Source organism: Argentina silus (assembly GCF_951799395.1).
Source record: "Argentina silus genome assembly, chromosome: X".
Taxonomy (NCBI): domain Eukaryota; kingdom Metazoa; phylum Chordata; class Actinopteri; order Argentiniformes; family Argentinidae; genus Argentina; species Argentina silus.
Genome location: NC_139653.1, coordinates 16,121,015 through 16,366,394, shown reverse-complemented (window position 1 = coordinate 16,366,394; position 245,380 = coordinate 16,121,015). Strand labels below are relative to the sequence as shown.

Below are 245,380 nucleotides of genomic sequence, written 5' to 3'. Positions count from 1 at the left end.
GATGAGCGGCATTCGGCAAATCTGACCACGCTTCCTTCATCCTGTTGCTACCAGCTTACAAACAGCGACTGAAGCAAACATCACCTGTCAATCCAGTGCTGGAGTAGCCAATCAGATTCTATGTTACAGGATTGCTTCGACTGCACAGACTGGGAAGTGTTAAGGGACAACAACAACATCAGTGATTATGCAGACACTGTTACCGGCGACATTAGCAAATGCGTCGGTGCCTGCATTCCCACTGTCACTGTTCGGACATACCCTAAGCAAAAGCCTTGGGTTAATGGTGACATCCGTGCTCTGTTAAAAGCATGGACCAATATATTTAACTCCAGCAATTTTAACGAGTACAAGAAATCCAAAGGCGAACTGCGTAAGGCCAAGACCGCTAAAAGGAATTACAGAGGCAAGGTCGAGACACTATACCAGGGCGATAGTGAGAGGTATGAGGTGCAGACTATAGATGATTACAGACTACAAACAGAAAGCTGACAGCTTGGGTATCAATGCTGCACTACCTGACGAGCTCAATAACTTCTTGGTCAGTTCGACGGCAACACCACTGAGCCCCCCATCAAGGCTCCCGCTGCTTGCAAGGACATGGTGCTAGCAATCAACGTGGCCAACATGAGGAAGGCTTTTAAGCACGTCAACAGCTGCAAAGCTGCCGGATCAGACTGCCTCCCTGGCCGTGTCCTCAGTGTATGCGCCGACCAGGTGTCACTGGACCCTCCTCAGTTTGCATACCGTCCCAATAGATGCAAAGATGACGGCATCACCTACGCCCTGCACACGACCTATCCCACCTGGACAAGAGGGACACGTACGTGAGAATGCTGTTCATGGACTACAGCTCAGCATTCAACATCATGGTCCCCTCCAAACTTGTCACTAAGCTCAGTGACATGGGTCTCAACACCTCCCTGTGTAATTGGATCCTGGACTTCCTGAAGGTAGGCAGCATCACCTCATCTACTCTGACTCTCAACTCAGGGGCCCCTCAGGGCTTTGCGCTCAGCCCCCTACTGTACTCCTTGTTCACCCACGACTGTGTGGCCACGCACAACTCCAACACGCACAGCTCCAAGTTTGCTGATGACACCACTGTGGTTGGCTTGATCACCAAAAATGACGAGTCAGCCTTCAGGGATGAGGTAAGAGTCCACACCCCCATCCACATTGGTGGGGCTGCAGTGGAGAGAGTCAGCAGCTTCAAGTTCCTTGGTGTCCACATCACCGAGGACTTAACATGGTCACACAATTCCTAAGCTGTGATCAAGACGGTGCATCAACGCCTGTTTTTCCTCAGGCGGCTGAGGAAATTTGGTATGGACCCCCAGATCCTTACAAACTTTTACAGATGCACCACAGAGAATATCCTGACCAGATGTATCACTGTCTGGTACAGCAGCTGGGTACAGCAGCTGCACCGCCCTCAACTGTAAGGCTCTTCAGAGGGTGGTGAAAACGGCCCAATACATGTTGTTGAACAAGGAGCAAGATCCCAAAGCATTTCATGATGTCAGTTATGGCTGTAAGTGATGTACGTGACAAATAAAATTAGATTAGATTAGATTTGTTTTGACCATCTGAGTCGACCCTGTTTTGTGAAGTGTAGTGTCACTAGTCAAATTATCTGTCAGCCCTATCAGTCTCTTGTTGAGGATACAGAGGAAGTTCAAACTGATGCAGTGCAAGGCAACTTCCACCTGACCGTGAATACTCAGGCCATGTCTTCAGAGCTTGGAGGAAAAGAAACATCAGGCTATGTCACCTCTTAAGTCTCAGCCCTCCTCTCCACTCACAGTAATTGGGAGCCTTGTTCACAGGACAAGACTGAAAGCATGGAGGCAGTAAATAATGTCGTCTCCCACCACTCCCAAAGAACTCTCCGGACGTTCACACATGCAGGAGAAAGCAGGAAAGCAGGGAGAGGATAGTACCATCTTGAGAGTCATGTACTATGTACAGAGGAAACAGGGTCCTTCCAGATGTGAGAGAGGACACAAGAGCACTCAAGTCCTGAGACTGATGAGACATTGGAGGAAGCTGAAAGTGATTGAGGGCCTACTCTACAGAGGAACAAAAGATCTCTCCTCTGGCCACAAAGTACATCATCTCATCTGAGGCCAATCTTACTGAAGGATAAATGACGATGCAGGGAATCAAAGCTGTAGCTGCACTCTAAAGCTGGCACGTCACAGATTTATTTGGATTGGCCAGGAGCAGGAAGTGAAGGAGTATGTGGCAAAGTTCAAAAGGTGTGTAGTAGCAGGTCCCAAGAGCTCCTCTCGAGTCCATTCAAACCCACTTCCCACTTGAGTTAGTCTGTATTGATTTTTGGTCAGCTGAAAACTTTACATTTTACATTTACATTTATGCCATTTAGCAGACGCCATTATCCAAAGCGACTTACAACAATACATTTGTTTAAGTAAGTGAATCATCTATCCAACAGTCATCATAAGACAGAGTAATCAATGCTCACACCAGGGGCCATTGGCAGTCGTAATGCCAGTAGTTTTTTTTTTTTATTAGCAGGAGAGAACTTGTACAGGGTAGCAGGGGTGAAGAGGTCTCAGTGGTTGGGGTTAGGGTTAGTATAGAGGGGGGGTAGTGAGGGTGAAGCGGTCTTTAGGAGGGACTGTTAACATGTAGCCTGAAGAGATGGGTTTTCAATCTACGGCGGAAGATCGGAAGTGACTCTTCAGTCCTGACAGTAGTGGGAAGTTTATTCCACCAGCTGGGCGCCAGGACAGTGAAAAGCCATGACCAAGTGGCGTGGCCACTGCATCCATGTAGAGGCGGCGGTGCCAGGCGGGCACCCGAGGTGGAAGAGCGGAGTGATCTTGCAGGGGTTTGGGGGCTAACCATTGCTTGCAAGTAGGGAGGGGCTGTTCCCTTTGCCACCCGGTAGGCAAGCACCAGGGTCTTGAATTTGATGCAAGCTGCTACCGGGAGCCAGTGGAGGGTGCGGAGGAGGGGCGTGACATGTGAGAATTTGGGGAGATTGAACACCAGACGAGCGGCAGCGTTCTGGATGAGATGCAGAGGCCTGATGGAGGAGACAGGGAGTCCGGCCAAGAGTGCATTGCACTAGTCAAGGCGAGAGATTACAAGTATTTGGACCAAAAGTTGTGCTGCTTCTCTGGTGAGGAATGGACGTATCCTTCTGGTGTTGTAGAGGAGGAATCTACAGGAGCATGCTGTCGCTGTGATGTTCGCCACACAGGATAAGTGGTTGTCAAGGATCACCCCAAGGTTCTTGGCTGTCTGGGAGGAGGTCACAGTAGAGTTTTCTACTGTGATGGAGAAGTCTTGGAGAGGGCAGGCTTTCCCTGGGAGGAAGAGCAGCTCAGTCTTGTCAAGGTTGAGCTTTAGGTGGTGGGCTGACATCCAAGCAGAAATGTCTGCAAGACATGCCGAGACACGTGTTGCCACCTGTGAGTCAGAAGGGGGGAAAGAGAGAAAAAGTTGAGCGTCATCTGCGTAGGTGTGGTAGGAGAAACCATGTGAAGAAATTACAGAGCAGAGAGATTTGGTATTTGGAGACATAAAGCAGGCATAGGCTGAGATAGCCTCTGCCTTCCGGACCACTGATTGGCAGTTCCAAAGTCCTCCCGTGACAGTGAGGTCGTGGTCAGTTAAGCATGGTGGGTAGATTAGATTGGAAGGGTTGCGAGTGGAGGTGTAGCGTCGATGTGTCCTCCTGATGGAGGAAATTACAAGAATGGGGAGAAAGCACATTGTGATTTTTTGCCGGTATAGAGGGAGAGGATTAGTGGGAAAATTAGGATATAGGTAGGCTCAATACACTTAGGGTAATAAGAAATTATCAAAATAGAATAAAAATACTGAGTAGTATGGCCTTCCTCTCAGGCCTTCCTCGATGGACTCCACAGATAGACTCCTATGTCTTCGTGTCAGGAGGCTGTCGCAGAGGCTGTCGCTCTGCGATTGTCACAAAATAAATGCAGATTCTGTGATTGCCGATGACTAGCAGGGTGGCATCCCCTCCCACCTGACGATCAGTTAACGACCAGACAGGTTTCGCCACTCACTCAATCCCAAATGTATTAGTCGAGAACTCTAACAATAACTTTGTGGATGTCTTAGTGGTCACTGATCATTTCACATGTCTTGCCCATGCTTTTCCCTGCACCAGCCAAACTGCAAAACAGTTGGCTAAATGTCTATGGAACGACTACTTCTGTGTGTATGGCTTTGCAGAGAGAATCCATTCTGACCATGGACTAAGTCCCACCTCATTCAAGACCTGCTAGACATGGCCCATGTACAGTACATAACTCCCACACCACTGCCAACCACCCTGCTGGAAATGGATGTGTTTGACATGAACATTTTAACTGCATCCTAGGCAGCATGCTCCGAACCATGCCCCCTAGTGAGAAACATAAGTGGCCCCAGATGATAAATACATTGAACAACTGCACGAACCACGAGACAACTGACTGGGCCCCCTTTTATCTCATGTTCAGTAGAATCCCCTGGTCTGCCAGTGTCCAAGTCAGCCTTGAGCGACGAGAGTGTGGTGGACTACGACGCCTAATTTGTCAAAACTAAGGCAAAAACTATAAGAGTCCCAGATGTATGCCATTAGGGAGCAATCGCATCAGAAACAGCAGTTCAACAAGAATATCAAGAGCTCCCCCATCTTAGATTAGATTAGATTAGATTCAACTTTATTGTCATTGTGCAGAGTACAAGTACAGAGACAACGAAATGCAGTTAGCGTCTAACCAGAAGTGCAAAATAGCAGAAAGTGCAATGAACAGTATTTACAGGTAGTGCAATATATGATCAGTAGTAGTGCAGTATGATATAGTATAATATAAGCAGTATAATATAGCAGTGCAGTATAGCAGTATGTGAGTAGCAGTAGCATTATAGCAGAATAAATAGTTACAGTATGAGCAGTGTAGCAGCATATGAGCTGTATGGGTAATGCAGTCTAGCAGTATATATGTATTAACAGTAACATGAGGTAGATGCAGAATAAATATAAATATGGAATGCCGTATAAACAGTATAAACAAGTATGTACAGTATGTGCAGTAGTATTAAAGAAAATATAGGATATGTGCATTATGTGCATTATGAACAGTATGAACAGTATGAACAGGTATGTACAGAAGAGCAGTGGTATTGAGTAAGAGCAGGGGAGGGGAGTATAGTGCAATAGTGCAATTGTCCGGGTGGGGGGGGGGGGGGGGGGTGGGGGTTGCGGGGGTAGTAGGTTGTCAGGTAGGTGTAGTGTTCAAGTTCAGCAGGGTGACAGCCGCAGGGAAGAAGCTGCCTCTGAACCTACTGGTTCGGGTGCGGAGAGACCTGTAGCGCCTCCCGGAGGGGAGTGGGGTGAAAAGTCTGTGGTTGGGGTGAGAGATGTCCTTGACGATGCTGCGTGCCTTACGCAAGCATCGTTTGCCCTGGACAGCCTCGATGGAGGGGAGTGAGGAACCGGTGATGCGTTGGGCAGTCTTCACCACCCTCTGCAGTGCTTTCCGGTCCGATGCCGAGCAGTTGCCATACCATACTGTGACACAGTTGGTAAGGATACTCTCGATGGTGCAGCGGTAGAAGTTCACCAGGATCTGAGGAGATAGATGGACCTTCTTTAGTCTCCTCAGGAAGAAGAGACGCTGGTGAGCCTTCTTTATCAGGGTGGAGGTGTTGAGGGTCCAGGAGAGGTCCTCAGAGATGTGGACACCCAGGAACTTGAAGCTGGTGACTCGCTCCACCTCAGTCCCGTTGATGAGGATGGGGGTGTGTGCGCCAGCTTTAGACTTCCTGAAGTCCACAATGAGTTCTTTGGTCTTCTTGGTGTTGAGAGCCAGGTTATTGTCGTTGCACCACACTGTTAGGTGCTGGACCTCCTCCCTGTAGGCCGACTCATCGTTGTTGCTGATGAGACCGATCACCGTTGTGTCGTCTGCAAACTTAACAATGGTGTTTGAGCCATGTACAGGTGTGCAGTCGTAGGTGAAGAGGGAGTAAAGGAGGGGGCTCAGCACACAGCCTTGTGGAACGCCGGTGTTCAGGGTGAGGGTTGAGGAGGTGTGGTTGTGAAGCCTAACAGACTGCGGCCTGTTGGTCAGGAAGTCTAGAATCCAGTTGCAGAGGGAGGGGTTGATGCCCAGTTGCCTGAGTTTGGAGATCAGTTTGGAGGGGATGATGGTGTTGAATGCTGAGCTGAAGTCAATAAACAGCATTCTCACATAAGAGTTAGTCTTGTCGAGGTGGGACAGGGCTGAGTGAAGTGCCGTTGAAATGGCATCCTCTGTACTCCTGTTCTGCCGGTAGGCGAATTGAAAGGGGTCCAGTGTGGGTGGTAGGCAGGTCTTGAGTTGAGCTAAGACCAGCCTCTCGAAGCACTTCATGATGATGGGCGTGAGTACCACTGGTCGGAAGTCATTTAAGCTCGTTGCAGTGGAGTGTTTTGGCACCGGCACGATGGAGGTGGTTTTGAAGCACGCGGGGACAGCTGCTTGGGCTAGGGACAGGTTGAATATGTCAGTCCAAACCTTAGTCAGCTGCACAGCGCAGGCCCTGAGGACGCGTCCGGGGATCCCATCAGGACCAGCAGCCTTGCGTGCGTTAGTCCTGCTCAGTGCCGCACACACGTCGGTGGGGGATAGAGTGAGGGGCTGGTGATCCGCAGGGAGCACAGCCTTGATGGCCACCTCCTTGTTGTCCCTGTCAAAGCGGCCGTAGAAGTGGTTCAGCTCATCAGGGAGGGAGGCGTCAACGGAGAGGGGTGAGGTGTTAGATGGTTTGTAGTCAGTGATGGCCTGGATGCCCTGCCACATGCGTTGGGGGTCAGAGTTGTTTCTGAAGTGATCCTCTATCCTCAGCTTGTGGTTGTGCTTGGCCTTTTTGATGCCCCTCTGCAGATTAGCCCTGGATGAGCTATAGGCCCGAGCATCCCTTGATCTGAAGGCAATGTCGTGTGCCTTCAGCAGGAGTCGGACCTCACTGTTCATCCATGGCTTCTGATTAGGGAAAGTGGTGATCCGCTTGAGTGTGGTGACACTGCTGATGTTGGAATTGATGTAGTCCAAAACAGATGAGGCATATGAATTCATGTCCGTGTGGGAGTCATGGGTGGCCTGAGTGGCAAACACACCCCAGTCAGTGTTTCCAAAACGCTGCTGGAGCGCTGAGTCAGCTCCCTCTGGCCAGACCTTGACTGTCCTCACTGTAGGTTTCACTCGTTTGATGAGTGCTGAGTACTTGGGCAGTAGGAACAATGAGAGGTGGTCTGATTGACCTAGGTGGGGGAGGGGAACGGCTTTGTACAATGTCCTGTCTCCTCTGGTGGGGCAAGAGACATTTCGGTGGAATTTGGGCAGTACAGTCTTTAAGTTGGAGTGATTGAAGTCACCCGCGACAATGAAGGCTGCCTCGGGATGCAGAGTCTGTTGTTTGCTAATGGCAGCATACAGTTCTTTCATAGCAATCTTAGCATTAGCATCCGGGGGGATATAGGCTGCCGTGATAACAGTAGACGTGAACTCTCTGGGCAGATAGAAAGGTCTACACTTAACCATGAGAAACTCCAGGTTAGCTGAGCAGTGACTCTCGGTGATGGTAGTGTCCGTGCACCACGTCTTGTTTACATAAATGCACAAACCTCCACCTCTGGTCTTACCGGAGTCGCCTGCTGTTCTGTCTGCTCGGAGAACGCAGCGCCCTGCTAGCTCGATAGCGTTGTCGGGAACCTCGCTGTTGAGCCAGGTTTCAGTGAAAACCATGATGTTACAGTCCATAATCCATTTGTGGGTGGTGATCCGCAGCCGCAGTTCATCCATCTTGTTTGCCAGGGAACGAACATTTGCAAGGAAAAGGCTAGGTAATGAGAGTCGGTGTGGGGTTAGCTTTAGCCTAGCTCTCAGCCCACCTCGGCTCCCTCGCCTGTGTTTTCGTTTCCGAGCCGGTCTGGGGCCTCTTCCGGTCGGTGTAGCGGAGTTAGCTGGACCCGCTGTTTTGCTAATCTCGGGTATATCGTCGATAAAGATGACTGGAGTGCCGGAACCGATGTCCAGAAGTTCTTGTCGGCTGTACGATATGTACGCTAAACTGTTTTTAGCGAGAATACTTAAGATAAACAAGCAAATAACTACTAGTTCGCAAACTCTGGAGAGACACTGAGCGTCGCGATGCATGCGCGCCGCCATCTTGGTCTTGGTCTTCTGAAGACTCAGTAGGTGACCGTGTCCTCCTGGCCAACAAGACACAGAGAGGGAAAAATAAGATGGCTGACAGATGGGAATCTGGCCCTTACAAAGTGGTCTGGAAAGATCTGAAGTTCCCAGTGTACCACATCAGGAAGAGCTGAGGAGGAAAACTGTCTATTGAAACCTTATCATGCTCGTCAACTTCCTGCCCCTTGATATACATCAGGAAGAAGTTGTCTCATCTGTTGTCTCCAGGCCCCCAGAGGAAAATCAAAAACAGTAGATGTCTAGGACCAGGGGCTGGATCATGCGGACTAGTGACAGGGCTTTGTCAGAAATGGATGATGGGAAAAGTGAAGCCGCTCCCAGGAGGAGAGGAGGGAGAAAGCGAAAACAGACTTTTGAAAGCCCAGCCCTGCTGAAAGAGAAATGGACTCTCAAACTCTTAGAGCTAGTGTAACAGAGCCTGTTATTACACAAATAGGGCCCCAACCAGATCCAAAACCCCAAGCAGAACCCAGTGTTATTCGCACCAGTCCTGGTCGAGTAGTCAAAGCTGTTGATCTGGGGCCTAAACATGGGTATCTTTTTAGACAAACCTGCACCTCAGATTGAGGTTGTCTGATGACACAAGAAAGGTGTCCAATAATGTGCTGTTTTAAACAGTCTTATACTTCATGAGTTTTTAATAAACTTTTAACATGTTTTTTGACTGACATTGTTTTTAATTGTACTTTGTATTTGTATGTGTAAAAGGTGTGCAATAATAGGAATGTGTAGGAAAGCACATTATATCCATGTGGATAGATATCATATCCAGGTGCTTGCTATTTGTTGGAAAATATCTTAACAAGTAATACATCTAATTGAGTGGTTAACTCACACCTCATTTCTATCCTTGGGTTTTTAAAGGAGTCTATTTCGATGTTATGCAGTTTCATGAATGAAACAAAATGTTTTGTGTACTGGTATTGTTCAGAAAGGTTTTTCTGTATTGCTTGAATTTAGAGGGGGTGAGATGAAACAGGTGCAATGTGAAGGCACTGTTACATTAAGTGTATTTACTTTGAGTGCTGACCCCCAGAGTAATTTCACACATTTTCACTCACATGGTTGTAATGAAATCCCTTTGTAATTTTTAGCACATTTGATCCAAGTTTGGAATAATACTATTTTCTGGTGTCAAGTGGTGGGATCTGAGTAATGGTCCCGCTACTTGGGGGTGTTGGAATTGTACAATATTCTATGTGCCTCTCACCTTTCATCTAGAGGTACCAGGCTGTACCCAGTACACAAAGCAGAGACATAACATCAGATGCTACGGAAAGGGGGGCCTAGGACCTGTAGCCTCCAAGGCCAAATTCTATTGGAAGTCTATATATTTTCTGTGGGCGATGAGATGAGACTCCCAGAGAGAGAGATAACATACTAGCCTGAAACACCACTTCTTTGTAACATCGAATAAAGTACCCTCTCCAAAAGACGTCGACCTTCAGATCTCTTTATTTCATCTCATTGCAAACCTGAAAACTATTGCTGCGGAACAAATTACACAACTATCTAACAGGGGTCAAGTTAGTCCAGGCTTGTATCCCTCAGGTGAGTGTCTACTGTGAATAAACACCATAAGAATTTGTCAGTTTGTCAAGAAACACCATCGCAGACCGAGTTAAGGAACTAGCAAGCAATCTGACAACACAGCTGGCCAAAGAGACACGCAGTTACCTGGCTTTTTTATTAGCTGTTGATGAAAGCACAGACAACACGGATACAGCACATCTATCCATTTTCATAAGAGGCGTGAAGGCAGACTTCACTGTCAGTGAGGAGCTCTTGGATGTAGCTGCAATGCATGGGACGACGACGGGGAGGGACATTTTTTATGCGGTTGTGAAGTCCGTCAGTAAAACTAAATTACCCTGGGAAAAGTTGGTGGAGGTAACTACCGATGGCGCACCTGCAATGTGTGGGGAAAAAAGAGGCTTGGTTGGACTAGTGAAGGAGAAAATGCAAAGAAGTAACTGCCACACACCTCTGATAACTCTGACAATCATTGCATTATCCACCAAGAAGCTCTGTGTGGGAAGGTTCTGGAACTGGATGATATAATGACCACGGCCATGAAAACAGTCAACTTTATTCGGGCGCGTGGCCTGAATCACCGCCAGTTCCAGCTGTTTTTGAAGGAGGTGGGCTCGGAGCATAGAGATGTGCCGTACCATACAGAAGTAAGGTGGCTGAGTAGGAGCGCGGTCCTCAAATGATTTTTTGAGCTTAGGGAAGAAATTGCTCTTTTCATGCAAAGTAAAGGAAACCCCTTGCCTGAACTGTCAGATCCAAACTGGCTGTGTGATTTTGGTATGTTGTGCGACATAACGGAGCATCTCGCCCAACTGCATCAGAGGCTGCAGGGACGCAAACAAGTCATCGCGCAGATGTCCGACATGATCACAGCTTTCCAGCGTAAACTGCACCTATGGAAGTCCCAACTGGAACAGGACAATCTTGCCCACCTTCCTGCCTGTCAGAGCATCTCAGCCTCAGTTTCTGGTGCTTTTTCATGCACGCGGTTGGCTACCAAAGTGAACCGGTTAATGAATGAATTTGATCTCTGCACTCAGGCTTTTCCATCTTTGCCAATCCTTTCACCGCCGACGTCGACAGTGCGCCCCATCTCCTTCAGATGGAGTTAATAGAGATTCAAAGCAATAGTGGCCTGAGAGCAAAGTTCCAGGATGCTGCAATCAAGGAATTTTACCGTCTACTACCCCCCGCTTTGATGCCTCAGCTCCGACTTCATGCTGCCTGTGTTCTGTCCTATGTTTGGGAGCACCTACCTGTGCGAACAGATGTTTTCAATAATGAATCTAAACAAGAACAAGCACAGATCACGTATCACCGATGACAACCTCCACGCTGTTTTACGGATTGCTACAGCACAAGACCTAAAGCCAGACATTGACGGACTGACCACGGGAAAACAGTGTCAGACATCCGGCCAGAAAACAAATAGGTAAGCATTTTTAAAATCCTGAATTAAAAATATAATAAAATGTATTTCAACCATGAATAAGCACAGTGTAATATGTGTGCAATTTAATGATTGTGCTTGCATTTTGTTTTGTGTTTGTTGTTTCAGAACATGATCAATGGATGAGGATGGTGTGTGATATGGTGTCCTAGAGATCTACTTGGTGTGTTCAAGGCCAAGCAGCATCACCTCATCAACTTCACCCAGAACTTGACCAGTATAGTTGTGAACTGAGACAACCCTTATTGTTATTTTGAGTTAATTACATATACTACTTTGTATGTGTAGAAATGTATTCAGTGTGTTTACAGGCTTATGTGTTCATGCAGCCAAATGTTTACAGATTAATGTTATAATAACACAGAGCAATGTGCTTACATATATTTTTACATTTATGTTAATGCATGTACAATATTTGTACATTTAAATAAATAATCATTAAATGCAGAGACAGTTATTTAACATTATGTTGAGGATTAGTTATATTTATAGTCTTACAGTTACAACCATAATGCTGATGTGGCCCGGGGTGAAAATGAGTTTGACACCCCTGGTCTATGTATTCTTGTTGACATGACATGGATCTTGTTTGTTTAGAATGTTTATATTGATCACAGACTATGATAAGGGTCTAACTTAATTTGCTAGCTTGAGAGCTTTCTTGAGCTAGCACCCTACTGGACTTACTATACCAGCTACTGTGTTAACTGTACCAGCTACTGTACTAGGCTATACAGTTCCATGTTGATGTATATAATACTGTTATGACATAATTTAGTGTTTGAATATATTACTGAGTCTGGGCTTGTATCCTCCAGAACCCACATAGCATGTTGGAGAGCAATAAATAGAGTCCTTGCGTGTGGCTACTGGCTATACAGCGAGGGAACTGACGCAGCCAGTCAAACAACAATACACAACACAACAAGACTAGCTAACCATAAAGCCTACAGTAGAGACATTCCCCTGGGCTGGGTTGGTATACAGTTTCTTCCATGGTGTCTACAGTGTTTGGGACTCAGTTACATACATCATATTGGGACATTCTATTATGATCTACATTAGCTACTACTATATATGACAAGGTTTGGTGTACTAGTAAATGTTCATAAATGTTGCGTCAGATTTCTATAAAGTATTAATGCAACATATATGTCCTATATGACATATGTTGAACAGTATGTCAGATTAAATCGGGATTGGATGTCAAAATAAAAAAAAACCAAAACTATATTTTTCTGTCATAATTTGCCTCTTCGGCATATAACTAAAAATTGGTCTTTGCCCCTCTATCACAATTGTGTAATTAACTGAATTTATATTAATACTTACTTGAATGAAATGTGTGTTGGATGGAGCTCTCAGATTGAAAGGTGACATACAGTACATGTAGAGCCAGCATGGTCAACAAGTATGATTGTGGGCTAAGAGCCATTACAATACACTTTTATAGGGGTCAATCATCATAAGGGCAATATATATATACAGACTAATTCATTTATTGTTCATAACAAACATATGAAGCATGTATCACCCTTCTATTAAAGTGACGTGCAAAGCAACACTCATGAATGATTCATAGCTTATCTATAGAAGTTTTTAGATACAGCATATTAAAGTGACTTACAATTCTATATCTATGAATACTTCCAAAAACTGTAGGGAATGTGACGTGAGCTTAAAGTGAAAGGGTACAAAAAAAAGGGTATAAATGGAGTCAATAAATACAACAAGAAAACAAGTTTAACGTTTTTATTTTTAACATACCATGATCATATAAAAAAACTTGATGAAACAAAACCAAAACACCAAAGCCAGCATAACAAACTACTGTACAGTATACAGATACATTGCTGTTATCTTCTAACATCTCTCCTCCATTACTGAACACAATACACTACAATCTATATGAGGCATGGCATCCCAGTAAACATTTTGTGGTTGATTCAACGTTGAAAAGTGTCTATGTCTGACGCTGATGCCATGTTAATTTCAGAGACATATGTGAAAGTACAAAAGAGGTAATTTTACAGCTGTTTCAATGGTTCAATTTCAACATCTAATTACACATTAATCCCCCACAATTTCTGACATGTAAAGAGTCATAAGTCATCTCAGGAATATCTTTCAGCATGATCAATCAGCTTTCTTGTATCCATCACTAACGGATCTCCCTGAAGAGTGCCTAAGGTAGTCCACTATGACTCCCTCGATGTCATTGTCGATTGTCTGTGAGTCCTTATTCATGACTGCAGCAGACACATGAACAGAGACAAGAAAATAATGCAGAAAAGCAGAAAAGCAATGCAAAATAAATTCCTTGAATTATAACTATACACAATGAGCAAGACATAACGGGTCCTACAGTACAAATGCAACAGTTCTCGGGGTCTAACAGTCTTATTTCACACTATCATCATACTAACTTCACAAGTTATCGTGATTCCACACCTTATAATATGACTGATCATTGTAGTATTTGACTTCTGGGGGTCTGCGTAGTCCTTGCAAAATGGTTATGCTAATTGCATACATTAACTGCATACATGTAGCAGTGTACAAATTCCCCACTTTTTCCCAGACTAGACGCTTTCCTGCGTATTGCTGCCTTCCACAGGTTTGAGTGGGGAATTCACATTTAGGGTACATCTTCAGTAATATCCCTGCCTCACAACTGAGGTGCCATTGATTATATATACAGTGGGGGAAATAATTATTTGATCCCCTGCTGATTTTGTTAGTTTGCCCGATTACAAAGAAATGAGCGGTCTATAATTTTTATGGTACTTTTATTTTAACAAATAGAGACAGAATGTCAACAAAGAAGTCCAGAAAAAACACATTATATAAAGTTATAAATTAATTTGCATTTGATCGAAGGAAATAAGTATTTGATCCCCAAGCAAAACATGACTTAGTACTTGGTGGAGAAACCCTTGCTGGCAAGCACAGAAGTCAGACGTTTCTTATAGTTGGTCACCAGGTTTGCACACATCTCAGGAGGGATTTTGGTCCACTCCTCTTTACAGATCCTCTCCAAATCCTGAAGGTTTCAAGGCTTTTGCTTGGCAACTCGAAGCTTCAGCTCCCTCCACAAATTTTCGATAGGATTAAGGTCTGGAGACTAGCTAGGCCACTCCATGACCTTAGTGTGCTTCTTCTTGAGCCACTCCTTTGTTGCCTTGGCTGTATGTTTTGGGTCATTGTCATGCTGGAAGACCCATCCACGACCCATCCTCAGTGCTCTGGCTGAGGGAAGGAGGTTCTCGTCCAAGATCTTATGGTACATGGCCCCGTCCATTGGCCCCTCAATGCGGTGAAGTCGTCCTGTACCCTTAGCAGAGAAACAACCCCAAAGCATAATGTTTCCACCTCCGTGTTTGACGGTGGGGATGGTGTTCTTGGGATTGTAGCATTCAGCATTTCTCTCCCTCCAAACACGAAGAGTCGAATTTATGCCAAAGAGTTCAATTTTGGTCTCATCTGACCACATCACCTTCTCCCAAGCCTTCTCTGAATCATTTAGGTGTTCATTGGCAAACTTCAGATGGGCCTGTACATGTGCCTTCTTGAGCAGGGGGACCTTGCGGGCACTGCAGGATTTCAATCCGTTACGGTGTAGTGTGTTACCAATGGTGACTGTGGTCTTGGTGACTGTGGTCCCAGCTGCCTTGAGATCATTACCAAGCTCCTCCCGTGTAGTTCTGGGCTGATCCCTCACCCTTCTCATGATCATCCTTACCCCACGAGGCAAGATCTTGCATGGAGCTCCAGGCCAAGGGTGATTGATGGTTATTTTGTATTTCTTCCATTTTCTAATTGCACCAGTTGTCTCCTTCTCACCAAGCTTCTTGCTGATGGTCTTGTAGCCCATTCCAGCCTTGTGCAGGTCTACAACTTACCCTGATGTCCTTTGAATGTTCTTTGGTCTTGCCCATGGTGGTGGAGAGGTTGGAATGGAAGACATTGATTCTATTGACAGGTGTCTTTTATACCCATAACAAGCAGAGATTAGGAGTACTTTTCCTAAAGTGACAGGACTAATCTGTGTGCCTCATGGGCATATAACCGGTCTGTATGAGCCAGAATTCTTGCTACTTTGTAGGGGATCAAATACTTATTTCCTTCGATCAAATGCAAATGAATTTATAACTTTATATAATGTGTTTTTTCTGGACTTCTTTGTTGATATTCTGTCTCTATTTGTTAAACTAAAAGTACCATAAAAATTATAGACCGCTCATTTCTTTGTAATCGGGCAAACTAACTAAATCAGCAGGGGATCAAATAATTATTTCCCCCACTGTATATAGGTAGGTGCAGCAGGCCATGGTTTCCCCACTGCCTCACTCCGTTGAGATGCTCAAAAATACTGTATGCACAGTACTAACCTCTATGTACATGTACTGTATATCACCTTTCAATCCGAGAGCTCCATCCAATTTCATTCAAGTAAGCATTTCAATAAATAAAGTTAATTACACATTACGATATACACTCACTTCGCACTTTGTTAGGAACACCTGTACACCTTCTCATGGTGGAGGTGGTGTAATGGTGTGGGGAATGTTTTCTTGTCACACTTTGGGCCCGTTAATACCAATCAATCATCGCTTGAATGCCACAGCCTATTTAAGTATTGTTGCTGACCATGTGCATCCCTTCATGGCCACAATTTACTCATCTTCTAATGGCTACTTCCAGCATGATAATGTCACTAACCAAAGTCGTCTCAAACTGGTTTCATGAACATGACAGTGAGTTCAGTGTTCTTCAGTGGCCTTCCCAGTCACCAGATCTGAATCCTGTAGAACACCTTTGTATGTGGTAGAATAGAAGATTCACAAAGTGCACCTGAAAAATCTGCAGGAATTGCGTGATGCAATCATGTCATCATGGACCAGAATCTCAAAGGAATGTTTCCAACATCTTGTGGAATCAATACCACGAAGAATTGCTGTTTTGAGAGCAAAGGGAGGCCCTGTCCAGTATTAGTATAGTGTTCCTAATAAAGTTCTCAGTGAGTGTTGGGGCAAATGCCAATTATTGGTTGTGTCTAAGAGGCAAATTCAGACTAAAGGATATAGTTTGAGGGGACTTCTGACATCCATTTCCGATTTAATCTGACATACTGTTCCACATCGATATGAGGTATGACATAATGTTACCTAAATATATTATAAAAGGCTGATGCAACATTTATGAAGGTGTTATGAAGTGTTTATGTCAGATGTTATGAGTTATGTTATGTGTTATGTAACACCCTTTTTTATTTTTTAAATATATATAAAGTGTTACCATTACATCTACTGTTATGGTCTAAGTAGCCTAATGTTCAGAAGACACTAAATTAAGAATCCTGAAGAAATCATTTTGATACTGTTTTTTTGATACTCATTTTTGATGGTCAACAAACGCTTATTGATCTTACTTGAAAATATCTCATAGAATGATCTCACTTTGTTAACTTCTTCTACTACAATACTTTTAGTCAGCTGAGCAAGCACACAAAGTTTGTACTAAAACTTCCTTTTCTAGTTCTTATAGTTGTTTGTTAGCGGAGGATAAAGTTAGCTGAAGTTAGTAGGGGATATTTAACACTAAAAGATGTGGCACTTTATGTAAGGGTAAAGTGTCCTGAGGCAAAGCTGATTGTCCTAAACCACACACCTCAGAGTTGATTAACCTAGTTATACCACAGCTACTACAACAAAATGTGTGCATTATTTATTTGTTTGCGGAAAAAAGTAATTGTCATCTGGTTTTGGGCAAACCTGTTAAAATATTTTTGACAACTAGGTTAGTTAGTGCGTTTTGTTTCTAGGCATACTAGTTTGTATCCAGAGGTAGTGTTAATGCCGAGTGTTATAGAACATGCAGTAACGGTTTTGAATACAATGCAAACAAAATGGGACGTTGTTTTCCCAGTGTTTAACTCTACCCTTAGCAAAAGCACAACAACAAAGCAGCCTTGAGCATTCACAAATTCATCCCCTGCCTCTGACACCTACTACTCACTAAAACCAAACCAAAAGTGGAGATACACTAGCAAAGCTAACTTCAGTTAGATAGCAAGCTAGCTAGCAAACCAACTGTCTGAGCTGTACAAATTAGCCACATTATGGGGACTGCCTGTCAACAGTTTTAATTCAGTTCGTAGCCAGCCAGCTAGCTACTGTTGTCCTTAGCTAGCCTGACGTAATGACCGCCACACTGCCAGGCACAAACCATACTATGTATGACCCATATCCCCCTCCTTCCCTGACTTTCCTTAATTGTTTGTAACATAATAGCACTGTTACAATTTCAATAAATTACACGTAGACACGTTTTGATAGCCAACATCTCCAGGTCACGTCCTGTAGCACGACTAACACCTGGTCTATTTGAGCTAGCATCACCACGCTTTACCTACATCACAGGAAATCGAAACTGAACTTACAGTTATGAATGGCTTACGCATTTCAACCATAATGGTAATAGCAACATAGATAGAAAGACGATAACAGTTTTTTGCATGTTCAATGCGCAATTACATGTGAATAGAAGCCAGCACGCACCCAGCCTCTGAAGAAGAGACAAGTACCCTTCATCACACTCGTATGTACCCGTACTGTTCTGTACTGTATGTACCCGTACTGTTCTGTACTGTATGTACCCGTACTGTTTACATTTACACTTATCGCATTTAGCAGACGCCTTTATCCAAAGCGACTTACAACAAATACATTTATTTAAGTAAGTGAATCATCTATCCATCAGTCGTAATAAGATAAAGTAATCAATGCTCGGACGAAGGGCAGTCACAATGCTCGAAGAATGAAAAATTACTTCTTCTTTTTTTTTTTTTAACAGGAGAGAAACTTGTACAGGGGGGTAGTGGGGGTGAAGAGGTCTTTAGGAGGGACCGTTAAGATGTACACAACATACGGTTCCCTGCATAAGTAATGGGACAAGCAAGCATTTTTTTCTCCTTTTGGCTCTATTCTCAAAAAGTGTGGATCTTAAATCAAACGATTACTATGAGGTTAAAGTATAGATTGTCAGCTTTTATTGAAGGGAATTTTTGTACAAGTTGGTTTAACCTTTCAGAAAATACAACACTTTTTATACATAGTCCCCCTATTTCAGGGCACCAAAAATAATGGGTTAATAACAGATTCATTAAATTAAGTACTCATGTTTAGTATTTGGTTGACAGTCCTTTGCATGCAATAACTGCCCGAAGTCTGTGACCCATTGACCCCACCAGATGCTGGGTATCTTCTCTGGTGATGTTTTGCCAGGCCTGTACTACAGCTCTCTTCAGTTGTTTGTTTATAGGTCTTTTTGCTTAATATCAGGAAATGAAATGCATGTTCAATTGGATTTCCATCTGAAGATTGACATGGCCAGTTAAGGACTTTCCACTTGTTGGCCGTGAAAAACTCTCTACTTACTATGGCAGTATATTTTGTGTTATTGTGGAAATTGCATTGAATCGCAAGAGACAATTTCTCAAGTTGAGCACATGAATGCATGTCTCGTTTATTTTCATAGAAAAAACCACTGAAGCGTAAGATGGCGCTGTCCCGTAACCAAACAAGCATGGGGCTCAACGTCATCACACACACAGATTATTTAATGGGACCACGATCCCGGAACAGTCATACTTACATGCATAACACATTACATTAAACAACTGCAGGAAATGACAGTGTGTAGAACCAAACTTAAGAACAAGGGTGAATTATGTAAGTTACATTCACTACATTATATTGTTTTTGTCTTACCATATGATAAATAATTTGGAGGCTTTTGCTTCAGACAAGATGTTTCAGGACCCTTCAGAATACATTCTGCTGTTGCCATCAGCAGTTATGTTATTAATTAAGACAAGTTTGGCAGCTATACATGCCCAAACCATAACACCCCCTCCACAATATTTCACAGATGAGGTGGTATGCTGTAAATCTTGGGTAGATCCTTTTTTCTCCAAACTGTAATCATCGATATATTAATCCTATCTGTCCACAAGAGCTTTTTTCAGACCTCTGCAGGCTTTTTAGGTACTTTTTAGCAAAGTGTAACCTGACTATCCTTTTTGTGGTTTGGCTGGTGACGTGTTCTGAGGATGATAGTCTGACACATTCACAACTACCTCCTGGAGAGTGTTTCTCATCTGTGAGACAGTTGTTTTGGGTTTTCTTAATTCTTGCATTCTTTGGTCATCCACTGTAGAAGTCTTCCTTGGCCTACCAGCCCAGAAACTATCTGCTAGTTAAGTATACATAATCTATGTATAAAAAGTGTTGTCATTTCAAAATGGTGAAACCAATATATCGGAAAAATACCATCAAATAAAAGCTGATAATCTCTACTTTAACCCCATCGTAATTGTTTGATGATAAAATCCAAACTTTTGGAGTATAGAGCCAAAAGAAGATAAAATGGTTCACTGTCCCATTACTTACGCAGGGCACTGTAGTCTATTTAGAGTTTGTTGTTAATGAGCATCCTTTCCTCCCATGTGTGTATGTAGGCTACAGTATGTGTGTCTGTATGTGCGTAAAGGCCAGTGTCTGGTGGGTTTCTGAAAAAATATATTGTGGGGGGACATGCAGCGTTTGGCCTGTAGAGGGCTCTATAGGACCATGGCCAGGGCTACGGGGGACGAGGCTTTCTTGCACACCGGGTGCGAATGAAGCCTCGTTTAACGAAATGCTTAAGATGTGTGTGCCTCTGCTTTTCAGTAGGTGGGCTGGGAACGGCGGAGAAGGAGAAGGAAAGAGAGAAGGACGACTGAAAAGTCGCCGAGCTATTTGAAGGGCTGAAAAGCCAGAGACTTAGTTACCAGTGTTGTCTTAATAAACGGGACATTCCCTCACCAACACACTGCGTCTGCCTCTGTGTACAACAAACCTTGTTACATTGGCGCCCAACGTGAGTCCGGAGGCATGGAGACGCTAGCTACGGCCATTTTGAGGATGGCGCTGATACTAGAGCAGCAGGCCATCCTGCAGCAGAACCAGCAGGCCACGGAGGGAGAGATGACAGTGGCGAGGGCTGAGGACCGTGCCCTCCTCCGGGACCTCGCCGGGGCCACCAAGGCGGCACTGGCGCACAAGGTCCCCCCAAGATCCATCTCCAGAAAATGGGGGACCTGGACGACCTGGAGGCGTTCCTGGCGGTGTTTGAGGGGACGGCTAGGATCTCGGGGTGGCTGGACGGCGAGTGGGCGTACCATCTGCTGCCCCTCCTGTCAGGGGAGGCGCAGCTCGCGGCCCACAGCCTACCAGCGGCCGCCCAACGAGACTACCCGTCCCTGGCCCGGGTAATTCGAGACCGCCTGGGCCTCACACCGGAGGAACACCGTCACCGGTTCCGGGCCCTGACGATGGAGGAGGGGAGCCAGCCCTTCGCCTACGCCCAGCGGCTGCGGGACAGCGCGTGGCGGTGGCGGTGGCTGGACGCAAGAAACAGCTCGGCGGAGGAGGTCGGGGACCGGGTAGTATTGGAACAATTTCTCACGGGGCTCCCGGCCCGAACCGCCGCCTGGGTCCAGTACCACCGACCCCAGGATCTCGCGGCCGCCGTAGGATTGGCAGAGGACCATCTCTCCCTCCCACCGCGGGAGCTACGACGACCAACCCCGGCCCCGCGCCAGGGGGCGGGGGGGCGGCGCCCGGGAGGAGCCGAAGGACCGTAAGGGGAAAGGCCGGCGCCCGCCCCGAGGACAAGATGGCAGGGGCGTGCACATCCGGAGCCAGCCCTGGCCCCACAGGCAGTACCCTGAGCGACAGGGGGGGTGTCTTGGCGATGCGGACGGCCGGGCCATGTGCAGGCCGAGTGCCCGGTGATGGAGGTGGGGCTGGTCGTCCGCATCGGCGACATACCGGGCCCTCCCCCCGGACCAGGAGCGGCGTATCGTGTTCCGGTAAGGATACAGCATGATACGCACCAGGCATTCTTGGATTCGGGCTGCATGCAGTCCATGATCCAGGAGCGCCTGGTTTGACCGGGGGCATTGTTGAAGCCGTTGAGGGTGTTGGTGAAGTGTGTGCCTGGGGACATTCACGAATATCCTGTGGTCGCTATCGAAATTCATTATGAGGGAAAAAAGCATAGTGTACAGGTGGCGGTTACCCCGCGCCTCACGCATCCCCTGATTCTAGGTGTAGATCGGGAGGGGTTTCCTCAAGCGGTAAAGAGGGCTACCGGGGTGCGTGCACGACAGAGAGGGAGGTGTGAGGCGTGTAATGTGCTCTGTGCTGAGGCGGCGCCTCGCGACACTGCCGGGGAGCCGGAGCCGGCGGGGGGGTCTCAACCCGAGATTTCCCCGCCGAACTATCCGCTGCTAGGCGGCTTCCCCTCGAGCAGTCTCATGACGAGACCCTAAGATAGACCAAGTGATGGTACTTTGGTACGGCCAGACACAGTGCGCGCCCACCCCTATTTTGCGATTGTCAGCGACAGGTTATACAGAGTAAGTCGTGACTCACATAGTCAGGAGGAAGTAACCCAGTTGTTGGCTCTCCGTAGCCGCCGGGAAATGGTCTTCCAGGCGGCTCATTTCAACCCCATGGCGGGCCATTTAGGGTATGATAAGACACTACACTGTATAATGGCTCGATTTTATTGGCCGGGAATTCGGGTAGAGGTGCGTAGGTGGTGCGCTTCTTGTCGCGAATGTCAGTTGGTAAATCCCCTGGCCATTCCACGGGCCCCCTTGCGGCCCTTACCATTGGTCGAGAACCCCTTCGACCGCATAGCCATGGATATTATCGGGCCATTTGATCGGTGTACACAGGGATATCGATTTGTGTTGGTCTTGATAGATTACGCCTACCCGATACCCCGAGGCAATACCGCTGCGCAATATTTCTGCCAGGAGTGTAGCGCAAGCATTGTTTCAAGTAATCTCCCGCGTGGGAATCCCGAAAGAGATTCTCACCGATCAGGGCACTAATTTTATGTCACGCACTCTCAGGGAACTGTATGGGTTGTTGAACATCAAGGCGGTTCAAACCAGTGTGTACCATCCGGCCACCGATGGCCTTTGTGAGAGGTTCAATCGGACCTTGAAATCAATGATCCGGAAGTTTGTACACGAGGATAGTCGGAATTGGCATAAATGGCTAGATCCTCTGCTGTTTGCGGTACGGGAAGTTCCCCAAGCTTCCACCGGGTTTTCCCCGTTTGAATTACTCTACGGGCTTAAGCCCCGGGGTGTCCTAGACCTTCTTAAAGAAAATTGGGAGGAAGGGTCTAGCGACAGTAAAACTGAGATTCAATACGTCCTGGACTTGCACACAAAGCTCCACGCCCTAGGGGTTATCTCACGCGAGCATTTGCAGCAAGCCCAGGAGCGCCAAAAGTGCCTGTACAACAGGTGAACTAATCTGCGAGAATTTACACCGGGAGATAAGGTGCTCGTGCTGTTACCCACCTCCAGCACGAAATTACTCGCGAAGTGGCAAGGGCCGTTTGTGGTCACACGTCGCATGGGGGACGTGGATTACGAGGTAGTACGCTCGGACCAGGGGGATAGCTTGCAGGTGTATCACGGAAATCTCCTTAAAAAATGGAACGACGTGGTCACTGTTGCTCTGGCTACAATAATTCCAGAGAGAGAGGAGTTCGGACCGGAAGTCCCAAAATCAAAAGTTAGCACTCCGGTCGGCATTGATAACCATCTCTCTGCTAGCAAGGCCATGGATGTTGCAGATTTGCAAGCTAGGTTCGCTGACGTGTTCTCTCCCCTGCCCGGTCAGACTACGCTTATCGACCACCATATAGAAACGCAGCCGGGTTTAACGGTGCGCACGCGTCCCTATAGGTTGCTGGTACACAAACGAGACATTGTGTGCAGGGAATTGGAAGCCATGCTGGAGCTGGGTGTGGTCGAGGAGTCCCGCAGTGACTGGTGTAGCCCCATCGTGCTTGTTAACAAGCTGGATGGGTCTATACGGTTCTGTGTGGATTATAGAAGGGTTAATGCGGTCTCCAAATTCGATGCCTACCCGATGCCCCGGGTTGACAAGCTCTTGGACCGGCTTGGCACGGCCAAATATTTTACGACATTGGATTGTACGAAGAGATACTGGCAGATTCCACTCTCGCCGGTATCTCGGTAGAAAACTGCATTCTCCACTCCGCTCGGCCTATTCCAGTTCACGGTGCTCCCTTTTGGGTTGTTCGGAGCCCCAGCCACTTTTCAGCGCCTCATGGACCGCATTCTGCGGCCGCACTCTGCCTATGCTGCGGCCTACCTGGATGACATTGTCATTCACAGTGACACCTGGGCGCGGCATGTGCAGAGTGTGGCGGCTGTTCTGCGGTCCCTGAGGCAGGCGGGGCTGACGGCCAACACGAAGAAGTGCGTGATCGGGCGGAGGGAGATCCGGTATCTGGGGTACCACTTGGGTCGAGGGGAGGTGCGGCCGCAGATTGAAAAGACTGCGGCCAGCGCCGCTTCTCCACGGCCCAAGACTAAGAAGGAGGTGAGGGCCTTCCTGGGGCTGGCTGGCTATTACCGGCAGTTCGTGCAGGGATTTTCAGAGCTGGCCAGTCCCTTGACGGACCTCACCCGGAAGGGTGCCCCGGATCCGGTCCAATGGTCGGGCCAGTGCCAGGGGTCGTTCGAGGCCCTTAAGGGCGCTCTTTGTGGAGAAACGGTCCTGTATGCGCCTGATTTTAACCTCCCTTTCTCCCTACAGACGGACGCGTCGGATAGAGGCCTGGGAGCAGTGCTGACCCAGCGGGTGGAGGGGGCTGACTGGCCGGTGCTGTACCTGAGCCACAAACTATCGGAGAGGGAGGGCCGGTACAGCACGGTGGAGAAGGAGTGCCTCGCCATTAAGAGGGCGGTCGGCGCCCTCCTCTACTACCTGCTGGGTCGCGCTTTCACCCTCTATTCCGACCACGCTCCCCTCCAATGGCTCCACCGCATGAAGGATGTGAACGCGAGGATCACCCGGTGGTATCTCGCGTTGCAACCCTTCAACTTTTCGGTCGTACACAGACCGGGGGCGCAAATGGTTGTGGCAGACTTCCTCTCTCGTGCAGGGGGGGGGGAGTAGGCTGTCGGCCGGCGTGTCCCCGGCCTGTGTCAGGCGGTGGGGGTATGTGGGGGGACATGTAGCATTCGGCCTGTAGAGGGCGCTATAGGGCCGTGGCCAGGGCTACGGGGGACAAGGCTTTCTTGCACACCGGGTGCGAATGAAGCCCCGTTTAACGAAATGCTTAAGATGTGTGTGCCTCTGCTTTTCAGGAGGTGGGCTGGGAACGGCGAAGGAAAGAGAGAAGGACGACTGAAAAGTCGCCGAGCTATTTGAAGGGCTGAAAAGCCAGAGACTTAGTTACCAGTATTGTCTTAATAAACAGGACATTCCCTCACCAACACACTGCGTCTGCCTCTGTGTACAACGAACCTAGTTACATATATAATTTCCATTGAAACCTTGGTTATAATACAGCTGCAAAAACGTCTTCAAATACATTTCCCTGGCAAACAAGTTCATTGCAAAAGTGGAACCATGCAAAAAATTAGATGGGGGCCTACCGCCCTCTGTCAAAAATACAAAATACAAAATGTGTTTTCTAATGATTCTTAAGTCCTGACTAAAAACAACCATTGCATAATTGTTTGCATGGTATTGATCTAATTGTTTGATTACACTGTTACACTTATGTCAACAAATGGACATCTCCGGATCTCACTCCTTATGAGTGCCCAGGGCTTCTAGTGTTAAACAACACGGAAACCATGGATTAAAATTTCTCCTGGCCCATAGAATATTTTATTTTATTTTATTTTATTTAATACTCTTTAACAAGGTATACTACTTGTATGTAAGATCATTCTTCAAATCAGAATGAATTCTAAATAGGATTTTTGCAAATCCTAATTTCAACCGCTTTTTGGTCCCAAAAAGTCTCCTCTACATGTTGATGTGCAGCTTCTTAAATTGCAATTACAGAGTCATATCATGAGTTACTTATAGTCAAACAGTTACCAACCACATAGGGCATTAGTTCTAATCATGTTTGTTTATTGCAAATTAGGGAACAATATTTCTAGTCAGAGAGGCTGAGGCACTTTATGGCTCCAAATACTGTCCTGTGGATACTTTTTCTGAAGAGGGAATCTGCCTTAATATCATGCTGGTAATTGAATTTGATTAATCTATTAGCAATTAACTCTAGCAATTAAAGGTGTACTACAGTGAATATTATAATTTCCGGTATTTTGGTTTGAATTTTGGTTTCACCAGAACAAATTAGCGTCATCCAAATATGAAAAAAATAGGTTTCTGCCATGTTCCAGTACTATTTATGTAAACATCGATCCCTGCTACTCTCCCTCAATACAAATGCTCTGATTTCAATGAGTGTGATTTAGGAGGTTTTGCGTCCATCACCAGGACCTGCTCATGTTATACTCAAATAGGATGCATGCACTGGGTAGTAAAAGTCAATCAAATAAACCAATTACTCTGTCATTTGTTTGCATTTTACATCCCTCACATTTTAGCCAGCTCTAGCAGTGCACACAATGTCAGCTCCCGGCAGGTACAGATAATAGCCGAGACTAGATGAAACTGGCCATGTAGAATATTGTGGTAAAATGCAGCAAAATTGGTCAGAATACAAAGGTAAAAAAACAATGTACCTGGTGGACATCCTGAGGTTATCGCACGTTGCCTGTTGATATCACTTGATTGTAAATTCCTCTGCTATTAAAGTAATAATATTACTTTAATATATTCATGTAATATTTTTGGGGGGGTTTGGGGTTTTTGGGTTTTCTTTTTGGGTTAGGCCTATCGTTGACAAACATAGCTTTAGTTTTTTGGCAAAACTTCCATTTGTTTACAACAGTTTGTTTATTTTGTATGTTTCTTTGAAACTATTACATAGGTTAGTTTGTTGATACTCATTCTTTCTATCTGTCTCAATGTGATATTGTGCGCTAGCTAAAAGTTCTGTTAAAACAGCACTGTAATGTCTACAGTGAACTCTGTGAAAACCTGGTCACAATTATGTAGTAATGTTCCTGTGCATAGTTAACAACACGTAGACTCGAGTCATCGACATCAGGTAGCGTACCATGCGTAAACTCCTCGCAATTTCATGTAACTCATGCATGGTCATAGCATATTAGGTATTCTTAATGGAATCTAGGAGCAGGTATGATTGAGTGTCTGTCACACAGGGATGAGCAAATCATTATCAATCATTATTAATCATATCATATCTTTTGGAGTCAGATGAAACATAATGTTAACTTGTGCTAGTTAGTCATGTGACCACTTGAGTCCGTTTTATCATGTCAATAACCATCTGAAGTTTACTGGGGAATAAATGTACAATAATTCTTTATTCCTATCCCATCCAGTGTTCTCTCTTTTTTGTCTTTAACAATATGAAAAATTGCATCAGATGTTATGAATGTATTGAAATAATTAAATTAGATTATGATCTGAGATCTGAGAAGAACACTAAGAAAAACACCAGGATCTCAAAAGCTCTCAGTTTGACTTGTCTCTCCCACTGAATGTAAGGAGATAATTGTGTTAAAGGTAGATTCTGGGATACACCAATGGGAAAAGAATGGGCCGATGCTACTAGAGATAATTTCAAAATGGGGACAATCAAGAAACGAGAGGAGACGATCAACTCCGGCATGCATATCACGATGATGCACCGGCGTAAAAAAAAACAATGTTACTGTGACTTCCTGGCATGACGTCATATTCCAGAGTCTACCTTTAAGGCTAATTAACATCCTGATGTATACATTTTAGACACTTTAGGCATGCCTAGATGTGTATTATATCTGATATTTTCTAAGACTATAATTGTCATTTTATATAATCCTTACAACACTTAACCACCCTACATGCCTCACAGTCTTAATTCATTTAGTTCCAAATACATTAATGGAAATTGATGGCCATTGCTTGGATTGCACTCACAGTTTATTTCAGTTTGGAGGGTCATCTTTGGAGCATAGATCTTCATTTGGGGAAAAAGATGCTTGGAGAAAGTAATATTCTGACAGAACACAGAACACATTTTGGTAGATTTAATACCTTGCCTCTAGAGTAGACCACTATCTTAACACTAATGTATTGACCAGGTTAATCTATGTCTTTTATCTGGTCACATATATACAGTAAATACACACACACACACACACACACACACACACACACACACACACACGCACACACACACACGTCTTATCGGATATTATGGGTCTCTCTAGCTTTATGTTATGGAGAAGTGTGGCAGCATTTAGAGGTACATTGGTAAACTCCAAACAAAAACTAGGGAGCAGACAAATAACTTTTCAATGCTTTTCCACAACACTGTCAATATCATTTGGAGATTGGGGGTTGGAATGGGGGGTTGGGAATAGTCATTATGTTGGCTAACTTTTGACTACATTTGGATATCGATATCTAGTATGAGATCACATCAAGACTACTGTACTGGAGCTTTCTCTGCAATACAAGCACAAGCAATCCAATACAAGCAAACAGATGTCTGTGTCTGCCAGAGGAAATTAATGGATTAGTTAGGTAATGTTCAGAATCTGATTTCCTTGTCTGGGGAAGTAATGCGTCAAAACATGCTTTTGAGTGCCCTCTACTGTTTGTGCAACTGGTCAGTCATCCCTTATTACCAAGCAGCTGATGTGCTGTCATGTGTTCTTTTCAGCACAGCCAAGTGTCTCCGTGGGTATAGCTTTGATGTTGGTCTCACTAATATTGCTTTGACAATTATGTGACTCTCTTCAACCAGTATTGGTATTATGTACACTGCACACAGTTCAATCCACACTGGCGTAGTGTTGTAAACAACTACTCCTTATCTACATATTAATTCAATTACCTTTTGAAGAGTGGTTGGCTTTTCTCAACACAAAAATAATGTTTCTATTCACTCAATATTGGCACTATAAAACAAACTAAATGCTGTAACAGCTCATTATCAAACAAGAGCCCTCTTTTTTGCTCCCCTATGTCCATCACTTCCCCATATACTATTTATTTCCATGAATCAGTAACTAAAGGTGCATTCAGTACATTTCCACCATCAAATAGTCCTTCTACCATCTGTAGTAGTCAAGGAATACGATTCCCTGAAAGACAATGTGAACACCATTTGACACTATAAATCCTGAATGCAACTCTCCAGTTCATGCTTCAGTCTCCTATATACTATTATCAGGACCTCCATGATATATAAAGAAAAAGTGAGAATTAGTGCCTATTCCTCTGATAATTATAACCTTTGGATGAAAGCCTGAAATGCATGATTGAGCTGTTAATCACACAGTCTGGTACATTGCTGGGAGGAGGAAGATCTACACCTTCTTCTGTCAGCCTATTTTAAATTCATTCTCCAGAATAACTCCAGATACAACAGCAGCAAATTACAAGGATCTGAAATGTAAAATAGTTTTGGTGATGAGTAGGAATGCACAAGTACATACTTGTCTCAGTAAACAGAGGTCCTCAGTACATGAATAATACGATTTGATTTAAATAATTTTTCATAATTTGATCAAAGTTGTTTTCTTATTTCTTCAGACAAACCAACAGAAGCTCTATCAGACATGAACATAGTTTAGAATTTAAAATTGGCCTGTGAATTCTGTATTCTATTTTCAAGTATTCTATGTGCCCCTCTCCTCTGGCCTAGTAGCAACCTATCAAATACACAACACAGGAACTAAATAACACCTGGTGTTAGAGAAAGGGAGTAGAGGGATAAGGACCTGTGGCCAAATTCCATTGCAAGTGTATATAGTTCCTCTGGGAGGTGAGTCCCAGAGAGAAAGAGATAACTTGCTATCCTGAAACATCATTTATTTGTAACATTGAATAAAGTACCCTCTCCAAAAGACGTTGACCTTCAGATCTCTTTATTTCATCTCATTGCAAACCTGAAAAAAGTGTTGCTGCAGAAGAAATTACATATATATCTAACGACATTTCAGGTTGAAGTTGAATGAATACAAATCCTAAAAATAGCAGTTTTTCTGATGCCTCTAATATAAGGGAGCTGAGAGATGATGTATTGTGCATTCATGTTTTAATTAACTAAGTAGATGAATAAGAAAATCTAAATGTTTTTGACCACTCGTGACGTACCACACACATTTCTATTGGGTTCTCGAGGTTGCGTTTATATGGTTTTATTGCTAATCTTCTTTGAAGCTTTGTTTGTAACATCCTCTGCAATAATGTGACTTTGATATGCCCATTTCAACAAATGATGAAGACACAAACCAGCTTTGTTGGTTAGAATAAATAGTGGATTCTTCTGATTCCGCCTACAGAACATCTATTCAACCCTGTTTTGAAACATCAATGCAGACCACAGTATAGCTACAAAGGGACCACTGCATTGTAAACTGTGCACATTCTGTAAGCAAAATTGCATTTAAGGCCTCATGATTGAGCTCTGGGTTATATTTGTTTTGGGTGAACCAAAAGCTAGTGTCTCTATAGTGTCTGAACTTTTTCATTTGTAGATACAGTCTGTTTCTTTAACTGTTTCTCAGCCACAATTCATGAATGTCAGAACTACCACTTCTTCTGCCTACTGTGTCACTACTGCAACATTTGACTGACGGCAGAACAAATTATAACAAACTTTTAGTGGTCTGGTCTTCTGTATGTGAATAATAACATAAGCAACTGGGATCTCACTAGAGTATGGGCCATAGGCATTGTCTTCTTGCACATTTGCAGGATGTGAATTAATTGATGGTGCTTATTGTGACTTATTCGCATATTTATTCATATCAAGGGGTTGTTTCTTACATCATACAGATGGCAACATAATATGCCCAGATCAGACAACAGGTTGGTGGTGTACTCAGGATAGTTGTCCCAGGGGTCATAATGTCTGTTCGATTGTCTGAGCCACTGAGATACAAAATACATTTAGACACTTCACTGTTTTTGCAAAAGTATCAAACAAAGTTGTCTGAAACCCAGTCGGATAAGTGGTCAGCCCTCAGATGTTTTGTTTAGTCAATAACTTTTTGTTTAGAGACATCATTGCATCCTCCTCAGTATCTAACCTGTGCTCTGTTGTGTTTTACCTGAGGCATGGATTGGAGACATCATTCCCACAGACAGGGTGCATTTCCGTAATAACTTTTAAAGGCTTTTGTTGCTGCCCTGAAAGAACATCTCTCTGCAGGTTGGAAACTATATGACTAATGGTTTCACAGCCATGAGGTGTAACCATTAAGTGTTGCTCTGAACTCTGTGAAAGATGAGTTTCTCCAGTGATGGAGCCTATGATTCCTTATTTCATTGACAACCTTTCTCGTTCACCTTAAAATACTGTATGTCACTGATTTTCTGATTCCTTCGCCCTTCCTTAATGGTTATTTACACATGAAGGAAAACGTGAGGCACCACAGGACATGTAATAATATATAATATCCTTTGACCAAAAGATAACATAACATTTTCTTAATACATTCTTGTTATAATGTATACTGTATATCACTCTACAGAACAAAATGATCAGACAAAGGCAAAGTTCCTCATGGAAAGCCTCCACTCAGACATTACAGAGGCGTCTGCAAACTAAGTAGGCTAGAGCACATGGCCTCTGCAGGGTTGAGCCTTTCTTTCCACTCCTGTCCTGAGCTGTTTTTAATGATACAAGAATTAGATGCATCACTGAGAGATACAACCTTGGTTCTAAAAATAAACACTTAAATAACTCTGATGCAATACGCGAGGAGAGAGCAGCAATTCAAATGCACAAGGTCAAGTTATAGGCCTTCTTCTCATCATTGTTCATTTGTGAAACTGAACAAAGGTCAGACACCTGTGTCACTATGCTTGTGTTTGTGTGTAACTGAGGCAGTAAAGTCAAATTCCAAGAATGTGCAATGTACTACAGTAATCAGGCAGTTGAAATGTTTGATGTCATGGTAATGAACATGTGTGATTCTGCCTTAATATTGAACCATGCAACAAATAAACAAGAAAAACATAAAATGTGAATTTCTTAATTCCTTTTTCAAATGGCCCAACAGTTGTTTTGGTATACAGTTGAGAGATGGGTCTGCGGTTGTGACCACTCTCAAATTCATAGAAAGAGCACTGGATGCAAGGCCAAACAGTCCATGGGATTGAAATTTTCAATTTAAACATATTACAAAGCTATACATTGATTGTTTACAAATACATGGTTTACGAACAAGGATGTAAAACAACATTATATTTTGGGTTATCATAAGGTAATGGAGTTGTACCAAGCTCATTAGTCATATTCTTTCAGAATCAATGGGTACATATCATGAATTGAAATAACCATCAAACAGCAGAATTAATCCCAGATTGTGCATTTAATATCATTCGAGACTTTCTTGAGCAAGTACTGTATGCACCTTGGACATCTCAGTTCTAATTTACTCATGCATTATCCTGAAATTAACTCCAGCATGCACAGAGTGGGACAAGACTGCGATAATGATGATCTATTGGGCAGCTGATACAATCACAACTGTGCACTGTTGACATACTTGAGTTTCCCCTCTTTAAACAGCAGGGAGGTATTCCAGAAAGCAGGATTAATGAGGAAGTGAGCTAACTTAAGTCAGATGATCAGATCTCAAATCAACAAAAAGTGCTCTGGGAAAAGCTGGATCAGAAACTATGGTCACAAATATGGTCACAAATGCTACAAATAGCAACCATTATAGACTCACAAAGCCAGCCATGCTCAAATACAACTGCCGATTCCCAATTTCAATTTGTTATCCTCTTAATGACTGTTATTAAGATAGAGGATCAAGCTCATGAGGCATTTCTAAGTTATATTCTTCACAAACCAATGGCTATATATCATGTATTTAAAAGTACAAAATGGATATACTGTACCAATCCCAGAATGCCCCTTTAGGTATGTTTTTTTTGCTGTTCCATTTGTTATATGTATATATGGCTGCCTCATACTAGCCATCAATATTGAAATACTAGCCATCAGTATTGAAATACAAAATACTCTTGCTTTGACTGATTTATTTTTGGATCCCTTTTATGATTTAATGGCTACTTGTCTAACTACGCCTCATTTATTATAATGAAAGTAAATGGTCGAAGAACAGCCAAAAATCAAAATACTGTATGCAATGTTATATCGCTCTCTTCTGGCAACATGCATGAAGTGCAAGTGAAGAGTTTCATTTCAAAACGCTATATTTGCAAAGGCTTTGGTTATTTTGCATTTATCACTAGAAATCTAGTTGATTACAAATTCAAGAATATGATTATTATGTATGCAAATAAATAACTGTCCTTTCAAATGTATCATTAAAGGGTTTATAATAACTTTAATTTATAAGCCATTATATGCCTTTATAAGCCTGTAGTGAATTATTAGTGGGCTTGCTTCAGCACCTCTTCAACCAGTACAGATTTTAGGGTAATTCTATCTATCTATCTATCTATCTATCTATCTTCTAACCTTCTCTCATCTATCTGGCTATACTACTCTCTGACCATTGTTTACCAGTCACTACTGCTTTACTCAGTATAACCCAAATAGTCACTCATATTCAGTAATTGTATTATCTCCTTAATTTTATGGATTTAGCTATCCCACTCCTTTGTCACCTATCGCATCCCCTTATTCATCCATGTATCTGTTATTTTCTATACTATTTACACTGTTTGAGCTTTACTAAAATTTGCATTCAATCCTATTAATGCTTATGCACAGCCTTAACCGTTTAACCTACTAACTTCAAATCAACTTTTAAGTTCTCAGACTTGTGTAACTTGAAAATCACTTTTTTCATACTTTTTGAGCTGTACTCTAATTTGCCTGAAATCCTATTAATTCCTATAGCCATTTGCTTTGAATGGGGAAATTAACCCGGGTTGCTATGACTTTTGGTTTTGATACCTATTAAACTTTTATATGAACCAAAAGATGCAATTTTTGAACCACTGCTACTCATACACCTTTTAAGCTATTCACACCTGCTTCCACTATTAATCAGGCTTTCCCAGGGAGGAAGAGCAGCTCAGGTTCAGCTTGAGGTGGTGGGCTGACATACAAGCAGAAATGTCTGCAAAACACGCAGAGACACATGTCGCCACCTGTATGTTAGAGGGGGGGAAAGAGAGAAAGAGTTGAGTGTCATCAGCATAGCAGTGGTAGGAGAAACCATGTGAGGAAAGTCCTTAGCCAAGAGATTTCGTACAAAGGGTGAACAGTAAGGGCCCTAGGACAGAGCCCTGGGGGATCCCAGATGGTGAGGGCGCGTGAAGAGGACAGCGACCCTCTCCATATCACCTGGTAGGAGCGATTGGCCAGGTAGGATGCAGGTAGGATGTAGGAGAGAACTGTCACTAAACTACCTCCACTACCAATATTTTGAATACTTTCAGACCACTAAACAATCACACAATGTTTCTACTGAAACTCCCATTTCTAGTTTTGAAACTGCAGGTATGATGTGGGTAAACTTTCAGAATGAGAATTTCAGATTATGAGGTGATTGTTTTGTCAACACTAGAACTAAAAGTTCTCTCTTCTTCATACAGTAAAGAAAGTTTCATTTTCATCACACATCATATTCCTGGAAAAGGGAAGAGTGTGATTCCATTTTTATTTGGTAAAAAAGTGTAAATCTTGACTATGGCGAAATGTAAGGCTTATAAGAGTTAAATCTGATAATGTCATTTTCCTTGATGAGATGACAACCTGTTATGCCATACAGTGATTTCCCTCAGTGGTGTTATGTTCTTTCTTTCTCCTTTGTGCTGCGTTAATTAGTTCAGCCCATGGGGTGGGCCTGTAGGTTAAGTGCCTTAGGTTTAAATCTCATCAGGAGAGGCATGGCCTGCGGGGCATCTGTGCAGATCTGGCAGAAACTGGATTAAATGACATGGTATTTGGCCCCTAGGTGACCACAGGCCAGCTGGAGGCCCAATGACTTTAAATAACTTATATAAAAACTGAGCTCTGAAGTCCAGGTGAGTGTATTATTGTGCTTTATATTCTGGATGAACGGCCAAAGAGCTGATCTTATTGATGCAGCCAGTCCCTCTTTATTGCAGAGCTCCTGAACACCCAGTAAAAGACTGGAATGTTTGTATGGTAGTTGTGGAAGCTGTCTGTTCCCTTATAAAATGATGTACAGTACAGTAATTGGTGTTTTTAGAACGTTTTTTGGTATAGGGGGATTTGGCAGGCATTTGGGAATGAGTAGGGACGGGAAGTAAGGGGAAACATTTAGTATGTATTTACTGCAAATCAGACAAAAAAAACTGTTAATAGCCCTGGAGAATAAAACCGTGTATCTTTTTTCAAGCTTCAATTGCAAAATAATACACTCATCAGATGAATAGCCGCTTCTCCTTCGACATTCCAGCCCTACTGTGAAGGTAAGCTTGTGTCCTGTGGCAGCATGATGATAGTTACCCAGTAGCTTTCTCTACTGAGGTTGGTTGTCTTGAGTGAGATATGATGACCCTTTGTCCATTATGCTGTTCTGGCTGCATGGTCCCTTAAACACCTGCAACATTTTCAGGATGCACACACATACACATAAACATACACACACACACACACGCACACGCACACGCACGCACACGCACAGGCACAGGCACACATGAGCACCGCCACACACACATGCACACACACACACACACACACACACACACACACACACACACACACACACACACACACACGCACAATTAAAACTACTCCAACATAGAAATATTTGATTTTCCTCTATTTGTTGTGCTACAGGTTAACATTTTTTAGAATGGGCCAAGGGGGGTCAATTTCAGTGTAGTCGCCTCCACCATTCCAGTGTCAACGATCAAAGCAGAGTCCCTGGCAGTGAAGTAATGAACTAAAATAGCCATAATGAGATCAGTGGGGCTTCGGTTGCATTGTTTCCGGAGGAAAACCCTGAGTGAAAATAGACCTGATAAGCCTAAGCAATTCTTACAGTGGAATGACTTCAGCAAACACTACACCTTATAACATTGATTCGAAGTGAAGCAAGTACCGGGAGAGTTTTCAGGAAGAGGATATTGGTTACTTACTTTAACCAACTTTACTTGGACAGCAGAACAAATCCCAGATTGTGCCTTTAACATGAGCATGCTTGAAAATGAATCTTTGGAACAATTGAAAGTTAACTATTTCATACATAGAATATGCTATGAAGGTGGGTACATCACAAAATAATGTAAACAGAATTTAAACAGAACTGGAGACACTTGTCATTTTTGGAGATGGGCAACGGCGTTATCAAAAGAGAGTCAGCATGGTAGCTAATTAACGGTAAATTCTAGTACATTACTCAATTTAACTTACCTGCAAGGTTCACCGTTCATTCTTTACCGTTCATTCTTTACCGTTCATCTCCCAAAATTACGATTGTCTCCAGTTCCAGAGTGCTATATTAGAAGAGTGGTGCCATTGAGGGGGATGAATTATCGATTGGCTAACGCATGTCACGTGGTTTGTGGAGGCTCAAATAGTTCAGAAATGGTTAATTTGAAATCAATTGTATTATTTTTACATGTAGTCGCGTAAAAATATTACAATTATACATCAAGCCTTACTACTTAACCAAAAAACTATATTGTAGATGTCTGCTAGCTTGATAAAAACCTTATAAGCTTAGGAACTATTTGTTAAGTAACAGTTAGAAAACTAGCTAGTTAAACAGATGAACTGCAGAACTAAATGATTAGTTCTCCAGTTTTATTACTAAATGATAATATCTTTGTTTTTATAGGGTCTCTGATTTGCATAGGAATCAATTACACACTTTGTGGATCAGGGTGTCATTACAAACTGAGCAAATGGAGAGGAACAAAACTGCTCAGGAATGCGACCCTGAGGCCTGGGGAGACTTACAAAAATCTACAAAGTTGAATGGTGGAGAGGAAAAAGCACAGTCGATGGGACAACATCATCTCAGTCACTCTACAAAATTGGTCTATAACCAAGTGGCCAAAAATAATCCCTTAATGGAAAATAATCTATCTCATATCCACGTTTGTGTTTGCAACAATGAATTCAAGTGATACAGCAAAGAAAGTCGCTGTAAATGTGTTTATTTGGTTTTTACTACAAATCATTAAGTTTGGTGCAAATCCAGCACATGCAATGCAGTTTCCGCACCACCTCTTGTGTGAAGAATAGTGGGATTGTGCACAACCAGATGGGGCTTTGGATAATGCAGGGTTCTTCAATAACATTAACCTGGACCACAGAATCCACCAACACACTTGGACTTCAGCATACTTGAGTTTAATGTGACATTTAAAATGTAGTATTCCACCATAATAAAAAAAAACAAATAAATTCTTTTTTTTAAATTGGTGACATTTATCATTATATTAATTACTTATCACCAGACAAACAGCATTATCAAATTTCTCCATGCCTCCAAAGCTTTTGGCTTCATCAGTCCAATACAGTTGTTGGGTAACTCACTCCACACTATGCCTTGCTGTGGCTTGAAACCACTATAAAAAAAAGTGCCATTCATCTTCTCTTTTCTCACATTCTCTGTGTGACTCCAGGGGTTGCCTTTGGGCCTTGCCCTGCAGTTAGCCACATGGTCATGGATACTGTACTTTTAATAATTCGCTCCTGACAGAAAAGCCTACAGCAACTCAGCTCCATGGTTTGTTTTGTGTACACATAATTCAAAATGTCAGCTGGGTGTTTTATCTCTTTGTGAATGCAGATCTATAGCTTCACTTAAATCCTGGACACATTCTCAAAATCCCATTGTAATGCCAGCCAGACGGAATGGCTGTCCCCAGGAGCCAGCGGATGTAATGGCATTTTTCCAAATGGGAGCATAGGGAACAGCCTACTTACAGCTCCATAAGTGGTGGCATATGTCAAGCTCTCGCAGCTAATCTAAAGCTCAAGGGACATTCCAAATTGAGATTAAAGCATACGTATATATCGTACATAAAGTTGGTACATACAATGCTCTGCATAAGTAATGGGACAGTGAAGCATTTTTCCTTTTTTTGGCTCTATACTGCAAAGGTTTTGAAATCAAACATTACTATGAGGTTAAAGTATAGATTCTCAGCTTTTATTTGATGGTATTTGTGTACATATTGGTTTCACCATTTAAATATGACACCACTTTTAGTACATAGTCCTCCTATTTCAGGGCACCAAAAGTAATGGGACAGATTCATATAATGTCCCAATAAAGCACTCATGTTTAGTATTTGGTCGACTTTTGCATGCAATAACTACCTAAAGACTGCGACCCATTGACCCCACCAGAGGCTGGGTATCTTCTCTGGTAATGCTCTGCTAGGCCTGTGCTGCATCCATATTTTCCTAAAATCTTATCATCAGGAAATTAAATGCATGTTCCATTGGATTTAAATCTGAAGATTGACTTAGCCAGTCAAGAACTTTCCACTTTTTGGCCCTGAAAAACTCCCTTGTTGCTATGGCAGTATGTTTGGTGTCATTGTCTTACCATGTTTCACAGATGAGGTGGTATGCTGTAAATCTTGGGCAGATACTTTTTTCTCCAAACTTTCCACTTGCATAACTGGTCCATGATACTATTAATCTTATCTGTTCATAATGCCTTTTTCCAGAACTCTGCAGGCTTTTGAGGTACTTTTTATAAAACTGTAACCTGACCATCCTTTTTGAGGATAACTAGTGGTTTGCACCTAGCAGTGAAACCTCTGTAGATCGGCTGACGTATTCTGCGGATGGTAGTCTCTGATGCATTCACTCCTACCTAATTTGTTCCTTGTGAAGAGACAGAAGTTTGTAGTTCGTTAGACCCCTAACAATAGCTAACAAACACAATAGGGTTTTGCGCAGCTTCGTTGCTTAGACCCCTAATAATAAGATATAATACATACAATAAAAATAGGGGTTTCGTTGGAACCCTAACAATAATAATAATTTAGAATATGTACAATAACAACAGGGGCCTTGCTAACCCCTAATAATGACAATCATTGTGCCAGAGTCCCAATATGTCATACTCCCTGGCTGATACATTTACTATAACTCACACCTGAGAAGGTTATAAAATGGTCTACTTTCAATGAGTTAAACCATACTTCCCATTGTCAATTATTTTGGCCTGCTGTGCCACAGTATCTCTGTGGCACAGCAGACCAGTCCGGAGAGAGGCGTCATGTCTGGGCTTGTCAGGTGTCTGAGCAAAATGCTCTGTTTGGGTAAATATCTGACAGCTGGGAGAGAAGGATGGAGAAAGTCACTGCATGGCTTGGTACAACAAAACGTATAGACAGAAAACAGCAGAAAAGACAACCACGCTTATGTATAGTACCAGTCAAAAGTTTGGATACACCTTGCCAAGAGTGTGCAAAGCTGTCATCAAAGCAAAAGGTGGCTACTTTGAAGAATCTAAAATATAAAACATATTTTTTGTTTACTATATAATTCCATATGTGTTCCTTCATAGTTTTGATGTCTTCAATATTAATCTACAATGTAGAAAATAATAAAAATAAAGAAAAACCATTGAATGAGAAGGTGTGTACAAACTTTTGACTGGTACTGTATGTCTAAATGTAATGTTTTAAAGACATAAAAAATTTGATTCCTTGTGAATGTTATACAGTACAGGTTTTAATGTAATGCAGTAAAAACACTTGCTGCAGTACTGTCAAATTAATTGCTATACATAATTGCAGGATCAGGGGCATATTTCTTAAATGTATTTCATTGTAGGGGTTCTTGTGCATTGTTTATGAACACTGTAACAAATGCAAAATAGTTTGTCACATTTAAGATATTGCAGCAAGGTGAAGCACTTGACATTGTGCATTTTTGGTTGTATAAATGCTTTTATGTGTTTCTTATTGAGCACTTGATAGGTTGCAGTTTGGGTTGCCTAAATCATGTTCCTGCTTGTGATTCTTATAGTGAAAGTCCAGAGGGAAAATATACTGTGTTGCTCTACAGCTATATGCCAACAGACCACACTCAATACTTCCTCTCAAATAGTGTTGATGATGGTCTGTTTGCCATGTTATTTCTCACATTAATTATAAGATGTTTACTCCACTCAAATCTACTCTTTGCTCAATACAACGCTATGCATAGCATTCAACAAAATGCATTACATGTTTATGAATGTCCAGAGGTAGCCAGATATAAGGTATACATGTCCCTCATGCATGTCCCTCAGTGCTTAACATTACAACAATTCTCAGTGACAGGAAAAGAAAACTCAATATCAGAAAGTCAAAATGTGTGATCATATTGTTCAGGCCAAGGGAAACATTAGTGGGCACACTATTACTCACAATGTCTTCAGTACCACAAGAGGGAGCCAAAACATGTTGCTTATCCAACTAGCTTAACGTATGCACTTTGTAACTAGCCTACTCTTTATTTGATAACAGTCATTTTTGTCTTTCTTTTTAGATATCATCTAGCCTATTTAAAATATTTTCAATAGGCATAATGCTGCATTGTCACATTGTTTTTCAGGAACCATATAGGTAAACAAAATTAGTTTGGATTTAGGCCTATGTTTGATGTAGTCTGATTGAAAACTAAGAAACAAAGCCAGTAGCCTACCATTAATACCTTTTTTCAACAAGTTTGCTTTTATCAAGGGTTTATACTAGAGGATTTATAAGTTACATTATACTATGTGTAATATGTAGGCACTGACTACTTAATGAAAGTGCAACCACAAGTGAGGTCTATTGATTATTTGTCAAGCACCAAGCGAATATTAGGCTACATACAATTGTAACTAGAAAAAGAAGAGGGGGCTTTCTGGGCTTGCACTTTGTGGGCTTGCAAAGTGTTATGTTGGTAGTGAAAAGGTTTAAATATGTTTTGATATATAGATTTGCTGAGTAGTTGAAAGAAAGTGAGATAGTATTATTATGGTAGTGGATACATTTAGAGATGGTTGCTTTAGGTTTGGTTAGTTGGTTGGATGGATAGACTGTTAGATAGATAGATAGATAGATAGATAGATAGATAGATAGATAGATAGATAGATAGATAGATAGATAGATAGATAGATAGATAGATAGATAGATAGACAGACAGGTAGGATGAGCCAGGGGTACATCAGGAGTGGGTAGAGAGTTCGCTGGTTGAGTGGTTGAGAGTGGTAGAGTTAGTTGGTTAACTGGATGAGAGTTTTTGGAGTTACAAAAACGTAATCGTTGAAAAAGTTGAATAGGTATCAGAAAGCTTTTTTTAGCAGGGTTGATGAAGATTTTCTGGGCAGCTGAAAGAAAGTGAGATAGGTTAGTTAGTTGGTAGGGAGTTTGATTGCATGGATGAATGGATAGATGAAATAGAGGATGGATAGATGAGAGAGGAGAGGTATATAAAGAGGTATAGATTATAACAATTAAGAGGTTAATCAGTATGAGTTATACTGAGTAAAGCAGTAGTGACTGGTGAAAGGATGAAAGGATGATGCTAGGTACAATAGTTGAAAGGTTAGATTGATATAAGGTTGGAAAGATAGAACATTAAATAGTATGTTAGAAGGTCATAGATAGATAGATAGATAGATAGATAGATAGATAGGATGAGCCTGGGGTATTTCAGTGGTGTGGGGAGAGGGCTGGTTGGTTGAGATGTTGGTTAAGTGGTTGAGAGTGGTTTCAGTGGGGTAGAACTGGTAGCCAAGAGAGGGCATTGTTGTGTAATCATTCTAAGAATGTGTTCTGCTGGTCTCCTGTTGTTTTTATTCAGAGTTGTGAAAGTTCCATAGCAGTTGAGTTTTCGAGTTACACAAAAACAGACAGTTTAAAAAGTATAATGAGTTTGAAAAATAGAAATGTAAGCAACTCAAGTTAGACCTCTCTGCTTGTTTTAAAGTTTGATTGGTTTTAGCTGTAGGAGGAATGCATGGCGAAAAAAAAGAAAAAAAAAAAAAAAAAAAAGAAGAAGAAGAAGAAGAAGAAGAAGAAGAAGAAGAAGAAGAAGAAGAAGTGGAAGAAGAAGGAGAAAAAGGAGAAATATGAGCAATAATAATAGTTGGACTAGCTGAAGCAAGCCCACTAATAAATGTCTTTAAAGTAACTTTTCATGATTTATAAACTATATATAGCCTACACGAATAATTTGAAATTGCCAATTTATCAACCATTTATAAATGTAATTATGTTACAGAAAGTTATTACATGTTCACCTGTCCAAGTTTCCATAAATGTTTCGGTGGAATTTGTAACCTCTTTCAACCTGCTACAAACCTACCCCATGCCCTATCGTTTTTGTTTTTCGAGTGACATCATTTACGTCCATTTAAAACGTGACAAACGCATTCCACCGTGAATATCATCCAATCACCCCGAAGGAAGGCGTGATTCTCCTACTCCTGGTTTCCAAGTGTATGAAGTTTATCTCTGTTTAGCTGCTGGGAGAGAATGGTGCACCTTAGCACGGATGTGTGTGCGAAATTGTTCAACTCAGATACTGTTATAATCTAACTCTCTCATATTAATCTAGGGTTTTATGTGCAAAGTTCAAAGCGTCTTCGCTGTGGCTTCTCACTACAAATGGCTTGGATTATTCCCCCGCAGTGGCAGGGAATTGGCGCTGTTTTTATGTACACATTTCTAATTGCGGTGATTCTGACAGGTGATACAGTTGCACAGGTTTTTGACAGTTATGGATTATCATACGCCTTGAGATCGGAATTATCAGAGGATGCGATACTAGTAGCCAACAACGGAATACGCGTGCCTTTTGGAAAATCTATCTTTATTGATCCCATCAACGATTTGGTGATTCAAGTTCAGCCGGGTGACAGATGCAGCATAACGGTGCTGGATAATGATCCGCTGTCTCAAAGACCCGGTCAGCTTTCCCCGAAAAAGTTTCCTTGTGAATTTGGTCCAAATGACGTGAAGTACTCGCACTTCGGGTCCAGGAGCCCTCCAAAGGATAGGGTGAGATTACAACTCAGGTATGACACTCAAACGGATACCGTAATTATACCGTTCATGATGGAAGTGGAAGTCATTTTTACACAACTGGAAGTGTTAACCAGGAACATGCCTCTGACGGTTGAAAAATTGCTCGGTACAAGTAATCCCATTGACAGGAACATTTTGGAGTTCACCTTTGATAGAAGCACCCATCAATGCAAGGTAGCATCTCTCTCTAGTGGTAGTGCATTGCCCAGGTATGGAAAACTTGTTGATGAGGGTAAATTTGGGGAAATGGTAGATTGTGATGAATTTATCAGAATGAATATCCGTTATCAACACATTTTTGCTTATAAATCACCAAATAGAGATTATATTCCAATGTTTGTGGAATTACAAGATAGAGAGGGTAATTTGCTCAAACAGGAGTTTTTCAAAATGATGGTGCGCATAAAAGAGGGAGAGGAAAACAGTGCTCCGAAGCCAAGTTTTGTGGCAATGATGATGATGGAAGTAGACCAGTTTGTAATGACAGCTATAACCCCTGACATGCTTGCTGCTGAGGATGTTGAGTCTAATCCTGATGATTTAATCTTCAACATCACATCCCCCCTTTCCTTTGAGGAGGGCTACATTGTCAGCACAGATGATAGAAATTTGCCAATAACATCATTTTATCAAGGAGATCTCAAAGACCTGAAAATAGCCTACAAGCCCCCCACTGTGGACTCTGACACTGAGCGGATTTTCCAGATTGAGTTTGAGGTTGTAGACACAGAGGGGGCTGTGTCTGACCCTTTTGCTTTCATGATTGTAGTTAAGCCCATGAACACACTGGCCCCTGTTGTGACCAGGAACACTGGTCAGCTGCTTTATGAAGGCCAGTCAAGGCCACTGTCCAGTTCACACAATCTGGAAATCAGCGATGAGGACAATTTAGACAATGTCAGGATCACTGTAATTGATGGGCTTCGGCATGGAGATCTAACTGTTGTGGGCTCCAGAAGAAAGTTTTTCTCCCCAGCAGACCTTGATAATGGAGTTGTCATCTATCAGCATGATGGCAGCGACACCTATAGTGACAACATTATTTTCAGGATGACAGATGGCAAAAATGAGGTAGAGTTTTTGTTTCCTATCACTGTTGTTCCAACTGACGATGAGCCTCCCATTATTAATGCCAACACTGGTTTGATACTGTTCAAGAACCAAATGCTGCCCATCTCCCCTCTAATGCTCAGTGCGGCAGACATTGACTCTGAGGATTCTACTATTAAGTTCATCATAGAGCCTCCCTTTTCCACTATTGGAGAAGTACTGCTACGCCAGTCTGAGGCCCCAGAGGACCCATCAACCTGGAGGTTTAATGCCAAGGATGAACTGTATGAGAAAGTAGTAACAGAGTGGCTGCAGCAAGATATCACTGATGGGAAACTGTTTTACAGGCACATTGGGCCTCACAGCACTGACACAGTCATGGATCAGTTTGTTTTCAGGGTTCAAGATGATAATGACCCCCCTAACCAATCTGGTGAAAGCTCCTTCATTATCAAGGTTCTCCCTATTGATGATATTCCCCCAGAGCTGTACCCAGGCACTACTATGCAAATTACTGTGCATGAGTATCAACTTACCTACTTCCGCAAGAAATTCCTTCGCTACACTGACCTGGACTCAGAGGATAGGGATCTTAAATACACCATCACACAGCTACCTACAGATACAGATGAGAACAGCCCTGTCATACTGGGTTCTATAGTTCTAACTGAAAGCCCAGACACTGAAGTCACCGAATTCACTCAAGCACAGATTAACCACCACAAAATAGCTTACAAACCCCCTGACCTTGAACTGGGAATAACAGCTCATGTTTTGCAGTTCCAATACACTGTTGAAGACACCTCTGGAAATAGTGTGACAGGAGTGTTCTCCATATATTTGCAGCCTGTTGACAACAAACCACCCCAGATAACTAACTCTGGCTTCATGATATTTGAGCGAGGCACTCATATAATTACAAGTGCTGAACTGGACACCTTAGATGCAGACACTGACAGCAAACATATATCATTTACCATCACTCAGCCCCCCTTCCATGGCCAGATGAAGTATACATTCACTGACATGACTAAAGGCGATGCCTTCAATCTAGAAGACATTGCAAATCACAGAATTTCCTACATTCATAATGGAGATGAGTCCACAAGTGATTTCTTTCAATTAGATGTTAGTGACGGCGTCCATGTTGTTACAATTACTGTGAGGATTACTGTGAAGCCCATTGATGATGAGGCACCAACAATCAGTCTCCCAGCTGGCACTATAGGTTCCTACATTGATGTTTTGGAAAATGGAGCCACTGAAATCACAACAAATGTCATTCAGGGAAGGGATGAGGACACTGATGACCTCCGACTGACCTTCATTGTGGAGGATCCCCCAATTTTTGGTGAAATCTTGGTAAATGGAGTCTCCTCTGGGAGATTCACCCAGGCTGACGTCATCAATGGACTGGTGGTTTATGCCCACACGAGTGGAGAGATAGGCCTCATCACAAAGGATGACTACTTTAATCTGACCCTCACTGATATGTCTGATGAATGGACTGTAGGGGGAAATAAAGTAAACGGGGTCAGAGTACAGGTTACCATCCTTCCAATGGACAGCCAGGCCCCAGAGGTCTTTGTGGGCCCACAATTCAGTGTTCTGGAGGGAGAGAAGACTGTCATTGAAATCCTGCACATCAGTGCTGATGATGTTGACACACCCAATAATGACCTCCTTTGCACAATTATTGTCCAGCCCACCTCAGGCTATGTGGAGAATATATCCCCAGCCCCGGGCTCAGAGAAGTCCAGGTCGGGGACAGCTATCAGTGCTTTCACCATCAAGGACATTAGACAAAATCACATCTATTATGTTCAAAGTATTCACAAAGGAGTAGAGCCAGTGGAGGACAGGTTCACATTCAGGTGCTCTGATGGCATTAACTTTTCAGAGAAACATTTCTTCCCCATTTCCATAATTCCCTCTAATGATGAAAAGCCAGAGATTTACATGAGGGAGTTTGTGGTTATGGAAGGCATGAACATAGTAATTGACACACCCATTTTGAATGGTGCCGATGCAGATATCCCTTCAGATGAACTGACATTCATTATCACCAGACCCCCCAAGCATGGATATATTCTCAATCAACTAGCCACTGGCACTATTTCAGTCACTAATTTCACCCTGGATCAGATAAGGGAGGCCTCCAGCATTGTATATGAACATGATGATTCAGAGACCACAGAGGACAGTTTTGATGTCACTCTCACAGATGGAAAATTCAGTGTGGAGAAAACAGTTATAGTTATGATCATTCCAGTTGACGATGAAACACCAAGGATGGCAATAAATGATGGTCTTGAAATAAAAATAGGTGATGCACAAGTGATATATAATAACATCTTAAAAACCACTGATGTGGACTCTGATGATAGCACCCTGACATACATCATCCGCTATGGGCCAGGCCAGGGGTATTTACAAAAGAAAACACCATATGGGAAATTTGAAAACATCACAGTTGGGATGAACTTTACACAGAATGAAATTGACCAGGGTTTGATTGTGTACATCCACAATGGACAAGAAGGGATTCGGGACCTCATCAAATTTGATGTCACTGATGGCATCAACCGACTGATTGACAGGTACTTCTATGTCACAGTTGGCGGCATTGACATGGTTTTCCCTGATGTAGTCAGTAAAGGCGTTTCTCTGAAAGAGGGGGGCAGGGTGACCCTTACCACAGACCTACTCAGCACCAGTGACCTAAACAGCCCAGATGAACACCTGGTCTTCACCATCACCAGAGCCCCCATGAGAGGCCACCTGGAGTGTACTGACACACCTGGCATGCCCATCACCTCCTTCACACAGATCCAGCTTGCTGGTAACAAAGTCTACTACATCCACACATCAGACGATGAGGTGAAGATGGACAGCTTTGAGTTTGAGGTGACTGACGGCTACAATCCAGTGTTCCGCACCTTCCGTGTCTCCATCACGGACGTGGACAATAAAAAGCCTGTACTGACCATCCATGGCCTAGTGGTGAACGAAGGAGAGAACAAGCTGATCACACCCTTCGAGCTGACAGTGGAGGACCGTGACACAGTGGACCGCCTCCTCAAGTTCACTGTCACCCAGGTGCCTGTTCACGGCCGGCTGCTTTTCAACAATACCCGGCCTGTCACCTCCTTCACCAAACAGGACCTGAATGAGAACATGATCACTTACAAACATGATGGCACAGAGTCTACTGAGGACAGCTTTTCCTTCACTGTCACTGATGGAACTCACACTGACTTCTATGTGTTCCCGGACACAGTGTTTGAGACCCGAAAGCCCCAAATGATGAAAATCACAATCCTCTCTGTGGATAACGGAGTGCCACAGATTGTGGTGAACAAGGGCGGCCCAACTCTGAGGATTCTGGAGACCGGTCATCTGGCCTTCCTGATCACCAGTAAGACCCTGAAGGCAGAAGACAGAGACAGCCTCCAGGTCTCAGTGACCTTTAAGATCACTGTGGGCCCAGAGCATGGCTACCTCATCAACTTGGGAAAAGGAAATGCCACCATCACCACCTTCACCCAAGGTAAGGAAGTGATTTCTTTCAAATTATGTCGAAATAGCATGCTATGTAAGTAGCTTAACATTTTAATTCTCAATCCTAGCTGACAGCAGCACTTAAAGTTACACTATGGAAGCTAAGTTGCTAATTGTATACCTACATGTTTTACTTGCGTTGACTGTATGGTCATACTCATGTGGTACAATATCAATCAATGTATTGCCTCATTATACCACACATTCCTAAGTTTCAAGCTAACTAATGTTGTAAAATATCAGAAATAATGGCTTAAGAGCACCCCCAAATCTTCCAAAATGTAATTTTAATGGGACTATTTAAACTCATGGCCTCAGGTCTACAAGTGACACAAGCTTACAAGCTTAACTCCTTTTGTCACTCTAGCATTCATTATGAAGTTGAACAAGTACCTCAGACAGTGTTTCATTGGTGCAGTGGTTTCTCATACATTATGAATTTCACTTCAGTAGTCTATAAGGGGTCTATTCTGATTTCCTTGCGCTATGCGCCTTTTATGCACTTCTGGCTCAGCACTTTCCAAGATTTGGTATTCCCATTTTGAAAAGGTGCAAGTGTATCTTACCATATAGGCGTTCCAGACTTTATGCACTTGAAAAATCACACCATCTGCATCAAAATCACACCTCTGGTGGCCAAGAAAAATCATCTATGAGTTCATATTCAAGATACAATCACCAGCCACTTTATTAGGTACACCTGTTCAACTGCTTATTAACGCAAATATCTCATCAGCCAATCACATAGCAGAAACTCAATGCATTTAAACATGTAGACATTGTCAAGACGACCTGCTGAAGTTCAAACCGAGCATCAGAAACGGGAAGAAAGGTGATTTAAGTGACTTTGAACGTGGCGTGGTTGTTGGTGCCAGACGGGCTGGTCTGAGTATTTCAGAAACTGCTGATCTACTGGGATTTTCATGCACAACCATCTCTAAGGTTTACAGAGAATGGTCCGAAAAAGATAAAATATCCAGTGAGCGGCAGTTCTCTGGGCGAAAATGCCTTGTTGATGCCAGAAGTCAGAGGAGAATGGCCAGACTGGTTCGAGATGATAGAAAGGCAACAGTAACTCTAACCAAACAGTAAGGTTGCTGGTGGTGGTGTAATGGTGTGGGGGATATTTTCTTGGCACACTTAGGGCCCCTTAGTACCAATTGAGCATTGTTTAAACGCCACAGCCTACCTGAGTATTGTTGCTGACCATGTCCATCCTTTTATGACCACAGTGTACCCATCTTCTGATGGCTATTTCCAGCAGGATAACGCGCCATGTCACAAAGCTCACATCATCTCAAACTGGTTTCTTGAACATGAAAATGAGTTCACTGTACTCCAATGGCCTCCACAGTCACCAGATCTCAATCCAATCGAGCACCTTTGGGATGTGGTGGAACGGGAGATTCGCATCATGGATGTGCAGCCGACAAATCTGCAGCAACTGTGTGATGCTATCATGTCAATATGGACCAAAATCTCTGAGGAATGTTTCCAGCACCTTGTTGAATCTATGCCACAAAGAATTAAGGCAGTTCAGAAGGCAAAAGGGGGTCCAACACGGTACTAGCAAGGTGTACCTAATAAAGTGGCCGGTGAGTGTAGATTTGTCTGAGGAATTCCTATGTGCTATAGCTATGAAACCTCTATTTTGAACGCAGTCGTTCTGGATAGTAAAATAGCCTATACAAATTGGAATTTCTCCATTATCATAGGCTTTAAATAACAACTAAATAGTGTGTTCTTGGAGTGAAATTGAATTATGGAGAATAATGCGAATAAATAAGTTTGCCACGTGAAACTTCTAATGTGGGGATTAAATGTGCTTGAGGGGGAACTTCAAAGCAGTGTACCATGTTTGTGTCCTCTCTATCATTCTAATAAACCACAAGCACAGAAAGATAATGCACTATGGCAAAATAATGTCCATAGTGCTATCAATCAATAATTCATGACTGCTGTCCATGGCGCTTATGCATTGCGAAATCAGTGGTGGACACATTGCCAAGGTAAACCTTCCACTGTCTGTCAGAATGGTCATGGAGCACTCAAGTATTGGAAAAAGTTGTAACATTTGTTCTCGAAAGCAACTTTGGTTAAACAGTCATATCATAGCACACCCTCCCTCTTGTGTGTTATTGCAAAGAGGAGGGCTTGTAAGTAAGAATGTAATGTAAATGTAATTGTACTGTCAGTCACTCTCCTGTGTGCTAGAACTTACAGTAATATGACAATTCATCTTTGAACTATATGTATTCTGTTATTTTGCACTGGATTTCCCTCCATCAGTGTGGCCAATTGCTTAATTGGTAAGCAATAATGACGATACATTTGAAATTATATACAGTATATTATATACAATTATATACATTTAATAGCAACTGACCCTATCAAGTAGGCTAAATGACTGAGACCACAAAAAAGTGAAACGTCTACCACAGATAAGGGTTGCAGTGCTATTTGCTATTTCAATGCTTCTACATGTTTTTCAATTCCTTCCAATGTCACTTAAACAAATAGCCATGACATGAGCAATATTAAATTACCTGATTAGCGCACTGTTGAATCAACTGTCATCCATAAAATAGTGATAGCAAAAGATACAATTTGAACCCTGTCAATAGTGTTGCTGGACTTACTGCAGCCTCTCCAGCATGCAGGGAACATGGAGATTTTGCGCATAAACTATCAGATGAGAATCCACATATCTGGGATATTCAAGAGACACGGCCCTCAAATGTGAGGTTCTCTGCCCCAAATGTGCAGATGGCACAATGGTACTTAATGTGTCATACTGGGCTGACATTAGAATATGCGGTGGAGCTCTGCAGGCAGATTTGGCCTGTAAAGCAATGCATAAGGTGGTGCACAAGGAAATGAGAATAGACCCCATTGTGATGTTTTGTGAATACCAGGTCTGACCTTACATGTAGGAAGGGGGGCTTATAGACATGAAGAATGGAAAATGTGAGCGTGGGCCTAACTAAAGGAATAAGACGCATGCTAGCCTTGTTCATAATAGCTAGCTAACATTTATTTTACACACAGAGATAAATACAGTCAACAATTACAAAGGCGGGGCTAAGCACACACTAATGTCAGAAAAGCATACAAGAACAAGGAACAATCGATCTTCATGTTCTACATTTCTTGATTCCATTCTAGCTGCTTTCTTCAGGATACCTGTTAAATATTTCAAGGGGATCTTGCAAGTGTAAACAGACAGTAAATAAAGCCGCTACCCCATGGGCATTTGAAAATTGTGGCTTTACATTTTGATGAGCCTGCCTCTTTGAAGGGAAATGTTTTTGACATCAAATATTAAAGATAGAAGGGGTTGTAAACTTCACACATTTCCAGGTCTCAGGCTATAAATAATCCAGCTTCGCTATTAGAAGATCAGGGAGACATATGTTCTGTGATGTAGCTCCTGACACTGCACTGTTAATGAAGATTAATGAATATCAATGTGATTTTCTTTTTCAGCTGAAATAGATGATATGAAGATTTGCTACGTGCTGAGGAATGGTGATAATGCTACAAGTGACATCTTCTATTTCTCTATTGAAGACAATGGTAAGACATATTTTGTACTGATGGATGATGAATGTTGTCCATCCGGTTATAGCTCAAAGACTTGTAATGGATTATCTTAAACAATTATACAAATAAAACTCAGTTTTTATCATTGAGAGGTTTTCTGGGAACATTATAGAAACCTCTCAATTGTAGATCTCATGATGGAGAGGGATATTCGATTTTAGAAGAGGATGAATGCATCGGTGTGAATGGTACGTTAGATTAATTATAGTGATAAAGAACAGAGCAACAGGTAAGGATCTTAAAGTAAAACAACAACCTTGAAGTTATGCTTGAGAGAAGGTAGAGCATTCTGATCTAAATCAATTTAAAACATGTTGACAAACCTTACTTACTAAGGCAGGATTCTTCAGGTGCTTTATCTTGTTCTGACATGATTTTTTATCAAGTTTAGCCTGCATTGAAAGGGCAATGTGAAGGTGGTCTGATGTTGGATTGTTAATGTAGCAAAACTTCAATTCAAGGGTTGCCTTTGTGTTTAATTGTGTATGATATCCAAATGAGGAAGTCACATGCTGGAAATCAAAAACTATGTATTTTAATATGCAGGTTTTTGTGGTACTGAACTTTAGTAATAAAATTGCCTCCATCAGCAATAAAAAAAAGAAAGAAAAGGAAGATCAACAGAAGGAATGAGTCAACACGCTATGCAAGTCTGTACGTCGAAAACTGCATAATGTAAACAAAACTGAAGACACTTGTCCTTTTTGGAGACAGACATCATTGTTATGATTGCTAGCAAAAGAGAGTCAGTGTGGTAGCAAATTGATGGTAAATCCTTACTTGCAAGCTTAGTAAACTTTGGGCCACCTAAGAACATATTTACAGTTTGTTAGCAACCACTCAGATGTACTTTTGCTAGCAATCATAACGGTGACGTCTGTCTCCAAAAATGACGAATGTCTTAAGTTACAGTACACATTGTGCAGTTTGTGACGTGCAGACTTTCATAGCGTATTTTCTTGAGGCCAAGAAATTCATGTTTTGCAAGGGTATTTTTATTGATGTGCATGAAGTATTGAAAACAGATTAAGCTGGCAACAACTGGATTTTGAATTTCAATAATATTTCTACTCATGCTCAAACCAGTCCATCACTCACTCAGCCAATGGGGAAAATCATTTGGATATGCTGTTCCTCTGGGCTGGCATGCCCATGATCCCTCTTCATCTGGGCTTCCTGGATGCTTTGAGAAATCCTTGAAAGGCTGTTGAGCATGAGGGGTGATAAGAGACAGGGGCTTGTCTTCTGGCTCTGGTACACAAAGAGATGCTCTGTTTACCCTTTGCTACAGCAGGCCGAAGCGGCCTCTGACACCCTAGCATGATTGGCCCTTTCATTTTGTTGATGTATGGGCCACTTGAATTAGCAAAAAAAGGCTCTCACTTTTAGGTATGCAAGCGATGGATGTTGGTGGTGGTGATTAGTTTAAGCAGAGTGGCTGACAGTGTGTCCTTTCTTCTTCTCCTCTATGGTGGTGATGGAACACAAAGGCTTCCTTTGACAGAGGCCCTCTTTTCCCACAGGCACCTCAGTGGGCCACTAAACAGATCTCCCTCTCCATTGACCTGGGAGAAATCTATGGGTTCATTGAAGTAATGCATAGGTTAATAGCATTCAAAGTAGGTGGATGAAGAGCTAATGGGAGCATTGATTGGTGTTGGGTCAGCACATTATCATGAAGAGGACCCTAAATGGAGACATTTTATCTGTGTTACTGGTAGTGGTCAAGCCGATTCAGAGCATTGCAGTCAAGTTCAGTCAATCCCAGTATCATTCGGTCAGTTGGCATATTTATCATGGATCTCACTTTCTCTCTCTCTCTCTCTTTTTATATATATATATATATAATCTCCCCCCTCTTATAAACCATGAAGGTGTTTCTCTATCATGCTCTGGCACTTCAAGAGTATCTCTCCATTGACGCTTTGTCTTCCAGACTTGGTTTGTGAGTGAATATACATAATAGTGGAGGCTCATCAGATAAGGAAGAGAAGGACCATCATACTCAGTGAATATCAGAAAAATAAAAACTAGTGAAACATAAAAAGTTATCTTTTTAGATAAAGCTATACTAAATAGAGTGCCCTGCATAATTAATGGGACAGTGAAACATGTTTTCTTTTGGCTTTACACTCTAGACATTTGGATTTGAAAGCTTTTATTTGATGGTATGTGTGTACATATTGGTTTCACCATTCAGAAATTGCAACACTTTTTATACATGGTCCCCCTAATTCAGGGTTAGGGTAAGCAAAGGGTTACCAAAAGTGTTGGCTTGACAGGTGTTTCTGGTTCGTCAAGTGTGTTCTGTCACATCATTTATGCAGATGATCTGCAGATTTCTGCTTTGTGTTTGCCTTTGGAGTCTGCTATTGGTGTCAACATGAGGACTAAAGAGACGCCGATGAAAGTCAGGGAAGCCATTATGAGGCTGAAATATAACTATCAAAAACATAGAGAAAATCTTAAAACTACCAAAATCAATAGATTGGAACATTACAATTAAGGAAAGCACCGGTGAGCTCAGAAACGGAAAACTGAAAATCTGATACATTAAACAATAGAAAAGAATCAGCATAAAGCAGATGGCTTAAGGCTTCCGGCACATCTAAGGGACATCTAAAATACATGTAACGGACATGGCCAGCGGCCAGACCAAGGAAGACTTCTTTTACTGTAGCCTCTAAGTACACCATGCTTTGAAACTAATATACAGTATCAATGACAGGAAAAGATGTGAGTAGGCTACAGTGAGGGGGTGCTGCCTAAAATGTGAGGGGGCTGAAGGGGGGGGGCTGTGTTGCATATCACATGTTGAGCAAGCAATTCTGGCGACTTTTGACGGGAGAATAACATAGTGGTTTGTATAAACAGCTGAGATAAGCGTTGCATATATTTGTCAGTATGTCACTCCCAACTCATCCAATCATGTGCTACGATCTACAGTTGCAGGCGCCTACAGTATGTCACCGTGCACCGCCACACAATGTGATGCAAGATGGAGATGGAGTAAGGTGAACAACCTCACATTTTGACTATTTGATTCGAGCTGGATGAATGGAATATGAATGGCAGCCATCCAATATGCTGTAATAAAAATAACTTCATGCTCATAACAAAAAACAATCGTCCTCCCTAAACTTGAACGGCACCAGCTGTCAATAACCGTCCTCCATAATATTCATATTCCATTCACCCATTCTCCCGTCAAAAGTCACCAGAATTGCTTGTTTAACATGTGATATGCAACACAGCCCCCCTCCTCCAACCCCTTGCAACACCCCCCTCACGGTAGCACCCTCGCATAAATTCGTCGGATATCCAATACAGGCAAAATTTCAGATAAAGTTAAACTACCGTATACAAGCTAGACCAAACGTTTAGCCTACGGAGGCTATGACACATTTTCAGCAAGGGCAGCCTTCTCTCGTTCACACAATGTAATAATAATAATAATAATAATAGTGATGCATTTATTTTTTACAGCGCTTTTTGAGGGATCGTTTGAAGGGGGGAGAGCGTGCTGGATAAATTGTCATGCCTTTGTTTGTTAATCGCAAACAATAAAGAAAAATATTACCCTGCCCCATCGATCATACAGTATATCCTTAGATTAAACATTAAACTCCTGGCTGGCCCGGGATCTTGTAGTTTACAACCATTATTGACAACTAATTTGGCCACCTCTCTCTTCAATGTCTTCCACAGCAAAGGCGTTTATTTTTTCCGTATAGCCGACTGGTATGGACAATTTACGATAGCGGACATGTATTCCCCATGGTTTCGCTCATTCTGTATTGCCACAAATACAAACTTGCAAATTAATACAAATGTGATTTACACAAACCATCAATGTACGCTACAGGGTCCATCCGATTACAGCCATGTATTTTTTTCTGAAATATGTAGAGGGGGAAGGAGGCGTACATGGATCATGGCGCAACGCATATGACCTTCCACTGTCCAGTACAAGCCGTTTGACTTAAATCTGTGAATAGAGACAAGCCAAAGTGAGATTTGTTTAGCTCGGATCTCTGTTGTAATTACGCAGGTCTGTTTGCTACAGTTGTAAACTGACGTAGACATTCGCAATTGCTTGCTTGATCGTGATTGATGAGCGAGTCCTCTCTCCCTCCCCGTCCCCTTGTAACTATACCTCAACTGCTCTGCTTTGAATGTTAATCTGAAACGATCAAGCAAGCGATTGCGAATGTCTACGTCAGCTATCTTATTATGATAAGTACAACATTCAAAAAAAGTATTTTACACGTCACGTGTCCACGAATCGGCGGGTATCAAATACAGCCAAACTTGAAGATAAAGTTAAGCTATACAAGCTAAAGCAACCTTGTTTAGCCTATCGAGGCTATGACGTACTGTACAAAACGCAGGGCGTTTGAAACAATTCATACAACAAACTACAGTACAGTACTCTTTCAATATAAACATATCCATCATGCTCAACAATACCTCCTGGTGGTTGTTTAGCCGAGATGAATGACCTGAAATAAAACTCATGGGTGCCGTCGCGGAACTCCTGCGACTTCGTCACACCAGTGGATACTTTCTAAACTTCTTCCTACTGGCTATGGCTTCCACTGGAAATGGCTCACTTGTCTTCATTGATGATGTAACTGGCGACGGCAGAAGCAGGATGAATTCTGAAGTGTACAGAAACATTGTGTCAGTCCAAGTATAAGCAAATGCCGCCAAAGTCATTGGACCGCATACAGCAGGAAAATGACCCAAAATATACTCTTAGCAACAAGGGAGTTTTTAAGGCCCAAAAAGTGGTAGGAAACTCTTAAAAATGCTGTCCCCAGTGTTGAGGTCACTACCGAAACACATTCTGTTGAAAGCTCCATATTAAATATGTCATAAGTCACAACCTCAATAATATGAAGAAAGAGGTAGCATCCCTCTCCATTATGACCAAATGCTAATTGGTGTATCTTTTTTTAAATTCGTACAATAAAGTCAGAAAATGTTTTAAGAAAAGTCACATTCAAACAGGTTCCATTGTAAAATCTATGTACATTAGGATTTTCTGGATTTTAACTTTAATTTTTTTATGGATATCTGAAAACCAGACAAGTTGTCATACAATCAATAATGACTTAAAATGGAAAACTAGCTATTTTTGTCACAACTGAAACATCACTACTAATACAAACATTTAGTCGACGTAGATGATGATTTAGTACATGTAGATGTAGTTATGCCACATTTGGCAAAGCACAGGTTGTGGTTTGATTGAAGTGGGACCTTATATTTTGTTGCGGTAGTGACAATGCCTCGGTAGTGACAGACTGCTATACTTTCTCTTATTATACTGTATATCATAAACGTAATAAATATACACTTATTTGTCTGTCTAAATCTTCCATAATTCTGTCCTTCCATTTATAGATCATTTGCATCTATGCGGCAGAATGATTTAGTATTGCTACTAGACTCATTGACAGTTTCAAGAGAGACAAAAGTCACTTTCCAAGTTAATTTTTCTAGTCCTCCATGCATATTGCAGCTATACCAGCTGTGCATTTACCCAAATCTTGATATGATAAACAATTTTACCATATTTCAAAGCACTTTTTTCAAGACCGCAACCATTATGTCACTACCGAAATGACGGTTATGATGCAATTAAATTGGTGACAAATGTTTTAGAAATATTATATAATAATATTGTGACAATGATGTATGCTGGTTTGGCTTGGTGAGTTTTTTGCACCTGGTCACAGAAGTTCCCAGGCACAACAGCATTGCTATCAGTTAGAATTTAAATTCTATTTACTAATTTTCAAAGCTGATCTTGAATGGCACCAGCCGCCACTGAGGCATAAGGGGTATGCACATTTCTGCATGCTGTCGATAATGGAACACTTCCACACATTTTCATGTGCTTCTTTGAATAATAAAGCACTCTTTCTTGTACTCTCATTTTGATGTACTGTAACACAAATTAAGATTTGGGAGCTTTCGCTATGGAGAGTCTTTATAGAAATGTTGAAATTATTTATGAGATTGCTTCATATGGCAAACATACAGCACACTTGCCTTGACTGCCTCTTGTGTCATTTTTTAGAGCACAGTTGATGTTTAAAACATCATCACTTGAGATGTGCTACATTGCACTTGAGGAGCATCTACGAACCAGTGGAATGGCATGTAAACGGGCTCACAAAGTGACTGGGAGCCACCCTGGACGTGACCCCAAAAGGGGTTGGCCTGCACATAGCTTGTGAAGTAGTCACTCAGCTTTGTTTTGTAAGGATCTGAGCTCTGCTGGCTGCTGCTCCAAATCCCCAGGTAGTGCCTCTAACTCTTAATAGGGGCAGAATGGTGTTAGTACACTGGCACAGCTGTGTTCTCTCATGTTCAGCAGCCAAAAGCATTCATTTCTTCACTGTATGTTCAATGGGATGTGTGAATATATACATATATTTCTCCCAATAGCAGGATTGTAAATTAGTAATGATTAACAATTGTTTTACTACCTTAATCCATCTATCAATCAAACTGTCTCCATCTCCTCCCAAAGGGAGCGCATTTTCACTTTCACTATGAAGTTCTCTTTTGTTAACTTTTTTCATTTGATATGTGCACTTTCTTTTATGCCATATATTTTTGCTTTCTGTTAAATAAACAAATATGTTTTTGATTTTAAAATGTTGGATGTGTATGACATCCATTATTTAGTAATAGCAACAGCAGTACACCACAAGGGTATTCTGGCTCTGTCATGCGGTAATGTGTCAGTCAGGTCACTGTGTCAATTAGCTTTCAAAAGTCAGCATTTTTGAAATGCATATCCTCCAAAAATCTGCTTTTTGATAGTACCCAGTCAAAACCGTGTTTTTTCACCCCTGGTTTCAGTATCTTACATATAAACAACTGGGAAATTATATATTGATAATGATATACAACATTGCAACTAATATAATGTTAGTGTTCAGAAATGTGACAAGATATCTGCCCTGTATGTTTCACTCTATAGGAAATTCCATAGGAATTCATCCAGTGGAGAGATAATACCAATGTTGGAAAAGTGTCTTACTGAAAGGTTAGCTTGATCATTTTAAAGGTGGATTGGGATGATTAGCTTAAAATATGAAAGAGGAGAAGCTTCTTAAAATGTTAATTTAGGGCAATTTCAAATGCTAATAGCTGAAAAAGTCAAAATAGTTCTAAAACTCTGTATAGAAGTGAATTAAGTGGAGTAGGTCTACACATTGTAAAGTCTGATAAGGGTGTCCAGCTCAAAATATAAAAAAGTAGATGCAGTTAAAAATATACCATTGAAAGTCAAAGTTATTTAACCATTGGAATTGGGTTTTTATGCAAATGTGAGTATATCTTAAAAAGTATACATGGTATCAGAAATATGTTTAGAATTTCTTTAAGTGGAGCCAGACTACACATTGTAGAGTTGGTTTGGGATCTCAAAATGTATAGTGAATTATAATAGTATAAGTGAAGTATAAAAGTATAATACAAGCTGAAGAAGTAGTAGAAAACCAAAGATTATTGAAAAGATAGAGAAGGAATTGACGGGATTAGAATAAAGACATACATGTGTTCCACAGTACAACTTCAGACAGTTATGGACATGATAAAGCGGACTCTACACACTAGTGGTCACATGAACAACTGATACAAGTCATCATTCCATTATATATGATTAATAATGATTGATAATGATTTGCTCATCCCTGTGTGACAGACACTCGATCCTGTCAGATTCTAGATTCCATTAAGAATACCCTATATGCTATTACCATGCTTTTAACTTAGAAGTAATCATGAGGAGTTTACTGATGTGATGACTCGAGTCTACATGTTGCTAACTATGCATGTGAACATTAGATAGTAATGGTGAACTCTGTGGTAACCTGGTCACGATTATGTTGTGCTGTTTTAACAGAACCGTTATCTAGCGCACATCACATTAATGCATTCTCTACAACAAACAGTATTAACCATAATTTGGCTTACTGCACCAATAATTAATTCAGTTATGGTCATTCAAAATGAGAGTGGTATAGGCCCTGTAGCGATGCTTGGCAGTCATTTTGAAAAAGACAGCCATGAAGCAGCTGTGGACAAAATCTGCAATGGCCCTATGTCAAATTTCTTAGGTCTCTCTTTATCCTTTATCGAGAGGTTTTATAGTCTCATTATTAAGACTTTACTAAAATGTGATTTATATCTCTCCATTGGACAAAAATGGGATTTCCAATAGAGTGCCCAGGGCAGATTTGTTTTCATATTTCCTAACACTTACATCATATGAGGAGTCATTTTGCATATCATATTAATCAGCAGATATTAGTCATTGATATATCCTTTACTACTTGTTTACATGTAAAATATTGACACTAGGGATGAAATAACAGCAATTTATTTTTATTTTAACATTTTTAGGATACTTTTCTGCCAACTATTTAAAGGACAAACATACCTGGCACTCTTTTGTCATATCTTTGTGTTCTTTACACTGCTACAAACATGTCTAACCATCTTTGGTCTCACTGCACCAATCATTTATTTATATATGGCCATTCAAAAGGAGTATGGTCTTGGCCCCAAAGCCATATTAATTTAAAATGAGGGGGGTATAAGGATATCTATGATGGCCCATACTAAAAATGCTCCTTACAACTTCTTCTTCTGTAGTGCTTTTATCCCAAAAGGCACGATTTCTTCAAAATGTGTTGTTGCTCTACTAAAGCTACTGTAACATTTTCCCCCTCAGTTCTCAGCAATCCACACGTGTTTTCAGAAACATGTTTTTCTCTATATCCTCCATGCGGCCAATTTTGGGTGTTGGTACATGATATTGGTATTGCTAAAACACTGCAATTTGTAACACAGCATTTGTAGACATTTATTTCTAAGACACCAATCAGAGGGGAGGATCAACCTCAGACAGACATAACCTATTTAAATATAAACATTTGGAACTGAACTGTTATGACGGTTATAATGATTATTTGCATGATGATCGAATGCTACCTACAATCCCATGACCGTCACAGCCTTGTGTGTGTGTGTGTGTGTGTGTGTGTGTGTGTGTGTGTGTGTGTGTGTGTGGTCCCTTGAGACAGGGATAGACAGGCTTTCTCACTGTAGCCACCTCCCTCTGTCATTGTGCCTGTGCTCAAAGTTGAGGGCACTGGACTGGGACCAGCTCACTCCAATACTGATTGTTCTAGGGTTTCCATAGCCCCTCTCCAGATAAAGAAACCCACCCACTGCCTGCACTCATTAGTGCATTCAGTTGTTTTAGGTTTCTTCCCTTCTTTCTAAAGGCGGAATGCATGTGAAATGCCAAGCTTTTCATATTGCACTATTAGAAGACTTATGGTAGTTCTTATCTATTTTGGAAAGGAGCCATTTATTCAGGCATGGTTTTACTGGAAAAGCTGATGGTGACCTTTGACCTTCTTAGGTTTGGGTCACTGCCAAATGCTGTCCAAGCAAGGTGATTTATCACTCTGTTAATTTTGAAAGGGGTGAAATAGCCCCCCAACTTAAAGGTTGTAAGTCTGTATGGCATTGGGGGACTCCCTTAAAGCTAGATAAACGGCACCCATGCTGAAATGCAAACTGTTGGTTGTAATATATTGGTCTAATCTGGAGTATTGGTATAATGAGAATGTTTTCAACACAAATTACCACCATTGAAAAACGTGTGCCTGCCTGTTGCTCACTCTCAACTCTGTCCATCATGGATCTGTTGGTGCTTTAAACCGAAAAAGAATAAACTCCAGATGTTTAGAAACACATTCTTCACCTCATTTGTGTGTGTGACATATAATTGGAACATTGTGAAAAGAATGGGAGCTGACTGTCCTGTTGTGTGAACCTCTTGGAAAGCATATCCCTTTAGTGCTATGAAATGAAGGAATCAAAATATGAAAAAGTAGTTGCATTTCAAAATGTACTATTGAAAGTCAATAACCATTGGAATTGTCTTTAGAGCTGGTTTACAGGTGGATGAATACTGGGGAAAGGAGATGACAGGGTCATATTCTGGGAGACATGTGTGTGTCTTGCTATTTGTCTAGATTTGTCAAGATCAAACTTGTCTAGATTTTCAATGAATAATCACTGAGGGTTGAAGATACTGTATATGTTTGTGGCTTTCTGTTTTCTCTCTGTGGAGAAATCTCTCACCTGTTTTCAGAGGCCAGGGACACTGTCCTGGAACAGGAACTGTATTTAATCACTTAAAAAGTGTCAGAACCTTTTTTTTTTTTTGGGGGGGGGGGGGGGGGGGGTGGTTGTCATGTTTAGTGAGTTAATTGTAGTGTTTTTGTGCACCCACCAGCCCTTCCTCTGTCTCCTTTTGCCCCCTGTGCATTCAGGTGAGCTTACCTGAGCACACACAAGCCCTGGCATTCCCAGGCAGTTGTTTGTGGAGCTGAATCCCTGTCTGCCTCCAGCCCCTAATCCAGCCAGTCAGTCAGCATCAAGGATGTTCCCACTGACAGACAGTTGCTTTTCATTCCATCTCCCCTCTCTCTCTCTCTCTCTCCCTCTCTCTCTCTCTCTCTCTCTCTCTCCCTCTCTCTCACTCTCTCATACTTTCTGCTTCTGGACCAAGTTGACAGGATGGGAGGGTAGTCTTTTAGAAAGGATACTTTTCACTCACTTCACAAAAAGTCTCTGCCCTTAAAAGTATGGTTGTCTTCATTTTTCAATAGATTATAAGGATAGAAGTATAAAGTTGTGTGTGCAAAATCTCTAATCAAGATAAGTGTGGGACTGTTGGGAAGAACAGTACATTCCAGACTGGAACAGTGATCTTTACATGGTAGCACATTAAACAGAGAGGAATGTTTCTCTCCTATCTAATTACCATTGCATGTCTGCAGCAACAAACACATCAGGCCAGTTTTGTGTGTTATTTCTGCCTCATGAAACTGGATAAATTCAGGTCACAGTAAATGCCTCAACGCCCCCCCCCCCCCCCCCCCCCCCCCCACCCCCATGTTCTCTGAACCATTGAAGGCTGTGGTAACGTCTGCCGAGTTCATGTTGATCAACAACATTTTCCATATGGTAATCACTGGTGTCACTTGAATGCATATTTGAATCCATCTCCCTCCCCTCCCTTGTTCTCTAATCCCAGGTTATGAGGGATTAGCTTTCGCTTCATAGCGTGCGGTAGGGCAGAAAAGGTAAGAGAGAACATGCGCTCACACGCAAGTGGGAGGTCAGGAGAGTCTGTGTGGGACTGGGTATAATCCCCTCATCTCAACACATGATAAACCTGACTGCATTTTTCCTGATGTTTTTCTAGTCCATTCTTAATGAAATCCCCCCCCCTCCCCTGCCTGTGGGAGATGCAGCCTTTTGTCAGTCCTAAGGACATACAGCTGCTGTATGCAACACCGTAAGGCTTGAGTAAATTATATAGAAAAGTGTGTTGTACATATTTTTAAGATGTTTTATGATTCTGTTTAACTGTGGAGAGTGTCAGGATTTCCTTATGGCCTGTAATAAAACGTTTGGTAGTGATTTTGCTTTTGAAAGTCCTCCCCAGATAAAAACATCTGGGAGTTCATTACAGAGCCATCCCCTGGTAACAGCTGCCTGCACCAACCTGGGGATAGAAGCTCCCTTACAGACAGGATTTAATCATTTAGGGTGGGACCTGCAGTTCTATCTAAAGAGGAATGTTATTTGTCAGTGTCTTTGCTTCCTCTAGCCTTTGTCACTATGTCATGTACCTGTGCTCTCTGGTGCTAATGTAACAGGTGGTTTAAGTTGGACCCAAGTGCAGAAAGGAGACAGGACTCAGAGTTGCCAATGTCAAACATAGCTTTAACTAAATTGTCACAGGGAAACACAGGTACATCCATGGAACATAAGTTCAAGACAGAACAACAGGTGAAGCAAAAGCCAGGCTTATAAAATGGACAAATAATAAAGTACAGGTGTGGTCAAGTAACTAAACAAGATGGGTAAGGAAAACAATAAAGGGATTCTCTGGCGGCCACTGGTGGCCAGCGAGGGAAGCAGTAGGGATGAGAACGATTCCTCACAGTACCCCCTCCTATAGGAACGGCACCTGATGTTCCCCCGGGGCACCCAGGGTAGAGGCGATGAAACTTCCGGACCAGGGCCGGATCCAGGATGTCCCAGGCCAGAAGCCAGGGCCGCTCTTCGTGGCCAAGACCGTGTAGGCGGCTGGCCCCCAACGATGTGCAGAGGCGGTGGCAGCCTCATAGTGGTCTGGACACTGGTCTGGGGCACGGGCTGGGAGCTGGTCTGGAGCACAGACAGGAAGCTGGTCTGGGGCACGGGCATGAAGCTGGTGTGCGGCACAGGCAGGAAGCTGGTCTGGGGCATGGGCAGGAAGCTGGTCTGGGGCACAGGCTGGGAGCTGGTCTGGGGCACGGGCTGGGAGCTGGTCAGGGGTACAGCAGGAGACATTCGGGGAGAACTCGGGACAACTCGGGAGGGTCTGGAGACTGGAGGAACTAAGAAGAGGGTCTAGGGAAGAGGCAGGTGGCATGACAGGTGGGGCCCCACCCTATAACAGCACAGAGGTACCAGTCAATGTGGGGGTTGTGACGGACCAGCCATGGGTAGCCAAGAACCACCGGAAAAAAGGAGAGTGGATGAGGTGGAGCAGGATGCTCTCTTGATGCTGGCCTCCCACAGATAGACGGAGGGGAGTGTTGAGGTGGCGAACCCGTCCGGAACCCAGAGGTCTACCATCAAGGGCAGTAATGGTAACAGGATGGTCGAGACTAGCCAGGGGAATCTTGAGTCGTTTGACCAAGCCAACATCCATAAAATTGCCAGCCGATCCGGAGTCCAGGAATACCCAGATAGAATGGAGTTGCTCATCCGAGGAGAAAAAGGCAGCCAACATGACACAAGAACCAGCAGACTCGGGAGAGATGATAGCTGCTATAATGATATCCCCCTCCTGCTTGAATCTGGCCTTCCCGGGAGCTCAGGATAGGACGAACAAAACTGGTCTGGTCCTCCACAGTAGAGGCAACATCTATCTCATTCGGCGATCCCGTTCAGCTTAAGAGAGTCGGGTTCTCCCCACCTGCATGGGCTCCTCGGCTGCAGACCGAGGTAGACTCAAGAAGGATTGAAGGCACTCAGGCAATGACGTCACGACAGCTGTTCGGGACTCGGGTGGTGAGGAAGTTGCAGGCCAGCGCTCTTGGCGACTCTTTCAAACACGATTATCCACCCGAATGGACATATAGACAAAATAATCAAGGTAATTTACCATTTCTTGGGAAGCCAGGTAATCCTTGATCTCATCTGTGGTGGCGAAAAGCGGTGATAAGTGCCTTGGGGTTCCATCCGCTGTCTATCTCTGCTGGGTCCATGTTTGGTTCTGTCTTGCTATAACAGGTGGTTTAAGGTGGACCCAAGTGTAGAGAGGAGACAGGACTCAAGAGTTGCCAAAATCAAACATAGCTTTACTTAAATTGTCTCAGGGAAACACAGGTACATCCATGGAACATTAGTTCAAAACAGAACAGCAGGTGAAGCAAAAACCAGGCTTATAAACTGGACAAATAATAAGGCGTGTGGTCAATTAACTAAAAGAGATGGATAAGGAAAACAATAAAGGAAGTCTCTGTCGGCCACTGGTGACTAGTGGGGGAAGCTGTGGGAGTGAGAAGGATTCCTCACAGCTAATGTTTCTTTAATAATCTACCCTTTCTACATTCAGAACATAAACACACCTCAGTAAGTGGGACACTTGATTAATGGTGGTAAGGACAAAAGCAGTGTACAACATTGACTACAATGTTGGGCTACCAGAACTAGTTGACCTTGTGTCTGGCACAGTTGGGAGGGGCATACAGTATCTGGCACAGAGGGCATGTGCTGTCATCTCTCTCAATCTCTCTCTCTCTCAATCTTTCTTTTCTTCTCCTCTCATTCAGAGAGCTCTGCATGCCCAGCTGGGGTGAATAAGAGCAACTCAAATGTTTTCTCCCTTGATGTCTACTGGCAACTGACATGAGGTTCAATTTAAGGGACAAAAAAACAGTGAGAAATTCATGTGTGCATTAAGATGAAGTAAACAGCTGTATAACAAGGACTGTTCCTTACTCCGCTTGTGTAAAAATAACTGATCACTGTATACCATGTAACAGCATATTGATACTATGTTGTTGCAGAGTAATTACAAAGTTACTGAGATGTTTTATAGAATTCATGTAGTATGGTATTTTCTTGACCTACTTTGCTAGATAGCCAACTCCTGTGAGCTGCCATGTCCTCCTGTAGTATTGACATGGTGCCCTTATTATTGAATGAAAGAGAGTAGACCCCATCATTCCTTTTCCTTATACCCTATCCCCTTAGTGTGCTACCAGAGTGAGGGAACAGAGTCAGGGTTCACATGTCGGAGGCAAATTGCCAAGCTTATATGGAAACCCCAGGCCCAGGCTTGTTCCCTGGATGATGATGTGTGTCGTCATCCCTGCCTTAGGTTGTCATTCTTGCAGAACAGAGGCTATTCGGGCACAGTTTAGATGAAAAGCACAAAGTGTTGTGCATTCCATTGTTGTTGCATTAAAACAGAAATTATATGAAAGAAAGTAAAGTCCCTCTTTCCCTCTATGGAAACGGCCTATATCTTAGCACCTCTGTAGAAGATTCCAAACACAATCTTGTGATCACGACTGATCCATTTTCAGAGGGTGCATGGTGATTGCTGCTCCAAGTTTTCTAGCTTCACAGCAGCAATGTTTTCGCTCAATAAATCACCCTGGATAATGTGTTTTGGCCCCTGATTCCCAGCAGTGAGCCCATGCAGCCCTTCTCCATGCTCTTTGAGAAACTGCTGACAGCTGGGCCCAAGTAGCAGCCTCACAGCCCTCTCCCTTTGGGCACGGGTGTCGTGACTGGAGCCTGACAGGCACAGACCCTCACTTTGTCTCACACACACACTCACCCAGCACAGTCCCATGGGATCAGCTGCCTGCTACTTGCTGATGAAGCTGGCACTGCTATGAAGCTCCATATCCGATACCAATAACAGATTAGTTTAACTGTAATGGCTTTGATTACAAGCAGCGGTGGTGCTTGATTTGTGTACTGTGATGTTGTCTTGTTGGCTGTTCCTATGATTATGATATGATGGGCAGTACAGCAGTAAAATATAAAGGGATAAAATATCTTTCAAGTACATTGAGGGTGATGGCATCTGTTGCACGCTCGCTGTGAGTAAGTTAGCAGTATCAACCTGGATATCAGACATCCGAGAGGTTTGTGGGGGTGGCATAGGTGCTGCCGAGTGTCTCTGGGGATTCTGTGTAGATCTATCCCCCACCTCCCACCCCTGCGTCCTCACTAAGTTAAGCCTGATAGGCAGGATGTGGGGATTCATCTGGCTGAGAAATGAATGGGAGGAGCAGTCTGTGGGAGATGAAAGGTGGAGGTGGTCCCTAGGAGTGGTGGGTATGAGTGAGGCAAGCTTCCTGAAGCCTGGAGCGATGGCATTAAAGTGCTGATGTGCAGCTCACTCTCCAAACACTGCCTGTTTTGACAAGTTCTGAGGGCTCAAGTAGGCCCCATGGATACTGAAATAAACCTACACATGAATGAAGATTCTTTTGAGAACTGACATGGCTTGCTCTGCTGTGCTCAGGGAACATGACTCTATGTTATACTACAGCCTTTCTGAAAAAAAAAAGTGTCTCTGTCCAGGCTGGGAAGAAGAGGTGTGATAGCTATGGAGGTGGGTTGGTTGTGTGGGTCAGAGTCAGGACTGTTTCATTGTGTGTCGAATCTACAGTAGAAGTCATTCAGGTCGTTTGCAATTCTAAGGTCATCCATAGAGTGGGGGGATTTGGTTTTGCAGTCCGTGATCTCTCGAAGGCCTTTCCAGACTGACGAGGAGTCGAATTGTTGTTTCAGCTTCTTTGAGTACTGTCGTCTGGCAGTCTCCTTAATTAAGTACACGTCCTTGCCAAACGTGTACTTAGCCAGTCTAAACAAACGGGTATAGCTATAAAACAAAGGAAAATGGACCATTCCAAGTTTGTTTAGTTTTTAAGACCACAATATCCTCTTAAATATGACACCAAGTCCACGGAAGAATGATTTATATTTATTTGTATATATTATATGTATATTCATGTTGACTCACACCACTTTAATTCAATGACACTTCTTATTTCATACTCTTTATTCAAATTTGATGAATGTTTACAGATTGAAGCCATCAGACTTAAATGAGTAGAGCCACAGTTAGCTAGCTATCTATCTATATTTTATCATTACAGTATGGTTATGGTGAGAGACACAGAGGCAGATCGCAGCACAAAAGTTGAACACTCACTCTTAGCGAGGTCGCTTTTCTGAACAGTAATATAAAATAGTAATTGAAAGTGAGCCTTCTAAGCAAAACATATTTCAATTCACACAGATATAAATATAATTTGACTCGAGATTACTCAAGATTATGGCTCTCATATGCAAGCCTGACTGCGGTGTTCTCTGCTCCCAAAAACAGTGCTCCCTTTTCGGCTATGATGACGAGACAGGTCTTGCTAATGATAGCGAAGTTGAAAGTCGTCCATTCCAAAACATTTCAAATCACACAATCACAAAGACAAATTGAAGTAATTTCCTTTTCAAAACTATATAGTGAGAAATCGCTGCAACTCGAGAGCTTATAGCTTTCATATGACCACTACTGGTGATATGACAGCGATCCCTCTTCAGGTGTGATGAAGAGACAGGTCCCGCTAGATAGCAACCCTGAGGGGGTCTTTCCCTAAGCGATCAAACGTATCACAATTGAGGCTTAGGCTACCTATCCACCAACTTTCACTCACAATGTCATCATCATTTTCCAAGGGGAAAGCGACAGAATCAGTCTCACTTTCATCACTCTCGTAACACTGTCGGGCTGCCTCATCCAAGCTGAACAAACAATGATGCTTCGGTGCAGACATTTTCGTGACAACAGTTACTGTTGTTACTGAGAAAAAGTTAACTACTAAATGTCTAATGACAACATGAACATTTTCCAGATCCGATTTTACAGTGACAACCTTGCGTGTAGGATGTACTATTGTTAGCTAGTTCATTTTCAGTTGTTGATACATTTAATAGGGTTAGAAAATCAAGGCCGTCCACAGGCGCTCTAGTAAAATGTAGAACGGGCGTCGACGGCCGCTATGGGGGCTAGAGGGTTAAGACAAGTTAGCAAGTTCTAGTGGCAGCTGTACATGCCCAAACTCACCATTCACCATGTTTCACAGATGAGGTGCTATGCTGTAAATCTTGGGCAGATCATCTGGCCACAATACCTTTTTCCCGACCTCTGTAGGCTTTAAGTACTTTTTAGCAAACTCTAACCTAACCATCCTTTTTGAGGATAGCTAGTGGTTTGAAACTTGCATTGAAGCATCTGTAGTTTGTCTGGTGACGTATTCTGCAGATGGTAGTCTCTGACACATTCATGCCTACCTCCTGGAGGGTGTTCCTGATCTGCAGGACAGTTGTTTTGGGGTTTTTCTTAATTATGGTGAGCAATCTTCTGCCATCCGCTGTGGAAGTCTTCCTTGGCCTGCCAGTCGGTTTGCAATTGTGACGCTCACCAGTGCTTTTGTTTATTTTTAAAGATGTTCCAAACTGTTGATTTTGGCAAGCCAAAGGTTTCGGCTATTTTTCTGATTTTTCAGCCTAATAATGGCTTCCTTGTCTTTCATTGACAACACTGGTCCTCATGTTGACAGACACCAATAGTAAACTCCAAAGGCAAATCCATAACCTAGAATCAATACTACACATTGACAGCTCTTATGCCTGCACAAATTATGTGACGGAACACACCTGACTTACCTGAAACACCTATCAATTATACCATTACTTTTGGGTACGCTAAAATAGGGGGACTATGCAAGTGTTGTGATCACTTTTGGAGTGTAGAGTCAAAAGAAGAAACAATGCTTCACTGTCCCATGATTTACGCAGGGCACTGTAGTTTACATTGCAGTAAGTGGATTGGCCACTTACTGCAGTGTGAGTGCTTTTCAGTTAAAACGTCCCAGACAGAAATGGGACCAAGAGATGCTTGTCTTTATATTTTATGTCCTTTGATATTTAGCTGTGTTAATGCAGATATGGTGGATTCTGTATATCCTCCAGTAATGCAAAAACATTGCTGTAATCCTAAAAACTGAGCTATTCAAACATTGATTTGATTCAGGAATTCCAACGTTGAAGAATACTGAATGTTTATTTGTTCTGAAAATATAAATTGTCTGTAATTCTAATGAATTGCCCCAAATCCAGGTGTGTACTGCCTTTAGGTGAGATGTCCATCATAGATAGATAACAAAGTGGCTTGGGAATGATTAGTGAAATGCTGAACCTGACAATTTCTGCTGGTCTTTGTGTGTTCTCTGTTATTTTTTAATAAGTTAGTTCATTATGTAGCGAGTGAGCGTGTCTCCCCCTGAACTCCCACTCACCCCTGCATCATGCCACCAGTGCTCCAAGAATGTGGCCTGCAGATAGCTCCTCTAGCCCGAGAGCCCTGGCCACTGGTCAGGAGGGTGGTTATCACTGTAACAAATATTGTGTTGGCTCTACTTCAAAAAAATGAGACAACTATTTGCATAAACATTTCAAGTATTAGTTTTATGTATGATATAATTAGCTTTTAGTGTAAAAACAACTTCCAGCTTCATTATTGTAAGTTGGATCTGGTTCATTTTTCTAGTCCAGAACTGTACTTTTTGTTTCTGTTTAGTTACTTGCTGTAACCAGATTCAGAAACATATTTTGTTTAAGTTCCAAATGTATTTATTTTATTTACATCCTTCTAAAAAAACGTTTGTAAATCTTACTCTTTTTCTCTAATATAGGGTTCAACATCAAACCTATAAGAGTTCTTCAAAGGGTGCTCCCACAAAAGAAAAAAATACAGTTTTTCTAACAAAATACTTGCATGAACATAAGCACAGATGTAATACAGTAAGAATGAAACAAGAACCAACATCACAGGTATGCTAGTTAGTGAGATAATGCATCAGAAAGAACAGAAATTCCCAATTACCCACAATGCCCTTGCAACGGAAGGGAGCATATTTGCTAGGGAATTGTGGGTAATTTCTGTTTTTTTGTGGTGCATTATCCCCCTAACCAATAGACCTCTGATGTTGGTTCTTATTTAATTCTAACTGTATTACAACTGCACTCATGTTCATGTTTTTTGTTGAGGTGGTAGTTTTTGATATGACAGAACTCATACAGTTGTGACAGTTGCAGTAAAGTTAATGTATATAAAAGTAAATGTAACATAATATTTATTAGGAGATGCAAAAAATAACTTTGAGATTATGCAGATGGATACGTTGAATATTTATTGTTTCTGTGGAACAAATGAAAATTAAGTAAGGTACTCAAAATATTCAAGTTAAAATAGAAACTTACATTTTCTTTCTCAAAATCATAGATTTTTCATGTCCATTGTCCTAAGGGCTCCAATGCAGTGTTTGCATAGAGGGTCAATATGATATGCACATCAACACAAATGGATTATTAAAATTATTTGTTTTATTCTGCGGTATGATAACCGTATGATTGTACATGTCCCTAATCCTGCCTGTCGACTGTTCGGTGACCAATACCATGAAGCTACATACAGTACTATCTTACAGACAGCTTCACTTGCCTTTTTCCTTCACTTTGGCAACATAATATGCCTATCTTAAACATGCAGGTTAGCCCATTTCTGCATGCAGGCCCAGTTCTTCTTGAATGCCCTCTTTCTAATTCTTGAGGAATTACAAATTCAGCTCTTAAGAGGGTTCTTCTTCTCTAAAAGGGAGACTTGTTTTCCTAAGGATTTGCAACCTTGTTGACAAAAGTAACAACTGTGTAATACAGTTGAAACATGCTGCACTAAATGAAACAATTGGAGGCTGGCCCTGAGAGAAGGCTCAACAAACACCCAACTCTGCTCATGAGTCGCTGGGCCCACAGTTTTATATTCTGTGGACACACTGCTGCTTTTAGCAAACAGTCCACCATTATTCTGCCTGACAAGAGAGCAAACACTGCATTCAGAGGTCAAGAAAAAGCACACCCCTCTTTTTGTCACATCCCTTTATCCTTCATCATTATGTCGCTTTGTTTTCTCTCTCCCTGTTTTCACACTAATCCCTGTATCTTCTTGTTACTTCCCAGCCTCCACTCCCCTCACTTCAGACACTCTTGTCAGCTGCAGCATCAGGGAGTGGAGATGTCTTTTACACATGTTAGTCACAATTTGACGCTTTCTTCCCCAGGGATGAAAACCACTTTTCTTTCAGCAGACCTAATGACTGCATTAAGCTGATATCTTTTTCTTGGGACTGTGAACAACTGTGTTGGACATGACATGAAAGATGTTGTTTGTTTGCTAAGCAAGCCATCCCCAAAGGAGTGTACTGTAGCATATGATTCTTTTGAATTACAGGTTTCTGTTTAGTTTTTAATGAAGGAGTATTTCAGCTATGATATGGGCAAATATTGCAGTGTTTGATATCTGATGTGCGAAATGGCAGTAACCAAGCATTGTCAGCTGGGGCTTTTGTTCAGTATAGCTTTTTTCAGAGGGTCACTGAGAATTTGTAAATGTTACTTCAGAAACTGTGGTAGTCGGAGCAGTCATGCATAATTGACTAGTAATGAGCGAGAGACTCAATATTTAATCTGCAATGACCTTTATGTGTGAGTGCTGGAGAAAGTCCTGCAGCTGCTAAACCAAAGCTTTGTTGTTGTTTCCAATGCCATGGAGGATTCAGGCGTTTACTCTCTACAGCATGTAGTTGACTATTAATGAAGACACTCAGGGGGCTCCATCTCTGAAAGACAGGGATGCCATTCAAGGCCTAATCAAGAAAGGTTTTATCTGACCTCACCTCGGCAATCAAAAACTGGAGTGCTCAAGGATGTGACATGTATACTTCTATTAGATTGGCTCCCAAATCCAAGGCCAGCTAATTGATTTATTCATTCAGCCCCAAGAGCCTTACTGCTGTTGTGGAGTCATCGACAAACTCTGTTCAACCTGCGATGCACAGTACATTAAACAAGTCCTTGTACAGTGAGAGGAAAACCAAGTGGCAAAAGAGAAAACATTGGTGAATAGCTTGTGCCCATCCAAGTCTGAACAGTCTAATCTGCAGCTTTAATGATGCAGCCGTGGCCAGGGATAAGGCCTGACCTTGGGGGTTTGGCAGGACACCCTGTGGCCCTGGTTTGAACAGGCCACTCATGACAGCGTGGATCTTCTACAGCGCTAGACATCCAGAGTGAGTGGCTCACTAATCCTAAAGGTGTTCTGTAAGAGCCTGTTTGAGCTAATATTCCCAGGCAAGACTAATAGGATTATACTTAAAAGCCCAGGATTTTTCATATGTACATATGGCAGTAATTTCCAGTCACATTGAAATATTGACCTCTACCAAAGCACCTCTAGGTTAGATATACAGCATTCTGAATGTTTGGGAAAAGTATTTTGACTGCTTTCCCATCCATGCTTAGGTGTTAATTAATTAAGCATATCTTATTATTTTCATAATCCTTATCTTTTAATGACATATCTCAATTAGCTAAATTCTGGAAGACTGTGGAGAGCAGAATCTTTACTTAACACTAAATATATTCCATTAGCCTATGTGCATAGGATTTCAGGCAATGTGTAAGAAATGGCATCGTCAACGCCTGTGAGTATGAGCACTGAAGCATGGAGCAGACTCCCAGGACAAGAATGACCTTTAGCCACAATCATACTGTATTTCCTCTTGCCAGTCTCTCCCCTGGGCAACAAATAAAGGAGCCACATCTGAAATAAAAGCCCTGGGAATTCCACACTGCCACTCTCCACAAGTGTTGGGCTCCTGCTTTTGTGTCCCAGGAAGAGAGCCTCAAAGTGGTTTCCACAACAACCTTGTAGTACAATTTGGAATCAAAGAGAAAAGGAAAGGGGACAGGAAGAGCAGTGTCCTTTGTGTTTGCAAGACAACATTTACAGTCAATGGCATTATGGGAGGAGAGGCAAATTGTTTTTCTTTTCAAGAACACTGATGTGCATTACATAAATGTTCTTGATTTTTAATCTTCCTAAATTAGGAAAATGTCTATTCATATTCTACAAAATACCAATTCCCCATGGTCATTGTATTGGTCAAGTAAGGGAAGTTGAGTATGGGTCAAGTTACGTAAGTTCAGTCAACGATTTGACAAGTAATTGGAAGCTACATCACCACTATAAGGATAGTTTAGATGTTAACCCTAATGCTCGTTCTTTGAACCTGGGTCGGCCTTCTCTCCCGGCTCTTTGTTCAGAAGCACCTTCGGCCTTCTTTTTTAGGTCCTACATAGTGCCCCTTTAGAATGACCACTAGCTCAGAGAGCCCAGAGTGGAGCAGAGCCAGGAGCCAGGAGCAATATTTATGGCTGCCTAGCTCACTGGAAGGCCCTCCAGTTTCCAGGGGTTAAGGCCCTGTGAAATCACAAGAGCTCTAAATCTTTCAACTCATACTCACCTCCCCACTCTTTACTGCTGATATAGAGTCTACTCTGATTAGACTATATCTCTCTCTGCTTTGGCATGTGGTTAATCTCATTCAGCAGGAGGATCCTCTGTGCTCTCTCCGTAAAAAAAGTTGTATACAGTGTATTAATGCTAATACATGTAATGGAGAGAGATTCATGGCCACCATATTTGGCTATGATCCCATTGTTGTAAGATACTGAGAGAGTGAATAAATACAGTGTGCACTTGTGTGTTCCTAGGGTGTTCTATTTTTAACACCATCTGAAAAGATGGTCCCAAGTTATTCTCTCTAGAAGATAACTTATTTGGCCTGCATGTATTCAGCTGGATCTCTCCACGGTTGCCCCTCTCTATCTTATCTGTGAGACCAATGCCCATACTGATGGCCTAATGCCATCAACCAAAGGCATTTGCTCAGCAAATGAAAGCAGCTCATTCATCATGTCTATCAGAATAAATGTTTGAGCAAGAAATACTGCAGAAACTTTGGAGACTGTTGCTGCACAGCACTGCTGGCAATTCCATATGGATGTTCCACTCAGAGATAGGCAAAGATGTGTCAAAATGTATCATGTTCCAAAATACCCTCATGACCAATGTACCAAAATAAACTATAAAATACTGGTGCCCAAAAAATATTTATTTAAAATACATGTATTTTGTATTTTCAAAATACATTTGCAAGGCAGCCGGGTGGACATATAGATGGAGTAAATTTCTTCAGGAAGACAGATGTAGACTTATTTGTATTCCTCACATTTTGCACAGTTCCACTAGTTGATGGGGGTAGAGGAGGCTATAAGCCAGAGTTTTAAGCACCGAATGGGCCTGGAGTAAGCCCTGTTGAAGCCCAGGAGTGATTGTTGAAAAGCAATTGGCCTTGGCATGCACTGGCAAGCCCTGCTGTGGAAAGCTGGCTGTGGTTTGAATCGACATCTTTGGAGGACATCCTTGTGGTATGATGTCTACATCTGTTCTTAGAAGTTACAGGCAGGGCTACCTCATCACAGGAGCGAGATTCCAAATTAATAAGATTTAAGACATTATAAGGCTGACGTTTTCAATAGTGAATGACTTGCATGGATACCCTGTTTTTAACTAGTTATCACTAGGCCCTATATTAGTTTCTATCTGAGCTCTGATCGCTGTTGAAAAGTATTTTCAGTATTTGGAACATACAAAAATACGCTTTGACAAGTATCTTATTACAAAAATACATAGAATTTGCTCAGGCCAATCAAATATGAATATGAAAATACTCAAAAGTAATTCAAATACTGCCCGTCTCTGATTCCAAGTGTGTATTGTATTTTTAAATTCATTGTCCTGCTAAGACAGGGTTCAGAGACCAGTCCCACTTTATCCAGCCTAATCAGTGCAGAGCGAGCTCAGTGGGCAGAGGGCTGCCTGTCTGCCTGCCTGCCTGCCTGCCTGCCTGTGTGAGTGAGCGGAAGGGGACCCATTGGGCATCCAGGCCCCAAGCTCCCCAAGGGTGACCAAATAAGGGCAGTCTGCAGCATGTGTGCCGAGAGGAGACAAGGGAGACAAGGCACAATGTTGGCACAGCTCAGCCTTTCACATTTACTGGCCTCCTTCAGAGGGTTCCTGTCCATCATGATACACCCCAGTACAGTGAATGTGTTTAATGGTACAGCAACAAGGCTCTGTGCAATATGTGGTAGAGGGAAAACGTTGCCTGTTCTAGCATAGATGTTTGTTAAAAAAAATTGTTTTGGTCTTTACTTATCTTCAAAAGCGAATGTAAAATCACAATAGAAGCAACAAACAGTGGCTGGCACTGCTGTAAGTGTGCTTTTTGATTACATTGACTGAGAATTCTACCACAATGACAGGTGAGAGGAGATGAAGTGAATAAGCAGATGGAATCTAATTTTAGATTTGTGTAAAATGTTAACTGAAGACCAAGTTTAGGTACTAATGACAACTACATATTTCTGTAGCATTTTTTATTTTGTTTTATGTTTAAAAATATCTATTTGGGTGGTTATTTGAATAGAATAGAATAGAATAAAATTGTATTGTCTCTCCAAGGAAGGAAATTAATGCTGATGGCTACTACTGTATGCTAACCCTAACCCTAACCCTGGAAACATGGAAGGGCATATAGGATACCAATAGTGTTAAACAAATTCTGTCTCAGCACCCTGAGCAGCAGCTAAAAATTAACTCTGATGTTTTCCTTGGTGCCTCTTTGAAGTGGACTTACTCCAACCCCTGCTTATCTTAATTAGAAACAAATATTGTGGAGTGAAGTGGTCCTCCAGCAACTAGCATTTCCACACCCCAGCTCCCTAAATTTCACATTAGTGTTGCTGTTTCTTAGGCTTCCTGTGCCTGATGATGCCTCTTGCAATACTAATTATATTCACTGATAATCAGACATTTTGAATCTACGTATGTCATCATCGTAGCTCTGAAGGCATTGCACAGTATTGAACTTTGACCGCTCCAAATCTTACCAGGATAACTCTGTGTATCTATGTTGACTATTCTCACAAGCAGGTGTTCCTTGAAATACGTAATCTAAAAATTAAATGTAGAGTGGCCCCTTTAATGCTCAGCTTGATGTGAATGTTTATCTACTCAGTATAATGTAAATAATGATATCCCACCGTCTAAGTCACACTAAAAGTATGGGGCACAGCAGGGTGGTTTAGTACATCTATAAATGGTCATGGAATGTCCCTGTGTGTATTTGATTAAAGAGAGATAGTATGCAATTCATAATTTATGTTCTCTCATCCTAGATTTGTTTCTTGTATCAAGTTAACATCAACAGCATAAACTAAACATAGACTATTCCAGGCTTTCTACAACTTACAGCATACCCAATCAGCTCACTCCTTAAAGAGTTATGGATGGAAACAAGCTTGGTGTTTTCTCAGAGGAGATTATGCTTTCAATTTGTGTGGGGGGATAGAGGCAGTATGCTTTCATGTCTCAGAGATCACACACACAGTGTTTACCTGTGACATGAGCCTGGGCTACTCTCTTTTATCCCCAGAGTGGAGTAGGGAAGTCTAGTCACACACAAGCCCTCTATTCCAAGAGGATTTACGGTAAGTGGAACACAGGCAGAAAAAATTACTTCACTCCTGCTGGCATCCCATATGTATTGGTTGTTAAAAGAGAGATTTGGCTCTACTTTACTCCCAATATGACATTTGATCTGGGTGCATAGAGTGGCTTGGGAAACAATAATCAGCCTATCTACAAGGCCGGTGGCATGGATATATGCTGTTGCACTGTACTGTACTGTACATTATACTGTATGGATAGAATGAAGAGATCCCTTGTGAGGACACTGATCCCTTGTGAGGACAATTAGCTTTGTTTTCAGAGTCATGATTGAACTAGAGCTGTTCAACTGGAGTCTTTAACATTGTGAATCCATCAGAACTGTGCCTTCAGCGGTTAGAGATCTGTGAGTTCTAGGAACGTCAATGTCTGTCTTCCGTATTCTCTTTCATCCAAACCTTGTTGACAAAGCCCATTAATGTGGAAAACATCAAAATTTGAAGAGAAGCCAGAACAGTCTCATCCCTTCAGTAGTTTAATGGATTCCTCATCATCTTCAGTTTATTGTCCTTATTTAGGATAAGACTGGTAGAGCTTTTGTAATATCTGAATTACAGTAGTTCATGATAAAGTAATGATATGCTTTGTTGGACTGGTGCCCTAATAGAATCACTTGAATTTTTGTATCTAATTGGCTAGATAGTTCATTTGTGAGAAAGAAAGTGTAACTATCCTCCCCTCCACTGCTCTAGTCTGTCTGTGTCCTGTTGCCCCAGTTATGACTGAGCATTGTTAATTCACAGGTGTCACATGCATTGACTCCCATTGTATTCCAGGTAAGAAAATATGTCTGGTGGTGGAACAGTGCTGAACAGGTGCAGACACTCACACTCACACTTCCACACACTCACACTCCTAGGTGCTCTTACACACTGAGACATGCTCTCTCACACACACACACACACACACACACACACACACACACACACACACACACATACACACCACACACACACACACACACACACACACACACACACACACACACACACACACACACACACACACACACAAACACCCTCACACACAATAAAACACTCAGACACACCCTGGTGAATGTGTAGGTCTCACTCACTCATGAAAGGGAAATGGGCATAGCAGAGCAGTCGGCTGGACGTGACAGATTTACTGACCGTGACATTTTTAGAGGGGAGGAGAGAGATAGGCGGTTAGGCCTCTGAAGTGATGCCAAATGCAAACATACTCTGAAACCCCAGAACAATGTGCCTCAGACCCTCCTAGTTGTTTCTCTTTCCTTCCGCCAAACTCACATCTGCCGGCTGTTCAGCAGGTCAGTCACTTGGATCAAGCTCCCACCACTCCCTGCATTTAGGAGCACTCTGCATTCAGTCTGGCCTGTTCAGGCTGATGTGGAAGGAACCAGTCCTGTTATGACCCAGCTGCAGTCATCTGATTACTAAATAGTCAGACGTCTGTATGTGTGTGTGCACCCATGTGCCATGCTCTCATGCGTTGGTGTATGTGTGTGTGTGTGTGTGTGTGTGTGTGTGTGTGTGTGTGTGTGTGTATGTGTTTGATGTTGGTGTGTGGCTTCTCTCTATGTGGTCAGACAGTAACGGCCAGTGATGCCCTCCAGGAATAGAGTCATTGCTTTGAATCCAACTTCAAAAGAGATAGATAAAATACGCCAGCTCAGATAGGAAATAGACTAACCTTTTTATCTCAATTAAAAATGAGTTAATTAGGCCTCATACATTATACTTTCTGTTGCATCAGGGCTTTGCACTGACACCTTCCACTCGATATTGGCAGGGCATTTGCCATTGTGGTCTTAAAGGTACTCCGGGCCATATTCTAATGAGAGGATAATGATACTGCAATATGGTCCAAAATAGAATAGCTGTACTATAATTTCCATTCTAAATGATTTTAATAGCAATTAACGAGTCCTGAAAATCGTATTGAGACTTATTGAGATGTTTTTATTTGATATTTGTGTTATTTGAATATGATAGTGTTATTTGCATGTTTGTTTTTTATCTTTCTCAAAGGCTCCAGATGTTTTGTTTTTTGCTAATACTCTCAAATGTCTTTATGTGCAGGGGGCAACAAGCTGAAGAACCAGCAGTTTCGTCTGAACTGGGCCTGGATCTCTCTGGAGAAGGAGTACTATGTGGTTGATGAGGAGGCCAAGTTCCTGGAGGTGATGCTGAAACGCAGAGGCTACCTTGGGGAGACATCCTTTGTCAGTGAGTGGGCATCCTTCCAATTAAACACACTATTATCACTGATAGCATTAAACTACAATACCTATACTGTAAAACCAGAATGTAATTGCATGTCTGTAGTTTCATATTTTAACACTGCTCTTTTACACTGCAATACTGCAGCTGTGCAGCCATCTAAATTATCTGTGAAGTCTTGAGAACATGGTTTAGATTTAGTAATATTCTTCGGTCATGATGACATAAAGGTTGGTCAAATTCTTCCTTATCATAAACCTTTTCATCATCAAGCCAAAACAAACAATGTCCTTATTTGGTTTTCTTTGAAAAGTAGCTCCACAAAGTGTGATTATACAGTAGTAGCATGGTCATAGACCTTTGCTGGGTGAGTACACCCTCTGCTACAGTAGCTTCTTAGAGAGACCAGGGGTTGGACAGACAACTTTGGGGTCATGCAGGTCATGACCTCTCGCCCATCTCCTCAGGCCAGTATTTATGCTGTTAGTCCTCTCACTAAGTGGGATAGCACAAAGGGACCGCAGTTGCTCATGGGAAAGGTCACAGAAAGTTGGTGGTCCCAAAAAGACACCATTCTCCAAGTTACTCCAGTGTCAAAACTCAAATTAATTTAATCTCCTTAACTGAATGAGTAGTAGATGCAGTGGAACAATACTGGGAGAAATAAACCTGAGGGTTTTATTAGCTCCAAGTATCTAGGACTGACTGGTATCTTTACCACTGGTACCACTGCCATTGTGATTGCCCCCCATATTTTTGGTGTAAAAAAAGCTCTGACATTTTGAAATGATCTAACTGAGGTTTTGGGTCAATCCTTAAAGGGTTGAATTGTCCCCTGTGACTTTACTGGCTCTGTAGCTGTGGTTAATTAGCTCTATCAGGGGTGATACACAGATGATACTGACCTTAAGTTTGTCTCAAGGGTCTGCTCTCTTCAAGACGACCAGTCTCAGTCACTATTCAAGTGAATGTCCACAAGGAATAGCCTCCCAAGGACAACTGAGGGGCATTTAATTTATTAGCATAACATACAAGAATAATATAATCCATAATCTGAAGAAGAAGATGCTTTTCTTAGAAGAAGAAACTCCCCGAAAATCAGAACCACATTTCTGGCAACATTTTGCCAAAATATTGTCTTTGAATGTTCTCCAGCAGGGTCTCTTCCATCTTCCATGATAAGGATGGAAAAGAAAAAAAGTAAACCTTTTGATGAACTGGGAACACAGATCTCTCAACAGCCTGACAATTCCCGTCACCCATCTGCTTTGGTGCTGAGATGAGACAGTGACTGATGTCAGGCCAGTGCTCTCAGACGGAGGATAGCCCAGCTCTGCCTTAGTAAACACTGATCAGAAAGTCCCATGACGCGATGTTCCTTGATTAGGAGTTACGTACACTCAACAAGCACTTTATTAGGAAAACCTGTACACCTTCTCATGGTGGAGGTGGTATAATGGTGTGGGGAATGTTTTCTTGGCACACTTTGGGCCTGTTAATACCAATCAATCATCGCCTGAATGCCACAGCCTATTTAGTATTGTTGCTGACCATGTGCATCCCTTCATGGCCACAATTTACCCATCTTCTAATGGCAACTTCCAGCATGATAATGCACCATGTCACAAAGCAAAAGTCGTCTCACACTGGTTTCATGAACATGACAATGAGTTCAGTGTTCTTCAGTGGCCTTCCCAGTCACCAGATCTGAATCCAATAGAACACCTTTGCGATGATTCACAGCTTGAAAGTGTACCTGAAAAATCTGCAGGAATTGTGTGAGGCAGTCATGTCATCATGGACCAGAATCTCAAAGGAATGTTTCCAACATCAATGCCACAAAGAATTGAGGCTGTTTTGAGAGCAAAGGGAGGTCCTACCCAGTATTAGATAGTGTTCTTAATAAAGTGCTCAGTGAGTGTATATGTGCCCGGTGCTATTTTGGTGGCTATATTGAGCTCACCTGCTGTTAGACCTCAGAGTCACTGCTATGAATAGGGGGATGTGATACCCCCATTGTGAGTGAGGCAGAGTTTGGGAACGAATGGTGCCCTTCCCTCTGCTAGCTGCTCTTTGAAGACAGGTAATTTTTGCAGCTCCCTTGAGCTCATCCATTTAATCTCTGCACACATGTGCAGGGCCCATGTCCCTCCCTCTGTACTTGCATATCAAAGCTCACTTTTCCTAATTTTCTTCAAAGAATTAAATGATAATTTTATCCAAAACCCATACATTTCTCCTTCTGTGTACCATTGAAGCTCTTGAGTTGTCATTGTTGCACTTGAATCTCTCTCTCTCTCTCTCTCTCTCTCTCTCTCTGTTCTGAGAAAGTGTGAAGTATTTGGAAAAAGCCCATGTTACCCTGGTTCTTATGTCTTAATTTATTTATTTGTTTATTTATTCCGGCTGCAATGTTTTATTTGCTGGGGGCCTCCTGCTGTGTGCAGTGCTGTGAGCTAGCAGAGGGAGTGTGAGTCTCTGTCCCATGCTGCATCTGGTTCACTACCCTGAACAGCAGGAGCCCTGCCAATGTCACAGGCCGGCAATGACACTGGGCCTGATCAAACGCCAATGGCCAGAACCAAGCCTGCCATAATTGACTCACCATGGCTCCAGGGGCCGGATTGACATGAGAGGGAATAGGTTCTGCTGTCAAGACAGGCAAATTATCATATCCTTCTGGTGCATGTCGAGGCCATCTGCTTGCAGATGCACAATAGCTTCATTTCACAGGAATCTCTTGCTGGATTATGTTTGCCATTGTTTTTATACTGGTTATTGTAGTTGTGTAACGTAACTTAACATTGGCAAAGTTGCAAAAGAAAATGGATTTTAATGAAAACAGCCAGATATTTAAACCTGGAGACATTTGAGGTGCTGCTTTATGTTAATACAACATATCTAGTGGCCTCTCGTTATAAACAAATCTGTATTTTTTGTAGTTATTTATCTGCAAAACCTTTGCTCATTATACATTTTCACACAATCTGTTTAAATTAAAAAGGCTGAACAGATATTTATGATATTTGGCCTATATTTAGTCTGTCACAACTCGATTAGAAGAAATCATATTTTGAGAAATATTCAGTAACAGCGGAGAATTGATGATAGGCCTTTTGCAATGTAACATGCAAACAGCTGCAGGTCTCAATAATGCACAGTAGTTTTCTATTGCAATTAGAGTATAAGAAACATAGCTATACCTGAACATTATTCACACAGGTATAGTAGTGTAGTAATGATCTCCCCCTCATCCCCCCAAAGGTATTGGCACCAAAGATGGCACAGCTGAGAAGGACAAAGATTTTCGGGGGAAGTCCCAGAAACAGGTCCAGTTCAACCCTGGCCAGACCACAGCCACCTGGAAGGTGCAGATCCTGCCGGACAACGAGTATGAGGAATCTGAGTCTTTCCAAATCGTTTTGTCCGAACCTGTCATGGCTGCACTGGAATTTCCACAGATAGCTACTGTAGAGATCCTGGATCCTGCTGATGGTGAGTGACAACTCTCAAAACAACTCCTGGTAACACTTTACATTAAGTTGCACTTATACCTGTGTAGTTTATTACTAATTACTGTAGTAACAACATTTCATTAACATGTTGTAACATAATCGTAAGGTAATTACATAGCACATGGAGTTGAGTAGTTTGTGTTATTACACAAATGGAATAACGAACAGTCCTTATTGCACTTGGGTAATAACATAAACTGCTCTACTCTGCAATTACATAGAAATTACCAATGTTCTATGTACAGTAACAGCATGTTAATACCATGTTGTTACTATTATGATTACAGAGTTACTACACAGGTATAGGGGTAACCTGATGTAAATGTGACCTGATTCCTTGTTTATTCTCAGTCACACAATAACCGTAAAGAGAACCACATGGTTGATGGTGCTCATTTACTATAGAAAGATTGTCTATCATACTTTCAAGACATGACCAATCTTTGGTTATATGAAGGGAGCCAGAGTTTTCCAGCTTGTGAATTGTAACACAGCTCAGAGCTCACTGAGGTCAATGAATAACAAGGCATGCACCTCCTTCAGCTTCAGCAAAGAGTGCCCATGTTCCAGCGCTTAGAGAAGCTGCCCTCTGTCTCGTATCTGTCCTCCTAGTGCCTGAGCATACACAGATCAGCATAAAGCAACACATCTTAATCATATCATGATGAGACTGAAATTCAACACTTTTAGACCAGGCATTAGTCTGGCTCCATGACTGAGAATCATACATATTGACAAAGAAACCAATGTGGTCATATTGCTTGGACATAGTGATCCAACACAACAACAACAGTTCATATCAAGTTTTCATAGTTTCAAGATATCAGCAATTCAGATTAGCAAATTAACAAGGTCAAAGTGTATAGAGAGAACCAAGTTAGAGCCTTCCCAGGACTTTCTAATTCTCACCATGGAGATGCAGCAGAGGCTAGACAAGGGCAGACAATTCAAACAAATAATTAAAAAAAAAAAAAATAATATATATAAATGATGCCACTCTTTGGGGACCCTGTGTGAAAGGAAGAATATTCCGTCAACAACTTACACTAATTTAAATGTGTGGATGAGAATGTTTGTCTCACAAAACAGTCGTCTCTGGAGGGCAATTACAGTAACTGGCAGCTATCTCTCCAGTAGTTGTTAAAACTGGGAGTTTTTGTTGTTGTTGCGTAGACCTTTGAGTAGACCTTGTCTGCCCTCTGTCACTACGCTGCTGATATACAATACACAGACATGTCTTTCCATTAACATATCATTATGCTGTTTATGATTTTAATGTTTACTTCAGCGTTTCAGAGTCAAACTGACAGTTTCTGGCAGACCCCTTAAATGTAAAAGTTTTTAACCATCAAAATATCATTTTAACAGAGAGAGGATAATTTAAGCACATGAAGGGCTGCGAGCATATAGCCAAAGTTCTGACAAAGAAATAGTGTACAGTGTATTCAGCCAAGAGAAAGGCAGAACTACTCAGCCCTGGGGGGGGGGGGGGGGGGGGGAGTTCATGGGGCCTGGTTGGACTGCTGTTCCTGTCTCAGGGTTTCTAATTGGTCTTAGGGACTGTTGGGGGCTTGCTGATGAGATGGTAGAGTTCATGCCCTCCTGATTCACTGGAACCTTGTTAATGTAGAAGACCACATTCTCTAAGCTGCATACAGATGTTTGTTTTGTTGTAAGTCGCTTTGGATAAAGGCGTCTTCTAAATGCCATGAATGTAATGTGAATGTAAATGATTTCTAACCCTACGATGTGAGGTACCCCTCAGTGCATACCCCTAAAATAATGCAGGCATGCTGCCTCAGCAGCCTGCTATCTTTGAAAATACCTGCATATTTAACATTGATACAACCCCCCACAAATTAGTGGCAGGTAAATATTTATTATTTTAATTAATAATTATTAATAATTATTTTAATTTTAATTAAAGCTGCAGATGGGCAGGTTTACCAAATGATACATGCCAGCAGCACATTCCTCCTTGAACCTGCATACAACAGGTTCCAATTATACATCTTCTTCTTTTGGCTCTTTACTCCAAAAGATTGATCAGTTTTACTCCAATTTATTTGGTGGTATTTGTGTCCATATTGGTTTCACCATTTAGAAATGACAGCACTTTGTATACATAGTCCCTCTATTTCAGGGCACCAAAAGTAATGGGACAATTGGCTTGACAAGTGTTTCTGGTATTTCAGGTGTTCAGTCACATCATTTGCGCAGGCATAAGACAGCTGTCAATGTCTAGTATTGATTCTAGGCTTTGCATTTGCCTTTGAAGTCTGTTACTGGTGTCTGTCAACATGAGCACCAAGGTGTCAGTGAAAGTCAAGGCAAAATGTTAAAACACTATTAGAAACAAAGGCAAAACCTTAGGCCAAGATCAGCAGTTTGGAACATCTTTAAAAAGAAAGAAAAAGCACTGGTGACCTCAATAATCGCAAACGGGCTGGTAGGCCATGGATGATTGAAAAATGCTCACCATAATTAAGAAAAACCCCAGAAACAACTGTCCCACTGAACAGGAACACTCCAGGAGGTAGGCGTGAAGGTGTCAGAGACTACCATTTGCAGAATACGTCACCAGCCGAACTACAGAGGCTTCACTGCAAGGTGCAAACCACTAGTTATCCTCAAAAAGGATAGTCAGGTTACAGTTTTCTATAAAGTACCTAAAAAGCCTGCAGAGGTGTGGAAAAAAGGTATTTTGGAGAGATAAGATGAATATTATCATGTACCAGAGTGATTGCAAGTGGAAAGTTTGGAGAAAAAAGGATCTGCCCAAGATTTACAGCATACCACCTGTATAGCATGTATAGATGCCACTAGAACTGGCTAACATGTCTTAATTGATGATGTAACTGCTGATGGCAGCAGTAGAAGTGTACAGAAACATCTTGTCGGCTCAAATACAAGCAAATGCCTCCAAATTAATTGCTTTTGGGATTTGAGGATGCTGCTGGGGCCAGGATCGTCGTTGACCGGGTGGGAGAGAAATCCAAGGGGGCACTAGGGGCTGATGGAGCCAGAGAATCATGGTCAAGAAGGTCAAAGCTGTTAGACAGCTCCACCAAGTCGTTCCCAATGGGGAAAAACCTGGGGAGCGACACTCTCGCCGCCTACCTGGTTTTCTTTTTGTTACCTGTGACCACCAGTTTGGGGACCGGTCCTGGGAAGGCATCTGGGCTGAAAAGCTCCCCTACAGCAAGGGCCGAGCTGTAGGAGGTATGCTGTCTCAGCTGGTCCTGGAGAGCAATAATACAATCGTCTCTCATTTTCACCTCCTTCATGAGGTGGAGGATGTTGGCTTGTAATCCGATGAGCCGGTTACATCCTTCACACACAAAAGGTTCCTCTGACTCTAAACAGTAGTCTCCCTTCGTAGATACTAAACACATTTGACATAAGCCACATTTAAAGTAACCATGTCTTCCAAATTACAATTTGTGAGCGAGAGGGGGGGCTCCTCTGCTGAAGCCTCCTCAATGTCCACTAAAGGGGAATTAAAAGGAGAAATGTTCCGGTATTAGGTTGTGCTCAGATATCCAGTACAGGAATATCCAGATATAAAGAGTATCATCCAGAAGTAAAGAGTAGCAAAATTGAAATAAAATAGAAGCTGAGAATCTTTATTTTAACCTCACAGCCCACAAATATTGTTTAATTGCCACAATTTTCGGATTTGTTGTGTAACTGTATAAAAGCAATAATGCCCTTGAGGCCGTGATTTAAGTTGCATGGGCCCAATTATGGGCCCGATCTTTGCTTTCATTTGATATGTTTAGATGTCTGATCAGTTAGTCATAACACAGTAAACTGCATAGGCGAATGCTATATATCACAGGAAACGCTCTGATCTTGGCTTCCCAATGGTGCTATAATATGCTATAATATCTTTGTTTTCAATATATGGGCAGCACTTACAGTCGTAAAGTAAAAGAAGATGGACACTCCCATCTCCAGATGCTCTGAATATTCGAAAATATTACAGAACATACACTTTTGGTACTGGTTGAAACAGGACGGTCTATTGGTTCTAAGTAGCAGGTCAGTGTTGTTTTCTGTGAAAGTCAAGTGAATCTACAGCCCAAAGTGTCGAGATGTTGATTTTGCGTTTCATTTTATCAAACAACAAACATGTCATAACAGTCACCGTACAGGTCTGTGTGTTTCATTAGACATCATGTGTATGGTATGTAGTTATTTATTAGGTTGTTATAAACATAGCTAGCATTTGATGTTTGCTCTATCAGACACAGATTGAGTGTGTGAGCACTAAATTCGCAACAGGGTCACTACATCAAAAGAGTGCTGGATACGATGTTCTCCATGTTGAAACCCTACAATGACGCATTTTTAGCCAATGACACGGGGGGGGGGGGGGGGGTGACTTCCAATCAGGAGGTGTAAAGGTGATTATTGTTCATATTACAGTTCTTTATTGTATATAGTTGATTTATGCATTGTTGTTGTTTGATAATCATCCAGAATGTTAAACAGTTGGGTGGATTGATAAGTTTTATTGATTTTATAATGTTCTTTTCACATTTGTATGTTTCCAATAGAAAGTAAAGCATTTGGACACTTTTCAGGACACCTGGAGAGGTTTCAAGACAACCACTCACAAAAAGCCTTATAACTTCTGTTCTGTTAGCAGTAGCAACACAGATGTTTGCACACGTTATTGAGAAGTTGCTGAGGCACTGTGAAGTGTTTTCAGCTCTTGTGACTGATAGTATACTTGTTAATGTTCTGTGGAAGATGACTTTGAAAACATTTTGGATATTTTATTTGAACTTTGTCTCCTTGTCATGTGTAGTATGTTATTCTGAACTATGATCTGAGCATATCCACACAAACTTCAAGGTGTTACCTATCAAATGGCATGCTTTTGCATCTGATCATCATATTTCTAATGTTATAAGCAGTTTAGTTTGGGTATATTTTTTAGGCGGAAATTAGTCAAATAGGGCCTAAAGCTTAAGAGGTTAATATTGTCACTTGGTACTGTAGGGGCTTTGCTGGCACTCTGCCCACAGAAAGGCATTGGTTCCAAGTGCTTCAGGCAATGGTTCTCTATGGAGAAGGCAGTGGTTCTCTATGGGGCGACCTTTGGCCCTCTTTTCACTGTGAAGGGTTAATTTCACATGGTTAAGTGTAATCGGGAGAGTCTGCTGAGTGTGTGCATACAGTAGGTCAGTGTTTAAAAGTAGGTCAGTGTTTAAAAGGTTCATGGTTCATTTTTTTCAACAATAATGGCAGCCTGGATGAATTACATGCAGAGTAGCCTACAGTATGAGTTGTTGTTTCATTTTGGAAAATGTTTTGGCGGTATTTTGAAATGAATAGTGTGAAACATACTTTTGAATAGTACTTTGATATTGTAACCTGTGGATTACAGAATGAAGTGAGGAATTTTCATCGAGATATTTTTTACATTTACATTTATGGCATTTAGCCAATGCCTTTATCCAAAGCGACTTACAACAAATACATTTGAATCATCTATCCAACAGTCATCATAAGACAAAGTAATCAATGCTCACACCAGGGGCCATTGGCAGTCGTATTGCCAGAAGCCTTTTTTTTTTTATTAACAGGAGAGAACTTGTACAGGGGGGTAGTGGGGGTGAAGAGGTCTCAAGGGTTGGGTTTAGGGTTAGTACAGGGGGGTCTTTAGGAGGGACTGTTAAGATGTAGCCTGAAGAGATGGGTTTTCAGTCTACGGCGGAAGATCGGTAGTGACTCATGGTAGTGACTGCAGTCCTGACAGTAGTGGGAAGCTCATTCCACCAGTGGGGCTCCAGGACAGCGAAAAGCCGTGACCGAGTGGCGCGGCCACTGCATACAAGTAGAAGTGGCGGTGCCAGGCTGAGGTGGAAGAGCGGAGTGATCATGCAGGGGTTTGGGGGCTAACCATTGCTTGCAAGTAGGGAGGGGCTGTTCCCTTTGCCGCCTGGTAGGCGAGCACCAGGGTCTTGAATCTGATGCGAGCTGCTACCGGGAGCCAGTGGAGGGTGCGGTGGAGGGGTGTGACGTGAGAATTTGGGGAGATTGAACACCAGACGAGCGGCAGCGTTCTGGATGAGCTGCAGAGGCCTGATGGCGGAGGTGGGGAATCCGGCCAAGAGTGAGTTGCAGTAGTCAAAGCGAGAGATTACAAGTGTTTGGATCAAAAGTTGTGCTGCTTCTCTGGTGAGGAATGGACGTATCCTTCTGATGTTGTAGAGGAAGAATCTACAGGAGCGTGTTGTCACTGTGATGTTCGCCACACAGGATAAGTGGTTGTCAAGGATCACCCCAAGGTTCTTGGCTGTATGGGAGGAGGGTTAGTCTTGGAGAGGGCAGAGACACGTGTTGCCACCTGTGAGTCAGAAGGGGGGAAAGAGAGAAAAAGTTGAGTGTCAACTGCGTAGGTGTGGTAGGAGAAACCATGTGAAGAAATTACAGAACCGAGAGATTTGGTATAGAGAAAGAACAGTAAAGGCCCAAGGACAGAGCCCTGGAGGACCACAGTGGTTAGGGCTCATGGAGAGGACAGCGATCCTCTCCACATCACCTGGTAGGAGTGACCGGCCAGGTAGGATGCAAACCAGGAGAGTGCAGAGCCAGAGATGCCCAATTCTGAGAGGGTGGAGAGAAGGCTTGGGTGGTTTACTGTGTCAAATGCAGCGGACAGGTCCAGAAGAATGAGAACAGAGGAGAGGGAGGAAGCTTGAGCGGAGTGGAGGTCCTCCGTGACAGCGAGGAGAGCAGTTTCAGTAGAGTGCCCAGCTTTAAAGCCGGATTGGTGAGGGTCAAGGAAGTTGTTCTGAAGGAGGTAGTTAGACAGTTGGCAGCACGTTCAAGGGTTTTAGATAAGAAGGAGAGAAGGGATACCAGTCTGTAGTTATGGACAGCAGACGGGTCAAGAGTTTGTTTCTTGAGAAGAGGCTTGACTCTGGCTGTCTTGAAGGCAGCTGGGACAGATTCTTTGGATAGAGAGGAATTGATTAAGGTGGTAAGGAACAGAAGGAGGTCTTTGGAGATGGATGTGACCAGTTTTAGAACATCATCAGGGAAGAGGGGGGAGAAATCTGATAAACCAGAGACTGGGTGTTGCACAGTGGGTTTGGGAGGAAAGGTAGCATTGTTGGTGAGAGGTAGAGGAGCAGCTGATGTCATCAACCTTCTTTTCAAAGTAGGTGACAAAGTCATCGGCAGACAGAGAGGAGGGAGGAGGGGGAGGAGGATGGTTGAGGAGTGAGAAAATGTGGAGAACAGTTTCCTTGGATTAGAGACAGAGGATTGAATTTTGGAATGGTAGTATACAGCTTTAGCAGCTGATGCAGATGAGGTGTAGTTGAGGAGGAGAGAGAGATAAGGGTCTAGATCATCAGGAAGGCCAGATCTTCTCTATTTCCTCTCAGCTGCCCAGAGCCCTATTCTACAAGCTTACAGGGTTTCAGACAGCCAGGGAGCGCGTGGAGTGGATGGTGCTGGCCTTGAGATCTGTGGATAGAGAGAGTCGAAGGATGAGGAAAGAGAGGACAGGAGGGTGGAGGAAGCTGCATTAGTGGATAGAAGAGAGAAGGATTCAACAGAGGGTAGGGCGGATAAGACAGAGGAAGAGAGAGCGGTGAGTGATAGGGTGCGCAGGTTGCGACGAGTGGATACAGTGTGGGTAGAGACTGGCTGGGAGGGTGAGCATTTGAGAGGGAGGGAGAAGGATACGAAGTGATGATCAGAAACCGGAAGAGGGGTAACAGTGAGGTTTAAGGTATGGGAGGATCTTGTGAAGACAAGGTCGAGCTGATTGCTGCCTCATGAGTGGGAGGAGAGTGGGACAGGGTAGGGCCGAAGGAGGAGAGAAGGTCAAGTGCTCCAGACGAGTGAAACTTCTCCGACTGGATGTTGAAGTCACCCAGTATTGTGAGCGGTGTGCCGTCCTCAAGGCAGAAGCTGAGAAGGACATCCATCTCATCTAAGAAGTGGCCAAGCTGACCTAGTGGACGATAGATAACAACAATGTGAAGTTTGACAGGGGAAGTGATAGAAACAGCATGGAATTCAAAGGTGGATATGGACAGGTGTGACAGGGGAAGGACATTTTGTCACCACTTAGGCAAGATGAGGACTCCTGTTCCTCCTCCTCAACCAGAGAGTCTAGGGGAAAGAGTAAAGGAGTAGGCATCAGAGAGGGCTGCCTGAGTAGCTGTGTTATCCTTTGTAATCCATGTCTCTGTGAGAGCAAGGAAGTGGAGAGACATGAAGCAGGCATAGGCTGAGATATCCTCTGCTTTCCAGACCGCTGATTGGCAGTTCCAAAGTCCTCCTGTGACAGTGAGGTCATGGTCAGTTGAGCATGGTGGGTAGATTAGATTGGAAGGGTTGCCGGTGGAGGTGTAGCGTCGATGTGTCCTCCTGATGGATGAAATAACAGGAATGGGGAGAAAGCAAATTTTTTGCCAGTATAGAGGGAGAGGGTTAGTGGGAAATATAGGATATAGGTAGGCTCAATACACTCAGGGTAATTAAAAAATTATCAAAATAGAATAAAAAATACTTAGTAGTGTGGCCTTCCTCTCAGGCCTTCCTCGATGGACTCCACAGATAGACTCCTTCGTCTTTGTGTCAGGAGGCTGTCGCAGAGGCTGTCGCTCTGTGATCATCACAATATAAATGTAGATTCTGTGATTGCTGATGACTAGCAGGGCAGCAGCCCCTCCCACCTGACGATCAGTTAACGACCAGACAGGCTTCACCACTCACTCAATCCCAAATGTATTAGTCCTAGTCCAGGGTGAGCAGGAGTTAAATACTTGGCAGGATAGTGTTTAGGCCCTCCCACTGGAGATTGACAGCACTTCACAGCAATTGACTTCAAACAGCTTCCAATAGAAACTACTATCAGAGTTTAAGGCACGATAGCCACAGCAAAACAAACAACTTCTAACAGCACTCTGACTAGAACAAGATTAAACTAACTTCCTCAGACTGGAGAACAGACAGTAGTCAGAACAGACTGGAGAACAGAGACAGAAGTTAGGGTTTTGAATTTCAGGTGGATTTTATTAGACAATTGCCTAGGGTCTATGACAGGTGAGAAGAGATTTCCCCTGCCAGTCTGATGCCTCTACTCTGAATATGGTGTGACAGAGACAGATATAGGCCTATGTAGTGTATTGTGCATACAGTAAGCCTATCAAATGTGTGACTAAAGATTCACAATAACAGCTCAAAGCAGGAACAAGTTATTATAGCCTACTGTAGAGGTGTACCCTGTATCTTTGGTGGTAATGTATAGTAGCTTTAGCTCCCTTCAAGGCACTAGATTGCAGGACATGGCTCTGAACCCCCTTAATGAACCGTATAAGGTTATAATGTTCCCTGATTCCTGATCCTCCCTGATACACTGCCTTTGGAAAGTATTCAGACCCCTTCACTTTTTCCACATTTTGTTGTGTTATAGACTCAATTTAAAACGAATTTGCCATCAATCCACACACAATACCCCAGAATGATAAAGTGAAAACAAGTTTTTTCGTAATTTCAGTAAATTTATTACAATTTAAATACAGAAATATCCCATGTACATAAGTATTCAGACCCTTTGCTATGACACTCTTAAAATGAGCTAAAATGCAAAAACGTTATCAAAAAGTTGAATTGAGTCCATCTCAATGCAAGGATAATAGTTAATGTAATTTTGGAAAGAATATCTTTGTTTGCATAGGGTCTATGATTTGCATAGAAATCAATTCCACACTATGTAGATTAGGATGTCACTACCAACTCAGCAAATTTCATAATTTTCTCTTGATCCAGACAAACACCCCAGTCCCTGCCAGTGACAAACATACCCATAACTTGATGCAGCTACCACTATTCTTCACACGAGAGATGGTGTGGAAACTGCATTGCATGTGGTGGATTTGCACCAAACATAATGCTTTGTAGTAAAACCAAATGAACACATTTCCAGCCACTTTCTTTGCTGTATCACTTGATTTCATTGTTGCAAACACAATTATGGATATGAGATAGATTATTTTCCATTAAGGGATTCTTTTTGGCCACTTGGTTATAGACCAATTTTGTAGAGTGACTGAGATGATGTTGTCCCATTGACTGTGCTTTTTCCTCTCCACCATTCGACTTTGTAGATTTTTGTATGTCTCTCCAGGCCACAGGGTCGCATTCCTGAGCAGTTTTGTTCCTCTCCATTTGCTCGGTTTGTAATGACAAGCTGATCTACACAGTGTGTAATTGATTCCTATGCAAATCAGAGACCCTATAAAAATGATATTAAGAAAAAAGATATTAATTCCAAAATTACATTAACAAAATTGCATTAAGATAGACTCAATTCAACTTATTGAGTGATTTGTTGATGACATTTTAGCATTTGCATGTACATGAGGTATTTCTGTATTTCATAAACTAGATTTTTCCAATATATCTGATGAGGCAAACTATCACCAACCATTCTCTCTCATTTTTATTTTTAGGATTATTTGGAGGGAACACCAATAATGTCAGCACTGTCAGTAAATCCTTCACTTCACACATCTTCACAACTTGTGTATGTTGCAGCAGCAGCATTGAGGTAGACCACCATTGCGATGGCAGTGTGAACCTTTTAAACACTGATGTACTGTAGTTAAATCATGTTTCTGGCCTCAAAGCACATCAAATTGAGGGGTAGGCTTCAAAGCGGCTTACTATGTAACAGGTGGTTTAAGGTGGACCCAAGTGTAGAGTTGCAAAAATCAAACGTAAGCTTTATTATAATTTTACAGGAAAACACAGGTACATCCATAGAACGATAGTTCAAGACAGAACAACAGGAATAGCAAAAACCAGGCTTATAAACTGGACAAATAACAGGGCACGGGTGAGATCAATGAACTAAAAGAGATGGATAATAAAAATAATAAAAGGAGTCAGTGTGCACTGCTGATGAATCATCGATAGAAGTTAGCAAAGCCGAGGAAACACTGCAGCTGTTTAATCGAGAAGGATGTGGGCTAGATACTGACAGATTGGGTCTTGCCTGGGATCCATCTGGATTTTGCCCGTGTTATGCATCCAAAAGCCATGACCAGGTAATTGTAGTGACCGTGTGTTGTGTGTTGAAAGCTGTTTTCCATTCGTCTTCTTCAAAGGTGGTAGCTGGAGCATAAGGAGAGGGCCCTGCCGGTACTGAAATGATATAACCAAGTCTGATCAGTAGGGAACATGGCAGCTTGCAATTCAAATGCTAGCAAGCAGTGTGTCAGGAACCCATGACATACAACCAGATTAACATTATAGCGCTCCGGGGCAGGTAGTCATAAGTCTCTGCTTCACTGTCTAACAGCCTCTGGATGCACAGGTAGTGATGGGTTGATACCAGTCGCCACCTGACCCTGACTCTACTGGATGGCCACGGTGAGAGCTTGCATGTTGTCCATGACTTGTAGGAGTAGTTCTTCATACCTATCGACCGTGGCTCCTTGGATAGTCAGAGCGGTGCGTACTTGGTCTATCTCTGCTGGGTCCATGTTTGGATCTGTCAATGTTTTGCTTAATCCAGGCTTATAAGCTAAACAAATAATAATAATAATAATAATAATAATGCTGTAGGTCAAGTAAATTAAACCTGCTTTGAAGTTTACTGAAACCTACTGATGTGCAGTTAAAACAAACCTGCTTGATTCAGAATTCTGGAAACTGCACACACAGTTTAAGCAAACCTGCTTGGGACAATTTTCCAAAACGTGCTAATGTGCAGGTAAAGCAAACCTGCAAGTTTTTTAAACCTGTGGACGTGAAAGCAAACCTATTTTTAAAGAAGATTTGCTTTCCCTGCATGTTTGCAGGTTTATTGAAACCTGCAGGCATCCGCAGTTTTATAGGGGTCTGCCTACACATGCAATTTGCAGGTTACATTCATGAGGTTATTTTGACCACACACACAGTCACGTAAAGCAGAGTGGAGGAGGACAGGAGAGGAGAGGGAAGGGAAGGAGAGAGTCAGTAAACAGACTGGTAAAAGACAAACACATATTTTTTTGTTTATACGGACCAACTTTTATTGTTCTTCTTGGCATGCAAAAGCTACAATAATGAACTGGGCAAATATCACTTGGCTTATGCTATGAAAGTCTGTAGGTCACAAACTGCAGTATGTAAACACAACTGGAGACATTCATTTTTGGAGACAAGTGTCATTATGATTGCTAGCAAAAGAGACAGTGTAACAAATGAACAGTAAATTCCTGTAAATTACTCAATGTACTTTACCTGCAAGCTTAGTAACCCTTGGGCCAAATCAGAACATATTTACCATTCCTTAGCAACTGCTTAGATTTACTTACACTAGAAATCATAATGGTGACGTCTGTCTCCAAAAATGACGAGTGCCTCTAGGTATGTTTACATTCTGCAGTTTGTAACGTACAGACTTTTATAGCGTATTCACAAATATAGTTATAGTTCTCTATGTGAGCCACTGATGTTGAATATCATCTGGCACTCATAACTGTACTGTACTTGGATAAGAGCGATGACATTGCCTTGGCCAGATCAAGAAACACTCTTAAATAAATGAAAACACTCCTAAATAAATACTAAACACATTCAAGTATCCTCTACATATTCACATACAGTAAAGGTATGCAGTGAGTAGTATGTAATGGTATGGTATGTGCCATACTTTCTCTGCAGAGTCCACCGTGTTCATCCCCTCACCGACCTACTCCATAGAGGAGGACATTGGGGAGCTGCTGATCCCAGTGCACAGGAGTGGAGATATCAGTCAGGAGCTCATGGTCATCTGCTACACCCAGCAAGGTACAGAAGGATGACCCCTCAGTGACTTGTACAGAGTCTAACAATGTGTCCTTGACATTTGTGTTTGATATCATACTGCATCCAGTTTTAATGCCTTTTTAAGGTCAGATACCTAACAATTGTCTTGTGTCTATTGTCTTGTGTCCACCCAGTGTCAGCCACTGGCACCATCCCCACTACAGTGCTGTCCTACTCAGACTACATCTCCAGGCCAGAGGAGCACAACAGCATTCTGCGCTTTGACCCAGGGGAGACAGAGAAGCCCTGCCACATGGTGATAATCGATGACTCGCTGTATGAGGAAGAGGAGAGCTTCAATGTCACCCTCAGTATGCCCATGGGGGGCCGTCTTGGCCAGGAGTTCCCCTCAGCCAGAGTCACCATCCTGACTGATATGGACGATGGTAAGATGACCCTGCACCTTTGATACCTCTGGCCTGGAGGATATAACACCTGCAGTAACTGACCACCACAGTGATAACACATGTATTGGTAAAAAAAGGCAGGTTTTATGAAAAGTTAGGATGTTACTGTGTGACTCTCAGATCTGTGCAGTTAGTGAAACTCCTTTCCAGCATAGTTATGAGACATGAGGATGCCTAACACCAGTTCCTAACAAAACTTGTGTGGGTGTCTGGGGGGGTTTCTCCTGGAGTAATGTGCCATGGCTGACTTCAATAAAAGTTTCTTAGGAATTTGATTAAAAAAATACGTTTTTGTTAGTAAGCAAAGAGGCAGGGGTTCATAATATTAAAGAGAAGAATACACTTTAAATGTATTCATGAATGTTTTCAAAAGATTCTCAAATCTAAATTCAAGCGTGAACAAGAACAATAGCAATAACTCCTCATACAAAGGGAATTCATTACTTTACCTTTAGAAGGATGCTTTTGTTGGATGGGTTTTCATTTCTTCATTTCTTCATATATTTATAAAATTATGTATTTATCTATAGCACAGATAAATAGCATACTGTCTGTGTGTGTGTGTAAGTGTGTAAGTGTGTGTGTGTGTGTGTGTGTGTGTGTGTGTGTGTGTCTGTGTGTGTGTGTGTGTGTGTGTGTGTGTGTGTGTGTGTCTGTGTGTGTGTGTGTGTGTGTGTGTGTGTGTGTGTGTGTGTGTGTGTGTGTGTATGTGTGCATGTGTGTGTTGCTGGGGGGAAGCCCTTATCGCGTATCTGCAGGCTTAGACTGGAGGGTGATAGTCTCCCATATCTACCACCTCTTTGTTCACCGGCACCTTGTGGGCATTCCTCAGTTCTCTATCTCCCTGGCTATCTCAGGAAGTACTGCTGTGAAGGGGGACCCACTGAACGCAGGCAGGCAACAGTGGAGCTGAAAGGCCCAGTTTAATCGCTGAATCTTCGTTCAAAACTTCAGTTTGAAGAGAGATAATTGGGGTGATTCTTCGATAGCCTTACTGCATGAATTTAATTGAGTCATAAAAGTATGGTCATGGGAAAGCAAACATTTTTATGCAGATGATTAATGTTATTTAACCATGGCTAGATTAACCAGACTCAGAATCTCAGAGGGTTATGAGATGATCTGAGGAGTTACTGCCCTCAAACCTTACATTTCTCCTTAGCTCATCTGCCATGTGTATACTAAATGGGAGCCATTCTCCACTCCCTTGTGAAGAGAGGTTCTGGAAGATATCAATTGTTTTATTTTTAGTGTAGTGTAGTACATGTAAGGTATGATACATACAATAACATCCTTTCCCGTTGCATAAAAATTGCACATAATATTTTTCCAACAGTAGTTTTTTGTTTAGCTTTTTTTCTCTAAATACCCTGCTTTTGTAGAATACAAACCGTTTGATCTCTAGTCTTCACAAAGGTTGCAGGACACATTGCTCTTCCACTAGCTCTCATTTATTTACATACAAACCTCACTGAGTCCTAGACCTTAGTTACTGTACTATATTTCCTTATGCACATATTCCTAGGGGAGGTTGTTGCTGATTGACACTAGAACATATGTTAAACAGTGGGAAAAGGGTTAGTCTTAAGTGGTTTAACTCCATTACTCAGATTGTGTGCTCATACATATTAGTGGACTTGCTTCAGCAAGTCCAACTGTTCTTGCTCATACTTATTATTATTAGGGCTTGCTTCAGCAAATGTTAACGTGAAGGTCTATGGAAACCCAACCCAACTGTAAAATGTGTAAAAAAAATAATAAAAAAAATTGATCAACAACAATTGTAACTCCAAAAACATAATATCAAACTTAATATTGTGGAATGTTAATTTAGGGTTAGGGTTAGGGTTAGCATTATGTGAGCTCCTTTGTTACTGCAACTGCCCTGGAACTTTCAGGACTCATTCTCATAATGATTACACAACAATGCACTCTCTTGGCAACCAGTTCTACCCCAATAAAACCACCTTACACTATTTCTCTATCTATCTTACCTTACCTTCTTACCTTCTCTCCTCTATCAGCCTATATGCTACCCTCTGACCATCTTTTATCCATTGGTCCATTCTACTATGTCACTTTCTTCCAACTACCCAGCTTATCTTTCTATCATACACAGTTAACCATCTTTAAACTTTTACCACTACCAAAATAAGACTGCAAGCCCAGAAAGTTTCTTCTGGAACTATTATTTTATTATTTTAATTCGTCCGCCTGCTATCCTCCTACAACTTTTAAGCGATTCACACCAATCCAACTTTAAAACATGCAGAGACCTCTAATTCTCATTGCCTGCATTTATATTTTTCAAACTCATTATACTTTTGAAACTATTCAAACTTGAAAGTGCATATTTTAACATAGAGAAACCAAAATATTAAACATTTTTATCACCACTGCTCTTCCACCTTTCAAGCTATTTAAACCAATCCAACTGTAACATCTACCCGGATTATACCTATTAAACTATGAAGCTTTTTGTAACTCCAAAAAAAGGTGGAATGTTGATTTATGCCAACATTCTGTGAGCTCCTTTGTTACTGCAACTGCCATGAAACTTTTAAGACTGAAATAAAAACAGCATGAGACCTGCAGAACTCATTCTTAGAATGATTACACAACAATGCACCCGGTTCTACCCCAATAAAACCATCTTACAGTCGAACCTCTCTCTGGCTATCCTACAGTCTGACGATCCTCTCACTCTCACTTTCTTTCAACTGCTCTGCCATCATCCTTTCATCCTTTCATAACCCTATCTATCTATCTATCTATCTATCTATCTATCTATCTATCTATCTATCTATATCAAACCTTCTTTCATCTATCTTATCCTCTAACTGTCTTTTATCCATCTGTCCATCCTACTATCTCAATTTATTTGAACTACCCAGCTAATCTATCCATCTATCGTCCACAGTTAAATATCTTTAATATTTTCCCATTACCAAAATAAGACTGCAAGCCCACAAAGTTTCTTCTGGAACTTATTTTTGTAGTTATTATTATTCTGTCTGCTACTCGTCCTACTGCTTTGAAGCTATTCACACCAATCCAACTTTACCACGTGCAGAGATGTATACTTTGAGTTGCTTGTATTCTTTTTAACATATTCAGCTTTTTGTAACTCAAAAACTTAAAAACAATTTTGAGTTAGGCCAATATTGTGAGACCCCCATTGTTACTGTAACTGCCATGGAACATTCAGAACTCTTGAAAAAAACCCAGCAGGAGTCCTACAGTACAGAACACACCTCACTGAAACCACTCTCAACCATTTAACCCATCAACTACCACTCTCAAAAATGTGCTAACAACACCACAGTTGTAGGCCTGAAGAGTGACAACACAGCCTACAGGGAGGAGGTAAGATCCCTGGCAGAAAGGCGCCAGGACAACAACCTCTCCATCAACAGCAAATCTAAGAAGATGATCGTGGACTATAGGAAGAAGAAGGTGGGGTTGAAGTGGGAAGGGTCAGTAGCTTCAAGTTCCTTGGTGACCACATCATTGAGGACTTAAAATGGACCCATCACACCGGCACAGAGATCAAGACAGCACACCAGCGCCTGTTTTTCCTCAGACAGCTAAATAAATGTGGCATGGCCCCTCACATCCTCACCAACTTCTACAGATACACCATTGAGAGCATCTTGTCTGGCTGCATCACCGCCTGGTATGGCAGCTGTACAGCCTTCGACCACAAGGATCTGCAGAGGGTAGTGAAGACGGCTGTCCATTCAGTCCATACATCTACATCAGCCATTCAGGACATCTACACCAGGCGGTGTCTTAGGAAGGCCTGGAAGATCACCAAGGCCAATGACAATCTGTTCTTTTTGCTAGCATCTGGCAGACAGTACCGGTGCATCTGGTCTAAGACAGACAGATTTTGTGTAACTTGAGTTGCTTGAAAAAATATGTTTCATACCATTTATACTTTTTGAGCTTGTACTCGAATTTGCCTGAAATCGTATTAATTCCTATGGCCATTTGCTCTGCTCACTTTTTAATATTTTAAGCTTGACAATTCAACTATAAAATGTGTAGACTGACATGGATTTCTATAAGGACTTTTGGGCTCATATTTTATATTGTTTACATTTAAAATGAATTTCCTCTTACATCTTTTACTCAATCCAACTTTAAAATGTGTACCAAATGACCCTACTTAAAGAACTTCTATATAGACATTTGTGATACTATTTAGACTTTTTAAACATTAAGCACATTTACACTCTCTCTCTCTCTCTCTCTATCTATCTATCTATCTATCTATCTATCTATCTATCTATCTATCTATCTATCTATCTATATATATATGTATCTATCTATCTATTCATGTATCCATCTATCAGACTATCTGTAGTCCAAACCATCGTTTAACTACCAAAATAAGACTGCAAGCCCACAAAGTTTCTTAGGAACTTCCTTTTCTAGTTTTACCATAATGCCCCTTCGTGAGTAGAGGTAGACACACTTCAAGTTTGTGTGTGGATTTGTTTGACCTGCTGCAGGAAGAAAGAGGTAACATGCTTGGGATGGTTCCCTACTGTAGCTCCATCCGGTGTAACCTTAGATGGTGCACATGGACCTCTGACCCCTGCTGCTCCTGGGTAGATTCCCTCCAGACTGTCAGGAGGACAACTGTTGAGACGCTGAGTTAAAGTGTTATGCTTTTAATTGGGCACACAGGACTGTTCATGGTATTTTCCTGACGCCTTATCCTGCACAGAATATCACAGTGTTATTCAGAACAAAAATGTCTTAAATTCAGCAGGAAGTGTTTTACTAGTGAGGCTATTGAATATCTAAACAACCAGCTCCCTTGTCTTGGTCTTTATGAAAATAAGAGCCTTCCACTCTAATACATGTCTTTGCAATGGTTTGAGTGAATGTGAGTTAGTTTTTCTCCATTTCTGTATCATAATAGTTCTTCTCATTGTCAGTTAACTTTGCATTGATGTTTATATTTAGGGTCAAGGATGTGTGAGAGGCAGATAGAAAGGTAAATAAAGATTGTCCATAAGCACATTTAGATACGATAAGACACCCGAGTTTGCTCTGAAAGTGGTCTTTCAAAAACAAAGCTATGGTGTCAGTAGTTTAAGGCTGTTACAGGCAGCCAGCATTCATTGCCTGTCACTTGGCCCACTGAAATTCCTCCGTTTTCACTACCTCATAAGGGGCAACTGATTATGTGATCACCACACTACAGTCTCACCAAGGCGTACAATTTGAGACATTATGGCCAATGTTCCCACTGTGAAGTGAATTTCCCTGCTCTTTTGACTGACAATTGTGCTTCCCTTTGCTATTATAAAAACTGCCGTGTCTGTCGACCTTATCTAATTACATTCACAGACTGTAAAATAAATTAGCAATAGAATGTAAAAGAAATAAAACAGATGTTTCCAATGTATGGACTTCAGTTTCTTCCAGCAGGTTTTTTGCTTGTGGTCTAGAAAACTGGCATTGTTCTCTTCTTTTCTCCCACACAAGGTTTGGAGACAACAGGAGACAAGCCTTTATATGTCTCCCAGCCATGAAATTAGTTGTACTCAGACAAAGAGCCTCCAATGCCAACAATCTACAGCCAGTTTTATTCCTGCCTTATCTGAAATCATGTTTTCTTAGCCTCAGGCTTTGTCAGGGTGGCTGAACGACAGTCAGAATCTTCTTATGCATATCAGTTGGCAGGGAGTACCCATCTCATAAGGGTGACTTTGTGTAGCATGAATGGAAGAGGCAGGGAATAGCTCTCTTTTGTGGAGACTTGCTTTTTGTACATTTGTATTGTTATCTTATTTTTGAATCCTGATTCTGTCTGATGTCAAGAATTTGAGCAATAGGCAGAGAAAAACATTGCCTGAAGCTACTGACTGACAACCTGGCTAGTCCCCTTGCCAATGACGTGAGTACCTGAAACCTGATCAACTGTCTTAACACACACAAACACACACACACACACACACACACACACACACACACACACACACACACACACACACACACACACAGGATGAGGTAAGCCCGGTGTGGTGGCGCCTCCCAAGTGTACCTTGGATCAGGTGTTGAGGCTGTTTAAGGTGCCAGCATATGCTGAATAAATGGAACGTGAAGACTGGAGAGACTACAGATCTGGCTAGAGGTGGTGATCATGGAATGGACTGAGCACTGGTAGTGACATAGTAAATCGCTGCAAAGGGAGGAGAAGCAGACCACGGATCCCTTCTTTGGAAGGAAAAATACAGCAGTACATTCATTACTGCTGTTTGTTGAGCCATACCTCTGGGGATTCAATCTACACTCACTGGCCACTTTATTAGGTACACCTTGCTAGTACTGGGTTGGACCCCCTTTTGTAGCCCATCTGCTTCAAGGTTCAAGGTGTTGTGCATTCAGAGATGGTCTTCTGCATACCTTGGTTGTAACAAGTGGTTATTTAAGTTACTGTTGCCTTTCTATCATCTCGAACCAGTCTGGCCATTCTCCTATGACCTTTGGCATCAACAAGGTATTATCGCCCAGAGAACTGCCGCTCACTGGATATTTTCTCTTTTTCGGACCATTCTCTGTAAACCCTGGAGATGGTTGTGCGTGAAAATCCCAGTAGATCAGCAGTTTCTGAAACACTCAGACCAGCCCCTCTGGTACCAACAACTATGCCACGGTCACTTAAATCACCTTTCTTCCCCATTCTGATGCTCGGTTTGAACTCGAGCAGGTCATCTTGACCATGTCTACATGCCTAAATGCATTGAGTTGCTGCCATGTGATTGACTGATTAGATATTTGCGGTACAGAGCAGTTGAACAGGTGTACCTAATAAAGTGGCCGGTGAGTGTAAGTACAGTATGTAATCCTGGTTACTTTCCTCCACATATGAAAAAGATATGCAGTGGAGAGGGTACATGCAGTTGGGAGGTGTATAAAATGGCATTATTTCCCCACCCCTCTCATGTCTTGTACAAGTGGGTGTCTTTTGGGGTGGAGGTTGGGGCGGCACCTCTCCCTGCCAGTGAGGGGTCCCTGCTGTCCTCCCCAGGGTGGGCTGGGGTTTCAGCAGCTGCACCCTGTCCCATCAAACTGACCCTCTTCTGTCAAACTGCCCTCTGTTGTATTCCAGACCCAGCCCTCATTCAAATAGGTGAAGATGTAATGCTGGACATTCAGGAGGTGTGGTGACCCTCCTAACCAAGCAGCCAGATATCCCACAGAAATAAAGATATAGAGAAGAGTTTCTGAATAAAAAGGCTGTAATGTCTATCTGGCCACAGTGGCAAACCGGCAGTCATGACCTCATCAAGGGAGCGGATATTCTGCAGTCGGATCCACAATGGGGGATTCAGAGACATCCATCATCACACTGTTCTCCTGCATGCACAGACAGCTGTCCAGAAAATACCTAGCGTTTCCCCATGTGACGCCGGGGTGTGCAATCATTTCCACATCCATATATTTACAGTATACTGTAGGCCTGTCCGCTATGACTATGGAAGGACTTGTCTTCTCATGTAGAGGTAATTGCAGTTTAATATAGACTAAATTGCCTGTGCTAGCATCTAGGGAAGGTTTCGGTGGCGGGGGTTATAAAACCTAAGAATTTTTATTATTTACAGTCATGTATTTACAGTCTGGCGTCACTCGCCTGTAAATTTTGTGTTGGTCTTGTAGGTATGATTATTAGTGGTTTGAGAATGGGGCGGGTCTGCTCTGTGTACCCTGGAAGGGGATGAATGGGAGCTCTGAAATCTATCATTACGCCCCAACTGGATTCCTGGTCATTCTGATATGAGAAGATGTGCAAAATATTTTAAGGAATGATTGCCTTGGTAAAGCAAAGCCCTGTTTGAATGTTTAGTGTAATTTCTTTGTTCAAATTACTCCCACAGCTGGTAAATCATATCCTTGTATAATGTTGTGTTAAATATGCAGCTGCTCTTTGCTAGAGAAATTGTATTTGTCTTACACAGTAAGTAGAGGAGCAGCATCCCAGGCTCTATTAAATCTCCCCATTAGAAAAGCCACTTTGCACTGTGGGAATGCTATGTAAAGTTCAAGCATGATCAAGCAGCCAGTTTGAGTCCCCTTAGGGTATGTATCTCTCTGTGCGTCTTGCTTTGTGCTTATGCATATACAGTAATGAAGACAGATGCTAAGATTTACTCTGGCATATCCTTTGTTTTCTAACCATATCTATCAGAAGGCATTTAAAAAAGTAATACATCATGCTTACTCTAATGTATTCTAGGACATTATTGTACCTCCCCATCAAACACTGGTTTGTTTTTTCAAGATTATGAATGGACTCTTGCTGTCTGGTCAGGATATGAATAGGTAACAACATTAGTACTGTAGGTCTTAATCTGGCTAAACCTTCACTTGTGTTGTCTGCCTTTCAGGTAACACTAGACAACCTGGATGAGGGTGAGGTTAGCTTAGGTCTGTTAATGGGCCGTGGCCCTTTGAAGCACAATGTTTGTCTGCTGTACAAATCAACCTTATCTGATTACTGGGCCAGTGCTACAGGGTCCGGGTTCCTGGTTGCCAACCCCAGGCTAGTAGATCTGATTACTGCAGTAGCACGGAGACCCAAAGAAGGCAGCCAAACCTGCACTGTTTGATTTGTCTGTCGGGACAAACGCTGGTAGCTGCAAGCCCCTGAAGTGACACACACTCTTTGTCCATGGTCTATTCTCAACACAGATAAAGAAGGAAAAGTGTATGTTGTCCTGTGTGTGCACTTTGAGTTATCATTTCAACCACAAAGGTAATTTCTTACTTGGCTACTCTGTGAACCACAAAACCCAAGGCTTTGTCTACTAGAGAGACTTTTCCCTCAGGAGCTTGTCTTACTTGCAAATACTGTGAGATGATATCCAATTCTGAGTAAATTGTTTCAAAATGTTTCTGTATTCTTGGAGTGCAAGATCATTGTGAGGTATTGGAGAAGGTAATCCAGCCTTGGAGCTGTCTGAAAATTACAGTAATTATATCAGGCAGTTCTGTGTTGCATACACAATATGCTACACTTTCAGATGCTAAAAAAGTCTTATATAAGGATATCCAATCTTACCATATTTACATGGATTAAGTCAAGGCATCAAATAACATGAAAATGTACCTGTAGTTTGATACAGGTATGTATGTATTTTATAGATGTGTTTCTACAGAGGTATGTACACCCACTATTCGACTTGCTCACTGTTCTACTTCTGTGTCACTCAATGTAGAGATACATGCAGCCAAATACCAGACTGTACAGTAGGTGCAATATTCATTGTCATGGAAATCCATGGCCATCACCATTCACATGATTAATTTACTCATTTATTATGTCTCCAGTTTCTCTCTGAGGCTTTCATCCATATTCAAACTAGATTGATAGATCCAATAGATGGATATAATTCTGAGCCAGCAGTGGCCATTCTGGTTTTATGCAGAGGCTGCTTATTTTTGCAGAGCTTAAGTGGACCGTGACTGCACCTAGAGTTGAGGCTAAACTCCATCAACACCCTCTGTTTCTGAGTCAGTTGTAATGTTAGTTGACAGCACCTTCCCAAGAGGATAGACACTGAGAGCCAACCCTAAAGAGCCTTTTCACAGGCTGTACTCTACGTACAGTACATTACAGAGGGAGAGAGTGAGAGAGAATAACGGTGGGGGAGTTTGACAGGAGTGGAATCTCAGCTCATGGAAGCACTAATTGTAGACAGGCAGGTCTGGACTGGTACATCAATCCCTACATCTTCCAGACCTCCTGTCAGACCTCCTGTCTGCTTCACAGCCCCCTGCTCTATCAAAGTCCTCTACCAGGTTCTTAAGAACCAGCCAAGGAAATGGAGCTATGCCTTAAGGCTTTTAGTCTCTATACTGAACCTATACATGTTACTGATATATTTTTAAAAAAGCATCATACTGTAATTCAGGGGGCTTTGAAAATATTTTGAAGGGCTGGAATTACATGTTCAGAATAGTAGTGTTGACACCTTTCTGTGTTCTTTTCCCCATCTCCCTTCTCTGTTTCCTCCTTTCTTTTCCTCTCTTCTCTTCCAAAGCTCCTGTCTTCTACTTTGGGGACACAGACTACCATGTGGATGAGAGTGCTGGCTACGTGGAGGTCCGGGTGTGGAGGACAGGCACTGACCTATCTAAAACTGGCACAGTCACTGTGCGCTCAAGAAAAACAGACCCTGTTTCTGCTGAAGGTAAGTGTCCCACTGGTCTCTTACAACAGGCTGGCTTTATCAGTCTACCTCAGTTGGGATAAGCTTAAGAAAAAGAAAGCCAATGGAACAATAGACAGTACGCCTGTGTTTTACAAACACAAGCCCAGAATAGAAGTGAAGGCTGGATTTGTTGGGATGTTATATGACCTGTGGAATGTAAACAGTAGGGTGTGTGTGTGTGTGTGTGTGTGTGTGTGTGTGTGTGTGTGTGTGTGTGTGTGTGTGTGTGTGTGTGTGTGTGTGTGTGTGTGTGTGTGTGTGTGTGTGTGTGTGTGTGTGTGTGTGTGTGTGTGTGTGTGTGTGTGTGTGTGTGTGTGTGTGTGTGTGTGGTGGGGGGGAGTGGGAAGGGGGAGGGGGGGGTACTGTACATGTCAGTGAGCTCTAACGGGATAAAGGTGGTTTGAGTGAAGGTAGAGCCTGAGGAATGCACACTAAATCTCTCACACACTCTGGTGTTTAAGAAAGAGCTTTAGGCTAAGCCTGGAGTCTATCTCCTTAAACCTCCCATACAGCCACTGTGATATCTTCTGATGCTAAGTTGCCTGTATCAAAATGTTTTTTCCTGTGGTATCTAATCTTGCACAGCTCAGTGTAAATGGACACACATAGTTAGAGTCATAAGTACATGCAAAAAGCCAACAGTGTAAAGTCATCAACACGCTGCCTCTACAAAGACAAGCAAATTAATAACCTGATTGCGCCTGTGGAGATATTAAGTGTCTCCCACGACTACACCCTTAAACAGCAAATTCAAATTGCTCATTACTATCTACTGTAAGTGAGAAATTAACATTTGGTTCTTTCATCTCACTCACAGGCAATCATTCACGAGTAAATTATGCTGTAGTGGTGTTGAAATAAGTGTACTGTACATACTTTACGTTCAGTATACACTCTGCCATGTGAAACTCTGTTGACTTGTTTCTGGTTCTTCAGCTGGTCTGGACTATGTGGGGATCAGCCGGAACCTGGACTTTGCCCCTGGGGTCAACATGCAGATGTTCCGTGTGACCATCCTGGATGACCTGGGCCAGCCGATGCTGGAAGGTCCAGAGAGGTTTGAGTTGGTTCTCCGCATGCCCATGAATGGCATCCTGGGTGAACCAGGAAAGGCCACCATCTTCATCAACGACTCTGTCTCTGACTGTGAGTGACAGCCAAAGTTACAATCTATCTGGTTATCTATCATAGTAATAATGATTCTACCACTACCACTACTACTACTTCTACTACTACTACTACTACTACTACTACTACTACTGCTACTACTACGACTACTACTACTACTACTAGTACTACTAATGATATTGACAATAATAACAATAATGATAGTAATAGCAATAGCAATAACAATAGTCATAGTCATATCTGTATAGCACATTTTAAAATACAGAGAAATCTCAAGACGCTTCACAATAAGTACAATTGTGTAAAAGTGCTACAATTTGGACACACTAATAATGGAACGAGCTTAGTTCAGTCAGGACACTCTAAGTCAGTGCTAGCTGTCTGTCAGGTGACAGATAAGCTCTTTACACCTGACACAATCATATGTTACTATGTTGATATGGTGGCCTATTTAGGTGGTCAGTCTATACACCTCTGTATAGCCTGCAATATTGTTGCTGGTACTGTTGGTCATGATCAGTGACCATAGTGCTGTGAGAGTGTTGCTATTGTTTTTGTTCCCACCACCACCCCCAGCCCCCACCTACGTTGGTTCTGCTTTGTCTGTATCAGGGGGTTGACATATTTTATTTTCAATAGATGGCTAAACTAAGACTTGAGTGTTCCTTACTGAAACATAGTTAATGAAAAAAAAAAAAAAAAAAAAAAACAGAGATGATTTTAGATGATTGGTTCATTGATTTGTTTCTGCTTTTGTCAGTGCCCAAGGTCCAGTTCCGGGACGCTATGTACATAGGCAATGAGAACTCCGGGGAGATCTCAGCCATTGTGTACCGCAGCGGGGATATCAGCTACAAGTCCACAGTGCGCTGCTACAGCAGGCAGGGAACTGCACAGGTCATGATGGACTTCAATGAGAGGCCCAACACTGATGCCTCCATCATCACCTTCCTACCAGGTACCCACTCAAACTTTTGTAATTTTTCCCCATTAATCATTATGAAGCACTTCAAACTGTTTGTTAGTTTAGTTGATAACCCCCTCCTCTTTCTCTGTCCTCAGGGGAGGTGGAGAAGCCTTGTGTCTTGTCACTGGTGGATGACACAGAACATGAGGAAGATGAGGAGCTGCGTCTGGTGTTGGGGATACCCAGGAGCGAGTCTCCATTTGGGGCGTCCATAGGGGCACTGAATGAGACTCTTATCAAAATAAAGGACAATGCAGACAGTAAGACTGTTTTGTCTGTGACTTTTACTTAGCTATTCAACTACCACACTGCTTTTTTTTTACCTCAGTTTCAATCTCTCCATGCGTTCTCAGAAGCCATTATCAAGTTTGGAGAGACCAAGTTCAGTGTGAGTGAGCCCAAGAAGGCGGGGCAGGTGTCTGTGGTGAAGATCCCTGTCCTCCGTGTGGGTGACGCCTCCAAAGTGTCTGTGGTGCGAATACACACCAAGGATGGTTCTGCCACATCTGGAGAGGACTACCATCCCATATCTGAGGGTAAAATCCCACATATCAAATGTTAAATCAAGTAAAAAAGCTCTTAGTATGCAATATTTGGTGATGGATCACTGAGAGACCTCCTGTATATCTCTAGATATTGCGTTCAAGGAGGGCGACACTGAGCACTTTGTGGAGGTGGAGATTTTATTTGATGGGGTTCGAGAGATGAGGGAAGCCTTCACAGTCCACCTGAAACCTGATGAGAACATGGTGGCAGAGACTCAGGTGGGGACTTGACCACTTTCTAGATCTGCCTCTAGCTGTTGTAGACGAAAGAGTAATGGAATTTCAGCACTTTTCAAATGTCATATGTACATTTGCTCACCATCGACTAATGTAAATCTTGACTCTGGCCAATCGCCAGATGAACAAAGCCATCATCTACATTGAGGAAACCAACAGCATGGCGGACGTCACCTTCCCCTCCGTGCCCCTGGTGGTGTCCCTGCTGCAGTACGATGACACCAGCAGGACCAGGGACTCCCTCCCTCTTGCAGGTTATCCTGTTGTCTGTGTCACGGTAAGTCCAAGCTGCGCATGGTGATGCTTTACAGTATATGCTGTCTTCTTCTCACTCATTTGCTTACCTAATGAATCCTTCAAAGGATTCCTCTATCAATCGTGTATTGAAGCACAGGTAAATTATGCTAATGATTACTTAGATACATGTTGCTTGATACACTGCTCAGGGAGAGGCCAGAGGGAGCTTTTTAATGTGGTGTCATAGTCCCTTGAGGACCCTTGTTGCCCTTATACATGTGCTGGAACTCTGTGATAACAACATTATTAACATTTTATTGTTATTAATTGCTTTGTAATTACGTAGTATTGTGGTTGAGCGGTTTGTGTTATTACACAGTATCTCTGTTCCCTTTTCAGGCCTGTAACCCCAAATATCCAGACTACGACAAGACTGGCTCCATCTGTGTCAGTGAGCACATCAACAACACACTAACACGCTACCGCTGGCTGGTCAGTGCCCCCACAGGCCCTGACGGCGTAACCAGCCCCATGAGGGAGGTGGACTTTGACACCTTCTTCACCTCGTCCAAGCTCATCACCCTGGACTCAGTGTACTTCCAGGCAGGCTCGCGGGTCCAGTGTGCAGCCCGAGCGGTCAGCTCAAACGGGGACGAGGGGCTGGAGCTCAGCAGCTCCGTAGTGTCCATCAGTGTGGATGAGGGTGAGTGGACACCTGATTAACACACATCAGAGATCTTAAAAAACACTACTCAGAGGTTATATGTGTTTCAGTGCTTGGTTTTCTTGCTCTAGACATCAAAACAAAAACTTTAATGTTGGTTGATAAGGTTTGAAAACAGGTATGATGTGTGTTTATGTTGTGGTTACAGGAATGTGCCAGCCACGCGTTGTGGGCACGGTGGGTGCTGAACCCTTCTCTGCCAAGCTGCGTTACACAGGAGCAGAAGATCCAGACCACCCCAACCTCATCAAGCTGACTGTCACCATGCCCCACATCGATGGTGAGGACCACAAAGAGGGATCATTTCTGACCCACATTCTGATATCAGTGAAAAGATAAATGCTGTAATCTCAATCAACGGTTTTCACAACACTTTAAAAGCACATTGCCTCTCATATCTCACAGAGCGATAAGACTTTCTCTGAATACTTTGTATCATAAACAAGAAAATGATCACAGCTCCTAGATTCTCTCTCTATCTCTATTCATGATCCTTTCTTCTTATTCTCAGTGCTTTGGTACAGTATTCTCTTTCTAAGACTATGCGTTGTACTGTAGCTCATCCTCTGTCTGATTCCTCTGTTACCTTTTCTCTTAGGTATGCTACCTGTGGTGTCCTCTCGCCCCCTGTCTAACTTTGAGCTGACGCTGAGCCCTGATGGCACCCGTGTGGGTAACCATCGCTGCTCCAACCTGCTGGACTATACTGAAGTCAGAACTCGCTATGGTTTCCTCTCTGACGCCACCAAGAACCCTGAGGTGATCGGAGAGACTTCCCCCTACCAGTACAGTGCCCCCCTTAGGGGCTCGAGCACACTGCGGTTCTACAGGAACCTCAACCTGGAGGCCTGCCTGTGGGAGTTTGTCAGCTACTATGACATGTCTGAGCTGCTCAGCGACTGTGGGGGCACCATTGGCACTGACGGACAGGTGAGCAGCTCCAACCCCTCTCCCAATCACTACTCACCCATGACTCTAAACTGACCAATAGAAAATCACCTTGGGAAAGTTGTGTCATGTATAAAGCAGTACAATGCATTCCTGCTTTAGGAATGTAGAATTCAGTATTTTATGGCCAGTTCTTTCCTATAACAGTTCTTGTTATTTTTCTTCTCCATGGGCCCTCCTGGACTTCCAATCAAATATAATCATTTACAACCACATTAAAAAGCTCCCTCTGGCCTCTCACTGAGAGGCCCCTGTGTACATATCCACCAGTGGAGTAGTCATCCATTATTGTGAGGATTCCCATGTTAACCTTTACAGTAATGGCTAACCCAACACCTTTGTTTTATGGATTCCCGAAACTCCTGGTGGAACCTGTTATTTGTCTTGTCGAAATGGCCAAAATCACAAGAGCATCATAAAAAGCCTCACACAGTCTGTTCTTTTCTGTGGTCTTTTTTTACAGCTGTTGGACTCAGACAGGAGCAGCCCTTAAACCCCTCTCTGTGCCCTCCCTGCACACATGCCTCACTGCTCCTCTCATTTGCATTCACCTTGGAAACCCACTCTATTAGTTCACTTGCAGTTAATTAAAATAGACTGCCGTCATAAAGCAGGGCCAGGAGAGTGCAAGGGGCACGTTATGGTAAAGATTCCTCTCAGCAGATGCCCCCCTGCTGTAGATTATCAACCCAAACACAGTGTTGCATCATTCATGTGCGTCAGGGTAGAGCTCTGGTTGAATATTTACCAGAAGACCCTTTATTGCTTTAGGGGAGTGGGAGTACTATAGGTGGGCTCAGTGGTTTGATTGATAGTTTGAGGGTCTTGTTCTGCCTGTCTTCAGGTTTATACTAATAATGCATTACTCTGGTGATTGCTGTCCCTTCTCTTGCAAGCGGAGCACTGTTGGTATTGGCTATTTACATGTGACTGCAGTTTCTGGGTTTTTTTGTTTTGTTTTTTTAAGCAAGCAATAAACATGCTTTGATTAGCGGTGTTCTTAAAAAGTTTGGGTTTACTTCAGACCACAGGGATATCTAAAGGACAGAAATTAACAGTGCATACACATTATAGTCATAATGTAGTGTATGATAAACTAACTACTGACCTTCTGGTGTTTATACATTGACGTTGAACAGACCCCACCAGTGGAGACTGGTGGAGGCAGAAATCGGAGGACAAACTCTTGCATAATTCCATGCAATGAGCCCGTCCTCCGATTTCTACCTACACCAGCCTCCACTGGACCCCATAGAATATCAATGTCATTTAGACTTGATTCAGTGAGCAGCTATTTTAAAGAGAATTTCCATTTTGCAAAATGAAAGGAAATGTGACTGCAAATGGAAATTGTTCTTGTTTTAACTGAGCAAACTCTAAATAGGTCTTCTTATACAGTTTACCGCCATCATTTTGACTGATGTAGTACTGAATTTAGCCACTTTGTCTATGTTGAAACTGAAATAAATTGATATTCTAGCAAGGCACAGTTTTGTGCAAGAGGTTGGATTAAATCAACACTTTGATACCTGATAGACCTTGATTCAGAGTCTGCTTTGCACACTTGTTTCACTTGGTCAACAGCCTATACCCGCAGTCTGCAGATTGTCACTAGCTGTAGTGTAAAGTTGCTAGCAGCAATTTATAATGTGTTGCTAAATAAGACAGTGACTATAGGTTGAGAGAGAATTGGGGTTTAAACTTTACAGCATCACTTAAAGTTGAAAAAAATAGATAAAGAAGCACTTTAGGTTTAGCCTCCCATACCTTCATACTTCATACCATCTAGCCCTTCTTTTCTTAGCTTTTTCCCTATAGGGCAGAGTAATATAAGACCTACTGTTGGGTATGCTTGTGCAATTCAAAAATATGCAAGATAATGCATTGAGGGGTGTAGTATAGCCACTGTATCCAGTATGTTTGTTATGTTGCCATGGTTATTAGTAATCATTAACCATAGCTGAAGGTCTATCAGTTCAGAGAGAGGAGCAGCACAGATTAGATATCACTCTATGGAAGTGAACTGTATGCACCCCTGCTTCAGTGTGGCCAGGTGTAATGTAACAGACACAGTGAACAGAGGAACATAACTCTGATTCCTGATTGACCTGTGACCTGAGTGGTCCTTAGTGGCCTGACTGTCTAGCTGGCCGACTGAGAGGAGAGGAGACAGCCAGACGCAGGCCTGGGGCCAGTGTCATGGTGAAAAGCTTTGTGCCCAGCTTAACAGGACCACAGGAATCCATTACATCCCAGCATGCAGTGTCAGGGACCAAACAGCAAATAATTTGCCTGAGCTCTCTGCGCCCAAGGCGTAGGCACGTCTTCACACGAACACAGAGCTAGTGTAGGCAGGTACCTCTCACAGAGGTCAGAGGATGGTGCATATATCTTCAAGATCTCTCACAGACTGTGCCTTTGTCTCACTGTGGTCTAACTTTTGTTTTTGGGGTATGATCAGCATTGCAAATCCATAACTTGTATTCATATGATATTTATTGATACAGTGATTAACTTCAGTATGGCATCATTTTGTTGTCATTGTTGACATAGCAATGAAATAACACAACAAAATAATGCATCATCATTTGGAAATGTAATGGTTTGCTATTGCAATATATCTTAATTAAACTGTGTTGAAAAGACAGTTCCTTCTGGAATGTTTCCAAGGAAATTCCAGAGTCAATGTAAACCCACTTATGGAAAATGTAAAAGCTCTACAGCACAGTCTTGTGCAGTACTGTATACAACTATATTAAGTGGTATTATGAGGTCTACTGGAAATACTATTCACAGATAACACTACATATAAAATTAAGCACTGACAAGCCATTGTAATGCCATGTATCTGTTACAGTACCTACTATCTTTATTCCATAAACAATTAAATGTATCTATAGAATAGATGTTTACTACTCTGTTATAGTAGTTAGGGTTAGGGTTAGATCATCGGGTTATGATCAGAGACACATTTTAAGTGCCTACAGTTTCATGCCTTTTTCTTGTGATTGTAGGTGCTGAACCTAGTCCAGTCGTATGTGACTCTACGGGTCCCCCTGCATGTGTCCTATGTGTTCCACTCTCCAGTGGGAGCAGGAGGCTGGCAACACTTCGACCTGCAGTCGGAGCTGCGGCTCACCTTCGTGTACGACACCGCCATCTTATGGAGAGATGGTATCGGCAGCCCTCCAGAGGCAGAGCTGCAAGGCAAATGTCTCCTGCTTGTTTGACTTGTGAATGAATGAATGAATGATGTGACTGAATTATCAGTGGTGTAAGCTACAATATGATCATTGATGTATTTACAAAGTAGTCCCCTCATTATTCTGAGGGGAAATGTTAAAGTGCTCAATGTGAGACATGGCTTTGATTTACAGGTGCCCTATATCCAACCAGCATGCGTATCAATGAGCAGGGACGTCTGGTGGTCAACTTCCGCACTGAGGCTCGATTCAGTGGCCTGTTTGTGATATCACACCCTGGTAAGTTCTCCTACTTTAAAACATGATCTACTTTAGCTGTCCCTCCGTTATTCATGTGATTGAAATGGTGGCTGTTGTTGTATCCCAGCCTCTTCCCTGTCCTCCATGATCATGTGTGCGGACCATCCTGGTCTGACCTTTAACCTGAGCCTTGTGAGGAGTGAGCCCAGATATAACCAACCCATGCAGCAGTGGACCTTTATCTCCGACTTTGCTGTAAGGAACCATATTCTCTATCTCTTTACATGTGTAACTGTGTCCTGAGCATAATCATTGTCTAGAATACATATTCACCACTGTCCTATGTGTGTTTGGCTGTGCCCTCCTCCAGGTTCGTGATTACTCTGGCACCTACACAGTGAAGCTGGTTCCCTGCACATCTCCATCCAGTCTGGAGTACACCATCCCCCCTGTCTGCAACCCCAGAGAGCCTGTCACCTTTGACCTGGACATCCGCTTCCAGCAGGTGACATTACCTCATCATGTGACCTGTTTAGAGGTCCTGTGTGTATAATTACCCCCCTCCTGGATGATAATACTGGTATGTTTCCTTTCCAGGTGAGCGATCCTGTGGCGGCTGAGTTCAGCCTGAACACCCAGATGGTGCTGCTGTCTAAAAGGACCTTGTGGCTGTCTGATGGCTCCATGGGCTTTGGACAGGAGAGTGACACGGCTTTCTCACAAGGTAAAGCAACCACACATAGTTCTGTTACCCAGTTGAGCCAACAATATATTTAAGTGTTTAAGTGTATGTACCTATGTTCTGTGCCTTGTTAACCATGTCATTCATGGTATTAACCTACATGTTATCTTCAAACAGGGGATATAATCTACAGCCGAGTGATGGTGGATCCAGTGCAGAATCTGGGCGACTCCTTCATCTGTAGCATTGAGAAAGTCTTCCTGTGTACGGGAGCAGATGGATATGTCCCCAAATATAACCCTGACAAATTTGAATTTGGCTGTCTGGCTGATGCTGCATCCTTACTCTACAGATTCAAGATCATTGTACGTATTGTAGGGTGTCCAATCAAAAACCCTCTAAGAAAGCCAATGATCCAAACTGCATGTCACTATCATAATCCATTCAAAAGTTATTGGAGTGTTTACCCTTGAAGGATGGCCAAAATTAGGGTGACTAAATCAATAGAGGCCAGAAAAAAAGTGGATCCCAAAGCAAAATTGCATCCCAAACATATTAGCACTAGACTACTACTGTAACTCACAATAGGCTACCTGACAGGACCTTGTCATCCTTCTTCTTGAATTTGCAGGACATAAAACACTACAGTGGTAAGATAGATATATTTTGAGACATGGCATGTAGTATATCTTCATACTCTAGTATACGCTTTCGTAATTATTACCCTTTTTCAAAGACTTCTCACAAAAACAAGCGTATCTTTGTAAAATACCAGAGCACTGAACGTACCCCAAGCCTTTTATTTTTAAAGCCTTTTACATTTATTTCAGCTCTTGTCATCATTATTTAGCTTTTTTGTGACCCGTGGAAACAACTTTGAAGACCACCACGACTTGTAAATCCTCAAAGGTTGCTGCAAGACAGCGTCACAGCTCTGTCAACAGTGCTCGGTGCTTATCAGATGTATTAGGTTACGAAATCCGACTTGGATAAAAGGGATAAAATGTTAATGATATGTTAGAGGAATCATTTTAATATCATATTGTTTTGGTAAAATATATTTTAAGTTATCAGGAAGTGAAATTTAATTACGTGTTTTTTCACTCTGGGCAGAGTGGGTGAACACCCTACATACAGTATAGTACTGCCACAGCATAAATAAAGCATTCACATATAGCTATGTACTTTACTTTTTCATACAAATGTTGACATGCGTCATGTTCCCATCCTCTGACCGCCACAGGACAAAGCTCAGCCTGAGACCCAGGCCAGGTCATTTGGGAATGTGGGCTTTAATGCACTCCTGGCTGTTGATGACCCTCAGGCTCTGTCCCTGGTCAAACAGCCTGGCTCAGACGGCTTTAGAATGGACTCCTCACCTCTGTTTCAGGTCAGTTGACTGCCCCTCCCCCCCCCCCCCCCCCCCACCACCACCTATGTCTCTCTCTCTCTCTCTCTCTCTCTCTCTCTCTCTCTCTCTCTCTCTCTCTCTCTTTCTCTCTCAGTACTGTGATGCACCTGACTAACATCACTGCTCTTCTCTCCAGGTGTCTGTAGGGAGAGAATGGTACATCCATACCATTTATACCGTCCGCTCCAGGGAAAGCGCCAATCGCGGAATCGGGAAAAGAAGTTTGGCATACCATTCATTGACACAGCACAACAGCATGCCTGCACGTAACCAGTCTCGCTCCAGGAGGTCAGCTAATGGGCTGCCAGACATAGAGGAGGAGATTGGTGTGGACAATAACCGTGGCACCAATATCCTACATATAGCACTGGACCGCAGCAACCACCAGCGAACCAGCCCAGAGAGAGAGATCTTTACCAAGGGGATTGTCCCTCGTGAGCTCAACCACAAGGACAACAGTGAGGATGGAGTAGTGATGATCATAGGAATCTTAGTGGGTCTGCTCCTCACTATCCTCATCATCATCGTGGTGGTGCTGCTGGTGTGTTCCAAGCTGGAGAAGAAGATGAAGGAGGTTCCCAAAGGCTCGAGAAGCACAGAGCCAATGATGACGCAGGGCTACAAGAGCAGCGAAAGCTCAGAGGTCTGATGAAAAGGTCAACAGATTGATGGACTATTTGGTTTCTATTTTATTTTGCAAGTGCCTCATATTTTCTACATTAGGACATAAAGAGGGATGGTGAAATCACACACATAACAATGAGAGCTTTGGGTCCTTAAAAAATCTACTTGAAATACTACAGCACTTCTGCTGTAGGGAAGACTTCCCAAGGTCATCCAATATGTATCTGTAAAGGCACTTGCCAGCGTTCATTATTGCATTGTTTATGATGTCACTTGGTCCAAAAAATGTTATGATTTCACCAAAGGTGCTACAGAAGAGGCCTCTTGTCTTGTATTTAGGTTGGTGTTTCAGTGTGTAGGTCAAGAGAAAGGATGTCTCAAAGGACATGCATGTATACAGTAATATTACAAACTTGTTTTTTTATGTTTGTTAGCCTGTGTCATGGCACTGCCAATAGCTTGCTTACACTGGGAATGTATTGCCTCTCTGTACTTTACCATAGAGAATAATTTATGTTGAAGTTCAAAAACAGGTGCCTAAGAAATCACTGGATGTAAAAGGGTTGGTTTAGGATTTTGACACTTAACATAGTTTTTTAGACATATCTCCCATGTTGACGATCGACCCAGATGGTTTTTAAGTCCTTACCTTTGTAATTTGGGGTTAAAATGTGAGTAAATGGGGAACAAAGCTTATTGCTTCATTTAATACCAAAACGTCTTTTTAGACATTTCCAAGCTACTTGAGTAGCAACTATATGTGCTCTGAGGGCTCTAAGTGGGCATATGACCAATTCATTATTGCTAAGTAATGTTTAAATTAAATAATATCTTATTTACCTTCCTGTATAAGGTGTCTTAGTACACCCCCAAAAAAACCCAGTCAAAATTCCTGTCAAAACCAATGTTGGTGCTAGACATAACTACGTAACGATGATAAGCAGTTAAAAACCATCTGGGTCGATCATGAACATGGAGGATATCTAAAAACTAGTGTCATATGTTAGTGTCAAATTCCTGAATCCACCCTTTAAGGTCTTAGATAGTTTGTCACATGTTTTATCCTATGTGATCAATAGGACACCCTACTCAGCGGGGCCTACAATATGCGACGAATAAACATTTTCCATTTTGTATGTATTAATGGTTATCTATCATTCTGCATGTTTTTTGTTAGTTTTTTTATTCTGTTATTGTTTAAAATTGTACAATAATGTGTAAAGCAGATTTGGGTGAAATTGTGGGAAAGGTGTGTCCAATCTAACTGTCAATTAATTGTTTTTGTATCAATGCAGAAACATTATTTATCAAATCTTTTTCAAATCTTATCATTCTTTGTTATGGCTAATTATTACCTAAAATAGTCCCAAGATTGTTTGTCGTAACAGTTCTGTATATGAATATAACCCTGAACCGAATAAGAGACAGTGAATCTAAAGAACCTGTGGTGAGTTGATTTTCAAGACAGCTGGTCTGCAATGTACAGTTTAGTAGCAGTTCTAGATCCACCAGACAGCATCATCTATATTCTGTATTTGTTCATCTTGGTAAATGATTATCTAGGATGTTGACTTAGTGGACAAGAACTCATGGCCAAATCTATCTCACCACAGGGCTGTTGACTCCCTAATGTTTTTAGATTATATTCTGTATTCTATGAACATGTTTATCAGATTTCAGTTAAAAGTAATGCCAATTATAACTTAAAATCTTAGTCAGGGTCGTCAGAGGTATTGTCATTAATCCATTGGTTTCAGAATGATTTATTTATTTCATTACATATTTCTTAGGGATTGCCAACAAAAACGATTTAAGATTTGTTTTCCTCTACAGGTCCTCATCTATTTTGCAATTCAACACGTATTTCTGAGACGATTCCATCCTCATATCCTCATAAACATGTGCCACATTTGCATTGAATAGATGCATTTAAACAGCTTACATAGACTATCACATTGTCAATGTTCGTCATTTTGCAAGGTTTTACCTGTCATAATATCAAGATAATGTATTTCTATAGGAAAACTCATGCTGTATCTATAGATTTTGTCGTCATATAAACTCACTGCTTTATGAACTTCAGATTTGTATATGTTTTATATGAAAACATGAATGCTATGCAACATACAATATCATACCACTAAAGTACAGTAGTATTTAATCCCATCCATTATGTTTTGATATTGTTATTTTTGCTGATTTTATATTTTGTCTCTGTACTGTAGCTCTTGAATTCTTGTTTTTTCCTTTCATGATTTCACCTTTATGATTTCAGGAATGTATTGAGTGCATTTAATGCCTGTGTGGGTGTACATGTACATGTATGTATGTATATACATATGTATTGCATATCAATATACAGTTTGGATGTGGTCAGTGTTAAAATGCATACTGTATGTGTAAGTATTTGTAACATAGACCTGAAGCACAAAGTGGTCTGCAAATAAAGATTTTTTCAAGAAAATATGTGTGCTATATGCTGACTTCCATGAAAATGTAAACCTCACCTCCCTTCTGAATGCACATATTGTGTTGCATCGCAGGGTAGGCAGAAATTGGAAGACATTCCTCATTCCATGCCTTACAATGATCCTGTTGTCCGATTTCTCCCAAAAAGTGCTTTTGCACTATCACTGATCTGAACACCCCTCACCTTCATTTAATTAAAAAATATTCTGTGTACATTAGTCCCTTAGGAAATAACAACTCCAGAAATGTGTGTTGTAAGAGACAAGGTCTGGTTTCTGGGAAATCATGTGACTTCTTTCGCAAGCTCCTTTCTCCAATGCCAAGTTTGAAAATTGTCTCTGTGGAACTCCGTGGTGGGTAGTGTTGATGTAGTTCTTTGTTTGTTTCTGAGCTATTGAGGACGGTGGGATAGACTCACAGTCACAGACTAGAAGATAGTTTTGAAAAATTGCTGTTTTACAGATAACTTCTATTAGTATTAATTTTTCCATGTGATTTGGGGATTGATATATTAAGAAGAGGACTTTTTGTTCCAGAGGCATGATATAGATCAAACACTGAGGCAACAAGATGAGATTCACACTAAGTCTTATCATATTGACACTGACTGCAGTTGGCGCACAAAAACCAACGTGAGTACATTCTATTACTGTGTATTCATTATTTGAGTGGGCTTGCATCAGCAAGTCCAACTCTTAATATTCCAATGACTTAATTGTATAATGACATCAAGTACTCATTAGTGTGCTTGCAAAGTAACACACCACTGTTATTCATCATACTTAATTTTCTTATCATTTTAATTATTCTATTTTCTTCTCACTGCCAGCTAGCTAGCTCTATCTTTTACAAATAGACGAACTAACAATTGAAAGTCAGCAGGTCATCTTGACCATGTCTATATGCCTAAATGCATTGCTGCCATGTGATTGCCTGATTAGATATTTGCGTTACCGAGCAGTTGAACAGGTGTACCTAATAAAGTGGCCGGTGAGTGTATGTTACTAGCAAGACAGGAATACTAGCTACGTTTTTGCTGTGGGACTAAAAACACACCATTTCAGCCAATGCTGTCTAAATCTGCTATTTTCAGCTGCTATTCAAGAACCTCGTCTTAATGGTTAATGCCTTCCAGCCCTACAGACCAGGGTTCAAGTCCCGTCTGTGGCAAAAATTATGTATCATACCTTTGTACTGTTTTTCCCCAGCTTATCTCTTATTATCTCTTTCTTCAACAATTTAAGTATAGAAATTACATTTACTGTCGGGTTAGGAAGATTAATCTTCAATTTAGTTATAGTGGGCCTAGATTGAATACACTGCTCCTTTTTCATGTTTTAAAATGGGCACACCCAGAACACTCTGGGCAGACCAATTAAAGAGTATAATGTGTGGTCTGGTTCAAACTTTAAAAACTTGAATACAGCTTTTTGATACTGCATTCTTACTTGAAGATATCTCAAAGATTTCTCACTTTGTTAATGTATATTGTGTAGCAGCTGAAAAAGTGAAAAACGTGAGAAAAGAAAACGTGGAAAGCGGTCTAACTTGCGTTGCTATGCCTTTTGGTTTAGATACCATTAAGCTTTTTAAACTATACAAACTTGAAAGTGCAGTTTTTATCATGGAGGTCTATGGAACCACTACTGCTCTTACACCTTTTAAGCTATTCACACCAATCAAACAGTAAAACGTGCCAATAATTATCAACCCTGATAAAAGCTTTCTGATACATACAGTATTAAACTATTACGCTTTTTGTAACTTCAAAAACTCCAGTTAACATGGTGGAATGTTGATGATGGCCAACATTCTGGGAGCCCCATTGTTATAGCAACTGCCAAGGAAAGTTCAGAACTCTTAAATAAAAACAGCATGAGAGCTGCAGAGCTCATTCTTAGAATGATTACACAACAATGCACTCTCTTGACTACCAGTTATACCCGACTGACACCACTGTCAACCACTTAACCAACCAACTTTACCACTGTCAACCACCAACCAACTCTCTACCCATTCCACTGAACTACCCCAAAGTCATCCAATCTATCTATCTATTTATCTATCCTTCTCTATCCATACACCCAACCAACCAACCACCAACCAAACCATCTTTAAACTTTATCCACTACCATATTAAGGCTATCTCACTTTCTTTGAAATACTCAGCAAATGTATCTATTTATCATCCAATCCATCTTTGAACCTTTTCTACTACCAAAATACGACTTTGCAAGCACACAAAGTTTCTTATGGAACTTATTTTTCTAGTTATCTTTCTTCTAAACTTTTCCACTGGCTACAACCTTTAAGCTATTCACACCAATCCAACTTTGCAATATGCAGAGAGGTCTAACTCTTTGCTATGACTAGTATGCTATGACTTTTGGTATTGATATCTCCTCACATTTTTAAACTATTCAGCTTTTTGTAACTCAAAAACTCCTATCTTTTAACCTGATGTTCAAAACTAAACTTCAATTAAAACTGTTTACAGGAAGTTAATGGTGGCCATTACATTACAGCCTAGCAACTAGTCTATCTATTTAACTATTCTTCTCTATCCATCCGTCCGTCCAACCAACCAAGCCAATCAACCAACCAAACAACCAACCAACCACTATCTCTATCTATCTATCTATCTCTCTCTATATATATTATATATACTGTATATAACCTTCTCTCATATACAGTGCCCTGCATAAATAATGGGACAGTGAAGCATCCTGTTATTCTTTTGGTTCTATACTCCAAAAGTTTGGATTTGAAATCAAACAATTACTATGAGGTTAAAGTACACATTTTCTTTGAGGGTATTTGTGAAACATATTGGTTATATATATAAACATATACCATTTAGAAATGACAACACTTTTTATGCATAGTCCCCCTATTTCAGGGCACCTTCTGGTAAGTCAAGTGTGTTCCATCACATCATTTGTGCAGGCATAAGAGTCATAAAATCAGACACATAACCAAAACCTTAGGCTTGCCAAAGTCTGGAAAATTATTCAAAATAAAAAAGCACTGGTGAGCTCAGCAATCACAAATGTGCTGGTAGGCCAAGGAAGACTAACCCTCACCCTAACCCTAACCCTACATTGGATGCCCAAAGGAAAACCCCAAAACAGCTTTCGCACAGATCAGGAACACACTCCAGGAGGTAGGCCTGAATGTGTCAGTCAGTTCTGTACCATCAGCAGAATACTCAAGATGCCGCCATGGACAGTCACCATTCAGCAAGCTGCTGCTCAACCTTGCTATTCAGTCTTTATTTTGTTGCTTATTGTTACTTTTTGTGTGCCGAATGTTTCTGCTACTAATTCTTATGACCGCCAGGCACATTTAGACCGGTTTTTACTTACCATAACTACGATCACTCGCTGACACACCTGGACTTTTTACCCGTCAAGCAGCGGCATAAGCATCAGAGAGAGATAAGAGCTGGTGTTCTAGTGAGGCTGAGACACTGTGAGAACTGTCCCCCACCTCAGAGTATTCTCCCTCCTTGTCCAGTCACTAGACAATAAGCTGGACGAACTTAGAGGGAGGATAACTTTCCAATGGGACATAAGGGAATGCAATGTTCTTATTGTCACTGAATCCTGGCTCTTCCCATCAATATCCAACGCAGCTATTCAACAGGATGGCTGTTCAATTCATCAACAAGAACGAACAATAGACTTGGGCAAGTGCAAGGGGGGAGGGGTGTGCTTCATGATCAACAACAACTGGTGTGCTGATGTAGAGACACTCTCAACCTTTTGTTCTCCCAACCTGGAGTACATGTTAAAATGCAGACCCTTCTATCTACCACGGGAATTCTCGTCTGTTATCATTACTACTGTCTACATCCCACCCCAGGCCGACACTACTATTGCAATCAAAGAACTATAAGGTTAGGGTTAGGGTTAGGATAATTAACAGCAGGAAATGGTTTTCATTGTGGCTGGGGACTTCAAACAAGCCAACCTGAGGAGAGTTCTACCTAGGTTCCATTAGCACATCTCCTGCTCCACGCAAACTGATTGGATCACTTTTACACTCTCTTTCGGGATGGTTACAAGGCCCTCCCCCGTCCCCATTCAGTAAATCTGATCACACCTCTATCCTGTTGTTACCAGCCTACAGGCAGAGGCTGAAACAAACAGCACTAGTGACGCAAGTTGTTCATGGAGCGACCAATCAGATTCTAGGCTTCAGAATTGTTTTGATTCCACTAACTGGATTTGTTCCAGGTCGCCGCGGACAATAATATCAACAAGTTCATTGATATAGTCATTGGTTTCTTCAGGACATGCATCGATGACGTTGTCCCCACTGCCCTCGACTGCAAGTCTCTGTAGAGGGTGGTAGAAACGACCCAGTTCATCACGGGCCGTGAGCTCCCAGCTGTGCAGGACATCTACTCTGGGAGGTGCAAGAGGAAGGCCAGGAAGATTATCAGGGCCACACCCTGCTTTCTCAGCTACCGTCTGGCAAACGGTATCGGAGTATCAGGACCCCAACAGTTTCCGCGACAGCTTCCACCTGCAGGCCATACAATTGCTCAACTGACACCACCTCAGACCTCCACCCCCCACCCCTGGAACTACCTCAACTCCTACCTCAGCCCCCTACCTCACCCCCATTGCAGATTTGCACTCTCTCACACACACACACACACACACACATACATGCATACTATTACATACTACTATTGCTACCTTATGTTATTGTTTTTATTATTACTTCATTGTTGCACTGTTGAGGAGCTAGCTTGCCTAAAGCATTTTATTACACCATCTACAGCTTGGTTTGGGCATGTGGCTAACTTGGGCAACTTGTCTTAACTGATGATGTAAGTGCTGACGGAAAGTGTACAGAAACATCTTGTCTGCTTGAATGCAAGCAAATGCCTCCAAATTCATTGGATGCTTCATCATACACTAAGACAATGACCCAAAACATACTGCAATTGCAACTAGGGCCAAGAAGTGCAATGGTCTCGACTGGCCAAGTCAATCTGCAGATTTAAATCCAATTAGACATGCATGCAAAAAGACCTCAAAACAAACAATAACTGAAGATGGCTGCAGTACAGTAGTTCTACCATCAACAAAGAAGATAACCGGCATCTGGTGGGATCAATGGGTCACAGACTTCAGGCAGTTATTGAATGCAAAGGATTGTCGACCAAATAGTAAACAGTGCTTAATCTGGACATTATATGAATCTGTACCATTAATTATGGTGCCTTAAAATAGGGGGACTATGTATAAAAAAGTGTTGTAATTTCTAAATGGTGAAACTGTATGTACACAAATACTGACATTTACTTTAACCTCATAGTAATTGTTTGATTTCAAATCCAAACTTTTTCAGTATATAGCCAAAAGAAGAAAGAAATGCTTTACTATCCTATTACTTACGCAGGGCACTGTATCTGGCTATCCTACCCTCTAACCATCTTTTATCCATCTGTCCATCCTACTATCTCAACTTCAGCTACCTAGCTATCCTCCTTTCTTCCTATCACCAGTCACTACTGCTAAACTCATTCTGATTAACCTCTTAATTGTATTGATCTATCTATACTTCCCATCCATCCTCTCTCTATCTACCTATCTGTCTATCTGTCTATATACTACCCACTGACCATCTTTTATCCATTGGTCTAACCTACTGTCTCACTTTCTTTCAACTACCTAGCAAATCTATCTATCTATCATACAAACCATCTTTAAACTATATCTACAACCAAAATAAGACTGTGCAAGACCATGACATTTATTCAGGAACTAGTTTTTCCATACTTTGTTTTTAATCTTAGTGAGAGATCAACCAGCATCTTTGTGTATATTTGTGTGCGTGGATGTATGATTGCCTGCTGCACAGATGTCTCATCACTGCTCCAAACATCATTCATCTGGGAGTGGAGGAGACTGTGACAGTACAACTCCAGGGAGCAACCAAACCTGCACATCTAGTTCTATCCTTTCAGCATCAAACTTCCAACACAGCTGTGTCTGAAATCAAACATTTAACTCTGAATGAAGCCAATAGCTATCAGACCGTGGTGAAAATGAGGGCAAGTATTACATACTGTATAATGTTAACCTCCTGTGATACCCTCTGGAACAGTACTACTGACAGCTTCATTTACTGTATTCACCAGTTTTATATGCCTTATAGGTGGATCCTATCCTGTATAAGCAAGCAGATGAGAAGCAAGAATCTTCAAAAAAGAAAATTCAACCATACATCCAACTGGCCGCAGAGAGCAGTGATGTTTTTCCCCAAAATGAGAATCTTGGAAAGTTCCTTAAAAAATTATCCATCATTTTGTCAACAAAAAAGGGATATATCTTTATCCAGACAGACAAGCCAATCTACAATCCAGGAACAAATGGTATAGTATGACATGGCTGTACATTTTTGCCACAACTTTATACGGGTATGGTTAAAGCCTAGTTGGGTTAGCCCTAACCCCATCTTTTGTATTTTTTCCAGTAAATTTCAGGGTCTTCACGCTGGACAACTATCTGTTGCCCATAGATGAAATCATCAATATTAAGATATTTGTAAGTTTGCAAGATATCTGTATTTCGCTTTGTGGCAGTACAATAATTAGCTGATCTCAAGATAATGCTCATTCCGTTCTGTCTCTCCACAGAACTCTAAACATTTGATGGTGTACAACCGAGCACTGCACTCAAGGAAAATCATTCAGAGCAACATATTGATCCCAGATGTTGAAATGTAAGTGGAGAGGATCATCAGCATATTACTTGGTACCACAGATGTTGGTACTCTATCTATTACCCCTTGTTTGGGGAGGTTTAAGTTTATGATTGCCTTGCTTTTATGCTGCCTTGAAGTACTTTGACTTGTAGTATTAAGTTGTTTTAGAGACATGTGACATGTTTAAAGATGACAATGCATAGCCTAGCTAAAGTATGATTCAGAGTCCATAGTACTTAGTACCTGACTTCAGTATGACTTAAAAATGTTGAGAGTGAAGTGTTATGCATCTTGCTTCAATTCACAGGTTTCTCCACCCCTCTCCTTTTATCGAGGGCCACTACATCATTCATGAGGGACATGTTTACCATACACTTGTTTATTTTGTATCTTTTTTAACTGAACGAACCATGACATATATTTGCTTTAAGGGTTAGGGTTAGCTAACTGCCACATCACATATTGCTCCAACGAAAGGAGCAAGGTACAAGATGCCTCACCTAAATGTAAATAACATGGGAGTTAATTAGAGTGAGAAAGGTGGGTTCCACCTTCTGGACCACCACCACCACATTGGTCTAGCTTCAGCTAGGCTAGACAATGCATTGCACTGACCTTATGATCTAGTATTGTTGTGTGTGCGCTTGAGGATTAAAAATCACTTTTAGTGAATGAAGAACAACCATAGGCAATTTATTTCATAATGTGTTCAATAGCATTGTATATGAATTACAGGGCTGGCCAATGGATAATTGTTGCATCTTATGCTGACCATCCAATGTCAAATTCCTCTGCAGAGTTTGAGGTCAGGGAATATGGTAAGTCACTTGGTAAAAGTAGATAATCCCAATGATTCTGTATTCATCGTTCAGATACGGCTCAACAACACAGATAACACACCCTTTGTTTAACTGAAGCCTCCCTCTATTTGCTTTCAGTTCTTCCAACATTTGAGGTGAAGATAAAGGCTTTTAAGTCATATTATTTACTGGGAGAAGAATCCTTTCAATTCAATGTTTCTGCAAGGTCAGTTTCTCATGATTTGCATTGACAGCATATTTGTTTCTACAGTAGTATCAGTAAACCATATGGCAAATATGTGCATTGATTCCAGGTACACATATGGCAAAGAAGTCACCGGCATAGCTTACGTAAGATTTGGACTCATCCATGAGCAAGGGAACAGAACATACCTGCCTGGAATTGAAAACAAAACTCTTGTGAGTTATAATACCCAATAGGATCATAATATCATATTGCAAAAGCTTGGTCCTAACTGAAAAGTCCTTGTTGTGGTTCCTCCTGCCCATGTTTTTAAATGTATACAGATATTTCTATCTGTGCAACTATATAAACTAAACTAAACTATTTTAAACACTATACTGTACTCCATTGTAAGACTTGCATGTTTGGGTGTATTGTTTGCATGACATTTTATTTGTTGTGATACAGATTCAAAATGGCATTGCCAGCATAGCCCTGCTAACAGAAGACCTACGCAGAAAAGCAGAAAATCAAGGCATTTTGCATATGGAGGGCTACCACCTTCACATAGCTGTTACAGCCTTAGAAACAGCAAGTGAGTCCTTCATCTCGTGCAAATGTGACCAGTTGATGAGTTCTCGGCACTCAAAGACGAACTGACCTTTTTTCATTCTAATCTAAGGTGGAGATCTGGAGCAGGCTGAAAGCACCTCAGTGAAGATAGTTACCACTCCTCACATAATTGACATGTCTAAGACGAAGGAACAGTTCGCACCTGGGGGAATGTTTTCCATTCTGGTGCTGTGTCATTCTTGCACTCAAAGACAAACATGACGTGTTTTCACACATTTCTGCCTTGGACAGTATTTCCAATGTGACTGTACTGTATCTGACACACAGTAGCTGAAAGACACTCTAATATACATTCTGCTTCATTCTCAGGCCTCCACAACCTACCCAGATGGTTCCCCAGCCCCCCAGTTACGTATGAGGGCTGCAGTAACAGTGAAAGTCACAGGAAACCGAGAGGAAAGTGTTGAAGTCAAGGGCCTCAGCAACTCAAAGGGGGAGGCCGTGCTCACCTTAAAAGTGCCCAAACAAGCTACATCTATGTCCATCAAGGTACAGACCCAGAGAAACTTGAAAACTTGAAAAACTGGATCTCATGCTTAATTCGTATGAATTCATACAAAAAGCAGAATACCAAATTCGTATTAAATCTTACGACCCATATTGTGTGAAAAGCTATGAATGTGACCTAGCAGACGTGAAAGTGACCATTTATACTGGCAGTTCAATACAAAAGCCAGAACCTGGCTTTAGCACCCCCCCTTGCATTCTCATCATCGCTGGTTTGAATCGTGGTTGGGACCCTTTTTTTTGTGCTAATTGTTGTTGGGAGATTTATTTGTTGTTTGTGCTAATGTGAAAAAGTGCTCCCCTTGACTTTTCACTAGCCCCAATGGCCACCAAAATATTGCATTTCCAACATTGTAAACATTGCTACGAGCCCACCTGTGCATTCTATTGTTCTGCCGTGCACGCGTTAAAGCTGCATGTAACACAGTAACACATAGCAATTTCATATTGATTGGTAAAAGATGACAGATAACGTTAAAGTAACAAAACAAAAAAAATGATATGTTGATTAGAATTACTACTGATATATTTACTAAGCAAAATTAATTTTATATGTGACAGAACATTGTATTTACTATGCCTATCACTATCTAAGTCTACTTACAGCAGCGAGCCATGCGTCTCACTTCCTGGTTGCCCGGACGGGTGTGAAAGAGAATGGTGAAGCTGCAGCAACTTGTCCAAGTTAAATCTAAATCTATTTTACTTATTTGAGTTTATTATATTTTGTCATTTATTTTTTTCGGGTATCTTATGCTCTATTTTGCTCCGTTATTTTTGTATTATTTTTTATTAAATAAATCCACCAACCGCTTTTGCACCGGACCTCTGGCATTCAGCTTCTATCCTTCTTCATGCACCACCATCTTCCAATAGTTACCAACCATCCGCAAACACATCCCTTACCAGTTGCGGTGCTACTGGAAACCTCACATCAAATTATTGTTTGCAAATGCCGTCCCCTGACAACTTACCCTAACCTTAACTGCTCAAAGTTAATGCCTAATACCACTGCCATGCAAGTCGTAATTCACATACGTATGAACTCATCCAAATTAAGATTGAGGTCCTGTTGGATAAGAGTAGTATAGTTATTTCCACAACTATAAACAATATGTTACTCTCCATAGATGTTTTCTGAGGTGGAGGAGCAGGATGTCGTTGTGAGTGATGCCGATATGACAGTGACTGCGGCCCAGGCAGAGGATGAGAGTTACCTTAGTGTGGAGATTGAGCACCGGACCTTAGAGCCAGGACAGGAGATGACTGTCACATTCAGAGACATCACACCTGCAGGCACTCCCAGGCCCTCATACATTTACTACATGGTAACACATACATTATACAAATCTTTTTTATAAAGCATCTAATTTGTGCAACATAATTAATTTAAAATTACTCAATGATGAACAATGTTTCCCCTTTCTTCTAACAGATTCTAAGTAAGGGTAGAGTGGTCCAGATGAGTAGAGTTCAGAGGACAGAGCTCACCACTCTCCATCTACCCTTCAGTGTAGACTTGGTTCCTTCCTTCCGTCTGGTGGCCTACTACTTCAGAGAGCACCAAGGCAAAGGCATTGCACCAATAGTGGCAGACTCTGTATGGGTGGATGTAAGAGATGTCTGCAAAGGACAGGTAGTTAAATCTGATATTACAGTTCTCATCTTTCTCTTCTTTATCACCCATTCACTGTGTATGGAAGCAGTTTTGGAATGTTCTTGGTACTGTGTTTTCAGATAGAGATTCTTCCATTTAAAGAACATAAACCTGCTGATGTGGTTAATGTGGAGGTTCGCACTGACAATGGAGATAAGGTTGCCCTGGCTGCAATAGATACAGCAGTGTACATCCTCAACAAGCAGAACAAACTAACACCTCAAAAGGTAACACTTCCATTTGTTACACACTTACTGTATGAATCTTAGTGAACACAGTGTGCTGCATTTGCTTAGTGAAAGATGTATGGAGTCCATTTCCTTGATTCATACCTTAGAATATATGTCTATCATCTGCAGATGTTTGACTACATGAACTCCTACGATTTAGCATGTACTATAGGAGGTGGAAGAGATTATCAATCTGTTCTCCAGGATGCTGGTCTTGCCTTCATAACTAACTTCTGCAGTACTGAAAATGTGAGAAAGGGTGAGTTTTCACATTCTGAGATACTGTGCAGAATTTTCTAAGAATGTTTTAATAGATATCCTAAAATGCAAACAGTTATCACTGCAAGTAGTTTTGTTGATGAATGTGATTACACACAATAATCTGTAAGAACAATAATTGTCTTTCTCTGATTATCAGATTACACCTGTAATAGCAGAAAACGGCAAAAGAGGTCCTTAAACCATCAGCAGGAATTCTCCAACATTAGTAGGTGTACAGGCTTCTACTGCTCCAGTGGTTTTCAAAGGCTATGCTGTTTTTACACTATGGATGAGTCTTCTTTTTGATCTGCAGTCAACAGGTATGATAAGCTGGAGGAGAGGAGATGCTGTTACGATGGAGCCAAGCTGAACCGCCTTGGCCTGTCATGTGAAAAACGTCACACCAAGACAACCCACAGATCCAATCAGTGTCGAGTGGCTTTCCTAAAGTGCTGTGAAGATGCCTCCAAACTGAGGGATGACATCAAAAGAAAAAGAAAGACATACAGCCTTGCAAGATGTAGGCCTACAGTACAGCCTGAAAATATCACCTGGGTTATCTGTGGTCACATGACATCATTTCACCAGAGAGAAGGGGGTCCGATCTAATTTGTCACAGATGTACAGTTATCAATCTGCTTTCTTATGGAGTATACCGTAAAACAGCTTGTCTGCATAGACTAGCTTTATCTCTGCTGTTTGAAGTTTAAGACAAACTTTATTATTCAGTATCAGACAGTGTGCAGTGTACAGCAGTATTGTGTAGAAAGTGTCAGTGGTTAGATTAGATTTGTTTACTTTTTGTCATCCTCCCTCTCTAGCCGATTGGGATGTGAAGGAGGAAGAGGAGGCCATTGATGAGGTGTCTGTCCATCTCCGTAGCTATTTCCCTCAGACCTGGATGTGGGATATTCTGGATGTGGGTGCTTCTGGTCATGTTAGGTAACATGTAACTCTTTGCTTCATCATATACATGTACAGTACTGTACTATAGGTGACTGTCAGAACAACTGCACAATGAAAAACTATTTGACTTTATTAATATTATTGTTATTATTATTATTATTTTCAGTCTTAATGTAGCTATTCCAGACTCCATAACCACCTGGGAGGTTCAAGCAATTGGAATCTCTGAAACAAAAGGTAGGTCGCCCCCTTCTCCTAACTTTCACCAGCAAAATGAATAGCTGAACAGTTATCATGTGGTTAATATTTGGACTGTCTTTCATTTTTCCACTCAGGATTTTGTATTGCTGAGCCAAAACAACTGACGGTCTTCCAAGATCTTTTTGTCTCCCTAAAATTACCATATTCAGTCAAAAGAAATGAACAACTTGAGGTGAAGGCTGTGGTATACAACTACAGAGCAGAGGACTTAGAGGTACAGTAATTCCAACAGACATATTCAATTATACCACACACATTCTTGTGACTTTTCAAAACAAATGTTCTTATTGCCATGTGCTTCTACTGGATGTGTGTACTGTAGGTAACAGTGAAGATGGAGTCAGTGCATGGACTGTGCAGTGCAGGGGGTGACAAAGACACACAGGTGGTCACAGTCCCTGGGAACTCGGCTGTGCCTGTATACTTCACTGTGGTTCCCCTTCATATTGGAAACATTCCCATCCATGTGAAAGCCTACACAAAGAAGGCCCAGGATCAAATTAAGAAAGATCTAAAAGTTTTGGTATGAACAGTACTGGCATTTAGAAGTGGAGCTCACTTTTTCTAACTTTTCTCATTATACAGTACTTAACAGAAGGTGTCTGTGTAACAAATATGTAACTGTATGTGATCCTTACAATCCCTTTCTGTTCTGTTCTACAGGGAGAAGGCGAACTTGTTTCACTGCAACATGAATATAACATTGATGGACAAGGTACTTTTTTAAATATCCTATCTAACACATCTTCATTACAAGTGACATACATACTGTTGCACAGTACCATTGATGTCTTGACTATATACATAGACCATTGAACTCTTGACTATCTAATTCACATAGCTGCCAATTCAATCAAACTTGACATCCCACATCCTCCAAATTCTATCCCTGGACTGGAGTCAGATGCCTACATTAGTGTCAAAGGTGAGGCAAGATAGTTACTCACTGTACTCTCTTCTTGATATACGCATTGCTCAGAATGACAGCATTGTTGTTGTGGGGTCAATAGTGTTTATACAGTGCACACTCTGGATCATCCACACCTCCAGGTGGTGTGATGGGTGAGTCTGTGGAGAATTGTCTGAGCCTGGAGGGGGTGGACAGGTTGATCACCTTGCCCACAGGCTGTGCAGAGCAGACCATGGTGACTATGTCCCCTGCCATCCACGCTATGAAGTACCTGGATGCCACTGGCCAGTGGATTGACCTGAAGGCTGAACGCAGGGATGAGGCCCAGGCCATGATCCAGAATGGTGAGGCCAGTTGGATAGCTCATTGACATGTAATAATATTATTATAGAACATACATCTCTGTAGCAATAACACAGTTGATACTGTATGAAAATACCCACTTAATGTTGAAATGACTGTCTCTCTTTACAAGGATACAGCCGAATCCTGACATTCAAGAAGACAGATGGATCTTACGGGGCCTTTTTGTCCAGGCCAAGCAGTGTTTGGTACTCTCAACCAATTTATTTTTCTAATTATCTAACAACCAGTGAGCTTTGTCCTAATAGTTTTTCATTTGAAACCCATTTGAAATTTCCCTCAGGCTAACAGCATTCATAGCCAAGGAGCTTTCTCAGTGCAGAAGTTTCATAACAGTGGAGGACTCGTACATTCAGGAGTCCATCTCCTATCTGGTGTCTAAACAGTTACAGGATAGTGGTGCCTTTAATGACCCCAATCCTCTCTATGACCGGACCATGCAGGTAGGACTGAGGAGAAAGTGGGTTTGTTCATGGGTCAGATCCACATGTTGGGAGATTCTTCTTGACTTTAAATTCTCTTCTTTCAGGGTGGTGTTGGAGGGTTTGAGGGAGATGTGTCACTCACAGCATTTGTGCTAGTTGCAATGCACCATGCCCTGCCAGTGCACTCTGTCGAGGATGGCTCAAAATTGGTAAATGTCACTGAATCGTTCAGCAACATCAACAAAAAAAATATTGATCTATGTATCTTTACAAAAATAATATTTTTGTAAATCAAATTTCAACATTCATGAATCTTTCAATATAACATTCCAATTGCAGAGAATGGCTATGATGATGGCTCAATCTTACCTTAAGTCAAAGCTGGAATCCTTACAGAGGCCTTTTGCTGTGGCCATAACAGCCTATGCTCTGTCTTTGACGTCTGCTGGTAGTGAGCCTGCCAGACAGGCACAGACCAAGCTCAGGAGCATGGCCAAGTGTGACCAGGGTGAGCATTATCTTGTATACTCAGTAGTTATCTAAATATGAGGTTATGTATGCATGTATTGTATTGTATGTTTTCATACTAACTAGTCAATGCTGTTTTAGCTGGCTTTAAGGATTGAGGCCCTGATTTGGATTTATGAACATGAGGGAATGTAGAGAAGAACAGCATTTGCACAGCAGAGGGTGCTAGATTGCATGGCACTATTCTGCACTCTTTTTCCCCAACAATACTAATGTGTTACTCCCCTTCAGAGAAGGACACCTGCCACTGGGAGGCAAATGATAATCTGAGGTTGACCAGCGAGAGTAGAGCCAATCAGGTGCCCAAAGCGGAGTCTATCTCCATAGAGACCACAGCATACGCCCTGCTGCAGACTGTAGTTGAAAAAGACATAAAGTATGCCACCCGTATCGCCAGGTGGCTAACAGAGAAGCGCAAGTATGGGGGAGGATTCCACTCTACACAGGTGGGCCAAACATCCAGCAGCCAGCATACTTTAAAATACATCCCACTGCTACAGTACATTTGTATGATATTTTACTTACCCTAACTTACACTTCACACTGCAGTCACCCACTGCTACCATTTGCAGAATTGTGAAAAATACTTTACGGTGGTAGCACTTTCTAATTGGCATTATGTCTCTCTCTCAGGATACAGTTGTAGCCCTTGAGGCATTGTCTAAATTCAGCATCCTGGACAATGATGTCCAGCACTTAGACCTCAGCGTTGAGATGTGTTACGAAAATGGTAGAAAGCAGAAAGTTCATATCACCAAGCGCACTGCCCTGACCTTACCTGCCTTCCAGGTAAGATTCTCTTCATATGTATTCTGAACACAAGCAGTCCTTTGTTTTGCAATTCTTACAAGTCTGGCAAAACAATCAAAAACTATGGATAATAAAACAAATTGTTTGTGGTTTCTGTATTACTTTTACATCTCCTGATTTCTATTATGTCTGGGGGTTTTTTTCAGGTTAAACCAGGAAGCAGTGTTACTGTTAACATAGGGGGAAAAGGAAATGGGACGTTATCTGTAAGTGCCTCCTTAAAGACACGTGAAAATGATGTTCATGGTGGATTACAACTAAATTAGGATTATTAAAACTAAATTAAATAGCTGTCTCTACAGTGCTCGATTTGTCTCAACAGGTTGTGCAAACCTACAGAACTCTGGAGAAGATTAACACAATTTGTGATATGATTAATCTGAATGTTTCTGTAGAGGGAGAGGTGAATTACAAAAGTAAGTATTTTAAAGAATGCTCCCAGAAAAAAATATTTTTGCCTAAGCACTGCTTGAAACAAGTATAACTGATTAATTAAATAATCATTATTACCGTAAATCTATATAATGTGACATTTATAACACAGTGAGCAGGATGGTAACATGTGGGCTATTGCAGAGAGTGAAGACAATGGGCCTGAGCTGGAAGACTACTATAACTATGAGTCTGAGTCTGGAGGGGACCAGAACCCCAGTGATGAGCCCATGAGCAGGTTGGAGTGGTTTGACCTGCATACACGCAGGAAGAGACAGGCTCCTCAGAAAGAGGAGAGGGAGAGTTCGCTGGTCTACAAAGTGTGTGTGGGGTGAGCCCACAATGTGTGTGCGTGCGTGCGTGTGTGTGTGTGTGTGTGTGTGTGTGTGTGTGTGTGTGTGTGTGTGTGTGTGTGTGTGTGTGTGATGGATGAGTACAGGAGTGTTTCTATGAAGATAAACAGCTATATAAAACCTTTCCTCTTTTACAGAATGAACAAAGAGACATGGGATACAGGAATGGTCATAGTGGACATATCCCTTCTAAGTGGATTACAACTTAACATGCAAGATCTTGAGGAGGTAATGTCCTTTTAAGGTTTATCTATTTAGTTTTTACTTTGGAATGCTGTCAAACTATAGAATTGTATTTATGTTTATTTTATTTTACTTTCATAGAATGTGAAAGGCACTGAGAGGTACATTGATCATTATGATATTGCCCCAAACAAAGTGTTTCTCTACTTTAATGAGGTAAGAAAATAACATATATTATAAGAATGTCTCTTTCAAAACGTACATCACAACATGTAGCTCAGTCCTAAAGTTTCTCCACAACTCCTACAGATATTATATTTGAAGTCTGTCTATGTTCTTGATTATCCTACTTTTTATATTATATCATGAATGAAATCCTATACGGCTGGGGTAGTTTGCCTTGAATTATGTATTGCATTGTCTTTTTTTATTACAGATCACAGAGGATGCACAGTGTGTTGAGTTCAGGGCCACACAGATTAGTCCCATGGGGCTAGTGCAACCTGCTGGAGCTGTCATCTATGACTATTATAACCCAGGTGAACACATTAGATACAGCCACACAAAGCCATACAGTATGTTCCCATTCATTTATGTGTCACTGTCATGAGCAAAACAACTGGTATGATGTTGTTCGTATAGTATATTAGATTGGCTACTTTCATTTGTCATCTGTTATTTTTATTAATCTGTTGTGAGCAGTTGTGAGCAGTAAATGTAATGCATTTTCTCTGTAATTGATGGTGAAAATGTCATTATAGAGAGGAGATGTGGTGTATTCTACAGCGCACCTCAGAAAAGCAACATGATCTCCAAACTTTGCAAGGAGAATGTATGCTCTTGTGCAGAGGGTAGGTGTTTCTTATTTTTAGGACATCATATATTATATTGTTCTGTGTTATTTGGGGGAAATTGTATTATTTTCTATTTTCATTTGCCTCTTGTAGGTGGGTGCCCAAAATTGAAAGTCACTTACAGTAAGAACATGGATGAACAGACTCGTAGCAGTTATGCTTGTTTCTCTCCCACTGTGGATTATGGTGAGATTATATTGTTGAGTTCATACTGTAGCTAAAACCGGATATATTATTTATTTTTTATGTGCTGTACTGGATTAACACCACTTTTCCCCTCATCATATATTTTTTTACAGTGTATGTTGTCAAGATTATCAATTCAACCGATGACGGCATCTTTAAACATTACACCACATTACTTACAAACATTCTACAGACAGGTGAGCACTACAATTATTTAAATGTTCATATTCAAATTATCATTTGTTTGATATTATAGCTGCACTATTTTCTCTGATAAAAGGTAAAGATATAATGCCAAAAGGAACAGTGCGTGACATGATTAAGCGGAAATCTTGTGAGGAGTTTGATATGAAGACTGACAGAGACTTCTTGGTCATGGGGAAAGATAAGACCATCTCTGACACCACTGATAAGAATGGACAGTAAGTCATAGTGTTCATTTTACTCAATGTCTAGATACATGGAAATAGTGTCTTTAATCATTAAGGAATGACGTTTGAATGAATAATATCAAATTGAGATTTCAGTTTTACTCAAACACAAAGCTAGGAGAAGGAGAAGGAGATTATTTGAAGAGAGAGAGAAAACCTTTTTCTCTCATCCACAGGGCCATATATGTCCTTGACAATGAGGTTTGGATCGAAGAGATACCAGAGGAGAAGAGGTGCATGGCCACTAAGAATCGTCAAGCTTGCAAGTTGCTGAGGGATTTCATGGAGAAGTATGAGCTGAGTCAGTGCGCAATCTAGACATGACAGGTGCTTCCTGTGTACCAACAGACTGAGACATTGATATGGTGAAGGAATATACAGTAGTTACTTTCTATATATGAATAGACACACAATATTGAATGTTTACACACAATATCTCAATAAACCATGTGCTTTTATTACCACTGCATATTCACAGAGAAAACAAAAGTGTGACATTAATGTAATACAAAGGGTATACAGTGATTTAAAAATACTTAAAATCAATAAATGTGAATCTCTGACTATACAGATCTCTGGGCTCCAGATGTTTGGCATTGTGTCAGAGAATTAGTGGGAAACTGTTGTGGCACCAAGGTTTCAATGATATTACAGGGATTGAACAACTACATCTCTGCTAAAAAGGTTTTTCTAAATGAGACTGAATTCGCATTCCAAGTCCTTTTAAACACACTGAGGCAGGAGCTTAAAACATCTGACTATTGCTTCAGCCTCTGAAGATGTGTTGTATTACTATAATGCTAACATGGAAAAATTTAAAATCTGAATCTTACATAATTTTGCAAGTTCAATAATGTACAGTAATATAAGAATGGGCATGTCAATTTACCTATGGACTCCAATTTTTGTATTTGTTTGGCAAACAAATGTTATTTATTCAAAATTAGCACTGTTTGCTCTACATTAGAGAATCCACTCAAAGTGTTTTGGGATTCCTTCTGTATGAAGAATAAAGAAGGCCTGAAATTCTAAGAAACTAAAATAAAACATCAAATTAGAAAAATAATTTGTAAATGAGCTAGTGTATAAAATAAAATAAATTAGCAATTCCTTTTTTCATTTTGAACTTTTCTAAAATAACAAATATTAACAAAATTGATAATTGTGCTGCTCAAATATGCAATAAATATAACACACTTCTTTTAAGCTTATGCTGAGCATTTGTTTTTAAAAAGCACACTTTTAACAGCTGCCATACACATTTGTTAAAAATGTGGGAATGCTAGACTGCTGTTCTTTGAATAACCAAGAAATTGTGTGTTTAAAAGTCATATCACAGGTAAAGCTGAAGAGTGATCCAATATACACAATATACATTTATGCATATACAGTACATACAGCAAATCAATGCACAGATGGAGATGACATACAATGTGAGATGGCTTGTTTTATTCTTAAAATTGACAGGGAAATTATGTGGTTAATTGTAATTGAGTAAGTATTGCGTTTTTCATTTCACTGTAAGCACTTACAGTAGATCATGGAAAAAAGCAACCAATAGGTCAACCTCTCTGTCTTCTTGTGTCGGTTGTTAAGTTAAGTTTAAACATCATGCATTTGGATCAGTTCCCCAATAAAATGGATAATTAGTTATACTTAAATCCATCTTTGATCCTTTTTGAGCTCACTGAACAGGGTCTTGTTTCATTATGTCTGTTACAGTATATACACACACTTCAAACTTCCTCTATAGTCATTCATACTGTAGCTTTACATCAATCACTTGACAGAGGCAAACACCCAAATTCCAAACTAAGGTTTTGTTACCTCATTATATCTTAGGGCTTCAGAGAACACTAATTTGATTAATCTGATCTGATGTGCAAAACAAAAGGACATATGAGAAAGCTTATTGCACCCTGAAGAGTACATTGGTTGTGTCTTTGCTCAGTGATTTGCTGTGGGGAAGCTAGCTAGGCTGGGCTGGACTGGGCACAGGCTTGCTCTACTGCAGGTAGCGGTAAACTTTGAAGCAGTGGTTCCCAGAGTCTGCCACTGCCACATGGCCATCTGAGGTGAGGGACAGGCCTTGGGGGCCATACAGGGGGTCCGCTGTGGTGTTGATGTAGGACAGAAACGACCCTGAGCTGTCAAACACCTGGAAGACAACACAACATACAGGTCGGTCCACTTGCAACAAACATGTATTACCATAACTTCCTTGGTTTATTACCAGGACAGTGTTGCCTGCATAGTTTCAGACAAAACCAACGAAAATATGTCAGGCTCTAACTCAGGTGTAATTGGATGCACCTGTGCAGCAATGCTCAAGGTTTAATCTTACTTGCAATGTACCACTTTCAGATAATGGTGAAGGGATATGTTCGCCTAACTTATTTAACAAATTAAACCTAGGAATTCAAGGTTTACAAGCATGCCAAAATTGTCTATATAGGAATGATACCTGATGTTTTGCCCAGGAAATGCACATGCTTTATTTCTAAACTACATCAATATGCTATTAAATATTTTCACATCCTGCCAATATTGGGAACATGCTTTGTTATTTTAGGTTATGTGATATTTTGATTTGTAGTGACTATTATTCAATGTGTAGCTGAATATACAGTGTCCTTCTTAAGTAATGGGACAGTGGATCTGTCTTCTTCTTTTGGCTCTATACTCCAAAAGTTTGGATTTTAAATCAAACAACAAGGTTAACATAGAGATATTCAGCTTTTATTTTAGGATATTATTTGTTTACATATTGGTTTCACCATTTAGAAATGACACTTTGTATACATAGCTCACCATAATTAAGAAAAACCCCAAAACAACTGTCCAGGAGGAACACTCTCCATGAGGTAGGTGTCAATGTGTCAGAGACTACCATCCCCAGAATACACCAGCCAAACTACAGAAGTTTCACCACAAGGTGCAAACCACTAGTTATACTAAAAAAGGATGGTCAGGTTTCAGTTTTCTAAAATATAACTAAAAAGCCTGCAGAGGTCTAGAAAAAGATATTCAGATAAGATAACTATTATCATTTACCAGAGTTATTGCAAGTGGAACATTTGGAAAAAAAAGGATCTGCCCAAGATTTACAGTATACCACCTCATCTGGGAAACATGGCGGAGGTGTTGTGTAGCTGTATGAAATGTGTGTTTAATTTGGACATTATATAAATCTGTCCCATTACTTCTGGTGCCCTGAAATAGGGGTACTATGTACAGTAAGTCAGAGTTTAAAAGGTTCATGTTTGAGCAATGGTATCGCGGCGGTAACTGGCCTTCTCCACACATTTTATTTAAGGCGTTTCACCTTGGCAATACAAGGGAGCATCATTGAGCAATTCTAATGGATGGGCTTGTTGTGAAACAGTAGCTCATATCTGCATCTTCACTTACCCAATTTGTGAACTGATATTAATTGTATATTTTAATTTAATTTGTATTATCCTTATTATTGTAATTATTTTTTTTCCATTCTGAATGAAGAATAATGGCAGCCTGGGTGAAATACGTGAGGAGTAGCCTATACATTTTCAATTTGGAATAGGACAAATTATTGTCTGATCGAAGAAATTCAAAATGATGTCCTTGGATAAACCTTAATTTAGACAGATCATGTCTTCATGGACACTTCATAAAATGATGTGAAGATATGGAATATGCAAGGTCCTGTGTAAATAATGAGACAATGTGAAGCATTTGTTCTTCTTTTGGCTTTAGCTTTTATGTGATGGTATGTGTATACATATTAGTTTCACCATTCAGAAATTACAACACTTTTTATGCATAGTCCTCCTATTTCACCACACTTCACTTCCAAAAGTGATGGGACAGATTGACCAAATGTCCAAATTAAGCACTCATATTTAGAATTTGGTCAACAATTTGGTCGACTTTGCATGCAATAACAACCTGAAGTCTGTGATCCATTGACCCCACCAGATTCTCTTGGTGATGCTCTGCCAGGCCTGTACTGCAGCCATCTTCAGTTTGTTTTGAGGACATTTTGCCTTCAGTTTCAGCAAATGCATGTTCAATAAGATTTAAGATTTATGTTTTGGGTCATTGTCCTGCTGTACAATGAAAGCGCCATACAATGAGTTTGAGGCATTTGCTTGTACAATACTTGGGATGACAAGATGTTTCTGTACACTTCAGAATTCATCCTGCTACTGCCATCAGCAGTTACATCATCAATGAAGACAAGTGAGCCAATTCTAGTGGAAGCCATAACACCCCTTCAATATTTCACCGATGAGGTTGTATGCTGTGGATATTGGGCAGTTCCCATTTTTCTCCACACTTTACTCTTGCCATCACTCTGGTACATCCTTGTCTCATCTGTCCACAAGACCTTTTTCCAGAACTCTGCAGGCTCTTTTAGGTACTTTTTAACAAATTGTAACCTGGCCATCCTGTTTTTGTGGCTAACTAGTGGTTTGCACCTGCAGTGTAGCCTCTGTAGTTTTGCTGGCGAAGTCTTCTGTGGATGGTAGTCTCTGACACATTCATGCCTACCTCCTGGAGAGTGTTCCTGATCTGTTTACAGTTGTTTTGGGTGTTTTCTTAATCACGGTGAGCATTCTTCGGTCATCCACTATAGAAGTCCTTTTTGGCCTACCAGGCCGTTTGTAATTTCTGAGCTCACCAGTGTTTTCTTTCCTTTTAATGATGTTCCAAATTGTTGATTTTGGTAGGTTTAAGGTTTTGGCTATGTTTCTGATATTTCAGCCTCATAATGGCTTCCCTGACTTTCATTGACGTCTCTTTGGTCCTCATGTTGACAGACACCAATAGCAGACCCCAAAGGCAAATGCAAGGCCTAGAATCAATACGAGACATTGAGAGCTCTCTTATAAATGATGTGACGGAACACTGACGAACCAGAAACACCTGTCAAGCCAATTGTCCCATCACTTTTGAAATAGAGTGACTACGCATAAAATGTGCTGCAATTTCTGAATAGTGAAACCAATATATACACAAATACCCTTAAAAAAAGTAGAGAATCTCTACTTTAACCTTATTGTAATTGTTTGATTTCAAACCCAAACTTGTGGAGTATAGAGCCAAAAGAAGACAAAATGCTTCACTGTCCCATTACTTACACAGGGCACTGTAAGTGGCAATGTTTCCCCTACCATCGGGGCAGGGGTGGTAATTAACTCGATATCTCAAATTAGTGATAGGTTTCTCAGTTAATTTACACATTTCAACAGTAGGCTGTATATGCACACAGCACGCTCACAACGCAAAAAGTGCAGTTTATGTCATTAATTTTCCACTCTGCAAAGGAGAGTATAGCAGATCAGCCTATTGTGATCAGTGAAAGTAAGCTGTCATGTTGACATAATTCAATTCATAGTGTTCTGTAGGCTATAGCCTAATAAAACTCACAACTGAATATCTCTAAACAAATTATATTTTCACTGTTTTACTGTCTGTATCCAATGAGCCATTTGTAGTTGCCTAACTGTATTTTTTTTCTGTTCTTTTTCACCCTTGTCTGGCATATCATGTATCATACAGTAGTTGGCTTCAAATGAATAACTTTCATGTAGATTTCATATCATTGCTGTAGCCTTAGACAGTTCTTGATATGTGTGACATTCATGATCTGACACATTTTTCTGCAGCTCCAGTGTGTGCTTGCTTGAGCTCCGCTTACAACAAGCTCAAATCGTTTCCCATTAACAAGCAAAAGCGACACAATCTGTCTAGCCACTAGACAGTCTTGCCCTACGACAAGAGATGAAATTCGAATGCTGAGTACAATTTTATTATTAATATTATATATGTTTTCTGTTGTTCTTAACATCTATGACGTCAACAAATGACAGATCTGCCAATTTGTTCATTTCAAAAGAAATGTTCTACCTATGAACTTTCACAACATGTTTCAGTCCAGCAAATACTTCACAGTTACTCCACAAGATCCTCCTCTAATCCCCATACTGCCTCTTTCAGAATTAGTAAAGGACAGCTCTCAATTCCATTTTCTGGAACAGCCTCCCAGATCAAAAGAATTGCACTAGCATTTACCAGTTTAAAAAAAAACATAAATATCTTTTGGAGCAACTGTCTTAATATTCCTTTTCAATCGATGTCTCTAATGTTCTTTTATTTTTCATTTAATCACAAATGTTATGTTCTCACTGTCTCAAAATACACATTTTAGACTAGCCAACATTTCAGACTAGCCAACAATAACTTAACATTTTGTTTAATTGTATTATTAATATTATAGTTTCTTAACCTCCCCTACACGATTTGCCTTTTCTTTTAATTTTGTCTTTCATTTGTTATTGTGTGTGTGCAAATCCTAAATAAATGTAGTAAGCATGTATTTTCCAAACCTACTCATATTTTCTTCTTGCTTGTTTAATGGGTCATATATGTAGGCTTACATAACCCCAACATGCTGACAAATCCACAGCTTTTTCCTCTTGAATTAATTGATGGATAACCTTTCTTGTCCTTGGTTGAACGAACTGCATTATTCGGAACTCAGTGGGAAGGAGAAAAGTAATATTTGGGAAATCATAAATGGTAGTGGTTGTTACAGGCAGATAAATCATAAATGGTAGTGGTTGTTACAGGCAGATAAAAGTCATTTTCAACCTACCTGTATTCGGCTGTTACCCCAATCTGCAACAATGATATTCCCATTGGCATCAACAGCCACCCCTGTAGGGGCGTTGAACTGGCCGTTTCCTTCTCCATGAGAGCCAAATTTAAAAAGGAATTCCCCATCAGCACTGTACACCTAGGGAAGTGATGCAAACTGACATCAGTTATCCAACACTTTGAGAAGGACATTTTCTTGTGGCACAGTGACCTAAGTAACGGATCTTAGGGAGTCACAAAGAATATGACATACTGTTGTAAAAACAGCCTGGAGTCATGGCAGTTAACACCAACTTGATATAACATTTGAAACAATAGACAATAAGAAATTGTGAGCCGTACCTTTACTGAATGGTTGTGGAAGTCTGTTACAACAATTTCATTTTTGTTGTTTATGGCCACAAAGTGGGGACCTTGAGGGAGGGGAGGGGAGGGGACAGAGTGGGAGAGAGAAGGAAGATGAGTCATCAACTGCTTTGCAACATTTAGAGGAAGTTCCAGACTATTTTTGTACTTTCAACAGAACTTTGGTAACACTAGTCACAAAGGGAAACACGTAACAACTTGAAAGCCCTAACAATTTCTGAGCATCGTCTTGGTTCAGGTAGGGCACTCTAAGTCAACATCACAGCTGTCAGGGACAGAGGCTATAAGCAGCAAGCAATATGGGAGCATTGTAGAAATTACATACAATTCTGTATTGTAAACAATACAAATACTTACTGAATGCAGGGCTAGATTTACTAAGTTTTTGATCCAGTGCAATGTTTGCACCACTTTTTTCTAAAAGGAACAAAAAAGGTCAATGTCAGAAATGAGATAGATTCAAACAACTGAGAGGCATCCATAGAGTATGTGATAATCTCTCCCTGTTGCAAATGAAGACATATCAATGGAGGATTACTGTATACTAATGCAGGCAATTAGTCCCATTTAGCAGAGACTAAACAAGAACAAAATAGGGTAAGGAGAATGATTATCTTTATCATGCATCAAATCTCTGAAATAGTTTTACAAGAGCCAAAGTTATTCTTTATGAATATATCAATGATAACATAGAATGGTCATATCATTGCATGACAGATAATGGCAATCTGAATTAACAATCTGGATGCAGCAACAGCTCTTAATATAGGAGATAGGTGCTATTTGCCCATTCATGCATTTCAAGACTCACTAAAGTGAAAATCTTAATTTCCAGTGTTTTGGTTTGAATTTTGGTTTTGCCAGATCAAATTAGCATCACTCAAATATAAAAAAATAAGGTTTCTGTCATTTTCCAGTACTCTTTATGTAAACATCTAGCCCTGCTACCCTCCCTCAGATGCTCAGTTTTCGAAGGGTGTGATTTAAGGGGTTATCCATCCTTCACCATGACCCATGTTATACTCCAACATAATGAGTGCTCTGTGTAGTAAAAGTCTATCAAATAAACCACTCACATAATTTGTTTACATTTTACATCCCTCCCATTTTAGCCAGCAGTAGCAGTGCACACAGTGGTAAAATGCAGCAAGACTGTTCAGAATACAAAGGTAAAAAAACGATGTAGCTGAAGTTGTCTTGTTGTTTGAGCTAACACAGTGTTGTATTTTGCAAGATAGAAGCAGGATTGACTGGGCATGATGGTCACACATTTGATCAACAGTTTTTTTTAGCTGGCTATAATGTTGACCAATTCATTAGCAGTCTACAGAGTATGTATGCCCCATTTCTGTTTGCAGTTGAATGTCATTACATTTTTGGTGAGTTACTTTGAGCTAGCCTTGTAAAACTGTTAGCAACTCTACTAAGGTAAGCTTCTATCTTGCAAAATACAACACTCTGCTGGCTTGAGAAATTGTGACAAGCAAAAAAACTACTACTTGCTACTTTTGGAGCATTTTAATTGTAAACAATTAAAGTATGTAACCTAACATTTCCCCAGAAATGATTTTATATGGAAATCAAAGTCACTTGAGTGGACCTTTAATCTAATCTTATGTGTTTGGTTTCCTAGCATTTTAAACAAATAGGCACCAGGCACAGTCTTTATCAATGCAATTTCAGATACAGTGCTGTAATACAAAATGAGCTGAAACAATGAAATAACCATGCAATAATCAAGCAGTGACGATAAATCAATAAATAAAAAAAGAACAACTCTATGAACTCTCTGAGTCTGTACATCTGGCCTAGCCTTATGCTCTGACACAATAGGCAGCACTAATAAACGTTATTTACATAGCACCTTTTTAAAACAATGTTATGAATTGCTTTACAAATAGATAAAACAGATATGTAAATAAAAACAAAAATATAAGTAGAAACAGTAAAACACAGACTTATTAAAATATACACTTTATATTCAGTTACAGTATATCATACAGAATCTGCAATAATACCCTCTTCAAGATGAGCTGGTATATTATTTGTAATGATATATGTCTCAACAATGTCATAAACCTTTCTATAGAATAATAGCCTTGCTAGATACTGTAACATTTCTCAAGTACAGATGGATATACTTCATATAGCACAGTACCTGCAAACTGCCTGTCTGATGTTCCCTTGGCCCCAAACTTTGTCACCAGCTTCCCATTGGACTGGAAGATAAAGACACAGCAGGCCTTGTTGTCAACGGCAATGATGTGTCCATTACGATCGACAGCCACACCTTTAGGCCCCATCAAGCGTCCAGCTCCTATTTTGCTCTGTGAGGGTCAGAGTGGTAGAGCGGGAGAGAGTTTGGTTATGTGGATAGTGACTATACATTAGGGATGATTTATTAAGAATGAGGACCTCTCACCTTGAACTTCCCATCAGAGGAGAAGATGCTGACCCATCTGTTGTCATAGTCAGCCACAATGATGTCACCATTCACGTCCACTGTGACCCCTGTGGGGCGCTGCAACTGCCCTGGTGACCGACCTCTGACCCCAAACCTCAGCTTGAACAATCCCTCATTGGAGAACACCTGAGAAAGAACACCTCAATCACTCAAAATGGTTTAAATAGCTCAGGAGATTGATTGCAATAGGCATCTACTAACTCATTTCAAATTGTTTGGTAGCTACATTTATTCTGTGTTGCACCCTGTAACTCAGATACATGGTTAGGGTTATTGCACTTCTCTTACCTGTATGCACTGATTGTTGCTATCTGCAACAACAATTCTGCCATTGCTCGAGGTAGAGATGCCTTGTAAGTTGGTAAACTCTCCTTTATCCCGACCTCTTGTTCCTGTCAAATCAACATATAACATACATAAGAACACTGAGTCTCAGAGTTAATGTACCCAAGAGCTTTAAATAGCCCAGTCATGAGTTATCATCCAAAGAGCAGGATCACATGAGCAGCTGTACCCACCCACTCTGTAGATGAGCTCATCCTCAATGGGGTTCTCCTTCTTCTTGGTGGTGCTGTACATACTGGAGGGCCGGCGGACAGCCTTCTGTCGAACATGACCCCCACCTCCACTTGGGGACTTCACCCTCCGCTTCACATCATCTGGTGACTGGAGGACGTCTGATGGCTTGACGGCACGCAGACGGAATGGGCTACCCCTAACTGGCTGCTCGTATAGGAGCAGGGAGAAGGAGAACTCCCCCTCAGAGCGCATAGTATAGCCCACCTCATAGGTCCCATTCTTGTTGTCCACCACCTCTGCCTCAGTGCAGCCTCCATCTGCAGAGATGATCTCTGCCCTCAGCACAGCATTGCCGGTCTTCACTAGCTCCCCGTCCTTGTCCTTGGTGGTGACAGTGACTGTGGTGTGCTGTCCCATCAGTGTGTGTCTCAGGCCCTCCCCAGTGGCCACACTGGTGTGGCCCACGGCCCCTGTGGTGATTAGGACGCCCAGATTCTGGATGGAGCGCCGCAGGCCCTCCGTTTCCACCTGGCAGTCTAGGTGGCTGTTCTCATGGGGCTGCTCTGGGAAGGTGTGGCGGGCCAGGGCGCTGACACGCTCGCCCATCTGCTTCTGGACTAGCAGGACCTCGGTGGCGCTGCCGTGGCTCAGGGCTTGCTCTGTAAAGCTGCAGCTGCTCTGAATGTTCTCTTTCCCCTGCAGCAGCGAGGCCAGCTGGGCCTGCAGCACCTGACTCACACACAACCAGGGAGAACCAGTCAGTGGTGTTAACACTTGCAATGCAGCATGAACTTTGCATTGGATTAATAGACCTAGATTACCATACACTCAAGACCACTTTTTTTTTCAAGAGTGTAGGTATTTAACTTGAAAATAGAGAGAGGAGAGAGAGACAAGAAGTAAGAAACATACTGTAGGTGCATTATGAGACACTTACCTTCTGCTTGGTGCTGCAGATGTTCTCCAGGTCCGTGATGAGGACAGTCTTACGCAAGTGTAATGCCTTCTCCAGCTCCTCAAAGGTGCTGCTGATCTCAGTCACTGCCTCGTTATTACGTTCCGTCAACTGCTTGGAGATCTCATTTACCAGCTCAATGGCAGCCGTCAGTTGGGGCAGTCTATCAGAGAACAGTCAGGGGAGGGTTGGATATGGGCAATGACATAACTAAAGAGTAGATGTCATATTCTGAGTAAGTGCTTGTAATAATTACAAATTGAGAGGTGGGGAGGGGACTCATGTTGTACCTGTTGCGTATAGCATCCAGCTGATTTTTCAATGCTGACTTATGCTGTTCCAGAACATCCCTCAGAGGAACGGTCACATGTTCCCTGTGCTCTCCTTCTGTGCACTCCAGACACATGGCTGTTTCACATGACTCGCAGTAGAACTCCATCACCTGCAGAGGGCACAGAAGAGGATCTTTGCAAAAGCAAGCTACACTGACAAGGTAAAAGGAAGAATCAACCCAGAAAACATGACTCTATATTTCAGAGTTTTGTGACTCATTATTTCGTGAAAAAAAACAAAAACAAAAAACGTAAAAGTTCTATAGTATCCAATCAGTTTACCTTGCCCTCGTGGTTGGGGCAAGAAAGGGGCTGGCAGGCTGCAGCAGCGCTGACTGACTCCAGCACACTGCAGGCCTCGGGCCGGGTGCACTCTGGGTCCCGCTGAAGCACCTCCATCAGGTTGGTGATGAAGAAGTTGTTCTGCAGGGCGGCAACGCCCTTCTCTGGCAGGATGGAGGTCTGCCGACACACTGGGCAGGACAGCGTAAGAGACTGAGGGGGGATGTAGTTCTGTAAGCATCTGCACAGAGGGGTACAACGTTCAGGGATAGGTGAGGTTGTTAAACACAAGCAAACAACTATGAACAGTTGGCACCAACATCAAGGTCAAGGATGTCACATCAGCTATGAAATATGAAATATTTTACAGTAACTAGCTAGCTATCTAGCACGTTAGCATTAGCAGCCAACATGAACTATGCTAACTTGCTCAGTTCAGTTAGGTTGTAGCCTCACCAAAACTCAAGAGTAGCACAAGCTATATTTTATTCAGGCTGTATTTGGTCTTTTACCAGCTTTCTCATCAGCTGCTAGTGGCTGACACCCAGCCAATTACTACAGCTAGCTACTAAGAAAGTGATTGAGTTTCTCTACCTATATTATCTTAGTTTTAGTGTTAGTCACTGTTAGGCACTGCTATGCAGTCCAAATGGGGAACTTTCAACTGTTGTAAAAAGTAGTAGTAAAAATCCATCAACAGACACCGCTCATGGTTGAATCTCACTTGATTCACATTCTAGAACTGTTGCTAAGTAGATTAGTGGTAAATATCAAGTTTAACCTCGGAAATATATGTGTACAGTCTGTTATGTGTGCCCTATGCAGTCCCAATGAGGCACTGTTAGCTGTATGGCCACAGTAAAAAACTATCAACACGTTGTATGACACCACTCATAAAAATCTAGTTTAGCCTTGTAAGCATTTGTGTACAGTCCATTATATGTGTAAAATATATTTGTAAAGTGGATATGTAATTATAATTAATGCTGAAATTACTTTTTACTTTTTGCTTTTTACTGACTTTATTCCATAATACATATTTTGAAATCGCTCTCAAAACATTTACTCATGCCATGACCCAGTTGAACAATTAATTATTGCAGGGTATAATCATAATCCTGCTTGGTAGGAAAAAACTGCTAAGTAGGAAAAACATGCCCAATATGTATTTCACAATATATCAAGAGCTTACTGTAATCAGGATACATGTACATACAGTATAACAGTAGCTGATAATAATCAAGGGCTCATTTCCCTGTTTCCACTTCTTGTTTGAGCCTACACTGTATAGTATTATACATAAAATGTGACTTACTTCTCACAGAAGGTGTGCAGGCAGGGCAGAACCTTGGGGTTGTGGTAGTGGTCTAGACAGATGCTACAGACCAGGAACTGCTTGTCTATTTGCCTGACCACAGGGCTGGTGTTGCCAGTCTCACGCTTGGCCATGGTGAGAGACATTCACAGAAGGAGGAGGGGGCACAGGCACTACTTAGCCTGGACATAGGAAGAAAGAAATGGTGAGAGACAGGACAGACAGACATTCTCAGGAGGGTCAAAGACCTACCCGGACAGAGGAAGAGAGCATAAACACTAGTTCATGACCTCACAACAGAAAAGGGCAGTCATAAAGTGCAGCAGTAATAAAACTTAAGTAGGAGACAACAGAGGAAGACACCAAATGACTGAAAATTATGTACTCCTAAATACATCAAATGCCATCACAAAGCAAACATTAGCATACAACCTTTCTTATGATTTACATGTCTACATTCACCAAACTTTTTAGTTTCTCACAAGTAAGTATAATATGTGTTTTGGCTTGGATACTACGATGGAGGGCCAGCCAAGAGTGGCTAGAGGATGTGAGTGGCCCGCCCTTTGTGTAGAGTCGGTCCTCGATCTTACATCGGGTATGTGTGAGACTTTCCCATCTGGTGGGGCCAGCCCTCCGCGTGGGCAGAGGTTGTGCGTAACTCCCCCCCCCCAAAGCCATCCAGCCAATATACCTGTTTCAAGCTCAGTCGTGTGCCATGTGGCCGTAGAAGCCTTGTGCACGAGTTGAGTGCAAGTACAAGTCAAGTTTCTCTTATTTTGGCCTACACTCCAAAAATTGGGATTTTAAATCAAACAATTACTATGAGCTTAAAGTACAGATTCCCAGCTTTTATGTGATGGCATTTGTGTACATAGTTTTACCATTCAGAAATTCCAACAGTTTTTATGCATAATCCCCCTATTTTAGGGTACCCAGGACAATTGGCTTGACAGGTGTTTCTGTTTAACTCAGGTGTGTTCCATCACATCATTTGTGCAAGCATAAGAGAGCTGTCAATGTCTAGTATTGACTCTAGGCTTTGCATTTGCCTTTGGAGTTTGCTATTGCTGTTTGTCAACATGAGGACCAAATAGGTATCAATGAAAGTCAAGGAATCCATTATTTGGCTGAAAAATCTTAAACATTGCTAAAAACCAAAATCAACAGTTTAAAACATCTTTAAAAGAAAACAAAGCACTGGTGAGCAGCAATCGCAAATAGGCTGGTAGGCCAAGGGAGACTTCTACAGTGGATAACCGAAGAATGCTCACCATAATTAACAAAACCCCCAAAACAGCTGTGCCACAGATCAGGCACACTTTCCAGGAGGTCACAGGAATATGATCATGTACCAAAGTGATTGCAAGAGGAAAGTTTGGAGAAAAAAGGATCTGCCCAAAATTTACAGCATACCACCTCATCTGTGAAATATGGTGCAGGGGGTGTTAGGTTTGGGCATGTGTAGGTGCCACTAGAACTGGCTCACTTATCTTTATTGATGATTGTAACTGCTGACAGCAACAGCAGAACAACTACTAAACTTTAGTGTTTAATTTGGACATTTAATACGTCTCTCCCATTAACTTTGGGTACCCTGAAATAGGGGGACTATGCGTAACAAGTGGTGTAATTGCTAAATGGTGAAACCAATATGTACATCAATACCATCAACTAAAAGCTGAGAATCTCTACTTCAACCTTATAGTAATTGTTTGATTTCAATTCCAAACTTTGAATGTAGAGCCAAAAGAAGAAAAAAATGCTTCACTGTCCCAATACTTACACAGGGCATGGTAGATGAGGATGGCATGGCCAGTACCTGTCTGATTGGTTTTGCTGTATTTGATGTGGTACTGCATGGTTTGGGAATCGAGTTTGATCTGGTCGGAGGGGCATGGGTTACGGGATGGATTGAAGCTGTGTGTATTGGTAAAGGAAAGTTTCCAACATCAATGTACTGTAGCAAATCATTTATCGGCAGATAATAGTTGTTTTCATGTAGGCCTATGGTTTTCCATTCAGCAGGTGAAAACAGCAGTGGTAGGCAGCTATGGGAAATCTGGTGGCGCTAGGTAAACCAGGGGGGAGGGGCATAATATGGCCATGCAGAGTAGCCAGCCCAAGGGAGGGCAGAAGGGGCATAGGGGGCTGGAGCAGGATCGAGATAAGCAGACTGAGTATAGACAGCAGCAGGGACTACAGGAACCGAAGGAGAAGGGGGAGTGGGAACCGGAGCCACCGGGGCCACAGGAGCTCCGGCGAGGGAGGAGGAAACAGGGACTTCCGATCCGTAGCAGAGTGGGAGACACCCTGCTTGGACAGGAGTTCCCGCAAGTGGTGCACTGTCCATTCACAAATGGATAGTGGCGTGGACTTCGAGTTTAAAGCCTGAGTGGCCTCAGCAGCAGGGGAAGGAACGACTGGCAGGTTGAGCAGGCTGGGTAGGGCGCACCAAGCAGGCGTGCCAGACAGGAGTGGCAAAGAGCAGGGATGGAATAGGGCTGGCCCCAAACTGGGCTGGTCAGATCCAGGGTGGGAACAGCAGGCAGCGAAATCTGGATCCACTACAGGGAATCCAGGACAGCGAGCTTGGTGAGCACTGTAAAGTGTCCATGGTAGAAGTTGCCAATAGGCTATCAGTATCAGGAAGCATTACATGAGGATAGGAAGTGAGGTTAGGTTTGAGTGCTGGTTTGAGTGTGGGCTAATTAGTTGAGGTTGTGTAGGTGTGCGAGGCTGATGAGTTAAGCAGGTGCAGGTGCAGGTGCACGGGGGGTCACCTGAGCCGTGTGATCTCATTGTTCGAAACTCTCCTCCCAAACCCATGTTATAAACTTCATTTGTAGGTGCACATCTAGTCATCACTTCCTACTTTACAAATCCTGTCAGTATCAGGATGACACTATGGGTAATCAAGCAATCAAGCAGGCATACGTATAGACATTCATCACATGCCTCATGGAAATAAATGGGTGACAAATTCACACAAACACAGCCATGGCTGTCTGGAGAGATCAGTACTGAGGAGGTTGCCAGAGTTTTGCAGTATCATTCAATATATTGTGAAACAACTGTTGTTTTCAAGGGAAATATATGAATGCTAAAATGTTGGGTCTGATCTGATCAATGGATTCATTTGGCAAACATGTTACACATAAACTAATTGACCAGTCACTTTATCTAGGTGTAGGTTGTTAGTCCAGCAAGCAACATAATATTTGTACTTAAACCAAAATTACATTGCTATCTACTTGTAATCAAAGCACAGATCATTGGGTGTTATGTGATGTTTAAATAACATGGCTGCACACAATGAGAGATGGCATTACATGGATCTACTGTATATCAGTGGGTCAAGCACAGATTAACTGTATGTAGCAATGAACTTTCTGTACATCTGTCATATTGTACACACAGCCGTGGAAAGGATTTGACACCCAGAATCACCAACAACATTGACACACTGCTCTGCCATGGTCTATGCACATATGCTAATCAAGCAACAATGCTCACACTCTGTAAACCATGTAGCCTACACATTACACATAGCCTGTTTTTGTGTCTCCTTCTTTGTTTGTTAGCCTAATATTCAGCATGGTCCTCTAAACCACTGTTCAGTTAAAGCCCATTTTCCATAGATACCACTAGTCCCAGTGCTGAGTGAGTGGTTTTGTCTCCTAAAAGCTAGGCTCTATTCTTCAGAAAGGAACTGAGACACAACATTACCTAGAGCATATTATTGTGACATAAGCCATATGCCAGTGGCTCTGATAGGGGCTCTATTCTAGATGCTGCACAAAGAAGAAAAGCCTGCTATTACCCACACATCTACCCATTTGCAGCCTCCCATAACCTTAAGGCTTCATGTTGTCAACATAAGAGCTTGTCATACTCATCTCCATTCACTACCACGGACGATTAGGCATGGTTATGAGTATATCTAAAGTAGGGGTCTGATATGTCAGGGTTTATCTGTGTCTAAAACGTTTAACCAACTCTTCCTAATAAAGATTTATAAAATCCAATATTGCTCTCGGAAATCTCTGCATGGAAATATTTTCTCTGAGTTTAAAATGGAAAACACTTCTCTCAGACTGACCTTAGATTATATATTCATTACATGGGAAACTAGCAGGCTGAAATTTGTTTAAAAAAATGTAGTATCTCGATCCAGACACAAATATGCCCACCATGGCCTGTTCTCAGGGATTGCATGCTACCAAAGCAACAGAGACACTGGCCCTAAATATGTGGGAATTTGTCAGGATAGGCCAAACAAGAGGACAGTACACAGTGCAACGGTTTGTGTAAAAATGACTTCCCTAAGGGGAGGAAACATTGCTGATCCATCCTTGAAACTGCTAACAGCCTACTCTGGACCAATGTGCTGCATTAAAAAACACATAGTTCCATTGTGGTAATACCATGCTATTATAGGCCTTGACCAAGATAAAGCTAAACCTGAGTATATACACAGAAAAGACTCCCTAGAAAGAAATATCAACTCACCAATCACATCTTCACCCATCACAATCCATAACTGTTCCTTAGACTGGCCTCATCTTTCACCTGCAGCTCGGGGTTAGTAATCTCTCCTTCAAGGCTGCTTCAACAAAACTGATCTCTCAATCACTGCTGCTGCTCACTGATGGTGTGCACCACCCACCACCGGGCCATAGAGCTGTCCTGCTCACCAAACACTACCTTAGGTTTTCCTCCTTATTTACCCCTCTCTCTTTCTTTTCCCCTTCTGGTGGTAGTTCTCTCTCCCCTATGTACACAGAAGACTGATCAGTGACATGACATACAGTAGCAGGCACAGCTAGCTCCTCTTTGCTCTACAGCTGAGAGGAAAGAGAAAAAAGAGGAAGCCTTAAAATGGCACTCCCAAAATTCCTCCTAGTTCCTTCCCCTTACTCCCAGCTGGCCCAGAGGAGAAATGAATAACACCAAGCCTAGTCGAGGCTCCACCTGTCTTCTTCAGGGAGCAGGGCTTAATACACCGAGTAGGGAGTTTGCCTCTCTCTAGATGAACAGAGCTCTGAGGCAGCTGCCTTTGCAGTAGAGAACAGCTCTAACAATGGCATTCCTTCCCTGCATTCAGCCACAGCTCAATGCTCTCATTCTCTCTCTCTCTCTCATTCTCTCCCTCTCTCTCTCTCTCTCTCTCTCTCTCTCAAACATACAGACTTACCCACCCACTCACTCACTCCCACACGCACACACACACACATTAACACACAATAGCATCCCACAGCAGCAGCCCTGATCTAAGTAACGGCAGACTTACAGTTGGGGATTTTTTCAGGCACGCAGGCCTCATTGTTGTTTCCTGCCCAGTGATTACAAGGCCCAGTGACTGAGGAGCACTGTAGATCCCTTTCAATGTCCACACCCCAGCCTGACTGTTTCAGCCTCCCCCAAGCCCCACTCTCCCTCCCACTTCTCGCCTCCCCTAGCCCCCTCCTCTGCCTCCTCCTTCACATGGGCTCTAAATGGCAGCAGCTGAACGGTGACATCAGGGGGCAGCAGGCGAAGCCAAAGCCTGCAGGCTCCTCCCCTCTGTGCTTGCTGGTCTCTATGCTAGGCCTACGGCAGCCCCCCCCCTATTCCCTTGGCAGCCCCCCTCACTCAGTTCCTCTCGCCTCGCCACTGAAAGAGGATCTTTCTTAAAAACACAGTCTCCCCCAGACAGCAGCTTTGTGTAATAATGCATGCAGACAAAGCTGTGGAGAAAGGGCAGATGGCAAGTATAACAGTGGTTGTAGGAAGGAGATTGATTTAGAATAACATGAGCAGAATACCCTCACCTATTGCACAAGAACGTGAATCCTTTTAGAGACAGTAAAATAGGTTGTCAAACATTGTAACCCCCATACAATGCCAGCATGTATCAGTGTACAACAATGAGATTGTAAGTTATTGACACTATATAGAGCAATTTAGTTAGGGTGTATTTTTGCATTTAAATAGTTCTTGTATTGTATAACATTGTTGGGGCCCCATGTGAACTAAGCATCACTGCTCTGTTTGCAGAGTATGTGACAATAAAGAACTTTGAACAGTAGAAAAATGGAAATATGGGCAGCAGGCAATAATAACGTACAAAATAGATGATAGTCTAGTAGATCCAAAATTATATGGACAAGATTACATCTACAATGTTTAATCTGATAAATGCAGATTTAGGAGAAAACCTAATTTGGACCAGTGTTGAGAGGGGCAAATGACTGCAATAGAAGCACAGTGCCTCCAAGGGCAGAATGATGCTCATGATCTGAATAGTTTCTCCAGGGGAAATGGAGGATCAGCGCTACACAAATATTATGACTACATACAGTAGTCAATGTACAGCAGAATTTTATTTTTTCTTCTCTTTTAGACCCTTCCAACACCGGTATAATGCTGGTATAATGTGTGAAAGTGGTTGTACTTATTTATTTGAGAAAGCCCCACATATAAAGGCCCACAACATGATTGTATAGTATCTATCAAACTCTCTCCCTGCACTAAGTGGCTTAATGACCTCCTTCAGGGTTAGGCTCTGTCTATTGTCTGGATTGCTGTATCTCTCATTTACAAGCCCAGTCACTTTGGTGAAATTAGTTGTAGTGAATCAGTTGTGGGGGTACAGCATGGTGGGGAGCTCTATATTCATTGAAATATACTATACAGCAATGAGACAAGACAGTCCATACAATACAGTACAACACAACATTATGTACAATGAGTGTGTGAGTTGCTAATGTGACAGGATATTCTCAACCAACTCTGAATAAATTCCTTTGATATGATAGAGAGACTATGTAGAGGTGTTTCAAGAACACATGAGGTGGGCTGGCTTACAATATTCCTAATTATGTCCCATCATGAGACCATTCTCTGCAGGGCAGTGTTTATTCGTCTGAGAACACATCATCTCAGAATAATCTGTTAAGATTGACACTGCTGCCCTAAAACACATATTCTTCACTTACCCCAAACCCACTAATGGCATTACTTCCCTATGAGGACTATAAGGCCATTTAGATTTGTCTAGAAAAATACCATGTAGCCTACTGAATTAGACTTTTTAGAATCATTTTCTCCCCACCCTGATGCAAAAACATGACTATATGATTCACTCATCTCATCCCAGTGTGTCTCTGAGTGTGCCTTTAATAATGTAATGAAAAGGTGAAATATATTTTCCTGTCATCATGACTAATAGATGGCAAGTGATGCTATCTGTTGTAGACATACATTATGACAGAGCAAAAGCCTCCACTTAAAATCAGACAAATGTGTATGACTGAATCCAACTCTTACTTCTCCCTCTCTCTGTTTTTCAATTATTAATGATTGCTGTTTCATAAGCAGCTGTGAAAACCCCACAGTACGATTAATTCGGGGGAAGTCAGTGGCTATGAGTCACCACAGCACAGTGGACTTCTGGACACCCTCTGCTCCTAGTATCTGACACAGACATCAGCTGTGTGGTGGGCTGGAGAACTGTGCCTGCCCAGAGTCTGAATGACCTGATGTTGGATGTGTTAGCCCTTGGTAATGTACTGTGGAGCTACTATATGTTTAAATATAGAACCTGGTTTATGTTTCCATCCACTTCTGTTGCTGGTGGGTATGTCAGCATAAGATAATGACATTCACATAACTTTTTAAAGAATCAGTCATTGCTCATATTGTGATGCAAGTGATGTGTGTGCCAAAAGAGGGAGGCATGGAAGCAGATAGATAGGGCATCTATTGAACTGTACAGCAGACTACTCAGGTAGAGAAATGCACAATAGTTATGGGACAAATGAGGGCATACTCCTTATAATACTTTATACTGAAAAACATGAACAGACAAATTGGCATGACAGGGAAACTGCTTAACCATCCTTGTGTGTGTCCTCTGATATAACCTCAGTGGGGTTTATCAAAAGCAACAAATGTTTTTCCCTTTAAGGGTTTCCAAATACACCCCACATCCACACATTGGGATTTCAACATGACCTATGTCAAAGTACCAGATATGGGACACAGCATGAAGAAGTGAACATGTGGTCATCATTCAGAATAGAAAAATATGTGCGGGGAAGGAGGCCAGCTCAGACTTGGATCATGCATGACTGCCCAGTGATTGTGTATTTTGACTTCTGCATTATTTAAATTGTCCCCATTTCACAAAGGACGAAAGACTGTAGTCCTATTTAAACTGAGAAGAAGGGCTGGAAATAGTGACCCACAGGGTTTATGGGTGCCTAAAGAAAGGACCCAGCCTTATTAGAGAGTAGACTCAAACCCACTGATTCACTAAAATTCAGATCAGATGCACTCTCTGTGATGTACCTATTGCCAAGGACTACAAAGAATGAACCTCATCTCAACATGTTTCAGTTAATAGTGTAGTTGTACTGCCAGTGCAAAGAAAAACATTTAATCTGACACAAAACTGTGGTTGTCAAAATGGGTGTCTAGCAGAAGAGAGATTGGAGGGTGCAGCTCTGCTACACAGGAGTAAGCATAACATGCTGTGGCCATACAGATGTCCCCTCCAACAGGGTTTGGCTCTCAGTCTACCCATCAATCATTGTTCACACAGCAAATCCCAACACAGCACACTTTTTTTTACATGTCACTGCGCCGTATGAGGACAGCTGTCTCCATGCATTACCTCCTGTCAGAATGTGATGGAATGAAACATTGGGCTGTTCATGCAGTGTAGAGCATTTCATTGACATAATGTGATGGGACGCTTGTCTATTCATCCACGACTGTGTGGCTATGCACAGCTCCGACACCACCATCAAGTTTGTTGATGACACCACCGTGGTTGGCCTTATCTCCAACAACGACGAGACAGGGATAGGGATCAGATAAATATCCTGGCAGACTGGTGCCAGGATAATAATCTCTCTCTTAATGTCAGCAAAACCAAGGAGCTGATCGTGGACCTCAGGAAGAAAGTTCTCTCTGCTTCTGTCTGGCAGATGGTACCGAAGCATCCAGTCCCAGACCATCAGGCCATTAGACCCCCCCCCCCCCCCCCCCCCAGAATACACCTCGGAGAGTGTCACACTCAGTGACACTCTCCATTGACATTGCACTCTGCATTCTACACTTTACTCCCTCTCCTGCTGCTATAATTATATATTTTATTTGATTCTTTTTTATTATATATGTTTTTTATTATAATATATGTTTTATTATTGTTACAGTTTATATTTGATCTATTATCCTTATTGCATTCTATTGTTGATGATGATTGATGTTGTAGTGCTGCTCTGCATCAGGCATTTTGTTGCATTATATACTTATACGTATACGTATTTAATGTAATGACAAATAAACAAGCCTTGACATGACTTGGTCAATATGCTGGCAGATCCAAGAGAGAACAATTATTTGTGATGGGAAGTACAAGCCACTCCTGTTTAGTGAGATACTACAGTTTGATCAAAGTTTTCTTCTGTTTCAGGTAAGAACTTTATTACACTTGGTCTACCCTAGAAAACTGTACCTTTCTGTGAGGTGATTATAGACCTTCAATAGGTAATCTCTGTGCCACGGATAAGAAAAGAGACACTACACTAGCCCCAGCATATCAAGTACAGTACTGTTGATCACTTCTGGAACAAAAGAAAGAAAAGGGGCATGGAAAGATAAGGAGACAGCTGTATCTATCACAGTGGGCACAGCATCACACACGCTGATAGGATACAATATTCAGCACAATGTCAGCTCATTTGAATTAATAGATCCATAGTACTGTTTGCGGCATGTTCGAATGTATACTGGCCGCACAAATACCATGCACTGCAGATTTGACCCCCCCATTCAGCCACTGGGCACAGCCCAGACCCCTGTCAAACCAGTGCAGTCTGCTACTAACAGCTGTCACTCAAATAGTCATGACATGTGTTTATTGATTTCCCTGTGAGGGATGGACAATATTTGCATACCGACATTTATATGCAAAAAGTCCTACTCTCCGTATGGACAGACAATATTTACAGGAACACCATGAGGATGCAGCTCAATAGAAAATAAACCATACAGTCTTTCTGTGGCTTCCATGATTGGCTTTAATCAATCTAATTTAAAACTACTACTGAGCTATGGGGAGTGGGTTTCACTAATTCATTTGGAGCCTTTTTATCGTTGAAAAATAACAAAGAAAGTGTATTCAATTATTAGAAACTGGATGATTTAGACTGGAAATTGTTTACATAGTTGAATCAAGAGAATGCATAGCAGCCTAGAATTCTTTAAGGAGGTAGTACTAATAATAAAGTAATGTGTACAATAAATAGTATCACATTCTATTATTGATATTAATCAACCATATAGAACAGTAGGATTAAAGCACATCTGATTAATTAACATGGCTAATCTGAGATAAGGAAACCGTTTTTTGATAAAAGGCCTAAAATATGAATTAAATGGATTCAAAATAACCTAGACACCCAAATCAATACCCTGTCTGTATGGTGAGAAAGGGAACATCAAACAGAGAATATTGCTGGTCTTATTGTAGACTATCTAAAGATTAAAGTTCCAGTGTTATGTGTGAACCTGCACAGTTTTGCAATTTATCTGAATTCAAAAAGGCTAGACCTCAGAGCAAGAGGTCAATAGCACAATGTACCTCAGTGTCCTGAGGATGATGCAACCTGAAGCATATCAAATGCTTTTTACTTAGATGTATAGATGTTCCATTGACTATTAGTTGTAAAGCAAACTAATTAGACAAAACTAAGAATAGACATTAGACATATATAAATCTCACTGCAAAGTTGACTGTCCACATTGCTGATGCTGACTCAAAGAACTGCCATGAGTACTGCTCTGCAGTACACAAGCCTACTTTTCCGTAGTGGTTTATCAAAATACATCAAACTCGTGAGTTGATCTAATTAATAGAAACTGCATCCCTGTAGGGTGTCCATTTTAGGACATCCTCAGTTCTCAGCTGATAGAGACAGTTGTCAGATCAAAAGGATGTAGTTCTGAGATCAAACTGCTACACTTCCTTAAACGAAAAGGCTATACTCCTTACGGCCTTAGGTGAAACGGCTCTACACCTTACGGCTGTAGACGAAAAGGCTATGCTCTGTAAGGCCATAAACGAAAGGGCCATATAAGGCCTTTGATACAAAAAAGGTGTTGTGTTTGAAACACAGCATTCAGCAAATATTTCAGTTAACGGTTTATTCAGTTCAAGCTACATTGAGAAATTCTGTAATATTTCACACACAAAAGTAACACTTATGTAAATGTTCCATACCCCCACTTTTCAATGAGAAATTTGTGTTGCCTAAACTGATAAAGCCAGTTCCATGCTGGAACTGTGTAGAGGTGTTGTGGGCTCACTACTCCTTATCCCATGCTTTGACCAGGGGCCCATTCAGGTAGTTGATGAGGAGGCAGGTAACAGTGTCTTACAGCTTGTGCTCCTTCACTATGAATCGGCTGCTACACATGGACCCTCAGCAGAGCCATGGACTGCGTTTCCATGACTTTGACTTATGCTGCTGGAATCTGTGCTCTCTTTGAGAGGAAAGCAGGTCTGGAGACCTTGCAGGGCACAATCGTCCACAAACCTTTGTCTACCATTATGGACATCCCTGTGTTTCAGTAGAGACAACATGGCAGACTGCTTCTGGATCTCCTTGTCGCTGACAGAGCCTGCATAAAGGGCCAATCATCCCCTTGAAGGTCTAATGGGACTTGTAGCTGGAGAACACTTACATCTTAAGCAGAAGAGAAGATGGGGTTTGGCAAAACAACTTGGTGCAATTGAATTATTCTGGAAAGTGAACCTTGACTGCATCCTCAGACATCCAGATACACCCTGACCCAAGTACTGCGTACAGGAAGTTGTCCCATGTTGTCACGATGTGGCTCCCAGTGGACTAGTGGATATTTCATCTGTGGGCCACACTCCTCTGATTCAAACCCAGATGGGTAACGAAAAGGAAAAACTTGTGTATGGGCTGCAGGGACTGTGACTGTTGAAGAGAGAGAGAGAGAGAGAGAGAGAGAGAGAGAGAGAGAGAAAGAGATAAATATGCATATAATATGCAATAATATGACAAAATTGACCAGCCTACCAGAGGTTTGGAAAACCTATAACCTATAATTATTGAGTGATACATTTATTTTTCCTCCCTAACCCATGAGCATTTGTAATAATGGTTTAATATGGTTTAATTATTTAAAATAGCAAGCTGATGAGAGAAGATATATTAAAAAAGGTTATTTTATGTTATACTCCTACATAGTACTACCCTCTGGAGGCAATGAACGGTACAGTTGTATAACATACACTTATTGCCACAACCAAGGTTGATGGAATTAGTTTACAAGGCAAAATTATGTCCATATTGTCCTTTAAAACAAAACACGTGGCATGAAGATCATAATAGAGGGATGTATAAATGACCAGCCCATTTACGTACCTAAGCATAGTAAGGAACAGTGAAACATGCCAAGAGCGTATATGAATGTATATATAAATATATATCATACAAACATATGCATAGGTCTACGTAAATCAATCCATGCCTTATGCCTTAATACTGACCTCTCACCAGATCCCCTACAGCTTCACATTCACTCAGATGTCTAGCTTGCCTGCATCCAGGCAAATGTTGCTGTGCTGTATGTGCGCCTCCTGAGGGGATATTGATACAATCAATATTCAATAACGATAGCCATGCCATATCTAGCTACATAACACTGACAGTGTAATGTTGACTAAAAACATTATTTGTAGCAAAAATAAACGTCAACTATGATATATCTCTTTCTGATTACACTTGTTGAAGTTATCAACATCAGCCAATGTTACTGAACTACAATTATCCTCATGAATAGCAAGGGATAAATGCACAAGGATGCGACACTGCTATGATAAACATTGCTATAAGAACAAAACAGAACAGGAGCAATTATAACAGAGAAATTAACACAATTACCTTGTCTTTGTTGCCTCGGATTCTTCTGTATGACTAACGGTTCAATGAAGGATAGGGAAAATGTTTCAAGCTGTCAAAAGTTTTGTGTTATTACGATTGCGGTATATATTGCCTATAAATCAATCTGTGTAATACGTATACTATAAAACAGTTTTTCTTCAGAATGTTTCGGGTTAGCTCTGCCTTTTGCCAATGCTTTCTCTGTTTACAAATTGTCCGCTTCCAATTGATCAAAGTACATCAATCAATGCATCACGATTTCCATTGGCTGTGTTCCCAGAAAGGCTGACTCGTCATTGCAAGTAGCGAAAGTTTTTATAGAAACGTATGCCTCATTTTATATTGAAGAAAGACTAGGGAGTGAATCCTTTTCATCTGTGGCCGTAAGGAGTAGAGCCGTTTAATTTATGCCCGTAAGGAGTAGAGCTGTTTCGTTTATGGCCTTACGTAGTATAGCCCTTTCGTCTATGGCGGTAACGTGATGCACCGTAGCGACGTTTTGCCTACGGCCGTAAGGAGTAGACCCTTTGTTTTTAAGGGAGCAGTTTAGTCTCACACCTGAGGGAGTATAGCCTTTTCGTTTGAGGAAGTATGCCAGTTTGGTCTCACAATTGAGGGAGTATAGCAGTTAATTATCAGAACTACATGCTTTTGATAACTCAATATCAGCTGAGAACGGATGATGTCCTAAAATGGACACCACATACCTGCCCCTTCCTGCTTCGGGAGAGGTATTTCACTTGTGTGATGTCATTGATAGTTACCCTTAGTGGTCAGGGTCAAATCTAGTTAAGAAAGTGTGTCCCCTACTAACTGCCCTCTCAGTCTTAAACATAGTCGCTAATTCCTGCCAAGCAACTTCATCTCAATTGAAGCAACACTGAGTTGAAAGCTGAAACTCAACAGCATTTCATTGCAGAGTATATTACAATAGTCAATAATCAAAGCTAGATGCACTATAGGGTACATAAGACAGCATGCTTTAAGCAGGCACACCATGCGCTTTTTCACTGTGGCCTATGTCATGGCTGATGAAGACGCAGTGGGTGATGAGAATCTTTTCTCATGCAGTACCGCCTGTTCTGCCTGAGCAGTATCAAACACAGGTCTGAGATCAGCTATAAGCTACTGTAGTCTACTACACCCAGTGTTAATAAACCCTGACTGTAACCTCGAGGCCAAGACTGGAGTAGGGCATGCAAACACTGCTTATTCTCTGCCCTGTAGGCACAGCATCTAAAGGTAGACAAAATATTCGACCAATTAATAAAAAATAATACATTATGGATACATTTTTGACATCTACAATGTTTGATACAAAGGCATCCTTCAGTGGTTGGTCACTGAATAGTATCACAACCCCAATTACACACAGATCCATTGGAAATTCAGAATCATAGCATAAACCCTGAAAGAGAGGTTTGGAACTGATACGCTAGCAGCAGAGGATGTGAGTGAGGCACAGTCTAGTACCACTAGACCAGACCTACATACAATACAATGCCAAATGAGGTATAGAATGACAAGGGCAGAAATTCAACCAGGAAAAACCAGGACATCAAACAACTGAAGGGTAATCAGTTCTCCACAACAAATTCAATGCAAGTTAGACTGCAGCAAGCATGCCCACCTGCCGTAGAAAAGGGCTGCTCAGGAGCCAAAATGGAGAGATGTGTGGGTTGGACAAGGAGGCAAGACAGACATCGAAAAGTAGAGGACGCATTACAACAGATAGACACAAAGCTTTTCATACGATGCATTTTATTCTTATATGAGTACAAAAGCTAAGCACATCACTGCCTCACTGAGTGGTAGAATATTTACTGCCATTCTGTGATTCACTGATGCACAGATGCTAGACGAGATACTGCAATCAATTATTCATCCTCTCCCATCCGCATTTTCAGGAATCATAGACATTACTCTTAGTCTAGTCTGAGGAGAATGCAGAGACAGAGATACACTGAATGACCAGACTGTACTCACATGAATTCCCAGCAGGAGAGTGGTGTCAGCATCCCATGCTGCAGAGAGAGCTGCCCATTGTCAGTGTCTTATTCTCCTAAAACAGAATCCATAGACAACTCAGAGAGAGAAATGAAAGGGCAGGGTCTGTCTTTAGGAAAAGGAGAGAGACAGCGAGGTAGAAGAGAAGAGAGAGGAGGGAGATGATGGGAGTGGCAGATGCACAAAATGTTACAGCATTGGCTAGACAAGCAGTAGGAGGAGTTCTGGCATCCAATGGCAATAGCATGGAGCTGAGAATTTGCAAAACAGCTAGAGCATCCTCCAAAACTGACTGAGGGATAAAGACTGTCTGCTGCAATGGGGTTTGGTCTCCTGAAACACCGCCCACTGCCCATAAAAGGACAATGGATGCTTTTCACAACCTCTGGTGTTTGAATTGGGGTGTAAAGACATAGGGAAGACACACACAGAAGCAGTGGAGAAGACAATGATCAAGCAGTAATATATAATGAATAATCTATAATGACTAAATTCCTTCAAGTGCACTGGATGTGCCCTATGCCAGATTAGATAGTCCTTATTGTGTATCTGATTAAGGGTCATCTTTATAAATGATCATTTTAGGGATGATTACTACTACCCACAATATACATTGCTTATCTTTATGCACAGTCAGTTCAGGAAGGGAAGATGACAGAGAGGTGGGGGGTGAAAAGCTGGAGAGGGGAGGAGGGGAAGTGAAAACAGTGGAGCAGTCCAGCTGGGACTTATGTATCTGGAAGGATAAAAGAAGGTGGGGTGGGGTGGTGCTGAAGGGGGATGGGGGGCACTTAAAGAGTGCATTAGAGCGTTCAGGGATTTCAGAGATGATAGCTAAAAATATTCCCACACAAGAGGAGTATCTCTCTCAACAGAAAAGGCTTTGTTGCCTTAATGATTCCTTTGTGTACAGCAATAAACATGCTTCATTAGGCATTTCAAGGCCTCATGCATCTAGGTGGACACAAGAGGAAGAGAGAGAGATAAAGATAAAGATAAATTGTGGAGATAGTCGGTAATGTGGCTACACTGCTTAAGGGCGGTGTGGTTTGGAAGGGGTGAGGGGTGGGGGCGGGCATAGACAGTCGTCTCAGGATTTCATTGTGAGAGATGAGGTTGCCATGGAGACTGCATCCAGCGTAGTGCAGCCCAGATGGCAGAGGCAGACAGGCTCAGTAGCAGCAGCAGCTTGTACAGTAGCTGAGACACACTGGCCACTACCATGCTGTTTCTCGCAACATCCAATGGTTTATACTGTCCACAATGACCATTTCACTTCAAGAAATCCCTGCATCTGTTTATTTATGCAGCACAGGGTTTATACAGTCAGCAATCACTAAATTATGTTATGATTCAACAGATGTTTTCATGAGGAGCACAACGGTGTAATATGTCAACTCCAATATTTAATGAAAAAGAAAACAATTGAAGCCACAAAAGTCTGTGAATATTGTGTTTCTTTTCTGTAATACTACTAAATAATACAGAACATGTTGATCATACTAGCTAGTAAACCTGACTAGACTCCTGTATCAACTGCCTGGACAGCAAAGTGGTTTAACCCACCTTTCAACTCAACCCATCCTTCAGCAAAGCAAATTAATCCCCTCACCCACCCCACAGTGCCTAGGCCTGCCAGGCTGCCCTGTCTGGAAGAGGCAGGGGGTCACTGGCAGAGCTGCAGGCTGGGGTGCAGGGGCACATGCTGGGACCCTGGCTCTCTCCATTGTAACTCTAACGGCCACTAGGTGCTGGCTCTCTCCCATGCTAAACTCTAAATAACTTCATTTGGGATTAGCGCCTTTTACTTTTCCATGGAGATGCCAATCGGTTCTACCTTGTACACAATTGTTTGACTGTACTGAAGTACTTCAAAAAATGTCTGCATTTCTGTTGTCCTGTTACGACAACAAGAGAAGAGCACATTTCATTAAAGGCTTTGAACTTGATATTTGCTGTTTATTTTACATTCTATCCCTTAGAGATACATGCATACATACATTTAATGTACCAATCAATTAATTCCAATTATGTGTGCTGTCATCATTGTTGATATTCACTTTCTTTAGCTCTGAATGTTTTTTTTTTTTTTTTTTTTAACACTGTTTGGGAAAGATAGTTCCATTGTTTTCCTGGACAAAGAGCAGATTAGGTCCTTCTCCGCTTCTATTGAATAATAATTTATGTTACTGACGTAAATAAATAATTGTTAAGCAAATAAGTTAATATCTAAGTGGATATCACTGTATTCTTAATGAGGACATTCAATATTCCTTAGTTCAAGGTAATAAAACAATGAAACAAGAGTCTGTATAAACAGCCTTAATGAAAAAATCTAGGCCTACTGTACATCAGGAATCAGTGCCCATACAGTCAATTTTGCTGGTGCTAGGCTTGCTCTTCTCCCCCAAGCGTTTAAAGAAGGACATTAAGCCACTGACTTCTGGCTTGGGTTTAGGGCTCTTGGGCGGATTGGTCTGGATGTGTTTCTGGAAGTTGTTTGTCTGGGGAGGGCTGGTTTCACACTTTGTCTGGTGAGGGCTCCATACACACTCCATTGTGTTCTCCTCCTGCTTCAACGCCCCTTGCTGTAGAGGTGGAGTGTGTTGCTTTGCTGATGAGGTGATCTTGTCCTGAACACTAGACTGTTCAGAGGGTTTGGGGACTTTTGGTCCTACTAGGCCTCTCTGTTTTTGGGAGAGTAGACCAGTATCCTCTGATTTCATCTTCCCTATGACTCCCAATGACGGCCTAGGAGTTTCATCTTGAGGCAGAGTCCAGAGGTCATCTTCCTCTTCCTCATTGGGAAGGGCTTTAGGTGGTAGAGTGAGAGTGTGGCGTCGGGTGAGGTTACTCTTGGAAGAGAAGTGAGGGGTGAGGATGTATTTTGTCAAACTCTCACTGCCTGTATCTCCCAGCAGTCTGTGCTTATACTCATGGAAGGTATGCTGGCAAGGGGAGGTGGAGGTAGCACTTGGAGATCTCTGCTGATCGAGAGTGTACTCTCCAGAAGATAGGCTGCTGCGGCTGCTCTGGTACCGCAGAACCTTCCTGGACACCTCACGCAGCTTCTGGGCCTCTTCTTCATTATTGGCCTTTTCTTCATCGTTTCCTTCCTCCACAGTCACTGAGATGGGTCTGACTGCGGAGGAGCTAGTGCTGGGCATTTTGGCCAGCTGTGTGGAACCTCTCTGCTCTGGTTTCCTAGGTGATTGCAACTCCTCAGCAAGTGGAGCTTCATTTTCTACCCTGTTCTCCTTGTCCTGTGATTGGTCCTTTTCATGCATAGAGGTCCCTGTCAGGTCTTTTGCTGAGTTTGACTCATTTTTACACACCTTCATGGTCTGCCCAGAGCTACTCCTGCCTTGTTCTCCTAAAGGGGGGTTCTCCTGAGAGGTGATCTCTGATAGGCTGCCGTTGGAATGGTAGGGGGTTCCCCCTCTCCTTCGGGACACACGACTTGTCATGAACCTCTGGAGGATGGACTCCAGAGCCACGGCCTCCATGTCCTTGTCCCTGATGGAACAGGTGGCTGTGGACCTGCGCTTAGCAGCACACTGCAGCCTGTCCCTGTGTCTCCTCTTCACCTCTGCCACTTCACGGTCCCTGTTCTCCTGCGCACAAACAATAATAGATATTTAAGGAACCACCAAAATGGAGGAAATGCAATCCAGAATCAGGCTTACCATGATGGCCCGCATGAACTTCTCACAGAAGGAGTTGAAGATGGAACAACATTCTTCCAGTTGGAACTTGCTGGGATCCTCACAGAAGTACTCTGCCACAGAGTCACTCACTGAGTTCAGGCTCTGAAGGGATATTGCAATCTCAGCCAGACAAGACTCTGCTTCCTATGTGGGACCAGAGCCAAAACAAATACAAAAAACTGCATTATTGATATCTGGCTTATATAGTTTGTTTTCATCTAATATGATATACAATACTAGAATAAGTAAAAAAGATAAGATCAGAGGCATGAATAATACACAGGATTAACGCACCTTCAGAAAATCTTCCATCTGGGCCTTTAGGTCTGCCTGCTTGTTGACTTCCATCGTTGTGTCTTGCACTATCTTCACTTCCCTCTGAAACTCAGTCTCTATGTCCTCTTTATGGACTCTACAAATCAAAATTGTGAATAATTCAAGACCTTGAGAAAGGCCTCTGAGCCCCAACACATTGGTGCATTTTCATCCTTTGCTATGCAATAGCCACAGTAATTTTTCTTAACTTTTTTTTTTAAGTATTATGCTTTTTCACAGCTTCAACTTCATTTGGTCGCTATACTGTAGTTATACCCTGTTCTCCGATGAGCATCTATCTTTGTCTTTACTATACCAAAGCAGTGTGAATAATTCAATTCAGACATTAATAAAAGCACATTGGATTATAGAAGGAAAAATGCTACAATGTTAGGACAGTTTTTTACTATTACAATACCTTGCTGCAGCACCAATGTGTTGAAGTCGGTCTGGGAATTTCATCAGGGCAACATCTACCTTCTGAGCTTGCTGTAATAAATATAATGTGACCAATTACTTTCCAGGAGACAGACAAAATGCTAAACTAGAGTTCAATTCTAGAAAAATGTTTCTTCTTACCATTACCACATAGTGCATAAGGTTCATGCCAGGTTTATTAGCCTTGGTGTCCACTAACTTCAGTAGAGATGCCATTCGGAAGCCAATGGCACTGCCAGCATAGCCACCCTATACCCATGCAATGGAAAAGAGGGACAGTAAGCCTGACAAATTGACAGACCTGGGGCTTACCAAAAGCTTTACATGCAGGTTGTTTACACTTACAGCATTCATGTAGTTCCCTGTCTTCAGCACCAGACGGATAACAGAGTGGAGGTCATCACATTCCAGCAACTCTAGGAGGAGATAAATATCAGTTGAGTCAGTTGCTAATGGATTTCTTCAGAACACCAAAAAGCAAACGTGGTAGAAAACTTTACCTTTGCCTGCGGTAATCAAGGTGGCAATGGAGTGTTTCATTTCACCCATAAGGGGGATAAATTCCTCTTTGAGCACTATGCTTTTGAGACGTTCTTCATAACTAGAAGACATGAAGAGAGAATCATCATTCATTCTCTTCAAAATAGGAAAATCATCTAGGAAAATCTACAAAAAATATTTTCTAATATCATTCAGTTACGGTACTGTCATCATGTTCTGTCCAAACATAAGATGTGGAAATAAGTACAACAACCACACGGATGACGTCTGAGAGAAGTCTGTAGACATCACATGGTCTCACCTGGGTACCTTGACAAGTAGCACCATGAACAGATCTGCCTCAGGAAGAGCCGACTGGTCCCCCTTAAACTTAACCAGCTGCTTCACCTGCATCCATACCAATGCAAAAAAAAAAACAGACACAGCTTTAAGTGTTCACTTCATCATGATTCATACCACCCTTTGCATACCACCCATACCAGTACCACCCTTTGCACACAAAATATCAATATCAAAATATCATTATTTGGTATGACCTCAAAGCAGGGTAATTCTGAAAAAAGCAAGAGCTAAGCAAAGTACCTCTTCCTCCTCTGGCAGCAGCTTGCATAGCTCCTTTAGTTTCCCTGTTCCAAATTTCAGCCCATTCCCAGAGCTGATGTCTTCAATCATATCCCCTACAGGCCTGTGAAGAGACACTGATAAACACTGAGACACAAGACAATGTATTTGTTGCCAACTTGCCACCTACATGAAGCAGTTATTTTCCTCAATTACTCATGCTTTAGGGTGGGTCTCTGCCCTCTCACTCAATCTTTATGCTTAGTTGTGCTAAGAAATTAACCAAACCCAAGGCAAGCCCCTACCTGCTACTGTACCTACAACTCTGAACCTGAACTCCTTAGTGGCATAGGAATGCAAACATTAACATGAAAATACAGTAGGTAGAAAAGTGGATTTTGGATAAAAAAAAACATAAAATGTATGTAATAACAAAACATTTAGATGATTATGTTCTGATGCTTTGCTTTTTAAATGGGTGAGCTGTCATTTCATCATTGTCAATCACAACAGCAAACCTGACAGGAAATGAGAGACAATACAGTAATATTGTATATAAATATAAAGCCTACAGGGAAAACCCTTTAGCAATACATTAATTTGTCAATAGTTAATCTGTGCGGCAGCTCAGAGTCGAATAACCTGCTCTAGCAGTGTAGTCATATGGAGCTGTTGGGACACGCTGGCTCTCAGAGAATGTGATGTAGCCTTGCCTGAGGCAAGCTGTCTGTCTCATGGTGTGCACTCAATACTAACCCCTCCACACCTTGAGCATACTTCCACTGACTCACCGCCTAAACTGCTTCAGGAAGATCCCAACATTCATGCTCCTCTTGGAGTTGAGAATGGACACCTATTAAGAGAACACATAGACATGGGTACAATCAGTTAGTCAATGACAGCAACAATTCATTCCAAAGGTTAAAGTTTCTCTGTTTTGATTGAATGGTAATCTGTACCATTGATTAGATAATGCAAGAAACAGCTGTCCACAATCTAAAAGTTCAGTAATAGATTTCAGCTCAGTTTCAATCGCATCACCATTATTTAATTGTAAGGGTGGTAACAGTGGTTTAAATAGTGAACAAATATACAAAAGGAGAAGATAACAAAAATAGCTTCAGCCATATAAATGAGGGCAACTGGTCAGAATTGTTCCGTAAAAACTTGTCACTTAGAGAAAGGGAAGTATTATACAGTATAACTAAACCAACAGCAAATCATTCCTAAAGCAAAGTCTTCCTGGATGAAATACCACCACATAAATATTAACTGTTTGTTAATTTAAGAACCATTTAAAGGGAACTTGGTCTCATGATTTACATCACTGAACCTAAAGAAAGAACATCCACTGTCCAGAACAAAATGGTTCACACACCTTTTTTTCTTTTACAACATAGTGTTGCTCCAATTCAAGTCTGGAAAAATTGTGTTTTATCAAGAAATATTATTGATAAACTTTGTTGAGAAAAACATTATAGACAGCTAAATCTGTTGCTCAATAGCTTCATAAGAAATTGCATAAATAGCCTATTCCTTGATTAGTTTATTTCATGTGTGCTTGGTGACACCAAGCATGAAAACATAAGAGACTAGACAGGAATGTGGACAGATGGGGCAGCCTTCCAGTAAGAGTATGTTAAAGAGTCACATTTTCAAAATGAATCAGAATGGTTTGTTTATTTTCCCAAATTTGGTCAAGTATAAAGTGACAACACAACATTTTCACTATGCAGCATTGCTCTTGTGTGCTTGAGGTTAAGGATCATCATGCAGACTAAATAAGAAAATATGGAATAGATAGATAGAATAGAAGTTCCACATAGCCTCAAAGCAAGACTGAGCATGCTGCCATAATAAGGCTCCAGGGAAACAACACGTCATCCTGTGACAAATCCTAGTTCCACAACATGCCTGAAGAAATCTCTTTCGCTCTAAAGAACACATTTCTGTCATATCTCTAGTTTTCACAACAATTTATCTTAATCTTCAACTCAACTCTCAGACATATTATCAGGTCAGAATCATAAGCACTAGAGCAGGAATTGGTAGGCAATATATTGCATCAAATGGAATGGAATTACTTCAATTAATTTGGAATTATCTATTAATGTACATGTGTGAGTATTAGGGTGGGCAAGTCACTGGTAGGTCAACTCACCACTTCTGCCCCTTGGGCAGAGGTTGGCAGGCCCCGCAGGCTCTGGCGGTTGAGGGCCTTGTTCTGCAGCTGGCCCTGTTCACTTCGGCTGAACAGCTCCTCCATACGCTTGGTGTCCAGCTCATACTCTCCCTGAGTCTTCTGTGCTGTCCAGATGTTGTGCTTTCCTATCACACTGTCTTTTGGAATGGCATCCCAGTTGAAGTTGCGCATCTTGGAGCCTCGGCATAACCCTCTGGATATGAGGCCCATGCCGGGAGGAGGAGGGGGACCGGGTGGTGGAGGTGGAGGTGGAGGTGGAGGTGGAGGTGGAGGTGGAGGTGGAGGGGGTGGAGGTGGAGGTGGAGGTGGAGGAGGAGGAGGTGGAGGGGGTGGTGGGGCTACAGGTTGCATCTTTAGTAGAGAGGACTTGGCGATCAAGAAGGCTGAACTATGATTACAGCCTCATCATTTACCATGGGTTTTGGGCTGTGATGTCACAAATTCAAGAAGTCAACCAAAGTAAGTCAGAGGATATACTGTATGTGGAGCCTGTTAAATATCTGTTATTGAAAATGGTCCTAGACCGATCCCTCCTATTATGAAATTAGATTAAATTACATTTTGTCTAAAATAAAATAATTAATTACAATTTTCATCAAGATAATGTGCAGCACTGCATCTGTTTGGTTATTGTTGCCTCAGAAAACATTATCAATAAATGGTAACATCAATGTGCAGTATCTATAGCTGAAATGGGACAAAAGGTATGTTTGATCAGAAGTTCTCCTTATGTTATCATATACTACAGATGGGATGACGATTCAGGAAACTTACCTGCTCGATCCAATGTTCCATCAAAAGGATAACCAACTTTGAACTATATACGAAGTTTGTCCTCATCTGTCCACTGCAGAGACATCAACATCGGCGAGTTGACTAACTACTATGGTTGTCAGGAACATTGACATAATGGATTACGAGAACAGTGTGTTGCAACTTTCACCTGCCTTATGCATGAGCTACACGCCCAGTTAACCCATTCACTTCCAAAGCTTTCCAATTTGTTTGGGCCGATTTCGAGCTCTATAGCACCGCTGTAGACGGTTTTTTCTTCATGGCTATCTGCGGGTTGTTGAATATGAAGTGGAATCATTGTTATGGGTATCTCATCTCAGCCTTCCACACGAACAACGGTAAATTAAATTGTGTGACAACTGAGCTGAAAGGTTGGAATTAAACGTCAGTCACAACCATTTCATTTCATTTCATTTCATTCCATACAACCATGCTGTTTAGAATGTTTATTGTCCTTGAGGTATAATGTAACTTATTGAAACAGAACATGAAGTCTGACTACAGTCAGTACAGTGCATTGGGAATTGAAATAACACTATACATAAAATAACATGTACACAGATTAAAAATGAAGATTAGAGTCAATGGGGTGTTAAAGGAGCAATCTGGGAAGAAATTCTTTAAGAATCAATGGCTATACATAATTAATTCCAAAAAGTCCAAAAATTGATATACCAATCCCAGTTTGCCCGTTTAATGTTTTTTTTTTTTTTTTTTTAATCCAGTAAAATAATATAATTCATGTTGCAGCAGTGGTCATGCTGTTTGCATGATCGAAATCTTGAAAGAAAAACAAGTTTTCTATGGTTTAACATTATTTAATACATTTAATAAATTGAGAGGATCTCTGCTATTTTGATAGGTAATAATCACCATACTGTTTGTAAATCAGAGCCCATTGAAAGCATAATTCCCCTTGATAGCATAATTAATCAATTCATTGTCAAACAAATGATAAGTCGGTGCGGTAAGAACAAGACACAATAGAACCATAAATCATTATCCCATTCGACTCTTGCCTACCTGTAATCAAGTCTCTTACACTTAGTATTTGGTCTCAATCCTTTAGTATGTTTGATTGTTGTGTACTGCACTGGGGTGTGGCAGGCCTTCGGAAAGTTCCCCTCTGAATATTACCAAACTTTAGGGAAACTCACCCTTGAATATTTTTCCCGAAGTATTGTATTGCTCCCTTATATCTACTGCTCCACAGTGTAATGTAGCCTATTGTGTACAGTATATTTACAATAGAACATAATACTGTGGTTGTCTTTTCAAAGACAAGCAAGAACTCATGACCTTAAAAGGCTAGACATTCAGATCTTACTTCACAAGATACAACTCGGGTTGATCTAAAGGTGAACATTAACAAGAGAAAGGGGCAGGAGGGCAGTTGCCTGATTAACAATAAATACAATTACAAATGGGAACAAAATAATGTTTCAGCACTGTACTGTCATCTACATACTTTATGGTATGGTATAATGTAGAGAATATAAATCAGTGGACAGCAGGTGGAATGCATTTAGGCTACTTGTACATATTCTGTGGGAACAGTCCATGGAAAGATCAATTCAAACAGTACACATACTGTACACTACATACAGTTAAGTTATAAAGTAGGACACATCTTTTCTATAGATGTAGAAATGGAAGATGACAGGAAAGAAAACTAACAAAAAAAATTCATCCTGAATTTCAATTAGTGTTGGCATTTTTATGAATATGCCTGTACTTGATAAAGGATATGCAGACATGTTATACTATAGGCCCAATATAATCTAAGGATCATAATTATTCGTGGTTTAAGTAAACCAACACTTGTACTTTCTGTCCTCAATCATTAATACTTAGAGACCTATTATTTCGGTAATCTATACTATAGATTCTATAGTATGCCACTGACTTTAAGCGTCTCCCTTGACCTCATCATTATTCATAAACCTATACTTAATTCAGTGCAAACACTGTATTTGGAACTAGAGAAAATAATAGACAGTATATTCTTAATATCCTCAAAAAATATAAACAGTAAACTGACCTTTCGGATGATTTACATACTAGATAGACATGAAAGAGAATGCATGAATGTACATATGTGCAAAGTACAGGCTAAGAGTACAGTGATTCCTCCACAAAAGTCAGTTAATGCATAAATAGTAGGTGACATACGATATGTGTCTGCTACATAAAGTATAATAAGACATCAATGCTTTTTTGTGATCAAACACAAAACAACTAAATAAAATTGTATTAAAAATTATATTCTATGAACAAATAAGCAAAAAAGAGAAGATGAGCTCTTGTTTTGTCCATTAATCTATCATCATCACTGGCGTCTACTGGTGCTGTCTCTAGTTGTTTATACAGCACATATATATTTTTGTCCATCTGACAAACCACTCATTGTTTTTGTCAACCTCTTTAGTTTCTCCACATGTGTCCCATATGATGATGACCTGGGTGCTCCTCACTGTTCCTCCAGCCAAGATGGTTTGTCTGATCCTGGGGGCTTTAACTTGACATTGAACTGTCTAAGAGTCTGTTCCAGCTGCTGCTGGTTGCCAGCAAAGTAGGCTGAGATAGCATTATGGAAGAGGAGCAGCTGTTTATGCATCACCTTCACCTAGAAGAGAGCAGAGCAATGAGATGAGGAAGATGAAGATTCTGAAGCATACATTATTTTAAGTAAAACATTTAAGAAACTATTTTACAGTGTCCTGTGTAAGTAATGGGACAGTGAAGCATGATTTCTTCGTTTGGCTCTATACTCCAAATGTTTGGATTTTAAATTAAACAATTACTATGAGGATAAAGTATAACTAGTATTTGTGAACATTGACAACCCTTTTTATACATAGTGCCCCTATTTCAGGGCACCAAAAGTAATGGAACAGTTGGCTTGACAGGTGTTTCTGGTTAGTTAGGTGTGTTCTGTCACATCATTTGTGCAGGCATAAGAGAGCTGCCAATGGCCAAGAAAGACATTAGAAGACATGGAACATCATTAAAAAGGAAAAAAGCAGTTGGTGAGCTCAGCAATGCCAAACGGGCTGGTAGGTCAAGGAAGACTTCTATAGTGGATGAACGAAGAACGCTCTCCATAGAGACAATCATCCGCAGAATACGTCACAAGCCAAACTACAGACGCTTCACTGCAAACCACTAGTTATCCTCAAAAAGCATGGTCAGGTTACAGTTTGCTAAACAGTACCTAAAGGCCTGGAGAGGTCTGGAAGGTCTTGTGGACAGATATGAGAAATATTGTCACACACCCGAGTAATTGCAAGAGGAAAGTTTTGATAAAAAAAGATCTACCCTTACCACCTAATCTATGAAACATGGTGGCGGGGGTGCTATAGTTTGGGTATGTTCTGTATAGCTGCCACTAAAACTGACTTACTTGTTTTAATTGATGATGTAATGTATTCTGAAGTGTACAAAAACATCTTGTCTGCTGTACAAGCAAATGCCTCCAAATTCATTGGATGGCACTTCATCATACAGTAAGACAATGAACAATGATAAGATTTTAGGCAAAAAGACCTCCAAACAAACAACAACTAAAGATGGCTGCAGTACAGGCATGGCAGAGCATCACTAGAGAAGATCCCCAGTGTCTGGTGGGGACAATGGGTCGCAGTTTTTGCCAAAAGAAGAAAGAATGCTTCACTATCCCATTACTTACGAAGGGCACTGTATAACTGTATCATTAACATGCAAATGTCTATAAAGGGATACTCCACAAACCTTATTCTCATCCAGGAACTTGAGCTTGATGGTGACATCGCTACGAAGTCGCTCGTATTTGTCCCTGTGGATCTGGTACTGCTGCTGGGCCATCTCGATGCGCACCATGGTGGCAGCATCCCGAGGGCCAAGGCTCAGCTCCTCCAGGTCAGCACGGTAGGCATCAAACTCCAGCCTGCACGCATGCACGCACGCACACACACACAGGGTTCTTAAACACGCCATTTTTCACACAATATTCATTTGTTCATATACTAGGAAAAATATCAATGTGTTTACCTTGCATTCTCATACAGTTTGATGGTCATCAGAGTGTCCTCCATAGTTTTGTTGACCAGCGTGTTGATGCTGGACACAAAGAAGTTGATGGCACTAAGCAGAGCCTCCCCATTTTTGCATAACAGCTTCTGTGTCTCTGCGTTGTACCCAAACTCATCCTGCACACAAACACATGCGTTTACATGCCAACTGTACCTCAGTTCTCCCTGACAGTACCTCCACTTATCCCTGATTAAATTAAAGAAGTTGGTGGTTTGCGGGTGGGACTGTAAGACGTACAGTACCTGCAGCTCTGGGGACTTCTGGCTGAGGTCAGCAAAGGTGTCTCCCAGGTCCTGCTGTGTCTGCACCATGTTGTGGAAGTGATTGGTGAGAGCACTGGCCAGTCTCAGTATGTTCTCGTACTTGCTCTTGGTGTCTCTTAGCACGTCAATCTGTGCCTCTAACTCCAAGTCTACTGTTCGTGACCCACGGCCAAACCGCTCTGAGAACATCTGCTTGGTACACTGGACATATGATTGGCATGGAGGGAAGGATATTCATGTGATTATTCAATCATAATTATCAATGGATTCTACTGTTTTTCTCAAGAAAAATGTGATTCCCTTTGTACCTTGTAAGTGTTGATCCCCCATTTCTTCACGCTATCTATTTTCTCCACAGCCACGCCACGTGAAGCTTCCTCTGCTGTCATAGATGGGTTGCTGTTGCTATGGTGCATGCTGGACCCTGGCATAAATTCAGGTTCAGTGAGTTCCATTGAGAGTGTAGCATACACACAGAGGCAAAAGAAGCATCTAGAGAGGGGAGATTGGTGCTTCCTCTGACATTCTCTGACCGCAACACTTCTTGGTCAAATATCCTTTTAGTTTACCCAGTGTGGTTATGGACCAATACTACAGTATGACAGGGAAGAAAACGACATGTTAAGAGAGGAGACTGGGGGCAATGAGTGAACATGCTGATACCTGGAAATTGCTCTGCCTGGCTGGCTATCCGACTCGCTGCAGACTGGCTGGGAGGGATGCTTAAACCCCTGGATTTCATGCGCAGGTCTGAAATGAGGATGGTGAGGACGGAGAGTGAGGTGGGGTAGAGGATATGTGAGGAACGGTCGGTTGGTGGATTACGGGTGATGGATTATAGACACATGGGCCTGTAATTGTTTTTGGTTAGGGTAGAGTTGAATGTCATGGAGAGAGCACGTGTAGTAATCAGGAGAGAGTAGTAAAACAGGTGAGTATTCTACCAGATAGATAGGATGAGTTCAGGTTGGTGTTTAAGGAACTCGTGAAGGTTTTTCATGCAGAAATAGCAGGATGAAAAGGCAAACAGATGAATTAGGGAAGTGTTCACTGGACTCATTTTTAAAACTGCCAGCTCCTTTTCCCAATTGTTTTTAATGAGAAGGAAGTGTTTTATGAGGATGTCTTGCACTGCAGTTTCTGAAATAAATATACACTATTTCTGTATGAAACAAACTCTCTAAATGTATTTTACCCCATCTTATTAGCAAGCTACTGTTACTAGCATAGAAATGCCTACAAAGTTTGTGTTAGCATAATCGCTAGTCGTTGCTAGCTACCTTGCTCAGGTAGCCTAGCAACAACAGTCACGTATTTTTACACTTTGAAAGCCACAGTTTCAGATACAGAAGTGGCGCAAATTGCTTTTTAGTAGGCGAAAGCGCGTTTGGTGGACACAAGCCCCTTTAGGGGCCGTGACCACCTGACACGGTTTCCAATCCACCAGCGCCTTTTTCCAATTGTTTGTCTTGGCCCAAAATGTGCACCATCCATTCCAAAAGTTGAACACAATTCAATATGAGAGCGCCTGGATCGCTGCTCTTTGAAGGCCGCTGTTTCATGCATGTCATTAGCCTCACTAAAAACAGTGAGGATTAAAATCTGGGAATCAAATAACAACTGGTCTTCCCGCAACTTTTTTGGGTTAAAAAACAGCTGCGGGATGGGGCTAGAGAAATGTATAGACTGAGCTATGGATGCAAGACTGACCATCCATTAGATCAAAATGATAGTTCTCACCATGTTTTGAAGCTATACAGTTTTTGTTAACAAACAATGCAATACAACAAACTTATATTTTGGTTTCTGATGGGGTAAGACAGTTTAACTAAGCTCATGAGGCATTCCTAAGTTATATTCTTGAAAAATCAATGGCTATATATCATTAATTTAAAAGTAAAAATGGATGTACCAATCCCAAATTGCACCTTTAACTCTTAAAGGGTCACTTCAGAATTGTTAACCTTGTATTCATTATCTCCTGCACAATACCAGTGTCTACATATGTGAAACAGCAATTTTCTATGTTCTGTAGCAGGGACGGAACTTAAGGATTTTAGACACTAGCCAGCCGGGCTAGTATACTGCAATTTCTACAAACAATTTCTAAACTATGAGCTTCCAGCCAGGGGAGATAATGAATATGTGGTTAAACATTTGTGAAGTCAAGTATTTATGTTATGAATCAATCTTAAGGAAATACCCATTTGTATCCATAATGCCATCTTTAGAAACATTCACGCACACACAACATTAAAGCAGCCTTATAATGACATGTTGTAAGTATACATCACTTTTTTGAATTAACATCTATCAACATGCATTCAATACATCAGAGTGCAGCATTCCCATCTTTCCATTGAAATCTGTAGAAAAGAGGTATATATTGGTGTTGAAGAGATTAAAGTGAGGTTAGAGCCCAATCCAGAGCACAGGCAACTCTGAGCATTCTCCTGCTGAGCCAATGTTAAATGAAAGAAGCCCTAAAAAGTCAAAGCAAGCAGAAAAAATAAGAGAACAAAGAAAAGGTTAAATTAGGAGCAATAAAGTGAGGAGGCTTGCTGGGGGAGGTGTAAAGCCACCTGGTGTGGGGTCAGGGACTCGTCTTCTGCCCAGGTACTCAGGGTTGAAGCGGATAGCAGGTCCTGATGGAAATGAGTTTGGAAATGTGGTCATGGTCAATTAAAAAGTAAGTACCCTCAAGATCAAAACAGCCATACATAGTATGCTGCTGTAGCAGAACATCATGCTTTAGATGAACTCCTGAAAAAAGATTGTCTGGATGTTCTTCATATCATAAAAACATTGTAACAATGTTTTAGGATTGTACAGAAACACAGAAAAAAACATACATTCATGAGGGAACTATATATTGATTCAATAAAGCTTACAGCAATTTAGAGTGTGTACCATACCTTTGATGGAGCTGGTGGGAATGATGCCCCCTGCTGGTCCTCCATAGCCTCCAGAAACAATGCTGGTCTCATTGAGGTTAGGCCCAGACACCATCACCTGCTGCAGGTCCTGAGGAATTGACAACATAACAACCTGTGGGATTACCACTTTTGCAGTAATTCACTTTTTGAGTAATTCAGTCCGTAAAACATTAATGTATGTACACACAATTTATTTTTGGTTATTTTTTTTGTCAGTGTAAAAATAAGTATTGATTAATACAAAATAGTAAAATGTAATAAAATGTGGTTTTATGCCAAGAATATCTGGTCACATATACAATCACGGTTGTGCACCATAGGGTTGGGCCGATATTCGATATTATCAAATAGTGATATTTGGAGCATATTGTGATTCAGATTCAGAAAACTTTAATGTTCAAAGAGGCAATTTGTTGTACAGTAACAAGTTAATAAAAACTACAGACAAGATAAGAAGACAACAACAACAAACATCAATAGGCCTATCTATAGTATAGTGATATAATTGGGTGGAATCGTAACTCAAGATTCACGTACATAACTCAAATACAGTACCCGCCATGAGTATTGGAAAGAGAAAACATTTTGTATTCTTTTAAGTCTGTAGTCCAACAGTTTGGATTTAAAATCAAACTATTACTATGAGGTCAAAGTAGAAATTCTCAGCTTTAATTCAATGTTTATTTTCTTTCAGATTGGTTTCACCATTTAGAAACTACCATTTACAAAGTATTGGAAAATTGGAAAGAATCATATAATGTCCAAATAAAGCACTCATGTTTAGTATTTGGCAACAATCCTTTGCATACAATAACTGCCTTAAGTCTGCGACCCATTGACCCCACCAGACGCTGGGTATATTCTCTTGTGATGCTCTGCCAGGCCTGTACTGCAGCCATCTTCAGTTGTTGTTTGTTTGGAAGTATTTTTGCCTTAAGTTCCCTCCCTTAAGCTCCTTAATTAAATGCATTTTCTATTGGATTTAAATCTGGAGATTGACTTGGCCACTCTTTTTACTTTTTGGCCCTGAAAAGCTCCCCAGTTGCTATGCAGTATGTTTGGGGTCATTATCTTGCTGTATAATGAAGGGCCGTGAAATGAGATTGGAAGCATTTGCTCGTACTTCAGCAGAAAATATGTTTCTGTAGTCTTCAGAATTCATTCTGCTGCTGCTGTCAGCAGTTACATCATCAATGAAGACAAGTGAGACAGTTCCAATGGCAGCCATACATGGCCACAGATGAGGTGGTATGGTGGGATTTTGGGCAGTTTCCTTTTTTCTCCACACTTTACACTTACCATCACTCTGGTACATGTTAAGCTTTGTCTCATCTGTCCACAACACCTTTTTCCTTTTAGGTACTTTTTAGTTATGAAGCGCTGATCAAGTTTCCACCAACAGGAAAGTCTGTAAAAGTTCTTAAAAAAAGATTTATGCACAACTACAAGTGCTGTGTCCTACTGTTTTTTCAAGGCAAAGCACATCTAGTGGTAAAAACATGTCTCTTTGTTTCACCAGACTAACACCAACCATACACTCTCTATACGCTGCAGTTCAGTCATTTTTGCTCACGCTGTCATATCTTCATCATACTTAAGGAATTAACAAGATTTCTCATATATGGTGATATTTTCTTAAGTAATATCGCCAATTAGAACATTTTGATATCGCCCAACCCTAGTGCACCGAGACTCATACACAGTTAAAATGGGTGGGTAGTGTGAAAAACATCTTGTGGTTAGTGAGGACTAACATCCACTTTGGAACGCAAGCACACATGAGAGCCCTGTTACTAAAGGATCACAACCACATCTAGCCATCTCACATCCTGGCCCCTTCTGGGTTTCTTTCCTTACCTTCTCATCTAACCTCCACTGAATCTTTGCAGCCTGCATAAAAGTGAGACATAATACAGTACAGTATAAAGATATTCACCAACAATGATCATGTGAGAGAGAGAGGTCACCACACAGAATAAGAATATTGATAAATTATGTACATTCCACTTGCTGGATCCAGTCTTATTAATTAGTCATTCGGTGAGTCATTCTATAAGCAATGCTATTAATTCAATTCAATACTTTACATTTTAAATTGGTCTCACCTTATCTGTGCAATCAATCAAACGTAGGAACAGCACAGCCGACATATTTACTGCAATTAATCTTGCAGTAAAACCTCACCTATTACAGTAGCTCACCACCTATGTCTACTCCACCAACTTTTTCACACTTGACATTATTAGCTATCATAATAATAAAGTATAATCAATTAATGGTTTCTCTAAAGCAGAAGCATATTCAATAGTGTCCTGCAGAGTACAGTTCTGTTGTGGGGACAAACTGACAGTCACCTGCTCCAAGCTGTCATCCTCTGGAAGGGTACCCGTGTCTCCATTGCTATTGATGGGAATCTCCATGGTAGCAGCCTTGCTCATGATGCTGTCTGCCATGATGAAATGCTGCAAGATAGCACATACTGAATTCACTCAGCTAAAATGCATTGATTGTGCACATTCCTTTACTAATGCAGTAGCTGCTTCTTATGACATTAACATTCGTCCTAACTGTTAGGCCTATTGCTTAGAGGTAGGCTCACTGCATGTCAACACGTTCTCACATGTATTGCACTAACCCTAAACCAGCATAAATAAAAGGCACATCTACTATGGTAGACAAATTGTTATCCGTGAATCTGTCCAACAATGACAGTCAACAATTTAAAAGCCCCCGGCCAGCAGCAGTAGTCAGTAGAAGCTGGTCTGCAGTTGCTGCAAGCAAGAATTTAATGATAATAATTATGATGATGATCTCATCTCGCTGTCATGCTAATGTTACCTGCTGTTCTGGATGCAAGTCCAAGTGCTTCAAAAATGTAAAATGCCGCGTACTATATATTCCGAATATTTCTGAAATGTTAAATAATATGAACGGAATGACTCCGTTGCAATGCTTATTTCTACTATGTAGATAGATTCATAGCTGTCATTATCCTTTTAGCATCGCCTGCAAAGAAAATCCTTGCAGCCAGTGCCATCTCTTCATCATCCACGTCGACATCTGTGTTCTCTGAGCTCCAAAATTGGAACTCCGCCCATCTACTTCCGATCAATGTAAATGTGTGTAAATGAGCATTTCTTCAAAATAAAAGCGCCAACGTTAAACTTGTTTAAGCATTTAGAAATACTAAATATGGATAAAGGAACCACAAATTACATCTGGGAACATTTAAACCTCTCAATGTATTATTTGTGTTTTTAAGGGTTTGCAATTCTTCAAATATCCAAATTACCCTGATGAAAGACTGCTGCACTGCATAGCAGACACATAATGGGATGGATTTTTACTACCCATCTACTCAACAACACATCTAGTATAGATATAATTTCAGTTTCAACCATGAGGGGTGTCATACAAAGTATTCTTGGCCCTTTACTGTGGCCGAACAGTTAAAAGTGCCACCTCTAGATTGCCTAGGGAACACATAATGGACTGCACACAAATACTGTTCACCTACACTTAATATTACACATATTTATACACTTCTAGTTGTTGAGTACAGTAGTAGTAAAAATCATGTTTAGCCTTGGAATATTATTTGAGGTGTATGGCCGGAGTAAATAGCCAATATCATTTGCCAAGACATCGCTTTAGACTCAAACTCATCTGACTAGAAGTGTTGCCAAGTAGAGTGGTACCAGAGATTAATTGAAATCTTTAAAAAATATTTCTGTACAGTCCAGTTTATACAAATATAATAGGCATGTACCAATATGTACATTTTAAAGATCAAAATGTATTTTTCAAAATGTTATATGCTTTCTGTTGGGTAATAAGATGTGATCCCATCACTTTCCAATCATGTTTTAACTCTAACGCTTTTATTTTAAAACCGGAAGTCTTAATGGAGTTAGATGGATCTTATTGGAGTTCAGAGAACACAGATGCCAGTCGCCACGCAGCAAAGAGAAGCTGACGTAATCAAGCCCACACCCCTTCCTCCCCTTGTCCACAGAGCAGCAGTATCAAGCCTTGCCTGAAGATGTCATTATAATCTCAGGGAATCCAGTCAAGATTGCAAGAGGAGGAGTTGGGAAGGAGAGTCCTGCAAGTCAAATTGTTCTAATTGAGATTGACAATTACATGAACAACACAGTATGCAATTAAACTATATTAGTATCTATTATTGTTAGTCTACTATTCCAAAAATGTCCTAAACTCAGGGGCCTCAAACAGACCCAAGTGGAAAACCTTCCATTATTGCCTCTGGTCTTGGTTTGTTCCTGCTCCCAGTCAGGTCATAGTTTTATTTTGGTCTTCAGCAGTCTGGACTTTGTAACCTATGATGAGCAATGGTCTATTTCAGAGTTTGTGTATAGGCACAATAGTCTAAACCTTAGATGAATCTATCCTGACCTTGTGAGCTGCTTAGAGAAACTGGCGCCCTGGACCAGAGCAAAGAGAAGGTTAAATAAAGATAGATGGATAGATGCAAGCAAGCTGAAGCAACCCTACTAATTATTATAAGTATGAGGAATAACAATAGTTATTGACCACTCATAAGTATGATGGATAACTATAGTTGGTTTTCTAATTACTTAGCTATATTTCTAGATTAGATTGAAGGGTGGCATCCTTTCTAGTTAGTCAATTTATAAAAGACAGAGCAAAATCTCTGTTCAGCTCAGCCAATTCAAACGCCCTATTTTGGTCAATACAAAATGTTGTTGGTCTCTTGTCTCAATCAATTCTTTAGTGACTATCTTCAATATACGTTTGTTACTCACCAAAGTACTAATGTTGATAGACTGCTGACAATCTGTTCTTCATCCGTGAAAGGGTCTAATTTCTCCAAAATACAAAATAAAAGAGAATCCGAGCACTTCCAGTTTTTTGTAGAATATGGTTCACATGGTCAGTGCACTGGATTGCTCCCAGTGCTAGAGTCCTTGGTCAACTCGCAGTGAAGAACATTTTGTTTGAGATGATGTGTTAAATTGCCTAGACCGAAAAATACCATCAACATGTGTGACATTCATTATCTGTAGGCTACATATTTTGTTGTTGCTTGTGCTTGGCTTACAACAAGCTCAAATCCTTTCCCATTAACAAACAAAAGCATGACAATCTGTCTAGCCAATAGACAGTCTTGCCCTATGGCAAGAGATGAAATTCGAATACTGAGTAAAATCCAGATCCACTCCTTCCCAAGAATAGTAAAGTTCTTCATTTAACGAACTCTGTTAGTTCCTGCATAGAAGATTGACTTGCAAACATAGGTTTTACTGTAGATAAAAATGAGAACTGTAATCATTTCCATTTTACATCATGAAAATAATAATAGTTGTGTTTATTTATGCATTTCAAATTATTTTGGAAGTGCAGGCTTTAGGAATAGCCTAACCAGTGTGATATCTACCAGAGCGAAAGTTTCTATCAGTATATTAAGGAGTGAGATAACATAGAGGGACTTGTAAATAAATAGGTACTTACAGTATATTGACAAACTGTAAAAACAAACAACATACTGACTGAACATAAGACTGAACACAGAGTGACAAATGAGCCAAGCTTACATGCTGGCAAAATAACTATGCACAGGTGGTGTCAATTAACTAAAAGAGATGAAACAGAAAACAATGAGTCTCTGGCGGCCAATGGTGACCAGAAGGTGAAGTAGCAGGATGAGAGGACTCCTTACAGATTAGCTGTGAGAACATTTGGAAGAACTGGAACTAGAAAAGTTCCAGAAGAAACTTTGTGGGCTTGCAAAGTCTTATTTTGGTAATACAAAAAAGTTTAAAGATGGTTTAGACGATAGATAGATAGATAGATAGATAGATAGATAGATAGATAGATAGATAGATAGATAGATAGATAGATAGATAGATAGATAGATAGATAGATTTGCTGGGTAGTTAAATGAAAGTGAGAGTCTTATTATGGTTGCAGATAAAGTTATAGAAGGTTTAGTTGGTTGGATCAATCAATGAATGGTTGGTCTGTTGGTTGGTTGGTTGGATGGATGAATTGATAAATGATAAATAGTTAGATAGATATATTAGATTGATACAGTAGATGAGAGAAGGTTAGATAGATGAGAGAAAGTTAGATAGATTGATACAGAGATACAGAGTGTGTAGATATATGGACATACAGTTAGATAGCTGAGGGAAAGATAGATAGAGCAGCGGTGGACCAAAAATTGCATATTTTGTTTTTAATAAATCTCCATCTTAAAATGTGTAACCAACGTGAGTTGTGAGTTTACTATCTCACTTTCTTTCAACTACCTAGATACTCTATCTACAGTACAGTATCTATCTATATATCTATCGTCCACAGTTAACCAACTTCTTCTACCACCAACATTTACAACGTTTCTTCTGGAACTTATATTTCTAGTTCCAGTTGATATACTACAAAGTACTTCCCCTTCAATCCTTTCAAGGTATTAAAAACAAAGGATAAAAGAGAAAAGTCCTACAATTGTACCTGAGAGGCCAGATTTAAGGATAGACAGGCATGATATGCAGAATCCACTTGCTTCCTGAACAGAAGGACATTCCCTTGATATGATGACAAAACATGGTTCTGCATGGCACCAAAAAAAAGTTCTATCTGACACCACATGGGTTTTTCAAAGTGTTCTCCTACAGGAACAAACTAAATAACCCTTTTTGGTTCTAGGTACAGTAGAACAATCTAACCTTAATGATCCTCCAACCTTCTCTCATCTATTTTGAGTTTGACACCTCACCTTTCTAAGTCTCATTAATTAAGATGGGTTTCTATAAGGATGATAACTTATGGTGCTTTTCCACTGTCACTTTCGGCACTGGTACTTTTGTCTGGCCCAAAAAAATCCCAAAACAGGGGCCAATTGCATAAACTTAGACATAGACTTAAAGTCTAACTGTTAGTCGGACGGATAGGATTGACGTCTAATGTCACCTGTTGCATAAAAGTGACTTACACTTGGCTAACCTAATTTCTACTTAAGTACTATTTAAGTATGAAAAGTAAGACTGAACAGAAAAAAAACAGACACCGACAAGTGAATTAGTGTTAGAAATCGAACATTATGCAACTACAATAAAATAGAGCATGGGAGCTGGCAAATCTTTTCATAAAAGTTTAAAGATATGACAAATTAGGTTAGCTAGCTATTTTTGAACTTCCCATTTAGATTTGCAAAGGCAAACTTGTTCGCGATAAAGACGAATTTGCTAGCTTGCCAGCTATCTGTGCCCTATCTAGCTAGTCAGCTAGCTAGTTGCCAAGGCTGCCAATAAACAAACTAAGCATATTTGCATGGTCATATTTCATTTTGTCTTTTGTTTATGTCCCTTATATAACAACAATTCAATCTAAGCAAATATGAATGGTTAGACAGTTATTTCTGAGTTAGGGATATATGGAGTTGCCAAAATGTTGAACAAACATAATATTAAGATAAATAATTCCACACGTAAAATATGAAGCGCAAATGTAAAATCAGCACTGTAACGTAAAAACTGCTTTGTAATCTAATTCCTGCAAATACAACCCCTCTGTTATGATTACGGATTAACATTTACGCCTTCAACTCTTTCTTAACGTCTTCCTTTTTTATTACTTTATTTTTATTTATCCTTTATTTATTCAAGAATTCCCTTTGAGACCAATCTCTCGTTGTGCCCTGATTACAAAATATATACACATCACTAATATTTACATCAAGATTTTAAAAGGACACAATTGATCAATTATAACAAGAGCACTCCTCCACTGAGGAATCCTTAATCATGTTCCTAAAATGGCCCAATGATACTAAAGCAGCAAGTCTCCTGAGTTTTCTGCAGGTCATTCCATGCCCGAGGAGCATAATGACTAAAGGCAGCTCTACCCAGCACAGGTTTGCGCATAATTATTTTATGTACAAGCTTCTGTCAGTTATGTGGCACCTGCAAACAACACAAATCATATGTCCCTTCTTAAAACTAGTGAAGCTCGCAATATTAAGATACTATTCTAATCCAAAAGTAAGACATTGTCTCTCTCTAATTTCCAAAATAAAAGTCTACATTTTTTCCAAGATTGTAGGCTACATCCGACTTAATGACAGCAGCGTAGGTGTATGAAACACAACGAAGGACTGTCGCTCGGAAAAAGGGGTAATGTGTAAATTAGGATTATTAGTAGTGTTGTATTTTATAGTACTCTATGATTTGATAGACATTAATATGAACTGTTATTAAATGTCATAGAAATTAACTTTATAGCACGATCTCGCTTTAAAAGTGGTGACCTCCTATAGCCTACAATACAAGACTAGTGGTTGCATGCAAGCAATGCAGACTTGTCCTGCTGTAGTGACCGCAAACACGCATTAGATCTACAGTATAGTGAGAGTTCCATACCCCCAAAATTATGCGGTTCCTTTCAGCAAAGACAAATGAGACTTTTAACTTGAAAAGGTGTGTTGACCCAGAGGATTCAAACCATTATGCCAGGATGTTTATTATTTGAGAGAGATTAGGTTAGCAATTGTATTATCTTCAAATTGAATACTCATTAGCAGTAAAGAAAAGCGAAGATAAATATGTATTGCTATGCAAGTGCTCAAGATACCCAGGATTGTTGGAAGAATAAGTCTCTGAAAGACTGTCACTCCTCAAGCTGTTTGGACTTGAAGCTTGTTGATGTTAAAACCATATCACATGTTGCGTGTTTGAAGGTTTGAGTGCCTCAAGCCAGTAGTTCTGTGTTAGCAAGTGAAACATTTAGCGGGTATGTTTTTACTTAACATTTGAAGAGAGCAACAGACTCAGCATCCTCTAACCTGGTACCCTTGACCTCCACATTATTCATGGACCACAAATAGCCTGCTTCAGTTTGAAAACCAGTGTTTTGCTTTCTTGGAGCAATAGAGAGGAAAATCACAAGCTACAGTACCTGCATTGCACAAGACCAGGAACAACTCAACCCTATTTGCATTCTACAGTAAAAACCTAGGATTGCAAAGCCAAATGCTTTTCTCTTAAGATCTTGTATGTTTCTTTAGTATTGCAAAGTGAATTATAATGTTTATTATAAGTATCAAAGAGTAGGTCCACAACCATGATTGTTTTCACAGAAGAGGACATCTCTTTGTATTAGGCATATCATCTAAATAACAAGCTTCCTGACTCTGAAGCTCAGATAGATATTTTAGTACACAAAGCCATACACAGGAGAAATGTAAAGTAAGTTTACTGGCAGCCATAACTTTAGAACAAGGCCTTGTTAAATGTAAAGGCTTTATGTTTGGAACCCTAGTGAGGGCATATGTCACAAAGCCACTCTGTGCATGTGACGGGAGCGTGAGACCTCAACTGCGGTCGTCTTGTTTTTAAATGATCATTAAGTGTGCTTCCAGATGTTGGCAGGGAGTTTGTCCTCATACATCCCTCTGCATACTTCAACAGCAATCAGAGTACTGGAGCGAAAAAGAGGACCCCCGAAAAACATGGCAACATACCCCAGTCAAGATGTCTTGCCTGCTATGTCATTATTCCCTGGGAAAACAATTACAAACACTGCTTGGTGTTTATAGTGTATAGCATATGGAGCTGATCCTTTTACAGTTTCTGTAATTTGCCATTTCAAACAAGCTGTCAAACTTTTTTCAGTTAGTGATTTAATCAGTGTTCTATCAGAGAAAGCACAATGCATCATCATTATGGATCCATGTTATGCGTGACTGTGAACATCAAGCTTTAAACCCTCTGAAAAGATAGCTAATAGGGATGAAATTAATGACCAGATGTATAATGATTATTTATTCAATTTTATGGGCATGCATCTACATGCTACTCCTCCTACAACTGTTAAGCGATTCATACCAATCCAACTTAAAACGTGCAGAGATCTCTAACTCTTTGAAACTCATTATACTTTTTAAATTATTCAAACTTGAAAGTGCACATTTTAACATGGAGGTCTATCGTAACAATTATTTAATTTTTTTAACCATTGCTGCTCTTCAACTCAAGCTATTTACACCAATCCGACTGTAAAATGTGCCAAATTATCAACCATGATAAAGCTTGCTGATACCTATTACACTTTTTAAACTTTTAAGCTTTTTGTAATTCCAAAATGTCTCATCCGGTTAACATGGTGGAATGTTGATTCAGGCCAACATTCTGTGAGCTCCTTTTTTTACTGCAACTGCCATGGAACTTTCAGGACTCTAAATAAATAAAAACAGCATGAGACCTGCAGAACTAATTCTTAGAATGATTACACAACAATGCACTCTTGTCAATCAGTTCTACCCCAATAAAACCACCTTACACTCTCTCACTATCTCACTTTAACAACCCTTTAACCTTCTCTCATCTCTCTGACTATCCTACAATCTGACCATCCTCTCACTTTCTTTCAACTACCCATAATCCTTGCTTCTATCTATCTATCTATCTATCTATCTATCTATCTATCTATCTATCTATCTATCTATCTATCTGTCTATCTGTCTATCTAACTATCTATCTATCTATCTATCTATACACTTTAAACTTTGTCTACTACCAAAATACCAAAAAAATACCAAAAGTCGCAAGTTTTTTCTGGAACTTATTTTTCTATTTCCAGTTGATATCGTACAAAGTACTTCCCCTTCAATGTAGTCCTTTCAAGGAATTAAAAACAAGAGATCAAATAGAAAAGTACCATCATTGTAACTGAGAGGCCAGATTTAAGAAAAGACTCGCTTGATATGATGACAGAATATGGTTCTACATGGCACCAAAAAAAGGTTCTACCTAACACCAAAAGGGTTCTTCAAAGGGTTCGCTTACAGAAACAAACCAATAACCCTATTTGGTTATATAGTAGGTACAGTAGAAAAATACTTTCTATGAGTGGATGGAGATATATTTTATTCAATTTACCTAATACCCATAACACCATTCTTTGACCTGGTTTAGGGGCATATCATGAGTTTTGGAGGTAAAGTCCAGCTGGGGAGAAGATGTGGGCGCATAACAAGAAACAGAGCATGGTTTAATCACCCCAACATTCCTGAGGTTTCAGTCAGGACACAATCACAGGAAACCAGAGGATCGGCGCCACTTTAATTTCAGATACACATCTACTCTCACACCATCTGCCTGGATTTCTACTGTTGGCTGGCACAATTTGCTCTGTTTACTCCTTTGCAGCTCCTTATTTAGAGTGTAGCATCATGGCCACAATACAAGAGTAGAGTAGAATAAGATTAGACTTAATATTAAAACCTCTCCCAAGATTGCAAGGGTGTTAACTAACGGGCTGTTATATAATATGCTGTTTCTTTGGTATCAGTTTAAGCTACAGTGGACTCGACACAGATAGGTCATTTTCTCAGTTTAAACTGGATAAGTGACCATATTTGAACCTGCTTATAAGTGCTTTGTTGCATTTAAATATATTATACTTCATCCTCAAGGAATACCAAGTGTTAATGTGTTCATTTGTTTTTGTTGCTATATTTAAATGAAATTAGATTTGGATTGAATATTTGAGACTGTTTACACAGGCTTTTTTCTGTCCATCTCTTGCTCTCCTCTCTCTAGGGGGACCAGACATTTGGGTTATGGTATGTAACCCTGGTTGTCTAAAAGAGATAAGGGAGACATCTCACTATGGGATATACATTCCTGCGTACCCTATTCGCTGAAACCCTATTCAATCACGTCTGGAACAAGCTAGGAGCACTTTGCATGGCTGACCTCGCCCTAGCCCAGCCTATAAAGGCTACTAATGTTATTCTGCGAATCACCTCTTCACAAGCCCATAAAGGAGGGGCAAACTTGTGAGATGTCTCCCTCATCTCCTTCAGAGAACCGGGGTAACATACCATAAGAATAGGCGCCTGAACACTCAATCTGAGTGAGTACATAACCTGAGTGAGTCCATTGAAATGTACCTGGTTCATCCTACACAGTTCCAGCGCCATGGACTGTGTGCGCCAAATAAGGTGCAGTTACATCCAGGTGGTAGAATCCCACAAAAGTGTGAGGGGAAGCCCAACTGGCTGCAGCACAAATCTTAGAAACAGAGATGGCCTTGAACAGAGCCAGAGACATAGCAATTCCTCTAGTGCAATGTGCCCGGATTCCCAAAGAGTGCTGCAGCCGTTTAGAACTGAACCCTTCTACAGTAGCCTCCACTATTCAGTGAGAAGGCGCTGTTTGGATAGTGCCCTACCCCGTACAAGGTTGGCGAAACACACAAACAGCTAATCACACCCCCTGAATGCCTCAGTTCTGTCCATGTAAATGCATACTGTGGCACAGAGCACTTTATAATGAAATACCTCTACTGTTGTGAAACCCATATCCCCCTCAACATGTTAGTGTTCTTACAAAAGTCACACATACAAAAAATCAGGAAGCATCTTCATGACTAGCATACCTTTTATTGATAACTAACACCTCCCAATCACGTCTTGAGGCCCCCCTTCTTGTTAAACAGTTATGAATGGCTTACCCATTTCAACCAGAATGACTATCGGCAACATACAGAAAGACAATAACAGTTATTTACATGATCAGTGAAAAGAAGCCAGAGCGCACCCAGCCTCCGAAGAAGAGACACACACTCTTCATCATACTCGTATTGTATGTCAAAATGCAGATGTATTGTTTCACTGGCGATACCGAAAATGGGCAGTCAATGATGATGTGGAAAATGGCAAACAATTTTCTCCCCCGTGTGTGTGCATGTGTGTGTCTGGTTGCTTTATGAAAAAACAGTTACTATGCTCAGTGTTGTTCATCAAAACCTTACAGATATAATATGGCTTTCCATACCTGGGGAAAGATGTGTCTGAGAATATGGTGATGAAAATCATTTCCTGGGCAAAGGCAGAAATTGACAACTTCTAATCCCCACATCAATTTCCCTGGCAAACAAATGGAACCATGAGAAAAGCATGGGAGAGCGGGTGATCAAGAGTGAAGCAACCCTCACTCTTTGTGCTTGTATGCTTGCATGTATGTGTGTATGGCACATTTAAGAAAAAACTGTTATGTGCTCAGTATTGCCATCAACACCTTTATATATGGTTTTCAAGAGGCATCTCGCATTCCCTGGCAAAAAAGTAGATAAAACATAAAACATGAAAAGGGAGCTTTCCACCCTCACAGCACGGGCAGAGCAACATCCAGTATGAGTCTGTTGTGGCAAAACATCTTGAAGCATAGGTGAATGTGGTGTGTGAGCATCCAGAAGCGGGAGGTCCGTAGCTGATCATTGAAATGCTGTATATCCAGAATGGGCGTCACATATGGAGCCCAGGGTCCCCACCCGTTCCTCAGGGGGTACAGGGGGTACCTGTAGCAGCAGCCACCTTGACGGGGTCACGCGCACAGGGGCCCTGCCCCGCAGAGGGGTCAGGGGGTCTGCCTGGCCTGAAGGTCTGGCCGACCTGCCTGTAAGAGTTCAGCAACAATTTATTGTTTTGCAGGATCTCCTCTCACCAATGGCCCGTGCGCCTTTGGTGTGCGCCCATGTAGACCATATATAAGATGGCAGTTCCATGTGAAGGTTTGGCAAAGAAATGTGGCTATATATCATTATTAGCTAACCATATCTAATATTCATGATCTGACTCCAAGTAATTATCACTATGAGCAAATAATTGTTGAGTTTGTGCAAATTTAGAGCAAGAACAGTCAAATAGAATGAATCTAATGAGGCTTTAATAATATTGTATACTTTTATTACAATTATTACAATGCAAATACTTTATAGGAAAATGTTACATTCTACCCTCAATGGTAAGTGATAAATAAGGAGAGAGAGGTAGAGAGAGAGAGACAGAGATAGAGAGATGACCACAGGTCATTGTTACAATGGTACTCACCGCTGATGACGAGGCCCACACACCAGAACAAAGAGAAATAATCTATCCCTTTACCTCTGTTATATAGACTAAAGTATTTAAATTAGGAGCTGTTTGCAAGGAGACCAATCAGAATTCATCCTATCGCTTCCATACTGATGACATCACAGCTCTGACACCTTTTATAAATCATCCCAAAGAGCAACACAGCCATTTGTCCCCTCAGGGAAGGGATCTCAAGGAAGGGGGGCAGAATAGCTCCCCCTTCATCCACCCACTAAGGGGGGGCTTGGGGGCTTGTGAGCTAAACCTGGAACAAACAGTGTGCCTGAGTGACCTGACGGGATGTTCCCGGGTCAGGGAACAGTGACTAGGTCAGGGCAGCCGAACGGCTCCCTGGGCCCCCATAGCCCCTGGCGCTAGGCGTGTCGCTCCTTCCTCGTTCCTTCCTCAGATGGTTTAGTTTTACCGGAGGATGAGATTAAAGAGAAATCATTGTCAAGTGGCCACCTCACTGTAGTAGCCGACGAATCGGCACGAAGACCGAACCTAATCACCAGAATCAGAATCAGAATCAGAATTCTTTTATTTGGCCAAGTATATTTGCGTACACAGGAAATTGACATGGTGAAGTTGGTGTATGGGACATAAAAAACAATATAAAAAAACTATATATAGGCAAATATTAACAAAAAAATTACAAAATATCAAAATATTAACAAAATAGTAATAACAAATTGACAAGATAGAACAATAAAACAATACATTTTGTAGGCTGTGCGAAGCTAAGTGGCAATGAGGCTAGAGGCTGTACAATGGGTATGGGACATGTACACTACAAATTAGAATAATTTTAAATAATTATAAATTACACTGTCAGTGCATTGTGTGTGTGTGTGTGTGTGTGTGTGTGTGTGGGTGTGACAGGGTGGCGTGGGGGGGGGGGGGGGGGGGGGTGGAGTGGAAGTCCCAGAGTCAGTGAGAGGCAGGGAGCTTGTTTGTGTGCCCCACTGCCATGGTGAAGAAACTGTTCAGGTGGCGCAAGGTTTTGGTCTTGATAGACCAGAACCTTTTGCCGGATGGAAGTCTATGGAAGAGGTGGTGACCAGGATGGGAAGGATCAGCTATGATATTTCCTGCTGTCTTACTGGTCCTGGAGTGGAACAGGTCCAGGAGAGACGGCAGGTTGCAGGTTGAAATTCTTCAGCTGCCGAAGGAAGAACATCCTCTGCTGGGCCTTCTTGATTTGAGTTGATGTTGAGTTGATGTTCTCCGCCCGGTCCTGTGAAATTATTGTCCCCAGGAATCTGAATGACTCCACAGTGTTAACTGAAGTCTACTACCATCTCTACAGTTTTTAGGGTGTTCAGCTCCAACTAGTTCTGGCTGCACCAGGAAGCCAGGCTGTCAACTTCCTCTCTGTAGGCGGGCTCATCCCCGTCACCCCCATCCCTCATCCCCAGACAAGCTTGCCCAGCCGCACACGCTGCTTTCTGACTGTCGGGAAGTCAATGATCCACCTGCAGGTGGGCTCAGGCACGCTCAGCTGGAATAGCTTGTCCTGGAGAAGAGCTGGGGCAATGGTGTTGAATGCGGAGCTGAAGTCCACAAACAGGATCCTGGCGTAGGTGCCAGGGGAGTCTAGGTGCTGGAGGATGAAGTGAAGTCCCATGTTGACTGTGTCGTCTACAGACCTGTAGGCTCTGTAGGCGAACTGCAGTGGGTCGAGGAGGTGGGTGAGCATGAGGTGCTCAAAGGTCTTCATTACTACAGAGGTCAGGACGACCGGCCTGTAGTCATTAAGGCCTGGGATCCTCAAGGTTTGGAAACGGGGATGATGTTGGATGTTTTGAAGCAGGCCGGTACCATGCATTCAACCAGTGAGGTGTTAAAGATGTCCGTAAACACCGTCTGGTCCAGCTGCCTTGTTGGGGTTCTGACTCATTAACAGTTTGTTGACATCTCTCTCCTAGATGGAGAGAGGTGTGATGGGGGGGGGGGGGGGCTGTCTGGGTTGATTGTGTAGGGGGGGGTAGTATCTCTGTCCAGTCTGGGAAGAAGAGGTGTGATAGCTGTGGAGAGGGGTTGGTTGTGTGGGTCAGAGTCAGGACTGTTACATTGTCTGTCAAATCTACAGTAGAAGTCATTCAGGTCGTTTGCAAGTCGGAGGTCATCCATAGAGTGGGGGGATTTGGTTTTGCAGTCTGTGATCTCTCTAAGGCCTTTCCAGACTGATGAGGAGTCGTTGGCTGCGAATTGTTCTTCCAGCTTCTTTGAGTACTGTCGTCTGGCCTCCTTAATCTCCTTGCCAAACGTGTACTTAGCCAGTCTAAACCTTTCCTTGTCTCCACTCCTGAAAGCCCTCTCCTTCTCCAAACGAAGCTGTTTGAGTCTTGCTGTAAACCAGGGCTTGTCATTGTTGTAACTCACCCTGATGCATGTTGGAATACATCTGTCCTCACAGAAGCTGATGTATGACGTCACAGACTCTGTGTATTCGTCCAGGCTGTTGGAAGCAGTCTTAAAAATGTCACAGTCTGTGTTATCTAGGCAGTCACACAGCTCCTCCACTGCTTCTCTGGTGCCCCAATTCTTACATCTCCACACAGCAGGTTTAGAAAGTTTTAGTTTCTGCCTGTATGCTGGGATCAGATGAATAAGAGTATGGTCAGATAGTCCCAGAGCTGCGCGGGGAACTGCGTGATAAGCTCTGCTGATGGTGCTGTAACAATGATCCAAAATCTTCTCCTCCCTGGTCGGGCATTTGATTAACTGTTTATATGTAGGGAGTTTGTGAGTTAAGTTGCCCTTGTTAAAGTCCCCAAGGACACCAGGTGAGTGAAAATTCCCAAAATGGCTATGTCAAACAGTGAAACTTGTGAATGCTAGCTAGCTCCAAATGCACACAAACAAGCCAGTAGCGAAACACGTGTCTGATGCACTTTCTAGCATACAAAACTCAAGTTGAACCTGAAAGGACATACGAGAGAAAAGTAGCGAGCCAGGCTAATATCAAGGTAGTGGGTGGAGCAAGCTAACAGGGGTGTACCGTAGGCTAGGTAGCTAAGCAATCCTACCACCTAGTGTTATCTAGTGTGGAAAACTCGAGGGAAGCCAGAGTCGTCCTTTCAGTTAGTATAGTAAAAGAGGGGAGCACTTGGCAATGTACACAAACAAAGGTTCACCCACTAGCTAGCAACAAAATTCACGAGGCACCCAAAGAGCATGAGAGAAAGTAGCTAGGCTAGTGACTAATGTTGTTGTTGTTGGCAAACCAAACTTAAGAGACTTTCGCTCGGTAAGAGTGAAGCCTGAATTACCTGATACCTGTCAGGAGAAATAAACAACCTAACACCCTAGCAAGCTGTTAACACAAGCTGTTAACTTTCCAGTGGAGCAGTTATGCTAGATAGCTAGGATTATATCACAACACTGCAAACGGGTTTGCGAAAAAGTAAGGAAAGAGTGAAAATAATGAAGTGGGCACTGTTCCAATTTTTCTAGCAAATAGGTTACGCAGGGGTGCATATCTCATAGTGAGATGTTGAACCAAGTCGAATGAAAGAGAACCATCAGGTGGATTTAGAATGTTTACTCAGGAATGTGTCAGACTACTGAGAGCTGCAATAGCTCTCGTAAAACACAACCAGAGGAGTAAACAGTGAGCAGAGAGCAGCTGCCCCATGGACTCAGCAGGAGTCCTCTGATATTTACAATTAAATTAACCTGCACAATAGAGGGACAACCAGTCAGAAGCCGCAAATAAACATAGGGAGCAATTTGGGCGTCATAAATCCCACAAGGGGTTGTTGGCATTTTCACTGGAGGGTTAAAGCAGTTTTGAATTAGTTTTTTTTCCTAAGCGCTACCTGTGATTGGCACCAAAGTCTGCAGACAGGGGCTATTCATGCACACCAAGTAAGTTCAAGATTCAAGATTCAAGATTCAAAGTGTTTATTATCATTGGCACAGTAGAAAACATGTTTCCCTGTACAACGAAATTCTTACTTTGCTGTCCGCAGAATGCCAACCAATGTAAAATATACAATACAAAAGAATATACAATATATACTAAACAAATGTACAAGACAGCAAAATTTAAGGCATAAAATAAGAATAGCAGCAATAATAATAATAAGCAGTGCAAACGTAGCAGTGCAATTATGCAAACTGGTTGTGAGGTAGTAGGGTTATATTAGTCTTAATCTCCTATGGGTTGTTTAGGAGCCTGGTGGCAGTGGGAAAGAAGGAGTTCTTTAGTCTGGTTGTCCTGCATTTAACACTTCTGTACCTCCGGCCTGAGGGTAGAAGTGTGAACAGTCCGTGCTGGGGGTGGGTGGGGTCCTTGAGGATGGAGGCGGCTCTCCTGTGGACTCTGCGGTGGTAGATGCTCTGCAGGGAGGGCAGTGGAGTCCTGGTGATTTTCTCAGCGGTCTTCACCACTCTCTGCAAGTCTACCACATGTTTAGCCTTAGTAAAGGTATCTATTTATTGCTATTCTATATATTTGGGTAAATAATCACTTATTCATTGTACACATTATCATATTTCTCAGCTTCCTAAATCCCTTACGGTTACTTTTGGAAGAATATTTCTTGAAAACCAAAGAATTATATTATGAATACCCACGATAGATTGGTGTTATTAAGGACCCTAGCTGCATACTACTACTGGCCTCAGGAGGTACCATTCCACAGAAATTTCTCGAGTTCAAATGCAGTTTTAATGCTTGTTGTTCTTTTTCTTCTATGGCATAGTTTTTCAATTATAAAAATAGTATTTTGACTGATGCCTCTCAGTGAAGTGGAATGGGTGAAAACAATTGCAGTGTGTTTACACACTGCTCACACTGATGAATACAGCAATTTTGCTTTGAGGATTGCATTAAAAGCAGTTTGGACTGAACTAAAAAGATTTAGGCAAATAGGAAAGGGAAAATTATAGACCTTGGAATCTCATTTGATGGGACTAAACCACAACTTTGGAGAGTATTTCAAGCTGGGAACTTCAGACCTATCAGATCTGCTATTTCGAATAGTTTGTTTATGAGTATGGGCAGCTTCAGCAATGTTATTTCTACCAACCTCCGGGAGGCAAAAAAGTCTTTCACTTCTTTATTTCTTAGGACAATTTGTTCCCTGAGTTATATAAAAAATTAATTGTATATGTCACAAGTGACACTGACTAGTTGCTATTATAGACACTATACCTTATACAGTACATACTGTATCGTGAGGTCCTTGCCAATACCCAGCCCTATAATCTATAGTAAGAAATGTATCAGTGATGCCTTGTGTGTGGGAGTGCATTTGTGCTATGGCCACTTCAATTTACTGCTGAGATGTTACCAATGTAGCAGCTCCCTTTCCTAGTAGATTGTCAACGGTACCCTAATTTATACTACAGAAACCTTTTTATAGTAGATGGTCATCAGCACCCTTCCTGAGGAAGTTTTTCTATGAGATCTCCTAGTATGTAACTTGTTCCCTGTGATACAGTTAAGAATAACATCCTACTGGTTCAAGCACCAGGACCATAGAGAGGGGAGCCTGACTCCAGCACTGTGTCTGACCTCCCTCCTTATCACGTGGAAACAGATGCCTCTCGGAGGGGCCTGCCTTCTCTCCCCGAGAATGAGACAAGCAGAGCAGCACCTGCAAGGTCCCTCTAAATCACAGGAGCAGGCCAGATGTGATGAAGCATCCACATAGTAGACCTGTGTATGTGAATACTGATTAATATCCTCCTCTCCAAGCTACAGCCCCATCCAAGCCCCCAGTCTCCCTCTAACACTAAGGCTGCTGGCTCTGTAGCCCTGCAGCCATTCCTACTGTACAGCAAATACTATCACAGGTCAAAATATTGCCACACTGTGATTTACTGCTATAGCTGACTGGTGTAATGCCTGATGTAAAGATCCTCTGCATTGATAGAAAAGTTCTATTCTGCAAGGCTATGGTTTCCTACCCATTTTATGAGATGCACCAAGGCTGGTGCCCCAAAACACTCCAACTGATATCTAAGACCAGGGGGATCTAATTTATGTTTACAATTTACGTAGAATACGTAATAAGAGACTCTATATGGAAGCCAGATGAATATTGAAAGGTAACACTTTATAATAAATGTCATTTATAATACCTATTATAAACCATTAATATGTAATTAACTCATTATGAACAAATTAGTATTCCAACATGTTTAAACATTATGAAAGGCTTAGTGGATTATTAGTAACTATATTCATAAACATTTACAAATGATTTGTTAAACAAATCAAAACACATTGTAACAATTCACCCTTTACAAACATCACAGGGAACACTCAAAGGGGGACATCCCGGTGGTCATAGTATTGTGTGCGTACTCCACCCAGGACAGATGTTGGCTCCAGGTGGAAGGATGACGGGAGGAGACACAACAGAGAGCCGTCTCCAAGCACTGGTTGGCTCGCTCTGCCTGGCCATTGGTCTTGGGGTGCTACCCAGAGGAGAGGCTGACCGTGGCCCCAATGCCCTTGCAGAAGGCCTGCCACAACCGGGAAGTGAATTAGGGACCACGGTCAGACACGATGTCCTGGGGAATGCCATGGAGACGGACAACGTGGAGCACCAGGGGGGGGCGGTCCACCTCTTGGGCTGGGGTGAGTTCACTGGGCAGCCCGAACCACGGAGTCGATGGCCCAGGTGACAACGCCAACCACTCAGGAGGGGGGAAGGATGGTGCTGGGAGTTGATGGAGCCACCTCCTCCGGGGCCAGGTGGGAGAGTGCATCGGCCTTGGTGTTAGTCGAGCCCGGCTTGTAGGTGATGGTGAACTCGAAGCGCGTGAAAAAGAGGGCCCAGCGTGCCTGGCGGGAGTTGAGCCTCTTGGCCGACCGGATGTAGGTCAAGTTTTTATGGTCAGACCAAACCACAAAAGGCTGCTGGGCCCAGGTGGGCAAGGGTGGTATGGCTTACCAGGACCCCTCCCTCTGGTAAGCCATGTCTTTTGCCGCAGGGGGGTCAAGGACGAGTCGGGCAGGCACAGATGTAATGACTGGTCTGCCCGCAGTAGAGGCAACGCTGGTCCCGGAAACGCTGCTCGCGCTCCACTGCGGACAGACGGGACCTGCCCACCTGCATCGGTTCCTCCTCGACCCTGGGAACCGGGGTGGGAATGGGGTGCGTTGTGGGAATTGGGGCTCGGGGAAGTCCGGGAGAGGAACTGGGGGAAGAGCGGCCGAGGGAGACAGAGTCCTGACCTGACTGTGTTCATAACGCCTCTCACACAGGCAGTCGTCCATCTCCAGGGCGAGGGTGACCAGCTCCTGATAGGACGAGGGGCGGTTCTTCAGAAGCCAGTCCTTGATGTCATTATTCAATCCCCGCTTGAATGCGCTGTGGAGCGCCTTATTCCCCCAGCCACTCTCCGCCGCGAGGGTGCGGAATTCAACGGAGTAATCCGCCGTTCATTGTAATCCGCCACAATGAACGATTCCCTTGCCGGATGACGTGGAGGCAGGAAGCTGCGTCTGAGCCAGGTGAGTCGCAAGGGAAAAGACAAAACACAAGGAACAGCTAGGAAAACTCGGGAGGGCTAGAAGCATCTGCGGGTCTTGTGGAAAGGTTTACCGTAAGTCACAGTACGATCTGGCACTGGAGTGAAGATCGGTCAGGATTCTTATCGGGTGCTGATTGGGGATGGGTCACAGGTGTGCTGATTGGGGATCGAGTCCAGTTGTGCTGTCGACTGGGAGGAAGACCCTCCAGTGATGACCGCCGCGGCCTCGAGGTGGTGCCAGAGGGTTGGTTAGGAGGGGGAACCGTAACATTTATAAGCCATTTGTAGACCATTGGTGAAAATTCGTAGATTTGATAATCTCAATAAAATCTCAAAAAGCATACAGTGAAGCATTAACCCTCTGAACCCCAAGCGGTTTCTGTGCCTTTTTTGATCCTGTCACATTTTTACTTACTGTGGGCTCATTTTTCACTGCACCTGCAAATCCTGCACCTCTTTGGAAACATCAAAATCATGGCTAGAAGTAATGAGAAATCCAACATTTATTTTGTGCAGTATAACACAGTTAGAATGTGTATATTTATTTCAGAAACTAGTGGAAGATATCCTCATTGTACAACTTCAGTGAAGTAGCCGCCATCTTGTTGTGACATTTTTGTTTGTCCCGCCCTTCCGTCAATTTGATTGGTTTCTTGGCCCAATGAACAACTATATCGCACTACATTTGGCCACTGAGACCACAAATAATGTGTCGGTCAAAAGTGACGTCTGCTATTCATTACATCCATTTTGTTTCATGCCATTTATACTTTTTGCGCTGTACGCCATTTTGTCTAAAATCCTATTAATTCCTATGGCCATTTGATCTGAATGGGGACATTTAAAAATGTATCCACTTTTTCATATTTTAAGCTTGACACCTCAATTAAACTTTACAATGTGTAGACTGACTAACTTCCATTCAGAGTTTTGACACTATTTACACTTTTTAAGTTTCATAAACAAACAGGGGTTTCTATGAGGATCATTGGGTTCCTATGGTACATTCTATCTATACCTCCCCTCTCTAATCTATTTACATTTACATTTATGGCATTTAGCAGATGCCTTTATCCAAAGCGTCATGAATCATAAAAGAAGAAAAAACGTAAATTTAATTTCTTTAATAACTTATTTTTCAAGAACTGATGGAATCAATATACACAACATTTTTCCAAGTGCCCACAAGTGTTACCAATATTGGTAAAAAAAAAAAAAAAAAGAGGGGGGGGGGGGGGGGGGGGGCTCCACATGCTATACATATTTAACTATTTACAGGTTTCTCTACACACTACTCTGCACATCAACTCTAGAAAGGCATTTCACCATGCAGAGGCACCAGAGTCATGTCAGTCACCAAAGCAGTTCCTGTCTAAAATCAGGCACAGTAAGACACTTTCTGCATTACCATGCAGTGTTTTTTTTGCATAGAACACAGGAAAGCCTTCCTTCTGTGGCCTTTTTCGACCTTCCCGCATCTGTGTTTATAGCCACAGGGATGCAGGTCTGTGGGGCAGGTGTGGATGGTGTGGCTGGTGGAGCAGGTGTGGATGGTCTGGATGGTGGGGCAGGTCTGGATGGTCTGGATGGTGGGGCAGGTGTGGATGGTCTGGATGGTCTGGATATCTTTCTGTCCTCTCCTCTCTGCTCCATCCTGCAATAAAGTCTGATATATTTGCTGAATTAGGACATCACTGCTGGTCTCAACCGAGTCATTCAAGGCTTCCCAATTGCACTGAGGAGTGCAGAATTCTTCTTCTTTTATTTTTTTTTATTTTATTTTTTTTACAGAATCTGGATCATGCAAACAGTTTATTTTTGGCAACATTTGATTAAATGTCACTATTTTAAGCTTAGATTCTGTTATTTTTCCTGATGGAAGCGGTGATTTTTTAAAGACAACATGCTTTTCAAACCCGCTGGCTGGTTGTGGGGTTCAGAGGATTAAAAGCAAATAAACCCACATAACCACAAAGGAAATGACAATATATTGTTATTCTTTGAATCAGTTACATTTGATATTGGAAAAACAAACATTTAATTAGCCTAATGTTGCTTTATTGTATGGTAGCTAATAGAATGTTAAAATGTCACTTAAATTGTTCAAGCATAAAGTTCAATGAAATTGCTCAAAGAATGAACATCAATTGTAATTTCTTCTGTGGTTTTGTGGGTTGATCATCAAACTATTTGCACCAAAGGTCTACAAATGGCTTATAAACCATTATTAATGTTTATAAATGCTGAATAGTTGTAACTTTAGATTAGGCACTGCAAATTAATGTATGATTTATGACTTATACACATGAAACACGGGTAAACATTTAAGTTGTATTTGTACATTTGTATTAGCAAATCATGAATTCAACAAATACATTTTTCTAAACATCCATGTACATGTGTTAATGTTGTACAAATGATTCATAAGCAGATAGAAAATCATTATGAAAAAATCATCTGAAAATCATTTGTAAATATTGTTTGAATATAATTACAAATAATTTACTAAGCATTTAACTGATAGAATAATATGTGTTAATAGTGAGTTCATTAATTATTAATGGTCTATAAAGGGCTTATAAATGAAAGTTATTATAAAGAGTTACTAAAATAACTCAGAGGAGAGGAGGCATTCAAAATAATCATTAGTAGCTCAAGAGGTCCAAGTTCTAATTAATCAAATTATGTAGCTAAATGAACCTTTAGTTCCTTAAAGCCTCCAAGAAGCATACATCATCTCCGCAGCTTTGCTCTTTCCCTCCAAACCTCGGCACGTCTAGCAAAGCTCCACTGTGAAAGTTGCTTGTTACTCTGGGGTTGTTAATGCTATAAATTGCATGTGTGTACGACAGCCAGCTGCAGACACAATTTGTTTCCCTATAGTTGTTTATTTTCCCCCACATGCTTCTCTTGGGCAAATTATGTCAAATGAAAACACTTCCTACTCTATCTTTCTGTTCTCGCCTCCTCATGCCACATCTGCAAAATTAAATGCATGCTGAGCTAAATCAGCAACAAACAACAAGCATGAAAAATTAGGGATTAAATAGATTTCTTATAAAACCACTCAATATTTCTACCAACTGACTTTGCACACACTAAAAATAAAAATTACATTCAATATACATTCAAATAATATTTAATGTTTAAATATGTAATGTTTGAAGTGTAGCAATTGGAATGAAATCATATAGACTATAATTTACATGAGAAAAGAGGGCTTTCTTGGGCAGGTAGTATAATTATTTCCTTTTCTTCTCTTTTTACCTCTCTTTTTCCAAAACTGTATCTCACTGGTTCTCCCTGAACCCCATTTATAGAACTATAGTGAAGACCCAGCAAATAAAATGCAATATAACAAATCAATTATACGGATTGGGAGGAACATACCTCATATGTCATCTATAAGTAAAAGGACTAAAGGGTACAATTTTGAGACATCCTATTTGTATGTCAGAGCTCAGATATGAGCCCTAGGAGCTCAAGGGTTAAATTGGAAAATGGTGTAACAATATAAACAACATTTTGGGCTCCCTTATAGTGTTGCCAGATAGACATCTGAATACTGATTAAACAAAGCTGATCTTTCAGTGTAGAAACACAAACAGGTAGCACTCCACATGGACTCATATGGACCACCTATGAACACAGTTAAGTGTTGATGGTAAAATATCCCATTGGTAAAACAAGTTGTGCATTGTTAGAGGTTATTTCATTAGCTTTTGTTTCATTGCAATCCACAATGGTTTCGCTCTAATCAATTGTCACAATTTCTGGCTCTGTCCACCAGTTAGAGCATAACACCAGTTCTTTAATGGAAAGGTATTAGGTGAAAAAGTCCAACAATTAAACATGCTGTTGCTATTGTGTTACTGTTTCTGTATACTTTCTGTATTCTTTTTTCTGTATACTGCAACTGGTTGTAAAGTCAGGTGATCCTTCCAAGCATCTTCCAATATCAAATTTTTTTTGGGACAACCTTTAATGGGGTGTTAGAGGGGCTAGAATGTGAATGTGAATGTGAAATTGTAAATGTGATAGGTTCTTATCATTAAAAACGTTCTAAAAGAGGAGAGCACACCTCAGACCACATCTTTTGGCCAATAGGCTCTTTGCACTAAGTGACATCACAAAAAGGCTATCCCTGTACATTTATTTCCGGTCAAGATTATTCTCACTGCAATAGAGTGTTACACTCAATAGTCTCAATTCAGATGAGGCTATAATATGAAATAGTATAATAGCGATTAAAGTAAAAAGCACAACCTATATTATTACTGTAGTAAACAAATGATGTATCTGGCTCGTTTGTTGGAGAACCAGGCGAGGGGTAGCTAAGGCTGCAGGATGATCTTGAACTGCAAACATTCATGGCTTGTTGGAGACTGGCCAGCAGACCAATATGCGCTCTCTCCCCTTTGAGGTTGACAAGCTCTAAGCAACATCTAAGCATGCATGTCCAGTGACGGACTGTGATGAAAAATCTTCCCACTCTTAGTGGGATACACAGCCCGCTCACCCTGTTGTGGAAGGCTAAAGATTACACTAGCTCTACAGGTGAATAAATATGACTATCATTCATCTTTCACCAGGGATAGACAATGTGCAAAAATGAAAGGTGACAACTGAACATATAGGGCCTAGAACAATTTGTGCATATGTGAACTGGGCCATGAGGGCAGATCCTGTCTTTTGATTTATGTGTTCAGAGGCTAGAACCTATGCGGTGAAGAAAATGTCCAATCATTGATATCAGCGTTTAGCCTATAGGCCTATCTAATGGCCATGTCACAGCCTGTTCACTCCAAAAGAACGGTGCGCACAGCACTTTCCCACCGCTCATAGGCTACTTTTGTCATAATGTTCCATGACAATGACAGAGGCTACCATAGAGGCATAATAATTGTAAACCATTGAGAAGAAGTGTAAGCAGATATATGGTTGATTTTTCATCACAGTCCGTCACTAGACATGCATGGTTAGGTAGATGCGCAGAAGCTCGTCAACCTCCAAGAGGAGAGGGCGCAAATTGGCCTGCTGGCCCAGTGCCTTCGGAAAGTATTCAGACCCCTTCAAGGTTTTCACATTTTGTTGTGTTATAGACTCAATTTAAAATGGATTAAATTAAAAGAATCCACACACAATACCCCAGAATGGCATAGCAAAAACAGATTTTCAGAAATATCAGTACATTTATTAAAATTGAAATACAGAAATACCTCATGTACATACAGTGGGGGAAATAATTATTTGATCCCCTGCTGATTTTGTTAGTTTGCCCAATTACAAAGAAATGAGCGGTCTATAATTTTTATGGTACTTTTAGTTTAACAAATAGAGACAGAATATCAACAAAGAAGAAAAAACACGTTATATAAAGTTATAAATTAATTTGCATTTGATCGAAGGAAATAAGTATTTGATCCCCTACAAACCAGCAAGAATTCTGGCTCATACAGACCGGTTATATGCCCATGAGGCACACAGATTACTCCTGTCACTTTAAGAAAATAGTCCTAATCTCTGCTTGTTATGGGTATAAAAGACACCTGTCATTAGAATCAATCTCTTCCATTCCAACCTCTCCACCACCATGGGCAAGACCAAAGAACATTCAAAGGACATCAGGGTAAGAGTTGTAGACCTGCACAAGGCTGGAATGGGCTACAAGACCATCAGCAAGAAGCTTGGTGAGAAGGAGACAACTGTTGGTGCAATTATTAGAAAATGGAAGAAATACAAAATAACCATCAATCGCCCTCGGCCTGGAGCTCCATGCAAGATCTTGCCTCGTGGGGTAAGGATGATCATGAGAAGGGTGAGGGATCAGCCCAGAACTACACGGGAGGAGCTTGGTAATGATCTCAAGGCAGCTGGGACCACAGTCACCAAGAAAACCATTGGTAACACACTACACTGTAACGGATTGAAATCCTGCAGTGCCCGCAAGGTCCCCCTGCTCAAGAAGGCACATGTACAGGCCCATCTGAAGTTTGCCAATGAACACTTAAATGATTCAGAGAAGGCTTGGGAGAAGGTAATGTGGTCAGATGAGACCAAAATTGACCTCTTTGGCATAAATTCGACTCGTCGTGTTTGGAGGGAGAGAAATGCTGAATGCTACAATCCCAAGAACACCATCCCCACCGTCAAACACGGAGGTGGAAACATTATGCTTTGGGGTTGTTTCTCTGCTAAGGGTACAGGACGACTTCACTGCATTGAGGGGCCAATGGACGGGGCCATGTACCATAAGATCTTGGACGAGAACCTCCTTCCCTCAGCCAGAGCACTGAGGATGGGTCGTGGATGGGTCTTCCAGCATGACAATGACCCAAAACATACAGCCAAGGCAACAAAGGAGTGGCTCAAGAAGAAGCACACTAAGGTCATGGAGTGGCCTAGCTAGTCTCCAGACCTTAATCCTATAGAAAATGTGTGGAGGGAGCTGAAGCTTCGAGTTGCCAAGCAAAAGCCTTGAAACCTTCAGGATTTGGAGAGGATCTGTAAAGAGGAGTGGACCAAAATCCCTCCTGAGAAACGTCTGACTTCTGTGCTTGCCAACAAGGGTTTCTCCACCAAGTACTAAGTCATGTTTTGCTTGGGGACCAAATACTTATTTCGTTCGATCAAATGCAAATTAATTTATAACTTTATATAATATGTTTTTCTGGACTTTTTTTGTTGATATTCTGTGTCTATTTGTTAAAATAAAAGTACCATAAAAATTATAGACCACTCATTTCTTTGTAATCAGGCAAACTAACAAAATCAGCAGGGGATCAAATAAATATTTCCCCCACTGTAAGTATTCAGACCCTTTGTTATGACACTCTTAAAATGAGCTTTAATGCAAAAATGTCATCAACAAATCACTCAATAAGTTGAATTGAGTCCATCTTGCAAGGATAATAGTTAATGTAATTTTGGTTGTTTTTATTAGGGTCTCTGATTTGCATAGGAATCAATTACACTGTAACAGGATCCGTGGTGTTGCTGGTGTGGGAAAATCCCGTTTATTTTATAAATGTCTGTCAGGACTTTTCAGTCCCCGCTTTCCAGCCGTCCTCTCCAAAGCAGAGGCACACACATCTTAAACCATTTCGTTAACGAGGCTTCATTCGCAACAGGTGCGCAACGAAGCCTCGTTTTCGTAAACCCCGGCCACGGTCCTGTAGCTCCCTCTACAGGCCGGACGCTGCATGTCCCCCCACATACCCCCACATACCCCCACCGCCCGACACAGGCCGGGGACACGCCGGCCGACAGCCTACTCCCCCCCCCCCTGCACGGGAGAGGAAGTCTGCCACGACCACCTGCGCCCCCGGTCTGTGCACGACCGAAAAGTTGAAGGGCTGCAACGCGAGATACCACCGGGTGATCCTCGCATTCACATCCTTCATGCGGTGGAACCACTGGAGGGGAGCATGGTTGGAATAGAGGGTGAAAGCGCGACCCAGCAGGTAGTAGCGGAGGGCGCCGACCGCCCACTTGATGGCGAGGCACTCCTTCTCCACCGTGCTGTACCGGCCCTCCCTCTCCGATAGTTTGCGGCTCAGGTACAGCACCGGCTGGTCAGCCCCCTCCACCCGCTGGGTCAGCACTGCTCCCAGGCCTCTATCTGACGCGTCTGTCTGTAGGGAGAAAGGGAGGTTAAAATCAGGCGCATACAGGACCGTTTCTCCACAAAGAGCGCCCTTAAGGGCCTCGAACGACCCCTGGCACTGGCCCGACCATTGGACCGGATCCGGGGCAACCTTCCGGGTGAGGTCCGTCAAGGGACTGGCCAGTTCCGAGAAGCCTGGCACGAACTGCCGGTAATAGCCAGCCAGCCCCAGGAACGCCCTCACCTCCTTCTTCGTCTTGGGCCGCGGAGAGGCGGCGATTGCCACAGTCTTCTCAACCTGCGGCCGCACCTCCCCTCGACCCAAGTGGTACCCCAAATACCGGATCTCCCTCCGCCCGATCACGCACTTTTTCGGGTTGACCGTCAGCCCCGCCTGCCTCAGGGACCTCAGAACAGCAGCCACACGCTGCACATGCTGCGCCCAGGTGTAAATGACTATGTCATCCAGATAGGCAGCAGCATAGGCAGAGTGTGGCCGCAGAATGCGCTCCATGAGGCGCTGAAAAGTGGCTGGGGCTCCGAACAACCCGAAAGGGAGCACCGTGAACTGATACAACCCGAGCGGAGTGGAGAATGCAGTCTTCTCCCGGGATACCGGCGAGAGGGGAATCTGCCAGTATCCCTTCGTGCAATCCAATGTTGTAAAATACCTGGCCGTGCCAAGCCGGTCCAAGAGCTCGTCAACCCGGGGCATCGGGTAGGAATCGAATTTGGAGACCGCATTAACCCTTCTATAATCCACACAGAACCGTATAGACCCATCCGGCTTGTTGACAAGCACGATGGGGCTACACCAGTCACTGCGGGACTCCTCAACCACACCCAGCTCCAGCATGGCTTCCAATTCCTTGCACACAATGTCTCGTTTGTGTACCGGCAACCTATAGGGACGTGTACGCACCGTTAAACCCGGCTGCGTTTCTATATGGTGGTCGATAAGCGTAGTCCGACCAGGCAGGGGAGAGAACACGTCAGCGAACCTAGCTTGCAAATCTGCAACGTCCGTGGCCTGACTAGCAGAGAGGTGGTTATCAATACCGACCAGAGTGCTAATTTTTGATTTTGGGACTTCCGGTCCGAACTCATCTCTCTCTGGAATTATTGTAGCCAGAGCAACAGTGACCACGTCGTTCAATTTTTTAAGGAGATTTACGTGATACACCAGCAAGCTATCCCCCCGGTCCGAGCGTACTACCTCATATTCCACATCCCCCATGCGACGTGTGACCAGAAACGACCCTTGCCAGGTGGGTACAGTACGAGCACCTTGTCTCCCGGTGCAAATTCTCACAGGGTAGTTCCCCTGTCGTATAGGCACTTTTGACGCTCCTGGGCTTGCTGCAAATGCTCGCATGAGATAACCCCTAGGCCGTGGAGCTTTGTGCGCAAGTCCAGGACGTGCTGAATCTCATTTTTACTGTCTTTAGACCCTTCCTCCCAATTTTCTTTAAGAAGGTCTAGGACACCCCGGGGCTTACGCCCGTAGAGTAATTCAAACGGGGAAAACCCTGTGGACGCTCGGGGAACTTCCCGTACCGCAAACAGCAGGGGATCTAGCCATTTATGCCAATTCCGACTATCCTCGTGCACAAACTTCCGGATCATCGATTTCAAGGTCCGATTGAACCACTCACAAAGGCCATCAGTGGCCGGGTGGTAAACACTGGTTCGAATCGCCTTGATGTTCAACAACCCATACAGTTCCTTAAGGGTGCGTGACATAAAATTGGTGCCCTGGTCGGTGAGAATCTCTTTCGGGATTCCCATCTGGGAGATTACTTGAAACAATGCCTGCGCTACACTCCTGGCAGAAATATTGCGCAGCGGTATTGCCTCGGGGTATCGGGTTGCGTAATCTATCAAGACCAACACAAATCGATATCCCTGTGTACACCGATCAAACGACCTGCCCCACCTCCATCACTGGGCAATCCGCCTGGACGTGGCCCGGCCGCCCGCAGCGCCAACACACCCCCCCTGCCGCTCGGGGTGCTTCTTGTGGGGCCAGGGCTGGTTCTCGACGTGTCTGCCCCTGCCATCTGTTATGGAAAATACATTCATCGAACTATTTTCAGGTTATACACTTTTATATGACTGATACAACTTGTGTAAATACTGTGATTACATTTTCTCTTGCCACACCTCTAAGGTTCTATTGCCATTGTTCTGAGAAGCACTGTATGAGTTACCATATGAACAGCTGTGATCTCTGAGGGAGTAGTGAGAGAGAGCAATAATGGGGGGACAGGCGCATCCTGCCGATAGGTGTGAAATGTTGAACGGCGATTAATCAGTAAGAGAGCGCTGATTGATCAGTAAGAGAGTCTCCCCATTGTTCATTCTCTCCCGCCCTTTCTCACGTAAGCACAAGCCCATCAGCCGATAGCCTTGGCGGCGCCTGGCATTATGTTCAAACTGTATAAAAGACAAACCTGATCATTGTCTCTTTAGACTTGCGCTGAACGGACCCCCGGATCTACGCTGGGCTGCTGTTACGCTATTGTCTCTTGTTTGCAAGCAATAAATACCGGACTCATATATTGTGGCTACTCAGGACTTGCTTCTTGATTCTTACCTCCGAAGAGCTAAAGTACAGAGTGGTAAATCCTAGACTTCCACCACACATCTCGTCCTCGGGGCGGGCGCCGGCCCCTCCTTGGCGCGGGGCCAGGGTTGGTCACCAACACCACCTGCTCCAACACCACCCGGAACTGCTCCAACACCACCCGGTCCCCAACCTCCTCGACCGAGCTGTTCCCTGGGTCCAGCCACCGCCACGCGCTGTCCCGCAGCCGCTGGCCATAGGCAAAGGGCCGGCTCCCCTCCTCCATCGTCAGGGCCCGGAACCGGCGATGGTGTTCCTCCGGGGTGAGGCCCAGGCGGTCTCGAATCGCCCGGGCTAGGGAGGGATAATCCCGCTGGGCGGCCGTTGGCAGGCTGTGGGCAGCGAGCTGCGCCTCACCTGACAGGAGGGGCAGCAGATGGTACGCCCACTTGCCGTCCGGCCACCCCGAGATCATCGCTGTCCCCTCGAACACCGCCAGGAATGCCTCTGGGTCGTCCAGGTCCCCCATTTTCTGGAGGTGGACCTTGGGGGGACCTTGTGCCGACCCGGGCGCCGGCCCCGCTTTGATGGCCCCGACGAGGTCCCGGAGGAGGGCACGGTCCTCAGCCCTCACCGTCGCCATCTCTCCCATCACGGACTGCTGCTCCTGCTGGAGGTGGGCCTGCTGCTCCAGTACGAGGGCCATCCTTCCGATGGCCGTGCTTAACGCCTCCATTTTCCTCTTTTTCCTCCACCTTCGCTCTGTGCCCCACGTTGGGCGCCACTGTAACAGGATCCGTGACACAGAGGCGGACTCGAGGTTGCTGGTGTGGGAAAATCCCGTTTATTTTATAAATGTCTGTCAGGACTTTTCAGTCCCCGCTTTCCAGCCGTCCTCCTCCAAAGCAGAGGCACACACATCTTAAACCATTTCGTTAACAAGGCTTCATTCGCAACAGGTGCGCAACAAAGCCTAGTTTTCGTAAACCCCGGCCACGGTCCTGTAGCTCCCTCTACAGGCCGAACGCTACATGTCCCCCCACAATTCTGTAATATTCTTATATCATACAGAGATATGGAAAACTCAGCTTTTGTGAAGCGCTGGCCACAGATCAGGTTATGTGCACTGGGTGGTTAGTAAGCTGTGACTGATTCTTCACATTAGAGCAAAAGTGCAGGGGATTTATCATTTGGAGTCCTTGAGAGGCCAGCCATACCAAACTTCAACTTCTGCTAACACACACAACGCTATGGTTACAGTAAGTATCCAAGCTTACAGGAGTTGTTGCCTGTTCCTGGGAAAGAATGTCTAGCCGGGTGGGATTTGGGGCACTCACCACTCCCTCAGAGATCACAGAGAGCACTTGCCCCAAATCCCACCTGGCTAGACATTCTTTCCCAGGAACAGGCAACAACTCCTGTAAGCTTGGATACTTACTGTAACCATAGCGTTGTGTGTGTCTATAAGTATGGAGTGATGCACACTGTTATGCTGCAACAATACATATTTCTATTTGGCCTCTACTACCATACTGTAGATATCAAATGTTGATAGTTTAATTTGAAATACAATAATGCATAAAAGAGGTATAAGAAATCCCTATGATGAAGCTTACTTTCAGTGGTTAGTAATCACTTATGGCAAGTCAGAAGAAATTAAATTGAATTGGCTACATTCACTTACTGTACAACCTGTACCTAAAAGTGTTCTTTGGCTGTCCCTGTGGGAGAACCTTGTAAGGAACCCTTTTGGGACATGGAACCCAAAATGGTTCTACGTGGAACTTAAAAGGATTCCAAAAGGGTTCTTCCACAGGAACAGCCAAACCATGCATCAACATCCTCACCAAGCGCTGCATCAACATCCTTATCTAATGCGTACAGTGTGGAAAGCAAAGCCAGCAAATCATTTATGATATTTTACATTCATGGCATTTAGCAGATGCCTTTATCCAAAGCGACGTACAACAAATACATTTGTTTAAGTAAGTGAATCCTCTATCCATCAGTCATCATAAGATAAAGTAATCAATTCTCAGACCAGGGGCCATTGGCAGTCACAATGCCAGAAGAATATATATATATATTTTTTATTAACAGGAGAGAAACTTGTACAGGGCGGTAGTGGGGGTGAAGAGGTCTTTAGGAGGGACCGTTAAGATGTAGCCTGAAGAGGTCTTCAGTCTACGGCGGAAGATTGGTAGTGACTCTGCAGTCATGACAGCAGTGAGAAGTTCATTCCACCAGCGGGGCGCCAGGACAGTGAAAAGCCATGACCGGGTAGTGCGGCTGCTGCATCCACGTAGAGGCAGCAGTGCCAAGCGGCCAGCTGAGGTGGAAGAGCGGAGTGATTGGGCAGGGGTTTGGGGGCTGACCATTGCTTGCAAGTAGGGAGGGGCTGTTCCCTTTGCCGCCCGGTAGGCGAGCACCAGGGTCTTGAATCTGATGCAAGCTGCTCCCAGGAGCCAGAGAAGGGCGTGGAGGAGGGGAGTGACATGGGAGAATTTGGGGAGATTGAACACCAGACAGGCGGAAGCGTTCTGGATGAGCTGCAGAGGCCTGATGGTGGTGGCGGGGAGACTGGCCAAGAGTGTGTTGCAGTAGTCAAGGCGAGAGATCACAAGAGTTTGGACCAAAAGTTGTGCTGCTTCTTCTGGTGAGGAATGGACATATCCTTCTGATGTTGTAGAGGAAGAATCTACAGGAGCGTGCTGTCGTTGTGATGTTCACCACACAGGATAAGTGGTTGTCAAGGATCACCCCAAGGTTCTTGGTTGTATGGGAGGAGGTCACAGTAGAGTTCTCTACTGTGATGGAGAAGTCTTGGAGAGGGCAGGCTTTCCCTGGGAGGAAGAGCAACTCAGTCTTGTTAAGGTTGAGCTTGAGGTGGTGGGCTGACATCCAAGCAGAAATGTCTGCAAGACACACAGAGACACGTGTTGCTACCTGTGAGTCAGAATTGGTGAAAGAGAGAAAGAGTTGAGTGTCATCTGCGTAGCTGTGGTAGGAGAAACCATGTGAGCAAATTACCGAGCCAAGAGATTTGGTATAGAGGGAGAACAGCAAGGGCCCTAGGACAGAGCCCTGGGGGACCCCAGTGGTGACCTGGTGAGATTGATCAGCCAGGTAGGATGATCACACACATATGTAATAATACAAAATAAATATCCAAATAAAATATCCAAAATGTATTTTTTCATTTTCAACGTCATCTTCCACAGAACATTGGCAAGTCTATTATAGGTCAAAAGAGCTGAAAACACTTCACAGTGCCTCAGCAACGTGTCAATAACAATAGCAAAATAATTGTGTTTCTACTGCTAACAGAACAGAAGTTATACAGCTTTTTGTGAGAGGTTCCCTTGAAATCTCTCCAGGTGTCCCGAAATCTCTCCAAAGTGTCCAAAAGCTTTACTTTCTTTTAGAACCATAGAAATGTGTACAGAACATTATAAAATCAATAAAGCCTATCAATCAACAACAACACATACATCAACTATATACAGTAAAGCACAATAATATGAACAATAATCACCTTTATACCTCCTGGTTGGAAGTCACACACCCCCCCCTCTCTCATTGGCCACAAGCCTGTCTGGTTTTCCACAGCCTATAGTGTCATTGTATGGCTTCAACACAGAGAACATCCAGCACCCTTTCACTGTAGTGACCCTGTTGCCCATTTACAGTGCTCACACACTCAATCTTTGTCTGATCACAGCAAACTATACTCACTATGTTTATAACAACCTAATAAATAACTACATACCATACATATGATGTCTAATGAAACACAGAGACTTGTACGGTGACTGTTATGACATGTTTGTTGTTTGATAAAAATCATTTGACATAATTTGTGCCGTCATTGAAACAAACATATTATGGCATCTTTGGACACCCATCTTTGGACACCTTTCCTGTGATATATGGCATTCGCCTATGCAGTTTACTGTGTTATGACTAACTGATCAGACATCAATCAAATGAAAGCAGAGGTCGGGCCCGTAATTGGGTCTGTGCAGCATCAGTTTTTGGCTGCCAAAAGTGTAGGCTATTTTCTTTTAGTATAAAGAAGAAAACGACACAAAAAAAATCGTCTTTGATTTAAATTATATTAAATGAAGGGTTTCAAAGGCAGATTTATGTTTCTTGTGTTTTGATCAAATCCCTTTTTAATGTTTAATTTTAGCTACATCATCATGTACGGAATGATATTCAAATTCGCATTTCTGTAGGGGACCCATTAGTTATTCACTTTCAACCATAAAAAATATTTATATAGATATTTTCAAACTCAAGCTATCATATGATAGCTAACACCCCACTCTTACTTTTTATTTATTTATTTTTTTTTACATATTTTGGCATTACAAATTACAATTAATTTGGAGCATTTAACAGATATTTATATCTATTAACAGAGTATGTGAGAATCGTGGTTACATAACGGGGACTTTATGGTCATTTCGTTCCGTTTGAATTGACAGCATCATTCTGTTACCGTGCAATTGCCCTAAAAAAATAATCTGACTAATCATGAATTATTGATGCATTACATGTTATATTTTATCATAAATATTTGTAATATCTGAGCAGTTAAGATCCTTAGGATATCACAGTGAAGTCAATTACTATCAAATGAATGTTCCAAATATTCAAACCCATATGGTAAAATCACTACAAAGTGACAGAACACCCATCTCACATCCACTCTCATCTAGCTCTAAGGATGGTGTGCCACAGGAAAACTAGGCTTAGCAGCTAAACCCTACCATATGTTCCCAATAGACTATGTACATCATATAACATAACCTCTATAAATAGTGAGTGAGTCTATGATACAGACATCAGCAGGGTTAATCACAAATGATCAGTGCTTATTTAATTATTACTGTAAAATACATTTCCTTTTAGCTAAAATAACTATAAACTATGCAACTTAAATGAGTACTTTACTCAAAAATCATTTTCGAGTAACTGATGAGAATATAGTTTTAGTAAAGTACTCCTTTAAAGGAAACCTGGGAGGCTGATTGGATATGTCTGTCTTGTGAAACCCCTATGCTGGTTCCCTCATTCATCCATCTGATCAGCCCACACTTCAGGCCCTAAGAGAGAACAAAAACACAGCCATGTTGACACTGTTAACGCCACAGCTCTCCGCCATCAACATAGAGAACACAGAAATTAAAACCCTGGCCTTAAAAGGCAATTCTCTTACAGTTACTAACATTAAGAAATCTGCTCAGAAGTTGGTCAGGCCAAATATCAAATGGTGAGTAAAAATGTCCTTTAATTTCATTGTATTTCTCTGCAACATCACTTATGCCTTCAAATATGAGCAATGTGTAATGACGGTAGACCAAGGCAGAAGACTCAATCGCACGACTCAGGACAATGGGCTTAATACAAAAGAATAATCCTTTAATTCCATAAAAAGGGTTCAGTATAGAGGTAGACAATTTGTAGAGAGGCAGATATCCAAAAAAGGGTAAGCAAGGCAGGGTATGGTACATGGGTAGTCAGACAAACAGGAGGCAGATAATCCACAGGGAAACAGGGAAAAGGCAAAAGGCAATCTCAGAAAAACTAACAAAGATCAAAAACCAGGAAGACAAGAAATCACTATGAAAATCGTTGGGACATTTTGACACTAAGGCACAAAGACGAACTGGCAACAAGACAGGGGAAACACATAGACTAAATACACAGGGAATGACGATGAGGAACAGGTGAATCCAATCAGGTTGGGATAGACGATCACACAGGTGGGAAACACACAAGGGCAAGTAGTGAAGTGTCTGAAATGAGAGATAAGGTGAGAGACACAAAAATAATCAGGGAACAAAAATGTAATAACATGAAACATAGACAAACCAACTAACGAACAAGACGAGACGTAACAACGTTCAGAAAGCTAATTAGGAATTTTAGCACAATATCTTATATTTCTCTCTCTCTCTTTCATCTTGAAAATTATAACTGTACCTCGATATAAATATCCTAAAAACAAAATACCTGTTACCGTACTAGGGAGGGGAGAGAATTGGATGGACATGATTATTCATCTCTAGGCTATTCATACTGTGACTGCACCCATACACTGTTATTGACAAAAAAGAGCTCAGATTAATGTTTCATAGATATCATCTGGGATTGTCAGAAGATTAGATATCTATGAGAACTGGTGTTGAGTTGTGAGTGGATGGCTTACACCTCCTGTATTGTATTATGAGGGTGGTTTGAGCAGATCCACCTGGAAAAGTTAAGATGGAAATAAAAAGGCCCATTTGACTCAGCACATTGTAAGACCCTTCCTTCAGCACTCGTTGACTGAGAGGAGGTGGATTTAGCTGTCTGCTGGCCCGCAATGCCGACTGTCAGGAGGGGAACTGTAGGGATGTTAGTGTGTTTAATGTCCTGCCTTTTCAGAGACAGTGTGAGGCTGCCCTTTCACTGAAAAAAAGAGAACAAAACAATCTTTCTCTCCTTTTCTCTCTGTTTACGCCATGTCGTAAAAATCTGACAAACAAAAGTACATTTCTTAAATTATTTATGCTTTGTTTTGGCATGATTGATAAGTGTACAAGGGTGGGAACAGTTATTGTTCCTACATAATAATACATCACTGCAGTGATGTTGTATACAAGTTGTATCTTACCTCAATTAGTTTATTGTATGTAAAAAGTTCAATTGGCAGTTGGTCAATAGACCATTACAGTGAAGTCAGTCTAAGATCAAAAATACTAATAAACATGTTATACTGCACTTGTTCATTTATTGCAAACCTTGTTGGTATATTATCATGTGTGAACTTGTGACAGATGGAAACTATGATTGTGTAAATAAATAAACATGACTATTGGTAAGCATGCCAGCCTTTGATAGTCAAACCGTGACATATAAACATCTTTTTGACTTCCAACATTTGGAATCTGTGGGATGCTTTTGTTTTGGCTTGCAGAGCCAGTTGAGGGCACTGTGGTTTTCCAGGGTCTCTGAAAAAAAAGCACCTCACAGTATCTGCATGGTTCTCACATCAGGGGAAACACAGCGTCATCAGGGCAGCAGTGCACTGCTGTAAATCATTATCCTCCACAACCACAAGGATCTCCTTTTTCATTCATGCCACAATGCTCTGGCCTCTAGTCTGATTGCAGCATCTTCAGGCTGATCTGGCAGAATCACAGAATGAGTCATAATGAGCAAATCTACAGATGTCAAGCTTGTGTCCCTCTAAAAGCCTTCATAAACAATTACTTCATCATACTTTGTAATCTACTGGTTATTTTCTGACAAACTCACAAGTTATTTTAAGAGCCTTTTTGACCCAATAAACTATATTTCTCTACAAGAGTAAGGACACATTTTTCTGTCAAAAAGTATGACAATATATCAGTTCTCAGTATTAATTCTGAATTGTAGGACTCAAATATTTTCAGACTTCAGTCCATATCCATATCAATACACACAACCATAGTACTTGAATGAAAAGGGACCTTCTATAATTTGTCAAATTCATAGTAAGCAAGTTGTCTTTCCGATACCAATTACAGTTACAAATCACAGGGATTGTGCAGCATTAAGCCACCGACAATGCTGTAAGGAACACAGATGAATGAATACACAAATACAGTAATTTCATCATGGGGAATTTAAGGCAAACATAGAAAAATAGGAAGCCTGAAACGCAAGCAGCTGGTCGGATAATGAGAAGCAGGTTGGGCTGGTTGCTAAGTGACAGGCTGAGATGCAGGCCCAAAGTTTGGGCTGTGGTTGTGCAGGAAAAACACACCTCCTCCCCAGTCTGAGCCACCCTCTCTCCCCAGCTCTGTGGTTCTGACACTGGCAGGGCAGGACAGGAGGCAGGGCAGGCCAAATGAGAAACAGACCCCCTTTACCCCACCATTGGCTTTTTTTTTCCTGTGGGTTTTTTTGTTTTCAAAGAAAAAAAAGAGAACACGCTCCAAAAATAGATTTGGGGATCGCGTGCCAGTGGGTTTCGAAGCCTTTTTTTCACTCCCTCTAGTCACGCAAGTAGCCTGGCAAGACCTTGAGGGGAAAGCAGGAAAAAAAAGAAACCATAAAAAGACAGGAGGATAAGAAAAAAAGTCCCTCTGGAGCGTTTGGGGAGAGGATTTTGGGAGATGAGGCAGGAGCATCCCGGGAGCCTGCCCCTGCGCTGTGGGACCAGGAAGGAGGGGAGGCTGTCGTGCAAGCTGCAGGTATGAGGGGCTTATGGGTAATCCTGGCTCCAGTGGAAAGTGCTCGTTCCAGCTCTGGCCTCATTTAAGATGGATAGTAACATCCACTCTGCCAGCAAGCAGTCTGATCCCCACCAATGTGCCTGCAGACAGTGCATGTAGCCTCAGCCCCAGAAATCCAAACAGTGTAGGCATGCAGACACCCATCCCGAGACATCATCAGACATTATCAACAAACAAAACAACTCCAGTGCCACAGCCATATTCTTAGTTTTTTCACTTGATGAACTGTCATGGAACACAGAAGTAAATATGTAATCACTTATCTGGGAACATTATGAAAGCAAAAATGTTATCGGACCCTGGTTGACTAGTAATACCTTTGAAGGCCCGCCAATCTTCATAGTGTCATTTTGAAAGCTTTGAAAATGAGACACTAAAAAGGACACATGGCACAAGCTCCTCTGCAGAAGCCATGTTAAAACCATTATATCTACCAGTAGCTATAGTCATTATGCTTTCAAGGCTGTACAGATCTCCTCCTGCTTAAGAGCATGAAAGCTCTTTGGAACAACTGACCAAAGGTTAATTTTTTTGCTACCTTTATTATGACCGGACATGAAAAGTCTTTAAAGTTTTAAAAGAAGGCAGATAAAATAAATCCTCTGAATATACTGGACTGAGGCATGTTTTCCAGTTTGTCACCATCAACGGAAAGTTACAGCGTCCAGCTCTAATACCAGTAAATGACTCTTTTCTCCACTGATCAGTGCTGTCGAGGGGCCAGGCTACAGCAGGGAACGTGAATGACTCTGAGAACAACATCATGACCAAAAACCTCATAAATCCTTTCATGAGATATTATTTGTGAAAACAAATAATGTTAGTGAAGAGCAATACACTGTAATGTTTGTACAGAAGACATTTTCCTCGTTTAAGTTGTGATCATTTTTGCCTCGTTACACTTCTATCTATACTCAGTATATAACATCTAATGGGTAAAATGAAAACGGGTTACGGCATGTAACCTCGTTTCTCTGAAGGAGATGAGGGAGACATCTCATTATGGGATATGCACCCTTGCATATCCTGTTCACTGAAACCCTATTCAATCACACCTGGAACAGGCCGGGAGCACACTCCTGACTCCTCTTCACACACAATCTGGTGAGATGTCTCCCTTATGTCCTTCAGAGAACTGGGGTTACATAACGTAACGCAAAGTTGTCTTTCACTATGGGACATTTGCACAACGCCTCGATTGCCAAAGCCTGTACAGAAACTTGATAGAGTACATGGAAATGTACCCGATATACCCTACTCAGCTTCAGCACCAAGGACAATAGAAGGTGCAGTGACATCCAGGTGGGAGAATCTCACTCAAGTGTGAGGGGAAGCCCAACTGGCTGCAACACAAATCTCTGAAACAGAGACATCCTTGAACAGAGCCAAGACTTTTCCTTTAGTGGAATGCGCCTGAACTCCCAAAGGGGGCGGTTGGCCTTTAGTTCAGTGGCATGACTACTTTAAGTCATAGAAATGACCTTGGGAAAAAACACAGTGTTAGGACATATCGTAACTCTGAAGTCGCCATGGGCAAACTGAGTGCATGAAGGATGAACTGTAAGCACACAGAGGTCGCTAACATGCTTGGCCGTGGTCAAGGTGAGCAACAATGGCATCTTATAAGACAAATGTCTTAATGTCGAGGGTCTCCAAAGGCTCAAATTGAGCACTTGTAAGCACATTGAGCACAAGTGACAAATCCCGAGACAGGACAGGTGGCCTGTAAACCAGATGGATGTGGTGCGCTCCCTTCATAAAATAACGCACAAGGGGGTGTGCCCCCATTGTCGTCTCACCTAGATGGCATGCCAAAACGGCGGCCAGGTAGGTCTTAATGGTGGAAAAAGCTTTGCCCTGCTTGAACAGGTCCTGTAAGAAGGAGTGCCATAATAGAGCACAGATAATGCACCACACCACATCCCTAACACCAAACAACCCTCCATTTGACATTGTTGACAAGCCCTCTGAGTTTAGATTGAATTTAAGAGTAAATCCGCTCTTAAATTCAGTCCGCCTGGTACATGTGTTGCTCTGACAGACAACAAATAGTTTCTGCTACAAAGCAGTAATTCCTGTGCTGCTTGGAGAGCGTCCCTCCTTGATGATTGACATACGCCATTTTGTCCGACCTGACTAGGACATGATGTCCCTGTAAGAATGGACAAAAGTGCCTGAGGGTTAGTAACATGGTGTAGAGATTGAGCATGTTGATATGGGCAACACATGCTCATAAAGTCTGACCATATTCCGCTCACTGAACAACCTTCGTGAACTGCCCCCCTCCCTGTAGTGATGCATCTAGCGTCACAACTTTGTGTGATAAGACTGATGGGGCATCAGCAGAAAAGAGGGGTCTCTCTAACGCTGCAGTGCCGCCAGGTCAGACATGCATCTGTGCCGATGCAAAGAGAGATCCTATTTGAGTGCTATGACTGATTGCTGGAAATCTCGCATGAAAACAAGGCCAAGCGGGACTACCACAATCAAGGAGGCCATGAGCCCAGTAACCTCAGACACATCCAGTACAAGACTGTTGTGGCTGGGTAAAACACCTCAAGACATAGGCGAAAAGCCTCTCGTCTGTCCACGATTGGGGCAGCTCGAGCTGAGACTGAGTCCAGAGTCAAACCGACAAAGCTTATCCTTTGGGTTGATATGAGTGAGCTTTTGGCTTGATTTATTCTGAAGCCTAGGAACAGCAGGTGTAACACCAGCACTGTGTACTCTGCTACCTGATCTGAGCTGTCCACACATATCATCCAATCATCAACATAAGTGAGGACTTCGAGCCTTTTTCTCGAAGGGAGGCTAGGGCCCCTTCAGCATACTTTATGAATGTCCGTGGAGCCAGAGACAGACCAATATTCATAAGTCGCGCCCTGAAAGGCAAACCTCAGAAATCTCTTGTGTGCAGGACAAACTCTGATGTTGAAATATGCATCGTTGATCTACCAGGGTAAACCAGTCATTGGATCGAATAGACTTTAACAGAATGCAGAGACGGCATTTCATCACTGAGGACTCTCGCTGCGTCCCTTGCGTAGTAGACTGCAAATTGTAAAAGCCGTGCAAATGCAGCGTTAGGGTCCCCATCTGCTCCCTGGGGGAACAGAGGGTCCCTGCTGTGACAGCCCCAATGATGGGATTGTGCGTACAGGAGGGGAGGGGGCAGAGGGTCTGCCTGGGTCTGTGAGAGCTTGACAACAATTGCTGTGTTTTTTAAGATAACTCTTCTCCTGTGCACCCGCCCATGCAGGGGCTCATAGGACTGGGGGGACAGTATGCTACACTTAGAAAAAAGGGTGGCATACTTGTGTAACCTGGCGAAGTGTCCCCCGGCCGAGGAACTGCGTCCAGGTTGGGGAAGCTGGAACGGCTCCCTGGGGCCTCTGCCCCTTTGCACTAGAGGTGCCGCTTCCTCCTTCTGCAGGGTGGGGGTTGGTTGCAGAGTCCCTGTCCCTGGGCGTGGATGCTGGACAGTCTGGGCCTGTCTCCGGGGGGGGGGGGGGCTTCATGGCCACGACCTCTATAGCATGAGGCATGTAAGGCTTCGAGGTTGACTTGAGAGGCAATGCCATGTGATACACCTCTGTCTCCTTCCTCTTGGATTCGACCCTGGTCTGCATGTCTGCAGCCCTAAGGGGTCGACAGGTCCATCAAGGATACCCTTCCTCTCCTTCTCCGACATTTTAGCTTTGTCAAGCCACAAAGCCCTCTGCCAACAACAGCCAGACCCATTCAGTAGCCTTGAGGTCCTGGAGCCTTGAGGCAGCGCTCCATCTTTTTATCATGCTCGACCGTGGCCCCATCAGTCAGGGAGTCAAACAGCTCCTTAGCCTGCTTCGATAGGTAGACAAGAAAGGAGGGTTGTGGCGTTGATAGAGCGTGCTGCCTGTGCAGAGGCTTTGCAGATCCTGTCATAGTGAAAGCGCTCAGGAAGCGGAGGCCATATGTTTCATTGGTTTGCCCAAGGTCTCTAATTTAAACTGTGTGATGACTTGACTTTTGCCATGTGAATCATCTTATATCATCATGAGTCCTGAAGAGAGTTGAGTGTTGTATATACCAGTCTCTGATCTCTCTAGCTGAGTCTTCACTAACAGGTTGAGTGTGCTGTGACACTTTAATTTGTGCCCAGAGTTTCTTCACTCCCCACCCCCCACCCTCCAACTCCCCTCCCTAATGGGGGCATCCTGTGAGAAGAAACAAATTAAGTGTGTGTGTGTGTGTGTGTGTGTGTATGTGTGTAATTACCCAGAGTTTGGGTTACCTCTGCAGGAGCTGAGCGGCTTCTGCAGGCCCTGGAGTGCAGGCAGAGCCTGGTTTGGTTTCAGCCCTGTTTCATCAGGCAAAGGGAGCGTCCGCCAATGGTGGCCTGAGCTGCCTGAGCCACTGACGCAATGTAAACACAATGTTGCCTTTTTTATTCTGATCAGAAAAAAATACATTCAAATGTGCCATCTTTTAGCTCTATATCTGGTATTCATTTACTAAAACTCTCAGTTTCTCATCACTAAATATACTGTACTTTAATCAAATGAATTTCAATCATTTTCAGTTTAGCAAAAAAAGATAGATACTGTTTATTGTATTCACATAAGTACTTTAATCAGGCACTTTGACAAAAGGTAAGGTCTCTGGCACATCAGGGCACAAACAGAATATGTGTGGACATTTGGAGGAACATGTATGTTCTGTGACACTGTACTGTACACAGTCAAACATGTAAAACTGAATAAATAAAGCACTGTAGACGATACTGGTGAATGGACAAAGTAATAAAAAAAGGAATAAGTATACCAACATAGTATCTCAACATCATCTTTTGTAAAGGTTACACAAATCCCTTAAATGTAACTTGTTTTTCTATCATACAACATACAGTTGTCCGGAGCAAAAGGTCATGTCTACATGGTGAAATGTGTTGGTACCAAGCAGTGGTGCAGTGGCCACATCTACATTAATGACTCATAAGTGCAGTGAAATGATTGAAATATAAAAGTCAATGTGAAAACATTGCCTGGGGGGTTTTACATTCTAAAACATACCTCTGAATTACTTCACTACATTGTGGGGAAATAGCACCAGTCATTAAAGACTTCTTTACGTCAGATGCAAGTTGGTAGGAAACCCCATATACAGTTAGTGTTAGTATATGCAGTTGGTTCAAGTGATGTTAGCCTTATAGATGAATTGAAGAATTAACAACGTGCTCACTCTAAAAACATATTCAAAAGTACTGTTTGGGTGCTGAATCTTCTGAGAATATCACTGCCTCATAGATGAGACAGTGTGCTAAATGGCATAACATGGGTATTTTATTGTGCAATGTCTTATTGCTTGTGTAGCTATACTGTAGCTGCTCTCTGTGGAATGATCTCTTTGACTTCCCGTGGTACCGTATATGTTTGAATTACAGTGCCCTGCGTAAATAAAGTGATGTTTACTTACTTTTACAAAAGTGAAGTAAAGCATGTTTTCTATGAGGTTACAACAATTACTGTCTAGTAATTAATCCATCTAGATTAATCCGATTTTATTGAAGGTATTTTTGTACCTATTGGTCAGGGCACCAAAAGTAATTGGACAATTAGCTTGACAGGTGTTTCTGGTAAGTCAAGTGCGTTCCATCACATTTGTGCATACTTTAGAGAGCTGTCAATGTCTAGTATTGATTCTAGGCTGCCTGAGACTGCCATCTGCAGAATACATCACCAGCTGAACTACGCCAAACTTAATTATCCTCAAAAAGGATGGTCAGGTTACATTTGCTGAAAAGTACCTGAAAAGCCTGCAGAGGTCTGGAAAAAGGTCTTGTGGACAGATAAGATTAATATTATCAGGTACCAGAGTGATTGCAAGTGCATAGTTTGGAGAAAAAGAATCTGCCCAAGATTTACAGCATACCACCTCATCTGTGAAACATGGTGTTATGATTTGGGCATGAATAGCTACCAATTAACTTGCTAACAATTGATGAGGTAACTGCTGACGGCAGAGATGTACGGAAACATCTTGTCTGCTTGAGTACAAGCAAATGCCAACATATTCATTGGATGGTGCTTCATCATACAGTAAGTCAATGACCCAAAAAGCATACTGCCATAGCAACTAGGGGTATTTTCCAGGGCTAATAAGTGGACAGTTCTTGACTGTCGAAGTCAATCTTTAGATTTAAATCCAATTGAACATGCATGTCATTGCCTGGTGATAAGATTTTAGGAGAAAAGACCTCAAAACAAACAACTGAAGATGGCTGCAGTACAGGCCTAGTAAATCATCAGCAGAGAAGATAGGATTGTCAACCAAATACTAAGCATGATTATTTCATTTGGATATTATATGAATCTGTCCCATTATTTTTGGTGCCTGAAGTAGGAGGCTATGTACAAAAAGTGTTGTCATTTCTAAATGGCGAAACCAATATATACATAAATATGCTCAAATAAAAGCTGAGAATCTCTGCTTTAACCTCATAGTAATCAAATTCAAAATCGACTTTTGGAGTATCGAGCCAAAAGAAGATAAAATGCTTCACTGTCCTATTACTTACATAGGGCACTGTATTTCCGCCCACAGTATGCCTAAGAAAATGTAAGGCTCATTGTGATAAGATAAAGCAAGGGCACCTGAAAGGAAGTGCAGTACTGTATGCCAATGGTTGTCAAGTTCCCCAAAGTTCAAAGTTAGGAGGGAGGGAACATGTATTAAGGACTAAGAGGACATTTGATAATGTAAGACCATTATGCTTCATTTACTTCAGAGGGATCAAACACTTATGCAGATTTTTAAAATCTCAATCCTATGTTCTTCCAGCATGTATCTATACTCTTTCACACATATTTACAAAAAAACAAACTCCCAATCATACAACAGAAACTAAGAACTTAATTTTTCTATGAACACAAAGTAGTAATTACAGAACATACAACTAAATACAAATACAAACATACTATCATATAGCTACAAATATACAAATATGGAAATAAATTCTGAGGCTATAACAACCTTTTGACATAGGTAATGTCATTTTCTAGTCAGAAACTAAATGTCAGTATAAAAATATAGACACAAATGGTCTCTTGTACAACATATTGACATCAACCTTGGCTCCCCATTTCAATGAGCAAACACTAGATAGTTTGACATGAACTCTTGACACTGTTTTGTTTGAGGGGGAAGGGTTTCTTCAAAATGGCAACATCCATTTTGGCCTCAGTTTTATTCTAGTTCAGTTTTTGAGTCAAGTTAGTTCATTATACACCACACCCTCAGCTCTCTGGCCAGCAGTGAGGCTACAGTACACATCTTAATCCAGTTCATTTGTCTACTGATACCACACTGTGGCCCTGACACTTTTGGAGTTGTATCCCTTGCTTTGAAGGAACAATCACTCACTATTCGAGAGTGGTGTCTGGAGAGTTTAAATCCTCATCTCTGCCACCTCACTATGCTCCAGGTTCTGTTCAGTTGTGCTGATCATGGAGGCAGATGGGCCCTGGGTGACACCGAAGGGGGTGATGGCTGGGGAGCGGGCCGCCAAAGGAGAGAGGGAAGGGGAGAAACTGGGGGACATGGCCACTGAGGAGATGGATCCCTCATAGCTGATGGGGGATCTCCGTAAAGAGGCCAGGTGTGGGAAAGTTCTCCCCACAGCAGGCTTAGGGGGGACAGTTTTGGCCCCCGGGTGGGCCACAGAGGTAATGAGAGGCGGGGGGTCGATTCTGGGTTTGGGGTCCGCCTTTGCTTTGTGCTGAAAGGGCCTGCGTGGATTAGGTGGAGCGGTCTCGTCCTTTAGCCGTGCTATTTCTGTGAACACATTAGCTAAGGGCTGGAACTGAGGGCACCAGTTCAGGAGGTAGTCCCAGTTGTAGCTGCCCCTTAGCTCCTCATCACTGGCTACTATGGCTGTTAGGGAGCCATCCACAGGAGGTTTCCCATCCTCTGGAAAAACGTAGTCTTTAGGGTGAGAGATATTTAGCCCTCTTCCCACACCCAGATATCCACCCCCTTCATCCCTGTAGGCTGGCACCTGGCCAGCTAACAGAGTCCCACTGAGACTGCCAAGCCTTTTCCCTTTGTACCACTGGTTAGAATCCATAGATGGTTCACAGGAGATGTCGGAGAGCTGATCTGCATCCTGCTGGATGCCAGAGTCTGGTCCTCGGGCAGAGATGTGCTCCTGCATGGAGGAGGAGACACTGGACACACGGGGATACTCGTTTATCATCCTGATCTCATCATCCTCCGCTGCCTCAGCCTCTGCTGAGCCACGGCCACTGGAGTGGGAGGGGTCCAGGGACCCCCCACGTGTGTATGGACCCTCACTACTCTGCCTTTGATCAGCAGCATACCCAGGCAGAGTCTGGTGGTAGATTCTATCATTCCCTGTTACTTTACTTTCCTCAATCTTCTGTAATATTGTTCCGGAGGCTGGTGTTCTGTTACGGGATTGTTGCTCCTTCTTCTGCCGTCTGAACTTGACAAAGAACAGTGCCACAGCGATTACGATCAAGATGACAATGGCCCCCAGTGAGACTGAAATCACACTGACGAGCAGCATGTTCTTGTCTGAGGCCAAGCCGAAGGAGGTGTGTGTGACATCGATCGTGAGCTGGGCAGTAGCCACACGAGAGGTCTGCAGCGGGCTGTGGGCTGTCACGTCCAGTGTCATCAGACGAACTTCTCTCTTAGACCGGCTCATATGTCTGCTGTAGCTGTCCATCTTCAGCGAGATCATGCCCGTGGACTTGTTGACCTCAAAGTAGGATGAGGTCTTTGCTAGAGAGTAGAGGACGATGCCATCTACACCACTGTCTTCATCTCTAGCCTGCACTTGGCCTATGCTCTGCCCTTTCTTAGCATCCTCAGGCACTTGGAAGGAGAACTCTGAGGAGGTAAATGCTGGGTCGTATTCATCTTCACCTGTGACAAACACTTGTACTGTGACTGTGGCCGAATAGTTGCCTGCATCCATAGCAAGCGCTACAAAATTGAAGGAGTTCTCTTTTTCAAAATCAAAAGTGGAGAGAGTCCGTATTTCTCCTGAGGTCTGGTTTACCAGGAAAGCTTCTTTCCCCTCCCCAGATTTGTCTACCATGTAATATCTCAATTGGCCAAAAACACCTATGTCATGGTCAATGGCATGAAGCATGGTAACTAGGGCATTCTGAGGCTGGTTTTCCCGTATGCTCACTGTCAGCAGTTTAAGGGGGAAATAGGGCCTGTTGTCATTGACATCCTTCACTTCCACACTAACAGGAGCCAAAGAATAGTGGCCCTTGCCATCAGAGGCCTGGATGACGATCACATGGGAGGACTGTTTTTCGCTGTCCAGAGGTCTTTGCAATCTTAGTGTCCCTGTCCACTGGTCCACATAGAACATACCCGTCTCATCCCCTGAGCTGATGGAGTACTGCACCTCTCCATTGGGTGCAGAGTCTGGGTCTGTGGCAGACAGATGTAGTACCTCTGTCCCTGCAGCCGCCCCTTCACTCAGGACCACTCTGTACTCCACATGGCTGAAGGCTGGTGGGTTGTCATTGGCATCTATAACGCTGATGAGAATGGGCACACTGGAGCTGCGCTGAGGAATTCCCCGGTCGGACACCACCACGGTGAGGTTGTAACTGGGCACTGCCTCGAAGTCCAGCCCCTCTGTCAGGATCAGACTGCCCACTGTTTGGAAGCCCCGCCCTTCTAGGAAGTGCACGCTGCTCTCGATCTGGAAGGCGTTTCCTGCATTCCCACTGGCAATTGCAAAGTCAAAGCCACAGTTCTCTCGGGACATGTCCCCATCCACAGCCTCCAGGGTCAGGATGGTAGACCCTGGGAGGCCATCCTCAGACACAGTGGCTCTGTACTCTGATTGGTGGAACACAGGAGTGTTGTCATTGATGTCTAACACCAGTACTTGAACAGTGGCGATGGAGGACAATGCTGGGGAGCCCATATCCCGAGCTTCTATCACCACCAAGATGGAGGGCCTCTCAGAGTCAAACTCTGCCTTTTGGTTGATAAATAGGGTACCTGTCAGGAAATAGAAGCTGATTTAATAGAATGAAAAGCAGATACTCCTAATATAATCTCTATAACTCTGCATCTGATTATATTGCAATTTAATGTAGCATGAATGACAGCCAATGACAAATGCAACAATTGAAAAGAAAGTTAACTGAGTGACTTTACCATTGCTGGGGTCAATGTAGAATATGTCTCGAGTTGATGACTTCACTCTGTATGTGACTCTCCCATTCTCTCCAGAATCACAGTCAGTGGCTGTTACTGTGATGACTGCACTGCCATCTGGGGAATGCTCTGCCAGAGTCACCTGAGAAAAAACATAATAGTTGTACTGCTCGAGATTTTTACATTTAGTTACTCTATTCCCATGTAGTGATGTTGTTATTATTCCAGTAACATTGCATTGCATTAGGAACAGTATTAACATGTTTTTGCATAGTAATTTGGTAGTTACTTTATCGTTATATAGTAATAAAGTTGTTATTGCAAAAGTGGAAATAGAAACAGTCCATATTTGTTTTTTAGTGATCAGAATGGGGAGGGTATTTGTGGCATGTTGGGGATGGAGGAGGTACCTGATAAAGGTCTTGGGTGAATGTCGGGGCATTGTCGTTCACATCCTCCACCAGCACTGTCAGGTTGGCCTCACTCTGGTGTTTGGAGTCAGAAGATCTGACAGTCAGAGTGTACCAGGTCCTCTCCTCAAAGTCGAGCGGGGCAGTCAGAGACACCCCTCCTCCGTAGCGGTGGATCCCAAATGTGCCCAGGCTGTCTGGGTCCAGCTGCAGCGTGTAGACAAGGGCTGGGCCTGAGTCCACATCATTGCCTGTCACCTGAGTGATCATTGTACCTATCAGAGTGTCTGCATGGAGAGGGAGAAGAAGGAAGGGAATAAACACATGAAAGGAGAAGGGTATTAATGTATTCCCATCCCATCCCATATCATATCACGGTGCTTCTTATGAATATGTTACAGAGAGATGATTTTTTCTAAATTCTGGGATATTTTATACAGGACATTTTAGACATGAAATATACAGGAAATGAACACAGAAGAACTTGGCAATAGCATATCTCATAAAAGGGTCAGACTTTTATCCCTGCTGAGTATGCTGCCAGAGAGTAAAATGTAAGGCTCATTGATAAGATCACTGGACTGAGGTTCACCGAGAAGTTGACTTACCCTCAGGCAGCCGGATCTCCCGTGGCAAAGGGATTGTTGGACTGTTGTCGTTGAGGTCCACAATGATCACGGTGAGAGTCGCAGAGCCAGCCAACCGTGGGGTTCCTCGGTCTGTTGCTGTAACAACAAGCCTGGTGCCACAAAATGAAAGTTAGCGTCTGGACTTTGAAAATAAAGTATTTTATGAACCAGGTTTCATAACGTTTCATCTCCTGCTTAGATCATCCCATTTTTTAGATGAGTCACGAAAGAGATTTATTTTTTAATACTGAGAGCGAGCATATTTGTGAGCCGATATGAAACCCTACCATGAAAACAAAGGTCAAACTGTGCAGAAGAGACATAAAGAGCCCTGCTGAGGGATACCACATGGCAGGCTGGTGGATACAAACGTTCATCACAGAACAGAAAGGGCGTTGTACAGGAGAGAGAGAGAAAATAATGCGCCCTCACTTTGTTTGTGTCCAGATCTCTCTGTCCATGATGGCTGCAGTGGTGATGCTGCCAGTCAGGGGGTCAATCTTAAACAGGCCACTCATGGATGATGACCTGATGGAATAGGTCACCTGGCCATTCTGACCCTGATCCAGGTCATCCGCCAGAACCTGCGGAAATTGCCGCAGATATTGGAAATGAAAATAAAGATAGATTTGTAACAGCTGTTTCAGTGTAACGTGAACTGGTGAGCAATATTGGACTTGGAAGTCAGAGTCAGGAAGCCATCCATAAGTATTGGAAAGAGGAAGCGTTTTGTCTTCTTTTAGTTCTACAGCTTGGATTTGAAATCAAACAATTACTATGATATTAAAGTAGAGATTCTCAGCTTTAATTCAATGTTTTTTCTTTTTCAAATTGGCTTGTTTCTGGTTAGTCATGTGTGTTCTGTCCCATAATTTGTACAGGCATAAGAGAGCTGTCAATGTCTGTATTGATTCTTGGCTTTGCATTTGCCTTTGGAGTCAGTTATTGATGTCTGTCAACATGAGGACCAAAGAGACATGTATAAGCCATTATATCAGAAAAATCAATCAGAAAAATAGCGAAAAACGTAGACGTACCAAAATCAACAGTTTGTAAGATCATTAAAAAAGAAAGAAAGCACCGGTGAGCTCAGCAATCGCAAACAGGCTGGTAGGCCAAGGAAGACTTCTACAGTGGATGACCGAAGAATGCTCACCATAATTAAGAAAAACCCCAAAACATTTGTCCCAGAGATCTGGAACACTCTCTAGGAGGTAAATGTAAATGTGTCAGAGACTACCATCCAAAGAATACATCACCAGACGAATTACAGAGGCTTCGCTGCAAGGTACAAACCATGAGTTATCCTCAAAAATGATGGTCATGGTACAGTTTGCAAAAAAAATACCTCAGAAGCCTGCAGAGGTCTGGAAAATGGTGGACAGATAAAACAAATATGATCATGTACCAGAGTGATTCCAAGAGGAAAGTTTGGAGAAAAAAGGATCTGCCCAAGATTTACAGCATACAGTACAAGCAAATGCCTCCAAATTCATTGCCTGACACTTCATCATACAGTAAGACAATGACCCCAAACATACTGCCATAGCAACGTTTTCAGTTTTTCAGTTAAGGTAAAAAAACCTCAAAACAAACAACAACTGAAGATGGTTGCAGTACAGGCCTGTACTGGTGAACACAATCTGAAAAAAAACCATTGAATTAACACTGAGAATCTCTACTTTGACCTCATAGTAATTGTTTGATTTCAAACCCAAACTGTTGGAGTATAGAGGTAAAAGAAGACAAAGTGCTTCCTCTTTCCAATACATGGAAATACAATGGATTTCACTGTAATCAACAGGGTCACTGGAAACATAGATAAAGGAACAGATTCACTTCTCAGCAGCACAGAAAATATCCAGATCCCTGCAGTTTGAGGCATAGTGTTTTCTTCTTTCTCCACAACTTCACACTTTAATAAAAGCCAAGCCTAATAAATGTAAGGGTGTAGATACTACACCTGAATAATGGGGACATCATAGCCCTGTGCCTCTTTAATGTAGGCTACATAGTTCTGGAGTTGGAAGCGTGGCAGGTTGTCATTGACATCCTGCAGGATCAGGTTGACAGCCATGAAGGAGCTGGAGGAAGCAGTTTCAGCCTTCACCACAAGGCGGAGTCTGGGGGTCTCTTCAAAGTCCAACCCAGAGGAGCTCTGAACCCAGATTTCACCTGGTTTGTAAAATAACAATGGATAAGAACCAATACAGCTTCAAATACATTTTATTTCTTATGGTGTTCAGAATATTATTCTAAAACACCACTACAGGGACGCACCAGTGGTGGAGCTGATTCCAAAGGACTGCAGTCCATTGCCACTAAAGATGCTGTAGCTGATGTCAGTGCGAGAGCCATCTGGGTACTGGGCCTGAGTCGTTACCACTGCTGTACCTAAGAGGACAAAACACACACTTCATTCTCACACTGTTTCCACCAACATTACTGTCACATTTCACAAATTAATTCAAATTTTCCCCCAACATCATAATCAACAGGTTAACCCTATTCTAAAACTGCAAGCAAATCTGATATTGGTACCTTTGGCTGCGTTTTCCTGCAGGGTGACGTCACGTTGGTTGCGTAAGAAGCGGATGCCCCTGTAGCTCTGCTCCCTGATATAGATGACCACCACTCCCAGTGAGGATTGGGCTGGGCTGCCTTGGTCCATTGCCTCTACTATCAGTATATGCTGACTTTGGGTCAGTGACTGCAGCTTCTCTGTGGCCTGAATGTCTCCAGTCAGAGAGTTGATGGTGAAACCCCTCACAAGGCTTGCAAAGCGGTAGAACACAGAGCCATTGGCCCCAAAGTCCCTGTCCTCTGCCCTCATGGTGGCCAGTACATGGTGGCTGGACACAATGCTTTTTGAGGTGTTGATGATGAGAGGGTCTTGGATGAAAAATGGTGCATTGTCATTAACATCCTGAATGTAGACAGTTAACTGAGTTGTGGAGTTACGGGGGCTGGAAAGGGAGGAGTCCATCGCACACACCTCAAAGGTGTATGAGGCCTTCTTCTCTCTGTCCAGTAGTGCTGCAGTGATGATGCGGCCTGTGTGCTGGTCTACGATAAACATGCCATGGGAGCCTCGGCCCAGGAAATAGAGCACCTGGCTGTTGGAACCCTCATCCAGGTCTGTAGCTGTCAACTCCAAGACCAGGGACCCTAAGGGGACATCCTCAGACACGTCTGCAGTGTAGCTGCTGCTCTGAAACTGGGGGCTGTTGTCATTAATGTCCAGGATGGTCACCTCCACTGTGGCTGTGCTGCTGAGGGGAGGAGTGCCCTGGTCCTGGGCTGTAACTGTCAGTGTGTACCTGGCCTTCTTCTCCCTGTCCAGGGGCCTGGAGGTCGACAGCACACCTCTGTCCAAACAGAAGTCTCCTGACAGGTCTCCAGCTGAAGAGGCACAATAACAGAATTCAAATAAATCTAACCATCTCTATTTGGAGTATACCTTTAAACATACAATTCATTTTGAAAACTGTTATTTTCTGTAGTGGATCCATGTTGTGATATAATACTGTATAATGTGGCAGTTTGTGGGGTCTGACCTGTGATTTTGTACTGCATCTTTCCACTGTCCCCTGAGTCCTGGTCAGTGGCTCTCAGGGTAAAGAGGGCCACAGGCTTTATGTTCTCAGGCACCTCTAGACTGTAGTAGAGCCGTCCGAAGGCTGGGGCATTGTCATTCTCATCTAGAACCCTGATCCTCACTATCACCTTGTCGTAGTTAGGTGGGAGCCCACCATCTGTGGCATATACTGTCAATGATATGGGAAACAAGGGGAAAGATAATAGTATTATTTTTGAAAAGGTACAACATGAGAGAGCTGAAAAAAGACATATACCACTCACATATGCCTTTAACAAGGCTAAAAAAACCTGCCAACTTGAAATTTTGTCAGAGGACAATACCTGTCACAGTGTAGTACTCCTGGGTCTCCCTGTCCAGGGCTTTTGTGGTTGTTATGACACCTGTCGCTGGATTGATGGTGAAGCCCTCCTCAGAGATGTCTCCATATGTCACAAGACTGTTGGTCCCTATAGAAAAAGGACACACAGTCAACATATTGTCAGAGGGCCACAGGCTGAATGACAATCAGTTATCTCCGTCAAGTAGGCTAAGACAAATTTGCCCCCAGACAATACTTGTGAAAATACATAATTTATTTTTCTCACATCAAAAAGTAAACACAGCGCTATTCCTTTTTTATTTGTTTGTAGTTTGTTTTGCTGTCTAAGCAGTGGGCGCATTGTCTGCATGCCAGATTGCGTGCTAAGGGAGAACAGTCTGGCACCCTCACCTATTTACTTCACTAATTGCTCCTGGAGAGAGGGTTTATAATCCTTCTGTTTTATGTGCTTCTGACTAAGTCCAAGAGAATGTACCCCTCCTCCACCCCCCACCCCCCTGCATTGTCTTCAATTAAAAACAACTGCTTATGTCCATGATGGGAACATGCGTTCTGCACATGGGCCTGAGGAGATACAAAAAGGGAATCAGAGACACATTCTATTTTTGAAAGAAACACAATTCTTAAAGTATTAAGAGAAATGTGTGTCATGATGTAATGTTGATATGAATCTGCTATGTAACACAAAAAGATTAAACATTTTGTATCTATGAGCATCAATGTAGCTAATATGTATTGATCTGTACATGTAGCATGGCTCACCTTGGTCCCGGTCGGAGGCAGACACCACCAGGACAGTGGTTCCTGGAGGCTGGTTCTCTGCTATCTGCGATGCATACTCTCTCTCCTCAAACAAGGGAGTTTCATCATTCACATCTATCACTTGGACCGACAGCAGCTGGCTGGAGGAATGCTGGGGCATCCCATGATCCTCAGCCACAATGGTCAAGTTAAAGAGCTCCTGCTCTTCACGGTCGATTGGTTTGAGGATGGAGAGAGACCCTGGGGTAGGAGGACTTACACATTAAATATGATAACACATCTCCTGTTATACATTATGATATCTCAAGCGAGCAATCATGTGTATGTCAACTGTAGAGGAGTGATGTTAGAGGCCGACAGTACCACATTGTCTGCCTGCATGTGCTTCCTGGTGTGAGACTCATACTGCAAGGATAACAAGTGACCCTACATGTTTAAAGCAGTTTCAAAAAAGTAAAGAAAAGATGTTGTGAGAGCAGAATCTGAGTAAAGCTCCACACTGTGCTTGCCTACCTGAGCGCTACCGCCACTGCTGTAACAGCCAAAATATCTGGCCACAGTTTACAAGTTTTTCCAACACAGAATACCGCAGCCAGGAGAGGGAGGCAGTAAACACACGCTCTAGACACGCAACGGCCAGGCCTGCCGTGCACTGCAGAAATTAGGGGCACCCTCACTTTTCATTATCCTGCCCTGAGAGGGCAGAGCTCGCCTTGATTCAATTTCAATTTCATGCTTTAAAATGAGATGCAACCGTCAAAGAGGGATTGGAGGAACAAGGGGGGCCATGACACTGGGGCTGTTTTAACTTTTTTTTGTTTTCTCTTTGTATCTCTCAGGCTCTAAGAGAACTTGCCCCTAAGCCTTTAATCTGGTTGGAGTTACTGGCTGGAATATTTTCAGCCAGTTTGACTCCTCTGTGATCCTGCTGTAAGCCTGGTCAGTGATAACATATGGGGAGGAGAGATAGAGAGAGAGAGGGAGGGGAGACAGAGAGAGAGAGAGAGAAGGGAAACATGGAAATGTTCTTATTTTAGATGTTTCCAATTCCAGTATATCTGGCCTACATGTGGGTTGGGCAGTCAACATTCTTAAGGCTGGGGGTTAACTGAGGTAAGCAGTATGTAGACAGCAAGCAGAGGTTTGTTCACATACTGCAGTTCACATACTCATTAGAGAATAGAATAGATAGATCTATAAAAGCTGTCTTTAAAAATAAGTTGTTATTATTATATCACCTTAGCAGATTGTAATTGATGATCTCTGTATTTGGTCAAAGACATGTCGGAAAGGAAAATAGAAACATAATATACTGTAGTTAAGAGACACTCCACATTAGGCTTTTGGAGTTCCCCGATTGTTTGTCGAGAGTTCTCTCTATTGTAGTAAAGTGTAATGCAAAACTAATTAAAATAGAATGTGAAGAGCTGGTCCCATTTCTCCTGTCATAAACCCTAGAACAGGAGCAAACCAGGTGCTCAAAGGATTAACTCTGTCATTGTTTTAACAAATGACCAGTGTGACTGAAAACAGTTCAAGATGGGCACACTGTGGGCTGAGCTCTAGTGACACGCATGACAGATCCTGACTGTTTCCATCCCCTCGGCAGTCCAGGGGGCTCCTGATTTGGGGAAAGTGGAGCCAGGGTCGACACGTGTCTCGCACACCACAACAAAGCCCTGAGGACCAAACAACTGTGTGTGTGTGTAGTGTGTGTAAGCAAAGTTTCACAGTCACACACGCATGCACACACACACACACACACACACACACACACACACACACGTGGGCTATGATCCCTGCTTTAATGGTTCCCAGCCAGAGCCTGAGGTTCTTTGCTTTGCTGTTTCTACCTGGGCTTTCATGGGAATGGATGAACACACACAGATGCATGTTTGGCATCTGACTGAAAAAAAGTAATGCTGAAAGATGAGGCAAGAATTCTGCTGGATTATAAAACAAAGGGACCATTACAGAAGTGTAGGTGACCACTTAGGTGAGGGGCGAGGTGACATATGCAGTGTCTGCAGGGTCTCCCAGGACAGCTTCAGTGGGGTGGGGTGACTTACCAGTGTTGGAGTTGAGACTGAATGTTCCCCCAAAGTTGCCAGCCTGGATTCGGTAGGTCACGTGGCCATTCTCCCCCTGGTCTGCATCTAGGGCCATGACATACAGCACCACAAAGCCCACAGGTTGGTCCTCCATCACACTCACCGCCGTGGGCGAGCTGAACACAGGAGCATTGTCATTCTCATCCGTCACAAAGATGCGAGCTGTTATAGACCCCCAACGTCTCAGACTAGCATTGAGGGCGGAGTCAGTGGCCTGAACAACCACGATGAGGGAGGAAGTGATCTCATGGTCCAGCTTCTGGCCCAGGTATAAAACCCCACTGGAGGGATCAAGGGTTAGGATGCCAGGTTGGTCAGGCCACTGATGCAGGATGGAGTAGCATAGATCACTGTTGGGCCCAGTCCCATCCTTGTCTGTGGCCTGAAAGATATAGATGGACGAGCCAGGCTCCATGTTCTCAGGGATGACTATAGTGACAAGGTCCTCAGGGAACTGGGGGGCATGGTCATTGCTGTCCTCCACATCAATGTCCAGCTGGACAAGGTGGCTGCTGGGGAAGGCCTGGGAGAAGTCGTCCACCTCTATCTGCAGGCTGTAGCGGGCATCTCTCTCATAGTCCAGCTCCCGGGCAAGGTACACATCTCCAGTCAGACGGTCTACCACAAACGTCCCATCCTGAGCTGTACCGCCAACAACAGTGTAGGTCACGTGACCTGCCTCATGCAGCTCTCTGTCATGTGGCCGCACAGAGCCAATGATAGAGCCAGGTTTAGCCTCCTCTACTGAGTTGAATGATATGGAGCGGGAGTTGGCTTTGGAAGTAGCTCTGGTCAAGCTAAGAACCTGTAAAGAAATTATGTAAAAGGACTGAATTAGCTTATCATCATAGTTTTTACAGTTTACACCAATCAATGTAGGGGGCAACAATGAACAGCAATAAAGATCCTGCCAGTATACTGTACAAGTTGGGCGAACAGTACTGTAATAAAACTCATGCTTGGTGTCAAAGGAGCATAGTACATGCCTGGTGGCAGTTTGAGTTGAGAATTTCCAATACAATGAAAATAATCCTAATATGGGATCCTAAACAGAACCAGATTTTTACCCACTCTCTCCATTTTGTCATTGGGAATAAAATAAACATGTTTTCAGAGGTTTTCTATTTTTTTTTTAACTTCAACAACATGCCTGCTAGCGTTAATCAGATTTAATCAGATAAGGTTGTCATTGCGGGAATAATAATAACAGATAAAAATAAACATAATCAGAATAGGAAATTGTAAGAGGATTCAATTTTAGCACCAGGGTATGGTCCTCAAAAGTACAGATTTTTACACGGCGATTGATGACCAATCAAGAACGACTTCAAAGGCTATAATTCAGCGCCTTACTCCTTTGTAGGAAACCAGCACCATAAGTTACACATATGACACATTGTTCTAATAAATCTGTTTTTCATTTTTAACAGGGTATGGAGTCACATCCTCACTGATACTTCATTAGTTTCAGCCTATATGTTCACATAAAACACAACATTATAAAACACAGCACCCCTATGTTGGCAGTCAAAAAAGAAGCAGTTTGTCTTATGAAACATAATCTAACAATCTGTTAATTAATTCCACATTAGGCAGTAAATTGAATTTTGGGGAGCGTTCCAAACCGAAATTAGTGTGAGGTCACATCCTCGATACAGTGCTGTATTTGGAACATGAGTTTAAAATTATGACATTTCAAAGAAATGTGTCAGCAGACAAGAAAAACATAGCACTGGTTAAGCCAATCACTTACTAATTATTGCTTTCATTCTTGACGTTGGAAGAGGGGAAGGGAAAAACCTAGGGACCTTTACTACACCCATTACAAAAGTGTTCTATTTTCCTGGAACCCATACTGTAATTCAGGATTTTACAACAGGTTGCTTCCATTATGCTCACGGTCACTATTTTGTTGTATATTAAATATGAACTTAATTAACTTCAATGGTATATTTTATGTGAGCATATATCCCTCCCTCTTATTGAACAGGGCTACTGTATTAAAAGTGTTGAAGTCATTGACTCTGACCTTGATATGAAGAGTCTACAGCTGGCCCTCATCACAACCCAGATGGGAGTACTTGATTCAGACCTACTTTTCCATTTCAGATAGAAATTTCCCTTTAGAAAAGTCACAGAGGAAGAAAGGGGAGGGAAAGGGAGGTAGCCCTGTCAGAAGTGAGCCTGATATGTCTGTTTGCAACTACTTTGTGAGGACCCAGACTTGGACTGCAATACTTTTCTCCATACTGGTGTGGGGTCACTCTTTGATATTACATAGGGATGATATGAGAAGTGTTTGTTTTGGCTGTGACAGTAGGAGTCTCACCTTTATGAGCAGGGTGCAGGAGGTGGTAAGAGAGGGCAGTCCCTGGTCAGTGGCGGTCACGTTGAAGGTGTACTCAGCTCTTTCAGAGCAGCTCAGAGGAGAAGACGAGCGCAATTCACCTGTGTTAGGGTTTAGAGTGAAGCGCTCTGCCCTGGGACCTGCACACACAGTCATAAAGAGTTTGCTTTAAAACACTTTACAGAGCATTGCAGAGCTCTGTGAAAACAAAGTAGCAGTAAAAAAAAATGCATTACTCACACATTCACTCACCAGTAGAAAATAATGAATTACATCCTTCAATTGCTCTCTAACACACATAATCCCTCTCTTTCTCACTCACCAGAAATAGAGTAGAATATAGTGCCATTCTCGCCCTCATCAGGATCTTTGGCTTGCAGTGTGCCCAGTAGAAAACCAGGCTGACCTTCCAACACCTAGAGGAAGACCAAACGGACATCAGTGAGGTCCCATTTGTGTATGGTTGCCGTCTTGTTCATGTCTATAGTTAGCCATCAGAGAGACTCCATGCCCTAGTTCTCTGTACTTGGTTTCTGCCTGTATCACCTGCATGAGTAGGCTTCTCCCAGGCTGGCTGTGGATGAAGAAGGGGGCATTGTCATTCTCATCCAGCACAGTGATAAAGGCTGTGCCTGTGGCACTGCGTGTGGGGATTCCTCCATCCTGCACCACCACCACCAGCTGGTAACTGGACTGGTGCTCGCGGTCCAGGGCTGTCCTTGTGCTGATCTCTCCTGGGGAGGGGGAGGGAGACAGAGAGAGGGAGAGTGGCTGTGAAGGAGCTTTAGGTGAGAAGCACAAGTCCAAAGCACTACAGTAATGATGGGAGATTAAAGGGAGAGCTTGCAGGCTTTGATCACAAAACACACACACACACACACACACACACACACACAAACACACACACACACAGGACAGCTGGAGAAACAAATCTGAGCAGCTGCAACAGAGACCCACATCTCAACCGGAAACGGATCATAGAAGCCCCAAGCTCTTTACTATCACAGCAGGGCAATCAGAACCCAGCAGGACACTCAACACTGCAGTCAACCTCTTCTGACTGATTTACTACAATAGAGAGCAGACAGCCCAAGGCCTTTCAATGGGTGATATGATTAATAGATTTATAGATTCATCTATCTATCTATCTATCTATCTATCTATCTATCTATCTATCTATCTATCTATCTATCTATCTATCTATCTATCTATCTATCTATCTATCTATCTGTCTGTCTGTCTGTCTGTCTGTCTGTCTGTCTGTCTATCTATCTATCTATAGTATCTATCTATTTATCAATCTAGAGAGCTGACCTGTGTGGGAGTTGATCTGGAAGTGGTGGTCTGGGTGGAGGAAGCGGTAAGTGAGGCGTCCGTTCATGCCAGTGTCCCGATCTGTAGCCAGCACCCGACCGAAGCCAGTCCCCACTGGAAGGTTCTCCCTTACAGCCAGGAAGGCTCTTTCCTGTGTGAGCCGTGGGGAGTTGTCATTCTCATCTGTCACTGACACACGCACTGTGGTGCTGCCAGTTTTCTTCATCTGCCCGTGGCCTGCAGTGGCCAAAACTGTCAACATGTAAATGTCCTTGACCTCTCTGTCCAGGGCACTCTTTACAAACAGCCAGCCACTGGCTGCAGCAATACCAAACCCTGCTGCATCACCGTCTGGGCGTAGGTGGTATGCCAGCGGGCTGGAGGAGCCTGTGGCTGTTGTTTCTTGGCTCAAGGCCCTCACCTGCAAGAAGCGTGTGCTGAGAGGGGTGCCCTCCTTCAGCTCCACGCGGTAGGTGAGGGTGTCAAACACAGGCCCCTGGTCGCTCTCTGCCTGCACATGTACCACCAGCATGAGGGTGGCACTGAGCTGGGGTGCTCCACTGTCCTTGGCTGTCACCTGGAGATCATAGCGAGGGACGCTGTCGTAGGACAGGCTGCCAACCAAGCGTATCTCCCCGCTGCTACGTTCTATACTGAAGGTGCGCTGTGAACCACTAGGGGAAGTCAAGTCAAAGCTGAGTTGACTATTGACCCCTGAGTCACGGTCCTCAGCCTGGACCCGGTATACCACCGTGCCCATGTCAGTGTGCTCCGGCAGCAGCAGAGACTCCGAGGAGGAGGGCAGGAAGACAGGCGTGTTGTCGTTGACGTCTGCGATGGTGATGTGCACACTCGTCTGGCCGAAGGCAGGGGGGCTGCCGCTCCGTGACTGGACCTCCAAGTTGAGAAAGGGCTGGGCCTCATGGTCCAGGGGCAGGCTGGTCCGTAGCGCCCCCGTCTCAGGGTTCACTGTGAAGTAGCCTGCAGGGTCGCCAGAGCTGATGGTGTAGAAGATATCCTTAAACTGGCCTAGTAAAAGGAGGGAGACCAAGCAAAAAGCATTGCAATTACAATATACTCAGTTTGAGCAATTTCAAGCTCAAAGTAGATGATTATAAAAGTGATGAAATTACATTTTTTATTAATGAGAATGTGATTCTAAATGAGATGTGTATAGAGGCTCAATGCCTATCTGCCGAAGTGGTGCAGGGGGCACAAAAAATGGTAAATGTGGCGAACAGAGCCGAACTTCTGGGCCATCTCACTGAGAAGTGTGTGAAAGCAGGTATTGTAAGACACACCCACCGTTCTTAAGGTTAGCCTGTACGGTGCCTACTCGTGTCCCTCGTAGGACATCCTCAGACACAGTGAAGTAGTACTGAGTCTGTTCAAATACAGGCGGTGCCACTAGCCCTGCTACAACACTGATGTTGACCTTGGCATTGACCAGAGAAGCCAGACCACCACCGTCCTGGGCTGAGATCACCATAGGGATGACAGAGTTTGCCTTCCCATGTAGAGAACGGGACAGAGAGATCACACCTGTGGGTATAGACACACACACAACAGTTAAACACAATCCATATAAATCACACTGACTAGCACAACAGGTAATTTAATGTTGCATCAAAACGCTACATGTGATGGAAAATTGTGTGTCCTGTCTCTGGAAACTGCACTGTCCTTGATGAACTATACTAATTTGAACAATGAATGCCTGAAAATAATGTTTTGTGTGTGCAAGAAAAGGTGTTAGTTCAGTATGTCACCTAACTATGTTACAGAGGGAGCAAACCTACCAACCTGTGTCTTTGTTGAGGGTAAAGTATGGGGAGGCCCCTCCAGGGACTGTTCGGTATGTAACTCTGCCGTTCACCCCAGTGTCACGGTCATAGGCCATCACCCTGACAACCGAGGTCCCAGGAGCGCTCTGGGTGCTTAAACTGACAGCGTAGTCCACAGGGTAAAATGTGGGTCGGTTATCATTGATGTCTTGCAGATCTACCCTTACATAGGCTACTGAGTTCAGCCCGCCCTGAAAACAAAGACAAAAAGACCTCTGTTCTATTATGCTTTCACACACACACACACACACACTAGATCATGAACAAAAATTTTGAAGAATCACTTAAAAGACCACATTAAATGGTGCAAATAAAAACCTACTGTAACCCTGTTAAAAATTGCTGTGTAATGTAGCCTCTAAAATATAGTCCAGGCAGGTTTGTGGAGGGATATGGATTGATAGCTTCCCTAAGGAATCAGCAATATGTCAGGACCTGTGGGGGGTGAGAGGGGTCACCACCACTAAACAGTGTGTTCCATAGGCTTTTTATTTGGAGAGAATACAGTACAGTACAGGCTTTTCATTGGGTGGCGAGGGTGGTGAGGACTTATTAAATATTACTGCCTGACAGTTGAGGCATTACTCCATCTGATTGCTTTAACATGAATGCAGTAATTCTCTTTCATTTATACCCCTTTACTTTTAAGTATAATTTGGCGTGTGGTGCACAGGATCCTATCATAGAGCACGGACATGCCAGGGAGACCCATTCAGCCTCTTTTATTTGGCTGGTTTAATGATAGACTTGCTGCTCTGTTGGCCATGTCTGTGCTATCCTATCTCTGGGAGCCCTAGATAAATACTGCTGTTACGTTTAAGGGATTACTCTGTGTGGCCTAATGGACTCATATTAGCAGAATTTTGAGGCTCACCCCATCCACTGCGGTGACAGTGAAGTCGTAGGTGGCTGGGCCCTGGTCTCTGTCCAGTGCCAAACTGGTGCAAATCTGGCCTGTCTCTTTCCCAATGGTGAACTGAGAGGGAACAGCACTGTTGATCCCAGATCCTAAGGAGTACGTGATGGCGCCAAAGGAGCCCCCATCCGCATCAGTCGCAGTCACCTGTAGAGAAGAAGACACAAGACATGTACTGGGTTAGAGTCAAATAACCATACACTACAAAATAAAAACACAACAATTGGGTTGAAAGAGATTTCTCTATTTCAATTACAAATTCAAATTCAATCACTCAGACCCTTAAAATGTAGCATGCTAAATTACTAACCTTTCTCATCATATCAGTGTCATATTACAAAGAAGAAGGCCTTATTTCTCTATGCTTGTGCTTGTAGGAAGATTTTGCTATAGGAAAGTACTACTGGTGTGAACGAGCCCTCTGTACCAGGTGTTCCTGGAGAGCATCTCTAGCCATCCTCTTTGTTGTTTACGTGAGCCAGATCATGGGCCAAACAAGCTCTCTGGCAGAGAAAGGCTCTGGGGGGAGGAGGGGAGGGGAGGCGAGGGGAGAGGAGAGTACGATGACTTCCACAGCCCTGCACTCAGCCAGGAGGGCTGCCAGAAGAAAAGACTGCCTCATCCAGGAATGGCGTCTGTCTGCACAGGACAGTGCAGGGACGACTGGGGAGCAGCGGGATATCACACAGTACGCTTCATTACAGCGTATTACACTCTAATGTAATGCCCCTCGCCAGTCTGGTTTTAATACACTGCACATCTAGATAGAGCTGGAACTGCTTGATTTATAAAAAGCAGGCTCCACCAGCACACAAGACATCAACCAGGCAGCCGACTCAATTACTGTAGTAGCTCCCAAGACAGCGCAAGGCAAACAAGCCAATCAGATCGGGCCCCTGAGTAATGGCGGGATAATTGTTTGCAAGTGTTGGCCCTAGATTGCAGCTTGAGAGAGATTACAGTGGGGTTTAACCTCACAAGTTGATTAGAATTCTCCTTCCGGCTCATTTTAAAAAGGATCTTTCAAGGAAAGGAGTTAACTAAAATCGGGCTCCGACCATGTTATACAGCTGTTATGTGCTTAAGTGGGCAGTCATGAGACACCAAGCCAAGAAAAATAAGGCAAGCCAGGC

At 42.2% G+C, this 245,380-nt stretch overlaps 6 protein-coding genes across 9 annotated transcripts in view; 2 read left to right on the top strand and 4 right to left on the bottom strand.

Annotated features, from left to right (window-relative positions):
- Positions 1–41,783: 41,783 nt before the first annotated feature.
- On the top strand, positions 41,784–118,656 carry frem2b (FRAS1 related extracellular matrix 2b). The gene is made up of 24 exons (XM_083695643.1): positions 41,784–46,812; positions 50,310–50,399; positions 78,150–78,296; positions 81,555–81,785; positions 94,493–94,618; positions 94,771–95,022; positions 105,105–105,254; positions 106,212–106,421; positions 107,164–107,361; positions 107,466–107,630; positions 107,724–107,906; positions 108,004–108,134; positions 108,274–108,429; positions 108,789–109,092; positions 109,262–109,393; positions 109,712–110,043; positions 113,076–113,268; positions 113,439–113,543; positions 113,632–113,759; positions 113,875–114,009; positions 114,102–114,228; positions 114,364–114,551; positions 115,430–115,576; positions 115,734–118,656. Exons 1-24 carry the CDS (start codon positions 41,793–41,795, stop codon positions 116,244–116,246), a joined length of 9,363 nt encoding a protein of 3,120 aa, XP_083551769.1. The 5' UTR covers positions 41,784–41,792; the 3' UTR covers positions 116,247–118,656.
- Positions 118,657–119,067: 411 nt separating this feature from the next.
- On the top strand, positions 119,068–138,273 carry c4 (complement component 4). 2 transcript variants are annotated; one of them, XM_083695045.1, is made up of 41 exons: positions 119,068–119,322; positions 124,568–124,760; positions 124,865–125,081; positions 125,183–125,253; positions 125,346–125,431; positions 126,149–126,231; positions 126,352–126,439; positions 126,528–126,633; positions 126,866–126,992; positions 127,080–127,195; positions 127,340–127,519; positions 128,668–128,865; positions 128,973–129,173; positions 129,275–129,421; positions 129,554–129,683; positions 129,843–129,911; positions 129,999–130,205; positions 130,507–130,627; positions 130,758–130,828; positions 130,927–131,066; positions 131,175–131,375; positions 131,516–131,567; positions 131,694–131,777; positions 131,903–132,106; positions 132,238–132,313; positions 132,409–132,568; positions 132,655–132,759; positions 132,890–133,058; positions 133,310–133,524; positions 133,712–133,867; positions 134,035–134,094; positions 134,211–134,304; positions 134,465–134,651; positions 134,811–134,901; positions 134,998–135,072; positions 135,293–135,395; positions 135,618–135,707; positions 135,804–135,896; positions 136,010–136,093; positions 136,177–136,318; positions 136,504–138,273. In XM_083695045.1, the coding sequence occupies exons 1-41, from the start codon at positions 119,261–119,263 to the stop codon at positions 136,643–136,645; spliced, it is 5,196 nt and encodes a 1,731-aa protein (XP_083551171.1). In that variant the 5' UTR covers positions 119,068–119,260; the 3' UTR covers positions 136,646–138,273. The 2 variants fall into 2 exon arrangements, with proteins under 2 accessions (XP_083551171.1, XP_083551172.1); XM_083695046.1 differs by having other exon boundaries at positions 124,503–124,760; positions 136,504–138,272.
- Positions 138,274–138,329: 56 nt separating this feature from the next.
- Positions 138,330–164,221, bottom strand: LOC310822639 (tripartite motif-containing protein 3-like). Of its 2 annotated transcripts, none has more exons than XM_083695048.1 (13): positions 164,154–164,221; positions 149,203–149,384; positions 147,888–148,128; positions 147,564–147,715; positions 147,256–147,436; positions 146,318–147,047; positions 146,088–146,191; positions 145,758–145,925; positions 145,494–145,662; positions 143,693–143,752; positions 143,312–143,382; positions 142,968–143,108; positions 138,330–138,485 (listed from the first exon to the last, which is right to left on the bottom strand). In XM_083695048.1, the coding sequence occupies exons 2-13, from the start codon at positions 149,346–149,348 to the stop codon at positions 138,333–138,335; spliced, it is 2,316 nt and encodes a 771-aa protein (XP_083551174.1). In that variant the 5' UTR covers positions 149,349–149,384; positions 164,154–164,221; the 3' UTR covers positions 138,330–138,332. The 2 variants fall into 2 exon arrangements, with proteins under 2 accessions (XP_083551174.1, XP_083551173.1); XM_083695047.1 differs by lacking the exon at positions 164,154–164,221 and adding an exon at positions 154,496–154,566.
- Positions 164,222–165,492: 1,271 nt separating this feature from the next.
- Positions 165,493–172,796, bottom strand: fhdc4 (FH2 domain containing 4). The gene is made up of 12 exons (XM_083696376.1): positions 172,674–172,796; positions 171,858–172,325; positions 170,488–170,549; positions 169,718–169,820; positions 169,437–169,522; positions 169,135–169,235; positions 168,980–169,050; positions 168,776–168,883; positions 168,615–168,685; positions 168,176–168,293; positions 167,861–168,025; positions 165,493–167,788 (listed from the first exon to the last, which is right to left on the bottom strand). Exons 2-12 carry the CDS (start codon positions 172,248–172,250, stop codon positions 166,526–166,528), a joined length of 2,541 nt encoding a protein of 846 aa, XP_083552502.1. The 5' UTR covers positions 172,251–172,325; positions 172,674–172,796; the 3' UTR covers positions 165,493–166,525.
- A 359-nt stretch (positions 172,797–173,155) lies between these two features.
- LOC310823272 (arfaptin-2-like) lies at positions 173,156–183,001 on the bottom strand. Of its 2 annotated transcripts, XM_083696094.1 has the most exons (11): positions 182,803–183,001; positions 182,319–182,426; positions 181,822–181,854; positions 179,944–180,052; positions 179,611–179,673; positions 177,692–177,778; positions 177,337–177,452; positions 177,008–177,229; positions 176,724–176,881; positions 176,445–176,619; positions 173,156–175,320 (listed from the first exon to the last, which is right to left on the bottom strand). In XM_083696094.1, exons 2-11 carry the CDS (start codon positions 182,415–182,417, stop codon positions 175,165–175,167), a joined length of 1,218 nt encoding a protein of 405 aa, XP_083552220.1. In that variant the 5' UTR covers positions 182,418–182,426; positions 182,803–183,001; the 3' UTR covers positions 173,156–175,164. The 2 variants fall into 2 exon arrangements, with proteins under 2 accessions (XP_083552220.1, XP_083552221.1); XM_083696095.1 differs by lacking the exon at positions 179,611–179,673.
- A 44,228-nt stretch (positions 183,002–227,229) lies between these two features.
- dchs1a (dachsous cadherin-related 1a) overlaps positions 227,230–245,380 on the bottom strand; it is a gene marked incomplete at both ends in the record, with an annotated part of 86,503 nt that continues 68,352 nt past the window's right edge. The window contains 19 exons of the mRNA XM_083694488.1: positions 227,230–229,835; positions 229,995–230,136; positions 230,405–230,691; positions 231,013–231,143; positions 231,466–231,617; positions 232,997–233,208; positions 233,314–233,427; positions 233,575–234,435; positions 234,591–234,800; positions 234,955–235,080; positions 235,716–235,955; positions 237,785–238,631; positions 240,156–240,313; positions 240,496–240,589; positions 240,720–240,907; positions 241,488–242,516; positions 242,793–243,029; positions 243,291–243,522; positions 244,206–244,394. Of these exons, the coding sequence (XP_083550614.1) occupies positions 227,230–229,835; positions 229,995–230,136; positions 230,405–230,691; positions 231,013–231,143; positions 231,466–231,617; positions 232,997–233,208; positions 233,314–233,427; positions 233,575–234,435; positions 234,591–234,800; positions 234,955–235,080; positions 235,716–235,955; positions 237,785–238,631; positions 240,156–240,313; positions 240,496–240,589; positions 240,720–240,907; positions 241,488–242,516; positions 242,793–243,029; positions 243,291–243,522; positions 244,206–244,394 (8,055 nt within the window). The remainder of the gene's footprint in view (positions 229,836–229,994; positions 230,137–230,404; positions 230,692–231,012; positions 231,144–231,465; positions 231,618–232,996; positions 233,209–233,313; positions 233,428–233,574; positions 234,436–234,590; positions 234,801–234,954; positions 235,081–235,715; positions 235,956–237,784; positions 238,632–240,155; positions 240,314–240,495; positions 240,590–240,719; positions 240,908–241,487; positions 242,517–242,792; positions 243,030–243,290; positions 243,523–244,205; positions 244,395–245,380) is intronic.

What these genes read in the sequence shown, in the direction of transcription:
- c4 (XM_083695045.1), top strand. Translation starts at nt 119,261, where the DNA reads ATGAGATTCACACTAAGTCTTATCATATTGACACTGACTGCAGTTGGC. An exon ending in AGACCGTGGTGAAAATGAGG is followed by an intron (nt 124,761 to 124,864) that starts GCAAGTATTACA and finishes TATGCCTTATAG; the next exon opens with GTGGATCCTATCCTGTATAA. An exon ending in TACAGCCTTAGAAACAGCAA is followed by an intron (nt 126,993 to 127,079) that starts GTGAGTCCTTCA and finishes TTCTAATCTAAG; the next exon opens with GTGGAGATCTGGAGCAGGCT.
- LOC310823272 (XM_083696094.1), bottom strand. Translation starts at nt 182,417, where the DNA reads ATGGCAGACAGCATCATGAGCAAGGCTGCTACCATGGAGATTCCCATC. An exon ending in AGGATGACAGCTTGGAGCAG is followed by an intron (nt 181,855 to 182,318) that starts GTGACTGTCAGT and finishes ACTTTTATGCAG; the next exon opens with GCTGCAAAGATTCAGTGGAG. An exon ending in TCCCACCAGCTCCATCAAAG is followed by an intron (nt 179,674 to 179,943) that starts GTATGGTACACA and finishes CATTTCCATCAG; the next exon opens with GACCTGCTATCCGCTTCAAC.
- LOC310822639 (XM_083695048.1), bottom strand. Translation starts at nt 149,348, where the DNA reads ATGTCTCTCACCATGGCCAAGCGTGAGACTGGCAACACCAGCCCTGTG. An exon ending in CTGGATGCTATACGCAACAG is followed by an intron (nt 147,437 to 147,563) that starts GTACAACATGAG and finishes GTTCTCTGATAG; the next exon opens with ACTGCCCCAACTGACGGCTG. An exon ending in GGGGTAACAGCCGAATACAG is followed by an intron (nt 138,486 to 142,967) that starts GTAGGTTGAAAA and finishes GTTGTCTTCCAG; the next exon opens with GTGTTTGACAGCTCAGGGTC.
- fhdc4 (XM_083696376.1), bottom strand. Translation starts at nt 172,250, where the DNA reads ATGCAACCTGTAGCCCCACCACCCCCTCCACCTCCTCCTCCTCCACCT. An exon ending in CAGGGAACTACATGAATGCT is followed by an intron (nt 168,884 to 168,979) that starts GTAAGTGTAAAC and finishes GCATGGGTATAG; the next exon opens with GGTGGCTATGCTGGCAGTGC. An exon ending in CACATTGGTGCTGCAGCAAG is followed by an intron (nt 168,294 to 168,614) that starts GTATTGTAATAG and finishes TTTGATTTGTAG; the next exon opens with AGTCCATAAAGAGGACATAG.
- frem2b (XM_083695643.1), top strand. Translation starts at nt 41,793, where the DNA reads ATGGCTTGGATTATTCCCCCGCAGTGGCAGGGAATTGGCGCTGTTTTT. An exon ending in GTTTGTGATATCACACCCTG is followed by an intron (nt 113,544 to 113,631) that starts GTAAGTTCTCCT and finishes GTTGTATCCCAG; the next exon opens with CCTCTTCCCTGTCCTCCATG. An exon ending in TGGACATCCGCTTCCAGCAG is followed by an intron (nt 114,010 to 114,101) that starts GTGACATTACCT and finishes TTTCCTTTCCAG; the next exon opens with GTGAGCGATCCTGTGGCGGC.